This window comes from Mustelus asterias, chromosome 10, assembly GCF_964213995.1.
Source record: "Mustelus asterias chromosome 10, sMusAst1.hap1.1, whole genome shotgun sequence".
Lineage (NCBI taxonomy): Eukaryota > Metazoa > Chordata > Chondrichthyes > Carcharhiniformes > Triakidae > Mustelus > Mustelus asterias.
This window is the reverse complement of record NC_135810.1, coordinates 60,920,399-61,208,756: the sequence shown is the minus strand read 5'-3', so window position 1 is coordinate 61,208,756 and position 288,358 is coordinate 60,920,399. Positions and strand designations below refer to the sequence as shown.

Sequence of the window (288,358 nt, the reverse complement as noted above, 5' to 3'; positions counted from 1 at the left end):
CAATGAATGAATATGTGCTCACAGGACTTTAACAGTTGAGCACTTTACCAAATTTGCTCAATGAGTTTAAAAATTAATAAGTTGTTAGATCTGCAATGGTGGTAGTTTTCAAACATACAACATGGTAGGAAGGTGAAGTGATAATGAAGCCTGTAAAGTTTGCAAAGTAAAGGTATCAAACTCCATGTTCTAATATAGAATTGAATCCAGTTCCATACAAGCAACTGCAATATCTCTCTATAGATTTAGGTATTATTATAAAATACAAGATAAATGACCTTTGTCAGCAAGAAGAGCGCTGATGGAAATGTGCAAGTTTGCTACTGAACAAGATTTCCGACCAATTCTCTGCTTGGCAATCAGAAGCAATAAGGTGATTTCCTCTTCCTCGTGTATGCATTTTAAAAGAAAGTGTTTGAGATTTCATTGCGTAAAATATTTGGAGCTGCTTCAATGTGACTGGGTGCTCTCTGTTTAAGACATAAGTGTAATGTGTCAGAAACAACATGTGATGATCGTGAGGTTTTCTTCAAGTTGGTACAATGTAATTTCCATTTCTATTAGATAATATTTATTTTCAGAGAATTAATATCCAGTTTTAACTATCATGTGGGCAAGACAAAACAATGTAGCATTAGCAGACAAAGGATTATATTGTAATCCCCATCAATATTATGCAGACCTGGCTGTAGATGTGGTCAAGAAGTTTTGGCCACATCTACAGCCAGGAGTAAACATATTGGGGGTGATTCTCCCAAAGAAATTCTAAGTGTCGAATTCATGCGAAATCTGGAGTAAATCACATTGGTTTTTTCAGTGGGATTTTCAAAATGAATCTCCCACACTCTGTCACTGCAGAGGGCACTAACGTGAATCAAGCAAAAAATCCAGGGGCGAGGCCTATTCCCACTGAAGAGGCTGAAATCAGCGGGCCCTCCCATGCATGCGCACATCTCTGGCAGATCGCTAAACAAATCCTTCTAGCATAGACATTGCTGGCCTTATTAGTGGCTTCTCACCCCCTTCCCCCCACAAGAAAATCGCTGGTCTCCCCACCCCCCACCAATCTGGACATCGCTGGCCTCCACATCGCTCCTCCCTTCTTCACACACAGAGCGCTGTACTGCCGTACACACCCCCTGCCTGCGAGCTTTCCCCCTCGCTGAGCGACAGCCTTAGGCGTTGCACCTCCCCTCCCCACCAGACACAGTACCTTGTTGAGTTCACCCAATCAGCAGCTTTGGAGGTGGCACACCCTCCATTGCCTGTACATTATTCACCATGAAATATAACCAACAGGTCCATGACTGGCCCAAACTGGTTGCACCTGGACTCCTTTAACAAGCCAGAGCTGTATATAAGCTGCAATGATGGACGCACAGGCAGTCACACCAGGAACATGGCCCCGAAGAAAAGTGCTCCAAGATTTTCAGAGACTGAGCAGGCCCACTTGCTGCACACGGTGGAGGAGAGGCGACATCTGCTGTACCCCACTCAGGGCCGCCACTCAAGAAGTCGTGCAGGAAGCATCATATGGGAGACAGTGGCATCTGCAGTGAATGCACAGGGTCATACTGGACAGCAGTCCAGATGGCGGAATCACATCTTCAGCAGGCCTATGCAACACCCTACTATGGACCAGGTGGCAGTGTGGGCCTTAATGTAGCTGGCCTCTGCCTCGGTCTCGGGTCTCCGCATTGGCATCATCAGCCATGACCTCAGCAGGCAGCCCTTGTTCCCCATGAGCCATCCCGGCAGCCTGGGCTGGTCTTTAAAGAGCCCAGGGATGTCTGACCGCCTCAGCACAGAGCTGTCATGGACACGCCCCGGGTAGCATGCACAGACCTGCATGATGTTCATCCGATGGTCACATACGATTTGTACATTGAGGGAATGGAAGCCCTTTCTGTTAATAAGTGGTTGCCTCTCATCTCGCAGAGACCGCAGGGCGATGTGTATCCCATCCACTGCCCCCCGCACATGGGGCACCCCGGCAATGGCGGCAAAGCCTGCAGCCTGAGCCTCCTGCTGACCCAACTGCAACATCAAAATGGATGTTTTGGCCTGCCCGGGCGAACAAGGAATCTGTCACCTGGTGAACACATTTGTGGACTGAGGCCTGAGAGACTCCACAAATGTCCCCACTGGGTGTCTGAAACTACCCTGTTGCATAGAATTCTTTTTAAATTCATGGGGCACGGGTGTCGCTGGCTGGCCAGCATTTATTGCCCATCCCTTGTGGCCCTTGAGAAGGTGGTGGTGAGCCACCTTCTTAAATCGCTGCAGTCCATGTTCTGTGAGTTGACTCACAACGCTGTTAGAGAGGGAATTCCAGGATTTTGACCCAGCGACTTCGAAGGAACGGCGGCGTATTTCCAAGTCAGGATGGTGGGTTGCTTGGAGGAGAATTTGCAGGTGATGGTGTTCCCATGTATCTGTTGCCCTTGTCCTTCTAGATGGAAGTGGTCGTGGGTTTGGAAGGTGCTGTCTAAGAATCTTTCAATTGCCGTATTGCATTTTGTAGATAGTACACACTGCTGCTACTGAGTGTCAATGGTGGAGGGAGTGGATGTTTGTGGATATGGTGCCAATCAAGCAGGGTGCTTTGTCCTGGATGGTGTCAAGCTTCTTGAGTGTTGTTGGAGCTGCACCCATCCAGGACATTGGGGAGTATTCCATCACACTCCTTGTAGATATTGGATAAGCTTTGGAGAGTCAGGTGGTGAGTTACTCGTCGCAGTATTCCTAACCTCTGACCTGCTCTTAGACCATAAGACATAGGAGAGAATTAGGCCACTCGGCCCATTGAGTCTGCTCCGCCATTGAATCATGGCTGATATTTTTCTCATCCCCATTCCCTTGCCTTTTCCCCATAACCCCTGATCCCCTTATTAATCAAGAACATATCTATCCCTGTCTTAAAGACACTCAATGACCTGGCCTCCACAGCCTTCTGCGGCAAAGAGTTCCACAGATTCACCACTCTCTGGCTGAAGAAATTCCTTGTCATCTCTGTTTTAAAGGATCGTCCCTTCAGCCTTAGGTTGTGCCCTCTGGTTCTAGTTTTTCCTACTAGTGGAAACATCCTCTCCACGTCCACTCTATCCAGGCCTCGCAGTATTCTGTAAGTTTCAATAAGATCCCCCCTCATCCTTCTAAACTCCAACAAGTATAGACCCAGAGTCCTCAACCATTCCTCATACTACAAGCTTTTCATTCCAGGAATCATTCTTGTGAACCTCCTCTCGACCCTTTCCAAGGCCAGCACATCCTTCCTTAGATATGGGGCCCAAAATGGCTCACAATACTTCAAATGGGGTCTGACCAGAGCCTTATACAGCCTCAGAAGTACATCCCTGCTCTTGTATTCTAGCCCTCTTGACATGAATGCTAACATTGCATTTGCCTTCCTAACTGCCGACTGATCCTGCACGTTAACCTTAAGAGAATCTTGAACAATGACTCCCAAGTCCCTTTGTTTCTGATTTCCTAAGCATTTCCCCATTTAGAAAATAGTCTATGCCCCATTCCTTTCCAAAGTGCATAACCTCACACTTCTCTACATTGTATTCCATCTGTCACTTCTTTGCCCACCCTCCGAACCTGTCCAGTCCTTCTGCAGCCCCCCCTGCTTCCTCAATATTACCTGTCCCTCTTGTAGCCACTGTGTTCATGTGGTGAGTCCAGTTGAGTTTCTGGTCAATGGTAACCCCAAGGATGTTGACAGTGGGGGATTCAGTAATGGTAACACCATTGAATCTCAAGGGGCGGTGGTTAAAGTGTCTCTTATTGGTGATGGTCATTTACTGGCATTTGTGTGGCACAAATATTACTTGCCACTTGTGAGCCCAAGCCTGGATATTGTCCAGATGTTGTTGCATTTGAACATGGACTGCTTCAGTATCTGAGGAGTCACGAATGGTGCTGAACATTGTGCAATCATGGATGAACATCCCCACTTCTGACCTTATGATGGAGGGAAAGTCATTGATGAAACAACTGAAGATTGTTGGGCCTAGGACACTACCCTGAGGACACCCTCCTGCAGAGATGTCCTGGAGCTGAGATGACTGACCCTCCACAACCACAACCATCTTCCTATGTGCCAGGTATGACTCCAACCAGCAGAAAGTGTGGCCCCTGATACCTATTGATTCCAGTTTTGCTAGGGCTCCTTGATGCCACACTTGGTCGAATGTGGCCTTGATGTCAAGGGCTGTCACTCTCACCTCACCTCTGGCATTCAGCTCTTTTGTCCATGTTTGAACCAAGGCTGTAATGAGGTCAGGAGCTGAGTGACCCTGGCAGTACCTAAATTGGGTTTCATGAGCAGGTTATTGCTGAGCAGGTGCTGCTTGATAGCACTGTTGATGACCCCTTCCATCACTTTACTGATGATCGAGAGTAGACTGATTGGGCGGTAATTTGTCGGGTTGGATTTGCCCAGCTTTTTGTATTCAGGACATACCTGGGCAATTTTCCACATTGTTGAGTAGATGCCAGTGTTGTAACTGTACTGGAAGAGCTTGGCTAGGGGAGTGACAAATTCTGGAGCACAACTCTTCAGTAGTATTGCCAGAATGTTATCAGGGCCTATTGCCTTTGCAGTATGCAGTGCCTCCAAACACTCCACGTGATATCACGTGGAGTGAATTGAATTGGCTGGAAACTGGCATCTGAGATGCTGGGAACCACTGGAGGAAGCCGAAGTGGATCATCCAATTAAGTGCCTCCGTCATCCTAACTTTTACTGGCAGCCGGTGGCCGCCTCTGCCCTTGGGTACCAGGTGTGCGAGGATCTCACACAGGTGCCAGACCGTGTCCTTAGATAGGCAAAGCCGGTGACGGCACATGGCCTCCGATAAGCCTTCGAATAATGTTCTGGCCTGGTACTACCTTGGCCTCCGCATCCTCCTCCTCCTAGCCATCCTTTCGGGAGACTACTCTCCCACATCATGGCCAACAGCAGCAGCCCCCTGCCCTCCTCCTGAGGGCCTGCCACTGGCTGCTCTTGGAGTGGCCTCCCTACACCCTCCATCTCCTGAGCCACCTCCTCCTCCTCAGCACCACCATGATGGCCAGCTCTAGATCAATGAGGCTGAGATCCATTCTGCACAGTGGGGGTTAGAGAGAGATTGATAGCTACATGTCATTGCTTACAACTACCCCAGCACCCCCCCCCCCCCGCCCCCCTCCCCTCCCCTCCCTCACTGGGACCAGTACCCACACTTGTGGGTGCTGGCAACACAACACCATCTGTGGTGCCATTCTTCCCCTGATTAGGTTGCCTGTCATTGTCAACACAGCTGACAGGGAGAGTATGCAGGTTGGTGTGCGGGTGTGGCCATTGTGGTCCCTTGAGCCATTGTTGTGAGTGCTACTACAGCATTCCCTTCCAAGCATGTGTTTCAGGTCAGGAACATGAGGCAGGGACAGACTGCTAATTACCACAAGATGGGTTCCCATTCACTGCAGAGTACATGCAGTTTGAGTGTCTATGTTCACCAGAGCACCTCTGCTTGGAGCACCAGCTGCCTGATTGGTGAGCCCTCAAGCAGCACATGGTGCATTCCCCTCCCTCTCTAAAACCCCAGCACTCAGTCCAGTCCCTCACCACACCCCACAGCCAGAACAATGGAGCAGCCCAGTGGCTGCAGACAGCAGCCTGACCAGCACTCATAGGATCACTACAGTGCAGAAGGAGGCCATTTGGCCCATCAAGCCTGCACTGTCAACAGTCCCACCTAGGCCCTATCCCCATAACTACATATATTACTCTGCTAATCCCCCTGACACTGAGGGGCAATTTAGCATGGCCAATCCATATAACCTGCACATTTTTGGATAGTGGGAGGAAACCGGAGCATCCAGAGGAAACCCACGCAGACACGGGGAGAATGTGCAAACTCCACACAGACAGTGACCCGAGGCCGGAATTGAACCCGGGTCTCTGGCACTCTGAGGCAGCACTGATAACCATGTGCCATCGTGCCGCCCCAGTCAGTAAAGAACCTCACCCCAGTGGCTGCAGACAGCAGCCTGACCAGCACTCAGTAAAGGACTCCATCCACAGAGGCTACATGGAACATCCCTGGGCCTGCGGACAGCACTTCCAGCTCTCCAGGGACCTCCCCATAGCAAGCAGAAAATTTCCAGGCCCTGCCTCCAACTTCCCCTGCACTCTGGGGGTTGCAGCTCCATAAAACTTACCTCCTGATTTCTGTTCAATGCTGCGCCAGGTCCTGACTTTTATACAGCAGTTGTATTCACTGCCAGAGTGGGGGGAGAGGCTAGTAGGGGCGGAGATTCTAGTTGTGGACCCACTAATTAGATGTTAAGGTATGTTAACGGCATGCTAATGTCCATTACACTAATTTTCAGCGTGGAACCGTCAACGCCAAAAAACTTAGGCCCGGATGCCCAGCGCGAATCGGCCATCGCAGCGCTAAATATTCAGCGCAGTGGGATGGGGGGATTGCCCCCAGTCTCTTTAGCTTTCACTTACTTTACTTTCTACTCTCCTCAGACACAAGTATGAGAGAATCGATCCTCATTAACAGTGCATCAGTATCACATTGACCTGTGCATCATATATAATCCAACAAAGACTGAACTGTCCTCAACACAAGCAGCTCTCACATCTTCATGATTGGCTGCTCAATGGAGTTCCTGATAAAATTAGCCCTTTGAAAAAGAACTGCAATGAATATGAACAATAAGGACATAATTGCAGCAACAATTACTGCTTTTGAAAATTGCTCATTTCACTTGTATTGTGCTATTTGCAATGTTGGATAATTTGAGTATGAATTCTCAATCACACTGTGGAGAATGTAGTAGTTTGAAAGCTAGCGAGAAGTAAATTTCTTTTTTCAGTGAGGTAAAATATAAGGTAAAGGTAAAGTCGCCATAGTTCCGGATGATCATCGGCTACTCTCCCCTTGGAGGGGGAGTATGGATTGGTGGTGATTTAACCTGAGGACACCACCCCTTAGGCCAGGGGCAAGGTGGTGCCTTCCTGAATAATCTTGGCCAGTAGGGGAATTGAACCAACACCTTTGGCGTCACTCTGCATCACTAAGCAGCTGTGCAGCCAACTGAGCTAAACCAATCCTGAATATACCAGTCAAGGGTTTGCAGTTTGGCCATAATTGGTGTAAATTTTGTTAGTTTTGGTAAGTGCTTTCTTTCCTGCAAGTCTCTGTTCAAACTCACTTGTATATTGCCAACCTGACACATGCCATAAAAATTATCCTTGATATATTTAAAAGTGATAACCTGGTTCAGCTTCCTTAATACAGCAAAAGAGGCACTTGTCACAAGATAATTTTTAATCATTTGATTTTGATTTGATTTATTATTGTCACATGTATTAGTATACAGTGAAAAGTATTGTTTCTGGCCCACTATACAGACAAAGCATACCATTCAAAGAGAAGGAAACAAGAGAGTGCAGAATGAAGTGTTACAGTCATAGTTAGGGTGTAAACTTAATGCGGGATAGGTCCATTCAAAAGTCTGATGCTAGCAGGGAAGAAGCTGTTCTTGAGTCAGTTGGTACGTGACCTCAGACTTTTGTATCTTTTTCCTGATGGAAGAAGGTGGAACAGTATGTCTGGGGTGCATGGGATCCTTAATTATGTTGGCTGCTTTGCCGAGGCAGTGGGAAGTGTAGACAGAGTCAATGGATGGGAGGCTGGTTTGTATGATGGATTGGGCTACATTCATGATTTTTAGTAGTTTCTTGCGGTCTTGGGCAGAGCAGGAGCCATACCAAGTTGTGATCCAACCAGAAAGAATGCTTTCTATGGTGCATCTGTAAAAGTTGGTGAGAGTCAAAGCTGACATGCCAAATTTTCTTAGTCTCCTGAGAAAGTAGAGGCGTTGGTGGGCTTTCTTAACTATAGTGTCGGCATGGGGGGACCAGGACAAGTTGTTGGTGATCTGGACACCTAAAAACTTGAAGCTTTCGACCCTTTGATGTAGACAGGGGCATTTCTCCACTATGCTTCCTGAAGTCGATGACTATCTCCTTTGTTTTGTTGACATTGAGGGAGAGAATATTGTCATTGCACCAGTTCACTAGATTCCCTATCTCATTCCTGCACTCCGTCTCGTCATTGGCATTCTAACCCACTAAGGTGGTGGTATCAGCAAACTTGAAAATAGAGTTGGAGGGGAATTTGGCCACACATTCATAAGTGTATAAGGAGTAGAGTTAGGAGCTGAGGACACAGCCTTGTGGGGTACCAGCGTTGAGGATGATCGTGGAGGTGGTGCTGTTGCCTTTCCCTACTGATTGTGGTCTGTGAGTTAGGAAGTTCCCAGTAGAGTGTAGTCAAATGCCTGTCAGTAACATGACTATACATAATAAAAAATAACTTCAAAAAATCTATACAGAAATATGTACTAGATATATTTATGGTCAGTCCCTTAGTAAATTAAAGAAATATGTTTAAAAACTTTTAGAATGTGGCTCATTGGGTTCTTGTTCTTAAAGGGCTCCTCTAGACTCAAGAGGTGCAATTAACGAAAGCTCTCAGTGGGCATTCAACTTGTGGTGCGACTAGATTTTTGGGTAGGGCCAGTTTCTAGCATGTTTTTTAAAAGTAGCACATCAAATGACAAACTTCGTTTCGGCTAAAAGTAATTTATACTTGAAATTCCTTGATCTTTTGTACTGGGGTGGACAATTTTGAGTAAATTGAACTAATAAAACAGAATCAATTGAATGGAAATTCCCACCCATGTGTCATTGTAAGAGGGCTACTTTTGACTTTTTTTTTCAAAAATAAACAAAGGCTTTGCACCAACCAAAGCCATGATTGGCTATGACTCACACAAAAGGAGTTTCTAGCCTTCAGAAAACCAAAACAACCTCATTATCCCTAACAATGCGCTAATACCCCCAATGACTGCATAAATCAAATTCCAAGGAAACGCACAAAGGCCTCTTTACATATGTGGAAAAGCCCCAGCCAATGGAAATAATCATTCTGCGAAGACAAAAGACCATGAAACCCCTGGGAAAACTTGTTAATGGATGAAACATTCACCATCTCTTCTGTACCAGTGCCTGTTATAAAACTACTTCATCTCTACATGCTTCCCCCATCATGGAAGCCAGCATTGAAAAAAGTGAATTATCCCCACACTCAGACTGCTAACCTCTCAGGAAAGAAGACACCATTGGACTTTTGATTCTGGACTCCCATGAAACAATAATTCTTATTTTGTCTATGCCCTATATTATTTCATTCCCATATCCCACTTTTACAGTATGAATGCAAAAAAAAAGCTCGAGAACCCTCTTCCTGTATTTTGCATGCAAGATTCACTCACCTTCTGAATTTACCCTATCCTGGTTTTCTGTGGGGCTATTAACGGAAGTTTGGATCATTCTGAAACTGAAGGGCTGGAGAAATATGCCACCACTTATAATGGGGGAAATCAAAAAGATATGTTTATGGACAGGTGATGAGGGAAGCAATTGGGGTTGAGTTAAATTGAACCCCCTCCTATCTATGACACTAAAATATTCAGTAATATTTTGAGTAATTCCTTGGGGAACTAGAGGTAACCAAAAAACTGTAATACCCCTATATAAAAAGAGTGCCTTCGCTGATTTTTTTGCTGTACAAAATGCTAGTGAGGAGAATATGTTTCTCAACTTGTACCAGTGTCAAATCAGTTCGAGCAGGTCAGAGAAAATTACTTTGTGGACTTGCCAACAACATTTCTCTGGAAAAGGCAAATTAATCCACTGCACAATTTGGAGCTGACCTACATGGATTGGTCACTTTAAAAAGCACCACATAACCTTGTTCTTCAAAGGGAAAACATATGATGAGTGGGGGAAAGTAGTGGATGTGCTGTAGCTGGACTTTCAGAAGACTTTAGACAAAGTATCATATGGCAAATTAGTTGAAGGTGTTTGGAATTTGGGAAGGGAAATTTTTCAACATAATGGAAAGTGGGTAAGAGTGCCCTACAGGGCTCTCTTCCTGTTTGTTACGTACATCAATCATATAGAACATGAGGTAGTAGCATTCAAATTTTAAACAATATGGAAATAGGTGGCATAGTAACTAATTATGAGGACCAAAGAAAGCTGCAGAGGATATTGATCAGTAGTATGAATGGAAAGGTGCTAAGACTGGAAATGTCCAGACTGACTTCTGCCGGTCTACAGATACAGCCGGATCTACTAAATATTTCCTGCTATTTTGGTTTCATGAAGTGGTATTAAGCATGACTGTCATGCTGTAATGATAAATCTATAACAACCTTAATGCTACTACAGTTAGAGGGCTCCATGCAGTTTGTTGCCAAAGACGTCATCGCCTTTCCTTTCTAATCCCAAGATATTCAGGGAGTTTTGAGGAAAGCATGTTTGTTCCCTTCCCCTCTCACCCGAGTCTTACATTGTCACATGAAACTGGTATTTTACCCACAAAAATTGAAATTTCAGACGTAAAATAGCTCTGCAGCTGAACAGGATTTGGTGAATCCTGTTATCTTTGCAAATATATCAGCAGGACAACATAATTAACTACTTACTGAAGTTTCTAGCTATTTAGGTTAGGTTCAGAGGCAAGAAAAGGAATGAAGTGCTTTTTAGGCCAGTGTTTTTCAAACTTTTTTTTCCAGCGACCCACTTTTACCAAATTGCCACCCCTCGTGACCCATGTCATGTGGGATATGAAATGAAGCACAATCTTTCCACGTTGTACTAACATATACAATATATTAAACTTTGCGGCGGGGGGGGGGAGGTGGGGGATAGATCTTTCAGATCCATTTTCCAATATATTCAGGACATATTCCAGGACAAAGGAAATTGGTATTTTTGCAAACTCCTCAAAAACATATACATTCAAAATAAATGTTTGAAATCAAGCAACACACATTTACTGTGCATCAGCCATCGACAGAAAATTGACTGCTGTTTATTTGTGACAGATTTCTCACTAAAGCACCACCATTGGAATACAGAGCTCACCAGATCAACGTGCTGCTTTTAGGTGGAAACTTAATAGCAGTCGCTGATTCTCTCAGTTACCATCTGATCAATAAACGTCCCTGGTAGGTGGGATATTTCAAATCAATAATTACATTTCGCTGCACCCATTGGAGTTGTGTCGATTATCCTTTCTCACATATAACTGTAATTTTAAAAAATCTCAATGGTTTTCCCATTTTTCACGTCATCTCATTTTGAAATTGTTTTAACAGCAAAATATTTTTATGCACACAGGGGTAAAATTGAATTGGATTGTGAGATAATGACAATACTTGTCAAACTCTGAAGTTATAGCTGGCCTTCACAACAGGAAATTTGAGACTCAGGCAGAATCCACTGACCAGGCAAGCTGCAGTACTGCTGCTACAGGCACAATCTAAACGGGATTTACTGTACATTTACAAATACACCTCTCTCCTAATTCTTACCTTTTCCTTTCATAAAGTGCACGTAACTTGAATTGTATCAGGAAATACTAAGCTTTTCCATCAAAAGTCCTCATGCTGGGAATGTCATCATCTGGGAAGCTTTCATTGTCATAATGCCTTCCACAAAATATGCGCTATAAACTGAACATCCCATTTTTTTTGTAACAGGATCACAGAACACCCAGTGTGCGTTTAAACAGGATCACAGAACACCCTCTTTTTTATAAACAGGATCACAGAATTTCCCATGATTGTTTTAAATAGGATCTGTTTATAGGGCAGCATGAATTTACGCAGCGACCCATTTTTCAACATCCTATGACCCACCTGCAGGTTGTGACCTCCACTTTGAAAAAGCCTGCTTTAGGTGATTACCTCAAACACTTTCGGTAGCCAACAGCATCACCTGGCTGCCCACAACCTCCAAGGCTAAAACAGTTTGAGTAGACATAAATGGGTAATAGAGACTTTGTGAGGATGGTTTTTTGATACAGCAAAATGCATAGTGAAAAAATTATGAACATTTTGATTTTATTCTAAAAATAAACATTTACAATTTATATTCATTGCATTTTAAGTGATATGTTTCCAAAACATAAATGAATTATCCTTTGGCAAGAGTGGTGAGATTCATAGTAGAATTTTGTCTAAAACTCTACTATACAGACAATGCAACAAAATGGCCTCATTGACAATATTTTTGAATTACAGTGTTGGTTAGCTTACACTTAATTTCTTCTGCACAAGGTACAGGAAATGTTTACAAATCTTTGAGGGGCAAAAATGAACTGTCCCAGTGAATGTTTCAAAGGCACATACGAGAGAAATGAGTGTGTATAGACTGTACCACTGGGTAACAATACTCTCTTAAAAACACATCAAGACCAAAAAGCATGGAATTGAAATTGGACAGAAAGATGTTTTCACAATTGAGAGGCATTTAATCCTGGATGGTTTTACTCCATTTTAAATTCATTGTAGCCAAGATGAAACTTCTTCATAAAATACTTCGCAATTTCTCTCATGCAATTGTTGGTCGCGTGGCCACGTAAACAAACAAAACAATTAACAGGACAACCACAGCTAATGTGGGAAAGACTATGGTGGTAATCTGACTGCGGGCCTCTTGCATGGCTTGCCGCCGTTCCTTTTTGTCTTTTGAAGTCTCCTTTTTTGGTTTTCCTTTCAGCTGTCTCATTTTTATTGTTGCAAAGAAACCAAAAAAATTCCCAAAGTACTCTGCAAACGGTTCTTGGAAACTGGTTGGTTGTCTTCTTTTCTTGGTCTGTACAGGGCATCCAGTGTTAAATGCTCAATTTTGATATTTGGTCCTCTCGGTTCTGTAAAACAAACAATAGTACATTTTACAGAATTATCCGGCTAATTCACACACAGTGAATCTATTTAGTGCTCAAATTGAAATTTTCTGTAAAAAGGATGAAATAACCTATTTCTCATCAAGAAGTGAGATTGTAGCTATATTATTTTGATCTTGATCTATTTTGTTAATACATACAGAATGCTGGCAACATCAGTTATTCGTTTTCTGCATCAAGTTTCATGCTGACTGCAGGAGGCATGATAATGTGTAACATGGCATCTGATCTCAATATATTCTTCCAATGTTAATCATTTCCTGCAACTTCAGTTGAACCAAGTCACTTGTAAGTCATGTCATGAGTATTCAATAAATTGTTTAAAATCATGGCCTAGATTTCCTCCTCGGCAAAATCCCAAATCTAATAACAGCAGAGTAATTACTGGTGGATTTGTGGCCTGGCCCCATCATGGTATCTGTGGTCAAGCTAATTCAAGCCGCTGCCAGCTTGTCATTTGGGCTGTTGAAAGCTTACTTGCTGCTGCAAGATGTAAAAAGACCTGCCATAGTTTAAAGAGTCCTGCAGACCAGATTCAAAATGTTTGCATTCAAGAATATTAATGAGGTACACAGGACAACTGTAAAACCCCTTCACCAGTGACAGTATTTCTTTACAAAATTTGACAGAGAAAAGAAAGTCACTATTTTTTGAGACATATAGACCCCAAGTAGAACAGTGGCAGAAGTGACTATACAGGACAAATGACAATGGGCCAGAACCTGTGTGGAGTGACAATCACAGACAGATTGACACTCTGCTCTTTTTTGCTCACACTGCAATGCAGCTACACCTTCCTCACCCGCCTTCTGGCTCAGGCTGGGTAAGAAAAGTGCAGCACAATGGGTTCCCAAGGCCTTTAGTCTAGTGCAGCAGAGTTGGATGAAAGGAAGTCATGCCCCCTTTTTCATAGACCTAGCTGCCATAAAGCAGGTAAGTTTAAAAGTTCTAGCCACTTTGAGAAGCCAGGGAAAAGGTAGGTCATAGAATCCTTACTGTGCTTTGACCCATCAAGTCTGCACTGACTCTACAGAAGAACACCTTACCCAGCCAGACATGGGCAGAATATGCAAACTCCACACAGTCACCCAAGGCTGGAATCGAACTCTAGTCCCTGGTGCTGTGAGGCAGCAGAGCTAACCAGTGTGCCACGTCAGTAGGGTGGTTGGCAGAGGTGGTGGTGGGAGGAATGGTGGGTGGTGATCAAGGCGAGGTTAAATGAGGCGGTCTGTTGTGGGGGGGTGGATGAGTAATAAAGGGGTCAGGACCCTCATCTGGGGGGGGGGTTTGATGCGCAGGTAGTCAGGTGGGCATTCAGGTGGTCCGGGGTAGACTAGTCAGGATTCGGGGTGTGCTGCACAATAATTAATCAGGTGTTAGCTGTGGTTTAAATTCTTCCTATTTGTCCTGGGTAACTAATCTGCCCACTGGAGGTTTGAGCTTCCCAGGCAATTCCCGTGCAGTCCCCGTGTGGGGACTTCCAGGGGAGACAGCGCATCTTTTGGGGTAGATCAGAAGTTGTGGACTTGAGATTAACTATCTTACTGGGCCAGGCAAGGCAAGAGATTTCACAGAATCTCTACAGTGCAGAAGGCGGCCATTCGGTCCATCAAGCCTGCACTCCTGCACTGACAACAATCCCACCCAGGCCCTATCCCCATAACCCCACACATTTACCCTGCTAACGCCCCTGACACTGAGGGACAATTTAGCATGGCCAATCAACCTAATCTGCACATCCTCGAGTGTGGGAGGAAACCAGAGCACCTGGTGGAAACCCACACAGACACAATGTGCAAACTCCACACCGTGACCCAAGGCCAGAACTGAACCCAGGTTCCTGGCACTGAGAGGCAGCAGTGCGAACCACTGTGCCACCCAGCATAGTATTAGCACCAAGAACAGCATAGTATTACTCAAAAAGAATGACCTATAACCAATTTGGATGGATTGGATATGTAACCTCCAGTATCTTGTGTAAATCCATTATCTTGGGAATTTTACAAGCAAATGATAAACACTGAACACGAAACCAGTCAGCAACAATCAGCGAAATTTAGTTTTGAATGGTGGAAAATGCAAAAAACAAGTGATGTACAGAATGAGAATGCCTAATTCAGGGTCATGGTGGTTTAAGTCACGACTGATGATCGAAGAAACCACTGCCAATGAAAAAACAAAAGACAGGAAAAGGAGAGTTGGAGTGGAGTGTGCAAACTCAGGCAGAAATTGAAGGTAGGAAGAAAGGTTAGTTTTGGAAACAGAAAACTCAGTAGATCCGGCAGTGTGCGTGGAGAGAGAAACAGTTATCGTTTTGAGTCCATATGACTTCAGAACTAAAGAGGGGTAGAAATGTAATGAATTATTTAGTTTGAGGGGAGATAGTGAAGTAGAATACAAAGTCAGTGATAGGTGGAAGCTGAGAAGAGACTGACAAAGAGGTCATGGACAGAAGATAAGGAGAGAGTGCTGACTGTAGCTTTTAGGACTATAGGTGGTACCGAGTGTGGCATAGAGGTAAGACAGCAGAATGCATTAGGAGAACAAGAGTCAGTGTGAGATGAAAGCAAAATTAAAGAACAAGTGACAGATGGCCCTGTGGGGGGAGGGTGTGCGTGTTGGGACATATTGAAAAAACAAAAACATAAAATGGAGCAGTATCTTACAAGAATGTGTGGTTTAAATCACATTCAACAACTTAGTGACCATCTCTCCCCTCCACCCCTTCCTTCCCATCCTCTCTATGATTAACAGAACTTGTATTTCTATAAAGCCTCAGAAAAACCCAAAGCACCTTACAACAAGCCAATGAAAAACCTTTGAAATATGACCATTATTCTAATGTACAGGAAATATTCACATATCAACCCCATTTGGTAGTTGACAAAAGACTTAATATCAGAACCCCTGCCCTAGCTTTCAAACCCTAGTATCAAGGAATAGCCTAGTTGAATAAGATAAATTAATTTGAAGATAGCTTATTAGATTTAAAGGTGCTGTACAATGCCTTTTTCTGCTGCACATTTTGCAAGTTACTGTCCCAGCTTAACAATTAAAATACTACACAATCACAGAAAGGCACCGGAGAATATCGTTTGACCCACTGTGTCCTTGACAGTTCTCTGGCAAGAGTAACTTTGCTAACCCCACTTTCCCCCTGAACACCCCCTCAAACTTCCTTGTAACCCAGAAAATTCTTTCTTTAGGTGCTTCTCTAAATCTCTTTTGAAAGCTATGATTAAATTTGCTTCCATGACGGTCTCAATGGGAATAGTTTTTTGTCTCGAATTATCCATGTGACTGAAGTTCCTCATCCATTGAACCATCCATGTAGATCTTTTCTGCACCCTCTCTCCGCCTCTTACAAAAAGCCCATGATACCCCTCAACTTACTCCAGACTCCATGCTACTGATCTCCGAGTTCATCTGTGGACACACTCCACAAGTGATGTTCTGCTGGATGGAGGCTGTTGTTTTCTCCCTACTATCAGAACTTTTCTCTTAACTTTGAACTATATATCACACTTTAAACATGTCAGAAGCTTGAAAACAAAAGCAGGTTGGAGTAAAGACACAAACTAACTGTGCTTTGATAACCAAAATAGGTTTCTTGTATGCAGGCTAATTAAAAATCAGATCTAATAAAAAAACAATTTCAGTCATTACAGCACAGTGCGTCTTTGACACTATCAAGCAGGTAAACCCTGTAATAAACTGAGCTTAGAAACAGTGTTTAGACTCCTAGCACTAACATCGATCCTGTCAGAGTTGGGAGTCTTTTGGAACATTCTACACAGTAAATAATAGAGATTGCTCAGAATTGGAATAACTGCACTGAAGAAAATTACTGGTGGGTAACTGAGATTTGCTTTGAAGTTAACGCAAGGAAGCCTCCCTCACCCATTTCTGACTATCCATTTCCTTGTAATGCTCCGCTTTCCAGTTTGAATACTAAAAATCAATACTAATGTTCCAAACCACCCATGAACAACATCTAGGAAGAGCTGAAACAGAAGCAGAAAGCAATAGAAATACTCAGCAGATCTGGCAGCATCTGTGAAGAAACAGGTTCTTTAAAAAAGGGCAGCTTTTATTTTGTTTAATAGAAAAGCTCATAGCATCATTGGTTTGAAGAAGTCAGCAAGGAGTAAGGTTATTGTTCACTTTTAGAATTATCTGGATTTTAAAATTGGTTGAGGAGGGACAATGAAAAATGGGGAAGATAATTACAAAACAAAATCCAGGATTGCCTATCGATTAACTGTGTATGATAAATTCAATTCACTCCCAAAATCCAGCACCACATAGAAATCATAGAAACCCTACAGTGCAGAAGGAGGCCATTCGGCCCAACGAGTCTGCACCGACCACAATCCCACCCAGGCCCTATTCCCCACATATTTACCCGCTAATCCCTCTAACCTACGCATCCCAGGACTCTAAGGGGCAATTTTTAACCTGGCCAATCAACCTAACCCGCACATCTTTGGACTGTGGGAGGAAACCAGAGCACCCGGAGGAAACCCACGCAGACACGAGGAGAATGTGCAAACTCCACACAGACAGTGACCCGAGCCGGGAATCGAACCCGGGACCCTGGAGCTGTGAAGCAGCAGTGATAACCACTGTGCTACCGTACCGCCATGGATGAGGAACTTCAGTCACATGGATTAATTTATCGGGCCAAGTATACATTTTAATTTTCATCTTAAGATATAGATTTAACCCCACAATCATAGAATCAGACAGTGCAGAAGATGCCCTTTGGTCCATCGAGTCTACACCAACACGTACCTAATCCCATTTACCAGCACTTGGCCCATAGCCTTGAATGTTGTGACATGCCAAATGCTCATCCAGGTACTTTTTACTCCACCATCCTCCCAGGCAGCGTATTCCAGACTACCACCAACATCTGGGTAAAAATGTTTTGCCTCACATTCCACCTAAACGTCCTGCCCCTCAACTTGAACTTGTATCATCTCATGACTGACCCATCAACAAAGAGAAATAGCTGCTCCCTATCCAGGCCCCTCATAATCTTGTACATCTCAACCAGGTCGTCCCTCAGTCATCTCTGCTCCAATAAAAACAACCCAAGTCTATCCAACCTCACTTCATAACTTAAATATTCCACCCCAGACAACATCTTGGTGAATCTCATCTGCACCCGCTCCAGTGCAATCATATCCTTCCTATAATGTGGCGGCCAGAGCTACACACAGTACTCCAGCTGTGGCCTCACTAAAGTTCTATAACTCTGATATGACCTCCCACTTTTGTAATCTATACCTCGATTGATAAAGGCGTGTCCCATATGCCTTTTTCAGCACTCCACCAACATGTCCTTCTGCCTTCAGGAATCGATGGACAAACGCACCATGGTCCCTTTGCTCCTCAGAACTTCCTAGTGTCATGCTGTTCGTTCAATTCTTCCTCATCAAATTACACCTTCCAAAGTGTATAACCTCACTCTTCAGGTTTAAATTCCATCTGCCACTTATCCACCCATTTGACCATCCTGTCTACAGTGACAACTTATACATCTTTATTTTCTTTTAATTTTAGAATATAGGTTGCAGTAACATTGAAGAAACTGTTTATGATCCTGCCAAACATGCAGAGATACCTCCTTGTCTTCTCTCCCCTTCTCCTATGAAAACCAGCATGAACACCTGGGTATTCAGGTGAGCAGCACCACACGTTGGCAGTGGCTATATTTATTCTCATCAACCAGAGACAAAAAAAACTATATTACCATGCAAAAATGGTGGTAAAATAATTCAAAAAGGTCAGTGCCTGAAGGAATTATTTCAACTTTATTCAAAGTGAAGACTTCTTACTTTATCACCCAACTCTAGAGGAATTGTAATATTTAGTGAGAAAATTTCATTTGCTCCCAGATGGGTAATACAGAATTCTTCTGGCATTTGGCTGAATTTATGCAAGCACATACTGGAAAAATCAACGTCAATTTGGGACAAAAAAATCCATAATTTGGTCTTTACTGTATAAATAAGATTCCAAGAAACATCACTATCATAATTAAAGGAGTTGAAGGCAACAATATTTACACAACAGATCAAATTCTAACTTCTTTAACACTTCTCATTATTTGTGCAATGCTCTGTTAAATAGCTGCAAATGGACAATAATTCAATAAAAAGTTCAAGGCAAGTCAAGCATGTTCAGAAGCTTAGCATAGGACTATGAAATATCTTTTAATCTGCCCAGTTTGCTGGACCTGGTCTCCAGCGAAGCTTCTTGGTATCAAATCCTGCACAAAATTCAGATAATAGAGGACCTAAGTATGATGGAAACTAAATTAACACATTGAGGCAAAGCTGATTTTGAGGGGCTGAGGATAGAACTTAATTAAAATGGGCAGGCTGTGAGCTAAGAACGCCCTTTTAAATTTGGCCTGATTTACTTTTTGTTTATTAATTTGATTTGATTGGATTTATTGTCACATGTATTAACATAGTGAAAAGTATTGTTTCTTGCACGCTATACAAAGCATACTGTTCATAGAGAAGGAAACAAGAGAATGTAGGATGTAGTGTTACAGTCATAGCTAGGGTGTAGAGAAAGATCAACTTAATGCAAGGTAAGTCCATTCAAATATCTGACAGCAGCAGGGAAGAAGCTGATCTTGAGTCGGTTGGTGTGTGACCTCAGACTTTTGTATCTTTTCCCCAACAGAAGAAGGTGAAAGAGAGAATGTCCGGAGTGCGTGGGGTCCTTAATTATGCTGGCTGCTTTGCCGAGGCAGCGGGATGTGTAGACAGAGTCAATGGATGGGAGGCTGGTTTGCGTGATCACGACTTTTTGTAGTTCCTTGCGGCCTTATACTATATTATACACCTTTGAAATTTATAAAGGTGAAGCTTGTCGTTTCTGAGGGTACTTTCTAATTTGCATGTGAATTAACAAATTGATAGCTTGCCTAACAGACAAAATCCCATACCCAGCAGATTTTACAAGTGGGTTTTTACTTTTTCTGCTCATTAATAAAAAGGTTTACTTTCTTCCTTCTCTCACATTGTGCTGTTTCACCAAGACTGCAGTGCGTAAATGCTGTAAAAAATCCTATTCTTGTAGATCTGCATTCAATATTTATCGAACACAGATGCATGAAGGTTGGTTGCTTTTACACGCTCAAATAAGTTTAAGATTTGAGTAAAAATCGAATTGGCTAAGTGGCTTTTGTGAAATTCCTTATTCTGCTACTATACCTTGGTTTATTGAGGATGGAATATATTGACAAAGAACAATGTAAAACAACAATGGGAAACATTTAAAAGAGTGTTCAACTGAATGCAGGGAAAATATATTGCACTAAAAAGGGCAAAGTAAAGTGAGATCTCATGGATGAATCAAGGCACAAGGGAACAATTGAGGTTATGAAAGAGGCTTTTGTTAAGTGCACAGGTAAGAGAGAATACGAAGAGAATAGGAGAGAAGCAAAAAAAAAATTAGAAAGGCAAAGAGGACCTACAAAATTAAGTCAAGATAAAATCAAACAGCAAAATGTTTTACAAGCACAGTAATAAAAAATGGTTGTGCAAGGAATAGGACTATTAAGTAATAGATGGGGTAATACCACCGGTAAAAATCATGAGGTGACAGAAATATTAAATTATTTCTCTTCAGTACTTACAAGGATAAACAGGACAATGAATGATGAGATTAGCAGTGAGAAGAGCATGTTTCAAATAAAAAAGGGGAGATTCACTGAATAAACTAATCAAATATAAAGAGGATTAAAATTCTAGTCCAGATGGAATGTATGCAGTATTACAAAGCCTGGTCTTTACGAGATGGTTACAATACTTCTTTTAACTTAAGCTGCAAGAGAACATTCTGGCAAGTGGGATGGTAAAGTCATACTAAACACCTCTGTGTGGACACAGGCTCAAGGGATCTGGTTGCCATGGGTTGAAACTTGAACAGAAACCTATTGAAATATCAAGTTACAGTTTCCACAACGTTCCATAGTGACCTCCCACTTTGAAGGGGGGGGGGGGGGGGAAAGAGAGGGAGAGAGAGCGAGGGAAGAGACAGAGATACACAGATACACACAAACAAAGCAGATACAGAACCTTGATTGACCAACCTCATTGAATTTTTTGAGGTGAGAGAGAGGAGACAATGGTAATACAGTAGTTGCAATTTATCTGAATTTTCAAATGGTTTGATGCCCCATAAATAGGCCAATGATTAAGGTTGCAGAATATGGAGTCAGGGAAATGGACTGATAGCTGGCTTCTAGGCAGAATCTCACGATAACCTCACGATGCTCCACTTCTCCAGCTTCCACCCTAAACACGTTAAAGAAGCCATCCCCTACGGACAAGCCCTCCGTATACAGAGGATCTGCTCGGATGAGGAGAATCGCAACAGACACCTCCAGACACTGAAAGATGCCCTCATAAGAACAGGATATGGCGCTCGACTCATCGATTGACAGTTCCGACGCGCCACAGCAAAAAACCGCACCGGCCTCCTCAGAAGACAAACACGGGACACGGTGGACAGAGTACCCTTCGTCGTCCAGTACTTCCCCGGAGCGGAGAAGCTACGGCATCTCCTCCGGAGCCTTCAACATGTCATTGATGAAGACGAACATCTCGCCAAGGCCATCCCCACACCTCCACTTCTTGCCTTCAAACAACCGCTCAACCTCAAACAGACCATTGTTCGCAGCAAACTACCCAGCCTTCAGGAGAACAGTGACCACGACACCACACAACCTGCCACAGCAACCTCTGCAAGACGTGCCGGATCATCGACATGGATGCCATCATCTACCAGGTACACGGTACCTACTCTTGCAACTCGGCCAACGTTGTCTACCTGATACGCTGCAGGAAAGGACGTCCCAAGGCATGGTACATTGGGGAAACCATGCAGACGCTACGACAACCGATGAATGAACACCGCTCAACAATCACCAGGCAAGACTGTTCTCTTCCTGTGGGGGAGCACTTCAGCGGTCACGGGCATTCAACCTCCGATCTTCGGGTAAGCGTTCTCCAAGGCGGCCTTCACGACACACGACAGCGCAGAGTCGCTGAACAGAAACTGATAGCCAAGTTCCGCACATGAGGACAGCCTAAACCGGGATCTTGGGTTTACGTCACACTATCAGTAACCCCCACAGCTTGCCTCCTGGACTTGCAGAATCTCACTGGCTGTCCTGTCTGGAGACAATACACATTAGGTTGATTGGCCATGCTAAACAAATTGCCCTTAGTGTCCTGGGATGCGTAGGTTAGAGGGATTAGTGGGTAAATATGTAGGGATATGGGGGTAGGGCCTGGGTGGGATTGTGGTCAGTGCAGACTTGATGGGCCGAATGGCCTCTTTCTGTGCTGTAGGGTTTCTAAGATCTCTTTAACCTGTGCTTAATGCTCCCTCCACTCACATTGTCTGTATTCTTAAGACCTGGTTGGCTGCAGAGATTCGCATTCTAATCAGTATTCTGTAACTTGATTTTGTGTCTCTGTATGCCCTGTTTGAGAGCAGATATCCACTCCATCTGACGAAGGAGCAACGCTCCGAAAGCTAATGGCATTTGCTACCAAATAAACCTGTTGGACTTTAACCTGGTGTTGTTAAAATTCTTTCTAGGCAGAGAGCAGTAGTAAAAAAATGTTAGAGTGGCCAATGGTGGTAAGTGCTGTTCCACAAGGATCAGTGCTCGGATCACTGCTGTTCACAATTTATGTCAACAATTTAGATTTTGGAATCAAAAACATAATTTCTGGAAAATGCCAAACATTTTCTGTGGAGTGAATACAATGAGTCAATGGGAGGACTGCAACAAATTATAGGAGAACATTAATACACTTGCAGATTGGAAAATAATGGACAAATGAGGTTCATCACAGATAAATGTGAGATGGTACGTTTTAGTAGGAAGAATAAGGAGGTTACTTATTACATGGCGGGCACAAGTCTAGGGAAGATAGAGGAATACAGGTATACCTTGTAGTACTAAAAGTTGAACCACAGTTTAGTGAGACCATGATAAGCAAATCAAGCATTAGGCTTTATTTCTAGAGGGGATAGAATTGAAAAGTAGGGAGGTATTCTAAACCCAAATTGAACCTTAGAACACCCCGAGTCCTGCATGCAGTTCTGGTTACGTTATGCTATAAAAAGATATAGAGACACTGGGGAGGGTGCAGAGAAGGTTTACAAAGATGGTACCAGAAATGTGTAGGTATACATGTCATGAAAGGATTGACAAGCTCGATCTCTTTTCTCTTGAAAAGAGAGGCTGAGAGGAGACCTAATAGAGGTCTTCAAAATTATGAAAGGTGGATAAGGAGAGAATGTTTTCACTTGTGGGGGGAAAAAAAACATAACCAAAGGCCATCAATGGAAGATAGTCACCAAGAAATCTGATCAAAAATTCAGGAGAAACTTCTTTGCCCAAAGAGTGGTGAGAAAGTAGAACTCGCTACCAGAGGGATGGTTGAAGCAAATGGCATTTATGGAGAAAACTAGGCTATAATCTGAGGGAGAAGGGAGTTAATAGTTACATTGATGGAATTAAATAAGACAAGATGGGAGAAGATTCAAGTGAGAGCATAAATGCTGGCATTGACTGGACAGGCTGAATGGCCTGGTTCTGTGCCATATATACTATGTGATCCTATGTAAGCCTCTCCAAAACGTCTTACGAATTCTGGCTATTGGAGGAGGTATAGTAAATTGGACACAAGCAGAAAATCAAACAGCTCACACTCAAATATATAGGAATTAATTCATGGGAACAGATCAATTGCTGTAACCAGTCTAGATTGGCTTCCATCCTCCACATTATGTAGCCATCAAAAAAACATTGTAGCAATAGATTGAAAAGACTTTTCTTTTTATTCAAAATAGTTGTGTTTTTTCTCTTGTCCTTTAATAGTTAAAATGGCAAGAATATTAATCATAACGTCTTTTCTAACTAGACACACTGTTGCTCAGTCTTCCACTTCCCATTTCAAGAGATGGGAACTGTAGGCTGTTGTTAATTGCAATCAATTTTTGACCAAAATAAAATTAGAGGAATTTGAATTAAACAATGTTAACGTTCACCGAATGATTACAGAATACTAAAATTGCCATAACAAAAAAACTGCTTTAAATTCACTTGATCAAAACACGAACATTGAGTAAGTCAAACAATGTGATTTTCAATCATTTTGTAAAAGAATATATGTTGCTCCCTAAACAAGTTCCTATATTATAGTCGCTACGCTTCAAAAGGGCTTCATTGGCTGTTATGGATTTTGGATACCCTGAGATTGTGAAAGGTGCAATGTAAACGTAAACTATTTCATCCTTTTACAAAACTATCATTACTGTTTACAAGAGAGAAAAGTTCCATCAGGTTTATGATCAGTCACTTTGCTGACAAACACATCAAATTAGATTCTATGGTTGCATAAATTTAATATCCCTCCCCATCAACCTCTTCACTCAAAAGGATATAATCAGTGTCAACTCCTAATCTCAGTTCATTTCAAATTCTTTAAAACTTTTTTAAAAATCTAGGCTGCATTTGAACAAAGGAATGAAAAGTCAATGCTCTCATCTAATATTCTACCCAGTCCGTGCATCACTTTCATTTACCTTTCCATGTAAAGGAGAAGTTCTATTATAAGAATGTTGGTCTATGATCACAGCTGTACAAGTCAAAAAATGTTCTTTGATCGGCTGCTGAAAATTGTCAAAATTATAGTCCTGGAAGGGTTTACATTACTTTGCATTTGTGAATGAGAGCTTATAATTCAAACCTGACAGGTATTGAACAGGAAGAAAGAATGGATTAACTCCTAAATCAGATAGGCTTGGGGTTGCTTTCATTTTCTGTCTTGGACAATGACCATAACAAGCTGTTCGGTCCAAGTCAAACAGAAATTGACACGCTAATCAGCATGTCAATTTTAAAATTGGTGCCAACATCTAAACGTAGATGATAAGTTATCCAGATTAAGCAAGACTGAGGTGACATGTATAAAATAGAAGGCATTCTACATCAGTATAGGTTCAATATGGATCACCTATTACCATTCAGGGAGTTATTGTGATCGACAGATTCCATAATACACAAAATGAAAACTAATTTTAAAAATACCTTAAAAAATATTTAAGACCACTCTTCTTGAAGCCGAACAGGCATAAATATTTACAAATAAACCATCAGATTGGAGATCTCAGGTTTACAGTCTATATGGAGTTATCGGAATTCAGTCAGGTCAACAGCAGAGGTACTACATACAGTAGGCCTGCATAATCCTTGCTAAAGGAGGAAATATCATCCAGGGCATTCGTCATTGATTACTATTGTAGGAAGTGTGTGTGTGCACATTGACAATAGGAGAGTGTAGGACAGGTTGCAGTAACCTCCTAATTTGCTGACAATCACCATAAAGCTCATAGAAGCACTGCCTGGACAAAGTACACTGGGCCTAATGATACCTATAAACCAGGTAAGTGCTCTTGCAAGAACAAACACCTGCAAGGGAGCAGGGAAGAAATCTAGAAATGTCTCCTCAGCTCTTTAACAAGATTAAAAGTACTTTTATAAAAGGTTTATACATGAAGTAGAAATCAATTACAATTATCTTCACCACTCACCAACTTCTCTATGCTTTCATAAATCATAATTTGCGGTCCTCAAACCAGTCAACATTATAGTTTTTGCTGGGTTCATTCCTATTTCATTTTTTATTGATGTGGAAAATCAATCTGCAAGTCAAGGGCAATTTACAAGATTTAAAAGAAGTCCGAATGCACATCATTTGAACATCGATCTACGATAACTCATCATCTTCATTCATCCGCAAAATGATCAGGACTAAACAAGAAATGACTTTTATGTGGCAGGTTTTAATAAATTAGATGGGAACTTCATCTTTGGATTCTGATCCGAGGAGAAATCCAAAGCATGGGGATAAAATCATAACTTATGACCATGCAAGTTTTCTATCATTGCACACAGCCTTCTGGGGGTTATACAACATTCTGGTTAAGCAGCTGACGCACCCATGGAACTACCATCCCCCACGCCAAATAAACACAAGCTAAAATTGTGCATTACAGATTTGACAAATGAGAAGGGAATTTCCTATTCAAGGTTACATACATTTTTCCCTGTCAAGTGATATTAGTTTGGAGGTTGACTTGATCCTGCATTTGTGAGCTTATACTCCAATCCTGACAGGTGTTGCACAGAAGAAAATAGTTCTTGGACAATGACTATGACCAACTGCATGGCCCACTCCAATTAAATCACACAGAAATTGGACAAATTAAAATACTTACAGGCTATATGTTTACTGTTGAGCAAATTGTCACATATTCCTTGTTGCTGTCATACTTTTATTGCATTATTTTCAACAATGAGCACAGATAGTACTAAATGTAAAAATACACTTTTTTAAAAATTCATTGTGGGACACGGGCATCACTGGCTGGCCAGCATTTATTGCCCATCCCTAGTTGCCCTTGAGAAGGTGGTGGTGAGCTGCCTTCTTGAATCGCTGCAGTCCATGTTCTGTGGGTTGACCCACAATGTCGGGAGGGAATTCCAGGATTTTGACTCAACGACTGCGAAGGAACAGTGATATACTTCCAAGTCAGAATGGTGACTTGGAGGAGAACTTGCAGGTGCTGATGTTCCTATGTATCTGATGCTCTTGTCTTTCTAAATGGAAGAGGTCGTGGGTTTGGAAGGTGCTGTCTAAGGATCTTTGGTGAATTGCTGCAGTGCATCTTGTAGATAGTACACTCTGCTGCTACTGAGCGTCGGTGGTGGAGAGATTTGAATGTTTGTAGATGTGGTGTCAATCAAGAAGGCTGCTTTGTCCTGGATGGTGTCAAGCTTCTTGATTGTTATTAGAGCTGCACCCATCCAGACAAGTGGAGAGTATTCCATCACACTCCTGACTTGTGCCTTGTAGATGGTGAATAGGCTTTGGGGAGTCAGGTGGTGATTACTCGCCGCAGTATTCCTAGCCTCTGACCTGCGCTTGTACCCACTGTGTTTATGTGGTGAGTCCAGTTGAGTTTCTGGTCAATGGTAACCCCCAAGGATGTTGACAGTGGGGGATTCAGTGATGGATGGCACCACTGAATGTCATGGGGCGGTGGTTAGAGTGTCTTTTATTGATGATAGTCATTGCCTGGCATTTGCGTGGCGCACATGTTACCTGCCACTTGTCAGCCCAAGCCTGGATATTCTCCAGAACTTGTTGCATTTGAACATGGACTGCTTCAGTATCTGAGGAGTTGCGAATGGTGTTGAACATCCCCATTTCTGACCTTATGACGGAGGGAAGGTCATTGATGAAGCAGCTGAAGATTCTTGGGTCTAGGACACTAACCTCAGGGACACCTGCAGAGATGTCCTGGAGTTGGGATGACTGACCCTCCACAACCACAATCATTTTCCTATGTACCAGGTGTGACTCTAACCAGCGGAATGTTTGCTCCCTGATACCCATTGATTCCAGTTTGGCTAGGGCTCCTTGATGCCACACTCAGTCAAATGCGGCCTTAATGTCAAGGACTGTCACTCTGAACTCACTTTAACAAGTAGTTTTAAAAAAATACCTGGTGATATTTAAATAGAAAACACAGTATGGGTTTAATTTCTTAACCCAGATTATAAAACTGGGGTTAATGTTCAAATAAAACAAGACAATATAATTTTTGTTAATGGCTTTTAAAAAATGCCAAACGTAAACAGACCTGAAGTAAACTATTGTCAAAATCACAATTGCATGCTACAGATTGCCCAAAATCCGCAGCTCCAATAACAGTGAAACTGTTACTACTGTGTAAAACTGACAGCAACTTCTTCATCCATACACACACAACTGAATGCAGGAATCAGTGGTACTGTACTCCTCTACAAGGTATGCTGAGTCATTGCAGAAATAATCAACACAAAACCAGTGATTTGGCGAGAGCTGCAACTTTTACACCGTAATAAGTGAACATGTTTAGTCTTCTTCTGAAAATTCTGAAAAGTCATAACTCATGAACAACCCAGAAAAACTAATTTAAATGTGGGGGTGTCATTCCCGCACAACAACATTTAAAAGTGCACGTTTTATTTTAAGTTTGCATTTTTTCAGCTTACATGCCTGATTTGATTTATTGTAAGAAGTTTAACAACACCAGGTTAAAGTCCAACAGGTTTATTTGGTAGCAAAAGCCACACAAGCTTTCGGAGCTCCAAGCCCCTTCTTCAGGCGAGTGGGAATTCTGTTCACAAACAGAGCATATAAAGACACAAACTCAATTTACATGAATAATGGTTGGAATGCGAATACTTACAACTAATCAAGTCTTTAAGAAACAAAACAATGTGAGTGGAGAGAGCATCAAGACACATCTTTTTAGCCTGTCTTGATGCTCTCTCCACTCACATTGTTTTGTTTCTTAAAGACTTGATTAGTTGTAAGTATTCGCATTCCAACCATTATTCATGTAAATTGAGTTTGTGTCTTTATATGCTCTGTTTGTGAACAGAATTCCCACTCAACTGAAGGGGCTTGGAGCTCCGAAAGCTTGTGTGGCTTTTGCTACCAAATAAACCTGTTGGACTTTAACCTGGTGTTGTTAAACTTCTTACTGTGTTTACCCCAGTCCAACGCCGGCATCTCCACATCTTGATTTATTGTCACATATATTATACAGTGAAAAGTATTGTTTCTTGCACACTATACAGACCATATATAAAGGAAGGAGAGTGCAGAATGTAGTGTTAGTCATAACTAGGGTGTAGAGAAAGATCAACTTAATGCGAGGTAGGTCCATTCAAAAGTCTGATGGCAGCAGGGAAGAAGCTGTTTTTGAGTCGGTTGGTACATGATCTCAGACTTTTGTATCTTTTTCCTGACGGAAGGTGGAAGAGTGTACGCCTGGAGTGCGTGGGGTCCTTGATTATGCTGGCTGCTTTTCCAAGGCAGCGGAAGTGTAGACAGTGCCAATGGTTGGGAGACTGGTTTGAGTGAAGAACTGGGCTTCATTCACGACCCTTTGTAGTTTCTTGCGGTCTCAGACAGAGCAGGAGCCATACCAAGCTGGGATACAACAAGAATGCTTCTGTGGTGCATCTGCAGAAGTTGGTGAGAGTTGCAGCTGACATGCCAAATTTCCTTAGTCTCCAGAGAAAGCCTGTTCCGATCTTTATGCCACTTTCTGTACAATGAGTGAAAAGTGAATTGTAATCCATACTTTTTACTTTCTGGTTTGTTGCCTGTATGAATCCTTCAACCTGATTGGCTGATCAGTCTGCTTGATGACGTCACAGTTGCTGCACAAAACAGGTCCATAACAGAATGTGCCAGATTCAAAGTCACATGGGGTGGAGGAAATCCAAGTGATAGAGCCCTTCGGGGGCAGATTGTTTTGCTCAGCAAGAGCATCATCCCCCTTCATGACTCAGTGCAAAATCCAAAATATTACACCACTTGCAATATTATACGACTAAAGAAGGAAACAGGAAACAAATAGCACCTGGAGTAGCTGGCATTCTCCATACACATGCCACTCAGTCTCAATCCGACCTTCGTCTTTCACTTGTCTTCCATCTCCTGTCAGCCCATTCTCTTGGATCCTATATCGTCTGTAGCAGCTTTTTATCTCAATTTACACTATATGTGAACAACCCAACAAGGTAAATCAGAATCAGATACTATTCCTTATCACAAGAAATAAACTATTAAAAAGCGTTAAAATAGAATCTGACCTATTAAACAGCTGCACTGTAAAAGAGAATTTATAGCCTCGTTTTTCAAATCCACTGGCAATTCCTTTTCAGTTAAATATTTTCCTTTCCTATTTCACAAATTGCCTCCTCTTCCTTTATTCTTCATCTGAAGAAGTTGATTCCTTGCTGTGCACTTCAAGTACATCGGTATATCACCCATGTGTACTGTTCAAGCAATGAGTGTGGGGAGGATTTCCAAGCCTGCTTCTGTCCTTAGCTGGTGTCTACACAATCACATCTATTAGAAGTTGTTGTATGAAAATAAGGTTTACCCTTCCTAATACCTTTTCAGAGGGACTCCAGCATATTGATATACAATTTCAACTCTGCATTCTACTTTGTTTTTATTAATTGTTTATACTCACAAAAAAAGCTGTAAAATAGGAAATCTCCATTCATGTGCATCATGGTGAGTCAAAGGTTATGTTTCTTGCAAATGGCAGCTTGTGGAAAAAAGGTTGAAATGCATTTCCATAAACAGAATTTGGAAAGATGCAAGAACTCAGCAAACATTTCAGAAAAAGTTCTGTGATTAGTTTCTGGAAAATAGCGTCTTTTTTACCCACTACAGGTGCCAGAGTTACATTAATAAACCTGTGTGTCAAATCTGGGAGGACATCGCTACTTTTTTTAAAAATCGGTTTTAGTGTGGGTTTTTTCAACTGAAAAACATAAAACATAAGAAAAGTTTAATCTAATTTGCATCTTTACTTCCCCATAATCTTATTTGTGCAAGAGTACTTTATATTAGCAAGAGGTTCCATGTAGAATCATAGAAACCCTACAGTGCAGAAGGAGGCCATTCGGCCCATCGAGTCTGCACCAACCACAATCCCACCCAGGCCCTACCCCCACATATTTACCCGCTAATCTACGCATCTCAGGACTCTAAGGGGCAATTTTTAACCTGGCCAATCAACCTAACCCGCACATCTTTGGACTGTGGGAGGAAACCGGAGCACCCGGAGGAAACCCATGCAGACACGAGGAGAATGTGCAAACTCCACACAGACAGTGACCCGAGCCGGGAATCGAACACGGGACCCTGGAGCTGTGAAGCAGCAGTGCTAACCACTGTGCTACCGTGCCGCCCCAATCGCGTATTTAAATTACAAGTTATTCAAAGCTTCCCTCCAAATGTGAAGTAAAGTATTTCTAGAAGTTGCTGTTAATATGATCCCTACTAGGACAAAGGGACAAAGAACTTGGAATCAGGAATAAGCCATTTGGCCCTTCAGAGCTGGTCTGCTATTCAATAAGATCATCGCTTCTCGGCCTTTTGGCTAAGATCAAGTGTAGTATGAAGAGGATGCTGCACTTGGTTGAGGCCATTGGATTACATTTAAGCTTCATATTCATATGAAGCAATTTTTAAAAGCGGCATCTCAGCCTTTTGGCTAAGATGCAAATGAGATCCAGCCTTGGAGGAGGAACCCTGCCCCTCCTCCAATCAGCTGGGCTCATGTAGATCAGGCCCAAGACAGGTGTGAAGGCCCTGTCTTGTCAGCCTGGGTCGGAAATGTCTCAACTTGTTGAGACTCTGAATTGGACTTGATTTGATTGAATTGGAAAAGTATAAAAAAAAGATCATGACTGATCTGTGGTCTCAATCCACCTTTCTGTCTGCCCCCCAAAACTCCAGACTACTTTGTTTATCAGAAATCTATCCAACTCAGTCTTAAATGGCCCAGTCTTCACTGCTTTCTGGGGAAAAAAGAATTACACAGACGTTGTCTAAGAAAATTCCCTTCATCTCTGTTTTAAAAGGGAGACCTCTTATTCTTATACTGCTTCCCCTGGTTTTGGTCTCCCCTGCAAAAACCTTTCTTCAAAGCCTCTTCATCCCATGAATGAGTCATGAACCTTCTATGAACTGCTTCTAGTGCAATTATACCCTTTTTCAAATAAAGGGACCAAAACTATACACGGTACTCCAGATGTGGGCCAGAATTTTACTGGCCCGCCAGCCACGGGAATCGGAGCAGGTGAGGGGCGGAGCATGGGAAGGTCTGTTGATCTTGGGCGGAATTTTACGGTTTCGGGATAAGTGAGGCCGTAAAATCCTGCCCATGGTCTTACCAAATCACTGCACAACTGCAGTGAAACTTCTCTTCCATATATATTCCATTCCCTGTACAAAAAAAATATTCCATATGCCTTCCTGATCACTTGTTGCACCTGCACACTAACTTCTTGCATTTCATGTTCCAAAATGCCTCTGTACCACAGAGTTCTTTGATTTTTCACCATTTAAACAGTATATTGCTTTTCTATTATTCTTGCCAAAGTGGACAAGTTCACATTCACCAGTGCCCCACAAGGCTGTGTTCTCAGCCTCTTACTATACTCCTTTTACACCTATGGCCATGTGGCCAAATTCGCCTCCAACTCAATTTTCAAGTTTGCTGATAACCCCACCGTAGTGGGTCAGATTTCAAACAATGACAGGACGGAGTACAGGAAAGAGACACGAGAAGTCCTTGGCGGGTCCACTCAAGGAAAACCACAAGGCTTTTTACTCTTATGTGAGGAATAAAAGAATGACCAGGGTGAGGTTAGAGCCGGTCAAGGACAGTAGTGGGAACTTGTGTATGGAGTCAGTAGAGATAGGAGAGGAGAGGTGATGAATGAATACTTTTCTTCAGTGTTCACCAAGTAGAGGGGCCATGTTTTTGAGGAAGAGAAGGTGTTACAGGCTAATAGGCTGGAGGAAATAGATGTTCGGAGGGAGGATGTCCTGGCAGTTTTGAATAAACTGAAGGTCGATAAGTCCCCTGGGCCTGATGAAATATATCCTAGGATTCTTTGGGAGGCAAGGGATGAGATTGCAGAGCCTTTGGCTTTGATCTTTGGGTCCTCACTGTCCACGGGGATGGTGCCAGAGGACTGGAGAGTGGCGAATGTTGTTCCTCTGTTTAAGAAAGGGAAAGAAATGACCCTGGTAATTATAGACCGGTTAGTCTTACTTCGGTGGTTGGTAAATTGATGGAAAAGGCCCTTAGAGATGGGATTTACGACCATTTAGAAAGATGCGGATTAATCCGGGATAGTCAGCACGGATTCGTGAAGGGCAAGTCGTGCCTCACAAATTTGATAGAATTTTTTGAGGAGGTAACTAAGTGTGTTGATGAAGGTAGGGCAGTTGATGTCATATACATGGACTTTAGTAAGGCGTTTGATAAGGTCCCCCATGGTCGGCTTATGATGAAAGTGAGGAGGTGTGGGATAGAGGGAAAGTTGGCCGATTGGATAGGTAACTGGCTGTCTGATCGAAGACAGAGGGTGGTGATCGATGGAAAATTTTCGGATTGGAGGCAGGTTGCTAGCGGAGTGCTGCAGGGATCAGTGCTTGGTCCTTTGCTCTTTGTGATTTTTATTAATGACTTAGAGGAGGGGGCTGAAGGGTGGATCAGTAAATTTGCTGATGACACCAAGGTTGGTGGAGTAGTGGATGAGGTGGAGGGCTGTTGTAGACTGCAAAGAGACATAGATAGGATGCAAAGCTGGGCTGAAAAATGGCAAATGGAGTTTAACCCTGATAAATGTGAGGTGATTCATTTTGGTAGGACTAATTTAAATGTGGATTACAGGGTGAAAGGTAGGGTTCTGAAGACTGTGGAGGAACAGAGAGATCTTGGGGTCCATATCCACAGATCTCTAAAGGTTGCCACTCAAGTGGATAGAGCTGTGAAGAAGGCCTATAGTGTGTTAGCTTTTATTAACAGGGGGTTGGAGTTTAAGAGCCGTGGGGTTATGCTGCAACTGTACAGGACCTTGGTGAGACCACATTTGGAATATTGTGTGCAGTTCTGGTCACCTCACTATAAGAAGGATGTGGAAGCGCTGGAAAGAGTGCAGAGGAGATTTACCAGGATGCTGCCTGGTTTGAAGGGTAGGTCTTATGAGGAAAGGTTGAGGGAGCGAGGGCTGTTCTCTCTGGAGCGGAGGAGGCTGAGGGGAGACTTAATAGAGGTTTATAAAATGATGAAGGGGATAGATAGAGTGAACGTTCAAAGACTATTTCCTCGGGTGGATGGAGCTATTACAGGGGGGCATAACTATAGGGTTGGCGGTGGGAGATACAGGAAGGATATCAGAGGTAGGTTCTTTACGCAGAGAGTGGTTGGGGTGTGGAATGGACTGCCTGCAGTGATAGTGGAGTCAGACACTTTAGGAACATTTAAGCGGTTATTGGATAGGCACATGGAGCACACCAGGATGATAGGGAGTGGGATAGCTTGATCTTGGTTTCAGATAAAGCTCGGCACAACATCGTGGGCCGAAGGGCCTGTTCTGTGCTGTACTGTTCTATGTTCTAATCTGGTGAACTGGTGCCACGACAATAATCTCTCCCTCAATGTCAACAAAACGAAGAAGATTGTCATCGACTCCAGGAAGTTTAGTGGAGAACATGCCCCTGTCTACATGAACGGGGATGAAGTAGAAATGGTCGAGAGCTTCAGGTTTTTAGGTGTCCAGATCACCAACAACCTGTCCTGGTTCCCCCATGCCGACACTATAGTTAAGAAAGCCCACCAACAACTCTACTGTCTCAGAAGACTAAGGAAATTTGGCATATCAGCTACGACTCTCATCAACTTTTACAGATTCACCATAGAAAGCATTGTTTCTGGTTGTATCACAGCTTGGTATGGCTCCTGCTCTGCCCAAGACCGCAAGAAACTACAAAAGGGCGTGAATGCAGCTCAATCCATCACGCAAACCAGCCTCCCATCCATTGACTCTATCTACACTTCCCGCTGCCTTGGTAAAGCAGCCAGCATAATTAACAACCGAACACACCCCGAACATTCTCTCTTCCACCTTCTTCCATCAGGAAAAAGGTACAAAAGTCCGAGCTCACATACCAACCGACTCAAGAACAGCTTCTTCCCTGCTGCCATCAGACTTTTGAATGGTCCTACCTTGCATTAAGTTGATCTTTCTCTGCACCCTAGTTATGACTGTAACACTACATTCTGCACTCTCTCGTTTCCTTCTCTATGAATGCTATGCTTTGAATAGCACGCATGGAACAATACTTGTCACTGTATACTAATACATGTGACAATAATAAACCAAATCACATCCTTTATCCATGCTAATACATTACTCCATACATCAGGAAAGTATGAATAAAACGTAGCAGATATCACCATTTAGATGCATTAACTGTAAAAACCTACACCTCTACTTACTCATCTTCTTTCTAGGTTTCTTACAAGTTTACAGGTGTCAGCTAGCATATTATATAATGTTACTTTCTGAAGTTATCAGAAAAAGTTGCCAAGTTCACGGGTTGCTGTTTTTGGTGATTAAAAAAAAAATTGAATTCCTATAACTATGAGAACTTTCATTTATCTACTATCCTTCAGAATTTCTCAAAGCACTTTATTTCTACTGAAGTATCTGTGAAGTGGAGTTATGATTGTAACTTGAGAAACTACTTCAAGTGAAAGCTGTCTGAGGTTTGCTGTAAGTTGAAGAGGGCATGTGTCTGAGAAGTCTTGCTCTTTGTGGGTTAAAAACTAAAGTGCAATATGCTGAGTCTCCTGAACTCAAGAGCAATGATCCCCTTAGGCTTCTTTTGAACATTCTTCCTGACATTTCAGACACAACATGGCTCTTAACGTAACTGTAATTTTGCCTTTATCATCCTTCGCAACTTAAAGCACTAAATCTTCATAGTTCAAAAAATATTTGGACTAATTTCACTGGCTCCTTTAGTATCTAACAGCTGATTTTTGAAATTACTGATTAGTAGCCATTATTTCTCCTTGCTGCATGTTGATTTGTTTGTTCTGTATCTGTTGTAACTTACTGACATTTTGTTATTTCCAAATTTCAGCTGGTTAATTACAAGTGCGTAACTTGCAAACTTTTTGTTTATTCGTTCAGGGGATTTGGGCGTCACTGGCTAGGCCAGCATTTATTTCCCCATCCCTAATTGCCCTCGAGAAGATGGTAGTGAGCTGCCTTCCTGAACTACTTACGGTGCTGGTGGTGATAAACTGCCTCCCTGAACCACTGCAGTCCATTGGCGTAGGTACATTCACAGTGCTGCTAGAGAGAGAATACCAGGATTTTGACCCAGCAACTGTGAAGATATGGCAATATATTTCCAAGTCAAGAGGGTGAGTGGCTTGGGAGGGGAACTTCCATGTGTCTTCTCCCTTGTCCTTCTAGATGGTAGTCATGTTTGGAAGATGCTGCATAAAGAGCCTTGGTGAGTTCCTGCTGTGCATTTTGTAGATGCTACACATTGCCACTACTAAGCATCGGTGGTGGAGGGAATGAATGTTTCGGGGAAGAGTGCCAAACAAATGGGCTGCTTTGTCCTGGATGGTGTCAAGCTTCTTGAATGTTGTTAGAGCTGCATTCATCTAGGCAAGTGGAGAGTATTCCATTATACACCTGACTTCTGCCTTCTAAATTGAAAATAGGCTTTGGAGAGTCAGTGAGTGAGTTACTCACCGCAGTATTCCTAACTGCTGACATGCCCTTATAGCCACAGCATTTATATGGCTAGTCCATTTGAGTTGCTGGTAAATGGTAACCACCAGGATGCTGATAGCAGGGAAATTCAATGATGGTAATGCCACTGAACATCAGGGGGTGATGGTTAGCTTTTCTCTTGTTGGAGATGGTCATTGTCTGGCACAAATGTTACTTGCCATTTGTCAGCCCAAACCAGGATATTGACCAGGTAATGTTGCATTTTGACATGGAGTGCCTCAGTACCTGTGGAGTTGCAAATGGTGCTGAACTTTGTGCAGTCAACTGTGAACATCTTCTGACCTTATGACGGAAGGAAGGTCATTGATGAAGCAGCTGAATGTGGTTGGGCCTAGGACACTAACCTGAGGAACTCCTGCAGTGATGACCCGGAACTGAGATGACTGACTTCCAACAACCACATTTTCCCCGATTCCCATTGACTCCAGTTTGGCCAGGGTTCCTTGATGCCGCTCAGTAAATGTGGCCTTGATGTCAAGAGCAATCACTCTATTCTCTGGGATTCAGCTGCTTTGTCCATGTTTGAACCAAGGCTGTAATGAGGTTAGGAGCTGAGTGGCCCTGGTGGAACCCAAACTGAGTGTCAGTGAGTGGGTTATTGCTGACCAAGCGCTGCTTGATTGTCTATCGATGACTCCTTCCATCAGTTTATTTATTAGTGAGAGTAGACTGATGGGGCAGTGTTTGGCCAGGTTGGATTTGTCCTGCTTTTTGTGCACATGACATACCTGGACAATCTTGCACATTGCTGGTAGATTCCAGTGTTGTAGCTATACTGGAACAGCTTGGTTAGGGGTGCAACAAGTTCTACAACACAAAGTCTTCAGTACTATTGTCAGAATATTGTCTGTGCCCATAGCCTTTGCAGTATCCAGTGCCTTCAGCCTTTTCTTGATGTCACATGAAGTGAATTGAATTGGCTGAAGACATCTGTGATACTGGGACCTCCGGAGGAGGCAGAGATGGATCATCCACTTGGCACTTCTGGCTGAAAATTGTTGCAAATGCCTCAGCCTTATCTTTTGCATTGATGTGCTGGGCTCCCCTGTCAAGGATTGGGATATTTATGGAGCCTGCTCCTCCACTGAGTTGTTTAATTGTCCATCCTATTCACGACTGGATGTGGCAGGATTGAAGAGCTTAGATCTGTTCCATTGGTTATGTAAACACTTAGCTCTGTCTATCATTTGTTGCTTATGCTGTTTGGCACGCAAGCAGTCCTGTTTTGAAGCTTCACCAGATTGATATCTCATTTTTAGGTATGCCTGGTGTTACTCCTGGCATGCCCTCCTGCACTCTACCATTGAATTCTACCAATACTGTCACGGCCAGATGCATCTGAGGCAGGTAGGTTTGTGAGGATGAGGTCAAGTATATTTTTCCCTTACCACATGCTGCAGACCCAGTCTAGCAGATATATCTTTTAGGATACTACCAGCTTGGTCAGTAGTGGTGCTACCAAGCGAGTGAAGGACAATGAATTGCCCACCCAGAGTATATTCTCTGCCGTTGCCACCTTTGGCGCTTCCTTCAAGCGGTGATTCATCAGCTGAGGTGGGTCATGGTAATCAGCACGAGGTTTCCTTGTCTATGTTTGACCTGATGCCACGAGACCTCAAGGGGCCCAGAGTTGATGTTGAGGGTTCTCAGGGGAACTGCCTCCTGACTGTATACCACTGTGCCGCCACCTCTGCTGTCTGTCCTGCTGGTAGGAAAGGATGTACCCAGGAATGGTGGTGGTGCTATCTGGAACATTGTCTAAGGTCTGAGAGTATGACTACATCAGGCTGTTGCTTGACTAGTCTGTGAGGCAACTCTCCTAATTTTGGCACAAGCCCCCAGACATTAGAAAGGAGGACTTTGCAGGGTTGATAGGGCTGGGTTTGCCATTGTCATTTCTGGTGCCTAGGTGGTCCATCAAGTTTAAACTCCTTGAAACCTTTTAGCTGGTTGATACAACAGAGGTTGCTAGACCATTTCAAAGAACATTTAAGAGTCAACATTGCTATAGACCTGGAGTAACATGTGAGCCAGACCAGTCAAGGATGGCAGATTCCCTTCCCTAAAATACATTAGTGAACCAGATGGGTTTTTACAACAATCTACAATGGTCCTCATTAGACCTTTAATTCCAGATTTTTATTATTTAATTCAAATTCCACCACTTGCCTGGATCTCTAGATTATTAATCCAGCAACAATACCACTAAGTCAGAAGGGGGGGGAGGGGGCGGGGAAAGATTGTTATAAAACACAAATATGGCATGAAAATCTTTTACTAATTAATACAGAGAGAAAACTAATACATGGATTAAAATACATTTACTACACAAATAAGAGATCGAGACAACCAGATACAACATATTTTGTCCCTCAACTGGAAAGTAATTATATTACTAACGAGTAATTTGAGTATTATTTCTAATTATCATTAATACCATCAGCTTATATTGCAATGTGACTGATGCAGTTTCTGTAAAGGCTGTAATTTAATCTGAGTCCTGGAGTACATTCATGTTATTACTCACTCAACTATTCATAATTCTACAAGATTTATACTGCAGATGCTACGGGATACAGTTTCTTATAAAGTCTCTTATAAAGTATGAAAATTGAAATGAAATGCTGCCCACCCAGACTGAAAAAAACCCTTCTAATTAATGTTGGAATATACGCATTTAATAAAAACAGATCAGAACTGTCTCAACTCACCACTCGAGTCCACAGAATGGGAACATACGGAGCTGTACTTCCTTATGCATTCTGGCAGATCAACTTTCAGCAGCACTGAATTCAGAGAGCTAAAAACCACCTTACTAGATCACACTGAAAATAGCCTGAGCTGAGTCAACAACTACTATTTTAACCTTCTATGTTTGTCCTACTGTAAAACAATGGCAACACACAGTAACATGTACCTAGTGTAGGTCCCAGTAAAGCAGTGAAAGCTCCTACTGATGGAATGTACATTCAGATGATATAATAAAACATCCAAGATATGGAACATCACAACAAAAATTGTGTTTTCAAATGAAACAATGTCGGTTCACAAAAAATCTAGATAATTTAAATTAATTAAGTTTTGAAATATTAAAGATAAAACATCAGCTCTTTATGATAGCCTGGAAAGCTTTTAGCCAATTATTGGTAACCGTACAATATCAGGATTGAAACAGCATCATAAAAAAAGGTTTTTTTTTAATAACCTCATAAGCACACCTCCCGGGGGAATGACAATGCAGCAATGTCAGGCAAGTGATCAGTACAATCAACTCTCCCTCTCAACCAGATAGGATGGTGTCAACGCAAATAAGGGAGTTAAGGCATCTACCCATTGGAAAATAATCAACTGATTCTCTAGACTAAGTCAAGATTCAGTGGCCGTACAGTCTGAATGGGAATCCCTAATAACTCTGCTGAATTCATCGATTTGTTGTTTGGGGATTACAGGCTTCACATGCAGATTTTTGCAAGTTTATCATTTTTTTCTATTCAAAGAAAAGGTGCATAACGTGTCGAGGTAATGATGAGGTTTGAAAAATCACAGTCCGGGCTCATGGGTTAACAGGATTTCTGTGCCAATTTTCCATTTATGTCGAAAATTTTGTGCAAACCTGCAGGGAATCATCTTAGTCTAAGGCAGCTGCATTCCCTAGCTATATGCTTGTTGTTGGGTGGAAACTGAGACCTCAGTACTTTGCATAAACTGTAAAGCTGCATCAGAGAATTCCTGATTCCGTTAGCTGCAGCATGCTCGTCCTAAATTGATCCCCGCTCCTCAACACTTCCTGCAAGGAGAGTTGGCATTGCTGGCACTGACCCCGAGGATATTCCTGAAGCCTGCCTGTAGGTCCTGCATTCAGCTGGAAAGGCTGAGGCTGTGGATATGTGGCAGTGGCTGAGGAGGTTGCTGCCAGCTGACCCACTTACTCTTGGTTGGCGGAGAGTGCTGGTGCAAGACAAAGATTTGCTGGCACTTCATCTGGGTGTGAAGACGAGGCCCGTTGGGAGTGCGCTGTTTCTACCTATGCCATCTCCCATTTATATTCTTAATGCCATTGTCAACTTAAGATCCTAATGTAAATACTGATGAAGATCACCATTCAGCCCATCTTTATTTTTCTAACACAAGTAAAGTTCTTTCTATTGCAGCATATAACTGTTCTGCAGGAGCTGTACAAATGCTCAGAAATATCATGATGTTAGTTGCTGCTGTTGCATTAGAGGATGAATTAATTAAGGATTATACCTATCCCTAATAATCAATAAGGTTACTGAACCATCAAGATCAATGCTCAGGTTTATTGAGTATGTAAGTACTTGTAATAGCACTTAAACATTCACTTAAAAATATAATATAAGATAAAATCATACCGGCTGATGATGATTGGGGAATCAACGCGATACAGTTCTTTGCTGAGTATTCAGGTTGATTCAATTCGTTATAACTGATCTTGCATAATAGTACTGCATGACAATCAGCATGTCCCTACATTATATAATTTTATCAAAAAGTTAACTAATACTGTGAAACTAACAAGGTATCTGTACGTTTATCAACAGTTGTTACTAAGCTGATTTTCTCACAATTCCTTTTCCATTCAGTTAGATATCAATTTGCATTCTTATTTTGCTACCGTTGCATATTTTTGCATATAATTACTGTTTGACCACGTGAATCTATTAACCATAAGCTTGCCTTTGATTCAACATTCCTCAACACTAACCTGGACCTCTACCTAAATTTCAATTAATAAGATAATATTTTGCACGTCAGTAGTGCTAACATGCATGCTTGTAAACGTCCTCTGAGGTGACATAAACATACGAAACTGCTGCTTTTATAAGAATTAGTCTCACTTCAAAAGTTCTGTGGTTACCACCTTGAATTTCTTTGTAGCTGTGCAACTGTAGCATCGTTTAATTATTTTAAGACATTGCAAGTTAAAGTTATATTACCCTACTTAACAAAGATTAGAAGTTAACAAGACTGTGACACCAAAACACCACGTCAGAAGCAGGATTCTGATGAACACTAGTTGACCCTTTCCCTACATTTGCTTGGTAATACTGCACTTTAGGATGGATATGTGGGCATTAGACATTACAGAAATGATTCATGAGAATGGTTCCAGGGATGAGGAACTTCAATTATGTAGATGGATTGGAGAGGCTGGGACTGTTTTCCTTGGGGAATGTTAAGAGGGGATTTGGTGGAGGTATTCAAAATCATGAGGGGACTGGACAGTCTAGATAACAAGAAACTGTTCCCATTATTGGAAAGATCAAGAACCAGGGAACACAGATTTAAGGTAATTGGCAAATGATGACATGAGGGAAACTTTTTACACGAGATGTATAGGGTCTGGACTGCACTGCTTGTGAATATGGTGAAGGCAGATTCAATCATGGCTTTCAAAACGGAATTCAACCATGATCTGAAAAGAAAGATTTTCAAAGCTACAGGGAAAAGGCAAGGGAGTGTCACTATGAATTGATTTTACAGAAAGCCAGTGCAGGCATGACAGGCTGAATAGCCATCCCCTGTGCCATAACCATCCTATGACTTTTATAACACAAATAATACTATTGAGACATGATTATTCTAATCTCACACTAGGTTTAAGTTTGTGGGGGAAAAATACAGAAAATGCCGTCTTATATGAAAGACATAAGCAGATGGAATTTATTTTGCTTTTGTGACACTGATACTGGGGAGTTTTAGGTCACAATTCTCTGCATTTAATAATTTATATGAATCCTGGTTGCTTTGTATTTATGTTGTTTAGGTTGGTAAGCACTTGAATAACAGACATGATGGGTGGGATTCTCTCAAAAAAATTCAGCAGAGTTATTCAGGATTCCCATACGGATATCCAAAGTGCCACATCACTCACGACTGCACTTCAGTCAGGGTACTGAGCTACAGTGTATTAATTGTGTGATTGTAAAATACATTTGAAGAAAGCTGGAGGATTTTGTGCCTAAAAGTGTGATTATTTCAACTTCTGGGAACCATAAAACATAGCATGGTGGCAGCAGGTGGCTATGAGTAAATCCCAAACATTTTTAATGGATTTAATGCTGATTTACATTAAGAAAAATCAAGCCAAATTGATGCCAGAGAGAAAAAGAGTGAATTGTACGAAAACAAAATGCCCACTGCTGAAGCAATGCAGGCACATCTCCAGATCAAAATGAATTGGAAAGTTGATGCTGTGGCAGAGGTATCCAAGAAGTTTTTTTTAAAAAATGCAAATTGGCATTGCATGGTTTTTTTTAAAAAAGGGTGCTTGTGAAGAGGAAAGAGTCAGCTACCTCCTTTTGTGGGCATGAAAGGAAGGATCACATTTGTTTAATAGCTGGGAGCTGAATAAGGATGACATAAAAACCCAGACAAGATTTTTGAGAAGTTCAGCACACCTCTCCAGCCAAAGTCAAACCATCCGATCCACCAGTATGAATTTCAAAGCTGTAACCAGTTGAGCCTGTTGATAATGAAGCCAGCAAATGTAAATTCAAGCAAACAGATAAAAAGCTGGTGGATCACTTCATTCAGGGCTCTGCACACACTGATGTACAATAAGCTCAAATCAGGCAGGATTTAACCCTGGAACACCTAGATAACAAGGACACCTATGTCAGACTCCTATTTATTGACTACAGCTCAGCCTTCAACACTATTATTCCCACGAAACTCATCTCCAAACTCTGTGGCCTGGGCCTCGGCACTTCTCTCTGCGACTGGATCCTGAACTCCCTAACTTACAGACCACAATCAGTAAGGATAGGCAACAACGCCTCTTCCACAATCATCCTCAATACCAGTGCCCCACAAGGCTGTGTTCTCAGCCCCCTACTATACTCCTTATACACCTATGACTGTGTGGCCAAAATCCCCTCCAATTCGATTTTCAAGTTTACTGACGACACCACTGTAGTGGGTCGGATCTCAAACAATGACGAGACAGAGTACAGGAATGAGATAGAGAATCTGGTGAACTGGTGCGGCAACAATAATCTCTCCATCAAAGTCAATAAAACGAAGGAAATTGGCATCGACTTCAAGAAGCCTAAAGGAGAACATGCCCCTGTCTACTTCAACGGCGACGAAGTGGAAAGGGTCGAAAGCTAAGGAATATTCCCAGAAACCTACTGCACTCCAAGATGAAAAGTTAGGATGAGAGTATAAAGTCGCTGACCTGAAAAAGCTGATGGCTGAGCAGGATATAATGCAGCATGTTGAAAAGAGCATCTGGAAGAGAAACTGTATGCTGTACAGTTAACAGAGGAGGCATCCAAGAGGAAGGTCCTGAACTGCAAAACTTCAGTATCACGTTTCCCATAAGAACTTGAGAAATAAAAGAACGGCAGTCCAATTTCAGACAGCAAATTAGTAAGTGCAGACGTCGCTGAATACTATATCACAGTGGGGGAATGACTTACTGGAGACCGATAACAAACTGCGAGAAAAGCTCATGCTTTTAAAAGAGAAAATACAAAATGCACAAAGTCAAGCAGCACAGGAGGAAGCTGAAACACTGAGTGGAAGACAGAAGCATGGAGTGACTGGAAAAGAAACAGAATTGTAATGCAGAGCTTCAAGAGGAGAGGCACGACATTTTACGACCTCAGTGACTCCATGGATAATGATTTTTGAGAAAAGAAAATAATGTATAAAATACTCAAGGTGTTCAGCTTAATTGTAAAATTTGATTCTTCATTATTTTAAACATAATAAAAAGATGAAGAAAATGAGAAGTTATATTGATATATAGAGGCATTTTTTAAGAAAGAGGGATGTCATATCATTATATTATTCCAATATGATTTAGGAAGTATCCAGAGTGCCACATCACTCCCCAGTGCTCTGCAGCCAGCAACAATGTGTCATGATGCAATCTGTAAAATACATTCAAAGAAATCTCCATCATTTTGTGTCTTAACAACTTCTAGGAAACAGAAGACACAATAGCAGCTTACAATGTTTCAGCATTCACTTGAAGTGGAGCTTAAGATTCCACCCAGCTTCACACCAGAGGATACTTTCACTTGTCATAACTCATGTACACTGGATCTTAGTAAATTGAAACATAACAGTGTTACCAATTAAGAATTCAACTGTTAGATTTGTGTAAAGAAATTATAACGCTTTCACAAGCAGACAAACATTTCCTTTTAAAATCAACTGGATGCATAATACAAGCATTGAACAATTAGCACATACCTGCACAAGACTGCCTCAACTCACTCACCAATCATCCTTATCCTTCAATTCCCACACCCCTTGTATTCCAGCAACAATGCCCACTGTGCTGCTGCCACCTTCCACCCTACCGCCACCATTTCTCGCCTTTCCCCGTTCTCCTTGAGCATCTCCTGGTCACCCTTTCCTTCATTTCCCCTGCCCTTTACACCCATTATATCTCCCCCTCGTCAACTCCTCTCTCTACCCACTTCCCTACCATCCCCCGACCACTCTACCCCACCCTGACTCTCTCCCCCACTTCCACCATTGCCCCACTCCCACTCCTTCACACCACTCTCCCCAATCCCTCATTCCCCCGTCACCTCACCTCGCTTCCCCGCTCCCTCTTCATCCCTCCCTCCCCACTCCTGCTGACACACAATCCTCAGCACAGCCCCCTATTTCCTCTGCCACTACCCCATATTGCCCCTCTCCAGCCCATTCATTCCACTTCTCTCCACTTTCCCCCCTCCCCGCCTCCTCCACACACCCCCACCACCTACACCCTCTTTCTCCCCCCACCCTCTCACTCTTCTACCCCTCCATCCCCCTCGCTACCTCCATCCCTAGCCCCTCCTTCCTTCTCCTCCACTCCTTACCCCCTCCTTCCTCCCCCCTCCCCCCCTCTATCCCCCACCTACCTCCCCCACCCCCTACCCTCTCCCCCACCCCCCTCTCCTTCCCCCCTCCTCCTCCCTCTCCTCCTCTCCCATTCCCATCACACTGAACTCGAGTCCCGGTTTCTCTTAACTTTTCCCTCTCCTTCCCACTGAAAACTTACCGGCTGGGGATGGATCTCCTGGGAGTGACTTAGACTCCGCCGTCTTCAGCTCCTTTTCTCTCTCTCTCTCTCCACACAGGCTGAGCTCCGCTCGGCGGGTGCGGAAGGCGCCGCCACACCGCCTCCTCCTGCTGCCCAGCCCCGATCACCCTGAATACGTGGCAGCAGAATCAGTCCCAGCAACAGGAACCGGGGGAAAGCCGCTGCCCCCGCTGCTCATCCCCGGGAGCGCCCTCTGGCCGCCGGAGGAGCCGCTCAGCCGCAGTCATCAGGACAGACACACACACTGTCAGCAGCACAGGAACAGAGTTGATTGATTCGAATAATTATTGTCACATATATTGGGATACACTGAAAAGTCTTGTCTTTGCGAGCTACACAGACTGTCAGCAGCACAGAGGCAGACTGAGTGATTCACACACACACACTGTCAGCAACACAAATACAAGCTAAGTGATACATACACACACACAGCCAACAGCACAGGGACAAGCTGAGTATTTTACACACACTGGCACTAAGGCAGACACAGGTTGAATATTTCACACACGCACTGTCTGTAGGACAAGGGGGAGAGAAACAGGCTGAGTATTTCACACGCAGAGTCACGGGGAGGGGGGGAATGTTGGGAGGAATGTTGGGAGAAGAGGGACAAGCTGAGTAATTCGCATACACACACTGTCATCAGGATTTGAGCACAGTAAGAAGTCGCACAGCACCAGGTTAAAGTCCAACAGATTTATTTGGTAGCACGAGCTTTCAGAGAACTGCTCCAAAGTAGTGAGTCACCTTATGAAGGAACAGCGCTCCGAAAGCTCGTGCTACCAAATAAACCTGTTGAACTTTAACCTGGTGTTATCAGGCTTCTTACTGTGCCCACCCCAGTCCAACGCTAGCATCTCCACATCAAAATATAAGAGAGCAGTGCCGGATTTAGGCATAAGCTAAACAAGCTACAGCTTAGGGCCTCACAAAATTTCAGAAGGTTTACAATGAAGAGAACATTTAAGAGCGGATTGATGCGCGACAATCAAGCACGAGGTACAAGGCTTCAGCTATTGAAGGCTTTTATTAGCAAACAATGGAACTAACTAACACGAGTACACCAATTCAGACTGGAGGGGTCCCGCCTGAGCAGAGGGTCTTATACCTCTCCCCAGGAGGCGGGGCCCGACCGGGATGTGCCATAACAACATCTACCACAGGTAAACACCCTAACCCAACAACATTATAACAACCCCCACAGTGGCAACACCCTAACCCAACAGTAACATTGGAATAACCCCACAGTGGTAACCAACGATGGTTCACCACATTCACCCCTCCTTTAAAAACAAAGGCCGGCGGGGTGCGAAAACAGGTCACATATATACAAAATTCACAAGTCCAGACGGTCTGGAGGACCGCACCGTCGCTGTGATCTCCTCAACACCGGTTGCGACACCGGAGCAGGTGCTTGCGGTGGCGTTCTCTCCAAAACAGCATCCGGCTGTCCCCTCGAGGACTCCCGGGCCGGTTGACCCTGGTGAGGCGATGGTGCAGGGGATCCTGGAACCTTCTGTGGTGGCGCCGATCTCCGAGTCTCAGGCAAGCTGTACATGGGAGTATAACTGTTATGCACTGGTCCCGGTGCTGACCGCGCCACGTCTGGGGAAGAAAGAAGTGAAAGGGGGTTCGTGACGGGGGGTATAGGAGCGACAGGAGTTGCTACGTCCCCTGCGGGCGCCAGGTCTCGAATCGAGACTGTGTCCTCTCGCCCGTCAGGATATGCCACATAGGCATACTGAGGGTTGGCGTGGAGGAGTTGGACCGGTTCGACCAAGGGGTCGAACTTGCGGGCCCTCACATGTCGCCGCAGAAGGACGGGTCCTGGGTACGTCAACCAGGCTGGTAAGGAGATCCCCGAGGACGACTTCCGAGGGAATGAGAACATCCTCTCGTGGGGAGTAGCATTGGTTGCCGTACACAGGAGGGAGCGAATGGAATGAAGCGCATTTGGAAGGACCTCCTGCCAACAGGAGACTGGAAGGCCCCTGGATTTCAGCGCCAGTAGGACAGCCTTCCAGACTGTAGCATTCTCCCTCTCCACCTGTCCGTTACCCCTAGGGTTGTAGCTCGTGGTTCTACTAGAGGCAATCCCGTATGAGAGCAGGAATTGCCTCAAGTCGTTACTCATGAACGACGAGCCCCTGTCGCTATGTATGTAGCAGTGGTACCCGAACAGGGTAAAAAGATCACTGAATGCCTTAATCACTGTGGCAGTCGACGTGTCCGCACAGGGGACAACAAACGGGAACCGGGAGTATTCATCTATTATATTGAGAAAATAGACATTCCGGTCCATTGAGGGAAGGGGGCCCTTAAAATCCACACTCAGCCTCTCGAAGGGGCGAGTGGCCTTGACCAATTGTGCCCGGTCCGGTCGATAAAAGTGCGGTTTGCATTCCGCGCAAATCCGACAGCTTCTTGTTACTGACCTGACATCCTCCACCGAGTAGGGCAGGTTGCGGGCTTTTACGAAGTGGTAGAGTCGGGTGACTCCAGGATGGCACAGGTCATTGTGGAGGGCCTTCAAGCGGTCCTCCTGCATGATGGCGCATGTTCCGCGCGAGAGGGCATCCGAGGGCTCATTGAGCTTCCCTGGACGATACATAATATCGTAATTATAGGTGGAGAGCTCAATTCTCCACCGCAAGATCTTATCATTCTTGATCTTGCCCCTCTGCGTGTTACTGAACATAAACGCCACGGATCGTTGATCCGTGATCAGGGTGAACCGCTTCCCCGCCAGGTAATGGCGCCAGTGTCTGATGGCCTCCACAATGGCCTGAGCCTCCTTCTCCACCGCTGAGTGCCGAATTTCGGGACCTTGAAGGGTGCGGGAAAAAAACGCGACGGGCCTGCCTGCCTGGTTTAGTGTGGCGGCCAGGGCGAAATCCGATGCATCACTTTCCACCTGAAAAGGGATGGATTCATCCACCGCGTGCATCGTGGCTTTCGCAATGTCGCTTTTCAAAGCCTTGAAGGCCAATTGGGCCTCCGGCGTGAGTGGGAAGGTCGTGGACTTGATGAGCGGACGGGCTTTGTCCGCATAGTTGGGGACCCACTGCGCATAATACGAAAAGAAGCCGAGGCATCTCCTCAGTGCTTTTGTGCTAGCGGGCAAGGGAAGTTCAGTAAGGGGGCGCATACGATCTGGATCAGGGCCGATGACCCCGTTTTCCACCACGTATCCAAGGATAGCTAACCTGCGCGTACGGAATACGCACTTCTCCCTGTTATAGGTCAGATTCAGGCGAGATGCAGTGCGCAGAAAGTTTTGGAGATTCGTGTCATGGTCCTGCTGATCATGGCCGCAGATGGTGACGTTATCCAGGTACGGGAAGGTAGCCCGCAACCCGTTCTGGTCCACCATTCGGTCCATAGCACGCTGGAAGACCGAGACCCCATTGGTGACGCCAAATGGAACCCTAAGAAACTGATATAGACGACCATCCGCCTCAAAAGCCGTGTATTGTCGATCCTCTGGGCGGATGGGGAGTTGATGGTAGGCGGACTTAAGGTCTATGGTGGAGAACACCCGGTACTGCGCAATCTGATTGACCATATCAGATATGCGCGGGAGAGGATACGCATCCAGCTGCGTATAACGGTTAATGGTCTGACTGTAGTCGATGACCATCCGGGGTTTGTTCCCGCTCTTAACCACCACGACCTGCGCTCTCCACGGACTAGCACTTGGCTGTATGATCCCTTCTTTGAGGAGCCGCTGAACCTCAGATCTGACAATGAAACTTTTGGATCACCAAATAATGGCAACTACCTTGGCCTGTTAGAATTAGTTGCTAAGTTTGATCCATTTCTTTCCAACCACATAAAACAATATGGAAACAGAGGATCTAGGTCTCCTTCATATTTGTCTAAGACAATATGTGATGAACTTATTCAGCTTATGGACAATAGAGTAGGAGAATCAGTTTTGGATGATTTGAGAAAAGCAGGCTACTTCAGTTTGTCTGTGGACTCTACACCAGATCTTTCCCACGTGGAAAACTAAATGTTATAGTAAGATATGTATCACCTGATGATGGTTTACCTGTTGAACGCTTTCTAACTTTCCTAGAGTTGGAAAATCACAGTGGTGAAAGTATGGTGGATATGGCAGTGGACTATCTAAGTAAAGACTGCAAAGTTGATTTCAGTAAGTGCCGATGACAGTCATATGATAATGCAGCAAATATGGCTGGTAAATACAAAGGAATGCAGCAAAAAATTCTAGAGAAAAACAAATAATTCATGATTTTGCTTTTGAGAAATCAAGAAAGAAAATGTTTTAAGTTGTATCTGATATCAGTTTTCTGATTTTGCAAACGATTTCATTATTACTTATATTAATAAAAGTGATCCTGAATACTTATTTTGTCAGCATTTTGTATATATATTAATGTATTTTAAAATTATTTTTAAAATTACATTTAAGTATTGTTTCCAGGGTATACTATATTATAATCTATGAGAGAGATCAAGCCAGCCAAATGATAAATATGTAATCAGTAAATGCATTCATTTGAAAATAATTTGTATTTTTCACTTTAAATACCTTGCTATTAAATAATTAAAAGGCATAATTATGTTTTCAATTTTTTTGTGGCGACCCAAGGTCCTGTTTTGGTACGCACCTTTGTGAGACCTTTTGGTCTTTTTAACAAGGGGCCTCCAAGCTTTATATAGCTTCGGGCCTCACCAAGTCTAAATCTGGCACTGGGAGAGAGACAGGCTGATTATTCCACACGCACGCACATACACACACACAGTCACCAGGACAGGGAGAGAGGAATAGGCTGAGCATTTCACGCACACACTCTGTCACTTGGATAGGGACAGGTGGAGTATTTCACACACACACTGGCACTCAGCAGGGACAGGCAAAATATTTCACACACACACTCTGTCACCAGGACAGGGACAGGCTGAGTCTTTCACACATACACACTGTCACCAGAACATGGGGAGAGGAACAGGCAGAGTATTACACACACATACACAGTCACCAGGACATGGAGAGAGTGACAGGCTGAACATTTCACACACACACCAGGACATGGAGACAGTGACAGGTTGAACATTTCACAGTCACCAGGGCATGGACAGGCAGAGGATTCTACACACACACTGTTACCAGGGCATGGACAAGCAGAGGATTCTACACACACAGTGTCACCAGGGCATGGATAGGCTGAGTATTTCACGCCAGGACAGGTGGAGAATTTCACACACACACACACTGTTATCAGAAAAGGGGAGAGAATCAGGCTGAATATTTCACACACACATTGTCATCAAGGCAGGGACAGGCTAGGTATTTCACACAGACATTGTCACTGTCACCCGGTATGTTCACTGGACAAGGGCAGGTTGAACATTTCACACAGTCACTGTTACTTGTAGTGGAAGGATCTGGTATATTAAGGTTTAACCTGATACTCAGTACAGTATCACCCATCAGAATGTACCTGACCAAGGGCGTAGGACAATAGTTTAGAGCTAGGTAGCACCTTGTAAGGACATGCCATGGAGTGCTCTTCATATCAATACCCTCTTCTGTAAAAATGTACTTAGTTCAGTAATATTAATAAAAACTTCTTCAAAACTGCTTAACGGTGCCAAAGCAAAACGAACAATTGGTAGTGACAATCCAACAAAACATCACTCAGTACATACACAGGTCAGGGGCAGACTGAACATTTTACACAGACATAGGTAGGAGCAGCAGTAGACCATATGGCCCTTGAGCCATTTCTCTATTCAGTAAGATCATTACTGATCTTGGGCTTCAACTCCACTTTCCTACTTTCTATTCCCTGAGACACTAAAAATCTGTCTGTCCCAGCCTTAAATGTATTCAATGAGTCACTGTCACTCAGTCCACACTCAATGCAGGGACAGACTAAGCATTTCACACAGACATTGTCATTGTTGCCTAGTTGGCACACAGTCTAGGGACAGACTGAGAGTTTCCCACTGTAATGATTTGGAACCTGTTCCTGAGTTGTTGAAATTACCTGAACATAAATTGCAGGATTGTCAAAAACAGCTCATCATCTATGCAAAGAAAAATGCAGATGAATCAATAATCATGTGTGATCTCAAAAGGAGATTGAGGAGCAGAAGTATTTTACTCCTGCAGACGGAAGAAAAGGACAATGATGTGAAGTGAGACTGTTTGCTGAAACTGTACCAATATTTGCTATGAGCCGCTGGAATAATGAATCTACACAGCCTGCACAGGCATGGATACCCAGTGAAACAGTACTGTTCACAACTGGTGTTTGAGTAAATTACAATAGTTTTTGCAGCAGCATAACTGCCACAGTGATCTCTGGAACCATGGTTTCAATGGGTTCTGACACCAAGGAAGACAATCTGCTATGTGTCTTTGCAAAAGAGTGTGCAGAATGTGATGGTGAAGATCCAGAGCAAACAAAGGGGTTGGATTGCCTGACAGAGTAACTAAGACCAGTTAACAAGAAAGGGGACAGAGATAAAGTGATGTTTCTGGTTGGTCCTAACCGTACATATGTGAAGTTGAGAAAGTATGCAAAGGGCAGACTCTCTTTGACAAAGTCTATGAGTTCAAACTTCAGGAAAACAATTACTTTGTTCTGACATTTTGGGACTCTGAAAATCAAAAAAACGGGTTGGATTCAGCGAAGGACATTAAAAAGCAAATTTGAAGTGATTTGTGCCAGTTTGCAGCCAATGTAACGTTCTCCTGATCCTCCCTAGCTCTCTGAGGACAATACCGGAACTAATTTATAATCATAACAACAAAATTAAGCTTGGACTTGGAATCAAAGTAGGATTAAGGACTGAAGGAGGATTTTGAAAAGGAACGAGAAAGCAGCTGAACATTAGCATTGTGTCAAGGAAGAAGGAAGAGAGAACGTGATTGCCGATGCTTTATCACGACTTTGATGAAAGAAGAAGGAATGTTCAATGGTGGAAGAAAAGGACTGACATGGACTATACTATGTTGGCATGGTTAGATTTAATAAAATGTGTATATGTCTTGTAGAATACTAATAGTGTGAAACTAGAGGTTTTGGGAAATTAAGCCATCTTAGCATATTGATGGTTCAATTTTTATGGGGAAGGTGTGATGATACTGTGCCTTTAATAAATGTATTTTTGCCATGTTTCTTGTGAAGGAATTTTGTTTAGAAGTCAGTTCTATTTACCCAATGCCTCTTTGTCTATTGACATAGACATAGAATTCTACAGCGCAGAAGGAGGCCATTCAGCCCATCGAGTCTGCACCGACCACAATCCCCCCCAGGCCCCATCTCCATAACCCGAAGCATTTACCCTCGCTAGTCTTCCTGACACTAATGGGCAATTTAGCATGGCCAATGCACCTAACCCGCACATTTTTGGACTGTGGGTGGAAACCGAAGTACCTGGAGGAAACCCATGCAAACACGGGGAGAACGTACAAACTCCACACAGAGTGACCCAAGTCGGGAATCGAACCTGGGTCAGTGGCGCTGTGAGGCAGCAGTGCTAACCACTGTGCCATCGTGCCACCCATATATAACTGACAGCCCACATGCTGAGCATGGAGAAGCATAATTGATCTTAATTGTTGGAATGTTTGCTTTAATCTGGGCTAATGCAGTTTTGTTATTTCAGCGTTTTCCCCTGATTTAGGGTTTTCAGAGTAGGGTCTGATTAGGTTGCTTGACAGGAAAATCATGTGACTGGGCAGAGCTAGGCTTATAGAGAGAAACAAGCTGCCAGTTGCTTTTTGGAATCTTTTCAGTGCAGTAGCTCTGTCTCTCTATCTCTCTCTTTCTGGACCTGCCAGAAAACAGGTCTCTTTCTCTGAAGTTCTGCTGTTTGAAGATTGATCTCTCTCTGGAGGCTGCTGGCTGGGAGTCAGAAGACAGTTGTCTTTCTGTATCTCTGCCCAGAAATGTTAAAAAGCTGGAAGACTAGCACGCCATGTAAGCCTGTGTGTTTTTGCTAACTGATTATGAAGAGGGGTTTACTTCTGTGGGGATATTGCTTAAATTGGAACTATAGAGATAGCGAACAGTTAAAAATTATGCCTTGTCATGTTTAATTGGTAAAAGTTATGCTTTTTTGTTATATTTTAACTGTGTTGTTAAATAAAGTTTGTTTTAATAAAAGCTTCCTAGTAGGTCACTAGAATCACACTGTAGCAAAACACCTTATGCTCACACTAATGCCAAAATTAAAAAGAGTTGGGGTCTAGGCTAACTTCATAGTATATCTTGGAGTTTCTGAGCAGGTCCCTAACACAGACAGACATTGTCACTCTCACCCAGTGTAGGGACAGACTGAGCATTTCACACAGACATCACCACTGTCACCAGTCCACACACAATGCAGGGACAAACAGAGTTTCACACAAACACTGGGCGGGATTTTACGGTCTCACTTGTCCCAAAACCATAAAATCCCACCCGAGGTCAACGGACCTTTCCATGGTCTGCCTCTCGCCCAGTCCGATTCCCGTGGCAGGCAGGTCAGTAAAATTCCAGCCGTTGTCTCCGTCACACAGTCTGCACAATGGACATGGACAGACTGAGCATTTCACATAGATACTGTCGCTGTCATAGTCCACACACAGTGGACATGGATAGACTGAGAGTTTCACACAGACACAGCCACAGGAATCAGACATTAAGAATTTCAGGCACATTGATTTATTCACATGCAAACACAAGCACTAATATAGAGTGCAGAACCATCAAAGACTGCCATTTCAAGTGAAAATCAATCATTTTGGAAATCTAATGTATGTGGACATATCTCGCTGTGTAAAATTAAAGCACTTTGCATATTAAAATGTTTTTGCAACTGATGTTACTTTGCTGATCACAAATATCAATGCTAAAAAATTCTGACATTGACAGCACGTATACTGTGTGGCATCAGGAATATTAAATCTTTACCTGTATTTTTTCTTTAAGGGTGTTGATAGATCTATTTTATATCTTCAGCATGTTCTATCTTCATTTCAGATTGCTAGTAGTTGCCATTTATTTACATTATATAAAATTTGGAGCAGGAAATTTGGCCAGTGGTGGAGTCAGAGTGAGAGGTCAAAATTCTACCTAATGATGAGGACTGATTTTTTTTAAAATTCTTTCATGGGATGTGGGCAACATTTGCTGCCCCCCTAAATTACTTTTGAACTGAATGGCTTGCCACACCATTTCAGAACGCAGTTAAGATTCAACCTCATTTCTGTGGATTTGGAGTCACATGTAGGCCAATCCTGGTAAGGATGGCAGGGTTCCTTCCCTACAGGACATTAGTGAATCAGATGGGCTCAGTCTAAATGTGTTCAGTTGCAAAATTTTTCTTTTTGCGTTTAGGGAAGTTCTGAGCCAAAATCTTGTCCAGTTAAGTGAATAGAAGAGTGAGTGAGAGTGAGGAGGGTAAGATATGTATTTAAATCTTATATAAATATAACAAGAGTGCATTATGAATGGGCTTGGGCCTTTTTCCCTTTAAAGAATAGAGAAAGGATGACCTAATAGAGGTCTTTAAAATTATGAAGGGATTTGATAGATAGATGTATTTCCACATGGGGGGAGTTTAAGAATTACAAATGTCAGATAGTCACTAAAAAATCCAATAAGGAATTGTGGGCTGGAGGAAATTACTATTAATTATTAAGTGATTGTGACAGGGTATTAATAATTAGCTACAACTGAAATTTCTTCCAATAGTAATGTTCAAAAAGATATAGTTGCCTTCTGTGACATCATGCAAAGATACATATTTAGCTTTCACATATACATTGATGACCCCCAGCCCTATCTTATCACCATATCTCTCAGCTCCTCTATCATTGCTAAACAATTAGAAAATTTATCCAACATTCAGTGGCTCAATGGATAACACGTCTGGCTACGGATCAGAAGATGCCAGGTTCAATTCCTGGCCGGCATGATGTCAATTTGAAAAATAGTTCAGTGTTGGTTAAACAGAAACTTCTTCCAGTTAAATGTTGGAAAGACTGAATCCATTGTTTTCAGTCCCTATTCCAAACTCCATTCTTCAGCTACCACTTTCACTCTTGAAAACAATCTGAGATTAAAACAGACTGCTTGCAACCTTGGTATCATATTTGCCCAGAAGTGAGCTTCCAATCTCATATTCATGGTCATCACTATGGCTACAAATTTTCACCTCCATAACAACATCCAACTTCACCCCTGCCTCAGTTCACCTACTGCTGAAATCCTCATTCATGCCTTAGTTACCTCTAGACTTAACTATATCAGGGCACTTCTGGCTGGTTTCTCATTTTCTACCCTCAATAAACTTGGAGATCACCACAATTCTGTTGCCTGTATCTTAACTCACAACAGGTCTTACATAGAAACATCGAAGATAGGAGCAGCTGGAGGCCATTCGGCCCTTCGAGCCTGCTCGCCATTCACCACGATCATGGCTAATCGTCCAACTCAATAGTCTAACCCTGCTTTCTCCCCATAATCTTTGATCCCATTCACACCAAGTGCTATATCTAGCCGCCTCTTGAATACATTCAATACTTTGGCATCAACTACTTCCTGTGGTAATGAATTCCACAGGCTCACCACTCTTTGGGTGAAGAAATGTCTCCTTATCTCCATCATAAATGGTCTAGCCTGTATCCTCAGACTGTGACCCCTGGTTCTGGACACCCCCACCATCGGGAACATCCTTCCTGCATCTACTCTGTCTAGTCCTGTTAGCATTTTATAAGTCTCCATGAGATCCCCCTCATTCGTCTGAACTCCAGCGAAAACAATCCTAACCTAGTCATACATCAGTCTCGCCATCCCCAGAATCAGCTTGGTAATCCTTCACTGCACTCCCTCGAGAGCAAGAACATCCTGTCTCAGGAAAGGAGACCAAAACTGCACACAATATTCTAGGTGTGGCCTCACCAAGGCCTTGTATAATTGCAACAACACATCCTAGTTCCTGTACTCAAAATCTCTCACAATAAAGGCCAACATACCATTTGCCTTCATTACCGCCAGCTGCACCTGCATGCTTACCTTCAACGACTGGTGCACCCAGGTCCCGCAACACACTCCCCTCTCCCAATTTACAGCCATTCAGGTAGTAATCTGCCTTCTTGTTTTTGCTTCCAAAGTGAATAACCTCACATTTATCCAAATTATATAGCATCTGCCATTGATTTGCCCACTCACCCAACCTGTCCAGATCATGCTGAAGGATCTCTGCAGCCTCATCACAGTTCACCCTCCCACCCAACTTGGTATCATCTGCAGACTTTGAGATGTTACATCTTGTTCCCTCCTCCAAATCATTATTTTACACTGTGAATAGCTGGGGTCCCAGCATCGATCCCTGTGGCACCCCAGTAGTTACCACCTGCCAATTTGAAAAGGACCCATTAATTCCTACTCTTTGTTCCCTCTCCGCCAACCAGTTTTCTATCCATCTCAATACACTTCCCCCAATCCAATGCGCTTTAATCTTGCACGATAATCTCTTATGCAGGACTTTGTCAAACGCTTGTTCCCTTATCACCCCTGTGCACGCTAACCTTCATTGGCTCCCCCAATCCTGATTTTAAAATTGAACTTCTTGTTTTCAAATCCTTATATAGCATTGACCCTCCGCATCTCTGTAATCTCCTCCAGCTCCCCAACTCTTCAAGCTTCTGGTTTCTTCAGCAACCCATCGCTCTACCATTAGTGACTTGCCTAGGATCTAGGTTTTGGGAATATCCTCACTACATCTCTTTGCCTCACCATCTCGCTCTCCTTCTCTCAGACACAGTTTAAAACCTACCTCTTTGACTGAGCTTTTGGTCATTGACTTAATATCCCCTTATGTAATTTGGTGTCATGTTTTGTTTTAAAATGGTGCTGCAAAGCATCTTGAGATGTTTAATTATGTTAAAGGCAATATATAAATCTAAGTTGTTATGGCTGCTAAAACAATAACAATTTAATTTGTTAAGTTTCCAAGATGTTATTTGTAATAGTTATTTATTGTTTGTGCCCTTTTAAAAAGGGGCCACTTTTGTTAAATTATTTTGACTTGGGTTGATGAAACTGGGCCAATCAGAAGAGGAGAGAGCTATCAGATTCATTTGAATAATTTACCACATGGGTGATGGTAGTAAAGTGATTATGTGACTGGAATAGCAATCCAGAGCTCTGAACTAATAATCTAAATAGAATGTGAATTCAAATTACACTACAGCAGTTTGAAAATTTGAATTCACTTCTTAAAAACATTGAGTAATAAAGAGCTGGTATCAGGAAATGTAATCATGATTGTCACAAAAACCTAACTGGTTTACAAATGTTCTTGAGGGAAGGAAACATAACATTCTTACCTGATCTAGCTGGACTCCAATCACTACCCCAATATTATTGACTGATAATCACTCTCTAGCGTGCCTAACAAGTATCAAAATCTAGACAAAAGATCAATCATCAAAATAAATGGCCTTTTTGGTATGAATCAGGACACAACAATGGTGCACCCTGCACAGTCGACCCTGTAACATCCTAAGCATTAACACCAGGGAATTAAAACCAAAGTTGGAAGAGCTGCCACATAGAATATGATCAATAGCTTAATGCATTCATATTCATGGCATTAAGTGGCTGTTAAGTACAATCATAGAATTCTTTTTATGATTGTACTTAACAGCCAGCACCAGGAACCACCCGCAGGTATATTCTGTCCCATTGAGTGCTGGTGGCATAATGGAATACGGTTGGGGAAAAGTAACCTATTGAGTCTGGGCAGCATGAAGTTTCATGAATAGGCTTCATGGCAAATGAGTTCAAAGAGACTTCCTATTTGTTATTACCTACTAACACCTCTCAGCTGCTGAATGAATGCTCCTTCATGTTAAATGCCAACTTGAAGTAGCAATAGGGACAGCAAAGGCACACAGTGTATTCTGGGTGGGTAAATTCAATATCCATTACACAGAGTGGTTCAGTAGCACCATTACTGACAGAGTTGTCTGTGTCTTGAATATTGCTGCCAAACTTAGCTTGTGGCATATGTTGGGAAAAGCAACATAAGAATATCGCATATCCACATTGACTTCATCTACATCAATTAACTGTCATAGATGTGTATATATATGGCAGTACTGACCACCAATTAGAACAAGTTCTTCTTTCGCACTGGACACATTTCATTCTATCACAGTGCTAAGTAGGATATTCAGTACAGATGTAGCAACTCAAAACCAGGCATCCATGAGGGGCTGTGACCCATCAATTGCAGTAGAATTATATATTGCCACAATGTATAACATCATACAGTAAGTCCTTGTTTAATGTTGTAGTTGCATTTCTGAAAAGTGCAACTTCAAGCAAAACAACATTAAATAAACCAGATTTCCCATTACAAATAACGTAAAAACTACAGTTAGACTCTTCCCAGGAAAAAAATAAAACATTATACCTTTTATGGTGAAATGCTATAATTGCTAATACCTATGTTCATAAATGAAAGAACTTTGAAAATAAAATCAAGTTAAAACTATAGCATCTTTAAAAATAGCATCTGTGGAGAGAAGCAAAGTTAATGTTACAGGTCATTGACACTTCATCAGAACTTCTGATATTTGTTATACTCATGGAATCATACTTAACAGGCAATGTCCCAGACATCACCCTCATCATCCCCAAGTATTTCCTGTCTCATTGGCAGGATAGACCCAGCAAAGGTGACAGCACAGTGGTATTCAGTTGGGAGGTAATTGCCCTGGAAGTCAACATTGCCTCAGGAGCCCATGAAGTCAGGTCACACATGGGCAAGGAAAGCTCCTACTGATCACGTTGCGTCCCCCAGTCTCCATACACCCGCACTCATAGAAATCATAGAAACCCTACAGTACAGAAAGAGGCCATTCAGCCCATCGAGTCTGCACCGACCACAATCCCACCCAGGCCCTACCCCCATATCCCTTCATATTTTACCCGCTAATCCCTCTAATCTACGCATCCCAGGACACTAAGGGGCAATTTTAGCATGGCCAATCAACCTAACCCGCACATCTTTGGACTGTGGGAGGAAACCGGAGCACCCGGAGGAAACCCACGCAGACACGAGGAGAATGTGCAAACTCCACACAGACAGTGACCCAAGCCGGGAATTGAACCCAGGTCCCTGGAGCTGTGAAGCAGCAGTGCTAACCACTGTGCTACCGTGCTGCCCTCATCCCATCCTTCCCATCCCCACTCCAGCCTTCCAATGAAGCTACAGCACAGGAATACTTGTGTGGCAACAGAAACAAGTGACAGAGTTAAGTGATTCCACAACCAATGGATTAGATCTCAGCTCTGCAGTCATGCCACATTCAGTCGTGAATGGTGGTGGGCAATTAAACAACTCACTGGAGGAGGAGGTTCCACAAATATCCCCATCCTCAATGATGGAGGAGCCCATCACATCAGTGCAAAATACAAAACTGAAGCATTTGCAACAATCTTCAGCCGGAATTGCCGAGTGGATGATCCATCTCGGCCTCCTCTGGAGGTTTCCAGCATCATTGATGCTAGCCTTCAGCCAATTTGATTCACTCCATATGACGTCAAGAAAAGGCTGAAGGCACTGTATCCTGCAAAGGTTATGGGTCTTGCTAATATTCCAGCAATGGTGCTTAAGACATGTGGTCCAAAACATGACACGCCCCTAGCCAAACTGTTCTAGTACAGCTACACTGCTGACGTTTATCTGACAACGTGGAAAATTGCCCACGTATGTCCTGTGCAGAAGAAGTAAGACAAATCAACCTTGGTCGATTACCACCCCATTAGTCCACTCTCGATCATCAGTAAAGTGTTGGAAGGGGTCATCAACAGTGCTATGAAGCGACACTTACTCAGCAATAACCTACTCACTGATGCTCAATTTTGGTTCCGCCAGGATCACTCAGCTCCTAACCTCATTACAGCCTTGGTTCAAACCAGGACAAAAAAAGCAGAACTCTAGAGGTGAGGTGCGAGTGGCTGTCCTTGACAACAAGGCAGAATTTGACCGACTTTGGCATCATGAAGCCATAGCAAAACTGGAGTCAATGGGAATCAGGGGTAAAACCCTTCACTGGTGAGTCATATCTGTCACATAGGAAGATATTTGGGTGGCACAGTGGTTAGCATTACTGCCTCACAGAGTCAGGGACCTGGGTTCAATTCCAGCTTTGGTAATTGACTCTGTGGAGTCTGCACGTTCTCCCTGTGTCTGTGTGGGTTTCCTCCAGGTGCTCCAGTTTCCTCCCATAGTCCAAAAGATCTACTGGTTAGCTGCACTGGCCATGCTATAATTCTCCCTCAGTGTACCCGAACAGGCGCCGGAGTGTGGCGACTAGGAGATTTTCACAGTAACTTCATTGCAGTGTTAATATAAGCCTACTTGTGACACCAATGAATAAACTTTAAAAACTATTTGTGGATGTTGAAGGTCAATTCTTTCAGTTCCAGGACATCACTGCAGGAGTTTCTCAGGGTAGTGTCCTAGGCCCAACCATCTTCAGCTGCTTAATCAAAGACCTTAACATCATAAGATGAGAAGAGGGGGATGTTCATTGACAATTGCATAACGCTCAGTACCATTTGCAGCTCCTGAGGCACTGAGACAGTCCGTGTCCAAATGTATCAAGCCCTGGACAATATCCAGGCTTGGGTTGACAAGTGACAATTGTGCCATACAAGTGCCAGGCAATTACCATCTCCAACAAGGGAGAATTTAACCGTCACACCATACATGCAATGATATTACCATCACTGAATCCCCTACTATCAACATCCTGGGGTTATCATTGACCATATATGGAACTGGACTAGCCATATGAATCTGTAGCTACAAGGGTTACAATAAGTCACCTCCTGACTTCCCAAACCTATCCACTATCTAAAATGCACAAGTTAGGCGTGTGATGGAATGCTCGCCACATGGCTGGATGAATGCAGCCCGCTTGATCGGCACCCCATCAAAAAAGTGTACCATTTATAAGATGCCCTGCAGGGACTCACCAAGTTTCCTGAGACAGCACCTTTCAAACACACGAACACTATCATCTAGAAGCACAAGGATAGCAGACACATAGGAGAATCACGACCTGGTAGTTCCCCTCTGTTATAAAGTGTTATAGTAAGCATCTTCCTTTGAATGGATATACTGATGTCTTTAGTGGGTATGAGGATGTGCAAGTGACATCATTGGTAGTGAGGGTTTAGTCTTACCACAAGGGGCCTATGTGACCAGCTGCTTCCAGTTCTGAGTCCATGCTGTACTGTATTTCGATATTTTTATAAGTAAAGAAGATTGAATATCACAATGTGTTTGACTATTGTTATGGTTCCGGTTAGAAACTCCAAAGTACTTTATGGAGACCGCCCAAACCATAAGTTTTGCATCTTGAATTTGGCTAAGATGAGCATGGTATGGTTCACTTCAGGTATGATTCAACAACCCACTAGAGAGCTTTTATCAAACAAAGTTTATTTAAGAATATAGTTAACATGTATAGAAAGAAAATTAGCAATACCTTTTAACAATTACAAACAAAAAAATAGAAAGAAAACCACAATAATGTATTAACCCTTAATTGAATATTAACGCTGTTCCAACAAACCAAAACCTTTCATAGACAAAACCCGTTTCAAATTTCACTTGACTGAAATTGAGTCTTTTCAAAGCCTGCACTTTCCTTCCGGAAGGCAAAACGTTGTCTTGAGATAACCAGCAGAATTTCCAAATAGAACAGGGAGACAGAGACTTCAGCTTCTTTCTTGCTTGATGCCCCTGCTAAAACTAAAAACTAAAGTGCAGCCTCTGAACTCTCAAAACTGAAAACTTAAACTCACTGGGGAAAAAAACTGCCAAAAACACATGACCTTTTCTCCTAACAAGGCAGGATCATAAAACTAATCCCTGAGTAAACATAAACAATCCATTTAAGCAACTTAAGAAGCAATAAAAGGATAATTCCAGTCAAGTCGGCAATAATGACATCACTGAAGTTGTGAATTAAGAAACCACTTGATGCGCGATTAATTCACTCGGGAGGCTGGATCGTACCCGGGAAATAAAGGCTTTTATTAGCAACAAGAATAGAGCATACTGCTTAATAATACAATCCCAGACTAAAGGGTCACTAGGAAGTGCAGTGACCTTTATACTCCTATAGGAAGGCGGAGCCAACTGGAGTGTACCACAAAACAATACCTACAGGTGGAACACCCCAACCCTAACCCCAACAGTAACAAGAGTAACATATGTACAAGTACCCATAGTGATAACCATATATGGTTCAGTACCCATAGTGGTCACCATCTATGGTTCACCACACCACTGTAATTGTGACAGCTGCAGAAATCATGATTTAAAAAAAACATCTTTTAAAGGTACTACCTTTTAAAGGTACTACCATCGCACTACCATTGTGTGGTCAATTTACCACAACCTCCAATCCACATGTCGTCCTGACTTGGAAATATATTGCCGTTCTTTCACTGTTGCAAGATCAAACCCTGGAACTCCCTTTCTAACAGCACAGTGGCTGTATCTACACCACATGACTGCAGCAGTTCAAAAAAGCAACTCAATACCACATTCTCAAGGGAAATTAGGGGTGGGCAATAAATGCTGGACTAGACAGCGAAACTCACATCTCATGAATGAATAAATGAAAAATGACACATACTCTCTCTGCTTCATGATCTTTACTCTGTGATATATGATCTGAATTCTCTCTCTCTGTGGTATACGATCTGGATTGTGTGTGTGTGTGTGTGTGTGTATGTGTGTCTGTGTGTGTGTGTGCCTGCGGTAAAGTTTAAAGTAAATTTTATTAATGTCACAAGTAGGCTTACATTAACACTGCAGTGACATTTCTGTGAAAATCCCCTGGTCGCCACACTCCGGCGCCTGTTTAGGTACTGATCTGGATTCTCTCTCTCTGGAATATGATTTGGATTTTCTCTCTCTCTGTGGTATATGATCTGGATTCTCTCTCTCTCCCTTTGTGGTATATGATCTGGACACTGTTTTAGATGATTTGGACTTTTTCTCTGTCTGATATGATATGGGTTCTCTCTGTGGTATATATTTAGGATTCCATCTCTGTGGTATATGATCTAGATTCTCTCTCTGTGGTACATGATCTGAATTACCTCTCTCTGTTGTATATGATCTGCATTCTCTTTCTTTCTGTGGTATATGATCTGGATTCTCTCTCGTTGTGGTATATAATCTAGATTCTCTCGCTGTGGTATTATATCTGGATTCTCTCTATGGTTTTTGATCTGGATTCTCTATCTCGCGATGTATATGATTTGGATTCTTTCTCTCTGTATGGTATATGATCTGAATTCCCTCTGTGTGGTATATGATTTGGATTCTCACTGTGTGGTATTTGATCTGGATTCTCTCTCTGTGGTATATGATCTCGATTCTCTTTCCCACTCGTGGTATGTGATCCAAATTCTCTCTCTCTCTCTCTGTGCCATATAATCTGGATTCTCTTTCTCAGTATAATATATGATCTGGTTTTTCTCTCACTCTGTGGTCTATTGTCTGGATTCTCTCCCCATTCGGTATATATCCTGGATTCTCTCTCCCACTGTTGTCTATCATCTGGAATCTCTCTCTCTCTCTCTGTGGTATATGATTTTGACTCTCACTCTCTGTGGTATATGATCTGAATTCTCTCTCTGTGGTATATAATCTGGGTTTCCTCTCTGTGATATATTATCTAGATTATCTCTCTCTGGTATTATATCTGGATTCTCTCTATGGTTTATGATCTGGATTCTCTCTCTGATAAATTATCTGGAATTTTTCTCTGTGGCACATGATCAATATTTTCTCTCTGTGGTAAATGATTTTGATTCTCTCTCTGTGGTATATGGTCTAGATCCTCTCTCTCTCTCTGTTTGGTATATGATCTGATCCTCTCTCTCTGTAGTATATGAGCTGGATTATCTCTGTGGTATATGAGTTAGATTATTTCTCTATGTGTGGTATATAATATAATATAAACTAAAAATGAATTGTACATTATATAATCATGCTAAATGTGATATAAATGAACATAATCCAGAGATGAGGAACAAATCAAAAGCAAAAGATTAATAAGTTTCATTGGTGTTGTCAAGAAGACAAAGCTTGCACATATATGATCTGGATTCTCTGTGTGGTGTATGATCTGTATTCTCTTTTAGTGGTATATGTGAGAGAACTTCAGCAAGAGAACGTCATCTGCCTCGGTCGAACCGGTGCCTGAGGTCACCATCCCAGACGTCTGATAGGCTCTCTTGAAAATTAACCCAAGGAAATTGACTGACCTGGAATGAATACCTGGACGAGCACTGAGATCCTGCACAGACCAACTGCTGGGGGTATTTGCAGTCATTTATAACCTCTTCTTACTCCAATCTGAAGTTCCTACCTGCTTCAAGAAGACGGCCATCATCTCTGTGCCAAAGAAATGCCAGGCAGCCGCCTGGTGGCTCTGACATCCATCATTATGAAGTGTTTCAAAAGGTTAGTCACGGCACGCATCAATTCCTGTCTCCCAGATTGCCTAGATCCACTAGTTCGCCTATCTCCACAACAGGTCGGCACGGTAGCACAGTGGTTAGCACTGCTGCTTCACAGCTCCAGGGTCCCGGGTTCGATTCCCGGCTTGGGTCACTGTCTGTGTGGAGTTTGCACATTCTCCTTGTGTCTGCGTGGGTTTCCTCCGGGTGCTCCAGTTTCCTCCCACAGTCCAAAGATGTGCGGGTTAGGTTGATTGGCCAGGTTTTAAAAAAAAAGAAAATTGCCCTTTAGAGTCCTGGGATGCATAGGTTAGAGGGATTAGCGGGTAAAATATGTGGGGGTAGGGCCTGGGTGGGATTGTGGTCGGTGCAGACTCAATGGGCCGAATGGCCTCCTTCTGCACTGTAGGGTTTCTATGAATTCTATGAGGTCCACAGCAAACGCCATCTCCCTGGCCCTACATTCAACCCTGGAACACCTGGATTACAAGGACAAGTATGTTAGACTCCTAGTTGTTGACTACAGCTTAGCCTTCAACACCATTGTCCCAACAAAACCCATCTCCAAGCTCTGTGCCTAGGGTTTGGCTCCTCCCTCTGCGACTAGATCCTAGACTTCCTAACCCACAGACCGCAATCAGTAAGGATAGACAATGACACCTCCTCCATGATTATCCCCAACACTGGGGCCTCGCAAGGCTGTGTCCTCAGCCTCTTACTTTACTCCTTATACACTTATGACTGTGTGGCCAAATTCCGCTCCAACTCCATTTTCAAGTTTGTTGATAACACCACTGTAGTGGTAGGATCTCAAACAACGACGAGATGGAGTACAGGAAAGAGCTAGCGAATCTGGTGAAATGGTGCAACTACAATAGTCTCTCCCTCAATGTCAATAAAACAAGAGATAGTCATCAACTTCAGGAAGCGTAGTGAAGGACATGCCCCTGTCTACAATCAACGGTGATGAAGTGGAAACGATCCAGAGCTTCAGGTTTCTAGGTGTCCAGATCACCAGCAACCTGTCCTGGTCCCTCCACGCTGAAGCTATAGTTAAGAAAGTCCACCAATGCCTCTACTTTCTCAGGAGGCTAAGGAAATTGGGCATGTAGGCTATGTCCCTCACAAATTTCTACAGATGCAACATAGAAAGCATCCTTTCTGGATGTATCACAGCTTGGTATGGCTCCTGCTCTGACCGAGACCGCAAGAAAATACAAAAGGTTGTGAACATAACCCAGTCCATCATGTAAAACAGCCTCCCATCCATTGACTCCATCTATACTTCCTGCTGCCTTGGAAAAGCAGCCAGCATAAGCAAGGACTCCACGCATCCTGGGCATACTCTCTCCTACCTTCTTCCATCAGGAAAAAGATACAAAAGTCTGAGAACATGTACCAATCAAGTCAAGAACAGCTTCTTCCTTGCTGCCATCAGACTTTTGAATGGATCTACCATATATTAAGCTGATCTTTCTCTGCACCCTATGACAGTTTTCTGCATCCTCTCCTTCTCCCCATGTACTCTATGAACAGTATGTTTTGTCTATATAGCGCACAAGAAACAATACGTTTCACCATATCCCCAGTACATGTGACAATAATAAATCAAATATGATCTATATTCTCACTTTCTCTCTGTATGGTATATGATCTATATTCTCTCAGTGGTATATGGTCTATATTTTCTTTCTCTCAGTGATATATTCTCTGTATATAGTATATGATCTATATGTATGTGTGTGGTGTATGAGTTATATTCTCTGTATGTGGTATATGAGCTACATTCTCTGTGTGTGGTGTATGGGCTATTTTCTGCATGTGTGGTATATGAACCGTATTCTGTGTGTGTGTGGTATATATGAGCTACATTCTGTGTGTGTGGTGTATATGAGCTATATTCACTGTGTATGGTGTATAAGAGCTATATTCTGTGTGTGTGGTATATGAGCTATATTCTCTGTGCATGGTGTATAAGAGCTATATTCTCTGTGTGCGGTTATATGATCTATATTCTGTGTGCGTGTGTTGTATATGATCTATATTCTTTGTGTGTGTGGTATATGAGCCATATTCTGTATGTGGTATATGAGCTATATTCTCTGTGTGTGGTGTATATGAGTTATATTCTGTGTTTGTGGTGTATATGAGCTATATTCTCTCTGTGTGGTGTATATGAGCTATATTCTCTGTGTGTAGTGTATATGAGCTATATTCTCTCTGTGTGGTGTATATGAGCTATATTCTCTGTGTGTAGTGTATATGAGCTATATTCTTTGTGGGTCTGGTGTATATGAGTTATATTCTGTGCGTGTGGTGTATATGAGCTATATTCTCTTTGTGTGTTGTTTCTGAGCTATATTCTGTGTGTGTGGTACATATGAGCTATATTCTCTGTGTACGTGTGGTGTACATGAGCTGTGTGTATGTGTGGTGTACTTGAGGTCGATTCAGTCTGTTGCTCCGCTCGCGCCGACTTGGTGCATGTTGGCGCTCGGTTTGAATGGCGGAAGTGACGTCACGACGCGGAATTCCTGGTTGAATGTCGGCTTCTCGCTCTCAGCAACCGTTACCCGGAGCGCGAGCATAGACACCACACACACAGAGAATATAGCTCATATACACCACACACACAGAGAGAATATAGCTCATATACACCACACACACAGAGAATATAGCTCATATACACCACACACACAGAGAGAATATAGCTCATATACACCACACACACACACACACACAGAATGTAGCTCAGCACACAGACAGAGAGGGAGAGGGGATCCAGCTCCCATAGCACCGCTCAGCACACACACTGAATCCAGCTCCCATACCACCCAGAGACCAGATCCCGTAACCGGCACCAAGAGCGCAAGCGGCCTGCTCAGCACAGAGAGAGAGAGAGACAGAATCCGGATCATTAACCATACACAGAGAGCCGGCTCCACCTGCGGCCCGCTGAGCAGCAGGCTTCACCAGCCGTCGTCCTGCTCCTCTACTCGGGAAAGGCAAGCTCCTCGCAAACCGCTCGACTCATGTTGCTGTAGCACGAGTTTCAGGTGAAAGTTTTACATTGAGCTGTGTTGATGGCGTGTCTGTGATATTGTAAAATGTCCCCGATTCAGATGATCCTTTTGTAAACAGGGTTTCTATGGCCTGAAATTTACACCTACACAGCAGCTGGTTAACCCTGGAGTTGTGCTGCTTTTCGATTTGGTTTCAGTCCCGATATTATTTCTGAGATTTCCGAACAAATGCTTTAAGAGGTGGGAAAATTAGATTTTGAACTGGATTCAAATTGTTGCTTACCATATGAAAACTAAAAGCCACGGAATGAATTAGTTTGAAGACACCTCCACTAAATTTGATCCGAAGTGTCTAACTGGTCTTATTAGTTTGGTAAATTAGATCTGCGCACACAATTTCCCCCAATTTGTGCCCACGGTGGAGCAGCAGTTAGCACAGTTACACAGTGCCAGGGACCTGAATTTAATTCCGGCTTTGGGTGACTGGAATTTCCTCCAGGTGATCCGGTTTCCTTCCACAAAGATATACAGGTTAGATAGCGTGGCCATGCTAACTTGCCCTTTAGTGTCCATAGATCTGTAGGTTAGGGGGATTAGTGGGTAAATGTTTGGGGTTATGGGAAGAGTGTGGGGAGTGTCAGTGCGGACTCAATGGGTTGAATGGCCTCCTGCACAGTAGGGACTCTATGATTCAGTAGATTGGTCGCTTTTGTGTCATTGGAGAATGATTGAAGCACAGGAAAAGGCCTTTCGGCTCATTGTATTTGTGCAGCTCTTTGCAAGAACAAGTCAGCTCGTTCCACTCCTGTATTTTCTTCTTCATCCTACAAATCTTTCCTGTGCTTATCTCATTCCCTTTCGATAACCACTGCCACATTTTCAGGCAGTGCACTCTAGATCTGAACCCTTGTGTTTTTTTATTTGTTCAGGGGATCTGGGTGTACTTGGCTGGGGCAGCATTTATTACTCATCCCTAATTGCCTTGCCCTTAAACTGAATGGCTTGCTAGGCCATTTCAGAGGGCATTTAAGTGTCAACTACATTGCTTTGGGTCTGGAGTCACATGTAGGCCAGACCAGGTAACGATGTCCCTAAAGGACATTAATGACAATCGATTCATGGTCGTCATTGACTTTTAATTCCAGATTTTCATTGAATTCAAATTTCACCATCTGCCACGGTGGGATTTGAACCTGGGCCTAGAGCATTAGCCTGAGCCTCTGGATTATTAATCCAGTGACAATACCACCATGCCACCGCCTGAAAGAATCTCTGGTTATTTTGCCATTCATCTTAATTGGTGTTTTCTGGTTCTTGATCCTTCTGTTAATGGGAGCAGGTTCTCCTTATCTATTCCACCCAGATCACTCATGATTTTGAACACTTCTATCCAATCACATCTGAACTTTCTCTAAGAGAACAATCTCAGGTTTTCCAATCTGTCTGTGTACCTGAATTCTCTCATTCTTGAAACTATTCTTATAAAACTTTCCTGTACTCTATTCAGTACCTTCACATTTTTTTAGTGTAATGGCTAAAATTGAATACAGTACTCCAGTTGAGTAGAGCCAGTATTTTATAAAGATTCACCATGACCATGGGCTTTTGTATTCCATGCATCTGATTATAAAGCCCAAGAACCCTTGCGCCTGATTAACCACTTTCTCAACCTGCCATGCCACCTTAAATAATTTGTGCACATATACCCCTAGGTCCATCTGTTACTGCATCCTCTTTAGCATTGTACCCTTTAATTTATATTGCTTCCCCTTTCTATGGCACCGGAGCATGGTGATTTTGTGCAAGCTGTCCCCAGCATGCCCTCTAATTCTATTTTTTATTCTCGCTCTATGCTTTTAAAACTCTATTCTAACTCTTATAAACTCTCTAACAATGCTCTAATTCAATCTCTTACACCCGATCTATGATCCTACATTCTGCACCCTCTCCTTTCTTTCCCTATGACCAATATGCTTTGTGTAGCACGCAAGAAACAATACTTTTCACTGTATACTAATACATGTGACAATCAAATCAAAAAAAGTATCACTTCACATTTCTCAGAATAAACTTTTATCTGCCATGTGTCCACCCATTCCATCAGTCTTTCTGTCCTTGTGTCTATCACTATCTTCTTCACAGCTTACTATACTTCCACGTTTTGTTTCATATGCAGATTTTGAAATACCCATGTCTAGGTCATTAATACAGATCAAGAAAAATAGTGGTCCAAGTGATGAACCCCATTATATACTGTTCTCCAGTCTGAGCAACCAGTTGTTTGGCACTATTCTCTGTTTCCTTTCACTCAACCAACTTTGTATCCATGTTGCAGCTGACCCTATCAATCTGTGGCTTCATTCTATTAGCAAGTGTCTTGAATCTCAAACTTTGTCTTCTTTAAACAAAACATTGCTGGTCCCTAACAGGATCTTACCAAAGCCTTGGGGCTCTGGTAAAGAACTGTAATAGTACTAACTGTGTGTTAGCGGGGTTTGCGAAGTGACCAGGTATCGCCGAAACTTTAGACAATACAAGACTCACAAAGCCAGTGTCTCAGTTTAAAGACATAACTTTTATTTGACCAGCGAGTCACGGGGAGAGACTATCGCATAGTCCTAGGCCTCTCAAGATGAAGAGCGGCCTGTCCTCTGCAATAAACTCTGATGTACAATGGTACAATCAACCTTTTACAGAAGTTTTGTTGCCTGACTGTCCACTAAACTTAATAGATTCACTTTGGTTCTGACAGGACTAACCAGTTAAGGCAAAAGCAGAACTCTGGATAGTAAATCATAAATTAGATTTATTTTTAAAAGGAAAAATGTATGCATATCCACACTTTTTTACAACTTCAGTTGAGTGATCAGTCTAGGTAGAAGTGTAAATCAACTTAGATTTCTTGGCTTACAGTGAATTTCCTAAAATCCTGTCCCTGGAGGCACTCAGTACTTACGACTAGTCTGTCTGCTTCTCAACCTCAATTTTTAGCCCTTGAATTGCGCACATTGCCTCGCAGAGTAGGACAATGAGGCTGTTCATATTGTTTCCCTTAATTGACTTGTATAATTCCCATTCATTACCGTGCACCTGTTCCATATGGCCATGGACAAAATGGAGATTTGCATGCAGGTATATCTGGCTGTTCCCTTTTCCCACTGACAAAACTTACAACAGCAAATTAATGCCTTTAAACTTAAAGACAGTAATATATTCCCAGCCTTAATAACTATTTGATTAATTACCTATTCTTCAATCATGATATGGTACACTAATTCAATCATCTGGTTACTAATTATACAGTAATTCTTGTTCAGTATATGTGTGTATTTTTGCAGGTTGTATCCTTATACAGATTACCAAGTCTTTAATCCAGTGTAGGTGGAAAAAATCCTAATAGGTTAGGAAAGATTTTAAATCATTAGACGTTTTAAGATACTGACTGAGTTACCAGCATTAAGATAAATGTTTTTAAATCAGACCTATAAGCTAGCAAGGGAGCAGTCTGCATACATATGAAATGCAATGAGAAATTTAAACAAGTGATAATGATTTAAGACATATATGTTGATATTTTTGAATGTAATAAATTACTTTGTAAATGTGTTTTATAAAAATAATTGTTCACTTTGGCCAAAGGCAGATTGCTGTGAAAGCATGATGGTCGACGGCAAAGGGACAAAACCACATGAAACCTTGGAAAATGCACATTTTTATCTGTGGAACATTTAGGGCAACTTCACGAATAGGATTAATTCACTGTCCAGATAAGATGGATGCATGCCTGGACGCAGGATCATGTGTTAGCTTGACTTGGCAATGACCAGGGAATGTTAACTTTGAACTTAATGGCCAGGCATTAAGGGATACAAGATGTTGAGTTAGCCACAATGGGAGGATACATCTGGATTTTACAAACTAATGAAATACCATTATGCCAGAAGGTAAGATGCAATTGGCTGGAGTATATGATAGGTATTATTGTTGATTAATGTATATTGAAGGTGATTGATTCAAAGCTAATGAAAGGCAGATGTATCTGATAAGAGTATAATCGACCTTTCCTACCATTGTACATCAGAGTTTATTGGAGAGGACAGGCTGCTCTTCATCTTGAGAGGCCTAGGACTATGCGATAGTCTCTCCCTGTGACTCGCTGGTCAAATAAAAGTTATGTCTTTAAACTGAGACACTGGCTTTGTGAGTCTTGTATTGTCCAAAGTTTCAGCGATACCTGGTCACTTCGCAAACCCCGCTAACACACAGTTAGTACTATTACAGTTCTTTACCAGAGCCCCAAGGCTTTGGTAAGATCCTGTTAGGGACCAGTAATGTTTTGTTTAAAGAAGACAAAGTTTGAGATTCAAGACACGTGCTAATAGAATGAAGCCACAAGCTGTTGCTGGTTTTGAACAAACAAAAGTAAATTTTACTCTACAAGGTTAGAAAGATAAAACTATTTACAATATTTAACTTATACTCTAACATTCAGGGTAAATACGAGGTACGTGTGAATTAGCAAGCAAACTGTGGCTAGACACTACACAATAAATGGTCGATGCGACTAAAATGAGTCCACGGATTTCTCAACTCATGCAGGCATCAACCATTTTTACTGAAACTATCTCTTTGTCATTGATTCCAGTCTTTATTTTGAAGATCTCACCTTGGAATTCTCTCCACAAGTCACTCAAACTCGTATAGCATCAATGACAGTTCACCTCACAGGGTTTTAATCTCATAAGATTCAATCCCTTTGGGTCTACAGTATGCACCCAAGCACAATTTCAGCTCTTCAACCGTGCTGTGCAGAACATGACTGCTCCAAAGGGGTCACCAATCTTCGACTGCTTTCTTGAATCTTCAGGCTGCTCTTGAGCCCTCTTCAGTGTTCAAACTCAGGCAGCATCAACAATAGTCCGACCTTTGGTTGCCTTCTTCACTTAAAGTCTGATCCCGATGTTCCTTTTTCTTTTTGGAGCTTGTTTCTTTGCTTTGAATCTACTGCCCAGGCTTGCTTATAAATGAGCTTCACATTGCTGACATTTTGGAAGCTTTCAAGTCTGCATCTCTTGAACTTAAGGAAGTGTAAATGAGGGCTGTGCCAGGGAAATGGTCAGGTTGAAAGAGTGTAATGATTTTGTAAGAATTAAGATAACAAAAAAGTGAAATTGGGATGCACTCGAGCAAATCAGTAGCAGCAGAAATGTGATCAACAGTGGACCAAAGATAGGTAGTTAGGATTTAGAAATTGCAGTTGTAAATGAATTGGGGTTGTTTTTTTTTGCACAGGTGGGTATGTAAAGTGGTTATTTTTGAGTATGGAAAGGAGATATGAGGACAGAATGACACAAGGAAATGATCAGAGATGGCCTTAGCAATGATTTAACACTAGCAACACCACATGAGGTGACAAAATCAAGAGGGTAGCTGTGAATATGAGTTTGGGAGGTTACAGGGAGGAAGGATAGGTGAGCAATGAAACCCCGGGGGGGGGTGCATGATATGTTGGGATAGAGGTTAAAATCACAGGATGCAAAATCGTTTGTTACGGAGGCTGAGAGCAAAGCAGTGAGAAAATTTTCATCTTGGGAACATGGTATGGAAAAAGCTTGTCAGCCTGCAGGCCAGATATGGCCCATGAAGCCCCTCCACATAGCTCTTGAAGCCACTTGTTAAAAATGTTAAGTATGGTAGGTGGGGTGGAGGATTCAGCAAGGAGCTGCTCCTCCAATCTCCCGTTCCTCACCTGTGCTTGTGCTGATAGGGTTGCTGGTGGGTGGTGGCATAAGTATAGGGAGATATGCTGGGCCTAGGAAGAGGGGGGAGTGAGATGCTGTGGGGCGAGAGAGAGGGACACTCTGGGATGCGTTGTGGAGGTGGCTGTTGGGGAATTACGGAGCCCAGGGGTGGTAGAGGGTAGGTGCTTTGGGGATGGAGGAAGAGACTACGGGGTCCAGAGGGGTGAATGTGGGTGCGTGTCCGACTTGCACACACCACACACACACTGGGTGCATGCATGAGCATTCTGGGGCAGGGTGAGGACCGGATGCGCACACTCTGACCCCTCGCACTTTAATTAATTGTCTTGTGTAAGAAAAAAATAGACACGTGTCCCCCCACCCACCCAAGCAAAAAGATTGGACAAGCCTGGTGAATAATGATTTTGAATGAGAGCAGAGAGGGATGAAACAAGGTCAAATGCTCAAAGGAAGCAAAAGTGATGGTTTTGACGGGAAAGTGGTGGAAGATATAGGCAGGTAGGAAGGCTTCATTAAGGGGAAAGGTGTCAAAACTCCTTCTATCGAGGCCATGAAGTAAATATAATCATCCATATCAAGTTCATTGATGACAGGGCAGTGTTTACATGTGAAGGGACATTCTGGAGAGATGCGTAGAGAGTTGGTGAGAGCTAATCCCCTGGCAGAGTGCACAGGGCCAGCAGTGAGAGGGATGATTTGGTAAGGAAGGCGATTGGCAAGATTATCCACCTGTGGATGAATTGGGTGGAAAGGCTAACGAGCGTGGGATGGCTAATTGGGGATCCTGCTCATAATGAGCCAGTGCCGAGTGCCTTGATAAATCCTTAGAGGATGCTTAGTGAAGCGCAGAGTGAAGCTGTAGCCTTAGCTCTTACCTAAGAGGGAATCCAAAGGTGTGCAGGTTAGGTGGATTAGCCATGCTAACTTGCTCCTAAGTGTCCCAAGATGTGAGGGTTAGATGGATTAGCCATGGTAGATGTGTGGGGATGGGGCGGAAGAGCAGGCCAGAGTGAAATGTTCTGTCAGCGAGTCGGTGCAGGCTCGATGGGCCAAATGGCCTCTTCTGCACTGCAGGGATTCTATGGAAACCAGCCTGAGATGGCAACAAGAGAGCATGAAGGTTGAGGTAGGGAATTGGAAAGAGTATCTGGAAGTGGAGTAGTGAAAGGAGGTCTAATTATTTCTAAATTGTTTTTCTTACAGGCACAGAAAGGATGAAAAGGAAAGTGGTCAAGTTGAGTAGCCTTCGCCTGAGTCCAAATGAAGAAGCACTTTTGATAAAAGAAGAGCATGAGAGGAGGCGAAAGTTAAGAATAAAACAGGTATAGTGAGCAAGACACTTCTCAATTGTTAGAAGATATTCTTTTATTTTAATTCAAAGTACTATGAATGTATGGAATTTACAGTATGGCGTGTCAATCCAACAAAACAAAATCTATTATTAAGATGTATGACCATCACAAGATTATAGTAAATCACTGGAGAAATTTGCAAAGACTTCTTCAAAAGCACATCCCAAACCTCGAACCTCTACCACCTAGAAGGCAGTAGGCGCATGCCATGTTCCTATCAAGTTGTACGCCACCCTGATTTGGAAGTGGATTACTGTTCCTTCATTGTTGTTTGCGTCATAATCCCACAACTTGTCACAACACCATGTAACTGCAGTGGTTCAAGGAGGTGGCTGTACCCTACCTTGAGTAATTAGAAATGGTCAATAAGTCCTGGCATGGCCAGCAATACCTGCATTTTGTGAATGAATTTTAAAAAGTCTAGTTTTAGTTGATTCGAGTTATGTTACTTAATAATGGATACACGGCATACAATTATTGCAATATACTGTTCAAAGCTGATATGGCAAATTATGTTTTAACATCAACTTTTTTATCTTTATCAGACTTGGAATAATGTTTGCATTTTATCTGACTTTACTGGTGCTACTTTTTAATGTATATTTTAGGAGTCTTTTATAATTGACAGGCTTTTGTGGAAATTTGCAATGTAGCACACCTGGGCAGATACGTTTATAATGTATTTTAGGAATGTCCAAAACAGAAATGTTTTCTGTTATTTCTCCTTGATTTTTCTCCATATTTTTGATGAAATAAGAACAAACGCCCAGGTTTTTTTTAATTGGCAGTAATGATTGACTTTTATGCCCATATTCAAAATGTATGACTGGTTACAGTCCTACTCTTCGTTCACAATCTAATTTGACTTCTTATGCAAAATTGCTCCACATTAGGTTTGCGCCTGGTCATGACAGCATATGCAAAATTGATAATAGTAGAATTTGGGGTAAAAGCTTGCAACACTTCAGTTGTACTTCAAAAATAGTTAATCAGTTGTGACGAACTTCGGGAAATCCCCTAGAAATGAAAGGTGACGTGTAATTTTAAGGTAGTACTTTCCTCCCCATTGTATTAGAACCAGTGCATTAGAGCTTGAACAGACCTCAATAGAGCTGCTGAGTAGAACTCAGAAGTTCTCACTTAAACTTGTAACTAAATTCCTGAAAATCACGACTGTAAGTGAAACACCATTAAGTAAATCACATTTTTCTGTTAAAATAAACGTAAAAGCTGCAGTTCGGTTCTATAGGACCTTCCTCATCAGAGAAGAAAAGTTAAAACTTCATACCCTTTTAAGTTGAAATATTTTACATTGCTAAATAAGTATGCTAGTAAATCAAATAACTTTAAAAATAAACTAAAATACATATGGTAACTTTCTACTTGGTACCTTTCTCTTACTGCAGATCCTGTTCACCACACATCATGCTCTCTGACCTTCCTGGTCGCAGTATATCCTTCCTTTTGTTGACCTTCTGGTTTTGTGGTCTCTGTCATTCCTTGATTCACCGTCACGCTGATTCTCAGACTTAAGACCTCTCTAGCTCCCTAATTTGCACTCTCATTGCCTACCTTCCAGGCTCACGGCCCCCCTCCCCCTAACCCACCCTCTCACTAATCCTTTCTTTCACTGAACCTCCTGCTCCCTGACTCTTCTGCTTGCCTCTTCTCTCCTGAACTCTTATTGCAAAAGTAAGGGAGCTAATGGGGCTAAAGGCCGATAAATCACCTGGACCTGATGGATTGCGTCCCAGGATATTAAAGAAAGTAGCTACAGAGATGGTGGATGCAATTGTAGTAATCTTCCAAAAATCCTTAAATTTTGGAAAAGTCCCTGGAGGATTGGGAAGCTGCCAATATAACACCTTTATTCAAGAAGGAGGGAGACTAAAACATGTAATTATAAACCAGTTAGCTTAACTTCTGTTATTGGGGAAAATGTTAGAGTCTATTATAAAGGATGTAATAGAGTATTTAGAAATGCATAAAATGTAATCAGGCAGAGCCAGGAGGGCTTTAGGAAGGGGAAATCATGTCTGACAAATATATTAGAATTCTTTAAGGTAGTAATGAGCAGGATAGATAAAGGAGAACCAGTAGATGTAATATACTTACATATATTACCGAGAAGAGTTTGATTAGGTACTGCACAAAATGCTACTTAATAAGTTAAGATCCCATGGAGTTGGGGGTAGTACATTAGCATGGATAGATGATTGGCTAACTGGAATAAGAGGTGCATTTTCAGAGTGGCAACTGTAACTTGTGGAATGCCATAGTGATCCGTGCTGGGGCCACGATTATTTGCAACATCTATTAATGACTTGGACGAGGGACGTGAATGTACTATTGCCAAGTTTGCGGATGACACAAAATAGTAAGGCGAGTAGTGAGGATGACGCAGTCTACAGAGGGAGCTAGACACATTAGATGAATGGGCAAAAGCTTGGCAGATGGAATATAGTGGATGAAAATGTGAAGTTATGCACTTTGGTAGGAAGAATAACAGAGCTGAGTGGTATTTAAATAGAGAAAGAATGCAGAAAACTGCAGCACAGGAATTCGGGGGTTCTTGTGCATAAATGACAAAAAGCTAGCATGCAAGCTCAGCAAGTAATTGGGAAGGCAAATACAATGTTGGCCTAGGGAAGGATTGCTAAAATTATACATGGCACTTGTTATACCACACCCGGAATACTGTGATCATTTTTGGACCCCTTATCTAAGGAAAGATGTACTGGCATTAGAGCCAGTCCAGGGAACGTTCACTAGGTTAATCTGGGGTGTGGAGGAATTTACTTATGAGGAGTGGTTAAGTAGGTTGGGCCTCTACTCATTGAAGTTTAGAAGAATCAGAGGTCTTGAAGGTAGATGTGGGAGAGTCTAGGTCTCGAGGGTATAATCTCAGAATAAAATCTTGCCCATTTAAAACAAAGATTAGGGATTTCTTCTGAGGGTAGTGAATCTGTTGAATTCTTTACTGCAGGGAGCTGTGGAGGCTGGGTTAAGTATGTTTAAGGCTGAGATAGACAGATTTTTAAACAGTAAGGAAATTAAGGGTTGTGGGGAAAAGGCGGAAAGTGGAATGGAGGATTCTATCAGATCAGCCATGATCTCATTGAATGTCGTCGGAGCAAACTCGATGGGCCAAATGGCTTACTTCTGTTCCTACATCTAATGGTTTTGTGGAGGTTCAAGAGATGAGTGACGAGAGATAGGATGAGCAGCTTTACTTGCTGGTGGCAAGTGAGTTTGTGATCAGTTGCACCCCTTTTTGGTGAGAAAGCTCTCTTTCTGACCCACCTTTAAAGTCACTGGGACAGCCTCCCACATCCATAGCGTGGATAGCGTTGGAGTAAGTTGCTTTTAACCTGGCGGAGAGGAGTCATGTCCAGAACATGTTAATTCCATTGAGTAAATTGCCTCATCAGGATTTCTTACAGACAGAGCACTGAAATCCAGCATCCTCAGAAACAAGTTAGTGCCGGATTTCAGAACTTGGTTTCTCAGAAGAAAAATTAGAATCCCTTAATTTGGTGAATGGGGACATGATATAATCTCTCTCCTCTCTGGATCGGAGAGTGGAAACGCAGGAAAAAATGTTGAGGTATCCTACCTGTACCAGGGCATTTCTGAATCAAAAGCATAAAACTGATTGCAAACACATGTGAAAAGGCTCCTACAAGTCGAAGCTGCTGCTCCTGCCTCTTGCTGCTCATCTCCAGTGCTCACAGTGAGGGTTTAGGAGAGGGAAGCAGCAATAGGGTGAGTCAGGGAGTGGGTTAGGCTGAAAGTCCGGAGGATCAGCTGTTGGAGCGGGTCAAGGAGAGCCCACACTCAAATGCCACAATCAGGTCACAGTGTTATGTCAGACCGGCAGAAAACAATGTTGAAAGTCATCTAGTTATGCTAAACAAGAATACAGGCCCCTTTAACTGACAGTTCAAATGAAACAATGTTGGACAAGGTAACATTAAATGAGGACCTATTGTATATCACTGTTAACTTCCTGAAAATTAGAATAACATGAACTCTAGGCTGTAGATACTAAAAACTGCATTAAAATTATGCATAGTAGCCAAGGTTAAGATTTCTTTTAACTTTTTTGTTACGTTACAGGTTAGAGAACAGGAGCGTTCCATTGCTGTGCAGATCCGAGAGGAAGTGAAGTATCGCCGTAATCAACAACTTGAGCAATTGGCAGATGAGTTGAATGCTGAATGGCAGATGGCACAATTGGAGAAAGCAAAGAGTCTAGAAAAACTCTATCTCTGTAGCTTAAAGGAAGTGGGTCAGGGGCATAGACAAGCTAAAGAAAATGTGAGTAAATTATATCACTTTTCTATCATTTCACCTTAAAAGAAATGTGATGTAAGTGGTCTGAACACATTGGTCAGGTAGCACATTGAATTTTTCCACCTTCTGAATGACTGATGAGTGAATGTGTGTAGTCGAGTAAGTAATTTACTGCAATTCACAATGAATTGTTAAACTAGGTCACATTAATCCATATACAGCAGAGAATAAGGTTACAGGTTTTTGGTTCATAAAGAGCCTAGTTTGCTTATGGAAACCTAAGTCTATCTGTGAACATGTGAAATTTGGTGAAAATTGAGTGTGGGGGGATTGTTGTGGTTGATGTGGGCAGGGGGAGTAACTGGGACTTTAAAGTATTTATTCTAACTGCTTCAGTTTTACTATGCTAGTCATCATTTACTGATCCATATCTGGTCAGGTGATGAGCTCCCAGGATTTTGCCAACACTGCACTGTAATTTGTTACTTAAAATACACAAATACTATGAATTTCATATCATGCTTTGTTACTCCTGCATTGCTATTTGACAACAAGTTGCAAGTGTTTGTAATTTAATCTTCACCCAGCATTTCCATGTGTACGTTTTGTTCCAGGATCTAGTCCCTTTCCGAAACATATCTGAACCTGGTTGCTGGTCTGTGGCTCCAAGATGATTTTACCCTGTCCTAATCCCACCACAAATCTAATCTCTACCATTCCTACATATCTATTTCCATTTTTAGAAACATTATGGCTTCCACCTTGGATCTGAGATAGTTGCTTTTTTTCCCTAGTCTGTTGCGTCCTTTTTAGATCAATTTCTCAAGTCTCTTCTTGTTATTCAGAACGCAAGATCACAAGAAATAGAAGCAGGAGTGGGCCACTAGCCGCTTCAAGCCTGCCCTGACATTCAATAAGATCATGGCTGATCTATGCCGGCCTCGGCTCCTTTTCTGTGCCATTTCCCCATAGCCCTCTATTCCTTGATCTAATGAAATATTTATCCACCTCCACTTTAAATTCTAATTATCCAGCCTCCACAAACCTACTGGGCAGAGAATTCTAGAGATTCACCACCCTCTACGAGAAGAAATTTCTACGCACCTCAGTTTAAATGACTGGCCATTTATCTTGTAGCTATGTCCCTTTGTTTGTAACACTCCCACTAGCTGAAACATCTCATCTACTGTGTCAAGTCCCCTCAGGATCTTGTATATTTGAATAAGGTCATCCCTCACTCTGAACTCCAATAAATACAGACCCAGACTATTTAGTCTCCTTTGATAGAACAACACACTCACCTCCAGGAATCTCTGTTGGACTGCCTCCAAAGTTACTATATCCTTTTTAAGGTAAGGGGACTAAAACTGTATGCAGCATTCCAGATAAGGCCTCACCAACACCCTGTACAATTACAATAAAACCTCCCAATTTTTAAACTCCAACCCCTTTGCAGTAAAGACCAAAATGTCATTTGCCGCCTTAATTGTTGGACATGCTTGCTAGCTTTTTGTGATTCATGCACTGGGACACCTAGGTCTCTCTGTACTTCACTTACCTGCAGTCTCTCTTCTTTTAGATAATCTGCCTTTTGATTCCTCCTACCAAAGAGCATGAGCTCACGCTTTCCCACATTAAACTCTATTTACATTCAGTGATGATTTCTCCCCTCTTGGGTACTTTAACTTTTCCTTAAACAGTCACTACACTTTTTGCCACATGTACTGACTGCCCATTTATTGCATATTCATTAAATGTTATTTTTTAAAACTCTTTTTCTTATCCATGCTGCAACATTTGACAGTTTTCATTTTACAATTTCTAGCTAGCTGTCCTTCCTAAATGACTATTAATTTAATTCCATTTAGCATATTTAAGAGGCTGGCCCAGCTGTAAGGTTAGGTTGACTGGTCCAAAGGTATCTGTTTTATCACCCTGTCCTTTCTTGAACAGAAGTCACATTGGCAACCCTGTGTCTTTCAAAATTGTTAATTGAATGTTGTTCAAGCCTCTATAATTTTTTCTTTACCAGCCCTTAATTGTCATTCTAGAAAATGTAAGCCATCAGGGCCTGAAGCCATTTCTATGTGGAGTTTCACCAACTTCTTCACTGCTATTTTCATTTCTACAGTCAACCTATTGACCATCACTGCCTCCTTGTATTTTTCCCACTTCTTTGGTCTTTCTTGGCACAAGTTGATGCTCCTGTCATTGCTTGGCTCTCCATCAAAAGATTTGCTTTTTTAAAAATTTGCCTTTGCTCATTTTATATTTTATATGCCTATACATCCTTTACATTTTCTATGGCTTTTTTTCAGGTTTCTTGTGTGTCTAGTAGGATATCAATATTAATTTCTTACTCATTAAAAGTATTTGTGGCAAGCTGTCTAGTCTATATTTTAATCATCTTTTACTTTCCTGTTTTTATCCACTGTTATGACAGCTGGTTTCCTTTTTTAATCTATTAAATAAATCCCAGTTGCACCTATTTATTGTTAGTCCCATTCTTTTTCAGCTTTTTGTTAAATATTATTGTTATGATCACTGTTTTCTGGATGTTCTTCCAGTCTTAAAAATCAGGACTTTTTTCTTACCCATATAGTTTGGAAGGCAGACTTCAAAACATTTGAAGCATCTATGTACTTACCTCTTTATCAGTCTCCACTCCACTGTTCAGCGATTTATAATGAACTCTTGTATGACTCGTAAATTTTTTAAACACCCTTCCATATCACCCTTGCACTGCAGAGCAGTGCTAGAATTTTTGGTTAATGCTACAACCTCTTTTAGTCTCATACTTTGCCCCTCATGAATGTTTTCTAACCAGTAGTGTTTATATCCCAGTCACGCCTTAGCTTAAAACATGTTTTTATTTGAATTATTATATGATATCACTGCATGGTGATTTTTGCTTAGAGATCATCAATTTTCTTCAGAATACTTGGTGTAATTATCCATAATGCAACTGAAATCTGTCTGCAAATTGCTCATTTTTTTAAAACTGGAAAATCCCTGATCAATATTTTACTATCTGTTTTTCTTCTCTCTCTTATCTTATATTCTTGAACTGTACTGTGTCCTTGTTCTATATGTCATGTCTATTGATTTTAACCCCTATTCCATAGCAAGGATTGTTACCAGCATGCACATTGGCCGTAGTCTATTCTGACAAAGCCTCTTGTGCCCACACTGGCCTCAATATCTAAGAAATCTAAAACAGCTTCCAGTGTCATCTCTAGCCGTTTGTTAAACTTCTCCACAATCTTGCTATTTCTATATTGTTAAGTGTAGACATGACAGCATAGAATATACAGGACCAGCAATAGGTCACTTGGCCTAAAATGTTCATGGACCAACCCACACCCCATCAATATATCCTTCTGTTCCTTGAGCTCCCATGTTCATGCAGCTCCTCTTTAAATTGAACTATGTTAATCAATTCCTACTGGTTATGTTAGCAAGTTTCACATTCTAACAAGTAAGCAAAGAAGTTTCTCCTGAATTCCCTACTAGATGTATGGGTGTTTATCTATCGAATAATCACACAAAAGTTTGCCCTTCCTCACTAGTAAAAAAAAATCTCTACGCTTCCCTTTTCATAGTCCTAAATACGTCTATCCAATTACACCTCAGTCTTCTCTTTTAATAGAGAAAATAATTCTGCCCTGTGCTCAGTCTTCCTTATTTAATCCATCCCTTGCATCTAGAAACTTCCTTTATGGGTTTTCTCTTCTATTATATTGGTACCACATGTATTGTGATTCTGGTAGTTATTCCCAAACTTTTGCAACTGTCCCTTTAGATCCCTCATCTTTCCATTTGGGAGAATACACACAGTGGACACTCTGCTGCACCCGCAGATGTGCCTATCTATTCCACGGATTAGGGAATTTCTTATTACTTTACTACCTTGTTTAGAAACCCTACAGTGCAGAAGGAGGCCATTCGGCCCATCGAGTCTGCACCGACAATAATTCCACCCAGGCTCTATCCCCATAACCTGGTATATTTACCCTGCTAATCCCTCTAACCTACGCATCCTGGGACACTAGGGGGCAATTTAGCGTGGCCAATACACCTACCCACACATCTTTGGAGTGTGGGAAGAAACCGGAGCACCCGAAGGAAACCCACGCAGACACGGGAGAATGTGCAAACTCCACAGAGTCACCCAAGCCGGGAATCGAACCCAGGTCCCTGGAGCTGTGAGGCAGCAGTGCTACTCACTGTTCCACCGTCCCATATGCTGTGTGTCAATTCTTCCCACTCTCCATATAGCTATTTTCTCCCAAGGTATTTTTGATGATTACCATGTCTCCTTCTAACTAACCCACCCTGCCTGTGGGACTAAAAACCTCATATGCATTTATGCAACTTTTCAGCTTCTCCTAAGTGATCAAGAGTTGCTAGCGATACTTCTTTCATTGTGACTAAAAAATTAGATGGTTTGGAAGTATTTTTAAAAAATTATGTTGTCTGTATGCCAAGGATGAATTCTTGGACATGAAGACAAAAACTGGCTGTTTACTAAAAATAATAAATACAGAGCAAGATACCAACATTACAGAAAACACTTTGCTGCAAAATATATGCTTATTTCAGTTGGTTGAGGGCAACTTTCCAGCTTACTCTTCATCTCCCAAATTTATAAAGATTAAGTATAATTTCCTCCGTGATTTTCACTGAGTGTTATATTGGGTATCATTACTCTAACATGCCAAAGACTCAAAGGCTCTACAGTATGATTTCATGATGTGATATGCAGTAATTATCTACTTACCTTTATCTAAAAATGCAAATGTCTGCATCCATGAAAAGATGGAACTATCCACAACTATTTTGATGGTTTTGTTGACTCTCTGTAGACATTGCCAGTCAGCCACATTTCCAGGTTTTTTACTGCTAATTTTAACTACAAAATTAATAAAATATAAGCAATGCAAGTCTTTTTTATAAAAAGGATTTCTTTTTCTCAGTATCAATCAGTAGCATTGTCCTTTTGATCTTTGCACAATGATTACAGATTTTTCACTGTGTGTGCGCATGCACATATGTCTCTTGCTCACAGGAACCAGATCTGAAAGCTCAATTGCAACAGGTATCTATCAATAGAGAGAAAGCTGAGAAAAGGCACAGAGAAGCGCTCAAGGAGTTGAAGCATCAAAGAGATAAAGAACTCGAAGCCCAAAACAGGTTTCCAATTGTTCTTGTATTTATTTGATATGCATATTAAAACTCATCTTTTATTTATTAACATTTTCCTATAATCACTTCAATATTTTGTTTTTCTTCTCTAACATGTAACAAACGCATAAATATTTAATTAGTCACTTTCACCACTAATGACATGATGAGCCTCCAGACATTCTGGACGTTTGAGGATATGACTGATCTGTTTAGAAGATCACTATCCCAAAAAAATAGAAATGCCAATGTCTGCAGAGAGAGGATCATCATGTTGGTCTACAAAGGGCCGAGAGAGTTCAGTTGATACTTTGAGTACCCTTGAAGTTTCTCTTTTATTTACAATATGCAGGTACAGTGTCTCAAAACCAGCAACCCCAGAACCGAGTCCATGCCAGATGTCAGAACTTGCTGGTTTTTGGATTGGGTGGCTCAGGCTAGGTCCGGACGGACCAGGCTGAGGCTCACTTGGAATATTTGGTGCACGGAAAAACTCAGGCATGCAAAACCAATAACTAGTTAGCACACTGCCATGTCGGTGCAGCACCTCGTCCAACAGATAGTACTTTATTTTATTTGTCCAATAATAAAAATTCATGCATGGTAACATAAAGTATCCCGTTTTCAGATAACTGGTTTTCTGACATTGTATCCATAGTATATTTACATTTAAATGATAACAAAGTTGAAATTTGCTTTTCACTAATATGAAACTAAGTGTAAATAAGCACCAATAAGACTTGCCTGAATCGGGCCTATATCTAATTAAGTGCAATAAGTTTGACTACTGACTCCAAATAAAAATACAACAAAGTCCACATTTTGGTGTTGTTTGTTTCTATTTCTGATCTTCCCTACACATTGTTGAAGAAAAGCTCAAGGTCTTGTGATATGAATGCTTTGCATGAAACACTGATTTAATTGTGGCATAACATGTTAATGTGAATAAGACCCTGAGGAAGAATGGACAGATGTCAACTGTTTTTTTCCTAAGATTCCATTGTTCCATCCTTATCACAAAACTGCCAAGGCTAGCTACTTCAAGAAATAGGAATCTTGTGTCTTACGATTTAAGAAACAATTAAAGCATGCCATTAGCTAAATAGTACCGTGCTTCATCTAAACCTAAAATGCCCTGGGAATGAACAATTTTTAACCATTTCCATATTTCTAACAATAGTACAAATCTACAAGCTATCAGTAATTAAAAGAAACCAAAATCTTTAATCATATCATATCCAGGTGGAAGAAATCTTGTTTCATGAATCTGAAATCCTAATATTCTTTCATTGAAATAGCAAAGTAGGGTGGTATTGCTTCAGCAGAAATATCAGGAAGGAAAATATATATGGAGGAAATCAGAACAGAGATGTGCATTTGGAGAGTGATTGTATTGAATAGAAGTGAACACAGATTGATACCATGGGGAAATGAAGGAACAAATTGCTCTGACGCAAGTTGATGCTATGGGGGAAATTGCGTAAAATGTACTGAAATTTAGCAATCCATTTTACAAAAGACTAAACTAGAGATTCAAGAATATTCAGAATAATTTATTAAACTTGTGAATTTTAAACAGTGCATAGTATTTTAAGTAAGATTAAATGCCTTTCTGTGCAATATATTTTCCTTGGTCATTTCTGGTCATGTGCCACATATTAGTATACAAGTCTCTTGCATTGTGCATTAAACAAGTTGATAAAAAAATTTATTTCCCTCCAATTGATAAATTCCTGGCCTATATCTTGCTCATGCATACAGAAAAATGAGGCTTGATATCACCTAGGATCAAATTTGTGTCTTCTGCCCAATGTATAGCATGCTCCCCAGTGCTTTTGATGCACTTTGATATTTTGTGACATTACAGTTAGAAAAGAAAACAACAGTGTAGCATATGATGAAAAATAAATTTAGCAATCTATATTTAAAAATAAAATTAATTAAAATTGTGCTTTAACAACACATTTAAACTTTATAACAAATTATTTTGCCATCTTGAAATATTTTCAAAGGTGTCTTTTACTGGTGTTTGCATTTTTAAAGATTTAATGTTTTTCCACATCCTGCAGGTATATTAAAACTCGCAACAAAGCACTACTCATTGAGAAAAAGAGAGCTGTAAGGATTGCACAGCTTCCACCACCCCTACCAAACCCCCTTGCTGTATGTACTGTTACAGATTTCAATATCTAGTTCTTGTTTAGTTTAAATTTGCATTCCAATTTGATACTTCTCCCCCAGTCCCTTGCAATCTGAATTATGTGCATCCAATTATCAATCAAATGAATAAAATGTTGGTTTTCCTACTGCTGTGTTTTTACTCCCAAATTTTAGTCTGTTTGAGCTAAAACCTAAGACTAGTTGGTCTGAATTAGAGAATTTTCCTGGACTTGCTTGTCAAAACATTACTTGGAACCAAATGCAACTAATATTGTAAAAGTTAGAATAAATTTGCTCCACACTTTAGACATGAAGTTAATTTCAGTAATCTAATACTAGCTTTTTAAAAAATGAATGTAATTGCAATTACGTCTCATTGCTGTCTGGGAATAAATTTTATAACTTTAAATTGTAGGATCTTGAAGTTCGAAAATATCCAGCCATTAAGATGTGTGATGTTGACAATTTCTCTGTGACACATTACCACCTGCCTGAGCCTTATGTGGACAGAGAAGTTAACACAAAACAGGTACCTGAATGATTTGAATGTAATTAAGAGGTTTATTAATTATTACATAATTATTAATTGCACTGCAGATATAGCGCAGAAATTAACCACTCAGCTCGAGCAGTCTATGCTGATGTTTGTGTTCTCCTTGAGCATCCTCCCATTCTTCCTCATCATGACCTTGTATCTCTTTTCCTCTGTAATACTCATCTAGCCTCCCTTAAATGCATCTGAATTCCCTATTTAATTCTTTGGTAACTGACAATGACCTCTAATTTTGCTCTTCCTCACAAGTAAAGACATTCCTCCTGTCTATGCTGTCAAAACGTTTCATAATTTTAAAGATCTCTGTTAGGTCACCTTTTGAACCTTCTCTTTATAAGAGAAAAGAAACCTATCATGTTCATCCTTTCCTGATGGATATAACTTCATGTTCCTGGTATCATCCTTTAAATCTCTTACACCTTCTCCAATGTTTATAAAGTGTTGAGCAGAACTGTACATGGTATTCCAAAGATGTGCAGATTAGGTGGATTGGCCATGATAAATTGCCCCTTAGTGTCAGGGGGATTAACAGGGTAAATACATGGGGTTACGGGGATAGGGCCTGGGTGGGATTGTTGTCGGTGCAGGCTCAATGGGCCGAATGGTCTCCTTCTGCACTGTAGGGTTTCTATGATTTCTATGAATGGTCCAATTCTAAACAGTGTTTCTATGATTTCCAAGTGTGCTCTAAGCAAGGTTTGATATGTTTGGGGTAACTTATCTGCTTTTTTCTAAGGGGATAGAATTTGTGCTTTGTTTGCTTTTGTTATCAATTTCTTAGGCAGTACCTCGGGGTCAAGAATGACTTGCTTCAACACTATAAGTGTATTCTCGGGTGACTGAGGAGTCTGATAGGTTACCTAGAGTCTCTGTTAAAGGTGGGGCAGATGGTGGTTAGAGGAGCGGGTGGATGGGATGCCCGGGTTACGAAGTGCTCCTTTAACTGTCGACACTTGGCTTCAACTTGCTCTTGGCGATGAAACACAAGCTCCATCCTGTTGTTTTCCTCCACTTCATGCGGTTTTGGGCCAGGGATTTCTACCTGTTGGTGGGAATGTCATACTTTTTCAAGGAAGCTTTGAGGGTGCCTTTGAAACATTTCCTCTGTCCTCCTGGGGCTCGCTTATTGTGGCCTAATGATCTGTGCCACAACTTTAAAGTGATTTGTCTACTTGTACTTCTAGATTGTTTTGTTCCTCCACTCCATTTAGATTTGTATTTTTCAAGTAATATGTTACCTCTTATTTTTCTAACTAAAATGTCATATCTCATAGGTATTTCTCGAACTTCACTGCCAATCATGTACCCGTTATACAAGTTTATTAATTTCACCTGGTAACTTGTTGCCATTGTCAAATCACCCCTCACTCCCAATTTGGTGTAGCTGTAATTTGTATCCCTGACTCAAAATTGTGAACCACAATAGTCTTTGTGGTCTCTCCCTTGTGTAAGAACACTTCAACCATCTGCCATTCTGAATAGTTACCCTTTACCTCTTACTCTGCATTCAGTCTTGCAGTCTACTTGCCCCTTGACTCTGACCTTATTCATTAGTCTAAATCATTTTTGATGGTCCTTTGGAAATCTATATATATTACATCTACATTTTTCTTCTCTGCTCTCACCCCTTCAAAGATTTCAGTAATGTTAGTCAAGCAGATTTTCCCTTTTGAAATCAATGCCATCTTTTTAAAATAGTTTCTAGATGTTTTTCTATTTTCAGTTTCAGCTGAAACTCCAGTATTTTCTCACCATTGATGAAGCTTCCTGACACCTTCTTGTTCTCACTTCTTAAATATAGTTATCATGTTCCATAGCTTCCAGTTCTTTGACAATGTACATTTTTTAAATAAAATATTTAATGGGTGTAATAGAGACTCTTGTCTCTCGAGTTTCTTTTAACATGCATGGATACAATCCGTTTGGACCTTTCCTTTGAATTGATTAGTTTATTTCTCATTTTATTTAATACAGTTATATAATTTCTAATCTCATCAAATGATGTATATCTGGTTAATGTTGAAACAAAATGATTATTGAGTTTTTCTACCATTTTGCTATCTCTACCTGTGACTTTTTTCAATCCTGTTCATCCCTTAGTGGCTCTATTCTCATCTTTGCTTTTTTTATTATTTGTGCTTGTGAAATATTTTCTAATTTTTGTATTGGTTTATAATTTATTTTTTACAGTTCTGCTTTGCCTCCCTAATTGCTTATTGAATCACTTTCCTAATCTGTTTATATTCCCCCTTGTCAAAGAGGGCAGGGATGGTTACAAATGGTTGATGAATGTCATCTTGATGAAAGCAAATTTGCTGTTTGTGATGGCAAGCGTATTCTGCTTGCTAATCAAAATACGTAAAGAGGCTGACTTATAAATCAAGGCCAAGTACTTGTCTAGAACATGGATACCTAATAGTTTTGAGGATCCCTAGGCATACAGTTCCTAATATTAACTAACACTATCTATCTTGTATATGATACTGCCCTTCAGAACCACTAACAGTTAACCTGCTGTATGTATCCCTTTTCTCTTTACCAGGATCCAACTGGGGAGTTCTTTCCTTTACACTATTACATGGCACCAGTTCCAATTATGTTCCAACCAGTTCCACTTTAATAGTTGCATCCTTGAAGCCACATGGCATGGTTAGAAAACTGTTTGAAGATTCATTTGTTTGACAGTTGCCATCCATTCAGAAATCTCTTTGCAACTTTATCCAAACTTAGTGTTGGATTCTTTGCATCTCTAGCTTCCCCTTTCCCTTGAATAACTGATACTTAAACCAACCTGTCAGAAGCCCTGTTTGATGGTTCATTTTTCCTTGTTCTGGTAGGTTAAGGGTAAAAGGTTTAGATACTCATTTAGAATTTGTTAGTTCTGCATTCTCCTCTGCGTACCTACGCCATACAGCATTCCTGCGACCCCATTAATGTCTACACTATGATTAATACAATCATAACTAATGTTTTTCTTGCAACTATCAGAAATTGAACCCCAAGTGGTTTATTCCTGTTTGGCGCAAGAGTGGTAAGGGAATTGTGGCCAAACCATGACTTACAAGGGAAATTAGAGATAGTATCAGATTCAAGGAAGAAGCATACAAAAGGGCAAGAAAAAGCAATAGGCCTGAGGATTGGGAGCAGTTTAAAATTCAGCAAAGGAGGACCCCGATAAAGAAGGGAAAAATAAGAGTATGAGTAGGGGGAACGTAGAAACTTTTGTAGTCAGTTTTTATAGGTATGTAAAGAGAAGAAAATTGACAAAAATGAATGTAGGCCCCTTACAGTAAGAAAAGGGAGAATTCATAATAGGGAATAAAGAAATGGCCGAGTAATTAAATTCATACTTTGCTTCTGAAAGGGGATTTTCCAGGGGCTTCCCTCTGGTGCCATGTATTGAGCCGAACTCAGCTAATACAAAGACTCAAAGATTTGCGAAAGACAGTATGCAATTAAAGACGTTCTTTATTGACCAACATGCATTGGGAGAGAGACAGCCGGAGATTTCAACTTCTCTCTGACATTACAGTACGTGTGTAAAACAGATATACCTTTTCAAAGGTTCGTTTCTCCCGCCCAACCTGCCATCCAAACTGGATGATCCAATTACATTAATACACATTATTTACCTTGGCCAATAGCATTCTACCTTCCAGCAGAATTGAGAATTCACTGGTCAACCGGATCCGGATGGTCTTTCCCCCCATTGCCTACCAAAATTACCTACGCAAATCCGGTAGGTTCAAGGATCGCCCTCACTGCTTGCAATCCATGGGAAACTCCCCTTATCAGTAGAAGCTGAATACTTCTATTCACTGCAACTAGAAGCTAAATACCCCCATTCATTTTAAAACCTTGGTAGCTTGCAGCTACGTGGTCTCCTACTGATAATAGAGAATATATTCTATACCCTATTGTTTCCAAAGAATGTGGCCTGTCTAGTTCGGCTCCGTTTCCAATATGCTTTGGGGTAGGCTGCATCTTGGCCAAAGCTTGCAAGACATTTGAAAATACATTTTAGATCTAAATACTTATTCAACATTCTCTACCAATGATCATATATATTTCTATGCAGACAATACCATCGCATGATATATTTTAGGCACTTTGTGATTCCTTATGGTATAAATAAGGCACGCTGTGATCCCTATTCTAAACAAGTCTACTTTGTTTTAATAGTCTTCAAAATCCCAGGGGTTTCTGTACCCCATTTACAGTTTCAGTCTTCACAAAGGAAAACATGAATAATGTACCAGAAGTTCTGAGGGAAACCAGTTTTGGGGAAATTGATGGGATTGAAGGTGGATAAATCTCCAGGTCCTGATGATCTTCATCCCAGCGTACTTAAAGTTGAAGTTTATTTGTTAGTCACAAGTAGACTTACCACTGCAACGAAGAATGCAACGAACTGCAATGAAGTTACTGTGACAATCCCCTAGCCATCACGCTCCAGCGCCTGTTCAGGGAGAATTTAGCATGGCCAATGTACCTAACCAGCATGTCTTTTGGACTGTGGGAGGAAACCAGAGCACCCGGAGAAAACCCACGCAGACACGGGAACAACTTGCAAACTCCGCACATACAGTGATCCAAGTGGGAATCAAACCCGGATCCTTGGTGCTGTGAGGCAGCAGTAGTAGGAAGTAGCCCTGGAAATAGTAGATCCATTGGTGGTTATTTTCCAAAATTCTTTTGACTCTGGGATAGTCCCTACAGATTGGAGGGTAGCTAATGTAAGCCCGCTATTCAAAAAGGGAGGTAGAGAAAAAACTGGGACCTATAGACCAGTGAGCCTAACGTCGTTATTGGGAAAGTTGCTAGAGTCTGTTATCAAAGATTTCATAACTCAGCATTTCGAAGGCAGTGGCATAATCTGACAAAATCAACATGGATTTACAAAAGGGAAATCTTGCTTGAAGAATCTATTGGAATTCTTTGAAGATGTAACTAGTAGTGAGGAGAGACTAAGTCGGTTAGGATTATATTCACTGGAGTTTAGCAGAGTGAGAGGGGATCTCATAGAAACTTATAAAATTCTAACAGGCTTAGACAGGATATATGCAGAAAGAATGTTCTCAATGGTGGGGGAGTTTAGAACTAGGGGTCATGGTTTGAGGATAAGGGGTAAACCTTTTAGAACTGAGGTGAGGAGAAATTTCTTCACCCAGAGGGTGGTGAATGTGTGGAATTCATTACCACGGAAGTAGTTGAGGCCACAGTGTTGTCTGACTTCAAGAAGAAATTAGATGCAGCTCTTGGGGCTAAAGGGATATGGGGGGAAGGGAGGATCAGGATATTGAATTTGATGATCAAAATGAATGGTAGAGCAGGCTGGAAGGGCTAAATGGTCTACTTCTGCTTCTGGTTTCTATCACTATATGAGAATCTGTGGCCTGATGCTGATGTAGAAAAAAAAGTAAGTCCAAAGCTAGAAGTTTATCTTGATTTTCTTTAAAATCCATTCAATTTTGTGACATTGGTACATATTACAACTGAGGATTAGATTTTTGGGAAATGAAGTGAATTAACTTTTTAAAGTAGCTTTAGGTGGGAACACAGTAACTTGGTGGTACAAGATTTGAGTATTGCTTGAAAAAAAAGAGACATGTTGCCAAAGCTTTTCACCTTGTGCTCATAAGGGTGGTTGCAAGAATGCCAAATCTCAAAGAGCATATCAGTTTATGTTGCCTGAGAAGAGGATGCAGATTGGTTGGCAAGTGGATTTTGATTGGTGGAAGTCTTGATGTGCAGAATGGACCAGGGGATAGTTAACTGCCAAGCTTGTTTAAATTTAAATCAGGCAAATTGACTCTGATCAAGACATTGCCACGTCGAATAAGACAAGGAATGGCCAATCCCTACACTTCTGTTTAGTTGAATAACGACGCAATGCACTGACCTATTCTTTCTGTTTGTAAACGACAGAGCCTGTGTGTGCATGTACGTGTCTTCTAACAGGTTTAAGTAAGCTACACTGTGAGCTTGACTGATCTTAAATTGGTTGTTAATGTAATTCGTAGCTCAATTACAGTAACTAATCAGAACCCTCCTGGTTTCTCAATTTTTGGGACATCTGCCCAAGGGTCAAGTTCCATTTGTGCAGGACACCACAAAGGTTTAATAGAATAAAGTTAAATAGTAATTGGCCTTCAGAAACTTTTTTTGTTTTTAAAATGTATAAAAAATATAATGGTGACAGTGTTGCTTTTACCTACAAGTTTCAAAATATATTTGACAGTAAAAAGAAATGAACTTGGAAAATAATTATATTTTCTTTTGAACTTTCGGGTGATGCTTCTAAGTTACTGAGCCACCTATTTAATATAGAATGTACAATATTAACTACCAAACCTTTAAATAGATTAGGGGACATAATTTACCACTGGATATTCTAAAGTTTGATCTTTTTTAATTATCTTCAAAAAATTTCCTGTACACTGTTTGCCTTTTATCTATAAAAGCTATCCCTTTCAATAGGTTAGTGCTCTGCTGACTGCTGAAGAGGAAGCAAAGCATTTGGAAGAATTGCAGCAGGAAGCTGTGAGGGAGAGGCGGGAGCAGTTGGAGAAAGCTCGATTGCGAGGCAGCCATGCCCTCCAAATGGTTCATTTAATACAGGTACTAAAGGCAATACCCATAAACTGAACAAGTATTCAAAACGTGGATGACAAATGACAACGCAATATTAATTTAAACTTATTTACTATAATGATTTGGCACATTGGTTGTTTGTATATGTTGTGATTTTAATGGTTAAAACCTAGTTTATTATATTCCCATTTTTCTTATATTTGTAACTTTTCTTGGCCACATAAAACCAAAATTTGTGCTATACAGGTAAAGCGGTTTGTTGTAAGCCTACTAGGGTGGAATGCTAGATACTGATGTATATTGCAATCAAAGAAACTCCAGTTAAAGCACTGCTGTTAAGAGTAGAGCTTGAAGCAAGATACTAGTGCTCCTCAAGTTATTGTTGCTGTAATTCTTGCCACAGAGTAAAAGTGAAACACTTTTTAAAGTAATTTTTCACTTCTACCTCCAGGATAGAGAGAAACTGGTGAAGGAACTGGAACAAATGCAGCAAGCTGATCTGACACGTAGAAGGCAGGCTGTAGCTCAAATGCCACCCCAATTGTTTGAGCCACCATATAGACGTGTGGAAGTAAAAGAGGATCGGCAGAGAGAGATGGAATTTGCCTTTGAGGATATGTATGCTGGTGATAAAAGTAAGATCAAGAGTATATGCTTTTTGTTGGTTTGGGGGTTCTTCTAATGCTAAATGTTTTTCAGAAACTTAGGTTATTGGCATTTGAAAGTTACAGTGATGTCGTGAAATGTAGTTCTGGAAAAGCTGTTTACGTGCAAACATTTCAGTGCACCATAAATAGGGAAATAAAGTTCTCAAAATCTGAATAATAGAATTGAAAGCTACAAAGTTGGTAGTATAGCATGTTTGACAGCTATTAGCATTAGCCTTACAGATAAAGATCCTTCATTGAAAGGGGAGAGATAATAACACTCCATCAAGATGACGATTTAATACTGCAGAGTACTCTTCAGTTAGTTATTTTTAATTCACGCTGCAGTGGAGTTGAAGCCTTGCAATTTGAAAAATTTTGAGCCTGTATTAGCAGTAAAAGATTTGAATTAATTTGAAACATTTAATACTGAAATATCTGTACTTTAAAAAGATATTTCTCTGAAGTGGGCATCACTGGTAACCAATTCAAACTTGATAATTGAGCCTTATACTAGGATCACTGCAGAGGGCAGTTTAGAGTCAATTATTGACTAGATCAGGGAAGGAAAGCTTTCTCTTAAGTGAAAGACGATGCCAAGTTACTCTTTCATGGACTGATCAGTGACTCTTGCTGCTCTACCAAATTCGAACTGCTGGTTGGGTTCCATGGAAGAGTCATTGGATTTACTGTTAACCCTTCCCCAAACAAAAGATGTCTTTGAGTCCTAGTTTAATATGTACAGCTTCCTAATTCCATGCAATTAAGATCATCTTAAAATACTTGGACCTTTTACCAAAAATATTAGGCAAGCATGATTGCATAGCCCATTACCATTCCCAAGTCCACCAAAAACTGAAATTGCACCACTGGATTGGAAGATTAATATGTGTCTCTTTCTCTAGACATTCTTTTATGAAATTATTGCAACCTCCTGGAGAACATGACTGAAATATGTTCAAAACCGTCAGGCAAAGCTTTTTGTTGTGCCCCCACCCCCACCAATTTGCTTTGACGGAGAACTATGATCAGAATATCCATTACTTTGCTTGAGTTATTGAATACAGTGCAGTCTTGTAGAGATGATGTTTTACAAGTGCTCTGGTCAAAGATGATGGTATGAACTTTCTTTTAAAATTCTGATTACTGTGAACATGATTCTTAACAAATTAATCTTTTGTGCCATTTGTATTCAAGTGCATTGTCATTGACTTTTCTAAGATTTATGAATATAGGGAGCTATCTTTCAGTATTTACTTTGGAAGCTATTACTGCTTTTCAAAGTCATTTGTGGAACAGAGCTAAACATAACTACATAAACTGGGGGCATAATATTAAGTTCTGTCCAGTCACATGACAAGCAATGGATGAGAAATATTTTGAGATTTTAATTGTGTTACATATGTTTAAGGTTAGGGAGAAATGAATCATTTGTAGGTGAACTTACAAATTCATAAATCTTTTCTTGCTTAGGAAATTTTCATATAAGTGGGAACAATTTGCGATTTTGAATGAAATTGGATTGGCTCTTTAGGGAAGTAGACTTGCTGAACTATAGGGATAAATTGAGAGAATGGGATTGACTAGTGGTCTACAGGAATCTACAAAGACTTGATGGGCCAAATGGCGGCCTCCTGTGATTCTCTGGGCTGGTATCAGCCATAGAGGTGTAGTGGAAGACCTCCTTTGGAGGCCCCCACCCAGATGCATCAGAGGCAGCTCATCCTGGCTCTTGAATCCTACCCTGCTCCCCCACACCCACTCAATACTCCTTGCTCCCATGCCCCCTCCCCTGCCATGCTGTGACTCCAACCCTTGACTTGCATCAGTCTAGGTTCTTGCCATTGGTGACTGCTTGTAGTCCCATAGTTCCTCCTGCTGGTGCTATAACTGGAGATGTACAGCCTACAGCTCTAAGATAGAACTTGTTCCTAAGGAAGGGGTGGAAGTTTTGCCTTGAAATAACTAATGCTGCTGTACGCATTAACTTGTTGCAGGACAACCATTGGGATCATGCAAGGATTCTTCCACTTTTTTTAGCTAGTGGGTGGGGAGGTTAGAGGCAAAAGTGTCAAAATCCAGACATATGGCTCTGTGCCAGATAAAGGGTGACCGGGACTGGGAACTGAATATCCAGGGGTCTCAGACATTTAGGAAGGATAGACAGGTAGAAAAAGGAGATGGGGTAGCTCTGTTAATAAAGGATAATATCAGGACAGTAGTGAGAGACGACATAGGCTCTAAGGAGCAAAACGTGGAATCGTTGTGGGTGGAGATGAGGAATAGTAGGGGGAAAAAGACACTGGTAGACGCGGTCTATAGGCCCCCAAATAATAACTTGGAGGTGGGGAGGGCTATAAACAAGCAAATAATGCATGCGTGCAAAAATGGAACGGCAATAATCATGGGGGATTTTAACCTACATATTGATTGGTCGACTCAAATTGGACGCGGAGGGCTTGAGGAAGAGTTCTTAGAATGCTGTCGGGATAGTTTAATTGAACAGTATGTTACAGAACCTACGAGAGAGCGAGTTATCTTAGATCTGGTACTGTGTAATGAGACAGGTAGAATTAAGGATCTTCTTGTGAGGAATCCTCTTGGGTTGAGTGATCATAATATGGTTGAATTTCTGATACAGATGGAGGGTGAGAAAGTAGGGTCCCAAACCAGTGTCCTCTGCTTGAACAGAGGAGAGTACGATAGGATGAGGGCGGAATTGGCTAATGTAGACTGGGCGAGCAGACTGGTAGGTAGGACAGCTGAAGAACAGTGGAGGATTTTTAAGGAGATTTTTAAAAAGTACTCAGCAAAAATATATTCCGGAGATAAAGAAGGACTGTAAGAAAAGGGATAACCAGACGGGTTAACGAAGGAAATAAAGGAGAGTATTAAAATAAAAACAGATGCGTACAGAGTGGCCAAAAATAGTGGAGAATTAGTGGATTGGGAAAGCTTTAAAAAACAACAAAGAACAACTAAGAAAGCGATTAAGAAAGGAAAGATAGATTATGAAACTAAACTAGCTCAAAATATAAAAAATGATAGTAAAAGTTTTTACAAATATATAAAAAGGAATAGAGTGGCTAGAGTGAATGTTGGACCCTTGGAGGACGAGAGGGGGGATCTAATAGTGGAAAACGAGGAAATGGCTGAGACTTTAAATAAGTTCTTTGTGTCGGTCTTCACGGTGGAAGACACAAATAGTTTACTGAATATTAGAGATCGAGAGTTGGTGGGAGGTGAGGTCCTTAATACAATTACTGTTACTAAAGAGGTAGTGCTTGGGAGACTAATGGGACTGAAGGTAGACAGGTCCCTGGGCCCGGATGGAATGCATCCCAGGGTACTGAAAGAAACGGCTGAGGTAATAGCAGATGCGTTAGTAGTTATTTATCAAAATTCGCTGGATTCTGGGGTAGTGCCAGCTGATTGGAAAACAGCTACAAAAGGAAGTCGACAAAAGGCGGGTAACTACAGGCCGGTTAGCTTAACGTCCGTAGTTTGGAAGATGCTGGAGTCCATCATTAAAGAGGAAATAGCAGAGCACCTGGATAAGAATGGTTCGATCAAGCAGATGCAGCATGGATTCATGAAGGGAAAGTCGTGTTTGACGAATTTACTGGATTTTTATGAAGATGTGACTAGTGCGGTTGACAGAGGGGAACCGGTGGATGTGGTGTTTTTAGATTTCCAGAAGGCATTCGATAAGATGCCTCACAAAAGGTTGCTGCAGAAGATTGGGGTACATTGAGTTGGGGGTAAGGTGTTGGCGTGGATTAGGGATTGGCTATCTAACAGGAAGCAGAGAGTTGGAATAAATGGGTGCTTTTCTGGTTGGCAGTTGGTGACCAGTGGCGTGCCGCAGGGATCGGTGCTGGGGCCTCAACTGTTCACCATTTACATAGATGATCTGGAGGAGGGGACTGAGTGTCGGGTATCAAAGTTTGCTGATGACACGAAGATGAGTGGGAAAGCGAATTGCATGGAGGACACGGAAAGTCTGCAGAGAGATTTGGATAGGCTGAGCGAGTGGGCGAGGATCTGGCAGATGGAATATAATGTTGGCAAATGTGAGGTTATCCACTTTGGAAGAAATAATAGTAAATTGGAATATTATTTAAATAGAGAAAAATTACATCGTGCTACTGTGCAGAGGGACCTGGGGGTCCTTGTGCACGAATCGCAAAAACTCAGTCTGCAGGTGCAGCAGGTGATCAAGAAGGCGAATGGAATATTGGCCTTTATCGCGAGGGGGATAGAATATAAAAGCTGGGAGGTCTTGCTGCAACTGTACAAGGCACTGCTGAGGCCGCAACTGGAGTACTGTGTGCAGTTTTGGTCCCCTTATTTGCGAAAGGATATATTGACCTTGGAGGGAGTGCAGAGAAGGTTCACCAGGTTGATACCGGAGATGAGGGGTGTAGCTTATGAGGAGAGATTGAACAGATTGGGTCTGTACTTGTTGGAGTTTAGAAGGCTGAGGGGTGATCTTATAGAGACATATAAGATAATGAAGGGGCTGGATAGGGTTGAGGTAGAGAGATTCTTTCCACTTAGAAGGGAAACCAGAACTAGAGGGCACAGCCTCAAAATAAGTGGGGGCCGGTTCAGAACAGAGTTGAGGGGGAACTTCTTCTCTCAGAGGGTAGTGAATTTCTGGAATTCTCTGCCCGCTGAAGTGGTGGAGGCTATCTCGTTGAATATGTTTAAATCACGGGTAGATAGATTTCTGATCGATAAGGGAATTAGGGGATATGGGGAGCAGGCGGGTAAGTGGAACTGATTCGCTTCAGATCAGCCATGATCTTGATGAATGGCAGGGCAGGCTCGAGGGGCTAGATGGCCTACTCCTGCTCCTATTTCTTATGTTCTTAACATCCAGTGTTGTGTTGTTTCTCATCAAATTTTGCAAATGTTTTACTAATAACTGCATGTTTTTAGTTTTAAAGATCTTTCTATTTTAGTAGTTCAAGTACTTTCCTCCTTGTACAAGAGACAGTGGGTGGAATTTTACGACCTCGTTGTGCCCGTTTTGCGGCGGGAAAATGTTGTAAAATTGGGATGAAGCTGCTAGCGGGAATGCCGTCCATTTTCACGTCTCTCGCAATTTTACAAGACTTGGATTTCTGGCACAGTCAGCCTCTAACCGGAAATGGGCAACAGGCTGATTGATTTATTTAAATTTATTGAAATGCTATTTTGCATCTGCTTAGCGAACCCAGCGTTCAATTGTCTGGGCTAGCTTGTTTTCATGGCCTCGCCGTGAACGGGGAACAGTTGTGTTGGCCTCGTTGGTGGAACTGGAGTCCATTGAGAACCCTCCCACCCCCGGGGAGACCGCGTGCAAAGCGGAGTGCCCCTTAGGCACTGTCAGCCTGGCACCTGGGCAATGTCCATTGGGCACCTTGGCATCATCCACTGGGCAGTGCCGGGGCAGAGCCTGTGGGGGCAGTACCAGGGCAAGGCCAATGGAAGGTTGTGGCCTGTAGGGGCGGGGCCAATAGGGGCATGACAAATGGGAGGAGGGGGGCCCGCTGCCACTCTGCCTGCAATTGGTGGGGAAGGGAACGGGGCCACGCTCAGTCTGGACGGCAGGGGCTGCATCTTGGGCTGCGGGCCCCCGCGATTGCGCGGGGGGTGGTTGCTGGTTGAGACTGCCTGCAGTAGCAGGGGCCTGATAGCTCGCTCTCTATCTGTTGGACCCCTGCTACTGCTAATGTGCATGTGTAGCATCAGAGGTTTGCACATATGCAGTACCTCCCTCTACAGGCTGTCTGGTGAGTTAAGCCCTGCCCACTGCCTCTCTGGCTAGAAACTGACTAGCCCATCTTTTCAGAAACAAAGTGCATAAGATTGGGCGTGAAAACGCGCTCAAAAAACGGATCAGGAACTATCCCATTTTCAGACTAGCTGGACACTTAGCGGGCAATTTCACCATTGCGTTCCGCTCGTTTTCAGGTGCGATGCGGTGGTAATATGGGGGGGGGTGTGAAGCGATTGGCGCCCGTTTTCACGACCGGTGCTATTTTACGAGTGCTGGATTTCTGGCGCGGTCAGCCTTTTGCCGGAAGTGGGCGAGAGACAGGTTAATGCACTCAAATTTATTTAAATGCTGTTCAACATCTGCTTCGTGAGCCTAGTGCTCAATCGTTCAGGCTCGCTTTTATGACCTCGCCAGGGAAGGTTCTCATTGGCGAGGAATAGACATGCTCCCCATGAACAGATGGCAGTCGACTTGACCTTGCCGGTGGAACCGGAGGCCATTGAGGCCCCCCTGGGGAGGCCAAGGACAAGTGGGGTGTCCCTTGGGCAGTGCCAGTCTGGTACCTGGGCAATGCACACTAGGCAGTGCTGGGGGCAGGGCTAATGGGCGGAGGGGCCAGTGGGGGCTCGGCTAATGTGGGGTGGGTCTAATGGGGGAGGGAGCCCCCTGCCACTCTGCAGCAATCGGTGGGTGGAGGGAGGGAGAGGAGGCCCGCTGCATTCTGCAGCGATTGGTGGGAGGAGGGAGGAAGTCCGTGATTGGTCTCGGTGGTAGGGGCTGTATCTCAGCCCCCGTGATTGCAGGCGGGGAAGCTGCTTCAGGCTGCCTGCACTAGCAGGGGCCTGACACACACACACTTTTCTGTCAAACCCCTGCTACTGCTAATGCGCATGTGCAGCATCATAGGCCTACACATGCGCACTACCTCCCTCTGCAGGCTTTTGGGTGCGTTAAGCCCCACCCACAGGCTTCTGCAGCGAGCAACAGGCTCGTTCTGAATTTTGCAGGCAGAGTGCGTATGGTGGAGGGGCCTGAAATAGACAAAAAATGATAAAATTGCCCCCTTGGAATCAATCTCGTAAAATTTCGTCCATTATATCCAAGAATCTGAGCCTGGTATCCAACTGCAAGTGAAAGTGCCAGCATTTTTTTGTTGAGTTACTAATATTATTTGTAATCATTTTGTTGACTTTTTTTCCTCCCAGAGATCAGAGGTGACCTGATACTGCGACTTGAGCCTGAACCTTTACCAGCCCCATCTGTTGGGACACAAGATGAAGACTTAAACCTTTCTGTAGAGCCAGAGGGATTTCAAAAGGAGGAGCAACATGAAAAGGGTAATGAGGAAGAGCTGGCGAGACTGCGCTTGGATAAAACTGAAGGTAACAGAATCCATGAAAAAATAATATTTTCTGTATAATGTAGTACATTTGTGTCAGATGAACTAATAGATATTTTGTAATAAATCTAAATATATAAGTAACCCTAGACTAAAAAATGATGAAGCATGATGTGTGCCTGGACTGAAGAATGCGGGAATTTGTGAAGAATGAGACTGGAGCAAACGTGTATCTGCAGGCAGACATTTTTTTTTAAGGGCTGGGGATTTAAGTAACTTTACAGCTTGACAGTTTGGCAGACCCTATCCATCTTCATGAGAATTTACATCTACTCTAAAAGTTTGTGACTCCCATGCTGTTTGTTCGGGCGGCACGGTAGCACAGTGGTTAGCACTGCTGCTTCACAGCTCCAGGGTCCCAGGTTCGATTCCCGGCTCGGGTCACTGTCTGTGTGGAGTTTGCACATTCTCCTCGTGTCTGCGTGGGTTTCCTCCGGGTGCTCCGGTTTCCTCCCACAGTCCAAAGATGTGCGGGTTAGGTTGATTGGCCAGGTTAAAAATTGCCCCTGAGATGCGTAGGTTAGCGGGATTAGCGGGTAAATATGTTGGGGTAGGGCCTGGGTGGGATTGTGGTCGGTGCAGACTCGATGGGCCGAATGGCCTCCTTCTGCACTGTAGGGTTTCTATGATTTCTATGATTTGTTGAGTGAAAATGGGGCCTATTTGAACTCTGCACTGAATTCAAATGGCCCTGCTGAATTTGGGATTCCCTTGAGGTATGCCATGCCCCTTTTCTGCTACTGATGGAAATGGGATCTGTGGGATGGGGGCAGAACTTCTGAATCTGGTCCTGCCCACCATTATTAAAGGTCCATGGGGTTTCCCTGACTCCCTGAAAAGATAGTGCTGTAACAAAATTGAAACAATACTGTACCACTGAGGTCAATTCGTTCAGTGTCATATGATGTCCTGTATGTTTTGCCGCATCTATTAAGCAGTGGTTTAAAACTTTGTTTGGATTCATATTTGGACATTTTGGGCATGGTCTTGCATCATTCAAACTAAATCTCCGTTCACTGCAGCAGGATGGGAAAATCCCGCTGGCGTGAATAGTGGGAAAATTCCAGCCTTTGTGTTTCGTGATCCATTTGTATTTAACACAAGGTAGGATAACCTATCCTAAGCCATTTAGAAATTGTGTCCATTTTGATCCTTCCCTGGTTCCCATTTGGACCTTAACTTGGCTCTTCATTTGACTTACAAATTGAGCCTTGTAAGGGTAGAGTTTGCAATGTTTATTCTATTCCAGTGCAAGTATTTGAAATGGCGCCATCAACATACAACATTTTGACAATATTTTCCTATGGATTTTCTTCATTTTCCCAGTACTTCAATGATGTGTGGAATATATGGATGCAAGTCATTTTTATAAACTGGTGTTCATGGTGTAGAGATGTGCATATAAGGAATTTAAGCAGATTTAAGGATGACTTCTGAATTAAATATTACAAATTGGGTTCCAGAGGCAACTGAGTATATTCCTGGATGTGGGAGGGACCCTGTGATATGATGAGAAAGCAGATAAGAGTGAGTGTAATCTACCAAAAAGGGATGGGTTCATTGGGTCTGAAGAGATTTTTAAAACCCTCAGTACTACTGTTATTCTCCATGGTACTGAATATTGTGTAATACCACTAACGTACTAACTTGCATGATTCATATGTTTGCATTCATGTTTTTTCTGTAGATCATCAAATCTTTAGGATATTTTTGTTTAATTTTCAGTAAGGTAGATGAAACAATTATAGAATGGTATAAAGACACAACAAATTTTAATTGATTTTACCATTTTCTGCTATTGTGAAGTACCACGATTGGCATCCAGTCAAACCTCTGAAAGCCCATCTAAGGCAGCCTTGAAGAAACTGTTTACCAAGATAAGAATGCAAAGGGATCATTGTACTTCAAAACCTGAACCAAAGGGTGGAAGCCAAGGTATGACCATTGAGTCAGGTTCTATCATCAGTGAAGAAAGTGAGCAAAGAACTTTGACAAAATCCACAACCGACAACGATGTAAGCGAGGAGCATCTAGAAATTCAGTCTGTGCCAGTTCATGCCAATGAACGTAAGTCTTGAAATGAATGTTAAATTTTGGCTTCCTTTTGTAGACTGCGTTTTCATTCAAACTAATTTTAAAATGAAGAAGATTTATATTATTGCTTTTTCAGAAATCTTATTTTAGTATCACTTAGAAAATCTTAATGCAATCAGGCAGTCAACATGGTTTTTTTGAAAAGGAAATTATATTTGACTAATTTATTAGAATTCTTTGAGGAAGTAACAAGCATTGCGGATAAAGAGGAACCAATAGATTTGGTGTCCTTGGATTTTAAAAGGCATTTGATAAGGTGCCATTTCAAAATTTGCTGCACAAAATAAAAGCTCATGGTGTAGGGCATAAAATATTAGCATGGATAGCGGATTGGCTAGCTAATGGGAAGCAGAGATCAAGATAAATGATTTTATTTGGGTTGGCAAGCTGTAACTACAGGAGTCCCACAGAGATTAGTATTGGGGCCTCAACTGTTTATAATCTATTATCTATCAATGACTTGGATGAAGGGACCAAATGTATAGTGGCTAAAATTGCCGTTGACATGAAGATAGGTAGGAAAGTAAGTTGTCAAGAGTGTGTAGAGTCTATAGTGGGATTCAAGTAGGTTAATTTGGCACTGTGAGGTTACTGTGCTTTTCAAAGTTGTTTTTTTCTGAATCATGTTTTCTGCAGTTGTAAGCAGGCTTTTATGGTTTCAGTTGTCTTCTCATTTTGGCACCAGTTTGTCTGGAGGAGTCTTTTTTTGCTGCTTAAATGGGGCTGTGTATTTTTACTGGGATGTTTATGATTCTGCATTGTTAGGAGAAAAATTGGTTGCCAGGTCAGGTGACAGGAACTCTTTCATTTTCAGTTTGAGCTGCTATTTAGTTTGGTTTTAAAAGGGACATTAAACTGGAAAGAAGTGTCTCTTTCTCTCCCTGGTTGTTGGAAATTCTGCTGGTCACCTGAAAGCAAGGTCTTGCCTTTCTGAAGAGGTGAATCTGTTGTTGGTGGCTTCCCTAGAGGCCCTGGTGTTTTGGAAAGTTCTTCTGACTTCAAACTGTTCTAAGCCTATCCAGAGAACTGCAGATTTCCTCCAAAGGACTCAATTCCAGTATCACGTGAGCATTAGTCTATGCTGTATTAAACCTGTTTTGAAGGGTCTTGTTTATGGGATTGGCTTGATTGGGACAGCTCCTATATTCATTAAGGGGTTATACATTATCGTGGTTGTTTTGGTGGTGTTTGTAATTGATAGAAGTTCTTGCTAATATTCTTAAATAAACTTTGTTTGATAAAAGCTCCCTAGTGGGTCATTAGAATCATACCTGAAATGAAACCTATCATGCTTATCCTAGCCAAATTCAAGATGCAAAACTTATGATCCAGGCGGGCTCCATAAAACACTTTGTAATTTCTGACCTGAACCATAACAGCACATGAAGTATAATGTGGGAAAATATTAACTTGTCCACTTTGGTCTAAGAATAGAAGGGCAACCTACTGTTTAAATTGCAGAACCCAATGGTACATGAATCACAAACAGTTAGCATGCATGGACAGCAAGTGATTATGAAGGTAAATGGAAAGTTGGTGTTTATTGCAAGGGGAATGGAATATAAAAGAAGGGAAGTTTTACTACAACTGCATAGTGCTTTGGTGAGACCACATCTGGAGTACTGTGTACAGTTTTTGTTACTTTATTTGCAAAATGATATAATTGCATTGGAAAGAGTTCAAAGGTTCACTCAACTTATTCATTGGATGAGGGGCTTATCACGAAGAAAGGTTGAACCGACTGAGTCTATGCCCATTGAAGTTTGGAAAAATGAGAAGTGATCTTATTGAAACATAGGATCCTGAGTGGACTTGATAGGATGGATAGCTGGCAGATGTTTCCATTGCAGGAGAGATTAGAACCAGAGGATACAGTTTAAAAATAAGGGATCTCCCATTTGAGTTTTTTTCTTTGAGGTCCATTAGTCTGTGAAATTGTCTTCCCCAGAAAGCAGTGGAGGGAAGGTCTTTGAATATTTCAAGGCTGAAATTAGACTCTTGATTGATGGAGGATTTAAACATAGGGGCTAGACAGAAAAATAGGGTTGAAAGTAGAGACTGCAGTCAAATCAGCCACAATCTTACAAATATTTTAGATAGAGCAGGTGTGAAGGGCTGAATGGCCTAATCCTGCACATAACTTGTATGCATGTATCAAATGTTGGATAGAGTTTCAAACAAGCTCAATTTAATACATTGTGGATTTGATAGAAATTAATTACCTAATGCTATAATACATTTATATAATGCATGACACATTTATGAAGCATAATCCATGCTGTTGTACTTTTATAGAGCAAAAAGACGTTTCTGAAGTTGCAATAATGGCTGGAAGTACAACCTTATGTCATCCGAAGGAGCGAGCAAGTAGAATTAGATCTGAAGTAGACAGAAGGAAACAGGTAAGATTGTGGAAACTCAAAAGGAAAACAAATGGCCAAGTTTACAGACACATTTTGTACATTTTCTTGGTATAAGTTCTCCCACCCGCAAAGAAAGTTAATACTCTTGTCTGTTGCAAAGTGCAAGTTAGCACAGCAGCACTTGTGTCCAGTTTTTGATAAGTTAGAATGGTGAAAATTGGCATAATTTTGATATGAGAAGCGGCACTATTTTAGTTCCAAGTGCTTCAATATTCATTGCAGGGAAATTCTGAGTAGTTTCCAATTAAGCTCACTTTTTTCTTTCATGGGATATGGGAGTCACTGGCAAGGTCAGCATTTATTGCTCAGCCCTAAGTGCCCTTGAACTGATGGCAGTTAAGCGTCAATCACATTGCTGTAGACTAGGAGTCAAATATATGCCAGACTGAGTATGGATGGCAGATTTCCTTCATTGAAGAACATTAGTGAACTAAAAGGGTTTTTAACGACTGTCAATTATAGTTATCCTGGCCACTGCGATTGGGACTGGCTTTGAAATTCAATGAATTCAACCAGGAATATAAGTTCCATCGGCTGCTGTGCTGGAGTTTGAACCTATGTTCTCTGAGCATTAGCTTTGGCCTCTGTCCAGTGATATTACCACACCACCATCTTCCCCACCCCAAACCCCTTTTTTAAATTAATTAATGAATTGAATCACCTGGATGAGTGTTGGCATTTTACACATACAATCTTCTGAAAATTTGAAAAAAATTGCTTAAAGTAAATATTTTAGGGCTGGATTTCGCTCTGGATGGCTTTGCTACCCGAGAAGGACTTCTACCAGTCATTGTGCTTCCATCATCTACTTATCTTCCTGGTTCAAATCAACTGACTTTTTTAGCTTTGTACTTTTACCTTCAGACGTTCCTGTGGCTGTGCATAAGTGTACAGAATCCATTAAATGATTTTCTCTCCTTCACTGAGCTCTAATTTTATCCATTACATTCATGAAGTGCCCTAGTATCTGGAAATATTTTGACTATTATAAAAACTGTATTGTACACTAGAATAGTACCAGTGGGAACAGTTAGCTCAACTAAGAGATGTTTCCCTCTTGGCATTGACTTCATTCTTGAAATGAAAGCTCAATTTACATTTCAAGAAACTTCTGATAGTTCTTCACCAGTTCCTTCAAACTACCTTTGGTCATGTCTTCAGCTGCCTACATCCAGAGCTCTGGAATTCCCTTCATATCTGCCTATGTAGCTCCCATTTTTCCTTTTAATGTTGCTTTTTAATACACAGATGACCAAAAATTTGGTCAGCGATGTCCTAATATTTCAGCACCTGACTCACCATCACATTTATTTGCTAAACTTCCAATGAAGCACCTAGAGATCTTTTACTATAGTAAAGATGCTATATAACTGCAAATTATTGTTACATTTATTTTTGCATTCTACTTTGCTTATGTGGTAACACAGGGAACATGCCTTTTATGTAGCTTAGTGTAAGCCTAACATTGGAAGGGCCTTCATCCTCGATTTAACCCCATGGTCATCCAGGTTGTTCTCCTACACTATCTGAAGGAAACTGAAATAAAAATCCTGGAGTGCAAATATTCTAATTAAGAAGAAAAGTTTTTGGTGGGACATGAAATTGGAACTTGTGCTCATCGTGTGTAGTGAACAGTACATTTTTTCCAGGAATTGCATTGTCAACATCCAATATGTTACAGTATAATTAAGGTGCAATTAGGTTTTTCAATATGTCCAAACCTCAGAATTACAGAAAAGTGGTTGATTGAATCCCAGTTCTAACCTGCTTTCCAGTCCTACCTCACAGAATAGGTACGGAAAGAAAGGGATAAGAATTGAATTCCTCAATTAGAATTAAGTATCAATGTATCCTTGATCCATCACCAGCCTCCACTTTTGGTTTTTCATTAGTTGCATGAATTAGAACAACAAAAGCAGCAACAATTGACTTTGATCTGGCAATCTGAACAGCAGAAACATAACCTAGAAGAATACTTGCAGAAAGCTCAATTACAGCAACAACAAGCTGAAGAAACTCAAATACAAGCAAGACTGAGTGATTTTGAAAAGCAGTCACAGCAGGAGCATGGGCGGATAAAAGACAGTTTAGGACATCAGGCGGAAAGGGAAAATAATACAGTCAATGAACAAGGTACTTGGAGACCTCAAGCTGCACATATGGATATAGGACATCCAGGTGTGAATCCTGAGGTGAGTAAATTGGATTTCTGTCCCAGGCCTTAAATTGTGAATGTTGATGCAGATTTTTATATTGTCATAAATGTCTGCATTACATAAAGGATGAGGAGGGCAAATTACTTTTTAATACCATTTTATATGCATGTCATTGAAATACAAGTCACTAAAATGCAAGGGTGGCACAGTGGCACAAAGATTAGCACTGCTGCTACACAGTGCCAGGAGCCTGAGTTCGATTCTGACCTTGGGTGACTGTGTAGAGTATGCACGTTCTCCCCGTGTCTGTGTGTGTTTCCTCCAGGTGCTCTGGCTTCCTCCCACAGTCCAAAAATGTATTGGTTAGGTGGATTAGCCATGTTAAATTGCCCTTAGTGTCCAAAGATGTATAGGTTGGGTGGGTGGATTCGCCATGGTAAATGTGCAGGGATCCGGGGATAGAACATAGGGTGGGGGGGCTCTCATGGGACCTCACCTAGGTAACTCAGTCACCCCCACTGCTGAACCCCTTGTTTTGAAGCCCTCTCTCCTGGCCAGCTCCCACTAAGGAAGGGTGCTACCTCAGCTGCGATATGGACAGGAACCCAGGAAGGGGGACACTGCTTGCTCACCCGCCTTAAAAGCCCAATTGAAGCAAAGGGCGGCCTGAAATGAAGGGAAGGTAAGGCCTGTAAGTGACACCCCCTCTCCCCGATATGGCGATTCTGAGACCCCGATCCCCGAGTTGCACTCACCTGTGCCCTCCACATCCTCTCCACTTCAGGGCTTCATCGCACCACTGTCAATATTTTATTGTCAGTGTGGTAGGCCCACGCTGTGCAGGAAGCCCAACAATTTTAGTTGCAGGAATTGGTGTCAGTCCCACGGGTCTAAATGAGGTACCCTTCCGACTCCCAATGATTATCACCTCTCCCACCCCAGAGTCTCTCAAACACCCTTTACCAAGAACCCTGACTTACCTCGGCTCCTCAGTGTGGTGGGGCTGTCTGTCATCCCAGCAGTGGCTTGCGCTCCCACAATTCAGTGATCATCAACTCTTTAAGGCAAAACTTTGTGTTGATAGTAGTCCAATTGATATAGCTATTTGTGCTTAAGGGGAATATTTAAAAATTCAGCTTTATGCTACAGGCAGTCAGTGTGTCTGGAAGGAATGCAACTCAGATGCTGAGAGAGCAGGATAATTACTCATTTTAGCATTGCAGGTGGTTATGATAGAATCCCTACAGGGCAGAAGGAAGCAATTCGGCCCATCAAGTCTGCACCAACAACAATCCTATCCCCGTAACCCCACATACTTACCCTGGTAATCCTCATGACACTAAGGGGCAATTTATCATGGCCAATCAACCTAACCCACACATCTTTGACCTGTGGTAGAAAACCAGAGCGCCCAGAGGAAACCCACGCAGACACAGAGAGCACATACAAACTCCACACAGACAGTTACCTGAGGCCAGAATTGAACCTGGATCTGGCGCTCTGAGGTAGCAGTGTTAACCACTGTGCCACCATGCTGCCCTAATGTGTTAATTATGTTAAATAGAATTCATGGACTTTTGTTTACTTAAGTTCCCCTGGGATTTCTGCTTAGAGTGGTTGACAGGGTCATGTGATGATGTGATTTATGTGCAATCCTGAGTCTGTAGCAGAGAGAACAATCTTTTGCAAAAAGCAGTTTAGTTTGCAGCTGAAGCCTGGTTGAAGTTAGAAGGGTTTTGCAGGCTTCTGGAATTCTATCTCGTTCTGAAAACTTCAAGACTGTCTACACTCATTATAGCAAGTATATTTATGGTTGCCAACTGTATTTAAAGTGACATTTAAGACTGCAAGAAGATTGAAGCAATAAGTTAGAAATTAAAATTGTTACTCTTCATTTTTGAATATTGTCCAACTGTCAATAGTTAAGTTACTTTGCTTGTTAGTGTTATATTTAAACTGTTGACTTTTTAAACAAAAAATTCCTACTTTGTCTGTGGAATTATTCTTGGAAGGAAGTATCCTTTCCTCACATTTATGCCAAAATAGAGAAACTGCTGGGGTCTGTACTGGCTTCATAATATACCTTGGGGCTCTGATTCAGGATACTAACAACTTCCTCCAAAGAAAGGGGTAAAAGTTTCACCTCAGCATTAAATTGTTGTGGTTCAGCCATCTGGATCATAGGTGGGTTTCCCCTGCCACTGACGTTTTAGCCAGGGTGGCCCCATAAAATCTAGCCCTATGTTTCTTTGTGTTATGTCCAGTTACACTGTGGTTCTTGAAAGAAATAGATTGAATCTGATGCCCTACCAATTGGCGAATAAGTGGGTGGTGTAGCCCAGTGTTGACTGAAATGACTAATAGATTAAAATCTTATGCTTTGCGCTTTGAGGTAGTGGCAACTGGCAGTCATTACTTGGCTGTCTATTGGTAAAGGATGGTGAACAAATTGAGACACAGTTAGTATGTTTCTATGCTCAACAGATATAAAAGACTTTCCCACGTTCCAGAAATACACTTTGCCTTATGGACATCACTGTTCAATTGCATAAGTTTAACTGATAGCATTGGGCAGCTTTGTGCCATCCTTTGCTTCTTCATTCTCTTGAATAAATGCCATAGAGTATTAACAGCCTCAGTGCATTTGATGAACGACTGTCACTGCTGAAAGATTGCTGGTTCTAATAACATTTCAAGTTGATTACCAGAAGGTATAAATAGCTTTTGATCAGTTAATGCAATGCTCAAGGTTTCCATTGCAGTACTGCATAGAATTGATGTCCTAATCTGATCAGCATTCAGTAAAGCTCGTTTCTCATTCTGCTGACTTTTGGGCAAATAACTATAGTCTTATCTTTTATTAATATTTGCATTTATGTAATCTACTTCCCATGAAATGGCAATTTTTTTTGATGTGGAGATGCCAGCGTTGGACTGGGGTAAACACAGTAAGAAGTCTCACAACACCAGGTTAAAGTCCAACAGGTTTATTTGGTAGCAAAAGCCACCAGCTTTCGGAGCGCTGCCCCTTCGTCAGGTGAGTGGGAGTTCTATTCACAAACAGGACCATATAAAGACACAAACTCAATTTACAAAATAATGGTTGGAATGAGAGTCTTTACAGGTAATCAAGTCTTAAAGGTAGAGACAATGTGAGTGGAGAGAGCGTTAAGCACAGGTTAAAGAGATGTGTATTGTCGCCAGACAGGACAGTTAGTGAGATTTTGCAAGTCCAGACAAGTCGTGGGGGTTACAGATAGTGTGACATGAACCCAAGATCCCGGTTGAGGCCGTCCTCATGTGTGCGGAACTTGGCTATCGGTCCCTGCTCAGCAACTCTGCGTTGTTGTGTGTCGTGAAGGCCGCCCTTGGAGAATGCTTACCTGAAGATCAGAGGCCGAATGCCCGTGACTGCTGAAGTGTTCCCCAACAGGAAGAGAACAGTCTTGCCTGGTGATTGTCGAGCGGTGTTCATTCATCCGTGGTCGTAGCATCTGCATGGTCTCCCCAATGTACCATGCCTCGGGACATCCTTTCCTGCAGCGTATCAGGTAGACAACGTTGGCCGAGTTGCAAGAGTATGTACTGTGCACCTGGTGGATGGTGTTCCCACGTGACATGATGGCATCTGTGTCGATGATCCGGCACGTCTTGCAGAGGTTGCTGTGGCAGGGTTGTGTGGTGTCGTGGTCACAGTGACCACGACACCACACAACCCTGCCACAACAACCTCTGCAAGACGTGCCGGATCATCGACACGGATGCCATCATCTCACGTGAGAACACCATCTACCAGGTACACGGTACCTACTCTTGCAACTCGGCCAACGTTGTCTACCTGATACGCTGCAGGAAAGGATATCCTGAGGCATGGTACATTGGGGAGACCATGCAGATGCTACGACCACGGATGAATGAACACCGCTCGACAATCACCAGGCAAGACTGTTCTCTTCCTGTGGGGGAGCACTTCAGCGGTCACGGTCATTCGGCCTCTGACCTTCGGGTAAGCGTTCTCCAAGGGCGGCCTTCACGACACACAACAGCGCAGAGTCGCTGAGCAGAAACTGATAGCCAAGTTCCGCACACATGAGGACGGCCTCAACCGGGATCTTGGGTTCATGTCACAATATCTGTAACCCCCACGACTTGTCTGGACTTGCAAAATCTCACTAACTGTCCTGTCTGGCGACAATACACATCTCTTTAACCTGTGCTTAACGCTCTCTCCACTCACATTGTCTGTACCTTTCAGACTTGATTACCTGTAAAGACTCGCATTCCAATCATTATTTTGTAAATTGAGTTTGTGTCTTTATATGCCCTGACGAAGGGGCAGCACTCTGAAAGCTAGTGGATTTTGCTACCAAATAAACCTGTTGGACTTTAACCTGGTGTTGTGAGACTTCTTACTACAATTTTTTTGAGATGTGAATGTTATTCAATGTGACAATGTTTAATGAAGATAGAGCTTTTATAAGTTCCTTGATAATTATCAATGATGATATGCAAAAAAAACCTTTAACTGGGCCTGAAGCAGCATATTTTGGAAACGGAAAATTAACAAAGTTTTGTGAGTACAATCCACTTGTTAATAATGTCTGAAGATTTGAATATAACGTTTCTACCTAAGCCAATAGTTACTATACTTATTATAAAGCACTTTGTGCTCTGTAATAGCACACTGGGTATATTTAAACTTTTTACCAGATATCCGATGCATTTGTTTGTGCATTACAAAGCAGAAGAACTTGTTTCTTTTAACAGATCATTTGGTTTATTTTGTATTCTCCACAGTTTGAGCATTGCAAGCATCCTGTGTCAAATGAGTTGTTTTCTGCAGATGAACATATACATGAAATTCATCAGTATCAGCAGCATCTTGTTGAGCAAAACAGGCAAGAGTTGACTTGTTTATTTCTTGAGTTGTTGAAGCCCTTAGTTTCTCATTACTTTATGTGCAGCATGCATTTTTAGAACTTTGAAAAGTTGAATTTAAACTATATATTTTGATTCAATTGGAGATTGCATTTACTGATGAAATTATTTGACTCTGTTTTAATGCAAATGTCTACGGAACGTTTGCTATTGCAACAATCTATGCAATGCTGACTTGATGGGCTTATGTTTTGGGACAATGTGGTCATGGTACATGAAACTGCAACAACCCCATTCACACCAACTCTCAACATTATTGCAAGTGATGTAATTTCTCAGTAAAATTAAGTCAATGTCATGAGAGAGTTCTGAAATCTCAGAATTTTCACAGGCATTCCAAACTTAGAGTGATTTCTTGTAACAGTGCTTCTGCGCAACTTCCTAAACTTGAGGTGCAGCATCATTACAACAAGTAAGTTTATTGGCTCTTTGATCTATATTGATTTATGCTTGAAAAAAAATCATGATTTTTAAAGCAAATCTCTTTTCAAAAGAGATATTTGTATTTTGATATGAGACAGTAGGGTTGGCTAATCATTTTGGTTTGTTTAAAATAAGTACTCAGCCAGCTTTGAAGAAAGCAAACAAATACAAACAAAGAGCACAGGCTATTTTAGCCCCTTAAACCTGGTCTGCCACACGGAGCATGACTGATGTGTGACCTAACTTCATTTGTCTTTACACAATCTCACTACATTTGGTTAACAAAAACCCATTCACCTCAGGTTAACAGTTAACGATTGGACTGCATCAACTGCTATTTGTAGAAGAGTACTCTTCCACCACCCTTTGCATGTACAAGTCACAGAGTCTTTACAACACAGAAGCTAATCGACCCATTAAGGCCATGTTGGCCCTCTGTAGAGCAGTGCAATCAGTCCCAATCCTCTGCTCTACCCTTCAATGTGCCCATCCAATTTCCATTTGAAATCATTCATCATCTCTGCTTGCACTATTTTTGAAAAAAATGAGTTTCAAGTCAATACCATTCACTGCATAAAACACTTCTTCATACACCCCTGCATCTCTTACACAAACCTTAAATCTGTCTCCCCTAGTTCTTGCATAGCCAGCTAATGGAAACCGCTTTTCTTTGTCTACCTTATCTACACTTGTCATAATGTTGTATAACTCCTATCAAATCTCTGTTCAACATTCTTTGCTCCAAGAAGAACAGCTTCAACCTCTTCGACCAGTCTTGCAGCTAAAATCTCGCATCCCTAGAACCATTCTTGTTAGTCTTATCTACACCCTCTCAAGGATCCCTACATCCTTCCTGAAGTGTGATAGCCAGAACCAGATACGATCTTCTAGTTGTAGCTTAATCAGAACATGATAAAGGTTTAGCATAACAATTCCTGCTTCTGGACTGAAAACCTGTTTATGAAGCCCAGTATTTCAGATGTTTTGCTAACTGCTCTCAATATGTTCTGCCATATTCAAAGATGTTTTTCCTTTTGTCCCTGTGCACATTTTAGAACTCTGCCATTAAGTCTGCATTCCCTTTCTGTAATCTCTTTTGCTGATGTGCACACCTCACACTTCTCTGCATTAAATTCCATCTGCTGCTTGTCTGCCCGTTCTGTTAGACTATCTATGTTCTGTCATGATTGATATCATCCTTATTGTTTGCTATGCCGCCAACTTTGGAGTCATTGACAAATTTAGCAATTTTACGCTGCATTCCAATATCCAAGTTATTTGTAGAAATTTTAAATAGCTGATTCTAACACTGACCCTTGGAGAACATCATTGTCTCCCATCCCCCAGTCTGAAAAACAACCATTTACCATGGCTCGCTGTTTTCTGCTCTTGAGCCTATAAGCTGATACTGGCCCTCCTATTCTATCAGATTTTGTCAACCAGTCTTTAATGTAGCACTTTGTCAAATGCTTTCTTAAAATCTATATAGACAATATCCATTGCTTTCCCTTAATCAATTTTCTGTTACTTCCTCACAAAATTCAATTAGTTTAGTCAAGCACGGTGTGCCTTTGAAAAATTCATGCTGCCTCTCTTTAATTAACTGAAACCTCTCCAAGTGCCTGTTGATTCTTTTCCCCCGATCGTTGTTTCTAAAGCCTTATCCATCACTGATGTTAAACTGACCAGCCTGTAGTTATTTGAAGGGTCAGTCACGAGTGGACACAGGTTCAAAGTGAGGGGCTGGAGATTTACCAGGAATATGAGGGAAAGCTTTTTTTAGCCAGAGGGTGGTGACGGTCTGGAATGCACTTATAAATGTAAAAAGAGGACATAGCCTCCTTACACCTGACTGAACAGCGCTGCTAGGCCCAAGACCTCACCCGGCCTGAGTCGAAAGGTTGGATTAGATGGGATCAAAAGAAATTTGAGGTAACAAAAAGTAAGAGCAGAGCGATAGTCTGACTCTATCACTCCATGGAAGTTGAGGCTAATTTGTAGGATGGCATTGTAGGAATTCTTCTAGGTGGCCTGACTAATTTAAAGACTTTTTTCATTAATCTTTTCATTAAACATTTCCTTTCGCAAAGGCAAAAAAACTTTTATTCAATTCAAAAGTCTGATGGCAGAAGGGAAGATGCTGACCTCAGTTCTTGAGTCAGTTGGTACGTGACCTCAGACGTCTTTATCTTTGGGGTGGCACAGTGGTTAGCACTGCTGCCTCACAGCGCCAGGGTCTCAGGTTCAATTCTGTTTGGAGTTTGCACTTTCTCCCCGTGTCTTGCGTGGGTTTCGTCCGGGCACTCCGATTTCCTCCCACAGTCCAAAGATGTGCGGGTTAGGTTGATTGGCCATGCTAAATTGACCCTAGTGTCAGTGGTATTAGCAGGGTAAATGCGTGGGGTTACGGGGATAGGGCCTGGGTGGGATTGTGTTCGGTACAGACTCGATGGGTCGAATGGCCTCCTTCTGTACTGTATGATTCTAATTCGATGTAATTCTTCAATTAAACTAGTTTTTATAAAAACATTGAAATGTTAGAATCAAAAACATTACAAATTAAAAAATACAAACATACAGTAAGACAAGACAAATCTTTTTCGGCCGAAAGAGAGATCTCTGATTTCACCTGTACAGCAAATGAGCTATGAGGCATTCTCTAAAGATCTCCATTTCCATGCCAAAAAACAAAAGTTACACATTCTTGTTATCAAATAATATAGCCCAGCCCTTAATTAAAAGCAATTTCGTTCATTCACTGATCTGTCAATCTAACAATGACATGTCCTTCAATCAATTATAGTTTGACACCTTTAAATACAGATTTGTTATTTGCCTGTTCTCATTGACTGGATTTATGCCTCATTAAAGTTGACTCTTTGTTGCTATGTGGTGTGAGGCCTTATCTCTGTTGGTCCTTGCTTTTTCTCTTGTTCAAACCGGTTCTTCTTGTATCTGATTTCGACCCGCTGTCTGGCTTTCATCCCAGATTACAACACACTCTTGAAATTTTATGTTTCAATGTGCAGTTTCTCTAATCAAGAAGTCCATTGTTTTTATTAACCTTTTTTTAAACTATATTGCTAAATCTTTCATCTTAGTTCGAATTTATTTGCATGTAAGGCCTTGAATTAAATACATTCAACATTCTTTCACATTAAATGTAATAATTCCATTAATTTCATTTTAAACTTTTAAAACTATCTCTTTAAAACAACATGTTAAAATGTTAATGCCATTTGTTTACTTATTAAAAAAAACAGCTGTTCTATCTGATAAGTCAATTCCTATATCTAATTCCTAATCTACCTAGTCCTGTAAAATCCCATCTACAGATGGATATATTTGTGGTCAGTTCTTTTATCCAAGTCCCGTTTTTATGAAATTTTTGAATATGTGAGCACAGTTTTGCATATTTTAATGTTCATTAAAATATTTTTGCATTTTACTAACAGAAACATGATTAATTTTGAAAGTATTAGTGGAGTTGGATAAAGTCATAGAAAAGGGCAGAAATCAATTTTATGCAGAGGCATATGATATAAGAACAAAGAGGTTATGATAAATCAGTAAAAGGTAATAGTGATGTGTGCACTGGTAGAAACTACATTAAAGTCACAGGCCCAAATCTAACAATGTCCAGAGGAGCAAAATCTGGTTTTAGGTCTGTGTTGTGTACCAGGACCTTGTGGAAGTCTTGGAGAACACTTGTGCTGTAACTGCCCAGGAGGTTTCAGCATCTGATGAGCTGATTTGTGCTGTCCTGGACAAGCCACAAATGTCTCCAACTGAGAGCTTCAGGTCAGCAATTTGGGCCAAATATGGGGGACTTACCCTGATCCTTACAGTAGAAATATTGCACAATTTAATCTCTGGTGTAAATTGGGGATTAATGTAACTGAGCTGAGCACCACAACTGACCTCCAACCCAAACTTAACTACCTCTTCCCCTACCTCTGAGCCCACCTGACTACTTGCCCACCCACTTCTGGTCAGCTCCCATCATTGGTGCTGACCGAAGGATCTGGGCAACACATTTACCAGCACGATAGAAACTATAGTTATAAAGAGGAACATGAGGTATTCCCACTGATGTAGAGATAAATTAGAGGAGACCGACTAGGCTTTCCAAATTGGAAAGTGTTCTGATGTGATGTGTGTGGGAAAGCAGTGACAAGAGGCAGTTAACAATTGCAGTTTGTTACTTAGAGAGAGGGCTGCTTGGAAGAGATTTCCTTGGAGTTGAAGCTTGAAATCTTTACCCACACTGAGTAATTGAGGAAGAAGCAATTGCATCTGTTAAGGAAAGAGTAGATAAACATTCAAAGAAGAAAATGATGCAATGTATGTGAACAGAACAGAATAATTGGATTAGTTTTGAAGTGGTCCAGTGAAGAACCAGATGGATCAAATGTTTTTTGTGTGCTTAAACTTAGTTCTGTGATAAGTTTATAGATTCAAGGCCTACTTTGAATGGGTAATCATAGAGTCAAAGCTAAAGTATATAGTCCACACTTGGAGATGGGACAGCAGAGGATTGGGTAAAGGGAAAACAGAATACCATTTTTATAATATGGGATCTAATCCAAACAAATGGAGAAGAATTTGGAGTCAAGACCTCAGTGCTATTAGTCTCAATTTCTCTCTCAAGCTCTCACCCTCGCTCAAGCTAACTATTCAGTAAAATTTGCAATACGAGATCTTGCTTTGATGAATTAATTGTGTTTATTTTTAAATACATTAAATGTGGTAATGCATTTCATGTGGGTATTTCCTTTATTTTAGTTTGAGAATAGTAGATTTGCATATTTATTGTTGGCATTTATGACCTTTCTGCTATTGAAGAAAATTATTTATGGTTTATCCTTTTTTTAAACTGCATTTTATTTTAAGGTTGCATAAACAATCAGTGGAAGAAATCAGGAAGCAATTAGAGGAGTATCAGTTGAAAAAAAGATGGTCCTCTATTTCTACTATAACAAGGCACTTATCGGAGCAGCATTCAGTACCTCAGATAAGCCACCATGATAAATTTACTGGATCTGAACTCAAGATTAATACATCCATTAATAAGCCTGAACAGACTTTTGTCCCTTTTGCTCAACATCGTGATTTTGTGAATCAATCTAGAACTCTCGAGCAGAGGCGACCCATGGCAGCGCCATTTGCTTACTTGCCCCTATCAGAATTACCATACATGAACACTGGTCAATCACATGTCAGTCCAGGGATACAAGTTCCATTTCGCACCATTTACTTACCCAAGGATTCCGAAAGTGCCCCAATCTTTTTACCAAGGCATCAACTTTTAAAATATCAAACTGTGTTGGATTCAGCATTGCTCAAAACCACCCAGCAACATGCTGCCACTGATGAGAACACAATTACACAACAACAAATAACCAGACCCGATAATAGCTCAAGAGGTTCTAGAAGCCCTGAGGATCTTAAACAAAGACAGCTTGTTGTGTACAATGCAAGCAATAGTCAATATGATTCACCAAAATCCAGAAGACATGTCATGCCCTACAGTGTACTTGAAATGAATGGTCCAGAGACATCGGAACCTTGCATTAGGACTTCAGGTACAGTTGAGTCACAGCAAGGGCTGTCACAAGTAAGGTTAATGGAGATGTTGCGGAATCAATCAGTGACCCAAGAAGCGCAGCTGAGAACATCAGAAATTTCCGAGGGACCATTGAAACAGCCAATGTTTTCCACAACCTTGACAAAACATACAGAAACTTTGAGGGATCATGCTTCATCTGCAGGTATTCGGGTTCAACAAGAACATTTGAAAGAATTGCAACAACAGCTGCGTAGACAGAGAGAAGACCTTGTTGCCACACATAAGTTACAGGAGGAATCCATCCACAGGCAAAGCCATCTGAAGGAACTGATGCAACAACAGCATAATGCTCTAGAGAAGAAGAATATTGAAAATCAGGTAATGATACATATATCTAAGTAGTCTTATTTTTTGCATGCGTGGTAGCATAGAGTATAAAGTGGAAAAGGGTGACTTTAGTGTAAAAGTTTAATTTTATTATTGGAAGAGCCATGTGAACATGGACAGAAGAGCCGAATTCCTGTGATTCCTTTGTAAAATTGAAATCAAAGGGAATCGGGTATAACATTTTCCGCTGGCATTTTCTTACCTAGCACAGAGAAAATAGTTGGGTTTTGGAGGACAATCATCTCAGCCCCAGGACATTGCAGGAGTTCCTCAGGGCAGTATCCCAGGCCCAAACATCTTCAGCTGTTTCATCAATGGCCTTCACCCCAACATAACAGAAGTTTACTGGTGATTGCAGTGTTCAGTATCATTCACAACTCCACAGATACTGAGGCACTCTATGCCCTCATGCAACAATGCTTGGACAATATTCAGAATTGGCTGATAAATGGCAAGTAGCATCTGATCAACACGTGGCAACCAATGGCCATCTCCAAGAATAGAGTATTAAGCAGCCTCCCCATGACATTCTGTGCCATTACGATTGCTGAATTCCTGACCATCAACATCATGGGGGATGCTAGATCAGTCACTTTTTATTTCGAGATGTGGATGTTATTACTGCCTATTTCTTACTGTCCTAGAAAAGGTGTTGTGAATCACCTTCTTGAACCACTAGTCCATGTGCTGGCAGTGCTTCCATGTGCGACTAAGTAAAGTTCCAGGGCTTTGACCCAACACCTTTTACTTTTGATCCTTTACCTGGATCAAAGTACAAACCTTAGCTGCTTCTGGGTTGCATAGTGACTTCCAACCTTTCCATTATCTTTCCGGGCTGCAACCAATTTTGGACACTTCCCGTATTCCTTCCCATTGAAGCACCTGCATCAGCTCTTCCTCTGATGCTCTACTCTGAAATAGCTTCTGGACTTCACTCGTTACACCTATCTCTGAACTGTGATAACAGTTTGTTGATGCTCCATGCTGAATCCACCCTATCTACATAGAGTCATAGAGGTTTACAGCATGGAAACGGGCCCTTCAGCCCAACTTGTCCTTGCTGCCCTTTTTTTTAAAACCCTGAAGCTAGTCCCAATTGCCCGTATTAGGCCCATATCCCTCTATACCCATCTTACCCATGTAACTGTCTAAATGCTTTTTAAAAGACAAAATTGTACCCGCTTCTACTACTACCTGTGGCAGTTAGTTCCAGACACTCACCACCCTCTGTGTGAAAAAATTGCAAGACTCAAGCAAGACCGGAAATTCGCACCTGAGGTCAATGGACATTTGTGTCAGCATCTCGCCCACTCCGATTCTGCAGCGGATGAGGCGTGTGTACAGGAATTGAGGCAAAAAGGGCCACATTGAATGTGCTTGTTGGAGAAAGAAACAAATTTGAGGCAAAATTTGCAAAAAGCAAATGCCAAATAAATCAATCAATGTTATCCCACCACATGACTTTAACTCTTGACGACTTCCTATTGTCTCCTAAGTTTTTCCTATTTATAATTGTGTTTCTATACACTAATAACTGTTATATAACCAGGCTTGAGTTTTCTGTGTATCCACTTGCTTTCTTAACATTGGCTCCTGCTCTGAATCTGAGTCCATACTTTCTATTTATTTTATTCAGCCTCCAAGACCCATTTCTGTACTGCGATGACTAATTAAAATTTCTCTCTTGGGTACTCTCCCCTCCCAAATCCCTTTCTCAGCCCTTTAGTACATGTCAACATTCCAGCTCTGCTGTTATTGCAGCTGCTTCCCTCTTTAAGTCTACAGCTTCCCTTTGCCTCTCTTGAAGATCATCAGGGCACTTAGTGGCTCAGCATCAATGAGAATTTTTTCTCGTTATCTTCTCTGTCCAGACCACTCATGATTTTGAAAGCTTCTATCAAATCTCCTCTCAACCGCTGCTTCTTCAAGGAGAAAAGCCCCGGCTTTTCCAAACTATCTATGTAACTAAAGTTCTTCATCGCTGGAACAATTCTTGAGTCTTTTCTGCACCCTCCCTAATGCCTTCACATGCGTCCTGAAGTGTGGTGCCCAGAGTTGAGGCTGAACCAGTGTTTTAAACAAGTTTGTCAAACCTCCTTGCTTTCGTACTCTCTGCCTCTCTTTATGAAGCGCAGGATTCCAAATGTTTTACGAACTGCACTTTCTATGCCACCTTCAATGATTTATGCACATAATTCATTGTACTCGTGCTCCTACATCCACTTTTGAATTGTATCTTATCTTTTATACTGCCTTTCCTGGTTCCTCCTACCCGAATGAATCAGTTCTCTGCATTAAATTTCATCTGACACTTGTTGGCCCATTATGTAACTTGCCTATGTTCTTTTGAAGTTTTACACTATTCTCGTCACATAATTTCAAGGTTTTGTCATCTGCAGATTTTGAAATTGTGCCTTGTACACCAAAAAGTTTATCTTGTTAATATATATATCATAAAGAGCAGGGGTCCTAATATTGACCCTCATGGGGAGCCCCCTATAAACCTTCCTCCAGCCTGAAAAACAACATTTTGCCACTACTTTATTTCCTGTCGCCTTTATGATGCAATGATCACTGTTCCCTGACCAACATTGAATCGACTTAACTCACATCGTTCCCAAGAACCAGGTCCAACAATTGTTCCTCGCTTGGAATATAGAAATTTTTTCTGAATGCACCTTATACCATGTATATTTATATTTGCTGTCCTTGAAACTGTTACTCTTCTAGTCTATAAAAAGATAATTGAAGTCTTCCATTACAACTAACCTATAATTCTTCCATTTCTCTGTAATTTCCTTCCAAATTTCTTCAGCATTACCTGGTTTGACCCCTGCCTGAGTTCATCTTGCCTTTGTTATTTCTGGACTTCAATAATCGAAAGCACTCTGGCTGGTCCTCCCACATTTTATTCTGTAGACTTGGATAACATCATGTCCTTATCACATCAAGTTCAGTCCAGTCTTCACCCCTGTACCCGCTGACCTACTTTGGCTTCTAGTCTAGCGATGCTTCAGTTTTAAAATTCTTGTCCTTTTTTTTTTCAAATCTCTGTCCTCGTTTTTTCCTATTCAAATCTCCTCCAGCCCCATAAACCTTGATATTTGTTCTTATTTAATTCTGGTCTCATGAGCATTCCTGATTTAATTGTTTAATTGGTGGCTGTACTGAATTCCTAAGCTCTACATTTCTATCCCTAAATCTTTCAGCTTTTTACCTCTCTCCTCCTTTTGTATGCATGCCTTTTGACAAAATTTATTTTGTTATCTGATTTTGCCTTGTATGGCTCAGTCACAAAGTTTGCTTCATGATACTTCTGTGAAGTGCCTTAGGAAGTTTCACTCTGTTAAAGGTGCTGTATAAATACAAGTCGTTGCTTCGGTGAAGGAACAGTAATATACTTTCCTTCAGCTGCCCAAGACTTGGGGAGGAACTTGTAGATGTTGGGTTGACAATTTAAATACTTTAACGAAGCTGGCAGCCTCTGATAAATCTGCAAAGTTGGTTAAATAATGGCTGGCAGTGTTTCCCAGACTTTAGGCAGCTGAAGAGAAGGCGAGGTCAGCTTCTGGGTAGAAACTTAACAGTCTTTACAACACTATTAGTTGACCAAGAGGAACATCCCCTGTTTTGTTTCCACCTATCCCAGTAAAAGACTCCAGGGGTCGACGGTCAGCTCTACCTGTTACAGCAATCTATCTGGAGTTCTCCCTACAAAACTGGAAACCAGGCCTATCAATAAAATTCCATGTCTGGAAAGTGTCAAGTACAAACGATATGCTGTGGATTAAATGCCATTGCATTTGAAGAAATCCAGACCTCTGGGGTACCCAACTGAAATTCTGTCTCTATGCAACCACCCCAACCACAATGTTTATGCTGGAACCTAAAATTATAATCTTGAGCTTTGAATGCATATGCAGCTAGTCACAACCTATTGATCTGGAATGTTTTTCTACCAGGAGGTACTGGTGTTTGTATAAGTGTTAATTCTGCTGACAAAAAAAATACATTAAGATTGTAGAAATATTTTGGTAAAACACAAGTCTTAAATGTTATTCTAGCTTGAACACTTTCTGCTGCATGGAACAATCTGTGGAAGTGAAAATGTTGAGCAGCCTGATCCTCTATCATCTGTGCTGCATATCTCAGAGGATTTGAATACTGGATCAACTAAGGAGAATTTCCAGTTAGAAGATGGAGATCAGCTGAAAAATCTGGAGCCAGCAACTCAGATAAATGGGGCATTAAATCCTTCATGGTGCTATAATTCTAAATTGATTCACGCTGGTAATTTTAGCTATTAATCTTGATAATTTAATCTCATAGAACTTAATTGATTATTTTGTTTAAAAAAAGTGGAACAAATAAGTTTAGAGTAGTGCACCTCTGTGCAATTACTATGCAAACAACTCTAACTACTACCTCTTGAGCTTTTTTATAAAGGATCATTGTTTATAGTTGTTTAGCACTTAAACCAGCACACTGCTGCTGGAGTGGTTGAGTATAAAGATAAGTTGACAGATAGTGTTAACATCTTGTTTTGAATATGATGTAATATTAACCAGGAAGTACAGTACACAATGAAACATATACGAACGAAGTACTTACCTTTCACTAAAAACCAGTTTCTTGTCCACATAAACCATAACCGAGTGAATAGTGTGAATAAATCTAAAACTACCTTGGCACTGGTTTCAAGTAATAAGAATCTCTTTCAATCAGACATTTCTCTGCTTTAGACTTATGATTCAAACATTTGATATTGAACATGTAGCAATCTTCCATGCTGCGAGTATTTTCCTGACTCTGACATTGAAGACTGCCACATAAGTGAAATAATCTATTATTTCAGTGCTTGGTTTTATAATTGGTTTATATCGTTAACTTTTTGTCCACATGCCATCTTCTTGTGTCATTATTTTAAGTCACTTTTTATATGTCAACATTTTAAATTGAAACTGCCTATATTGATATATGTAACCAAATCTGTAAGTACAACAGCAAATCTCTACTTTGACAAATCACCAAAGTAATTCAAAAATTTGGAAAATATTTTGTTTTTTTTCTACTTTTAAAGGGAGTCATTCTTCAGAATCTCCAAATACTGAAGTTCTCACAAAAGAGGCTCAATATTACCCTTCTAAACCACCTGTAAGCAAGACAAGGTTGGGACTTTTTGGACTAATTGAACAGCATGAATTAAGTGCAATTCAGGAAGTGGAATCCCCCAAAAGCGACAGACTGTCTATGTTTGGTAACTATTTTTTCCTTTCGAGTCTCCCTGTCTCTCTAATGAAGCAAAAGTTTATTTCTAATTTTTTTTGAGCTACTTTTAGTCCCACTTCCCAATTCAAAAGCAATTCCTCCGCCAACAGGAATAGGCTGGAACATAACCTATAGTCAGGTCTCGGACTGTGCTACTAAGTATCATGGGATTGATTGCTCAGCAGTGTTCTGTTTTCTACCTCCCTCTTTACACATGAAGCATATATTTCATATTCTGCAAGAAATCTATCTAAAACAAATCTAACTAAAACTGCTGGTGGCAATTTTCAGCTGCAGGTCACCTGGGGCAGACAAGTCATTTTGGATGTCCAATGTCCAGTAATGAAGTTTTCACATTGACCATATGCTTACACAAAACAGATTGATGGCTAATTGCACGTGGCCAGTTGTAGGACCCTGATCCCAATAAATGAGTGGAGTATGCCCTGCTTTGCCCAGTTGCCTGCTAGCACACAGATCAGCTTTTGGCAGCATGATCAAATTATGCTGATGAAGCCCAAAATTGAAAATGGCTTGAGTCGGTACAGGCAGCATCTAGTGCAGCTGATCTTATTCTGTTTTGAATGCAAGTTGAGAAGTCCGTCTTGGATTTTTTGTTTTGAATTGTTACAAATTTACCAGCTCTATTTGTAGAAAAGCCAAAATCAGAAGCCACATTCATATACAACACAGCACGTGCAATTTTAGCAGATGTTGATCTGAAAACCGCTTAAAGGATCATGTTGTTTAACCGAAAACAGAAAATTTGAAATTATTGTAATGCAGGTTTTGTCACGAACATATGAAGTAATGGAAAACCAGTATTGTAGAAAACATTTGTAGTGGATATTTATTTTCACAAAACATTTGATACTAAAAAAATCTTAATTCCTACATAGGTGATATTGTTTGTGATTAGTGGGCAGTTAACTTGTAACCTTTAATTGGGGGAATCTGTTTTATGTCAGCTAACAGGAATACATTTTCTGATGACTGCTATTCGTCAGCCAGAGAGCTAATGTCAAGTAGGGTGGATTCATCCTGTTCTTCTGAAATAGACTTGTCCAGAATATCAACAAGCAGCAGCAATAGCCAGCAAAATTCTAGTGTTGCAAATAGCACTGCAGAATCCATTCAAACAGGCAGAATGACTTGGAGGGAAAAGCTGAAACTGGAGACTGGCAGTTTCCCAGGGCCAGGTAAATTTTTTTTAAATGTGCGTAAGAATATGCTAAATATTAACAGCTTGATGTGCTTTAGATTCCTTTTATAAATACCAAATAACTTGAACCATATCATTGTTAGATTGAGCATAATTTTGGGATTCTCATTTAAAAATGCAGCAAGTTATTTTAAAATGTTCCCAACAAACGTAATAGTTTAATCACTGGTGGTAATATTCTAGCATTTATTTTCTTTTTGCCTTTTCTGCCCACATTAACTACAAAGATGTTGGCCGGGACTCTCCTACTGCACTTCCAGGCAACAACAGCCTTTAGCGAGATCTGACGCCGGTTGCGAGACTCCCAGGTGCTTTTTATTAGCACAATCACCTCCTCGGCCCCCCCGCCCCTGCACTGGGATAGGTTCCCACCAGTGAGGTTTACAACTCCTCCTCACTAACGGGGAGCAGGCGTCCTCTCCCCAACAGTTGAGCCAGAGACCATTGAGGCACCCTCAGGAGTTTGTGGGCAAAGGGTGTGCCCTTGGACAGTGCCAGCCTGGAAAGGGGGTGGGACCATAAGGAGAGGGCCAGTTGAGGGGGGGGAAAGGACTCACTGTCACTCTGCGAGTGGGAGAGAGGTGGAGGGGGTGATCGGGCGTGGTCATCAGTGTGGGGCGGGGAGAGGGTCCAGTAGGCCAGCAATTGTTTTTTTTGGGGGGGGGGGGGGGGGTGATGACAGGTTGGGAAGGCCAGCAATTGGAGGTTTCGGGGTAGGCTGGCGATTTTGGGGGTGGGGGGATGCAGGCAGTGCGCATGTGCCAATCTCCGCACTGACAGATCGGCTGTCAGGTAAGATCACTGTTCAGGTAAGTATGTCGTTGGGCACTTAGTTTGGTTTTGGGAGAATGCCAGCCGTTTAGTTTAAAATATATTAATTTAGTGCCCATGTTACTGTAACTGCATGAGCTTTGCAACTGTATTCTGGAAAAAGAATAAGAACTGATTGTTTTGTAGAAGCCTTATATTCTGTAAATTCTGCCTTTATTATGTGAAATATATTCTCTAACCAAGCTATGTAATAATTTTCAAATAAACCATGTTCGTAGGTATGTCTACACACTCAAGAAACTATAAACTTTAAACACGTGTTATATTAAAACTGGCTATTAAAATAAGTAACAAAACAAGGGGCATACTGGACTGGAGAGTTGTGAAATTAATAACAGCGAGACAAAATTTTAGATTGAAAAGGAATTTCATTTGCAATAGAATAATAGGGACAAAACTTACTTTTAAAAATCTTGGATCTGAGGATGGGAAGAATGATATGAATAAGTTTGTAATACAGCAGATAAAATGTTACATAAATCTGTGGAAGTAATGAGTTCCAAGAATCATTGAATTATTTGTGCTATTTCTCTTCATTTACCTAAAATTCTCCATAGTTCCTTCAGCTCCAACTTCAAGATTACCACGATATTCTGCTGACGTTGGGCAAGGTGTGCTTGAGAACCCTGGCCCAACTACTTCAACATGTAGCACAACTAGCAAGGTGAGCAATAATTTTATTATGAACATCATTACTGTGGAGGATCAGTGTTTAGTTTGTTTACTTGCTGTATCATTCTTTCTAACTTGATGCCTATACCACCAAGTATGTGTTTTTGTTCACTTATGCATTTACTTATGAGTAAATTATTAAATAATTCATAGCATAAACCACAGCTTAGTGAATTATTAATCTGTACCACTTCCTAAAGTTGGTGACATTGGACATGTATTTTAAGTGCAATAATGAAGGATTTATTTTTCTTCCTTTTTGTATCTGACCAGTGTTATAGCTGACCCAGGGTGCCACTGAGTTTTGGGGGGGGAGGGGGAGGAGAGGAGTAGAAAAATGTTATATTGCCAAGTCATGATATCCAGGGAACTCTAAGCACAAAACTAGTCTTTTATAATATTTCTAAAACAAAAAGGTAAGATATCTCTCTTCATAACTTTGTTTTTACTGCATTTTGCTCTGAGTCTCTTCTGAGATCTACTGGTTTATTCAGTGGGTCAATGATGAAAAATAGCCAAATCTGATCATTATTTGAGCTAAATAACAAATGATTAGAGATCAGACCAGAGAAGCAGGTGTGCATGTGCGTGCGTGCGTGTGTGTAGCGCTTGCGTGCGTGTGTGTGTATGTATGTGTTGAATGCAGTTAATATATGCATGTGCAAACAAGTATTTCTTCTGAGATTGTAACTATATTTTGCACTGAGCAATGATGCAAATATATACTGATTTTAAAAAAATGTTCAGTGATGTTCATTACACTTGAACTGAGCTCAGTTTTGTGCGTGTGTGTGCGCGTGCGTGCGTGTGTGTGTGCATGCGTGGTGCCTTTGTGTATGTGTGCGTGTGTGATGCCTTTGTGTGTTGTGTGCGTATGTACTGAATGCAGTTAATATGTGCAAATAGGTCATTCTTCTGAGATTGTAATTTTTTGTACTGAGCAATGATGCAAATATATTTATACTGATTTTGAGTGTTTTCAGTGATGTTCGCTACACTTGAACTGAGCTCAGTTCCTCATTTACTTAGCATAACAGCATATCTCATTTCTGTAAAATTGTCTAAGGTGCCTGACTCATATTTAATGCTTTGGTATCTCATACAAACAATGGGTTAAAGGAATATGGGGAACAGGAAGGGAGGTGGATTTAAGACCAGGGAGAGATCAGCAATGATCTGATTGAATAGTCTACTTCTGCTCCTAATTCCTATGTTCCTATTTTAAGACATCAAATATTTCAAATCTATCCCTCCCATTTACACTGATTCAAAGCAATTCTGTCGTATTGCATTTTAATTTTTTTCAGTTTTTCAAATAGTGCTCTTTGGTGATTAAAGTATATGGATGAGCTTACTTCTAAATTTTTAGCTGCAGCTTCTGCAATATCAACCTATTGCTCACAAGTATGAAGAAAGGGGCTTAGAAGTCAGATTACATCATAATTTATAAATAAATGTACGCCGCTGCAAAATGATTTTATTTTTAAATTTGGTTACTGTATTCCTGGCTCAGCATTCAGTTCTTCCACATAATTATTTGGCATTGGAAGCAGCACTGTAAAGATGCTAAATTAAAGAATTTAAAGACAACTTCTTAAATGTGCAACATTAAGCTCAGTAACGAAGCACGCAGGCTTGCTGTCTACTGAATACATCAATTCAAAGTTAAATTTAAATGTTTCCAGTATCCCTAATCTAATCTTGGCTATTTAAAGGCCTTTGAGAATTTGTCCATGAAAATGGTTAAATATGAGTGACTTGCTGTCTGCAGTTTTAAGTGCATCCTAAAACATCTTGCAGTTTGACATTTGATATACTTGAATAGAGAAATTTCACTGATTTTTAAAAGATTTGAAAGATCCTAGTAGAGTACTTTCTGTTCACCGTTCTTTCTCTGTCTGGTGGGGTAAAAACTTAATATTTGATTAAAGGCGAGCTATATATTTGACAGCTGTCAAAATGTTTGCTCTCCTGTTCAATGCGAATAGTTTACTTGTCTTTTATGTCAACTTCTTTCCAAACATTAAGAAAATTTTATCATTCAAGTTGTTGTAATATTTCATTGAATCTTGCTGTTCTGGATCACTTTCCCTCCTTAGCTAAACTCTACTCTATGCTATGGGAAGAACCTATATCCATCCCAACGCACCTATTTGCTGTAGTTGAGGTTAAACTTTTAGCTGCAGCCTCTGCAATATAAGCCTATTGCTCTATGCTATGGAACGGGCCTGTATCCAAGAATCATCGAGCTCCAGTAAAAGAATCCACTGCCGTCCTATCTTCACAATAGGAAAGTTTCTATTTTCGCACCAGTCTAGGTTGCCACTAATTCAAATCTTATATCTGCTCCCATTGCTGTTCCAGGATACACAATAGTCATCTCTATATAATTGTTGAATGCCTGAAATATCTGACCTTCCTCAGGCTGTTTCAGCAATTATTCATGCAGGTGATGAGCATTTTGTTTTGCCTAAAACTTGTTGCTGAAGAGTATTTGGAACTAAGCTATTCTGAGCTATACAATAACTGCATGGAGGGATTTCCCCTTTTTAAATGTTCTGATTGTGCCTTAAATTCTGTTCTTAGATTTCACATTTTATATATAAAAAATTTATATGCTGTAGGTATTATTTCCTTACTCTTGGCCCAGTAATGCATTTGGATTTAATGCTCAAAAAACTCCTGAGGCAGATCAGGTATCTTCCACAACGCTGTCCACTGGGAGTTTGCCTTCAAGTGAACAACTAGATGTTGGTCCCATGAGTTCAGGTTTGTAATATTTATTTCTATTTATCTTATTGCCTGGTGACATTTCTGTGACTCACTATTGAATATCTTTCTATAATACAGGTACGTATGAATGCAAATTACTGTACAATTTTAAATGCATATTTAGTACTCTGCTGTATATAATCAAACTTCAATCTTCACACGACGAAGTGAAGATGCGAAGGCAGAATGAGTATTTTTGATAGCTGCCTTTGTTGCATGTGCAATTCTGGTGTTTTACTCTCATTGCAAGCGACAGCATAGGCAGCGGCCAGGAGTAAAACTCGCTGTGTTTAGACGTCATGGTTTTCAGCATGCTGTGTTTGTTTGGCTAAATTTAAGTACATTTTTAAAAATACCCCTTTGGTGTTTTATGGAAACAGTGGAGAACTTAAAAAGAGGAGAGTTCTCAATGTAATTGGAGTATTTAAGACCCAGATTCCTGTCCAGTGATTTAATTTGTACTGTATACTGGATATTGAGGGAGTATTCTGTGCATAGACTCTAGGTTGTTTGGAGCTGGAGTTGGTGTTTCAGTGACACCCTGTGACTGAGTAAAACACTCCTTTGTCACCAAAGGAAACTCCAACAGGTGTTGTAAACAAAGTCATACATTCCAGCTGGTGAAATGTAAGATCCCGGTATAAACTGGATGGGGTTTAGGAGCATGAGGATGGATAGCACGGGGTGGCACAGTGGTTAGCACTGCTGCCTCACACTGCCAGGGACCCAGCTACAATTCCTGTCTCAGGTCACTGTGTGGAGTTTGCACATTCTCCCCGTATCTGCATGGGTTTCCTCCGGGTGCTCCGGTTTCCTCCCACAGTTCAAAGATGTGCATGTTAGGTTGATTGGCCATGCTAAATTGACCCTAGTGTCAGGGGATTAGCAGGGTAAATATGTGGAGTTACGTGAAAGGGGCCTGGATGGGATTGTTGTCGGTGCAGACTTGATGGGCCGAATGGCCTCCTTCTGCACTGTAGGGATTCTATTCTATGATGAGGTGGATTATGGTTCAGAAACCAGGAAGTATGGATTTCTTTGACCATCATTAAATTTTAATTCCTGTTAGTGTGAAACTTATTTAAAATTTGGAAAGGGAAGTAATAAATTGGCCTTTTGATGTAATTATTTTAGGAATGTTAATCCATAAGAATGTAATTGCACGTGATTGTAACACTTCCATTGTTTCAGCTTCAACTGGAAGTGGTAAATAAATTCACATTTTATTTTGTAGATTTTTAGAATCATGTTCCAGAAGCAGCCCAGAAAAGAGATTGATCCCCCCTAGTGGCCAGAAAGCAGACCTGTGAACCCCTTTCTTTGAAACATTTATAGAAAGTAGAAGCTGGAGTAGGTCGTTCGGCCCTTCGAGCCGGTTCTGCCATTCATGTTGATCATCAAATTCAATTCCCTGATCCCGCCTCTTCTCCTCCCCCCCCCCCCCCCAACCTCATATCTAATTCCTCTTTGAAATTACACAATGATTGGCTTCAACTACTCTCTGTGGTAGTGAATTCCACACATTCACCACTGTCTCGGTGAAGAAATTTCTCCTCACCTCAGTCCTAAAAGGTTTACCCCTTATCCTAAAATTATGACCCCCTACCATCGGGAACATTCTGAATCTATCCTGTTTAATTCTGTTAGAATTTTAAATTTCAATGAGATCTCCTCTTGCTCTTCTAAATTCCAATGAATATAATCCTAACCCCTCCTCATATGACAGACCTGCTATCCCAACAATCAGCCTGGTAAACCTTTGCTGCACTCTCTCCATCGCAAGAACTTCCTTCCTCAGATAAGGGCACCAAAACTGCACACTATACTCCAGGAACTCTTTAGTATCCAACCTTGACCTGTAACCCCTGCTCCCAAATGCACTATTCTGTTCCCTCTAGCCATAGCGTTAATCTCTCTGCTGGGCTGCAGCCTAAACCAGCGTCTCATCGCCCAACCCACAGTCCAGACAGGAGGGGATGGGGTGTTTCCAGGCAAGTTGTGGAGGAGTTGGGTGGGTTTGTGTCCATGCAGGGGATCAAAACATCCGAAATTGAGGTCAGTTCTGAATCGCTGTTGCATGTCCTACCGGCCCAGCAAGGAGGAGTCTACAAGATTGATGCACGCACAGCAGATTTCTACACATACATGGACCTATGGCCATCTTGCTTTGACAAGAGATGGTGATTTTTAAAACCTCTTTTCATCTTCAGCTGTAGCTATTATAGTGCGGAGTGTTGTACAGTACAAATTCTGCAGTGATTATTGTGGTGTACTGACTCACTTTGCTTTATTTCCGACAGGTGATTATCCCTCTGCCATTCATGACGTTAGTAGTGGACAATTGACTGCTACATCATCTGTTATTACATCAAGTTCACTATCTTCATTTCTTGCAAGCCAGGATACAGTTGACATGAATCAGTGTTCTTCCAAGTTAGAGAAATGTCTTCCTACTGAAAGCAAAATTCAACAGATAATAGAGAAGTATACTAGAAATCTAAACCAGTTACTGGATTCAAGTGGAAGGTACCAAGGCAAGTCATTTTCATTTTCCTAAAACTGTCACGAAAAAAAAATGGGAATATAATTTTACCCAAAAGTTTACCCTAGAATCCCTACAATGCAGAAGGAGGCCATTCAATCCATCGATCTTGCACCGACAACAGTCCCACCCAGGCCCTGTCCCCGCGACCCCTGCTAATCCGCCTGACACAAAGGGGCAATTTAGCATGGCCAACCCACCTAACCCACACATCTTTGGACTGTGGGAGGAAATCAGAGCATCCGGATATGGATATATCCATATCTAACTGATTAAAATATCTGGGTTGGTGGTTGAACACCTGTACTTTTCAGCTACTTGGAAGATTATTCTAAATATTTTCACTCAGACCAAGTGTCATTTAATATTTTATACTCATTTAAATTCAAGGTTTGGGGTACTGCTCTATTTACCTGAGAATGTATATATATATATATATATATATATTTATATATTATATTATACATTTACCCAAATGTTCCACCTGGCTCATTTCCTTCATGTAAGCAAACAATTTTGTTGCTCTAGCTTGTGTTTTCTTTGATGCTTTTTGTGATGCGATGACCAGAAAAGAGCACTGTATTTCAAATGAGGTCTCACCAATGTATTGTTAAACCCAGGATAAACTGCAGAGATGTACTTTACAGTTCTAGATATATATCCCAGCATTTACTTTTATAATTGCTTTGGCATTGCCCAGATATAAAATTGATGAGTCTTCCATTGCTCTCAGATCCAATATATAATACTCTACATTTCTCAGTGGTACATTTGTCATTTTGATGCCCACTAAACACCTGTCTCAGTCATCATGCCATTTCCCTCTTGTACTTCCAGCAACATGCAAAGCAAAATATTATCAACATTGAGCAGATGAGTCTTAACAGCAGGTGGCATTCATTGGTCTATAATTTTTGGCTCATTATGCCTTTACCATAAGATGAGAATAAGTAAAGCAATGACTTCTACCGCAACATAGTGCAGAATGCAGTTCACTGTATTCCAAAATCAAGGTGTTTTCAATCAGAAAGGAAACATAAAAGTCTAAACCAGGAAAGACGTGCCATCCATTTGTTTGCTGCTTTCTTACCACCCACCTCCCGTCCCTGCCACCAAGAACGCCTAACCTGAAGGCCTTTTTATGGATTAATATTTTCTAAATAGTTTCTGACCATATGTGAATCTGCATTGTAAGCATCCCATGTTATTCCAACCCAGCTGTCATTTAATGTGTATGTACTTTAAGAAGGAGTTTTTCTCTCTCTCTCTCTCTCTCTCTCCATCCCCCCCCCCCCCCCCCCACTCTTTTTCACCCCAGTTTATGTATCATTGGATAAATTTACTGAGCCAACATGGGATCCTGATTTAATTTCTAGTGAATCTTTTCGCACTTGTGTTCACTTCTGTGATAGTTCATTTTTTTTCAGTACTGCACAAAATCATGCTGTTGTATTTTAGTTGTGCATATGAACATGTTAATTTTCCCTATTTCTTTCAGACTTTACAAATGGCCGTAACATTTCAGACCAAGAAGCCCCTAATTTCTATCTACAACTGCAGTCATCCCAACAGAATTCAGATACAGAATTCCAGCCTTTGGAATCGAGACCCAATTTCAGCCTTTCAAATTCTTCAGCATCTCCTACTTCTAGCAAGGTGCAATGGTTACATTTGATTCTAATTCTTAGTTTCTGATCTTAATATATGCAGATAGTATTTTGAAGTCAAACCAAATGCATGTTTGAAAATTGTAGATTATGTTAAAGCAAACTAATTGGATTCTAAAGATTTAATCTAATAGCAGCCTTAACTTCAAAGTTATGTGCAAAGAGATGTACATATCAGTTATCATTTTAAAAACTATCATTTTTAGTGTCGATAAGATACTGAATGCTAAACTATTTTTTAATAAATTCATCATGGTGAAATATCACTAACGTGTTCATGTGCCAGCAAGTCACTCTAGAAGTAGATAATGTAATCTGATTCTGTGTATTTTGACTTTTCTCCTTTGAATTAATGTCAGAAATGTGTTTTACGTAGTTTGGGGGCACAGAATGGTCAGATAAAGGAGACAGTGTTAAGAGCGCTAAGGGTGAAAGTTCTGTGCTGGAAGAGGGGAGTTTTAAACTTCCAATACTTGCAGTGAATATTTAACATTTTTGTCCACTGTTTAATGCAAGTTACTGTGTAGAAAAAAAATGAAAACTACAGCAAACCTAAAAGTTATTTCTAAATAATTTAGACCAATATATGATTATGTGTGGACTGCAGTGTGTGAGAAGTTTACTCTGGAAAATGTTGCTGTCCTCATCTGTAGTAAATGTCTCCACTTCACACCTTGGTGGGTCCAGACTCTGTTTGATGAATCAGTGCACCTTGAAATTATATAGGGGGCGCCAATCAGCGTGCTGCTTCAGCCTTCACTGTCCAATTCGGAATGGTGAATGGTAATGTGGTGGATACAATGTAGACTACTTCAAAGGGGCAAGCAGCATTAGAATGCTAAGAAAGTTAATCAGTTAATAAACCCAATGGAGGAACAATAATGATCTAAATCAACACAAAAATCTTTTAAAGTTGCATTAGAAAAAATAAGGTGACCAGAAGTACTGTGGGCTGCTTGAATGGTGATTTCACTGAAAATAAGGAAATGGCAGACATGCTGAATGAGGGAGAGATCAACCTGCTAAACAACATTCTATGGCAACTTTTATTGAATCAGGGATAGGATCTCAGCAAATAATGGCATTTAACTGCAACAAATCCTCAGGACCACACGGCTTCTATCTAGGGGTTTAAAAGGTGAGAACATTGCCGGCAACCTAAATATAATTTTCCAAAATTGTCTTGATTTAGGGACGATGCCTTTTGATTAGTAAATTACATATGTCATTCAGCTATTCAAAAGAATTGCCAATCAGCTATTCAAAAAGTTGAGAGAGGAAAATCAGAGAATTATAGACCAGTTAGTCCAGCGTCTGGTGTTATGATCGCCATAGAGATTGATGACTTCTAAATGGCTGACAGGATCCACAACATTTCGAGTTTAAAGACAAACTAAAGTAACATTGCCTAAATACTATTTCAGTTGGAAACATGTGCTCCAACCTGCAGAAAAGATTACTCATTTAACATTTCAAATAACCGCATATCTCCTTTTGCAGTTACACTTTACTCTGTTCCTTAAGTAGACACTGTATTATCAAAGTGTCCAAAGTGGTTCTTAACTCCTCCTTCCTTTTCCAGCCAGCTAACTTCTAATCCCCAAACTAACTTTCAAGATGTGTATTACCCTGGAGATCCCTGCCTCTAGTCAAAGCTAGGTGAATCTTCTAGCTTCATCTAAACCCTTGCAACCTTTATCCTTTCGAGCTTGAGCTTTCACCTGCATTTTGCGTAGTCAATAATAAAGACTTGCTACATTTATCTTTCTTCCAGCTCTGTCCCTCCCCGACTGTCTATGAAGTTGTAGTATTTAGGATCCTACACCGGTTTCCTATGGACTCTTCCCTTATCAAAGCCCAGCTCCATAGAAACATGAATCACAGGGGCCTTGTATGAGGTGCAAATGCTAATTGATTATCTTCTAGACATTTAAAACGTTTACAAAACCTGAGGGTCCTTACATCTCCCTGCGATTTGGAGACGAAGGCCTGAAGTTTTGCAATGAAGTAGAGAGTCTTAGACTTAGCCAGTGTGGTACCAGAGCCCTAATTCTGGATCGTATCTGGCTTTCTTGTATAGGTCAGGGTCGCCTCACTTGAATGCCTCAGACCTGGACTTCAGCAAGCAATGAATATCCCTGTTCATCCACGGGTTTTCGGTTGGGAAACATGCGGATTTGCTTCTTTAGCACAGTCTTCTACACACTTACTAATTAAATCAGTTACTGTAGTGGCATACTCATTCAGGCTAGAACAGTGATCGTCACATCTCTGGTTTAAGAATTGTTGTGGAAAAATACAAGGAACAACCCAAAGTACAAATACTTATGTGGCCTAATATCAGTGAGTCAAAATGAATCTGGCCTAGGTGGACTTCAATCAAAATTTAGAGGCAAAACTGAGATTCCTTGAAGGAAAAAGATGGTTTGGGTACAGACCATACACATTCCCATGAGAGAGAAAAAATGGTGTGCAAAGTTGGATGACTCAGGATATAAAGGTTAAAATGAGCTGGAAAAAGCAGGCTTTATGACAAATAAGGTTCACAATACAACAGAGAACCAAACTAAATATAGAAAATGCAGAGGTGATTGTTTAAAAAAAATGGTCAGAGGATCAAAGGATATGAGAATAGATTAACAGTATGCAAAAGGTATCCCAAAATATTTTATGAACGCATAATAAAAGGAAGGATGGGCTGATTCAAGACCAAAAAGGAGATATTCTTGTGGAGGCACAGGGCTGTCTGAGTTACTCATTGACCGCTTTGCTGCTGTCTTCATCAGAGACGTGGATGCTGCCAATCTATCTGTAAAGTAAGAGGCAGTAGCAATATTGGATATGACAACAATAGAGGAGACAGTTAAGGGGTTGGCGCTCCTCTACGTGTATATATGTCATTTCTACCCTTGATTACTCGGGGAAATTGGGGTGAAAATTGTGGTTGCAATCTTCCTCAGATATAGGATTGGTACCAGAGAACTGGAAGATTGCAAATTTTTATATTCATTCATGGGGTGCTGATTAGGCCAGCATTTATTGCCCATCCCGATTTGCCCTTGAAGGAACAGTTAAGAGTGAACCACTTTGCTGTGAATCTGAAATCGCATGTAGTTTAAACCAGGTGAGGATGACAGGTTTCCTTTCCAAAAGGACATTGGCTGATCAGATGAGTTTTTACAACAATTGACAATGGTTTTATGGTCATCATTAGGCTTTTTTTAAATTACAGATTTTTTTTATTGAATCCAAATTGCACCATCTGCTATGGTGGGATTTGAACCCAGGTCCCTGGAGCATTACCCATGGTCTCTCAATTACTAGTCCAGTGATAATACACTGCCTGCCCTTGCACCACCATTTAAAAAAGGGAGGGGGGGGGGGGGAAGCTGCAACTATAACCAGTCAGCTTAACATCAAATTGTGAGGAAATTTAGAGGTAATAATCTGTAATAAAATTCATTGGCATTTGGAAAAGTATGGGATGTTAAATGAAAATCAGCACAGATTTTTTGAAGACAATTGTGTTGGACTACCTTAGTCACAGGGAGGACAATGAGGGTCATGTGAGTGATATTGTATATCTGAGCGTTCAACGGGCAGAAAGGTCCCACGTATTCAACTTGTTAGCAAAATTGAACCCCCTGGGAAGCACGCACAGAAAACAGTTGTTTTTCAGACTGATGAAACGTATACAGTGGTGTTTCCCTGGTTCATTATTTTAACCACTGCTTTTCTTGATGTATAGAGTAATGCCTTGGACCAGGGTGTGTAGGGCATCATTTCAAAGCTTGCAGAATGACAAGAAACTCAAAAATGTAATAAACAGTGGGGAGGATGGAAAAAATCATCAGGAGGACAAAAATAATAAAATGGGAAGAAAAGGTGCACTTGAAATTTAACAAATCTGTAATGCATTTTGGTACCAAGACTAACGAGTCGCAATATGAACTAAATGGCATCGTTTTAAAGGCAGTAGAGCAACAGAAAAACCTGGTGGTGCAAGTACACAAATATTTGAAGATGGCAGGACAAGTTGAAAAGGCTATTTATTTTCCTTTTTTAAAAAAAGTATCGTAACCGCGGCTTTAATAATGGCAAAAGAAGAACAAGAAAGTTATGCCAAACCTTTCTATGGAAGAATGGTCAGGGTTTAGCTGGGGTATTATTTTTAGTTGTGGGCACCTCACAGAAGGAAGGTTATCAAGGCCTTGAGGATACAAAATAAATTTAGTAGAATGGTACTGGGGGCAGAGACTTTGGTTAAGTGGCAGGAGAAGGCAAGGTTGCTCTCCTCAGAGCAGCAAAAGATTAAGCGAGAATTTAATTAACATGTTCAAAATTATGAATGATTTTGATAAGAGTAAAGGAGAGAAGAGTCAGTAGTCATCGGGCCTACAAATGATTGGCAAAAGAACATGACACTTAAATATGTTTTTTGTATATGTTGTCATCTGCAATGCATTAACTGGAAAGAGAGCAGAAGTAGATTCAGTAATGTTCAAGGGGGAATTAGATAGATACTTGGAGAAAGAAATGATGAGCCTGTGGAGAAAGATAGTGGTACTAACTGGATAGCTCTACCGAAGAGTCAGCACAGGCACAATGGGACCAAATGGCTTCCACTGGTGTTGTATAATATCATGTCTTTGGACGCATGTCAGATTGATTTAATTAGTAGTTTTGATTTTGGTTCTGAAGACTGGGCTCAAACTCTTCACCAGAATTTTACTGGACAAACAAGACTGATATTCCAATGTTTTGGTTTGCTGCACTGTTAGTGATGCTCTCTTTTAGAGGAGACATTAAAGTGATATCCTGGCTACCTGTTCAGGTGAATATTGAACAGGAAACTGATGTCCTGATCAGCATTCCTCCTTCAACAAATACCACGTAAAACAAATAAAACGTGCCTCATTTCATTGCTGTCAATGAAATAGTTACTGGTGTAAAATGTTATGCAACTTTGCTTAGGAAAGGCACTGCATTCCATTCAGTGACTTGACAAGCGACTGTATCAATGCAAGTAATTTCCTTTCTGAATTCCTGTCAACCTTATTAAATAAATTACTGGCATTTGTAACATATTTTCTTTGTGACCATAAAAATCTTCAAAGAAATGACATTTTGAAAATAGCAGTTTTAAGATTTTTGATGTAATCTCAAAACATTGCAATGCTTCTGATATTTTCCAAAGTTACCTTAAAATTGCCTTGTTTTGGGGAAAAATGGGAAGAACTGCGATAACATTTCTTTCAAATTGTTACAGAATTCACATGGGCTTGATACTGATACCACTGCGGTGGATCAGCCTTCTAACCCAGCCACAAACTCAAAAATTGAGTCCTTCACTGTATCCACTCCTGACCATGGGAAAACAGCTTGTAATATAGATCAAAAGGAAGAATATATTCAGCAGGATTATGATGTTGGTAAGTGTCTGTCTGGTAGTAGGCAACAATTCTTTCCAGTGTAGTATTAATGTGAACATTGCTATACCAGAAAAATCTTACGTAAATGGTCCAGAAAATGTTTTGCAAAACATTTTCTGCTCTGCAAACCTATTCTATGTATATACATAATAGACAAATGACTTGATGCAGAACCACAGATTGCACCAAATTATGGAAATGTCTGCACTTCTCTATGTAGTGCAACCAGAATAGCTCATTATGTATACAAATCTGTGCTCATAAAAATTGGTTGTAGTCATACAATAATGAATCACATTCCATACCTAATTTCCCTATTCGGTAGTTACCACAGGTATCAACATTGAAGTTTGGCTGTGTATATTTTGATTTTTAAAATGTGGATCGATAGAATCCAGAATTGGGTATTCCTGCAGTGCATTTAGGCTGTGTCACTTCCAGCTTGGCAAATTATGATTCATGAGCTGTGCTCATACACATGGAGGCCTAGGATGCAATGGTGTTCACTGAAATATATTGTTAATGGCAAATATGCAGTTATCCTGCCATCATTATATTATGTGGCTCCCCTATAGTCTATTCCTGAGTCAAAAACAGAAAATGCCAGAAAAACTCAGCAGATCTGGCAGTATCTTTGGAGAGAAAAAATGTAGTTCACGTTTTGAGTCTGTATGATTTTCAGAGCTAAACAGGTATACAATGGATTATATACTGTATAAGAGTACAGCAGAAGGTCATTGTTTGGTGGGAGCTAGGCAAGATTACAACAAAGATGTGTAGGTCACAAGACAGATGGAGTGTTAATGGCAGGTGAAGGTGTTAGTAGCTGCAAAAAGATATCAGATTATGTTAATGGAAGAATAAAGGTCAGTGTCCTGAAAACAAAACAAGTGACAAATGGCTCAGTGAGGGAGGGAAGGACAAAAATGGTTTGGATATAAAAAAAGGGCCAAGATGGAGAAGAAAGGCCACAATCTAAAATTATTGAACTCAGTATTGAGTCCTGAAGACTGTAACATGCCTAATCAGAAAATTAAGTGCTGCTCCTCCAGTTTGCGTTGGGCTTCACCGGAACATTGCGGCAGGCCAAGGATGGACATTGTGGGCATGAGGACAAGATGCTCGGTTGAAATAAGAACATAAGAAATAGGAGCAGGAGTAGGCCATCTGGCCCTTCGAGCCTGCCCTGCCATTCAACAAGATCATGGCTGATCTGAAGCGAATCAGTTCCACTTACCCGCCTGCTCCCCATAACCCCTAATTCCCTTATCGATCAGAAAACTATCTACCCGTGATTTAAACATATTCGATTTAAACATATTCAACGAGGAAGCCTCCACCACTTCAATGGGCAGAGAATTCCAGAGATTCACTACCCTCTGAGAGAAGAAGTTCCCCCTCAACTCTGTTCTGAACCGGCCCCCACTTATTTTGAGGCTATGCGCTCTAGTTCTGGTTTCCCTTCTAAGTGGAAAGAATCTCTCCACCTCTACCCTATCCAGCCCCTTCATTATCTTATATGTCTCTATAAGATCACCCCTCATCCTTCTAAACTCCAACGAGTACAGACCCAATCTGTTTAATCTCTCCTCATAAGCTACACCCCTCATCTCCGGTATCAACCTGGTGAACCTTCTCTGCACTCCCTCCAAGGCCAATATATCCTTTCGCAAATAAGGGGACCAAAACTGCACACAGTACTCCAGTTGCGGCCTCACCAGTGCCTTGTACAGTTTCAGCAAGACCTCCCTGCTTTTATATTCTATCCCCCTCGCGATAAAGGCCAACATTCCATTCGCCTTCTTGATCACCTGCTGCACCTGCAGACTGAGCTTTTGCGATTCGTGCACAAGGACCCCCAGGTCCCTCTGCACAGTCGCACGATGTAATTTTTCTCCATTTAAATAATATTCCAATTTACTATTATTTCTTCCAAAGTGGATAACCTCACATTTGCTAACGTTATATTCCATCTGCCAGATCCTCGCCCACTCGCTCAGCCTATCCAAATCTCTCTGCAGACTTTCCGCGTCCTCCACGCAATTCGCTTTCCCACTCACCTTCGTGTCATCAGCAAACTTGAATACCCTACATTCAGTCCCCTCCTCCAGATCATCTATGTAAAATGGTAAACAATTGAGGCCCCAGCACCGATCCCTGCGGCACGCCACTGGTCACCAACTGCCAACCAGAGAAGCACCCATTTATTCCAACTCTCTGCTTCCTGTTAGATAGCCAATCCCCAATCCACGCCAACACCTTACCCCTAACTCCGTGTACCCCAATCTTCTGCAGCAACCTTTTGTGAGGCACCTTATCGAACGCCTTCTGGAAATCTAAAAACACCACATCCACCGGTTCCCCTCTGTCAACCGCACTAGTGACATCTTCATAAAAGTCCAGTAGATTCGTCAAACACGACTTTCCCTTCATGAATCCATGCTGCATCTGCTTGATCGAACCATTCTTATTCAGGTGCTCTGTTATTTCCTCTTTAATAATGGACTCTAGCATCTTCCCAACTACGGACGTTAAGCTAACCGGCCTGTAGTTACCCGCCTTTTGTCGACTTCCTTTTTTAAACAGCGGCGTAACAGTAGCTGTTTTCCAGTCAGCCGACACTACCCCAGAGTCCAGCGAATTTTAATAAATTACTACTAACGCATCTGCTATTACCTCAGCCATTTCTTTCAGTACCCTGGGATGCATTCCATCCGGGCCCAGGGACTTGTCTACCTTCAGTCCTATTAGTCTACCAAGCACCACCTCCTTAGTAACAGTAATTGTATTAAGGACCTCCCCTCCCACCAACTCTCGATCTCTAATATTCGGCAAACTATTTGTGTCTTCCACCATGAAGACCGACACAAAGAACTTATTTAAAGTTTCAGCCATTTCCTCGTTTTCCACTATTAAATCCCCCCTCTCATCTTCCAAGGGTCCAACATTCACTCTAGCCACTCTATTCCTTTTTATATACTTGTAAAAACTTTTACTATCATTTTTTATATTTTGAGCTAGTTTAGTTTCATAATCTATCTTTCCTTTCTTAATCGCTTTCTTAGTCGTTCTTTGTTTTTCTTTAAAGCTTTCCCAATCCACTAATTCTCCACTATTTTTGGCCACTCTGTACGCATCTGATTTTATTTTAATACTCTCCTTTATTTCCTTCGTTATCCACATCCGGTTATCCTTTTTCTTACAGTCCTTCTTTATCACCGGAATATATTTTTGCTGAGTACTTAAAAAAATCTCCTTAAAAATCCTCCACTGTTCCTCAGCTGTCCTACCTACCAGTCTGCTCGCCCAGTCTACATTAGCCAATTCCGCCCTCATCCTATCGTACTCCCCTCTGTTCAAGCAGAGGACACTGGTTTGGGACCCTACTTTCTCAGCCTCCATCTGTATCAGAAATTCAACCATATTATGATCACTCATCCCAAGAGGATCCTTCACGAGAAGATCCTTAATCCTACCTGTCTCATTGCACAGAACCAGATCCAAGATAGCTCGTTCTCTCGTAGGTTCTGTAATATACTGTTCAATGAAACAATCCCGACAGCATTCCAAGAACTCTTCCTCAAGCCCTCCACGTCCAATTTGAGTCGACCAATCAATATGTAGGTTAAAATCCCCCATTATTATTGCTGTTCCACTTTTGCACGCATCCATTATTTGCTTGTTTATAGCCCTCCCCACCTCTAAGTTATTATTTGGGGGCCTATAGACCACGCCTACCAGTGTCTTTCTCCCCCTACTATTCCTTATCTCCACCCACAACGATTCCACGTTTTGCTCCTTAGAGCCTATGTCGTCTCTCACTACCGTCCTGATATTATCCTTTATTAACAAAGCTACCCCACCTCCTTTTTCTACCTGTCTATCCTTCCTAAATGCCTGATAACCCTGTATATTTAGTTCCCAGTCCCGGTCACCCTGCAACCAGGTTTCTGTGATGGACACTAGATCATATTCATTTGTATGGATTTGTGCCATCAACTCATTTACTTTGTTTCGAATGCTTCGTGCATTCAGGCAAAGTGTCTTTATGCCAGCCTTTATCTGGACCCGGTTTGTTGAAGCGCTACTAACATCTCCCAAGCCCTCTCCTCCTTTAGCTAGTTGTTTGTTCACAATACTCCTGGCATTAGAGTAGACACATCTCAATCCTATGGTCTGACCTCTCCCCTTCTCTGTTCCCAGTCCACCTGCCCTCTTGCACTGCCTATAACCCTTCTCTGTTTGCGAGCTACCTTCCTCACTCTCAGTCACGTCACTTTGATCCCCTCCCCCCAACCTATCTAGTTTAAACTCTCCCCAGTAGCCTTAGCCAACCTTCCTGCCAGGATATTGGTCCCCCTGGGATTCAAGTGCCACCTGTTTTTAGTATACAGATCTCACCTGCCCCTAAAGAGTTCCCAATGGTCCAGGAACCTGAATCCCTGCCCCCTGCACCATTCCCTCAGCCACACATTCATCCTCCACCTCACTCCATTCCTTTCCTCACCTTCCCGTGGCACAGGCAGCAATCCCGAGATTACTACCTTTGCTTTCCTCCTTCTCAGCTGTCTCCCTAATTCCCTATACTCTTTTTTCATGTTCCCTTCCCCCTTACCCACATCAGCGGTACCAATATGTACCACTACCTCCGGCTCCTCTCCCTCCCACCTCAGGATTTCTGGGACTCGCCCAGCGACATCCTGGATCCCAGCCCCAGGGAGGCAGACCACCATGCGAGACTCCCGCCTGCCTCCGCAAAAATCGCCTGTCCGTCCCCCTGACTGTTGAGTCCCCGATTAATACCGCCTTCCTCCTCCTTTCCTTAGCCCTCTGAGTTACAGGGCCGGACTCCACCCCGGAGACACGGCCACTGCTGCTTCCCCCAGATGGGCTGTCCCCCCCAACAGTATTCAGACAGGAGTACTTGTTATGTAGCGGCACTTCCACCGGGGTGCTCTCAATCACCCGTGTTTTACCCTTCCTGGCTGTCACCCACTTGGCCTCCTCCCGTGGCCCTGGTGTGACCACCTGATGATAGCTCTTGTCTATCACCTCCTCATTCTCCCTCACCTGCCTAAGATCGTCAAGCTGCAGTTCCACCTCCCTAACACGGGCCCTCAGGAACACCCCTCACAGATGTGGATGTCCGGGAGGCCAGGTGCCTCCAGGACCTCCCACATACTGCACTGCGAGCAACACACTGGCTTAACACTCCTATTTCACCCTTTCTTCCAAGGTACACAGAGAAAAGTAAATTATAAATAAAAAATAAATAAGAAACTCACCCCTGCTCGCCCTTTCTGCCTAAGCCCGATGAGCCAGAGCCCCTCAGTTCTCACTCACTCCCTCTCACTCCGCTGCCATTTCAAGTGACAGGAAGGTTGGAGTCATGCTTGTGGGCTTAGCATGTCAAAAGATGTCACAATCCAAAGATGTGTGGGTTAGGTTGATTGGCCAAATTGACCCTAGTTTCAGGAGGATTAGCAGGGGTTATGTGGGGTTGTGGGATAGGGTGGGATTGTTGTTGGTACAGGCTCGATGGGCCAAATGGCCTCCTTCTGTACTGTAGGGATTCTATGAGGGTAGGTGCTCTGCAAAGCAATCACCTAGTCTGTGTTTAATCTCTCCAATGTAGAGGAAACCTCACTGGGAGCAGTGAATACAGTCGGCCAAATTGTAGGAGGTGCAAGTGAAATGTTGCTTCACCTGAAAGGAGTGTTTGAATGGTGCCAAATGAGGAGAAGGTGCAGTTAATTCACCACCTTGATTCCATAGGAAGGAGTTGAGGGGGTGATGAAGGAAAGGAACAGGGTGTTAGAGAGGGAGCAGTCACTGCGGAATGCTGATGGGTTGGGAGGAGTATGTGTTTTGAGGTGGCATCATGCTGGAGTTGGCTGAGGCTGGTGGGATGGAAAGTGAGGACAAGGGTGACACTATCATGGTTCTGGGAGGAAGGGGTGAGGGCAGAGGCGTGAGAAATGGGTTGAACCTGGTGGAGTGCCCCGTGTGAGGAGCTGTAGTTGAGGTAGTGGGAGTCGGTAGCCCTGTAAAGAATATAGGTGGTCATTCTATCACCAGAAATGGCAGACTGAGCTTTGCAGCCCCACAAGGCAATATTACTGGTCCCACCAGCTAGGGGATCATGCTATATTACTCCCATCTTCACTTTGTCTTTGACAAAGGATGTGTATCCCTATGTGAAGGTACAAGATTTTTTTATAATTAATTTATGGGATGTGGGTATTGCTGGCTACACCGGCATTTACTGCCCATCCCTAATTGTCCTTGAGAAGCTGATGATGATTAAGTAGGGAGTTCCAGGATTATGACCCAGTGACAGTGAAGGTATGATATATTTCCACAAGGTGCTGTGGGCCATCAGCAGTAGCAGAATTGTGTTCCACCATGAACTCTTAACCTTGTGACCTGACATATCCCTCACACTACCATTACCATAAATCCAGGGGATAAACCCAGGTTCAATGAGGAGAGTAGAAGAGCATGTCACGTCCATTACTGGGTACACCTAACCTAATGCCAACCTAATGAAAGTATAACACAGGATATTCACGTTTATTTCCTAAGTCCACAAAAGCATGGGAAATCCAATCTGACCAGTTATTACCTGACCAATCTGTTCTCAAAGATTGGAAAAATGATAATAAAAATGGAAAACCTCAGCAGGTCTGGCAGCATCTGTGGAGTGAGTAAGAGTTAACATTGAAGAACTGAAGAGAGGCAGAAATGTGTTGGGTTATATGCTGTCATAAAAGGAGAGTCATGTGGAGCAAAAAGGAAGTCAGGAGCAGGTTCAAGGGCAGAGGAGATTAAATTACAAAGATGTCCTGGAACAAAAGACAAAAAGTGGGATTGGTAACGGAACAAAGCATCATTCCAGAATAGGTGTAAATAGCAGAATAAAAGACAGCACTGTCCGAAAGCAAAATAGCAGAATGTGAATCACGTGTAAAACAGCTTCCTATCAATTGTGTTTAAGTTTTACAGCAGCCTGATAACTACACCTTTGTGTATTAAGTTTGTGAGGTGGCATGCCCATTGGAGTTAAGCTGTATAAAAGCACTGGAGGTCTTAAACTGTTACATCTCCTTTGTCTATAGACTAAATGCTGATGTATTCATTTAATTCACCTGACAATTTTTCTAAAACCTTTTTGTTCAAATCTAATGAATCTTCAGTTTTGGCACATTGAATAGCTTTCAGATAATAAATGGTATCAGATAATTGTCCCTGCCATTTAGCTACACTGCACCAATTCAATTTTATCCACACCTCCTATGCCATTCCCTCCCTATATTATTCCATCGTTCCCATGTTATCCCTATCATGCCATTTCCCTCCCTCGTGGTACCAATCTCTGCAGCAAGAGTATCTTTGTTGGGCTCTCCCTAACTACTGCTGTTTCTATGCTCCAACCACTGCAGTCCTAGATGTGCCCCTTAAACTGACTAATCAAAACAATCCAGACAGACAAAAATTGTTATTGTATATAGTGTTTTCCGTAAGTTTTTTTTTGCTGGCGAATATAACTGTCTTTGTTGCAAATATAAGTGTTTTGTTAAATTTCAGCAGTATTTAAGTGCCGTTTTTCTCATTTAATTTTGATTATTTTAAAACTAAGTGTGCCCCAAGTTATCTATATCCCATTCACCTCCCTGGAAGAAGTAAAATGTCTTAATATTTCACTTTTTTTATAAATGAAACCAGGCCATGCTTTATTGAATTATTTCATAAGTACCATGTATTGTTTCAGTAAATACAGTAAGCAAAACAAATGCTTTGGTGTACAATAAGCACAGGATATAATATAGACCACTTTGCTGAAAATGTGCTGTGAATTATGTGACTGAAGATGATTCTATTTTTTAGAAGATGGTGGATTGAAATCTTTTCAATGCCTTCAACTGGAAATTACTCCAAGTAAACACACTTGGGACATGGACCAGTCTGGTGGAAGTTTAAGATATGACAGAACTTCAGAACAAGGATTTAATAACGCAGCATCTTCAATAACCAGTGAATACCTTCCTCCACCTCTTCTTATAAGACAAGGAACTGTAGCTGCTGCTTCACGGATTCTGGAATCTGCAGACCAATCAGCTTGCTCTGACTTGGCAACTGAATATTTGCGAGGAGGTGACAGAGAAACCTCACTGGAGCATTTTGGTTCATTCACCCAGCTAAATGCAACATTGAGTTCAGCAAATGATGGCAACTATAACATTTCTGATCAAAATGGAAAACAGCTGGAAGATTGTGAGTGCATAACTCCACAGGTCATCACATTTACCAAGAGGTTAAACTCCAATGAGTCAAATGAAGTGGCTACTTTGAATGATCTACGTAGTGAACCCTTCAAGTTAATGTTACCAGAGGAACAGTATTGCACTGGCAGTGATGTGCAACATGTTTCAGTACAGACTCACATGATGCATTCTGAGCAATTACCTCATGCAAAAGAAGAAACTGCTGCTATACTGGAAAATGAACTTGAATTTAAGGTTGAACAGCCTTGGTCTTCAAAACTTGCATCAAAAGTTTACACGTCTCAAAGTACCATACCAGTGTGGGTATGTTTTTAACATATAAACTTCATTCAAAAATCAAGTGTTGTGCCTGTGAACAGAATGGATTGAGTGATTCTATTGTATTAACCATTTAGTTTGTTATTTACAGCAAGTTGGTGCAATTTTATTATGGCAAAATATTTATTCCTGTTGAAAGAATTGTCAGTTTTATAACCCTTTACATTTTTGTAGTTTAATTTTGAAATAGGCCAGTGTTAAATTGCAGCAAAGTAAAGCTCATCCCTTGTCTCAACAATGCATCTCCATTCCTATTGCACCAAGAGCCCGTTGTTGTTGTGCTCTGAATGAGATTGCCAGTTTGTGCCATATCCTGTGTTGTGGACTCATGGTCAATGAAAACTGGATCAGTACTGCCCAACTAATTCATTGTAAGAAGTCTCACAACACCAGGTTAAAGTCCAACAGGTTTATTTGGTAGCAAATACCATAAGCTTTCGGAGCAATGCTCCTTCGTCAGATGGAGTGGTCTCTGTTCTCAAACAGGGCACAGACACAGAAATCAAATTACAGAATACTGATTAGAATGCAAATCTCTACAGCCAGCCAGGTCTTAAATGTACAGACAATGTGGGTGGAGGGAGCATTCAACACAGGTTAAAGAGATGTGTATTGTCTCCAGACAGTACAGCTTGTGAAATTGTGCAAGTCCAGGAGGCAAGCTGTGGGGGTTACTGATAATGTGACATAAATCCAACATCCCGGTTTAGACCGTCCCCACACCCCCACTTCTTGCCTTCAAACAACCACGCAACCTCAAACAGACCATTGTCCGCAGCAAACTACCCAGCCTTCAGGAGAACAGTGACCACGACACCACACAACCCTGCCACAGCAACCTCTGCAAGACGTGCCGGATCATCAACACGGATGCCATCATCTCACGTGAGAACACCATCTACCAGGTACACGGTACCTACTCTTGCAACTCGGCCAACGTTGTCTACCTGATACGCTGCAAGAAAGGATGTCCCGAGGCATGGTACATTGGGGAAACCATGCAGACGCTACGACAACGGATGAATGAACACCGCTCGACAATCACCAGACAAGACTGTTCTCTTCCTGTGGGGGAGCACTTCAGCAGTCACGGGCATTCAGCCTTGGATCTTCAGGTAAGCGTTCTCCAAGGTGGCCTTCACGACACACGACAGCGCAGAGTCACTGAACAGAAACTGATAGCCAAGTTCCGCTCACATGAGGACGGTCTAAACCTGGATGTTGGATTTATGTCACATTATCAGTAACCCCCACAGCTTGCCTCCTGGACTTGCACAATTTCACAAGCTGTACTGTCTGGAGACAATACACATCTCTTTAACCTGTGTTGAATGCTCCCTCCACCCACATTGTCTGTACATTTAAGACCTGGCTGGCTGTAGAGATTTGCATTCTAATCAGTATTCTGTAATTTGATTTCTGTGTCTGTGCCCTGTTTGAGAACAGAGACCACTCCATCTGACGAAGGAGCATTGCTCCGAAAGCTTATGGTATTTGCTACCAAATAAACCTGTTGGACTTTAACCTGGTGTTGTGAGACTTCTTACTGTGCTTACCCCAGTCCAACGCCGGCATCTCCACATCACAACTAATTCATACCAGCAAAGAGGAGACTTTGACTTCATCGTCCTGAGTAGAGTATGAACCCAAATTACAAAATTCACTGATCATCCCCTCCATTTTAATACCACCCTACCCAATTTGAAGTTTAAATTATTTTTGCAATCGTTGAGATAAATATTTCAATTTTGATGTTAAGTTCAACTTTAATTGAAGCAATTGGATTTATAATTTTGCCTATATTATCAATGAAATTGTTACAGATATGACATTTTATAGTTTAACAAATTTGAGATGTTGAATATCATAGTTGTGATACAGTGGGCCATAACTTCCTGGCTCCCCATTGTCACATCTGGGAGGTAGCCCAAAGATGTGTCGGGGCATCCCTGTCAGAAGCTCCCAGCTAAGGGTTTACCCGGCAATTGTCCAAAAGGGCTAACTTCCCTGTTTCTCCAGACAATTGTGCTGGACTGGGAACCATCTGACAAAGTGATTTAAATTGCTAATTTCAGATGTCCTGCTAGTTTTATGCTCGTGGTCATTCTGAAGGAATTAGAAGGGGAAAACACATCTAACTTCAGAGTAATTATTTTAAACATCCAGGCCGACACCTGCACAGGACAGAGCCCCCCTTCCACACACCCCCACCCCCTCGAACCCCTGAAAATCAAATCAAAAAGTAGCCCTTGAGAAATTCTCAAAACGAGAATAAACAAAATAAATTTTACAAATTTTGAACCCTGCTGCTAATAACCCCAGCCAATGATTTTATTAGTACTGTACACTAATAATATTAAGATGCTAAGAGTATCCAAACAGCTAAGTAATCCCATGACTGACCAATACTAGCTTTACCTCTCCCATATTAACTTACCAACAGGACTCCTTGTTGGCCTCACTGCTCTCCAAAGGTTAGTTCTATCAGAAGTAGCTAAAAAGCTATCAGCACAAAACACACATCTGAAATGCGATGGATAATAACACACAAAATAAATATTATCTGATTTTAAAACTATTATTTTGAAATAAACAGTCCACAATTCATGACTGGCAAAATACAATGAATGTCAAACAGTCAGTCGTATGTACAAATTTGACAAAGCAGGACTTCTTTGGTAATGATTTTTAATTGAAGAATTGTTCATTGTAAAACTTAAGCATTCAAAAATTCCAATCTTTTGGGAGCACAGTTCAGCAGTGCTGTCAAGAAAATGTTTTACAATATTATTTTTATGTTGTAATACACAGTGTAAGGCATTGAATGTAGTTCATTTTTATGAGCCTTGTACTTGGGATTTTTCTTCATAATATATATGCGACTGATGTTGGGGAGTTATAATGATCCATTTTATAAATTTCATTTTAGGAGATTGAATCAGATATTGGGATCATGGAAGAACCTGAACTAACGCAGTTGACGTTGAATGATTCAACTTTAGTAGAAGATGAACTCGGACAGGAGTTTCCAATTGAAAATCTGACAACTAAAAATGAATTGAATGAATTCCAAGCATTTTCTCAGGTAAAATGTCAAACAAACATTATTCCTTTGGTGTCACATCTTTGATTTACAAATTATCTGGTATTCCTTACCCGTAAGCAAAATTCAGCTGCATGAGTCAACTTAAACTTAATAGATGTAAATAAATTTCAGGCTACAATTTGGCATACAACAGTGATAACTTGTTCATAACTTTTGCTATCAAACTCCTTGATGGATGTAACTCTCTAACACTATTGCTTAGCTGGCCAAGTAACTGACTAAAATTCAGTAAGGTCTGATACTATATGCAGTCTCTAAAATAAAATGCAGCTCTTGTATGAAAAGAGACAAACATAACGTAGCATCTAGTATTTGTATTATGCTTTTTAATGAGTGTCGAGAGCTTCTTGTACGTATTTGAGATGCACATTCTGTATTAAATATACCTTGCTAGTTGACAGTCATTGGACATTGATGTGTACTCTGTATTTATGATAATACTATCCTCAAGTGCACTACATAATAAGAACATAAGAACTAAGAGCAGGAGTGGGCCATCTGGCCCCTCGAGCCTGCTCCGCCATTCAATAAGATCATAGAACAGCACAGTACAGGCCCTTCGGCCCTCGATGTTGTGCTGAGCTTTGTCCGAAACCAAGATCAAGCTATCCCACTCCCTATCATTCTGGTGTGCTCCATGTGCCTATCCAACAACCGCTTGAAAGTTCCTAAAGTGTCCGACTCCACTATCACAGCAGGCAGTCCATTCCACATCCCAACCACTCTGAGCATAGAACCTACCTCGGACATCCCTCCTATATCTCCCACTATGAACCTTATAGTTATGCCCCCTAGTAACAGCTACATCCACCCGAGGAAATAGTCTCTGAACGTCCACTCTACCTATCCCCCTCATCATCTTATAAACCTCTATTAAGTCGCCTCTCATCCTCCTCCGCTCTAAAGAGAAAAGCCCTAGCTCCCTCAACCTTTCCTCATAAGACCTACCCTCCAAACCAGGCAGCATCTCCTTTGCACTCTTTCCAATGCTTCCACATCCTTCTTATAGTGAGGTGACCAGAACTACACACAATATTCCAAATGTGGTCACACCAAGGTCCTGTACAGTTGCAGCATAACCCCACAGCTCTTAAACTCAAACCACCTGTTAATAAACGCTAACACACTATAGGCCTTCTTCACGGCTCTATCCACTTGAGTGGCAACCTTCAGAGGTCTGTGGATATGAACCCCAAGATCTCTCTGTTCCTCCACATTCCTCAGAACCCTGCCGTTGACCCTGAAATCCGCATTCAAATTTGTCCTCCCAAAATGAATCACCCCGCCCTTATCAGGGTTAAACTCCATCTGCCATTTTTCGGCCCAGCTCTGCATCCTATCAATGTCTCTTTGCAGCCTACAACAGCCCTCCATCTCATCCACTACTCCACCAATTTTTGTGTCATCAGCAAATTTACTGACCCACCCTTCAGCCCCCTCCTCCAAGTCATTGATAAAAATCACAAATAGCAGAGGACCCAGCACTGATCCCTGTGGTACACCGCCGGCAACCGGTTTCCAGTCTGAAAATTTTCCATCCACCGCCACCCTCTGTCTTCTATGAGATAGTAAGAGGTTTAACAACACCAGGCCAAAGTCCAACAGGTTTCCTTGGCAGCAAAAGCCACACAAGCCCTCGGAGCCCATGATCATGGCTGATCTTTTTGTGGACTCAGCTCCACTTACCCGCCCGCTCACCATAACCCTTAATTCCTTTACTGTTCAAAACTTTATCTATCCTTGCCTTAAAAACATTCAATGAGGTAGCCTCAACTGCTTCACTGGGCAGGGAATTCCACAGATTCACAACCCTTTGTGTGAAGAAGTTCCCCCTCAACTCAGTCCTAAATCTGCTTCTCCTTATTTTGAGACTATGCCCCCTAGTTCTAGTTTCACCCGCCAGTGGAAACAACTTCCCTGCTTCTATCTTATCTATTCCCCTTATAATATATGTTTCTATAAGATCTCCCCTCATTCTTCTAAATTCCAATTAGTATAGCCCCAGTCTGCTCAGTCTCTCCTCATAAGCCCAACCCTCTCAACTCCAGAATCAACCTCGTGAATCTGCTCTACACCCCCTCCAGTGCCGGTGCTCTACCCCACATTCCTATTTGGAAGATTTGTTTTTGTGTTACTGCTAGAAAATCATTAAACTTGCAATACACAAGATTTAGAGTTGGTACAGTACACTGGAGTAGTACTTTATGTATCCCAAAATTATTCAGTGCAAGTTGTATTCTCAACCTTGATGGTCTACTTAAAAATATAGTTTAAAACAGTGCTTTTCAACAGTGTAGGAAATTTAGAAATGCAGCAAAATATTACAGTGTGAGCAGTAACTGTAATCTATGACTGTGGAACGATGACTCCTTTTGCTGGATCAAATATTCGCAATCAATGAAAAAAATTAATAAAAGGAGCATTGTGGGACAAAATAATTTTTAACCACTGTCTCCTAAACTATTGCAAAGTTGAAATTGAGAAAGGCATTTTGTTTGACTACAATGAAGTTTTTATAAAACATATAGCATACCAAAGTCAATCCCTTCAATGCTTAAAGATAATACAATTATCTATAATCTTAACTTCCATAAATATGCAAAACCATGGTATACAACTGTTACATTGCTCATTGTAATATTACTCTCTGCACATCTACATGGCCTTCATTTTTTTCATCAGATGCAAATATTTTAGACTATTTATTTAAAAACAAGAAAATGATCTAATGTTTGAATGGGATGTATTAGTCTTGGACGTTTTAAGAAAATTAATCTGATCATGCACCACAAAGCCACAAATGGTTTTATTATTTTCTTGAAAAATTAGATCTTGGGGAACCCAATAATGTTCTTTGAATAAATATTTCCATTCTTGTGAAATGGAGCAGTTATTTAGTTTAGCAACCTGAACATAAAACAAATTCGACAGATGAGTCATCAACTACCCTCTTAAGAAGCTTAGAAATTCACTTGGTCTTCTGACCCTTGAATACTTGGGTTCAAAATTGACTTTTAATTTAGCTGATTTGTATTACGGCTATTTGATTGTAATACTGACTTTAAATCCCCAAGCTAACCTTTTAAATAACTGGCCTTGTGGAATTTAGAAGCTTTTCTGATACCAGATTCAGCTTTGTGCAATGGTTTTGCCTCTGCTTTGGAGCATACAAGGCTGCATACAGTAAGAACATTTCCTTTGCTAGAATGAAGATAACCGAGTAATTTTTACATTGTTGGAAAATATCTTTTTGTAGGTATTTGAATTACAGCTATGAGCTGATCCAAGAAGTGTCACTGTTAGGGTATGAAAAAATCAAAGGTTAGAAGGAATATGTTGAGCAGTGTTGTATCATGTAACTTGAATTTAAGGTTATTGAGCTGCCAAGTAACTCTTGAATAATAAAAAGAATTGCATGGTGTGATCTTTGTTAGATTTCAGAAGTTTAATATCCATGATTAGAATAGTTAATGCATCAAGATTTTTAATAATTACATGACATCTAAGCAGAAGAAAGTTTATTTAAAAATGTAATTCACTTAACTACGCTCTTAAATGCTTAGCAGCATGTGAGACACCACATTCCTTTCATTGCTGTACATCAGTGGATAAGCTTCTGAGATATTTCCTTTACAAAACCATCTTATAAAGTTGCTGCATTATTAATTTGACCAGGACTGTAAATCATAGGCAAAAGAAATTAAAAATAACAGACACCATGTGGCTGTTCTTTATTATGTTACTTGCTAGTGAACATAAATATTCAGTCATGAATAACTTTGTTGTTGACACACTTTTGAACTAACATTCATTTATGCCGTAGTTACCTCCAAACTATTGAAACTCAGTTATTATGCAAGCCACGGTTCTGTAAAACATGTGGAGTACATATGTCCTATACTGCCATGAGACACATCTGCATATATCTTGCTGCCGCTCACACCAGTAGGATCTTGTGATCCTGCCAACGGGCCACCACCATTGCAGGTTTCCTGGCGGCGAGGGGTGTATTCAATGGGAAACTCTGTTGAGAATGGCAGGACCATAAGATCCTTCCGCTGTGATGAAGGAAAATCCTGCCCATAGACCCAGATAATAGTATTGGGATGGGGTGAAGTTGCAATTCTGCTATCTGGTTCTTCCGGTTAAATTTAATGGCAGTAGTCTGTTTCCTGATCATAGGTAGCCGCATTGAAAGGAGATGGGGAGAGATTGAGGGTTGGGGGTGACATCAGTGGGGTGGCTGGACTGATCATAGGTGAGAGGAGACATCAATGTTGGGTCTAAGATCTGGAGAGGTAACTTTGGATAGGAAGAAGGGCAATCTTGAAAGGCTCATGGAAAACATTTGTGATAGGTGAGTGGGAGATGACATGAAGTTGGTCTTGGTCTGATTGCTAGGGTGAGCCAGGGTAAACGCACCTATTCCTCGTGACTCACAAGCCGTTCTCGGAAAGCACTTGCCTATTCCATGGAGCAGTCCTCATCTTTAATCTGCTATGTTTCCCTTAGCCTAGGAAATTTGGCCAGTCAACATGAACACTAAGACAGTGGAAAAAAATTCTGAGGCTTGCAGCATTATTTGAATGTTTAAATGAGTAATAATATATTCTTTTGGAGTGGGTAGTTTGCTTGTACCCTGCCCATCGCTATTATGAAAGGAAGTGGGCAGATTGAGCTCTGGTTTCTATTGCCCATTTAATATCCTGTTTCTGATCCAACAATTCAGCAAACTCCCTCCTTAGCTTTCTAAAATTTACCCTTTCCCAATCTTGGTTTTTGTATCTTTTTCCTTTCTGTTTGGACTTGAGGTGCTAAAAGATAAGGGGACTTGTTTTTTTCTTTATTCTTTCATGGGATGTGGACATCGCTGGCAAAGCCAACATTTGTGGCCCATCCCTTATTGCCCTTGAGTTGAGTGGCTCACGGCCTTTTCAAAGGGCACTTATAAGTTAGCCACATTACTGGAGTCACGTATTATGGAGACTTGCTTTATATTCTAGCAGTTCAGTTTAATTCCATCAGCTGCCAAGGTGGGATTTGAACTTGTACCTTCCAACGATTAGCCTGGGCTCTGGATTACTCATCCAATGACATTCCCACTGCGCCACCATCTCCCCTTAAGTGTTAAGAGAATCCATTTCAACTGTGGTGTTCTAAGTGAGGTATTGAGAGTTATTATTTCTTTGTTCCCTAATATGTTTGGTCTTATAAGTCATGGAGAATAATAAATATTCTATCTTTTTATGTAGGCAAGTGGGTTGCAACCAAATATTAATACCTCAGATCACACAGTTTCTACCTTGCACACCTTAACAGTTGCAAATCGTAATCTAAATTATGAGGAATCTTCAAGTCAAAAATCTCCAACAGGTACAAAAAACAACTTCAGAATACTAATGTTGAAAACACTGATGCTTTAATATTTATTCATACATTGTGTTGTTCCTTCTACACACATTTTTGTGGTACATTTTTTTTCAACTGTCAGTAAATGATTTTAGAGAAATTGTTTGCTTTCTGCCTATTAGTGGTCATGGTAGTAATAGACTATTCAGTGGGATGACCAGCTATTGAAAATGACATCTTCTCTCTGTCCGAGGACTTCAGAGGGGTCAGCTCACGTGTGCGTGCGCGTCCATGATGCAGAATGGAGTGCTGCTGTGATTTAAACACCTGCCAGGTGACTGGGGGCATGGAGATTAAAGTCACCAAGTCACTTCAAAGTTCTCTCAGGAATGAAGATGTTGAGCAGAATGTTGCCCGAAATCACCATGCCAGGGATTAACTTCAGGTCTACCAAGACTAGAAGGGACAGCCTAGCCATGGGACCTCCATCCCAGGGGACAGTGCTGAAATCAACCTCTTGTCCCAATCCCACTCAAACCCCAGGACACTTGAAGAACCATTTCTCTGCAACCTGGCAGCGGCAGAGGGCACATGGCCATTGGACCTACTTCCTTGACATCACTCCGGATCCAACACTCCAGATCCACGCTGGTTATTACCAGTACCAAAGCCTGCCTGGTGCATTTCCCACTAGGGAAGCGGGTGCATGACGGGATACTGCTGAATGGACTATCCAGCCTGCTAATTGTATGGGCGAGAACCTGATTGGAGCGGGTGGAGTGAATCGCCATTGCCTTCACACCCGGTGGGAATCCCGATGTTTGGCTGACACCACATTCAGCAGGACATCAGGACTCCCATGGGCTGTTTGATGGGGCTGGAGACATTCCCTCTTCAAATGCTTAATTAGAAACATAGGAAGATTTATGACAAGGATGAGCCCACTCAGCCCATCATCTCTATGCTGCCAAGCTCTTGATCTATACCCTAGTAGATTGCAGAAAGCTCAAGTATTTATCTTAACTGTTTTAAATGCAGTGCGAGTTTCTGCCTCTACAACTCTTAATAACTCTGATAATTACTTTAAATCTATAAAAAAGTAAAAAAACATGGATGCTAGAAATCGGAAATAAAATAGAGTATGCTTTAAGTACTCGGGCAGCACCTGTGAAGAGAGAACACATTTCATATTTAGAGCTGAGGAGCAGGAGAGGAAAGTTCAAAAGAGCATTTGCTATTGTAGCATTCATGAAATACAGACAAGGCAAGGGAAGTTGAATGCTGGAAGAAGCAATGGTTAAACCGTGGAAATCACCTGTGCAATTGTAAAACATCCTTGAAGTTACAGTGCAAAATTAACTTGAAAATAAATTGTCTAAACGTCTCTTAAAATAGTGGACATTTTCACGAAAAATTCCCCAAATTGTCAACTATTTTAATTGGCATTGACTTTATTTTAAGTGGGTTGATCCCGCTGTTAAAATAGCTTACAACAACCTAGATCTTGTTTCAGGATAAAGTGATAATCATTTTTATTAAATACTTTAAGTAAAATGTTCTTCTGCTTTCCAGTTATGATATTTGAGTTTGAATCACCTAAGGTTTCAAATGAAGCAGTTCTAAAGAAAAAACATAAATTTCTTACAAACTCTGCAAAACGAGTGGAGAACATGAAAAGAAATGAACGAGCTGGAATAATGAAGTCTGTTGAACTACACAAGAAACCAATACCTTTAAAACAAGAACAGACTTTGTTTGGTAAGAATTGTTCTGTACATTTTTCAATATTTGCTCAAATTATTTGACACGTACCTAATCTCATTCATTTTCCTGTACTAATCAGCATCATCAGTAGCAGCCCAATTGAAGATGGTGGGGGAAGTGAAAGTCTCTACTCCCGAAGACAGACAGGTTATAGAAGTAGAGATGCGGCAAAGAACACTCCGGTATGGTAGAAATAGTTGTAGAATTCTGTTATAGGTATGATTTCTTTAAAAATAATAGCAAACTTAGTCACAGTTGGAGTTTTCTGTGCAACAGTTATTTTAACCATTTTAAATCCGATTACATATTGAAGTTTACCCATATACTGAATAACCAAAAACCAAAGGTGACTAGATGTGATTTCAAAAGGTAATTTATGTTCCATTGGTATATCAACAACACATTGCATTGCAATTGCATCTTTAATGTAGTAAAATTCCCCAAGGGACTTCTCAAGAATGTTACTGAGCAAAATTTGACACCAACCCAAATGAGACTTTATGGCAGATGACCAAAATATTGGTCAAAGAGGCAGGGTTTTAAGAAGCACTTTAAAGAAGAACAGTGGAGAGAAACTGAAGATTGAGGAATTCCACAGTTTTGAGCCAAGGCAGTGATTACCTCACTTCTCTTTTGAGATCCATATGGAAACTTTGTAATGAAAGCTTATTAATATATTTTTGTAATTTGTTGCAATCCTCTGTCATGTTGACTGTCCCTCCAACTTGGTGTCTGTCATCCGCAAGTTTAGAAATAATTGTTTTATTTCCAAGAACAAAATTGTTGTTTTTTTAAAAAGTCGATCCAGATGATCCTTGTAGACCCTGCTTCCCCATCATCTCCTACTCTGAATAGATACCCTTCACCTCTACTCTCTGCTTGCTGTCTTTCAGTCTGTTGTTGTCCTTTCTGCTGCTTGTTACCTGACTCTGTAACCTCTGACCTTATTCATTGGTCTATTTTGTACTACCTTATCAAAGGCCTTTTGGAATTGGGAGTTACTTTTTGAGGGATTTTCTCATGATTTGAGGTTGCTCTTCAGATTATCTCTGGGGCTACCTTTTTATTCTCACTATCTTCTTTGTTAGATGATGCTGTCACATAGTAACATTACCGTCTTTATTTGTGTTAACATGTTGGGTATTTGGACTTCCACAGAAGAAGAATTAGGAGAATTCACAAAATCCTCAATCATCACATTAAACAGAAAGCTACAACACAAAAGGAAAGCATTAATTTCCTGGACATGACAGTATTTAAGTTAGCAGAAGAATAAATTAGTAACAAAAGTTTTTTTTCCCCCAAGACTTAGATTTTCTGAAAGTCCCAAACTTAACTCCTTGGCGTTTTGTGCTTGAATTGAGGTGTAAATAAGAAATTCGTCCTTGACCTTTGTCGGATCCATTCATTCCTCAGAATAGACTAAGACAGCACTAGTACGTTGAATTTCTTTTATTGAGCAGAATTTAAAATTAACACATTATAGGGAGTGTAAAAACTGGGAGTGAGTGAGAGAGAGATACTAGCAAAAGCCAGTCCCGACAGACTTGACCCAAGCCTCACTGAACACAAATGGCTGTATACAGAATTATAACCTTTCCATTATCTGTTATGCAATTGCTTGGTACAGGCCATCTCTAACTTTCATAACCAATTTGGAGTTGTGGCCATGAAAGCTTTGTTTTCGCTCATGAAAAAAGCCTGTTTCTGCTTGCATTGTAATTTCAAATAATGCAGTCAATTTCTCAAGCTAATCCCAGCATGCTGCCAAGTTCAAAATGTGGCCAAGTTAACTTTAAAAGCTTAGCATTTAAATGTAATTTCATAGGCAGAATTATCTTAAAATAAAGTATTTGCATTAATGAAGCAAACCATACACAGGTTAAAAATGCCAATAACATTTCTGGTTTTGCTGCTCTTTATTACAAGTACAAAATATCTATTCATGCACCTTAGTAACTGTCATATGATTCCATGACATTGTTCACAAAAATGATCTCTGGTTGCTGAACTAATTTCATGAATTCAGTTTAAGTGTTTGGGAAACTAAGTCCTTGTCAGTCTCCTTATCAGAGAGTCAGAGTTGTCATAACAAGACCATTTGACCCATCAAGTCCATGCCAGCACGAGGGCAGTTCCATTCCCCTGCTTGTTCCTTGTATAAGTTTATTTCAACTCAAATGCCCATCCAATGTCCTTTTGAAACCATTCTTTGTTTCCACTTCCGCCACCCACATACGTGAATTACGTTCCAGGTTTTAAGCTCCTGCTGGTTAAGAAGTTCCTCCTCATTTAACCCCCTCTTCCGCATTTCTTGACCAAAACTTAGATTTGTGTCATTTAGTCTAGTACAATTAGCTAATGGGAACAGCTTTTCTTTGTCGACTTAAACCGGTCAATCTTGTCCAACTCTCTCAAATCTCCTCTGAATCATCTTTGCTTCAAAATGAGCTCAAACATTATCCTCATCAATACTTAGGTAATATAGTTCCCCATTATCACAGCCTATACTGTAGTTCTTACATATTTCTATTATTTCCCAGTAGATTTGCTCCTCTGCCTCTGACTATATGGAGGCCTATAGCATATTTCGGTCATGTGATCATCCCTTTTTAGCTTCTGAACTCTAACCAAATGAATTGTCTTAGCTCCCTCCAACACATCATCTTCTTGCAATATTACAATAGCTTCCCCAATCAGTACTGCTGCCCCACCTACTTTTCCCTAATCATTTCTGAACATTTTGTATCTTTGAATATTAAGCTTCCACTCATCATCTTTGAGCCACATTTCTGTGACTACCACTGTGTCATATTTGCACATGGCTAGTTATGCTTGTAACTCACCAGTCGTCGTCTTCACCCTTAGGTTTACAACTCAAATGCACTATGTTTGTATTCCTCCTTCTGCTCCTATCTAATATGACACTGGGTCCTGCTCTAGTACTATACAAAACTGTCACTTCTTTATGCACCTTTTTCCCTTCTCTACTTCTTTGTTGGTTCCCATTTCCCTGCCAAATTAGTTTAAACCCTTCCAAACAAAACTAGTAAACTTTGTCATGAACACATTGGACCCAATCTTGTTGAGGTTCAACCTGGCCCTTTTGAACAGGTGCATCCTTCCCCCCGAACCATTCTCCATGTCCTGTCCCACCTGCACCATACCTCAAGTCTAGCTTCCCATTTCTCCCCCTCTCTTCCTATTTCTACTTGCACAAGCGTGTGGCACTGGGAGTAATCTGGTGATTACTACCTTTGAGGTCCTACTATTTACCTTCTCCCAGCTGTTAAAAGCCTTGACCATCGGGTGTCAATACCTGCTCTCTGTACTGGCTCACACCTTTCCCTGCAGAATATTTTTCACCCTCTGTGTTGTTCTTTAATCCTGGCATCAGAGAGGCAGCATGATATTGGTTACAGAAGCACTAGTTTGTTCCCCTAACTATGGGATCTTCTATCAGGACTGCATTTCAGCTCTTTACTCTTCCTTCTTTTGCATTTCCTTGCCCATTGGTGCTATGGTCTGGGCTACACTCCTTCAAATGTTGTCATTTCCAGCAGTCTGCTTTGTTGAGTACAAGAATGGCACACATCCTGACGTTTCTTGCACTTTCAACCTCCACCTTTTTCTTCCAGGTGGCCACCCATCTGCTATCTTGAACTCTCACTGTCTCTGGGGTGACCACTTCCTGGAATGTACAATCCAGGAACACTTATCCTACCTTAAGCTCCACTGTGACACCAGCTTGGAAATCCTGAGCTCAAAGCTGGAGACACTTCCTGCACGCATAGTGACCCAAGGTACATGAAGTTCCCACATGGTGCAGGAATTGCAAGCAATTAGCTTCAGCTGCTCATCCACGAAGCATCTAATTTTTCTTCCCTTCTTAGGATCTAGTTAGTGTCTGTAGATCTGCTCTGTGCTAGTACTTATTAATGTCCTTATATTGGCATATTGTTCATGCAGTCTCTACAGCCAACTAGATGAGGTGAAAAGCAGGAAAAAGGAGGTGACCAGACAACTAGTGTGTGCCAGAAATCGCGAGAAAGCTAAAGAATTCCAAAAGGTAAATGTTCAGTCTGTACATCTTCGTATTTCTGAGGAATATAAAATAAATTTTAGAAGGATAATTCATCTGCCACTTCCTCACTTTCCAGGCCGCATATTTCTTAGTTGACGAGGTCTGTATACTTTGTTTTCAGTAATTGCTTATGCTAAGTAGACATTGCAATTGTTTCCCCCTCAATAACTGATTTCATGTTTTCTTCTGTATTATTGACAGACTGTTCTGGTTGTATATAGCTGAACAATGTCATTCCCTTGGACAACTATAGTACTTATTTGTGAGTGATAGAACTTTTAAAAATGGAAAACAACATGGAGTATTATCTTCAAGAATTAGAACACTGTTTGCATTTAGCCTGATATCCAGAAACAAAGCACACCAAGTTAGTAGCAGTAGCTCAATCTACACAAACATTTGTCCCATTGCTAAACTTAGGGGGAGTCCTTTCTTTTAGTATCCTATATAAGTCAGGGACTTGTATAGCAAGGACCCCTTGGAGCTATTAGTCGTGACTGAGTGGTGGTGGTTGATGAAAAATATATTTTTTATTTGAAGTTCTTGGGGAGTCAGGACGAACAATGGCTCTCGTTAACTTCGTGAGAGTTACAGTCACCCATCCATTCCAATTCAAACTTCACAGGATTTCCCAAGCCTGCTATGGAGAAATCAGTAGTTGATCTTCAGATGGAGGTGCAACCAATGCCACCAGTCATTGCTGAGAATATCCTTTGGTCTCCAAATCAGGCTCTAAACTAATTTCTGCCCAACTTGACCTTAATCTTCCCAGTGAGTTAGCTATCATTTGGAGAAACTCCAATTTAACTCAAAAATAATTATCTGGACTTTCACTTCATATTATCATACATTTGGTAATAGTACTTATCACAAATGGAGGCCTAGAAATAAAACACTCGTACTCCCTTTCTATCAACCAAGGATGGTGTCTGACTGAGAAAAATCCTCAAAAACAGTAGGTGAGAAAATGTTGTGACATTTTGGATGAAAAATTTGGATTTTTTTAAGCTCTCTCCAAATGAATGACAGCCCTTCAATATGGTACAGTGGTATTTTCTTAGCTTTACACAGAAGGGTCAACAGTAGCTTATAGCATATAATCAAAATGTTATACCTCTTTGGTTGACCAATCATCAGTTTGGGTTGGAGGGGAGGAGGAGACATACCTTGGTGGGGGTCTTCCGATTGGGAAAGTAGACCCATTAAACCCAAAGCCCAAGCAAGCTAATCTACAGGATTTTTCTATCCCCTCCCCCACTCCCTGGCCTTATAATTGCGATGTGGAGCTGCCGGCGTTGGACTGGGGTGAACACAGTAAGGAGTTTAACAACACCAGGTTAAAGTCCAACAGGTTTATTTGGTAGCAAATACCAGAAGCTTTCGGAGCACTGCTCCTTCGTCAGATGGAGTGGAAATGTGCTCTCAAACAGTGCACAGAGACAAAATCAACTTACAGAATATTCTCTGAATAACTCTAACTTGATTTTGTGCCTCTGTGCACTGTTTGAGAGCACATTTCCACTCCATCTGACGAAGGAGCAGCACTCCGAAAGCTTATGGTATTTGCTACCAAATAAACCTGTTGGACTTTAACCTGGTGTTGTTAAATTCCTTACTTATAATTGCGGTCAGGTGGGAAGCAGCTGTAAATGGCCACTTGAGATGGTGACATAGTTCCAAGTCAGGATGATCTGTCGCTTGGAGGGTAACATATAGGTGTGGTGTTGCCCTTTCTAGATGTTAAGCAGTAACGGGTTTCGAAGGAGGCTTAGTGAGTTACTGCAGTGCATCTTGAATACGGTACACATTGCTGCCATGGTGCACAAGCAGTGGAGGCAGTGAATGCTTAAGGCTGGGTGACGTGCCAATCAAGTGCACTGCTTTGTCCTGGATATTGTCAAGTTTCTTGCGTGTTGTTGGAGCTGCACTTGTCCAGGCAAACGGAGAGTATTCCATCACACTGCTAACATGTGCTTGTGGACAAACTTTGGGGATTCAGAAAGTGAGTTATTCCTTGCTTCTGACCTGATCTTGTAGCCACAGTATTTATATGGCTGATTGAATTTAGTTTCTGGTTAATAACTTCAGGATGGTTGATTGTGGGGGCACTCAGCGATGCTAGTGCTGTTGAATGACATGAGAAGATGGTTAGATTCTCTGTTGTTGGAGCTGGTCATTGCATGGCACTTGTGTGGCACAAATGTTACTTATCATTTCACCAAAGCCTGAATATTGTCCAGATACTGCTGCACATGGACACAAGTTGTGAATGTTATGGAGGTTGTGAATGATACTGTAGCAAACATCCCCACTTCTGACCTTCCAAATTGAGGTAATGTCATTATAGAAGCTGATTGTACCTAGGAAAATCTTGCACAGATACCCTGCCATGAGATGATAGATCTCGAACACCATAACTATCTTTCTTTGTGCCAGGTAAGATTCCAACCAGTGGAGAGTTTTCCCCCAATCCTATTGATTCCAATTTTGCTATGGTTCCTTGAGGGTCAGTCAAATTCTGCTTTGATCTCTCACCACAACTCACTTGTGGCTGTAGTTAAAGCAGTTAACACGTTGTGAAATTTCTAGCACAGCAGTAAGGGCAAAATGCTTCTTTCTTACATGGGTATATAATGAGTCTGTAAAACTTGACAGCAGTATCGAGATTATAGGACGCCAAAACAACTTCTCAGGTTACTTATTAAGTGTCCTAAATGAGTCAAGATACATATGAGGTTACATCAATGCCTTCCATTTTTTAAAATCAGATATATATTTTGGTCACACCAAATGAATACATAAAACATGTTCAGTACAGATTGAATATGTGACAGAGTAGTCTTTCATAGCATTTAGTGAGCATTCATTGTGATTACTAGAGACAATTTTTAAACTTGTGTTGAAACTATATGAAACTACTAAATGCTATTTTTCTGTTTTATCCTAGAAAACTTTGGAAAAACTAAGAGCTAAAAAAATTCATCAGTAATGTTGTATGATCTATGAATCAATCAAGAACAGCTTACACAACCGTATCCAAATAAATATGTATTAATGTATAAACTTCTGGTTTTAATGCAGTTTTATAAATACCTTATTTGTAGTTTTTAAGCTTCATTTACAGATATCTTCATACAATGGTGATGAGAATTTTAGATGGTTACTCAATTCTGTAAATCTTGTGTTCATGCTTATATATAAGATTTTATAAACTACATTTTATTTATCCATTTTATAGACTAATTAATACAATTTTGTATAAAAATACCTATCACTATATATATTTTGGAAAATTAGTTTCTTCAACTGAATCGGTCAATAAATATTATCTTTTGTACATCTGCAACATTGTTAGTTTTGTGCATGGAAGCTTTTCCAATGTGTCAACTATTGGTCAGCATTCCAATGTAATCATGCAAACAAGATCAATCATACCTAGTATTAAATACCACATTTTATGAATTTGTACATTGTGTCCAAATATACTATTTTTTAGATTAAGTACCACAAATAAAACTAACAATGTGTGTTGGACTGTCTGACTGCTTTAGATTAGTTTATAGCTTCAAAAAAAAAATCAAACTGGTGTTTTCTCATTTAAAAGCTTTTGGCTGTGCTTACAATTATTTCACAAATATTCTCAGCAGATAAGCCTTGTCTTGCAAGGTGCTTGTTTTGCTTTTCATGTATATAGTAATGTTAATTTGTAAAAGTGTAGAGACACAATTTTTAAAATATATTTTGGAAAAGACCAACCTCCCTGGTTGGAAACCTTAATTTCAAATGTGTATGCCTTCTAAAAATACACTTCTTCAGGAATCATACCTCAAGAGGGTGTTAACAATCATGGACTTCCATTGGATTGGTGATGCCAAAATACTGCAGTGGTTTAAAAGGCTTCTACAAAAATCTACTATCTTTTTAAAATTAAAAATAAACAGTACAGTATACCTACAAATGGCTGACTTCTGAATTGTTAAGTAATGATCACTAATCAAGGAGAGGCAGGTTAAGCAGCAGGTCAGGAACCCAACATGATCTTGTCGTTTCCAAATTCACTGCAGACGGGTTTGCAGATCAGTGGGAACCTCTGAAGCTGTCAAGTAAGCAATTAACTGAGAATTTAACCCTTTAAAATCCAGCGCATATATCTCGAGCTGTGTGGAACTGACCAGGGTACTGGAGGAAGAGCACAGCAGGGAATGCTTCAGTGAAATTCACAGGTCAGGAAATCTTTGAACAAAACTGAATAGTTGCAGCCGTGCCTAGGTAAGAGATTGGTGCTCTCATAACTTCTGAAAAAGTGTGCTCTTCCTGCTTAGCAGGTGTTTTTCAACTATTTGGAACTCCATTCCACCTGCTTTGGACTTTACTCACTTTGATCTACACTTTTCTGTTGTCAGCCATCAGCATGACATGGGAATAAGAGGAACAAAAGCACCAGGAGCAACACCAGCTGCCTTGTCAGCCACACATTGTTCCATAAGATAGAAGGATTGGGCCCAGAGATCAAACAAAAAACAAAGTTCCTAACATAGGGTTTTCAGTTAAAGATGAACATTCTAGATATGTGCTCAGTGTCTTGGGGTACTCAGACTTTGCAGAAAGTCATTGCTGACATCTGCGACTGTTTTATTTGTTCATGCAAATGAGTCATTGGCAAGGCTAGTTTTCACTGTCTATCACTAATTTCACTTGCGAAGGTGCCAGTGGACTACTGTGAAGCATTGTATACCATCTGGGGTAGTACATCCACAGTGCTGTTAGGGAGTTCCAGGATTTTGACCCAATAACAGTGAAGGAACAGTGATTATAGTTCCAAATGATGATGCTGTGTGGCTCGGAGGGGAACCGGAAGGTGGTGATGTTCTAATGTATTTGCTAGCAGTCTAGATGGTGGAGGTTGTGGAAGGTGCTATCTAAGACTTGGCAGATTTCTGTAATGCTCCTTGTAACTGGTACACCATAACCACTTTGCGATGGTGCAGTGAGTGGATGTTTAAGGTGGTGGATGGAGTAGGCTACTTTGTCCTGGGTGGTGTTGAAAGGAATGCTGTAGCTGCACTCATCCAGGCTAGTTAGAGATCTCCATCACCCTTCTTACTGGAGCTTTGTAGTTTGTGGATTGGCTTTGGGGAGGCAGGTGGTGAATTATTCACCACAGAATTTGCAACATCTGGCCCAATCTCAGTCACGGTATATGGCTAGTCCAGTTATATTTCTGATCAATGCCCAGTCACAGGATGTCAATGGTGGCAGATTCTGCAATGGTAATACCATTAATGGGAGATGGTTATATTCTCACTTGTTGGAAATGCCTGGCACTTGTGCAAATGTTACTTGCCACTTTTGTCCAAATCCTACTGCATATGAACACTGCTTCTATATTTGATCAGTTGTGGAAAGTACTGAACACTATAATCATCAGCAAACATCCCCACTTGTAAACTTATGTTGGAGGGAAGTTTAATGAAGCAGGTGAAGATGGTTGGGCCGAGAACACGGCCCTGGAACAAGACCTCCTCCTTGGTGAACCAGGTGGGCATACACTGACAGTGGCTGTCAAGGCACCCATCACTGGAGGCCACCCCACCACTCTACTGTCCCTGATACTCTAAGCTCACTTCTGCAAGGAAATAAAGCAGAGCTGTAAGTATGAGAAACTCCTTTGGGAGTTGTGAGGAGGATCAAAGAGGCTTCAAGGAGATTTAGACAAACTGGGCAATAACATGGTAGATGGAATATAATGTGGAAAAATGTGAACTTATCCAATTTGGTAGAAAAAACATTAACACAGTTGTTACCAATTTAAAACATGTATTATGACACAATTTCAACATCAACAGATTCCATTATTTTCCAAAAGAAAGTGCTTTTCCTTTTCAGAAAAGTAAAACCGAAGACAGAAAAATAAAACATTTTTTTTTAAAAAAGTCTCATGTACTCAGTCATCCTTCTAATACACCTAACAATTTTTCATCACAAGCATTCCTTTTGGTGAAGTAGTCTGATAACTGATGGTTTGTATTAACCTACTGGAACTTAGATTTCCTTTTTCGCCCCCATTTGTTTTAGACTTGCATTACCAATTCGTAATCTTATACACACACTGGAGTGTATCATCCCAAAGGGATCAATTATCAATATAACACTCTACTGGGACATTTTCTTCTTCATTTCCCCAATGTATTATTTCCCCTAAAGTTTTAGATAAAGGAATGCTATGTTAACTACTTCTACTTGTGCAAGAGTCTCTACAGGATGCTTTTTTTTAAAAAAACCATTCACCTTATTTTCTTGGCTTCTCAAGCCAAGGGATAAGAATTCCCATTTTCACCCATAATAAATATTTACTTGAAAACCCATCAAGGTTTGCGTGAGGCGTTACTAAACACAATCAGTATTCTTCGGTCACCCAAAGATGGAAATTTTGAGTGCATATTTCTGCTTTAACTTTTTTAATGTTTTGCTCACCCAAAAGATTTCCTGGACCTTGGGATTTTTTATTATAGTACTTAGTTAAAGAACATCAAACTTGCATCTGGCTTGTCTGTGTATCCAGCCGATTTAATTGCCAACCAGATTCCAAAGCTGCTCTTCTCATTCTTGGAAACATCAGCATCTTTTGCAAAGAGCTAACTTGACAGACTGCAATAGGGCCAATACTTTTGAAATACAATTGCTGATGCAAAGTAATTTCAGACCTAAACTGTTTTATTTCTATTCTAATATATCTGAAGGCCCCGAAAGCCTGACTCCCAACCTTAAAGTTCTTTACTAATCTTATCAATAACAGTTGTGAAATTCACTGGTGCCACAGGAGGTCAATGTGTACCAAGATGATATCTGCCAGTTTCCTATCATGGTACCAGTAAAACATGGCAGAATCTGCCTTCATTTGCAGACAATCCAACTTTAACAACACCAATCAAACAAAGTACCACATTATAGAAACTACCTGAGTTTTCCCTCTCTCCCTCAGGAGGTTTGAGAAACATTTCCCTCGAGTTGATCCCCCTACAGAAATGCAGATTGTATATCTATTGACTTACATTCTCACAAAAATGTCATGAAAGGGTCAAAAACCTTTCCTGCTGTGGATGAGACCACTGAATTTTTTTATCTGTTAAGCCAATCCACCCCACACACGAAGTGCAACCACTATCTAAAACTGTTTAATTGAATGAATTAGACATCAAAATACTCAATCGCTGGATGCAAACTCCAAGTGACCAACACAATTCCTTTGTGTAGACCCCCTCATCATTTTCAGCCTCAGAATCGGTTTCAGAGGGTGAGCGTGAGGAGCATGCAGAGATGCTTTAGTGTGATTTGGACAAGCTGAGTGAGTGAGCAAATACCTGACAGATGCAGTATAATGTGGACAAATGTGAGTTTATCCACTTTAGTAGCAAAGACAGATATAGATTAAGAGGGAAATGTGCAACTAGGCCTGCGTGTCCTCTCCACCAGTCACTGAAGGTAAGCATGCAGGTGCAGCAGGCAGTAAACAAAAGGCAAATAGTATGTTGGCCTTCATAGCAAGAGGATTAATGTACAGGAGAGGTATGTCTTGCTGCATTTATACAAAGCCTGGGTGAGGGCATATCTGGATATTGTGTGCAGTTCTGGTCCCCTTACCCGAGGGAGGATGTTCTTGCTATGGAGGGAGTGCAGACTGATTCCTGGGATGGCAGGACTGACAAATGAAGAAAGATTGTGTCAGGATTATATATTTACTGGAGTTTAGAAAAATGAGGGGGGGAAATCTCAACCTATAAAATTCTAATAGAACTAGACAAGGTCAATGCAAGGAGGATAGAACCATAGAAAACTACAGCACAAAACAGGCCCTTCGGCCCCACAAGTTGTGTCGAACATGTCCCTACCTTTTAGGCCTACCTATAACCCTCCATCCTATTAAGTCCCATGTACTCATCCAGGAGTCTCTTAAAAGACCCTATTGAGTTTGCCTCCACCACCACTGACGGCAGCCGATTCCAGTCGCCCACCACCCTCTGTGAAAAACCTCCCCCTAACATTTCCCCTGTACCTACCCCCCAGCACCTTAAACCCGTGTCGTCTCATAGCAGCCATTTCCACCCTGGGAAAAAGCCTCAGAGTCCACCCGATCTATGCCTCTCAACATCTTATATACCTCTATTAGGTCTCCTCTCATCCTACGTCTCTCCAAGGAGAAAAGACCGAGCTCCCTCAGCCGATCCTCATAAGGCATGCCACTCAATCCAGGCAACATCCTTGTAAATCTCCTCTGCACCCTTTCAATCGTTTCCACATCCTTCCTGTAATGAGGTGACCAGAACTGAGCACAGCACTCCAAGTGGGGTCTGACGAGGGTCTTATATAGCTGCATCATTATCCCCGGACTCCTAAACTCAATCCCTCGATTGATAAAGGCCAGCACACCATACGCCTTCTTAACCACCTCCTCCACCTGCGGGGCCGATTTTAGAGTCCTATGGACCCGGACCCCAAGGTCCTTCTGATCCTCTACCGTACTGAGAGTCTTTCCCTTTATATTGTACTCCTTCATCCCATTTGACCTGCCAAAATGGACCACTACGCATTTATCTGGGTTGAAGTCCATCTGCCACTTGTCCACCCAGTCTTGCATCCTATCTATGTCCCCCTGTAACTTCTGACATCCCTCCAGACTATCCACAACCCCACCAACCTTCGTGTCATCGGCAAACCTACTAACCCATCCCTCCACTTCCTCATCCAGGTCATTTATGAAAATGACAAACAGCAAGGGTCCCAGAACAGATCCCTGGGGCACACCACTGGTGACCGACCTCCAATTAGGAAAAAGACCCATCTATACACAATCTCGGCCTCCTTTGGGCAAGCCAGTTCTGGATCCACAGGGCAGCAGCCCCTTGGATCCCATACCCTCACTTTTTCTAGAAGCCTTGCATGGGGGACCTTATCGAACGCCTTGCTAAAATCCGTATAAACCACATCCACCGCTTTCCCTTCGTCAATGTGTTTAGTCACATTTTCGAAGAACTCCACCAGGCTCGTAAGGCACGATCTGCCTGTGACAAAGCTATGCTGAGTATTCTTGAACATACTAAACCTCTCTAAATGCACATAAATCTTGTCCCTCAGGATCTTCTCCATCAGTTTACCAACCACTGAGGTTAGACTCACCGGTCGGTAATTTCCTGGGCTATCCCTATTCCCCTTCTTGAAAATAGGAAGCACATCCGCAATCCTCCGGCACCTCTCCATCGACGACGCAAAGATCATCGCCAGAGGCTCTGCAATCTCTTCCCTTGCCTCCCACAGTAACCTGGGGATGTTTCCATTGGTCCAGAACCAGGGGTCACAGTCTAAGAAACCAAGGTGAATCTTTAGGACAGAGATGAGGAGAAATTTCTTCATCCAGAGAGTGCCAAGTCTGTGAATTCACTACCACAGAAAGCAATTGAAGTTAAAACATCATATGTTTTCAAGAAGGAGTTAGGTATAGCTCTTGGGGCAAAGTGGATCAAAAGATATTGGGAGGGATGGAAAGCAGGGTTGAGTTGGATGATCAGCTACGATAAGGAATGGTGGAGTAGATTAAAAGACTGAATGCCCTACTCCTGTGCCTATTTTCTATGTTTCTTTTGTGCGTTACTTCAAAAACAGGATTTTTTCACTCTATGCAATTCATTGTGCAATGATACTTTGCACCACACTATGGTAACAGTTTATTCTGTGTGCATTTCTCAGGTTCAAGTGTCTATGGTCACTGTCCCAGACTCACTTTTTGTCTAGACTCAAATTGGCTAAGTGTGACCACTTATCAGCAACCTATCCTTGTGATGGAACCCACATTTAATATTTTGTCAATCCTGATATTCAGCCAGTGAAATCCTTCATTTTATCGCAGAGTTACCTATATTTGATAGGAAAGTAGCTGGAAGTGACTGTTTAACCAAAACATGTTTTTACGGCAGTAGCCATTTGGTGTAGGAGAGAGTCTTTCCCATGGAATTGAACCCGTCAATAACAAAAGTCTAGAACAAGAAATACATGCACAATCGAGTAACTTAAATGCCAATACAGACTCTACATTTTAAAGGTTAAACTTTTTCAGTCACCAAAGTCCATAATATATATATTCCTCCACCGATAGGTCATCTGTGTTTTTAAAAAATATCGAAGGTTGACTATACTTCATACGCTTCCAACAAATCAATCTTTTTGTAAAATTCATCCAAAAACTGTCGAAGAATGGTCAATCCCTCCTCAAGTATCCAAGTCATCCACTGAATATACTTCATTCCTATTCTGACCTTTTGCTGGTAATGACATTGCCAAAACCATACCTTGCTTCTTTCAGGGTAACAAAGTGACCCTTGACCACATCTCAACTTTATTTTTCCATTGATGCGATTGCACCTCCTAAAACTTCAGTGGATAGTCAAAGCCTGAGATTTCACAATATTCTTCTCCCGTTCTGTAAGTGAGTTGTTAGTAACAATATATTTATTTACCTCTCAGACAATAAAGACAAAACTTCTTAATCAGCAACTAATCACCAAAGCTTAATGTTCATCTTCTGCTACTATGTTAAATTCACCAATTGTATGTTGAAGAAGAATGAGTCAGAAGCCGTCCTGTGCCTTAAAACAAGTTTATCTCCAAAGCAGCCAAGTAAAATCACAGAGTCTCCCAGTTCCTCTCAGATAGCCAGTCAATTGATTTATATATACTTGCAATGATTCCCTAATCCTGTCCCAATTTGGGACAACCATGCTTAATTGCCAATTTAAAACATGTATCCAATACAGCATTAACAAAACTATTGTACAAATTGGAGCAAATTTATATAGGAAATTTTAGCTGTTATGAAATGGGTTTTTGCAATAAGCATGATAGAAGCCTCGATGTATTTTCTCTCTCGTGCTTCTTCAGAACGCATTTGTGGCAGGCCAGTGGATTTCAGTGAATAATTTGTATGAACATCTCCTGGACTATGTACAGCCTGAGTTAGCAACCTGAGAGAGTGGCCATCACCAAGTGAGACCAATGTCCAGATACTGAGAGATCCATTTCTGACCATTCACACTGGAATAGGTGAAGTTGCTGGATGGATGGTGGACTTGAACATCCAGCAATAACTGCCTTCCCAGCCACATATATATAATGATCAATACTAAATAACACTAACCGCCCAGGTCTTTGAATGAACTTCACTACTCTAGTGACGTCACGGGAAGGCGGGGAGGATTGGTGCGCACGCGCAGTGCCGGGTCTCCGGCTGTGGCTCTGGATTGGAGTCTCGGTCTCCTGTCTCCGGGCTCAGCCCCAGATTCGGCCCCAGTCCCAGTGTCCGGGCTCCGGGCGGCCCCGCTCTCGCCATGGCGGCCGGCCCAGCTGTCACCATCAGTATCGAGGCGGCCTGTGAGAACCAGGTGCAGGAGGTGTCTCTGGACGGCACCGAGGCCTATGTGCAGCCGCTCTCCATGTCAGAGAACCTGGCCAAACTGGCGCAGAAAATCGACTTCAACCGCAGCGACTCGGAGGGAGAGGAGCCGGAGGCCGGGGAGGAGTGGGCGCAGCGGCAGCAGGACAGCGAGGACGAGGAGGGTGAGAGGCCCGGGCTCCCCGCCGGAAACCCCTCTCCCCGAGGCTCCCTCATCCTCTGCGCCCCCCCCCCCCCCCAATCAGGATCTGCCCCCCCCCCCCCCAATCAGGATCTGCCCCCCCCCCCCAATCAGGATCTCCCCCCCCCCCCCCATCAGGATCTCCCCCCCCCCCCCCATCAGGATCTCCCCCCCCCCCCCATCAGGATCTCCCCCCCCCCCCCATCAGGATCTCCCCCCCCCCCCCCCCCCATCAGGATCTCCCCCCCCCCCCCCCCCCATCAGGATCTCCCCCCCCCCCCCCATCAGGATCTCCTCCCCCCCCCCCCCATCAGGATCTCCCCCCCCCCCCCCCCAATCAGGATCTCCCCCCCCCCCCAATCAGGATCTCTCCCCCCCCCCCCCCAAATCAGGATCTCTCCCCCCCCCCCCCCAATCAGGATCTCTCCCCCCCCCCCAATCAGGATCTCTCCCCCCCCCCCCCCTCCATCAGGATCTCCTCCCCCCCCCCCCCCAATCAGGATCTCCCCCCCCCCCCAATCAGGATCTCCCCCCCCCCCCATCAGAATCTGCCCCCCCCCCCCATCAGGATCTGCCCCCCCCCATCAGGATCTGCCCCCCCCCATCAGGATCTGCCCCCCCCCAATCAGGATCTGCCCCCCCCCAATCAGGATCTGCCCCCCCCATCAGGATCTCCCCCCCCCCGCCCCCCAAAATCAGGGATCTGCCCCCCCCCCCAAAATCAGGGATCTGCCCCCCCCCAAATCAGGGATCTGCCTCCCCCCCAATCAGGATCTGCGCCCCCCCAATCAGGATCTGCCCCCCCCACCTCAGGATCTGCCCCCCCCCCCAAATCAGGATCTGCGCCCCCACCCCAAATCAGGATCTGCCCCTCCCCCCAAATCAGGATCTGCCCCCACCCCCCAAAACCAGGATCTCTTCCCCCCCCCCCCCAACAGGATCTTCCTCCCCCACCAAACCAGGATATCTCCCCCCTCCCAAAATTAGGATCTTTCTCCCCCCCCCCCCCCCCCCCCCTATCGGCCATCTCCCCCACCCCCCATCGGCCATCTCCCACCCCCCACCGGCATCTCCCCCCTCCCCTCCCCACCCCACCCCTTCCCAATCGGGGTCTGTTTTCCACCCCTCATCCCTCTCCCCATCCCAACCAGGATCTTCCTCTCCCCACCCCCCACGCCTACTTCCCAACCAGGAAGTCCCCCCAGCAGCAGCCCCCCCCACTCCTTCTTCCCAACCAGGGTCTTCCCCACCCCCCTCCCCTTCCCAACCAGATTTTTTCCGCCTCCCCCCCCCAAACAAACCAGGATTCCCCCCCCACCAAACTGGGACATTCCTCCCACCCCACAAACCGGGATCTTCCCCCCCCCCCCCGCTCCAACCACCAAACCAGGATCCCCCCACCCCCCCAAAACCAGGATCTTCCTCCCCCCCCCCCCCCCAAAACCAGGATCTTCCTCCGCCCAGAACCAGGATCTTCCTCCCCCCCCCTCCAAAACAAGGATCTCTTCCCCTCCCCCCCCCCCCAAAACCAGGATCTTCCTCCCTCCCCCACCCCCCCAAAACCAGGATCTTCCTCCCCCCCCCCCCCCAAAAACCAGGATCTTCCTTCCCCCCCCCCCCCCAAAAACCAGGATCTTCCTTCCCCCCCCCAAAAACCAGGATCTTCCTTCCCCCCCCCAAAACCAGGATCTTCCTTCCCCCCCCAAAACCAGGATCTTCCTTCCCCCCCCAAAACCAGGATCTTCCTTCCCCCCCCAAAACCAGGATCTTCCTTTCTACCCCCCCAAAAACAGGATCTTCCTCCCCCGCCCCCCCCCAAAACCAGGATCTTCCTCCCTCCCCCCCCACCCAAAAATCAGGATCTTCCTCCCTCCCCCCCCACCCAAAAATCAGGATCTTCCTCCCCTCCCCCCCCCCCCCCAAAACCAGGATCTTCCTCTCCTTCCCCCCCCCCCAAAAAACCAGGATCTTCCTCCCCTCCCCAAACCAGGATCTTCCCCTCTCTTCCCCCCCCCAAAACCACGATCTTCCTCCCCCCCCCCCAAAACCAGGATCTTCCTTTCTACCCCCCCCCCAAAAACAGGATCTTCCTCCCCCGCCCCCCCCCAAAACCAGGATCTTCCTCCCCCCCCCCCCCCCCCAAAACAGGATATCTCTTCCCCCCCCCCCAAAACCAGGATCTTCCTTCCCACCACCCCCAAAAAAACCAGGATCTTCTCCCCCCCCCCCCCCAAACCAGGATCTTCCACCCCCCCCCAAACCAGGATCTTCCACCCCCCCCCCCCAAACCAGGATCTTCCACCCCCCCCCCCCCCAAACCAGGATCTTCCACCCCACCCCCAAACCAGGATCTTACTCTTTCCCCCCCCAAAAACCAGAATCTTCCCCTGCATCCCCCCCAAAAAACCTGGATCCCTTCCCTCCCCCAAACCTGGGTCCCTCCTCCTACCTCCTGAAATCTGTGGTAATACTCGCGGTTCTGAGTCACAGGGCCATGGATTTGAGCCCCACTCTGAATATTTGAGCACATAATTTGGCAATTAGCTCCATTTGGTGCATTGGGAGTGCCATCCTGTTACAAGTAGCTTGTTTCAGTTGTGAATATTAAATCAAGATATAGCATGCACTGTTTGATCTCTCAGTCACATGTGAAGGATCTCCACACTATTTGAAGTGAGCAGAGGAATTCTCTGTTTCTTGGCCAGTGTTTATTCCTTGACCCAGTTGAAGACCCAAGAACAGTTGAAATGGTCTTTTATCATTTTTGCTTATTGTGGAACATTGTGTATGCCACAAATTGGATGCCGCATTTCCTACGTTACAATGTGTGTACATCAAAAGTACTTCACTGACTATAAAACATCCTGAGATAGTGAAAGGTGCTATAGAGTTGCAAGTTTTTTAAAATTATGCTTGTTTTCTTGTGACATTTAGCAATACTGAAGTTTCAACCCTCTTTGTGGCCTTGGGATGCCGTTAGGAATAACTTGAGAAGCACACTGACAGAGATGTGTGTGCTTTATGATGTACTTAATGTCCTGAAGGAGAAAAAGTATATGGCCTTGGACCCTGTCTCTCAGGAGCCTCCCCCTTCAAAACAGGTATTTACAACTTACAATGCAACAGAATTATATCAACTGCCTAAAGTTAAGATTTCAGTTGAGTGTAAATTAATATTAAGCCAAATAGTTTTGCAGTGAAGCAGCAATGTGCTTCGTTTACTGTGGAAAGGTGTAGCATATCAGATTTGTGATAGATGAAGCAAAAATCAAGAGACAGTGACAGTGTTTAGCGCTTTCACTAAGCATTTCCTTTTCTCTACATCTTTGTAAAACTTGTTCAATATTCATTGAACCAAATCATGGAATAGTTACAGCATGATAGAGGCCATCTGACCCTTCATTTCCATACTGGCCCTCTGCAAGAGTAAACTAGCTAGCCCTACCCCACCCCACCGAAAAGAAACGAAGGGCCTTTTCTCCATAGCCCTTCAATTGTTTTCAGATATTTATCCAATTTTCTTTTTAGCCACGTTTGAACCTGCCTCTTCCACACTTCCAGACAGCACATTTCTGATCCCAACCACACTCTAAATAAAAATAACTTCATGATGCTTTTCTTTCTTTTGCCACTCACCTTAAATAGTGTCCTTTGCCTCCTGACTCTTCTGTCAATGGCAAGTTTCTCTCTCCTCTGTCCCGGTTCCTCATGTAGTGGACAGGGCTGGGAATCCAAGTAGTCCCCAGACTCTTAAATCCTGGGAGTCTAGGATCAAGTAATCGTGGTGGTCTCAGGGTGGGGTGGAGAGTTGAGGCTCAGGGAGTGGACAGAGGGAGGTAGGAATGTTGGTGGCAAGGGGTAAAAGAGCACTTGGAATTTTGCAGGAGGTTTTGGAGTGAGAGGCAGGTGGCGGGGGAGGGCATGTTAAAAGGAGGCTGCTGATGGAGGTGCCTTTCTCCACTACCCCCTACCTTCCCCTGCCCGCAGCATGAACAGGGTTACTTTTCTGGCTTCCCCATTGCCCTTGAACTTCAGCCAGCCAGCCTGAAAATTGAGGCTGGGCGGGAAACAGACCTTAAAGTAGTCAACAATTGGCCATTTAAGAGCCTGAGTTGAGACAAGGGCGGAAATACTGGCCTGGACCTTGTTCATCCGCATTAGATAGCGGAGAGGTCGAGACAGACTAACACCTGGTGGGAAGACCATCCCAAAGAATTTTATGCCCCTCCACCACTACTACCCTGTTGCTTGGCCCCTTACTGAATGTCTTTTGAAAATCCAGTTGCATTACAACTACTAGTTTCCCTTTAGCAACTCTAGTTGCTTCCTCAAAAAACACTAATAAATTTGTCAAACACAATTTCTCTTTCATAAAATCATAATGACCTTGTCTGATCATATTGTGATTTTTCAAGTAGATTGTTAGCACTTAATAATTTTCAGCATTATCCTGATGTGTCAGGCTGTCTGGTCTATGGTTTTCTTTTCTATTCCCCCCCCCTCCACTTTTTTAAATAACAGAGTTAACTTCCAATGTATTAGGACTGTTCTAGAATATAGGGATTTTGGAAAATCATAACCAGTGCTTCCACTATCTCTGCAGACTCCTTTTTAGAACCTGGGGTGCAGGCCATCAGATCCTCGGTTTGATTTTAGTCCCTCAAGTTTCTCCAGTGCTTTTTCTCCGCTGTTATTCACTGTCTCCTCTTTACTATGACTTTGACAGCATCTTCTTCCTTGGTGAAGACAAATGCAAAGTACTGATTTAGTTTCTCAGGAATGCCGTATGTCTGCATGAGTAAATTCCTAGTTTGGCCCTTAATTGGCACAGTTTACTATCTTTCACTATTCATATGATAGTATGAGATGTTCAAATCCCTTTTATATTAGCTGCCAGTATCTTCTCGTATTCTCTCATTGCTTCCATTTTTCCACCCCACCCCGCCCCCCCGAATTTCTGTTTTGAGCCTGGTTCTAACTATCAACCTGACATCTGTCAGATGCACAATCTTATTCCCTCTCTCTCTTTTTGTCTAGGTCTCTTTGACCTTTTGGGGTCCCTTTCCCCCTTTTGGAAATGTACCTTGATTGTACCCCAATAAGGCAGTGCATTTGTCCCATTACAGTTTTGCCTGCCAGAATTTGATTTCAATATACCTAAACTGATCTGTTTTTACCTCATTGAAATTTCCCCTCTGCAAACTAATTATCTTTACTCTAGTTTGCTCCTTAACCTTTTTCACAGTGAAACTAAAGCTAATAATTTCATCATCACTGTGCTCTAATTGTTCTCCTATTGGCTTTTGATCTACTTGACTTGCCTCATTTTCCACGACCGGATCCAGCAATGTCTCTTTCCTTGTTGGACCAGAAACATATTTATCTCAAAAATTCTCCTGATCGTACTTAAGAAATGTTTCCCTCTCTCTACCATCGACAGTATTATTATCCCAGTCTATATTAGGATAACTAAAATCCTCCATTATCATTACTCTACAGTTTTTACATTTTTCTGTAATTTCTCTTCAGATTTGTCCCTCGATGTCTTTTCTACTAGTTCTTAGCAGAGAGAAAACATTCAGTGGTGCAATGGTACCTCTGTTTCTTAGCTGTAGTCAAATAGATTCTCTTCTTGACCACTCTGGGACATTCTCTCCAACACTGTATTTTCTCCTTGTGCAGAGTATTTCCTAAATAGTAAGAAAGTAATCTTGGCTATTTAAAGGCCTTTGGGAATTTGTCCATGAAAATGGTTAAATAAGCTGATGGAGAAGATCCTGAGGGACAAGATTTATGAGCATTTAGAGAGGTTTAGTATGCTCAAGAATACTCAGCATGGCTTTGTCAAAGGCAGATCGTGCCTTACGAGCCTGGTGGAGTTCTTCGAAAATGTGACTAAACACATTGACGAAGGGAAAGCAGTGGATGTAGTTTATATGGATTTTAGCAAGGCGTTCGATAAGGTCCCCCATGCAAGGCTTCTCGAAAAAGTGAGAGGGCATGGGATCCAAGGGGTTCCTGCCCTGTGGATCCAGAACTGGCTTGCCCAAAGGAGGCAGAGAGTGTGTACAGATGGGTCTTTTTCTAATTGGAGGTCGGTCACCAGTGGTGTGCCCCAGGGATCTGTTCTGGGACCCTTGCTGTTTGTCATTTTCATAAATGACCTGGATGAGGAAGTGGAGGGATGGGTTGGTAAGTTTGCTGACGACACGAAGGTTGGTGGGGTTGTGGATAGTCTGGAGGGATGTCAGAAGTTACAGAGGGACATAGATAGGATGCAAGACTGGGCGGAGAAGTGGCAGATGGACTTCAACCCAGATAAATGTGCAGTGGTCCATTTTGGCAGGTCAAATGGGATGAAGGAGTACAATATAAAGGGAAAGACTCTTAGTACTGTAGAGGATCAGAAGGACCTTGGGGTCCGGGTCCATAGGACTCTAAAATCGGCCCCGCAGGTGGAGGAGGTGGTTAAGAAGGCGTATGGTGTGCTGGCCTTTATCAATCGAGGGATTGAGTTTAGGAGTCCGGGGATAATGATGCAGCTATATAAGACCCTCGTCAGACCCCACTTGGAGTACTGTGCTCAGTTCTGGTCGCCTCATTACAGGAAGGATGTGGAAACGATTGAAAGGGTGCAGAGGAGATTTACAAGGATGTTGCCTGGATTGAGTGGCATGCCTTATGAGGATAGGCTGAGGGAGCTCGGTCTTTTCTCCTTGGAGAGACGTAGGATGAGAGGAGACCTAATAGAGGTATATAAGATGTTGAGAGTCATAGATCGGGTGGACTCTCAGAGGCTTTTTCCCAGGGTGGAAATGGCTGCTACGAGAGGACACAGGTTTAAGGTGCTGGGGAGTAGGTACAGGGGAAATGTTAGGGGGAAGTTTTTCACACAGGGTGGTGGGCGAGTGCAATCGGCTGCCGTCAGTGGTGGTGGAGGCAAACTCAATAGGGTCTTTTAAGAGACTCCTGGATGAGTACATGGGACTTAATAGGATGGAGGGTTATAGGTAGGCCTAAAAGGTAGGGACATGTTCGACACAACTTGTGGGGCCGAAGGGCCTGTTTTGTGCTGTAGTTTTCTATGTTTCTAAATTAAAAGATGTAGATGTATAAGGAGACCTGGATGTCTGGTCCATAAGTCACTGAAGGCCAAAATGCAGGTGCAGCAAGCTATTAGAAAGGTTAATGGAATATTAGCCTTTATCGCAAGAGGATTTGAGTACAGGAGTGGTGAGGTCTTGCTTCAATTGTGTAGAAGCTTGGTTAGACTGCACAGGAAGTACTGTGTGCAGTTTTGTTCCCCTTACCTCAGAAGGCTATGATTGTCGTAGAGGAAATGCAATGAAGGTTCACCAGACTTGTTCCGGGAAATGGCGAGATTGTCTTATGGAGAGATTGGGCCTGTATTCTCTCCTGTTTCAAAGAATAAGAGGTGATCTCATTGAAATCTACAAAATACTTAAAGGAATAGACAGGGTAGATACAGATAAGATGTTTCTCTTGGTTGGGGAGTCTGCAATCAGGAAGCACAATTTCAAAATACGGGAGATGCCACTTAGGAGCGAGATGAGGAGAAATTTCTTTTCACAGAGGGTTTGACTCTTTGGGATTCTCTACCCCAGAGGGCTGTGGAAGCTCAGTAATTGACTGTTTAAGGTAGAGATTAATAGATTTCTGGTTAACAATAACATAAAGGGTTATGGGGGTGATGTGTATAAAAGGCATTGAAGTGTCTGATCAGCCATGATCGTACTGAATGGTGGAGCAGCCTCAACTGACTTCTGTTCCTACGTTCTTAAAGTAGCACTGCGACTCTTTCTCCTTTCTTTTCTTCTGTATCTTTCTTGAGCATCTTGTATCCAAGAAAATTACCCTGTTGCCTTTTATGAGCCAGATCTTTGTTATTGCCATATGATATTCCCATGTGGCTATCTGCATCTGCATCTGACCAACCTTATTTATCACACTCTCTTCCTTTACAAACATGCACAGTAAACCTAATTTAGATGCAAGTACATTCCTGTTACTCTCACCCCTTTGAATATCTTATTATTTCTTACTCTGGTGCTGTTTCTCCTAATTTGTTTGCGCACCTTGTTTTCCCTCTTATCTCCTGTTTCCCACTGCTTTTACTTTCAATCAGTTATACATTTTAAATGTTTTGAAATGTCTGATTTTTGTCTGAAGTCTTTTAAGGGAAATTTTCTGCTTAATGCATATTGCCTTATCCTGTACTTTTGCATTGCCTTGTCACCATTTGCCCCGATTTGCTGTTTTCCTTCAGGGTTTGCAACTGTGTGGGAAAAAGAAATCCCTAGCAGGAGCTGCTCAGATTCTTTTGAAAGGAGCGGAAAGATTAAATAAATCTGTAGCTGAAAATCAGGAGCAAAAGCGCCAAAGAGACTTCAATTCAGAGCTGCTCAGACTACGGCAACACTGGAAACTAAGAAAAGTGGGTGACAAGATCCTTGGGGATTTAAGTTATAGAAGTGCAGGTATGTAGAATTTCAGTGCGTAAGTAATTCTTAGGTATGTTTTAAATTATTCTGCGCAGAAATTATTTGCCACAGATTCTTGGCTATGACATGTGCAATCATTCAAAGAACTAATACACCTAAAGGACCAAAATACCAGAAAACACATGTATGCATTTTCAAAGTCCTGTGGCAGGGTACCTCATGTTACAAGTGTATATCAGGAAGTGCAGGCTAATTGAATTCAATGGATAGCAAACTGCTGGCACAGGGTACATGATTTTACGATGTGCACTTGCATAACTTGCAGCGTGAGAATTCTGAAAATCTACGCGATAGACTATTATGGAGAGAGAGATATGATTGGAGTCTGTAAGGATATTTTCCAGTTAAATGATGAGTTTTTGTTATTTAATTTTATTTCTTATTCCAGTCTCCATTTTTTTAACTCTCCTGTTCATTATTTCTTGTTCTTTTGTTTATATGTACATATGCTGTGTGAGTATGTGTGCTTACAAACAAAAGCCACCCCATTTCCCCAGAATGTGAGAAACCTTACACCAGTGCTAATAAATGTTTTTTAAAATATTTTAATGATTCATGCCTCCATACTAACCAGCTGTTTTCCCAACCTTCCCAACTTTCCATTGTCACATATCCAACTCCCCACTTGTACTTCAGTCAGCAAGGAGAATGATACTTGCTCAAATATAAAATGTTTTGAAATATTTTAAGTCAACAAACAAAACATTCCAAATGAATTAAGCTTTGTATTTTGTAGATATGAAACTTGACATTGTTTGTATGCATGGATACATTTTAATATGCCTTTTAATTTCTTATTCCTGAACCTCTACATATGTACAGCAATCTTCGAGTATGCAGTAGTTTCAGTTCTTAATTACTTGAATTACATAATTTCACTATCCTTCATTCTTTTATATACAGTTTTTTTCTTTGAAAGTTTCCTTTATTACTAGCAATGTAAATATATCAATATAATAGGAGACTTATGTAATACTTTCCTTGCCCTTCAATGTATTTTTTAACTTCGCGTTATCTGGGATCCACTAGTATGCAAAAATCAAGATACACCTTCCCCTACCATCCAGCCATTATCTAGTATAAAATACTAAATGACCTAACTTTGCAAAATATATCCTGATTTGATTTATTACTTTTCACTGTATGCTAATACATGTGACAATATCGTTTCTTGCGCGCTATACAGACAAAGCATACCGTTCATAGAGAAGGAAAAGAGAGAGTGCAGAATGTAGTGTTACAGCCATAGCTTGGGTGTGGAGAAAGATCAACTTAATGCAGGTAGGTTCATTCAAAAATCTGATGGCAGCAGGGAAGAAGCTTCAAGATCAAATATTAGGAAAGTATTATTTTCTTGGAAACCACTTAAGTAATTTCTTAAATTGCAAACATATGTTGGATTAATAAACCTATGAATGATGGTTACATGCTCTTCATTAAACTTGAATCTTCTGTCCAAAGGATCACTCTTTCCTCATCATGGTACATTTGAAGTACTAAAGAATACTGATCTGGATCCAGATAAGAAAATTCCAGATGATTATTGCCCTCTTGACATAATGATTCCTAGCGATCTGGAGGGGTCAGCATATATTAAGGTAAACACAAACAATACTGCATCTAGTCCTGCTTGAACTGCAGTTTTCTCCAATTAAACATTAGGAAGACTGTAGCACCAACAGTGCTATGGAACCTTATTGCCATTTTCTGGGCCATGCTGCACTGTCAGTCACTTCCTGCATGGTTTACGTGATGCAGCCCCTTGAGAAGGGTGCCTGAGTGGGCATTCCCAGCTTGTGTTGGAAACCTGCAAAGGATCACATTCCTTGTGCCACACAGCCCAACTGGCTGGTGCAATGCCATTATACTTAAGTTGAACCATATGTGTTCAGACAACAAATTTGCCTGTCATTCTGCAACTACCAAACTTTCAGCTGGATGATGTGCCTTATCCTTACTGGGCCAGGCACTAAAATTGCAGATAACCTTTGATATTGCGAAATGTCTGAATGTACTTTGGATGTTCTTTGGTGAACGTGCCAGAGTGACTTGTTACATCCTCATAGTGGGGAGATGGTTGAGTGATTTGTCTACACACAGGCTGCAACTGGTATGGGGCAGAACTCTCCTCTGGGTCTGCCACACAAACAGATGGAACGGAATTTGTGCAGAGATATGCTGTGTGTCCTGTGCCAAGTCAGAGGCAGATAACTCATTTCTTGACAGTGACAGAAGGCTGTGTGCCAAACCAGTCGGTGCACCCATACTAAATTTGAATGTTGCCCACCTCCAATGGAACTGGAACTGGCAAGCCATGAATCGATTCCTGCACCCAAAAGGCAGGGCAGGCAAATTTTTCAGCTTCTATCACAAACCTTGTCACTGGTTCCGTCTCTCCCTGCTATCCGTCTGAGGCTGGATCAGATTGTTCATAATATTATTTGATGCTGAGCTGAGATTCTGGCACCTCTTTCCACCACAAAGACTTCCACCTCCCCAATATGCCTGTCTCAGCCCCTAGTTCAGTTAATTTCCTGTTGTAATGCTCATTCATGCTTCCGTGACCTCCAAACTGGACTATTCCCTTGCTCTCCTGTCCTGTCCCCCATCTTCCATCCTCCCTGAACTTGAGCTCATCCAAAGCCTTGCTGCCTGTAATCTAACCTGCAACCATCTTGATACCCCACATTGCTTCCTGTTCTACTAAAGCTCGATTTAAAATTCTCCAAGTTCAAATCCTTTCCCATCATGTCAAAATCCATGTTTTTCCTCTCCCCATCTCTAGCCTCCTCCACTCTATGACCCTCCAAGAATTCTACATTCCTCCAAGTCTAACCTCTTTTTGCATCACCCATTCTTTTTGCTGTATAATTGGTAGTTATGCCATCAATTATTTCCTTCTTGAGCCTCTCCACCTCTTTGTCCTTAAACATCTGACCAAACTTTGAGTCCTCTGTCCTTTTAACTCTTAGACTCAGTTTCAACTTATTATTGTTTGACATTGAACATAGAAACGAGGAGCAGGAGAAGGTCATTCACCCTAGCAGCCTGTTCCACCATTCAGTATGATCATGGCTGATCCTCTATCTCGATGCCATATTCCGGCTTTCTGCCCACACCCCTTGATGCCATTAAGATCCAAAAAAATTATCTCTCTCTTGAATACATTCAGTGACTTGGCCTCCCCAGCTTTCTGTGGTAGAGAATTCCACAAGTTCACAATCCTTTTGAGTGAAGAATTTTTCACTCATCTTGGTCCTAAATGGTCTCTTCCATATTGTGAGATTATGTCCCCTACTTGTAGATTCCCAATCAGGGAAAACATCCTCCCTGCATCTAGTCTGTCTCGCCCTGTTAGAATTTTATACGTTTCAATCAGATCTTCTCTCATCCTTCTCAGCTCCAGTGAATACAGGTCCAGTTGAACCAATATCTTCTCAGTAGACAGCCCTGCCAACCCTGTTGTCAACCTAGTGAACCTCTGCTACATTCCCTTTATGGCAAGTATATCCTTTGTTAGGTAGGGTAACCAAAACTGCACGCAATAATATACCCAGATCCCTTTGTACATCCACACTTCCCAATATATCACCATTTAAATTGTACTCTTTTTTTCACACCAAAGTATACAACTTCACATTTAGTAAAAGTAAAGTTTATTTATTAGTCACAAGTAGGCTTACATTAACACTGCAATGAAGTTACTGTGAAAATCCCCTAGTCGTCACTCTCTGGTGCCTGTTCGGGTACACTGAGGTAGAATTTTGGTCAACTCACCTAACCAGCATGTCTTTCGGACTGTGGGAGGAAACCAGAGCACTCGTAGGAAACCCACACAGACATGGAGAGAACATGACTCAAGCCAGGAATTGAACCCGGGTCCCTGGCGCTGTGAGGCAGCAGTGCAAACCACTGTGCTACCCTGCTATGTTATACTGCATCTGTCATGTGCTTGCCCACTCCCTCAACTCATCTAAATCACCTTGAAGTCTCCTTGCATCCTCCCTACAACTTACAATTCCGCCCAGTTATGTGTCATCAGCAAACTTGCAAATATTACATTTGGTTCCCTCATCTAGGTCATTTAACAGCTGGGGCCCAAGTACTGGTCCCTGTGGCACCCCACAATCACTATCTGCCACTTGGATAAAGACCTATCCTCCTGTGAAGTATCTTGGGATGTTTTTTTCTGTTAAAGGCAGAAGTGATTATTGTAAATGGAATCTCTGTTAAGTGACTTAATTTGTAACACTTGGCTAATTTGTTAAATTAATTCAATTCAACTAACAAGATTAAGTGGCACGATTCATTCAGTTAAGAACATCTTCAGGGCTGTATTTTCTTAAGTACTTACTGTAATCTACTTTTAATTTCACAAGTATGATTAATGTATTAACTGTTGCTGTTATGCTAATTTTTCTATGTCAGGTGTAAATTTTGATAACATATTTCATGTATAACACATTGTTATAATTTTTTTAAGGTTTCTATTCAGAAACAGGCTCATGACATTGGAGATCTTGGCACAGTCAACCTTTTTAGACGACCCACACAAAAACCTAATCCAGGTATGTAGGAGTTTGGAATCAAGAATTGGTTTATATTTAGGATTATTCCTTGCCTTTTGATGTGTGTTGTTCGTTGGATGATTACAATACCAGTTAAAAATTGTTAGCGGGGTTTGCAAGGTGGCTGGGTATCTCCGAAACTTCAGACAATATAAGACTCATGAAAGCCAGTGTCCCAGTTTAAAGACGTATCTTTTATTTGACCAGCAGCTGCAGGGAGTCACCAAAGAGCCCGAGGCTTCTCCAGACACAAAGCAGACTGACCTCTCCGATGAATTCTGACGTATACCATTTAGAATGGATCAATTATACATTTTTCTTATCAAATTCTCCCGCCTTTCATTAGCTTTGAATCAATCAACATCAATACATTTAAATCATTAATACATCTGTCACATACTATAGTCAATTGCATTTTACCTTCTGACACGATGGGATTTCGTTGGTCCGTAAAATCCGGATGCTTCCTCCTGCTATTGCTGACTCAACTTCTTCTATTGCTTAGCAACGTCAGAGGCTGAGGTCCAAGTTAATATTCCTACACCTTTTCCTCCACGTCACCGGCCACATCAGACTAATGTACATTCTCACATCTGAGAAGGCATTGTCCTATCTGGATAGTGAATAACTCTATGCATAAGCTGCCCTGAGAACCTTACTGCTAGCAATTCCTGTTGATAAGAACTGGCACATTCTGAGGTTTTAATTGTTTCCGAAGAATGTGGTTCTGTCTGAAAGTCCCCGTACCATCAGGCCTTGCGGCAACTTGCTCTTGGCTAAAATGTGCAGTCACTTTATAAAAATACAGTTAATATATTTAAAATATCAAAATATGCAAATAATATCATCACTTTAAATCTCTTACTGCATTCACGTGTGCAAACTATTCACTCACCTGATGAAGGAGCAGCGCTCCAAAAGCTGGTGCTTCCAAATAAACCTGTTGGACTTTAACCTGGTGTTGTGAGACTTCTCACTGTGCTCACCCCAGTCCAACACCAGAATCTCAATATCATAAACTATTCTCTTGTTGGCTCATAAGTCTAATTTAGAGGCATTTAACTCCATGCTGGTAGTTCTGCCAGTCTCTTAAATACCGAATGGTTTAAAATCTTCTCTAACCTGCTAGGATTTTTTTCCTTTCCCCAACACAATGGAAAGGAGAAAATCCTAGTTATGTGCTGCATTTATTGCGAGGTTCTGTAATTGGGAAGGCGCATGAATGGTTCCAGTAATTTTACTTGTTTGAGAAATAATTTGAAGTCTCGTTGAAGTGCCTGCTCAATAGTTAAAGCTGACTTCATATTCATTTTATTTAAGCATAAGTGAGATTTAATACACTCAGTATTTGAGTGTTGTGCACAGGTGAGAATAATATGACTCATAATCATTTGGTTGAAGATGTGACTCACTTCCCATTTCTCCTATTCATATACATGTCCAAACCAATCTGGTGATCCTCCTGATCGTTCTGCACTAAGAGTAATCCAAACCTTCTCAGATATGCTCCAAAAACTGAAATTACAAACAAACATCCAATTGTGTATCCTCCATACACTTCACCCTCCCAGCCTACCCAGTCAGGAGTCCAGCAAGGTCCAAGTCCAGCAAAGGCCTTTGGCTTCACATTTTCTTTTGACTTAGAACAAACTTTTTTTGTTTCCATGCTGTTTCCCCAAGGTAGTGTCCTCGGCCCAACCATCTTCAATTGCTTCATCAATGACCTTTCTATCATAAAGTCAAAAGTGGGGATGTTCGTTGATGATCGCACAATATTCAGCACCATTTGTGACTACTCCGATACTGAAATAGTCTATATCCAAATGCACCAAGACCTGGAAAATATCCAGGTTTGGGCTGACCAGTTGCAAGTAATATTCACACCACATAAGTGCCAATCAATGACCATCTCCAACAACAGAGAATCTAACCATCGTCCCTTGACATACAATGGCACTTCCATTGCTGAATCCCCCAATATCAACAATCTGGGTGTTAACATTGACAAAAAATTGAACTGGACTAGCCAAATAAATATTGTGGCTACAAGAGCAGGTCAGGGGTAGGAATCCTGTGGTGAGTATCTCGCCTCGTGACTCCCTAAGCATGTCCACAGCCTACAAGGCACAAGTCAGGAGTGTGATGGAATACTCTTCCCGTGCCTCGAAGGGTACAGATCCAACGACAGTCACGAAGCTCAACACCATCCAGGACAAAGCAGTCCACAAACATTCAGTCCCTCCACCACCAAGGCACAGTAGCAACAGTATGCACCATCTCCAAGATGCACTGCAGGAACTCACAAAGGCTTCTTTGTCATTAACTCCCAAATCCATGATCACTATCATCTAGAAGGACAAGGGCAGCAGGGTCAATATCCTGGAACTCCCTCCAGCCACCATTGTGGCTGAATCTGCACCACATGGACTGTAGTGTAAGAAGGCAGCTCAACACTTCAAGGTGGCACTATATGCTGGCCTAGCCAGCGAAGCCCACATCCTTGAATGAATAAAAATACTGCAGTTTAGCTCAGTTGGCTGGACTGCTGGTTTGTGATGCAGAGAGATGCCAACAGAGCAGATTCAATTCTGTACTGGTTGAGGTTATTCATGAAGACCCTGTCTTCTCAATCTTGCCCCTCACCTGAGCTGTGGTGATCCTCAGGTTAAATCAGCACCAGTCAGCCTATGGTCATCTGGGATTATGGCGACTTTACCTTTTATAATAGTTTGATACCATGATACTGTTATACCTGGTTTTGTGCATTATCAGTGAAAGTAGGACATACTACAGTCATTTCGAGGAACCATTCAACATTAGTCAGATTTTGACACATCTTCAGGATGCCATGAATGTTGTCGGAAGTGCCCTTCAAAATAGGAAGTGCTGCATGCAATAATTATCTGTTAATATACGGTAAGCAGTTGTGGACATGAAGGTGCCAGTAGGTGAGCACGGAACTTTATGCAAGCTGACATGATTCAACAAATGGTCCTCCTTTTCCAAACACCTCAGGTTGAGGGATTTTCACCAAGAATCCTATTGGAGCAAGTCATAATCCTAGAGGCAGAAAATATCCAAAAAAGTAAACAATTGATAGGGAGGCTCATGTGAACCCATGTTATTACGGAGAAAAAAAAAGTCAAAATGACTGAGTTTGTCTTTTTTAAAACTTTTATGCTTTAAATCATCACATTTGATTCCCTCATAATCCTGGAATCTGTGACATGTTAGCAGCTTTGAAAATAATATCTTGCACATTCCAATGTCGCATGTTGCAGGACTCTTCTATTCCCAAATGATGATTAAAGTGAAACTTTTTGTGCCTGTTTGAGATAGATTTTGCTGATACCCCTGGTTTATGAAAACTGTAACAAACATAGCCTATTTTCTGCTTTTGGCTGCCCAACTGGCAATATAGCAGGTATCTGGTGGTAGAAAATCCAGACCTGTACCCAAAATGGTGTACATCCACCTGTCTGAACTAATATCCCTTATGCTAAAATATGCTTCATTGTCTGAAAAGAAGTCAGCTTTTGGCAGGAAGATTAAATAACATTCATATTCAAAATTTGTTTTTTTACTTTCATTAGTTAAAGGTTCTGTTTGCAGGATTCTGTTTCCAAGCAGGGTAAATGCTAAATATGCAACCAGAAACAACATCAAAAAGAATTTCTGGCAGCACTAATTATCAATGTTTTTGAGTCTTTTGTATTAGGTTGGGAAGAAAAAATATTCTATGCTTCTATAATGAAGTGAAAGACCAAGCTGATTTCAAAATAATTGTCTTTAAGAGTGTATCTTGACAGTGATTAAATCTTGCAGTAATTCGTTTGAGAAGTTGTTGTTAAACTGTACATCATTTGCAGGTACAGCACACTGGCAGACCAAGCTAGAAGCAGCACAGAATGTTCTTTTGTGTAAAGAAATTTTTGCACAGCTATCTCGTGAAGCAGTGCAGATTAAATCACAGATACCTCACATTGTGGTGAAAAATCAGATCATATCTCAACCATTTCCGGGTAAGGAGTATAGATTTTTCTTGTGTTTTATTTTAGTCCCATGCGTTATGAATTATTCTAACGATTTTATATAGAGCATAAGACTTTGAGCCATTATCTGTTTGAAGTGTTTCATATTCTCTTCCTCATGCAACTTTTCCAAATGATTAACAAATAGTTGATTAATATGATCTTTTAATTTAATTTAGTCTTTCAGAACACCAGTAATATTCTACATTGTTACCTTGACTAGGCCAGCGTGTTGGATTTGCATATTTTATTTTTCATTCTCGGAGCTTTCTCATTTAGTTTTGCCATGTGACTGCACACAAGGCTTTAAATGAAAATAAACTAGGAATACAATCGTATGAACTGACAGCAAATGTTGAACAAAGAAAATAATCTTGTGTACAATATATAATGTACTAAGTATAGAGCATTGATTTTTTTAAAAAATCTTTCCTGTGAAATAAAAACTGTTTTTCCAGACATTGAAATGCTTGGTGGCACAGAAACCATGACGTGTCTATTTGAAGATTGTGACTGACCTAACTTTTTAAGAAATTATCCAGAATTCTCCCTGTATTGTCAATTGTTGTCTAATTGTCAAAACAAAATCTTGATTTGTTGAATCATCTTCAGATATCTGTTTTCCAATAGGAGTTAATCAGGATATTTTCAAAATGATCTGGATCTCAACAGTTCGTAGTGTACCATTGCTTTGATGGTTCTCTAAATTTGCCAGGCTTTGCTGCTTGAAATGAGAAAGTTGCTGCCTTTCCTGCAAAGATGTTTTGCAAATTACGGAGCCTGCAGTCTCTACATTTCTAAAATCTCTTTGGACTTGAAATGTTTTTCAGTTTTTAAAAAATTACTCAAAATTAGTTTGGTGTTAGATTTTTATGCAATGATAAAAACTTTCAGAGGTTGAAAGTGTGCTCAAAGTAGTGAGTCTTTCTGTGAACATTACTGTCTTTGAGGCCCTTTTTATTTACCTTATCAAGTTAATAAAACTGTAACTGAATTTTTATTTTAATGTACTTTAAAGCAGTGTAAAAGCTGTGTTTTCATATACTGTATAGATAATCATCAGTTCATGTAATGACATTTCAGGTTTGCAGTTATCCATTTCCTTGTGCCACTTTGTGAATGATAAAAAAGCCCAGAAAATATCTGTTGAGAAGCAACGACCTGATGACCATCTGTATGTGCTGGAGCATAATCTTCACCAGCTAATTAGAGAGGTATTGAAGGATTTCAAAAATCTTTTAAACTATTTATTTCAGAACATACCAATGAAATTAATAACAAGTTGATTTTAAAGTAAATAAGCACCCCACTGCTCTTCTGTATGGGAATCCATTTGAGCAGATTATGGGTTTTGTGACGAGTCTGAACACTAGAATCTTTGGAATCTGGTGGTTTTTATCTCAAAAGTCAAGAATCAAAACTATTGCAAAAGCAAAATAATGTTAATGCTTTAGATCGGAAATAGAGACTAAATACTGGAAATACTTAGCATGTCAGGCAGCATCTGTGGAGAGTGGAACAGAGTTAATGTTTTAGATTGGTGATAGCAAAATGCAGTACTGTAGATGAACCAACCAAATGGAAAAAGAATATTTTTGAAACTTAACTATATGCTTATGATGTCTGGCGGCACAGTGGCTAGCAATGTTTCCTCGGTGCCCGGGTTCAATTCCAGCCTCGGGTAACTGTGTGGAGTTTGCACATTCTCCCCGTATCTGCATGGGTTTCCTCTGGGTGTTTCGGTTTCCTCCCACGCTCCAAAAGATGTGCGGGTTAAGTTGATTGGCCCTTAGTGTCAGGGGATTAGCAGGATAAATACTTGGGGTTACGAGGATAGGGCCTGGGTGGGATTGTTGTCGTTGCAGGCTTGATGGGCTGAACAGCCTCCTTCTGTAGTTTAGGGATTCTATGATTCTATATTTACAAAACATACGGACATGTGGCTCTGATTTTGCCATCAGCAGTGAAGTGACAACGTTCGTCACTGACTTCAAAGAAAGATTCCCACAGAGATCCAGTGATCTGTGTGATGTGGTTCTCGCCTTTCCCGACAATTTGTATCTGGCATCAAGTCTGCAGGCATCCATCAACATTGATGTCATTAAGCAAAGAAAATAGCCAAACAATAAACAATTTTCAGTCGGCAAATCAGGAACTAAAATTCATTATCATTTACTTGTCAAAATAAATTTCAGAAAGAGCTAAATAGAGATTGGAATATACACATTAGAATAGGTTCGATTCCCGGCTTGGGTCACTGTTGTTAGAATGTAACCGGTGACAACTTTGTATTGGATGTAATGTGACCAATGGTAACAAGATGTAAGGGTCAGCTGATCCAGTAAACCATGGAACCAATTGCAGAATGATGTAATAGTCAGCTGACTCATCATAAAGAAGAACCTGTATAGAATCATGGGGAGCTTGAATTGGCCCAGGGTGATGCCCCAAGTTTGGAATAATGATGTTTCTTTAATAAACCCTTTCCTTGATTTATAAGTTGGACTAAGTTTTGTTCTATTTTTATTATCTGCATTTGAAGAGTTACTTCTGATGAAACAACTGTCTGTATGGAGTTTGCACGTTCCCCCCATGTCTGCGTGGGTTTCCTTCGGGTGCTCCGGTTTCCTCCCACAGTCTGAAAGACGTGCTGGTTAGGTGCATTGACCTGAACAGGCGCCTGAGTGTGGTGACAAGGGGAATTTCACAGTAACTTAATTGCAGTGTTAATGTAAGCCTTGTGACTAATAAATAAATTTTACTTTACTTTAGAAGCCAAAATATCAGAAACAGATAATACATTTTTTTTAAGGAATTGATCAAATGGAAAATTTTGACATTACACAAATTAAACATATGGGGTGGCCCATTTAAAACAGAGATGAGGTATAATTTTTTATACCTCATCGGGCGGCACGGTAGCACAGTGGTTAGCACTGCTGATTCACAGCTCCAGGGTCCCGGGTTCGATTCCCGGCTCAGGTCACTGTCTGTGTGGAGTTTGCACATTCTCCTCGTTTCTGCGTGGGTTTCCTCCGGGTGCTCCGGTTTCCTCCCACAGTCCAAAGATGTGCGGGTTAGGTTGATTGGCCAGGTTAAAAAAAAAATTGCCCCTTAGAGTCCTGGGATGCGTAGGTTAGAGGGATTAGCGGGTAAAATATGTGGGGGTAGGGCCTGGGTGGGATTGTGGTCGGTGCAGACTCGATGGGCTGAATGGCCTCCTTCTGCACTGTAGGGTTTCTATGATTTTTCACTGAGGATCATGGGTCTTTGGAACCCTGTTCCTGAAAAAGGATTTTTGAATAATTTTAAGGCAGAGGTGGATAAAGGGGTGGTAAGTGGGATGCAGATTTTAGGTTACGATCAGATCAGCCATGATCTTATTGAATGATGGCGTAGGTTCGAAGGACTGAATGGCCTACTTCTGCCCCTTGTTCATAGATGATTAGTTTTCTAGGGCCAGAGAGATTGTTCGGCATACTAATGACTTAGTATGACATTAACAACACAATTACATTTGAATAAAAGGCATAACTGGGTATTTTTAAATAGTATTGTTATAGCATAAGCAGGTTCTCATCAGTTTAGTGATAGCTAAAGTATGTGGGAACTTCAATAGTACACCCCGTGGAGGCAAAAAGAATTACTGACAGTATCTGGATTGCATTGCTAAAACAGACATTATCCCAACTACAGAACTGTACACAAAAATGTTGAATTAACATTAGTTGACTTACTGTGGATTTCAGCATAGTTTGCTTAAAACTTAATTGATTTAATTGATAATTACACAGAAGCAAGTTCAGTATCAAGGTTTTTGGAGAAATTAATTAGATTTCAATCCTGATTTAAAAACTTTACAAGGGTTGTTTCTACTGTGCTCAATGTGACTAAATGATGGCATCACATTTGACTCAGATCATAGATTCAGGTCCTTCCCCAGGACTTGGGCACATAATCTAACTGATGCTTCAATATCAAGGAATGCTGCAATATTAGAGGTGTTGTCCTTTAAGTGAAATGTTGAACCAGGACCCCGTCTCACACGTTCAGATGTTATATGATGACGAGTCCGGGAGTTCTAGAATCCTGGAAATCCTTTATCCTTCAACTAATGACACTTAGAACACCAGGTTAAAGTCCCAACAGATTTATTCCTTCAGAGGAGCAGCACTCTGAAAGCTCCTGATTCCAAATAAACCTGTTGGACTTTAACCTGGTGTTGTGAGATTTCTTACTGTGCCCACCCCAGTCCAACACCGGCATCTCCATATCATAACTACACTTAAAAACCAATCAACTAGCAATTTACCTTATTGCCATTTTGGTGAATTGTGTGCAAAATACCTCCTCCATTTGTCAACAGTCACATTAACTTTTCATCTGAGCTTTTCTTGTGATTTAATTTCAGAAACTGGAAGTGTCTGTATTATTCATTCACAGCTACTTTAGAAAAGTATTTTATGGTATAAGAAATTGAAGCCATGAAACAATCTGCTTGTTGCTTTGTATTTTAATTCACTGAATTGTTCAGAATGTCTCTAGGAATTTAGCAAAATAGAACAATTTGGCAGAAAAATTCAATTACAGTTCATTTTGGCCCTGATTGTTTCAGTTTGCATTTACGTAGACCTGTACAAGGAGATTGCTATGATCACCATGTAACTTGGAACTGGCAGTTGTAAATTTTGCAATTCTCTTGCAGCTCCAATTTAACAAGAAGCCTGAAATTTGGGAACAATTAAAAAATTGGCACATGATAGAATTTTGTGTTTGCTCCTTGTGAACAAGTAAAACAGCCTCTGGCGCTCACCATGTGGGGACCTAGCATTGATTTCACACATTGTACAAGGGGATCCAGGAACTACCAGCTACTATTTAGCAGAGTGCAATGCTGCTGTAATTTGTGTTTCGACATGTATATATTTCGAACATTTTTAATGTGCAGTTTACATATACTTTAATACAATAAAATATCTCAGGAAAGATATCAAACAAAAATTGACAGGATATTAGAGTAAATGAAAGATTGGTAAAAGAGGTTGATTTTAAGGAGCTTCTTTAAAGAAGGAAAGAGAGGAGAAATGGTAGAGAGGTTTAAAGAAGGGAGTTTCAGAGATTAAGGCCTTGGCAGCAGAAAACACAGTCACCAGCATGGAACAGTTACAATCAGGGATGCTCAAAAAGACCAGAATTGAAGAAGCAGGTAGCTAGGAGGGTCATCGCTGGTGGAGATTACAGAGGTAGGGAGGGATTTGAAAGAATGAGTTGTGCCTTAACCAAGAGCCAGTGTAGGTCAGCAAGCATAGTTGTGATGGGTAAATGGGATTTGATGTGAGTTAGGACATGAGGTAATGCAACATTTCACTACCCAAGTTTACAGAGGGTGGAACATGGCAGGCCGGCCAGGGGAACATAACAATGCAGTCTGGAGCTAACCGAGGCATGGATGAGGGATTCAGCAGTAATTGAAGGCAGGAACTGAGTCAAGCGGTATTACAGAAGTCGAAATAAGTTGGCTAAGCAACAGCTTGGATATTTGCTTGGAAAATCTTCTTTGGATCAAGTATGACATCAACGTTGCAATTGGTCTGCTTCAATCGGATAGTGGTGAGGGAGCAGAATGGAGTCTGGGTAGGGAGCAGAATGGAGTCTGGGTAGGGAGCAGAATGGAGTCTGGGTAGGGAACAGAATGGAGTCTGGGTAGGGAGCAGAATGGAGTCTGGGTAGGGAACAGAGTTTGTGGTGGGGACTGACGATGACGGCTTTGGTCTTTCCAATATTTAATTGGAGGAAGTTTCTCATCCAATACTGGACATTGGAAAAGCAGTCTAGCAATTTAGAGGTGGGGGGGGAATAAGGTGGAGTAGGGTGTTGTATATGTGTAAACTGATGCTGTGTTTTTAGATGATGTGATCAAGGGGAAGTATATAGATAAGAAATGGGAAGGGTTTAGGTACGGGGCTAGATCCTTGGGGATCACCAGAGTTAATGATGGGAGAAGTCAATTGTAGGTGAATCTCTGAGTATCATTGAAAGATAAAGATGGAGCCAGATGAATGCAATGCCACCCATCTTGACAACAGTAGAAAGGCTTTATAGGAGGATTGTGCAATCAGCCGCATCATAGGTTGCAGAGAATAAAAAAGGAGGGACTGGTTACTTTCGTCATTGTCATATCAGAATGAGAGTATGAGGGTTTTGGAGCAAGTGCCAAACATTAATAAAACTTAAATTACACTAATTTGGATTTACTTTACCAAGATTCTTTGTAGCAGCTGGCAGCACCTTTAAACAATCTTTCTGGTTCTATTTCATGGTGTTAAGGACTAGCATGGGGCAAGCTGTGGGAGAGCAGATTTTTCCAGTCGGACTGAACGTGGGCAGGCAAGGGAGGGAAACATGTCGATTACTGGTGGGCTAAAGATTGGGCGTTATTTGTTGTGAGTGGAACTTAGTGTCCCATTGTTTTAAAGCTTATTTATTATTGTGACAAGTAGGCTTACATTAACACTGCAATGAAGTTACTGTGAAAATCCCCATTGGCTATTTTAAACATTAAAATTATTCTATTTTTGAAGCAATTTTAAATCAGTTCATCATCCTGAAATATGACAGCAGACACCGTTGAGAAAAAGTCAAAAACAGATGCTGAGCAAAACTGGGTTTTCAGAAATCTACTCACCACACCTCCTAGTGGTGAGAGCCTATGATTGCGTTCTAATAGAGCAGAAGTGAATGGGAGTTACTGGAAGTTGCACAATGAAAAATATGTGAAGCGGAGTAAAGTTTACGTAAGATTTTTTAACATAGTGAAGGTCTCTTAGTATGGCTTGCAAAGCTAGTTAGGTGCATTATTAAAGAAACGGATTTTGATAGGGAAAAAAGGGATTCAAGGTGGATAAATAATATAAAATATTATAGAGAGGAGTGAAATAAATAATGGAGATGGCAGTGAATCTAAAAAATAATTGATGCAGAAAGAGGTGATGGAATCATTAATTGATGTAGCAAAGGGAAAATAAATTAATAGAGACGGAAAAGGCCATGAAATAATGGAGCTGGAAGAAGATTATGAATTTATTGCAGCTACATTTTGTTCATTGCCTTCCTGTATAGACCAATACAATTATTGGATTTGTTTGATTTCATTACATATAAAGACAATTGAGAAATTTTGAATGATGAAGAAGCTGTTGAATAAATTTGAGAGTGGCACCTTGAGGAGCAGGAGCTGAAGGCTGTGATTGCATGGAGGGCAGAACTGACAGGGAGGATCAGTGACCAAGAACAGGCTGCCAGGTGCCAGTTTACTATTGAGTAGAGATGGCACTGAGATATGAGAGCTGGAAAAGGGGGCACGCAAGCTGAAAATAAAGATGAGAGCCTAGGAACTACTGGGAAGGGAGAGAAAGTAATGGGCAAATTAAACTGTAAATTTTAAATGAATCAGTTGAGGAGAAAACCTAAGAAATTGGAGGAAAAGCAAGGTGAAGTCTGACTTAGCAGACAAAGCTGATAATTGCTGAATAACGTCTCCATGGTAACTGTGGAAATGACATTGGCATAGAAAATTTGAGCTGTGATTTGGAAATTTAGAGTAGAAAAAGTTGTTAGTTTTCATTATACTGTCGTGAAAAGGAAATGTATGCTGATTTGATTTATTATAGTCACATGTATTGGGATACAGTGAAAAGTATTGTTTCTCGCGCACTATACAGACAAAGCATACCATTCATAGAGAAGGAAATGAGAGAGTGCAGAATGTAGTATTACATTCATAGCTAGGGTGTAGAGAAAGATCAACTTCATACGAGGTAGATCCATTCAAAAGTCTGATAGCAGCAGGGAAGAAGCTGCTCTTGAGTCGATTGGTACCTGACCTCAGACTTTTGTATCTTTTTCCTGACGGGAGAAGGCGAAAGAGAAAATGTCCGGTGTGTGTGGGGTCCTTAATTATGCTGGCTGCTTTGCCGAGGCAGCGGGAAGTGTAGACAGAGTCAATGGATGGGAGGCTGGTTTGCGTGATGGATTGGGCTACATTCACAACCTTTTATAGTTCCTTGCGGTCTTGGGCAGGAGCAGTACCAAGCTGTGATACAACCAAAAAGAATGCTTTCTATGGTGCATCTGTAAAGTTGATGAGAGTCATAGCTGACATACCAAATTTCCTTAGTTTTCTGAGAAAGTAGAGGCGTTGGTGGGCTTTCTTAACTATAGTGTCGGTATGGGGGGACCAGGACAGGTTGTTGGTGATCTGGACACCTAAAAACTTGAAGCTCTCAACCCTTTCTACTTTGTCCCTGTTGATGCAGACAAGGGCATGTTCTCCACTACATTTCCTGAAGTCGATGACAATCTCCTTCATTTTGTTGATATTGAAGAAGAGATTATTGTCATCGCACCAGTTCACCAGATTCTCTACCTCATTTCTGTACTCTGTCTGAGATCCGACCAACTACAATGGTGTCGTCAGCAAACTTGAAAATCGAGTTGAGGGGAATTTGGCCGCACAGTCATAGGTGTATAAGAAGTACAGTAGGGGGCTGAGAACACAGCCTTGTGGGACACCGGTGTGGAGGAGGTGTTGTTGCCTATCCTTACTGATTGTGGTCTGTGGGTTAGGAAGCTCAGGATCCAGTCGCAGAGGGAAGAGCTGACGCCCAGACCACAGGGTTTGGAGATGAGTTTCGTAGGAACAATGGCATTGAAGGCTGAGCTGTAGTCAATAAATAGGAGTAAGACATGTTTTTGTTATCTAGGTGTTCCGGAATTGAGTGCAGGCCCAGGGAGATGGTGTCTGCTGTGGACCTTGAGCTTGATATATTTGGACAGATGTGTGCATCTCTTGATATTACAGTGGTTGTGCTATTGATTGCTGAAAAGCTTGGTTGATAATGTTTGAAGGCCAGGTGCCTGAAGGTTGTAATCCTGTTTTCCTATGACACATTGTTAACGTATTAGATTGAAATGGATCTGGACCAAACACGGTGTGATTTCAATCAAGTGACTGGGCAGATTACAATTGACAGTGTCTTTGTTATCGTATTCCAGCTCTTGACTGCCTTCCTCATCGAAGGCCTTTGCCATGCCCTTCTCTGGACCGCCCCCTTGACTCTTGTGCTGATAGGATTTTGACTCCCAACTCTTCCATCTTGTCTAATGAATGCACTTTATATTTTAACCCACAAATCGGCTGAATTGCCTCCCGCAGGTTACTAAAGATCACTGGTATTCATTCCTCTATTATAGTAATCCTCAAATGTGCTTCCCATCCAAAGCACCCATCAGTATTGAGTATTTCACCTCTCCATTGCCTCTGCCGCTATTGACCTGAATTCTCCCTGCCTGTTTTAGCTCCTGCCCACTTCTTTTACTGTGTCTCCCCACTCTCTTCCCTGCCTCTTCAAACCCTGAATGATATGAAAGATTCTAATTGGTCTGAACAATACATATACAATGTACGGGAGATTAACTAGTATTTGTTGAAAAAATATTTTCTGTACCGGGGAAAATTGTTATTCTTTATCTTTCAGTTTCATAAACAGACCTTGAGTTCTTCAGTGATGCCTCACCCAGCAACTGCACCTTTTGGACTGAAAAGAATGAGGTTAGCAGGACCTCAGGCTTATGATAAAGGAGAGATCAGTGGTTTACAGCAAAGTGAAGGGTTACTGGAGAAGATAATCAAACAGGCTAAACACATCTTTTTGAGACGTAGGTAAGTAATGCTGGAGTGAATTGTGTAAGTAGGAAAGTAACATATCTGTGTTATAAAGAGTTAACAGATAATGACATGGATAATGGTTATTCTAACTCCAGTGTTACACCCGAGGGAGGGAGAGGGGCTGGAATCAAGTCTAGGAGTTATGTACCCACTCTGTAACCTGTTTAGATGTAGTACTATTAAACAAGTGTTACGCAATACCAGAGTATGTCTACAGTCTGTCTAAGAACCAAGTACCATGAAGAACGTATCTCAACATCCTTGGAAAATGCCAGGAGCAGTAGATTTTGCTGTTACATATTTCAGTATAAATCACTTGAATATATTCTTCAGGTTAGTGATAGAAATAAGGTCAAACTTGACATTCTACTAGAGGTTATAGTTAGATCTTGAAAATATCTAAATAACTTTCCGGGTGTAGAAGAAATGGTAGCGGTACACTAGAGATCAACACTGCACAAGTATTTGTGCAGAATTATTTAATTTATTGTTCAGCAGTACAAAATTTTCATTTATACAGTACCTTTTTCAAAAACATCCCAAGCAAGTGCTTATTTTACCGTATTCTTTGGCTATAGGAGGCAATTTAAGAATCAATCAGAGATTCAATCAAATGTTTATGCTTTTAATTTCAGAACTGCCTGGACAATTGATAGCTTGGCCAGTCGTATTGAGGATCCACAGATACAAGCTCATTGGTCAAACATCAATGATGTGTACGAATCTAGTGTCAAAGTGTTAATAACCTCTCAAGGCTATGAGCAGATTTGCAAGTGAGTACTGATGGAGTGGGTGCAATGTTACAGTTACTCTATTTCTCAAGCCAGTGTTCCCTACATTTGTGTTTTTGTAACTTCTTATACTTTCTATAAGGGTCGATTATATGTGCAACTTCCAAGTATTTGATAAAAACCCTTGATCAGACTTTTGTCACCCTAAAATCCTAAATCCTTCTGATGACATTTTGATGGCAACCAGCGCATGAATCATCTCCTTTTAATTGTCCCATTGTGTGGTTTTAATATGTAACTTTTGGCAAGAAATATTTTACATACATGCATACGAATTAGGAGCAGGAATAGGCCTCTTGGCCTCAGGAGACTGCTCTGCTATTCAATAAGATCGTGGCTGATTTGATTATAACCTTAATCCTACATTCCTGCTTTCCCCAGATAACATTTCACCCCCTTGCTTATCAAGAATCTATCTCGCTCTGCCTTAAAAATATTCAAAGATCTGCTTTCACTGCCTTTTGAGGAAGGGAGTTCCAGAGACTCCTGACCATCTTGAGAGAAAAAAATTCTCTTCATCTGTCTTAAATGAGCAACCCCTTATTTTTAAACATCCGCCCTGTTGAGATTCCTTAGGACCTTAAAGATTTCAATTAGGTCGCCTCTTACTCTTGTAAACTCCAGTGGCGACAAGCCTAGCCTAACCAACCTTTCCTCTTAAAACAACCCACCCATTCCTAATATAAGTCGAGTAAACCTCCCCTGGACTGCTTTTAATGCATTATTCCTTAAATAAGGAGACTTACACAGTACTCCAGATGTCGTCTCAGCAATTATCTGTAAACTGAAGCATAACCTCACTACTTTTGGAATCAATTCCCCTCAGAATAAATGATAATATTCTACTAGCTTTCCTGATTACTTCCTGTACCTGCAAACTATCCTTTTGTGATTCAGGCACTAGGACACCTGGATTCCTCTGAATCTCGGAACTTTGCATCTCTCAAGTTTGTTTCTTATTTATCTGTTTATTTATTATTTTAGTTGGCATTAATGATCTGTTTTAAGATTTTCACCAATCTAACTACCTTGTTTTCCTCAATACCGTACAAATAAAATATTTGATTTAGTTTATTCCTTGCATTTTCAGCATTTGAAATTCATCAGAATTTTAACATTGTATACCTCAAAGGTACAGTTCTAAAAATAAATTGAACTTCTGTATTGATGTGACTTTTTTCACTCCCTCTGCTTAAGGTCAATTCAGCTACAGTTGAATATTGGTGTTGAACAGATTAAGGTGGTGCACAGAGATGGAAGAGTAATTACGCTGTCCCACCAGGAGCAGGAATTGCAGGACTTCCTTCTATCCCAGGTAACTCGATGAGGGAAACAACATAATCGGGGGCAGTTAGAAACTTCCAAATCCATGAATAAACAGGTCATGGTGAATGGAATAAAATAACTTATGGAAAGGCGTCTGTTCTGTAGGGAGCTGAGGGACCTTTTTAATGTGGAAATTGCAATGATACCAGTTTGCTTTCAATTCATCGTAGTAGTATCACACTTGCACATGGAAGGTGCATTCATAAAATGGCCAGACAGGCCTGTGAACCCATTCAATATTCCTGATGGCAGGCAGTACGAGAATTTCCTGGTCCACCATTCTGCAGAAGGCAATAGCAAACCACTGCAGTACTTTGCCAGTCCATGGTAATGCAGTCCATTACCATGGACCAATCCAGTAGTCACCAATGCCATCTTAGGGCATGGTACCTGGAGGAAGATGGGTATAGCATATTGTTTAGCTCTATTGGCTATTACTGTCTTAAACCAAAATCGTACATTGCATTTCTGATGCTGGCAGTATTAATTCTATGTTATATTGTAATAACGTGTAATTTTGTATATTTTCAAATATATAACCTCTAATGTGCATTACTATTTTTTATACTTGATTTTGCAGTCATGTTTTTGCATTTATGCATAAATTGCACTTTTGAGAATTTCCAGTAAATTAAAACTGCCTGTAGTATAGGAACATAGGAATTGTCAAATGCCTTCTGGAAGTGTAGATATACCACATCCATAGGCTCCCTACTAACCACCTTGCTGATTATGTCCTCAAATAACTCGAGCAACTTTGTCAAGCACGACTTTCCCTTCATAAAACCATGCCGACAATGATGGATTGAGCTTTGTCTTTCCAAATGCTCAGTCATCTCCTCGATATTTGATTCCAGCAATTTCCCATCACAGAGGTCAAGCTAACTGCCCTATAGTTTCCTACTTTCTACCTCTCTCCTATTTTGAATAGGGGGCATCACATTAGCGTGTTTCCAATCCACCGGGACCTTACTAGAATCCAAGGAATTTTGAATTATCACAACCAATGCATCCACTATTTCTGCTACCATCTCCTTTAATACCCTAAGATGCAGGCCATCAGGTCCCAGAAACTTATCTGCCTTTAATCCCATTAGTTTACTGAATACCTTCTCCCTGGTGATGGTTATTGCACCAAGTTGCTCTGCATTAACTACAGTTTTTGGAAAATCTTCATTATTTTCTATTGTGAAAACAGAGGCAAAATATTGTTTTAGTGCCTCCGCCATCTGTGTTCCCCATTAATACATCACCAGTATCGTCCTCCAAAGGACCAACATTTACTTTAGCTATACTCTTCCTCTTTATATACTTGTAGAAGCTTTTGGTATCTGTGTTTATGTTTTCTGCTAGTTTCCTTCCGTAGTTCACCTTGGCTCTTTTGATTCTATTTTTAAGGAGCTGTTTGCTGAATCTTTAAAGTTCTACCAATCCTCAGCTTGCCACTAGCTTTTGTAGTTTGGTATGCCCTAGGTTTTGCCTTTATGTTCTCTTTGACTTCCTTGACATGTTTTTATTCCTTGCATAATTCCTCTTCCTCTCAGGAATATATTTAGAGAGGTATTCAATATCTCCCTGAACATCCAACATTGTTCCTCAATTATTTGTGCCCAGTTTACTTGGGCCAACTCTTTCCTCAGGCCTCAGTTTCTTTGGCACTCGTTGTCAAAATGCAGGATATAGTTCTACATGCTTTTATTTTTGGAGCTTTCATAACACAGCTGTAGGCATGTAATTTTATTTAGTTATTTACAATTTCCCATTTTTTAAAAATCTGCTTGTTGGTCTCCTGATTAAATCTGTCATTCGAGTCCTGATTCCTTCCTTGTGTGGAGGCTTAAATGTGATGTCTGGACCTGAACACCCAGTCCTAATTTTCCTGCTTCTGTTTATAATCGATATCTTGTCTTTCAGCTGTTGAGGTGCTGCAGTTTTCATAGTCATAAATATCAGGTTGTGTTTGGAATTCCCAAAATATTGAATCTAACTGATAGTTCTATGCATTTTGAAAGATATTTAAAGCTAATTTGCTTAGTGGTGTGTTCTATGCTGATGAAAATACTGCCCGCAATTTTTTTTATTGAGGATAGAAATGTATTTTTCATGCTATGTAATAGATAGCTTATCCATATTGTCATAATTTCAGAACACTTGAAATACCGCACACAAAATGGACAGTTTATGCGACAAATCTTTTCTCCATAATTTTGAGGCATGGGGCTGAATGTATGAGGCACAGACAGTGTCAAGTTCTATCCAGACATTAGTGAAGCACCTGAGGCCTATGCTCTTATCTCAGTTTTGCTGTGGTTTTTGATTTTTAAAGATTGATTGCTGCCTTTTAGAACGGTTTAGAAGGTTTCATAGCGCACATACCTGTGGTATGTTTTGTTGCAGAGTGAATGTTACATTTGTATCTGCAAGTAGGATCTTTGGATAATCAACTTCCAAGAGACATGATCTTTTTATTTTGGTGTGTCTAATAGATGTCGCAGCATCAGGTCCATGCAGTTCAGCAGTTGGCCAAAGTAATGGGTTGGCATCTATTAAGCTTCAGCAACCATGTGGGCCTGGGTCCAGTGGAGAGTATTGGAAATGCTTCTGCAATAACTGTGGCTTCACCCAATGGCGAGTATTCAATTTCAGGTAAGTGTATCCTAAGAATAAAGTTCCTGCACAGTGAATGACAAATCAACTTGTTTAGAGGCAAGTATGGATCCTTCTTCAGCGTTAAGTGCATTTTGAATGAAACTTGATGAATTCTTGTCTTCATTTTGTTTTCACTTCCACAAAATGGCCAGAAGGAGAAGGTGAGCTTAGCCATGGCTGCAAGTCCAAAACTGGTAACTGGGAGTGGCTTCAGTCATAATAGATTAGATGCAAGAGCAATGGGCCGTCTGCTGCAATGATCCAAGCTCATGTTTCCTATTAAAACTATTATTCAAGTTAATACAAGTAACAAATTATTAATTGTGTTTCCACATTTCACTTGACCATGATAGCATACTAACTGATGATTAGTTCTCAGTGAGGAGGAAGAAAACTAAGCAATCTTTTCAAATGGTCCTAATTCTGTTCACTTCATTATATTCACAAATGAGGTGTAATTATTTGTAAAACTCCCTTTCTGATGGCATCCTTTTTGTTAACAGTACGGAATGGGCCTGAAAGTGGCTGTAAAGTGGTGGTGCAGTTTCCTAGAAGTCAATGCAAAGACCTTCCCAAGAGTGATGTGATGCAGGACAATAAATGGAATCACCTTCGAGGACCATACAAAGAAGTATTGTGGAATAAGATGGAAGGACGCAACTTTGTTTATAAAATGGAACTCTTAATGGCAGCTCTTGCTCCCTGCCCATAATTTAATGGCTTTTGTATACAGGTACCTCCAAGGCAGAAGTTTCTCCAGACTGTTCCGCTAAATTCTGAGCAATAGGATTTAAATTTAAAACCTCAGCAGAAAAATGTAGGTTTTGTGTTGCTGAGATTTCCAAAATATTGGCACATACTTAACAGTTTCCAAACGTTGTCCCCAGTTACTCATTTCCTAAGATAGATGTAATTTTGAATTTTTGTATAGAAGTTTTTATTGTCTGTAAATAAAATAAATTTGTATTTCAATTGCAGATTTTCACTTTAATGAAAGATCCTGAATCATACTGTCTGGAAACTGAAATGTTAATATCTTCTGATCACAGCAGTAGGAACACTATTCATGAAGGATAGTTGAATTAAACATTTGTTTACTTTTTTCCTTTAGAGCAGTTCCTCAAAATACAAGTTGTACTCAAGGAGGTTATGCTGACAATATAAATAGGTGCTACGCAAGAGCAATTGTCACCTCCTTGCCAGAAGGCAGGTTCTTGCTGACTATTCGCTAAAGCAGGGCAAAGTGATGTTTTGTTTAAAAGGAGGCAAGCCCTAAGTTATCCTCAGTTGGAAAGGGAATGAAACTCTGTGCTGTTAGCCTTAATCTGATCCACAAGAGCATCATCTACTGATAAAAGGGAACTCCCTCTTACTAAAATGTTACAATTGATTAAAAACCTTGAAGTTAAACGATCCTGGAACAACGGTGCTCTATTCCCTCTCCATTGATGCTGTCAGACCTGCTGAGTTTCTCCAGCATTTTCTGGTTTTGTTTCAGATTCTGGTATCCGCAGTATTTTGCCTTTGTCGCAATAGCTAATTGGAGCCGTGATCTTCATTGCAGACAATTGCATATAATTTTGTAAATGTTCAGAGTTGAAGCTGAGATGCAAAATATAGTTTAAAAATGCAAGCAGCATTTCCTCCATTACATGTAAAGAGTAATAAAAGACAGCAGGACTTCGTAAAGATAAAAATGAACTGCAAAGTATTGCTAGACGGCAATACATTCAAGAGTTGTGATGACGCTATAAACTTGAAACTTTTTTATGCATGATTTGGGACCCTCAAGATCAGGGCTTTGGATTGAAGGACAGTGAAGTCCTGCTATCTTAATTTGAAATGAGGAAGCATGTAGATTGAAGACAGATGTTGGGAAGAATTTTAACTGCCAAACATGGGTATGGGTACAAGGGTTAAAGTCCCAAAAAGTAGTGTTGGGTCAGGACCTCAACATGATCTTGCCCACTTCTGTGTTTAACCTGGGCTGGGATTTGCAAGTAGGTGGGGAACTGTCAGAAACCTCTCGGTATTCAGAGAAGCAATTACTTGGGAATTTAACCCAGCATTCTGGCCCTTGAACCTCTTGGGGCACTGTGCAGGTTCAAAGGATCAATACATCTGCTGCCCACTTATTTGACTACACCAATCCTTGGTTGGAGAGACTAGTCTCTTTATCCCGTTCTTGGTAAATAGCACCTCATGTTAGTCCCTTGCATCCTGCAGGAGAACTTCCAAATAAGAGTCTGAAACCCATAGGGCAGCCTTATCAGGTCATCTTTCCATTCTTGTGATGGTTGAAGCCTCAGGAATCATTGTCCATTTCTTCCATTCTGAACCCTGTCAGTGTTTCTTTAGCTACAAATCCTTCCTTTGACACATTCCGTGCAGTTCCCTGCCTGATTAGTTGGGACACCAAAAACAGAATACCAATACTATGACTAAGCTAAAGAGCCATGGCAAAGCCCACTGACAGCAAATGGGTTCCTGACCTCCCATTGATTTCCCCACTCTGGCTCTGCATAGCTAAAATATGGTCCACTGATTTCTCCACTTTTTGTCAACTGCATTTTCGTCAAACTAAATATTCCCTATCCCCTTAAATTGCTTCAATGCAGCATGAGTTCATATGCATATAAATTGCAGTGGCTGGAATGTAATTGAGCTGCCGCATTTAGAATAAAAGTACTGCAAGGAAGATTTGCCAGTGTTTCATATCTTAGCACTAGAAAATTAGTCCCAACAGGATACCTATTTCTAGTTACGAATTTAATTTATATTCACACATTTTCAGCATTTAGATAGACAAGCTTAAATAAATATTGAATTTGCTTTGTATGCGTGACATCTTCAAGTAATTTTCCCAAACTTCCAGTTTTCTGGGATATTACAACATGGGTACAGACAGTAAAAGCAAAGTAACTTCATGTTTTGCTGCAGCTGGTTGATTGTCAGTAAGCTGTTCATTTATGGTTAGTCAGCCAAACTTAGTCCTGTCATCACCTATTCACTAAACTCCAACTGATGGCAGTTGACATTAGAGAACTTTGCTGATTTTTCCCCCTCTTTTTCCAAGGGCAATGGTTAAAACATAAAGTTCATAAAGTTTATTTATTATTACAAGTAGGCTTGCATTAATTCTGCAATAAAGTTACTGTGAAAATCCCCTAATCGCTACACTCCCGTGCCTGTTCAGATACACTGAGGGAGAATTTAGCTTGGCCAATGCACTTTACCAGTACATCTTTCAGACAGTGAGAGGAAACCGGAGCACCCGGAGGAAACCCACGCAGACACTGGGAGAATGTGCAAACTCCACACAGACAGTGACCCAAGTTGGGAATTGTACCTGGGTCTCTGGTACTGTGAAGCAGCAGTATTAACTACTGTGCCCCCCTTCAAATAAAGCATCTATAGTATAATACTATACCATCTAATTTCAGAGTCCTGTGTGTTGAAGGAACTTTGCATTTGGGAAGCGGAGTACCTGAGAAGCAGATTGTAAATCAGTGGAGGTAGATGAAAAGTTGATTATGGGATTAAGGGTGGGCTGTCAGTGTACTTGTGAAGCAAGTCAGCATTGAATATCTTAAGGCAGATTAAAAATGGGCTGATATAGTATTCTATTCAAAAAGATGTGAGCTCTGCCTTCCAGTTAGAGATCTATCAACTAAATCGCAGTAATCAAAAATATAATGGAATAAATAATCAGAAGAAAATGGAAAATGCCATCAGGAAAATAACCTGTTAATCACAGCGACTGTGATTTCAAAATTAGTGGATATTGAAATTATGATCTGATTGGTACATGGCTAAAGGCGGCAGTTGTGGCCCATGGCAGTATTCATAGCTCTAAAGTTAAAGGTTTGTGGATCAGTCATACAATTCAGGCTGGTACCTCAGTGAAGTACTGAGGCAGTGTTGCTGTGACGCAGGTGTTATCTTTGGCCCTTTGTTCTTTTGAATTATCTGGTCATATATCATTGCTGTTTTTGCGATATTGCGGTGTGAAAATCGACTGCCATGTCTCCAACATTACAACAATGACTACACTTCAAGCAGTGAAGTGTTTGGAATGTCCTAAGGTTGTGAAAGAAACTTCAAATCTTATGAAGAAAACTCGAGCAGCTTTGTACTTGCATTATGGACAAATGCATGGTATAGCATATGGTGATTAAATTTAGCAGCCACCTCTACTCCATGGACTAGATAGAATTTGGCAAGAGGAAAGTGACACCGAGTGTTCGTTGATCTATCACTCCCTATATCTAGCTGCATGTCTAAGAGTAAGGCAGCAGTAAACAGCAAATTGGGTTACTCTTTGTATTTGTATTTTAAGGTTGTCCTACTATACATGCCACCTTGCCAGTGTTGTACACCACTTTATCCAATGCCATCTTTTTGGTTGCAAATTGAATTTCATGTATATATGTGTGCAAATCACTGGAATTTAAATTTCCAAAACCTGCTGAAGCTGTACAGGGCTCTGTTAGTCAACTCTTGAAATGCTGGGTACAGCTCCTACAGTATAAAGTGGGTTTAAAGGCAATGCAGGTAGAGTAATGAGGCTGATCCCAAAGTAAGAGAACTGGGGTCTGCAAAATGACTAGAGAAAAAGAGAATACTCCGAAGGAGATATATAAGATATTAAATACTACAGAGAAGGTAAACCCCTTAATACTTTCAGGTATATAAACAAGGGCAGCAGGATTCAGGATGATGAAGTTGAGTTTACAACAGGTGTCAAAAGCGTCCTTCTGCACAGAGGGTAATCATAAAAAAGTGTAGGGCGGGATTTTCCAGCCATGCTCGCCCCAGAACTGGAAATGGGATGGGAAAACTCTTCTCCACGCCCCCCCCCCACCCCCTCCCCCCAAGTAGTGTGGGAATGGTGCTCTGGAAGGATGGGAGCAAGAGCATTGCAGGGTCTTCATTTAAATCTTTCATGAAATTATAAAAATCAAGCGTAATTTACTGCTAAAGCATAATATGTGCCTAAAACAAATAAAAATTGTGAATACACTTTTAATTTTTTAGTCCTGCAACTAAATGAGTCAAAGCTGAATAAGCCAATTATAGCTTTCCGCTACTTTACATGAACAACAGATGTGTTAACATGGGAAAGCAGATAACTGTGGCCCATAATTCCAATCTAACGACAGAAAGCCATGGCTTGCTAAAAGGTTTTGCGCACTTACCTGCGTTCAAAAATCGTGGTCTAACTTCCAATTGAGCTGCAGCCTTTGGCTTTCAGCAGAACAATTCCCGCAGGCCCCAGCACGGTGCAAGAGAGGTCTAGCCAGATGATGGGGCCAGATTGTGAACACCCATTGAGGTCTATCTTTAAACAGCCGTTTTACAGTGAAAGCAGAGATCAAAAGGATTCCATGCTATTGTAAAGGTATGTTGATTTTTTTTGGATTTTTTATACTATTTCTTTTAAGCACTTAATTCAATTATTGACTCAGCATCCCTACAGTGCAGAAGGAGGCCATTCGGCCCATCTAATCTGCACCGACTCTCTGACAGAGTATCTTACCCAGGCCCTCACCCCTGCCTTATCCCCGTACCTCACACATTTACCATGGCTGATCCACCTAACCTGCACATCTTTGGACTGTGGGAGGAAACCGGAGCACCCGGAGGAAACCCATGCAGGCGCGGGGAGAATGTGCAAACTCCACATAGACAATCACCCAAGGCTGAAATTGAACCCGGGTCCCTGACGCGGTGGGGCAGCAGTGCTGACCACTCTACCACCATGCCGCTTATTTAAAGTGTATTTTTAAAATTTCATTTTAATGCTTGAAGATGAGGATTATTTAATATGTATAAATGAACATTGGTTTTGTTTTAATTTAGAATATGGAAATTGAAATTGTAATTGGGAAGGAGTGAGGTCAGAACTTCTCAGACCATGATTTAGAGACTTTATTGCATGAGGTTAAGCAAAGAAGAGTTTGTATTTTCGGCCGTGGAAAATCTAAACCACCAAGTGTTTATCATTAGTATTCTTCTGCCTTTTTTGACTTCAATTATGTTATTCATTTAGAATGATCTCCTGTTTAAATGTTATTTTGATGTTTCAATAAAACATTTGTAGAATTTTGTAAAGTTTAATGGAAAACATTTATGAGCAAAAATGATGTTATAAAACTTTGATACCATTTAACTAAACATTTAATCTTAGCAGCTGCACTATGACATTTTATTTAATTGCCTCATATTTTCAAATTTCTTGCAATAAAATACATTTTGTCTTTTTAACAATGATCAATACAATATTTTTTTACTTTAACACAATGGTTCTGTCGTCTCTGTAAACAAGGAGGTAAGGGAGGGAGGGATGTGAGGAAGGTGGAGGGATCGGAAATTCAGAAATGGAGGAGACTCCGTTCTTGACCTTGTCCAACAGGTATGAGGCACTTGCTCCCTATGTGGATGAGGAAAAGGACTGTAGGGAGGATGAGCTAACTGACCCCTGAACCATGGTACAGGAGGTCATTCAAGAAGGGGGAGCAAAAAGAAGAGTGGTAGTGGTCGGGGATTCGATAATTGGGGGGACAGATAGCATCCTTTAAAGCAAGATAAAGAGTCCCGCATGGTATGTTGCTTACCCAATGCCACGGTAAGGGACATCTCTAACCGGCTTGAAAGGATATTGGAGTGGGAGGAGGAGGATCCAGTTGTGGTCCACTTTGGGACAAACAACATAGGCAGGAATAGGCAGGAGGACCTGTTTGGGGAATATCAGGAATTAGGAACCAAATTGAAGGGTCTTCAAGGTTATAATCTCTGGGCTATTATCTGAACTACATGCAAATTGGCAAAGAGAGAAGATTAGGGAGGTAAATATGTGGCTAAAGGAGTAGTGTGGAAAAGGGGTATTCCATTTCGTGGGGCACTGGCATCAGTATTGGAACAGGAGAGAACTGTACCAATGGGACGGGCTCCACCTGAACTGATCTTGGACCAGAATCCTAGCGGAAAGGCTAAATAGGGAAGTCACCTTTTAAATTGAAAGTTAGATAACTTTCCAGAACTAGTCATAGAGTAAAGAGTATGGAATTGGCAGGAATAAAACTTCAGATACAGCAGATAAAGAGGCAAATATGGGAAGGGGAGCAGTCAACACAACACTGAGGGTGCTGTACCAGTATACGGAGCAAGGTAAATGAGCTGGAAGCACACATTGTAATTGGAGGGTACAATGTGGGCATCACAGAGACGTGGCTGCAAGGGGATCAGAGGTGGGATCTGAATATCCAAGGATATGTGTCCTATTGAAAGGACAGGCAGATGGGTAGAGAAGGTGGGGTTGCCTTGTTGGTAAGAAACAAAATTAAATCATTAGCAAGAAGCGATATAGGGTCAGACAGCTTAGAATCTGTGTGGATAGAGTTGAGGAATCACAAAGGGAAAAAGACACTGATTTTTTTTTGTTTCAAAAATATACTTTATTCACAAAAAAAAACTCTCCGATAAAACATTGCAAAATTACAGATCCAAAAGTCATAAACAGTGCAAAAAAGAATAATTTTTACAGTACAATACAGTACTTATTTACAAAACATTACATTTTGTTACATTTCATTTCTGAAAACTATATACATACGTCAGAGTTTACTGTGTGCTGTTATTTTTCAGGTTGGCACACAGTTACGCAGGCCGAGGGTATTCTGCAGTTACCCGGCCCTCGGTCTGCCTCGGTTGGAAGGCTTTACACGGTGGCCTTTCCCCATTGTGCCTTGGCGGCGGCTGCCCCAAGCTTGAGCGCGTCCCTGAGCACGTAGTCCTGGACCTTGGAATGTGCCAGTCTGCAACACTCGGTCGAGGATAATTCTTTCAGCTGGAAGATCAGCAAGTTTCGGGCGGACCAAAGCGCGTCCTTAACCGAGTTGATGACCCTCCAGCAGCAGTTGATATTTGTCTCAGTGTGCGTTCCTGGAAACAGCCCGTAGAGCACAGAGTCCTGCGTCACCGAGATGCTTGGGACGAACCGCGACAAATACCACTGCATCTCGTTCCAGACCTTCTTTGCAAAGGCACATTCCACAAGGAGGTGTGCGACCGTCCCATCAGCCCCGCAGCCGCTTCGAGGGCAGCGTGCGGTGAGGTTGAGACCTCGGGCGTGCATAAAGGATCTGACGGGGAGTGCCCTTCTCACCACCAGCCAAGCCAGGTCTTGGTGCTTGTTTGTGAGTTCTGGTGATGAGGCATTCTGCCAAATGACATTGACAGTCCGCTCAGGGAACCATCCGACAGGATCTGCCGTCTCCTTTTCTCTCAGGGCCTCGAGGACATTACGTGCTGACCACTGCTTGATAGCCATGTGGTCAAAGGTGTGTTTCCGGAAGAATTTCTCCACGAAGGACAGGTGCTGCGGTACGGTCCAACTACTTGGAGCGTTCCGCGGCAATGTGGCCAGACCCATCCTCCGCAACACTTGGGACAGGTAGAACCTCAAAAAATAGTGGCACTTGCTGTTACTGTACCGAGGATCTACACACAGCTTGATGCAGCCGCACACAAAGGTGGCCATCAGGATGAGGGCGGCGTTGGGAACGTTTTTCCCTCCGTTCTCTGGAGATTTGTGCATCGCCTCCCTGCGGACACGATCCATCTTTGATCTCCAGATGAACTTGAAGATGGCCCGGGTCACTGCTGCTGCGCAGGACTTGGGGAGAGGCCACACCTGCGCCACGTACAACAACACGGACAGAACCTCGCATTGGATCACAAGGTTCTTCCCAGTGATGGAGAGGGAGCGTTGCTCCCACAATCCCAATTTTTGTCTGGCTTTGGCGATGCGCTCCTCCCAGTTTTTGGCGCATCATATCCCCAGCACCTTGAGATAGTCTACCCTAATGGTGAAGGGGACAAAGGATGTGTCAGGCCAGTTCCCAAAGAACATGGCCTCACTCTTACCCTGGTTGACTTTGGCCCCCGAGGCCAGCTCGAACTGCTCACAGACTCGAAGAAGCCTGCGAACAGACGAGGGGTCCGAGCAGAAAACAGCCACGTCATCCATGTAGAGGGAGACTTTGACTTGCGTCCCTCCGCTGCCTGGGATTGTAACCCCTTTGATGCCTGGGTCGCTTCTGAGGACCTCGGCAAAGGGTTCAATGCAACACACAAAAAGGACGGAGGAGAGAGGGCAGCCCTGCCTGACTCCAGACCTGATCCGAAACCTATCGGATTCCCACCCATTGATTGAAACTGCGCTACTGATGTCTGTGTAGAGCAGTTGGATCCAATTGCAGATTCCCTCCCCAAACCCCATTTTGGAGAGCACATCCATCATGTAGCTGTGCGATATTCTGTCAAACGCCTTCTCCTGGTCTAGACTGATGAGGCAGGTGTCCACCTGCCTGTCCTGCACGTAGGCGATCGTATCCCTGAGTAGCGCGAGGCTATCAGAGATCTTCCTGCCTGGTACAGCACAGGTTTGATCAGGATGGATCACTGACCCCAGAGCAGACTTGACCCGGTTGGCGATGACCTTGGCCAGAATCTTGTAATCCACATTCAATAGTGAAATAGGTCTCTAATTTCTTCCCTTTCCGCCTTCTGCTTGTAGATGAGGGTAATGATGCCTTTCCTCATGGACTCTGACATGCTGCCTTCCAGAAGCATACTCTCGTATACTTCCAGGAGGTCCGGGCCCGTCAAGTCCCACAACGCCGAGTAAAACTCAGCCGGTAAGCCGTCGCTACCGGGAGTTTTACCCTTCTGAAGGGACTCGACGGCCTTTGTCAGCTCATCCAGAGCTACCGGTCTGTCCAGGCTCTCCCGCTCGCCGTCGTCCAAGACTTGCGTGATAGACGACAGGAAAGACTGGGAGGCCGTGCTGTCTGTTGGCTTCAGGTCATACAGTCCGGCATAGAAGGATTTGCAAATCCTCAGAATGTCAGACTGCGATGACCTTACAGAGCCATCTTCTTCCTTCAGGCTTGTGATCACAGAGGTTTCTCTGTGCACCTTCTGGAAGAAGAAGCGCGAGCACGTTTCGTCCTGCTCCACGGAGCGGACCCTGGACCGGAAGATAACCTTGGAGGCCTCCGAGGCAAAGAGCGAGGCTTGCTGGCTCTTCACCTCCCGGAGGTCCTCCTTGACATCAACCCCCATCGACTGCAGTTGGAGTAGCTCCTGCATGCTTTTCTGGAGTCGGGACATTTCCCCCCGTCTCTCCCTGGCCTTCTGAACCCCTTTTCGGATAAAGAACCTCTTGATGTTGCCCTTGATGGTTTCCCACCAGAGCGATGGAGACTCAAAGAAGGGTTTCACGGTTCTCCAACCGTGGTAAACCCTCTTGAGTTCCTCGAGGTTCTCGGGGAAAATTGGGCGGGGATCCTGGATTCAGGATTCAATCCTGGACCGGGGAGCGGCGCGGGCTTGGAGGGCCGAAGGGCCTGTTCCTGTGCTGTATTGTTCTTTGTTCTTTGTTCTCTGGGGTCAACAGTTCTACATTAAGCTTCCAGGACCCCCTGCCCACTTTCTGGTTTTCCTCCAGCTGACAGTCTGCCAGCAGGAGGCAGTGGTCAGAGAAGAACACCGGCTTGACGTCGGTGGACCTGACCGTGAGCGCGCGGGATGCAAACATGAAGTCGATCCTGGAGCGGACAGACCCGTCTGGCCGCGACCACGTGTATCTACGCTGCCCTCCATCTGCTTGGTCGCTGAAGACGTCGAGCAGCTTGGCATCTTTGACTGTTTCCAGCAGGGCTCTGGACGTAGCGTCCAGTTTACTTTCGGCCCTGTTGGATCGGCCGGCCTTGTCAATGATACAGTTAAAGTCCCCACCCAGTATGATTGGCCTGGAGGTGGTGAGTAGCAGTGACAGCTGTTCAAAAAGTGCCAGCCGCTCGGTCTTGACGGCAGGGGCATACACATTAATCAGCCTGAGAGGGCAGTTTTTGTACGTGACGTCTGCTACGAGGAGGCGTCCTCCCACCACCTCCTTTACTTCGGAGACGGTGAAGTCGCCCCCCCGCAGCAGAATGCCTAGGCCGGATGAACGGCAGTCGTTCCCACCTGACCAGATGGACGGTCCGTGGGACCACACACTCGACCAGCGCCTGTAGTTGCTGAGGTGTGGTATTCCACACTCCTGCAGGAACAGCAGGTCGGCCTTGACCTTGGCCAGGTAGGACAAGCTGGCTGCACATCTCAGGCTATCTTTTAACACTGCGAACATTTAAAGATGCAAACTTTAAAGACATTTTAATGTTTAAAAGGTTTGTCAGTTCTTACGTGTGCTTCAGTCAGCCTCCTCCAGGTGCTGCATTCCTGTGGCGCTGACGAAATTTTGCAGGGCTGCAGGGCTGAGGTTGCAGTCCGACCCTGCCTCAGGTCCCCGACCACGACTGGGTGACATGGTCGGTGTCGTGTAGCCCTCGGTTGGTGCTGGGCTTGCGGGCCGATCTCCGCCTTGGGCGTCGTCGGTGTCCTCGTTCCTGTTGTCTGGGGTTTGGGGGGCCTCGGCCGCACTGCTGTATCCGTCGGCTGGATGGTCCCCGGCTGCTTTGTGGTCGTTGGTCCGAGTCCGTTGTGGTTCCCGTGCTGCTTTTCTATTGAGCCGTTTGATGCTTCGTCGGCTGCCCGCTTTCTTTTCCTCGTCTGAGGAGACGTCGCCACTGGAGACTCTAGCTGCGCAGGATTTCCTTTTCTGGGTGCTTTTCTTTTTCTTTACCACCTGCCAGGGGCCCTCGGGATCTCCGTTCTCCTGCTCCATGTCCTCTGCACCCTCTGCTGGTGGTGGTGTGGATGTGTCATCATCCTGCTGCACTGGGGGGGCCACCTTTGCTTCAGAAGCTTTCTCCGTGCCAGCTTCTTTTGTGGTGGGCTTCTTGTTCCCTGAGGTGGCAGGAGCACTCGCCTTCCTCGCTCCGCCTCCGGTGATCTGGGCTTAAGTGACCTTCCACTTGGGGCAGACTCTGTAAACATGGCCAGTCTCCCCACACAGGTTGCAACATTTGCTGTCTTTGCACTCGTCGGTCGAGTGCCCCTCCTTCAGGCAGTTTCTGCATACGGTGACGCTGCAGCTTGCGGCAAAATGGCCGGTTTTGCCGCAGTTGCGGCACAGTTGTGGCTGGCCCGTGTAGTACAGGAAGCCTCGATTCCCTCCGATGGCAAAATTGGAGGGCGGGTGCAGAAGGCCTCCCTTGGGGTCAGTCTTCAGGGTGACTCTTACCTGCCTTTTACAGGTCCATATTCCGTACTGGTCCATGACGTCCACGCTCTCTCCCTTCACCTCCACGTACCTGGAGAGAAACGTCAGCACGTCAGCCGCAGGGACGTAGTGGTTATACATTTGGAATGTGATAACCCGGTTCCGCTGGGACGGCATGGTGAACAGGGCCTCCGCCGTCAGGATAGAGAGGGGCCCCTCTTTGCTTTTCTCCTTCACCGCTGTCAGGAGCTTGACGCATCCTGACAGGTTTCTGAAGCTGACATCCACGTGCGGCGGCTTGCTGTACTCAGCCACACCGTAGATGTCTGCTGCTTGGAATCCGCAGCACTCGAACAATACCTTCTTCACGAGGTAATCGCAGCCCACAGGCGAGCCTCCTCCCGAAGGCTTCACTCGGATGGTGTTGGGCTGCCTTTGGCCTGGAGCTTTCAGAGCAGCTGCAGCCATAGCTCGAAAAACTGAGTCTTACTGTATCGGCGTTAGGTCCAAGCCAGAGGCTTGAAACCAGCATAAAGATCCACCAGTAGCAGCAGAGCTCAAGTGTTGTAGACGGTCGTCTGCCGGTCGTCCGACGCCTGCTTCTTCAATCCACAATCCCCATCGAAACTCGATAGCTCCTTGCGAAATCCGAGCCCTTGGCTTTGATCATACACTTGATCTTAGCCAAAAGGCCGAGAAAAGACATTGATTTTTTAAAAATACTTTTCCAATTCAATCAAATCAAATCCAATTCAGAGTCTCAACAAGTTGAGACATTTCAGATCCAGGCTGACAAGACAGGGCGAGCGACCAAACCACCCTGTCCTGGGCCTGATCTACATGAGCCAAGCTGATTGGAGAAGGGGGAGGTTCCTCCTCCAAGACTTGAGCTCATTTGCATCTTAGCCAAAAGGCCGAGATGCCGCTTTTAAAAATTGCTTCATATGAAACATATGAAGCCTCAGCGTAACCTAATGACCTCAACCAAGTGCGGCCGACCATGGGCTGCCGACCATACTACACTTGATCTTAGCCAAAAGGCCGAGAAGCGATGGGAGTCTCCCAGCAGTAGTCAGGATGTCGGACAGAAAATAAATCAGGAGATAGAAAAGACATGTAAGAAGGGCAATATTACAGTGATCATGGGGGATTTCAATATGTAGGTGGATTGGGAAAATCAAGTTGGTAGCGGGCCCCAAGATAAAGAATTTGTAGAATGTCTACGGGATGGTTTTTTTGGAGCAGCTTGTGCTAGAGCCTCACTAGGGAACAGGCACTTCTGGATGTGGTGTGTGTAATGAGGCAGACTCAATCAGGGAACTTAAGGTAAAGGAACCCCTAGGGGGCAGTGACCACAATATAATAGAATTCACCCTGCAGTTTGGGAGGGAGACGTTGGAATCGGATATAACGGTGCTACAATTAAGTAAAGGAAACTACAAGGCTATGAGGAAGGAGCTGACCAGATTTGATTGGAAAGGGAGCCTAGCAGGGAAGATGGTGGAACAACAGTGGCAGGAGTTTGGGGAATAATTCAGAAGGTACAACATAAATTCATTCCAAGGAAGAGGAAGCATGTTAAGGGGAGGACGAGGCAAACATGGCTGACTGGGGAAGTCAGGGATACGTAAAAGCAAAGGAAAGAACATACCGTGAGGCGAGGAATAGTGGGAAGCCAGAGGATTGGGAAGCTTTTAAAAACAAGCAGAGGACAACTAAAAAAGCAATAAGGGTGGAGAAGATGAAATATGAGGGTAAGCTCGCTAGTAATATAAAAGAAGATTGCAAGAGTTTTTTTAGATATATAAAAGGTACGAGAGAGGCAAGAATGGACATTGGACCACTGGAAAATGAGGCTGAAGAAGTAGTAATGGGGGACAAAGAAATGGCAGAGGAACTGAATGCGTACTTTGTATCAGTCTTCACGGTGGCAGACACCAGTAACATGCCAGAGAGAGTCAGGGGGCAGAGAGAAATGTAGTGACCATCACTAAGGAAAAGGTGCTAGGGAAGCTGAAAGATCTGAAAGCGGATAAATCACCCGGACTGGATGGACTACACCCCAGGGTTCTGAAGGACATAGCTGAGGAGATTGTGGAGGCATTGGTGCTGATTTTTCAGGAATCACTGAAGTCAGGGATGGCAGAAGACTGGAAAAAGGCTAATGTCACACCTCTGTTTAGGAGGGGAGGGAGGCAGAAGATGGGAAATTATAGGCCAATTAGCCTGACCTCGGTCGTGGGTAAGATCTTGGAGTCCATTATTAACGATGAAATTGCGGAGTACTTGGAAATGCATGGCAAAATAAGGCTGAATCAGCACGGCTTCATCAAAGGGAGGTCGTGTCTGACAAATCTGTTAGAATTATTTGAGGAGGTTACAAAGAAGTTAGACAAAGGAGAGCCAGTGGATGTGATTTATTTGGATTTCCAAAAGCCTTTGACAAGGTTCCTTACAGGAGGCTGCTAAATAAGCTAAGAGCCAATGGTGTTACAGGCAAGGGATTGGCATTGATACAAGATTGGCTGACAGACAGAAGGCAAAGAGTGGGGATAAAGGGGTCCTTTTCAGGATGGCAACAGGTGACTAGTGGTGTTCCACAGGGGTCAGTGTTGGGATCACATTGTTTCACTCTATATATTAATGATCTGGAAGATGGAACAGAGGGCATGGTTGCTAAATTTGCGGATGATGCAAAGATATGTACAGGGACAGGTAGTGTTGGGGAAGTGGGGAGGCTGCAGAATAACTTGGACAGGCTCGGAGAGTGGGCAAAGAAGTGGCAGATGGAATACAATGCGGGTAAGTGTGAGGCTATGCACTTTGGTAAGAAGAATAGAGGTGCAGACTATTTTCTAAATGGGGAAAGGTTTCGGAAATCTGAAGCACAAAGGAACTAGGGAGTCCTGGTTCAGGACTCTGTTAGGTTCAACATGCAGGTTCAGTTGGCAGTTAGGAAGGCAAATTCAATGTTACCCTTCATTTCTAGAGGGCTAGAATACAAGAGCAGGGATGTACTGCTGAGGTTCTGGTCAGACCCCATTTGGAATATTGTGAGCAGTTTTGGGCCCCATGCCTAAGGAAGGATGTGCTGGCCTTAGAGGGTCCAGAGGTGGTTCACAAGAATAATCCCAGGAATTAAGGGTTTGTCATATGAGGAGCGGCTGAGGAGTCTGGGTCAAAACTCGATGGAGTTTAGAAGGGTGAGGGGGGGATCTAATTGAAACTTACAGAATACTGAAAGGCCTGGATAGAGTGGATGTGGAGAGTATGTTTCCACTAATGGGAGAGACTAGAACTCGAGGGCACAAACTCGGAGTGAAAGGGCGTTCCTTTAAAACTGAGATGAGGAGGAATTTCTTCAGCCAGAGGGTTGTGAATCTGTGGAACTCATTGCCACAGAGGGATATGAAGGCCAGGTCATTGGGAGTCTTTAAGACAGAGGTAGATAGGTTCTTGATCAATAAGGGAATCAAGGGTTATGGGGAGAAGGTAGGAGAATGAGATGAGAATCATATCAGCCATTATTGAATGGTGGTGCAGACCCAAGTGGCCTCATTCTGCTCCTATATCTTATGGTCTTATGGGTAATGAGGAGAGGCGAAGGGAGGGGGAGGGGAGGGGTTGGACATATTAATTGTACACTTTACATATAGCCAGACTCTTCTCATGATCTCTGCACCTATGTCAAAGCCTCAAGAGAACTTCAGTGATTTTAAGAAGCTAAGCTAAAAGTGTGATGTACCAGCAGTGGTGGAACATGGCTCCAGATTTTCAATCTGCACTGGATTCTACATAAGAACTAGGAGCAGGAATAGGCCATCTGGCCCCATAAGCTTGCTCTCCCATTCAATAAGATCATGGCTGATCTTTTTGTGGATTCAGCTCCACTTACCTGCCCGCTCACCATAACCCTTAATTCCTTTACTGTTCAAAAATTTATCTATCCTTGCCTTAAAAACATTCAGTGAGGTAACCTCAACTGCTTCACTGGGCTGGGAATTCCACAGATTCACAACCCTTTGGGTGAAGAAGTTCCTCTTCAACTCAGTCCTAAATCTGCTCCCCCTTATTTTGAGGCCATGCCCCCTAGTTCCAGTTTCACCTGCCACTGGAAACAACCTCCCCGCTTCTATTATATCTATTCCCTTCATAATCTTATATGTTTCTATAAGATCTCCCCTCATTCTTCTGAATTCCAATGAGTATAGTCCTAGTCTACTCAGTCTCTCCTCATAAGCCAATCCTCTCAAATCCAGAATCAACCTAGTGAATCTCCTCTGCACCCCCTCCAGTGCCAGTATATCCTTTCTCAAGTAAGGAGACCAAATCTGTACACAGTACGCCAGGTGTGGCCTCACCAGCACCTTATACAGCGGCAACATAACCTTGCTGTTTTTAAACTCCATCCCTCTAGCAATGAAGGACAAAATTCCATTTGTCTTCTTAATTACCTGCTGCACCTGCAAACCAACTTTTTCTGATTCATGCACAAGGACACCCAGGTCCCTCTGCAATTTTTCACCATTTAAATAATTGTCCATTTTGCTGTTATTCCTACCAAAATGGATGGCCTCACATTTACCAACATTGTACTCCATCTGCCAGACTCTTGCCCACTCACTTAAACTATCTATATCCCTTTACAGACTTTCAGCATCCTCTGCACACTTTGCTCTGCCACTCATCTTGGTGTCATCTGTGAATTTTGACACACTACACTTAGTCCCCAACTCCAAATCATCTATGTATATCGTAAACAATTGCGGTTCCAACACTGATCCCTGAGGCACACCAATAGTCACTGTTCGCCAACCAGAAAAACACCCATTTACCTCCACTCTTTGCTTTCTGTTTGGTAACCAATCCTCTATCCATGCTAATACATTATCTGTAACATCGTGCAAATTTATCTTATGCAGCAGCCTTTGGTGCGGCACCTTGTCAAATGCCTTCTGGAAATCCAGATACACCACATCTACAGGTTCCCCATTGTCCACTGCACATGTAATGTTCTCAAAGAATTCCACCAAATTAGTCAAACATGACCTTCCCTTCATGAACCCATGCTGCGTCTTACCAATGGGACAATTTATATCCAAATGTCTCACTATTTCTTCCTTGATGATAGATTCAAGCATTTTCCCTACTACAGAAGTTAAGCTAACCAGCCTATTGTTATCCGCCTTTTGTCTACCTCCTTTTTAAAATAGTGCTGTTTTCCAATCTGCGGGAACCACTCCAGAGTCCAGCAAATTTTGGTAAATTACCATTAGTGCATTTGCTATTTCCCCCACCATCTCTTTTAGTACCCTGGGATGCATTCCATCAGGGCCAGGAGACCTGTCTACCTTTAGCCCCATTAGCTTGCCCAACACTATTTCTTTAGTGATAATTATAGTTTCTAGTCCTCACCTGCCATAGCCTTCTTGTAATCAATTTTTGGCATGTTATTTGTGTCTTCCACTGTGAAGACCGATACAAAATACCTGTTCAATGCCTCAGCCATTTTCTCATTGCCAGTTATTACATCCCCCTTCTCATGCTCTAAAGGACCAATGTTTACTTTAGCCATTCTTTTTTGTTTTATATATTTGTAGAATCTTTTGCTATCTGTTTTCATATTCTGAGCTAGATTACTTTCATAATCCATCTTACTTTTCTTTATAGCTTTTTTCGTGGCTTTCTGTTGACCTTTAAAGATTTCCCAATCCTCTAGGTTCCCACTAATCTTTGCCACTTTGGTAAGATTCCACCCATCGATTACAATACTTAACAGCGAGATAGTTCTCATCAGCTTACATATGGTTTGCATATGTCATCTTACAGAATACACTTTCTAAAGCATTTGAAATAGCCAAGTTTTTCCCACCCATTTCACACCATATCTTAAGAGGCTTCATCACAGAGACTTAAAATTGGGATGATCAACCCTGCTTAAAATACATAGCAAAATCCAAATGGACTTTTGCTGAAACTTATTTGAGACACCTCAGATCCACTTTGTTATATATGAACGTACTTTTTACTGGAATTAACATTCGTCATGACAAAATTGTAAAAAATAAATCTTTCTTTCACTTCCTGTGCATATATATATTTTAAATGTCTTTTAAACACATTTATGAAAATATTAACCCATTTAAAGAATGCCAGCTGCCTCTACTCACTGCAGCTAGAGCAGAAAAAACGTGTGCAAATAAATTAGCCTAAATACTCACCTATCATCAAGGCAAGTAAGTGACGTTAGTGCTTTGAGGGACTTCAGCGCAGAGCTTCAATCCTCACAACCCTTCTGGAGGTTTGAACTTGGCACGGGTTCAGCACCATGTCCGTGTGTTGGGATTTCTGTACGGTTCTGACACACACTCTCCATAAGTCAGGATTTGGGTGAGAACGACGGGCCACTGTTTATTTTTATTTCCTCCTTGCCCCATAGGAGGAGTCACATTCCCTCATTTTACTGAAATCAACGGGTGGAATCTTACCAAAATTTGGCAAAGGGTTGGTTCCGGTGAGAAGACGGGTGTGAATCTTGTCGGCAGCGGGAATCTGACGGAATATTGAGCCTCTTAACAATTTGGCCCCCCATATTTGTGGTGGACTCTGGCTGATTAGTTTGTCCCAGAACAACTTAATCTCTGCAATCAGTGGAGAGCTCCCTATTAGCGCTTCCCCAGCATTCCCAGCACTTGTTCTAGATCCATTCTTGGAGATGGCTGTCAGGAAGCCAGAACCACAATTCTCAGAGGAAGCCCTGACCAAACTCTGGGATGGTGTGCAGCAGAGGCACACATCCAGCACTTCATCCCTGTGGAATGTGAAATTGGCAGAGCCATTTCTCTCCCACCTCCCACATTGATGACGCAGTAAAGATGTGCCGCTGCTGGCATGTCCTCCCCCCCCCCCCCCCCAACCCCATTCCCCCAACCTCCACATCCATGGAAGGTGAGCTGCCCCCTCCCACAACATCAGTGCCCAGGCCTCTCATGTCAGCCACTTTTCACCAGTGATGAGGAGGCCAAGGGTTAACAAAGTGCTGGGAGGCTGCCCACTTTGGGTATAAGATGGATGTGAACACCAGGAGCTCTGACCTTGGAGGGGGCCGTATTAGCTCAGGTAAATCATCCTACCTTTCTGAGCTACGTGATAAGCCCATTCGATGGCAGGACACGTTCAGCTCTCTGAGTAGCAGGAGTCAGACATATCGCTGAGGATGAGAGGAGCATCACTCTGTCCTCAATGAAAGTCATCATCATTCTCCCAGAGGGTCTGGCCAATGGCTTTAGACCCCTGCACATGAAGTTGGACACCATCTTGAGAACCCAACTCTGGCACCACGTCACTGATTAGATGTCACTCCCTCTGGTGGGGAGCTCTTCACTCCCTAGTCCTGGTCATCCCTGAACCAAGATGCAATGAGGGCATCCCTCGCTCTTTGACCCATGCGGGACCTGGCCATTGCCCAAGGTTCTTCCTCCTCCTCTGTGTGTTGACCTTTGCTGCCCCCGTCCCCCGACCTCCTCGTCATCCAAGGAGATGTGTCACTCCCCCATCTCCTCCTGTTCCACATGGTCTCCCGTCTGCAGCACCAACTTATGGAGAGCACGGCAGACCATAATGATACGAGACATCCTCTGAGGGCTGTATTGAAGGACACCCCCCCGACTGGTCCAGGCACCGGAACCACATCTACACAAACCTATTGCCAGCTCAACCAGCACACGTGTTGATGCATGAGCCTCAATGTAGCTAGTCTCCGCAGGTATCTGTGGCCTCCGCACTGGCGTCATCAGGTACCTCCTGAGTGGACGCACCCTGTCCCCGAGGAATCATCCCTCCAGTAGTCACTATCCTTCAAAAACGTCTGGGATTTGAGAGTTCCTCAAGATGTAACTGTCATGGACACCTCCCAGGAAATGGGCACACACCTGCATGAAGCGCATCATGTGGTCACAGACGAGTTGGACATTGAGGCAGTGGTATCCTTTGCAGTTCAGGAGTGGTGCCGCATGATGTCAAGGAGACCACACATCCTGCACTTGGGGCATGCCAGCTAAGCAGGCAAAAACCCATGGCCCTGGCATCCTGGCTCACCTGGTCCTGATTCAAGTTGATGTACTTGTGGGCACTTGCAAATAGAGCATCTGTTACCTCCATTATGCATTCGCATGTGGCCGACTGGGAGATGCCACACAGGTCACCGTGCTGCCCTGAAATGAGCCACTTGCAAAGAAGTTCAGAGTGGCGGTAACTCTAAGGGCCACAGGCAGTGGGTGTCCTCTCGGTCCATGTGGTGCAGGAGCTGGAGAGGCTGGTTCATCGTTTCCCCGGGACAGACGCAGTCTTCTCCAGCACTGCAACTCCAACATCTGCAGGTATGATGTCTGACCTTTGCCAGTAGTGTCTCCCATAAGGCTCTACTATTTCTGCTGCTTCTTCCAGAACAGTTATGGACCCAGCCTAACCCTCACCTGCAGAGCGCTGCTCCTGGCCACGTGCAGCAGCAATTTGGCTTCGCTCCTGCTGCTCGATTGCTATGAGTAGGAAAACCAACTCAACTCCATCTGGATGAAGCACGTGTACCAACACAAGTCTCAGTAATACCTAACCCGTGCCCCCCCCCGTTCTCCCCCCTCCCAGTCGCTCTCCCCCCTCCCCTCTGATCTACCCCCCCTCTCCGCCCTTCCCCACCCACTCTCCCCCTCCCCCACCACACTCCCCCTTCCCCCCACTGCTCTCTCCCCTTCCCCCCGCCCCCCCCTGCCCGCTCTCCCCTCTCCCCCCCACCCGATCTCCTCCCTCCCCCATGCCTCCAGCATTCGGTGGATGTATAGTTGAGTGGATGCATGGGACAAGTGTCTGCATTTCACGGGGGACCTCAAAGATAGCCCCTGCCCTGACCTTGAACAGGGTGTGACGATAGAAACCACCATCACACCTTGCAGAGGGGTTCACATCAGTGTTGTGTAAGGCTAATGCTTGTATGAGCATTGGAGTTCAGTGCTCCAATGTACACCTCCATACTTAAAGCTGCAAGGCCAATATGCAGAATGGGCGGGGGACAGGGGGCCGGGTGGGGGGGGCAGACCCGAATCCATCTCCTTGCTTGTTCCAAAAACAAACTCAAATGCAAATTGAATCCAATTCATGGCCCCCACAAGGTAGACAAACAAGATCCAAGCTGACAGGAAAAGGTATTAACCCCATGTTGGGCTTGACCTGATTGACATAAGCAAAAGGTCGAGAAGTGCACTCCAGTCAGGTAATTGTGGTTTCACCCTGCCAGGAAATTAGCCTGAAAACTCTCGCACTGCCCTAAAGGGTTAAAGGGTCAGTGGCACTCATCTACAGCTCTGCTGATTTAATTGGTACATTTGACCAGTCAGGGAAGGGAGGGTGAGAGAGTGGGCTGCCTCTTGTGGCAGACGAGGCACACCCAAATCGTACGAAGACTCGAGAACCCTGTCAAGCTCAGCCCTAGAGGGTACTCTCATTCTCCCAGCTCACAAGGGCTGCAGAGTTAAGCAACCTTCCATCAGCCACAGCCGTCCACCCTTACACTTATACCTGACACTAAACCTCCCTGGCAGGTGGATTTGAACTTCCAGTCAGCTTTTCCCCATTGCCCTCACACTGTTGCCTGGGTAAGGGGTTCTGATCACACTACAGTCAACCTCCCCCCAGTGAAAGGCTCTTCAGGGCTCATGACGCAGGGATGCACCCATTCCTGAGCCTTCAATTCTGCCCTTACAACCTGATCTCTAATGGGATCCCACCCAGGTACCTCCCAGTCACCCCCAGTGCCGACCCACTGTTTTCACCTCCTCCCACCCACTTCCCAGCTCCCACTATGGGAAAGTGCTCCCGATGCAGTGGTCTGGAGACATGCTCAGCAGGCAGTGTATGGGAGGCACTGCCCACATGCTAGCCATGATGTGGAGATGCCAGCGTTGGACTGGGGTGAACACAGTAAGAAGTTTAACAACACCAGGTTAAAGTCCAACAGGTTTATTTGGTAGCAAAAGCCACACAAGCTTTCGGAGCTCTAAGCCCCTTCTTCAGGTGAGTGGGAATTCTGTTCACAAACAGAGCTTATAAAGACACAGACTCAATTTACATGAATAATGGTTGGAATGCGAATACTTACAACTAATCAAGTCTTTAAGAAACCAAAACAATGTGAGTGGAGAGAGCATCAAGACAGGCTAAAAAGATGTGTATTGTCTCCAGACAAGACAGCCAGTGAAACTCTGCAGGTCCACGCAACTGTGGGAGTTACAAATAGTGTGACATGAACCCAATATCCCGGTTGAGGCCGTCCTCGTGTGTGCGGAACTTGGCTATCAGTTTCTGCTCAGCAACTCTGCGCTGTCGGGTGTCGCGAAGGCCGCCTTGGAGAACGCTTACCCGAATATCAGAGGCCGAATGCCCGTGACCGCTGAAGTGCTCCCCAACAGGAAGAGAACAGTCTTGCCTGGTGATTGTCGAGCGGTGTTCATTCATCCGTTGTCGCAGCATCTGCATAGTTTCCCCAATGTACCATGCCTCGGGACATCCTTTCTTGTCCCGAGGCATGGTACATTGGGGAAACTATGCAGACGCTGCGACAACGGATGAATGAACACCGCTCGACAATCACCAGGCAAGACTGTTCTCTTCCTGTTGGGGAGCACTTCAGCGGTCACGGGCATTCGGCCTCTGATATTCGGGTAAGCGTTCTCCAAGGCGGCCTTCGCGACACCCGACAGCGCAGAGTTGCTGAGCAGAAACTGATAGCCAAGTTCCGCACACACGAGGACGGCCTCAACCGGGATATTGGGTTCATGTCACACTATTTGTAACTCCCACAGTTGCGTGGACCTGCAGAGTTTCACTGGCTGTCTTGTCTGGAGACAATACACATCTTTTTAGCCTGTCTTGATGCTCTCTCCACTCACATTGTTTTGGTTTCTTAAAGACTTGATTAGTTGTAAGTATTCGCATTCCAACCATTATTCATGTAAATTGAGTCTGTGTCTTTATAAGCTCTGTTTGTGAACAGAATTCCCACTCACCTGAAGAAGGGGCTTAGAGCTCCGAAAGCTTGTGTGGCTTTTGCTACCAAATAAACCTGTTGGACTTTAACCTGGTGTTGTTAAACTTCTTACACATGCTAGCCACCAGACCTCCTTAAAGAAAGGTCCGCCCCACATGAAGGAAAGGTAAGGCCAGCAAGCAACCCCTCACCTGAGATTGCGAGACTGAATCTCACCCCTGGCTCCCAGTTGACCTTATCTGGGTCCCCCGTGTCCTCCCGGTGCCCTCTGAGCGTTTAACACCCAGGAGGGTGATGGCTGCCTGAGCGCTCACCTCGGACATTTCCCCTCAGAGGTGATTCCACCAGTTTCACATTTATATAAATCTGTCAAGCCGGCGACCAATGAATATTCATCGAGGGGGAAGTCCCAGAGTGTGTGCTCACTAATGACATGTTAATATTAAAAATGAGGTCCCGGGACTCCCGCAGTGTTTCTGAAATTATTCCACCAGCGAGTGGAGGTAGTTGAAAATCCGGAGTTGGGATTCCGCCTCCGAGTTTCACGTTTTCCGATATTCTCCGGATGTTGTTCCCACATCGTCGATCCCACGCATGCTGACACGGACTCAAAATCCCTCTCAACATTTTAAAGAATTTTACAATTTATGTTTAAGCAAACAGCTCAGGAGAGAATACATTCATTCGAATTTATTTAAACATATTGCTTTAATTTTCTAAATTGATCTTGCATATACTTTTGGTGTTGTCTAATCCACAATATAAAGTAAGCTCTGTATGTCTGAACTGCATTGTTCAGAATGCATTCAAAGTACACAGACATGAGATGAGTTGCAAGAATGAATATCTCAGGAAACTGCTGAGATCATTTAATTATTTTGCATACTGATTGTTTCCTCTTGTCATTTCAGCTGTAATGTTGCTTGAAGCAATACATATACTATATATAATATAGTAAATATGTTCCTTTCAACTGTTAAAGTCTCTTAATGTTAGATTTTCCTTCAAGTTCCTTCTATTTTCAGATTGTCCCAGAACCTTGTTCAAACAGACAAGCTGGAATGTATCATGCAACATTAAAGTGATGCTAGTTCCATATCTGTAGAAGCTTCATTATGAGAGAAAAACAGAACATATAAGAAAATCATATTCAATAAAGGTAAACTGTTAGCTTTGAATGTACATCTATATGACAAAGAAATAACTTTTTATGCTACAAGTGAGTATAAAGTTCATTTTATTAGTGTCACAAGTAGGCTTACATTAACACTGCAATGAAGTTATTGCAAAAATCCCCGAGGCGCCACATTCTGGCACCTGTTTGGGTACACAGAGGGAGAATTTAGCATGGCCAATGCACCTAACCAGCACATCTTTCGGACTGTGGGAGGAAACCGGAGCACTCACGCAGACACAGGGAGAACGTGCAGACTCCGCACAGACAGTGACCCAAGCCGAGAATCGAACCCGGGTCCCTGGCGCTGTGAGGCAGCAGTGTTAAACACCAATCTTAAAAGACATGTGTTTCTGAGTGTTTTTAAAAGTCAAGCAGCAATGCTGTCAGACGTGGTTTCTGTTCAAACCACAGTGCTAGTTTTCAGTGAGACATGAAAGACCCCATTGCTAGGCATCCCTCATTTGGTGATGCTGTACCTTTAACATCTTCCAATTAAAGAGACGGTGGGGTAGAAACTTTATCTCGGGCAGTACTACAAGACGGTCAGCCAATCATACCTGAAACATTATCATATCTTTAACTCTGTTTCTCGCTCCACAGATTGTCAATTCTGCTGAGCATTTCTAGCATTTTCTGTTTTTATTTCAGATTTAAGTTATTTTGCTTCTGAGTTTCTAACCTATGGAACTAAATTGGCACCTTATCTGATATATGATAATTCAGTATGCTTCACTAAGTTTCTTAGTCAGCATTTACTACCGTGCTTTGCACATGACTGTTCATACATATCAGTCTGACAACAACATTCAGTGTAAAACTTCCCCTGGTGACACAAATTGACCAACGAACCATATTTGTAATGCCACTGATCAAGACACAGTGGCCTGTTTGAACAGACTGTTCTTTATCAGCTACTGCTTTCAAAGAACCATTTCAAGCAGTTTTAGGAGATACAAGAAAATTACAGTAACTAAAGTTTTTGGGAAGTGTACAAATTTCTCAGATTTAGAATTATGGAACATTTTGGTTAGATTCTGCTTTTAAGCATAGAATTGGTTTGAAAACAAATGATACTAATGGAGGTGTATTTTGGTCCTTGGTAACATGCTTTGATGATGAATACTGTTTTAGAGCTACGGAATGCCAATATAATACCAGGAACAGCAGCTGATGATGTTGTCTTGTCAAGGTGTATACCTATAGTTCCTATTGTTGACTGAATTTGGGGCAGCACAGTGGCACAATGGTTAGCACTAGTGCGTCACGGCACCAGGGACCTGGTTTCAATTCCAGCCTTGGGTGACTGTCTGTGTGGAGTTTGAACATTCTCCGCGTGTCTGCGTGGGTTTCCTCCGGGTGCTCCGGTTGCCTCCCATAGTCCAAAGATTTGCAGGTTAGGTTGATTGGCCATGCTAAATTTCCCTTAATGTCAGGGGGACTAGCAGGGTAAATACGTGGGGTTATGGAGATAGTGCCTGGGTGGGGATGTTGTCAGTGCAGGCTCGATGGGCCAAATGGCCCCTTTCTGCACTATAGGGATTCTATGATTCTATGACTTAACTTGGGAAAAACTGCAAAGGATAAATAAAAATTCTAAAAGCTGGGATAACACCTTGCATTAAAAAAATATTATTTTTGTGACTGAGAGAAAGAAAGAAATGGGGACAATGGGGGTCACATACACAATCGCTGATACTCATCAATTATGCATCTCGACCAATGTTGCAGCTTCACCATGTGGGCTAAGACTATCACAACAACTTGCATTTTTATCCCATCTTAAATGTTCAAATACACTTTGCAGGAGGGTTTTAAACAAACTTTGACATTGAGCCCCATAAGATATGTTTGGTCAAGGAAGTAGGTTTTAAAAGAGAATAAAGAGATAGAGAGGCAGAGAAGTTTAGGAAGAGAATTCAGAGTTTTGGATGACTAAACAATAGCAAAATTATGAAGTGATTAAAACTGGGCATGCAGAAGATGTTAAAATTGGAGACATGCAGAAATCATGCAGACTTGTAGAGCCGGCAGAAGTTACAGGAAATAAACAGTGAAGAAGCCACGGAGGTATTTGAAAACTATGATGAGAATTTTAAAGTTGAAACATTGCTGGACCGGAATTCAACGTAGGTCTGGGAGCCCCACAGGGTAATGGGTGATGTACAAATTGAAGGAGAAAAATATTATTTTGTTCACATAATTATAATTATGTACTGTGTCTCAGCAGACTATTGGCCTACTAAAACATACCTAATTGTGTGTATAGACTTATCACGTGGTCTTTTTTGTTCTGGGTTTGTAGTCAGCTTGATCATTAGTCAAGGATGCATCAGCCAAGAGATTCATACTCTGGAGGGTTTTAGTCATTTGGTTGTGAACCAGTAGCAACTGAAGAGGGGCTAACTGCTACTGGAGGCCTAACACCCTGCTGAATCAGGAGGATGAACAGATGTATCAAATGTCTCCCTGCAATGCAAACAATTGGTAAACTGTTGGGTAGGGTAGTGTAACAAGAATTCAATACCCTGAACTGATTTTGAGCAGGAAAGACAACAGAGATAAAGGCAGAAAGTTTTGTCAGAGCATCCAACGATGATGGCGGCACGGTGGCACAGTGGTTAGCACTGCTGCCTCTCAGGAATCTGCGTTCAATTCCGGTCTTGGGTCACTGTCTGTGTGGAGTTTGCACATTCTCCCTGTGTCTACAGGGTTTCCTCTGGGTGCTCCAGTTCCCTCCCACAGTCCAAAGATGTGTAGGCTATGTGGATTGGCTATGTTAAATTGCTCCTGGGTCTCTCAAGATGTGTAGGTTAGGGGGAATTGAGGGGTAAATATATGGGGTTACGGGAAAAGGGCCTGGGTGGGATGCTCTGTTGGAAAATCGGTACAGATCTGATAGGCCAAACAGACTCCTTCTGCACTCTAGGGATTTTATGATGCTCACAATTGTTAGACAATTCAAAAAAATCTGTCTGCTTCTTCTGATGCTCCATGCTGGCGTTAACTTCAATATATTCACCTGCATGACTAAACAGGGCATCTGTGAATGCAATGATGAAAAACAGACTGACAAGTTTCCAGCATTGCCTGCAAGGAGGCTAGAGGTTTGACACTACTGACAGTGCAGTGCAAATGCTGCTCCATTTTGGACAAAGCAACACAGTTTATCCATGACTTCCTTGGTGAGAAATAACCTTTCTACGCATTAATTGTTAGCATGGTTGAGATGGACACTCTGCCTCATGGTCCTGCCCCTATGTCTTAACTGTTCATAACTCTCCTCTGCTGTTCCTTCAGCATATTCAGTAAGAGTCAATGACACCATCTGTGTTTTGCTCTAAGCTGAGTGACATTTTACAATAGCTCTCGCTCTGTCCAAAATTCAACCAACCTGTGAGCTATTTTAGTGTCATCTCTATAACCAGTATCATGAACGTTAGCTGGGCTGAAAGGCAAGCATGAACAACTCTTTCCTTTTGCTGTTAATTAGCTCTCAATAAGTGATTTTAAAAACCATTAACTCCTGGTTCATTCCCAGGAAGAATTTTAGGAAAATGGACAGAAAGTACACCAGACTCATTACAAATTAATGCACATTTAGCAGATATGGTATTTAAAACCCCTGGATTATTATTATTCTGTGCAGTAATTATGCAGTGCACAAAATAATAATTTCCACGTTAAGTTCTATCAAATCATATTTACCACGATGAGATTACCATTTACACTTTGTGCTTTCCTCTTCATTTTGCACAGTTCCACACTGCGATTGCAGATCCATAGGAAGAACATTAGGATAATAGATATCGTGAGAAGAACTGTAGCAGCAACAACTACAAAATTCAAGTCCTTATCAACCGGTTCTGTAGAAATACAATTATTAAAATAAATGAAAACTCAGCCAGGACAAATCTTTAAACCAGAATTGTGTGCGCTATATTTTTATAATTAGATTTTTGATTTTAATTTTTTTAAATAAGAAAATGCAATACAACATTCATGTATTCAATCTCTTGCAACATCCAGGAAGCTTTGAACTTTGATTGTCCTCCCTTTCCCCCTTGTGGGAATGTATCTTGACTGTACTCAAACCATCTCTTCTTTAAAGGCAGCCTATTGTTCAAGTACAGTTTTGCCTGCCAATTTTTGATTCCAATTTACTCGAGACAGATTTGCTTTCAATCCACTGAAATCAGACCATCTCTAATTAAGTATTTTTATTCTAGATTGCTTCCTGGCTCTTTACGTGGTTAACTTAAACCGTACATTTTTATGATCACTGTTGCCTAAATGTTCCCCTACTGACACTTGATCCACTTGACCCCCTCTCATTTATCAGAACCATATTTAGCAGATATCATCCTTCTTCGTTCAACCGGAAAAGTACAGATCAAGAAAATCCCCTGAGAACATTGCAGAAACTCTTCCCCTTCTATGTCTTTTATGACTTGTGGCTGGCTGATCGCTCCCTTGTGAATCCTAGAAGAGCTGCTTCTGGTCCAGGGAACTTGAGAATAAAATTTAATTCTTTATTTTGGATTCTCTTGTGGCCAGGATTGGGTTTCCAGCAGGTTTTGCATGATGGGTAAAGCTGTTACTGTCCCCATTCACTACTCAGTCCTGAGCTAGAGAAAGCAGACCAGGTCCTGGTGATATCACTGGGACTGATGTGCATATTGAAGACAGGACACCTCTTCCTTCCTGCAGACTCCTGCTCACCATTTCAATGAGCAGGTCAATATGGCTCGTGTGGAGGAATCAAGCTGGATCGGTTTAGATAAGTCACTACCATTGCTTATTTGGCCTTCTGCCTGGTTTCTGCCCATGGTTGGGGAGTGGGCAGTTAAAATCGTAGCTAATGCTTCTGTTTCAGGCGAGAAAAAAAAATCATAAAATGTAACCAGATTAGACAGAAGGAAAAGAAGCAGAGGTGAATTGTGAATTGTAATTTACCATTTATATTCAGTACTATAACACCATCCTTGCTGCTTCCTACTTTATCTGTCACTGTAACTACATAGAAACCGGCATCGTATAGCTGAACATTTGAAAGCTGAATGGACCCATTTCGGAATTCCTGAATCCGGTTTTCATAGCTCTCCGAAATGTTTTGATAATTGTCTGGTTCCCAGGTAATAATGTCCTTCATTCCCCATGCTGACAGCTGTTTCCATCCAATAGTCGGCACTCCATTGCATCTGTATTCCATTGATAGAATAGCATTTTCATCCACTGTGGCACTGACAACATGATGAGGTATTAGTACCATAATTCCATTAGCTGCAGAACGACAGAATCGATATGTTTGTTACATTTATAAATATACCTTCTACTCGTGTGCCTTTCAAAAATACTTGAGCACCTTAGTTATATAATGAGACAGGAAATGTACGAGCAATTGTCAAAATGCTTTTCTTATGGGTCGTAGGTGGCACTAGCAGGGCTGGCATTTGTTGTTCCACCCTAATTGCCCTTTAATTGAGTGGCTTGCTAGGTCAATTCAGAGGTAGAGTCAATCACATTGCTATAGGTCTAGGGTCATACATGGGTCAGACAAGGTAAGGACAGTAGATTCCCTTCCCTAAAGGATATTAGTGAACCAGATGAGCTTTTGTGACAATTGATAGTTTTGTGGTCACCATTACTGAGACTAGCTTTCAATTTGAACTCTTGTCCTGAGGACATTAGCCTGTGCCTAGCCTGGCCTTTAGGTGACGAGTGCAGTGACAGCGCCACAATGCCATCATCTCCTCCTACTTATTTTTTTGAAGATACAAACATTGAAATTTATTATGAAGTTAATCATATCTCACTTGCTGTTGAAATCATGTCAACACGACTGGAGTGCCATGTTAATTCTGTCATCCCCATCTCCGACAGTAAGGGATATCAAAATGTTATTGATCTCAAGCAGAATCTTCCATTCTTAACCTGCGAGTCAAAAGACTTGTGGAATCCCAGCACTGGATCTCTCCCTCATGACTGTCCTTCCTTTTTCTGAGCTGGTTAGGACAATACAGTGCTTCCTGCACTGAATCAAGTATGCTGCTGAACTCATGGGCCACCTCCAGCCATGGCCTTTATGGTGTTAGCAACAAGTTTCTTCCCCACATTGTTGGGATGGCATCTCTCTGACTCCTGCCAGACCCCAGCAGGATGCTAGTACAATCAGAGCTAAGGGGACATCTTGGGTCCCCATTCTAAGTCACACTGGTGGGCAGGTGCCGAGTACAGGCTGTGACATTTCTCTGCAACAGGAGAGGGAGTTGTCATTCCTAGTAAGTACCTTGATTAAAACCACTTCTGAGTTAAAAATACAGTTGTAGTTTCAGACCTGTAACATCTCATTTGGCACAACCTGGAGCTTAGAGCTAAAATTGTACCCAATGCCTTTCTTGCCAATATCAATTTACACTTAAGCTGACCGGATTAGAAAACACCTGAGCATAAAATGCAGGTAAATCTGTGTATTTGTAAAATGAGGCTGGAAGATAATTGGAACAGAACCAATGGGGCCTCAATATCCTAGGGCAGTGGTTGTCAACCTGTGGTCCGTGTATTGCAGGTGGTTCGTGGGGGAAAATATACAATTAAGTGAACCTTGTATAGATGAACATTTTTTTGAAGATGTAAAGTTATATGAAAGTGAGGTGAAAAAAAGTTGCAAAAGTATTCGGCATACTTGGTGCTGTATGACAAGGAGGGAGTCTCACAGATCAGTCACTGAAGTTAAGCAGGGCAGATAGAAAGGTTTTCACCTGCAGACATGAGAAACACGATAAATATTACAAAAGATACCAGAATGAGCTCGACTTTGACAAGTGCTGCAGTAGCCATCGTGCCCAGATCTCAGGACGTTGCTTATCCATACACCTCATCTGATTCTGCAAGAGAAGCCACACAGCCCTGCTCCTGTGTTCTCACACATGGAGGTGGTTGCTCTGCTGCAGCACTGAGCCGGCCTTTAGTGCCACTGTTAGCTGTCTCTTGGAGTCTAAGGTACACGAGCAAACCGAAACCACACTATCTGATTCAAAAGGGATGAATGATAAATGGATGGAGGGTATGCAGAACTTCACAGCAGTGTCAGACAACCAGTGCTCTGACAAAGGGTCATCCAGACTCGAAACATTGGCTCTATATTCTCTCCACAGATGCTGTCAGACCTGCTGAGATTTTTCAGCATTTTCTGTTTATGTTTCAGATTCCAGTATTCGCAGTAATTTGCCTTTGACCAGTTTTGTGATTTGAGTTGTGCTGCCGGTGGGATCTTACACAGCACTGAGGATGTAACAACAAAGGGATTTGACCTGACCAAAGAAATTGTTCCTGAAATTGACAATACGATTGAAGAATAGAAGAGCTGCAAAGCTCTCTTAATAATAAAGAAACAAACATAGTTGAAGATGCATCAGTGGCCACCAAATCCCAGAAGGCAGATAGACCTCCATCTGTTACCTCCAATGAGCACAAACAGGTAAGCGTCGAGTCAACACAGGTCAACTTTATCAGCACTGCTGATCACTGTTCTGATCAAATGTGAAGATTGTATATGGGCATGAGGTGCTGACAGTAATGGAGATTACCGAGAGGACAGAAATGTTGGATTAAATGACAGATTGTTTTCCAACTTTCATCTGGAGGAAGTCACCTCAAATAAATACACAGATGAAGCTCATGACGAACCACCCAGCGTAGACCCTTTGCTCGATTCCTTAGCGGCGTGGATTGAATGGGAAAATCAGGTTGAAAGGTCAAAAGTGAATGAGCTGAAAGCAGGTCCAGAACTGGCCACAGCAGCCACAATTCCCAAGAGCCTTAATCACCAAATTCCACCTCCCAACAGAAACTAAATCCGGTCAACTAACTCGTCATTGTTCAGAGTTTGCAGATAGTGACGAGAGGACCCAACAGAGTTCAGCATCAATCTGTGCACAATTATCAACCCCGGGCAGTCAAACAGCAATTCCCAATCTGCAGGTAAGCTTAAGCAATGATTTCATTGCAAAATCAGTGATAGTTTTTCATGGACAGGACAAAATAGAAACAATGATTAAGAAAATAGAGACTTGGGCCAGATGACTTGATAAGCCAAATTATGACCAGTTTGCGAATCTGTCAGATTGTTTTGGCCACAGCAGAAATCCAGCTTCCAAACAGTTTGAAACACAATATCAAAGAGCCCCTGCAAAGTTTGTGAACACAGTTACGCGAGAACTTCCCTGTTCCCGACACCCAGTTCAACTGGATACAAAATTCCTTTGCGAGCCTCGATGATGACATCCTCACAAGCCTGACCTCAAGACAGCAATGATGTGGAGCCTCAACCGGGATATTGGGTTCATGGCACACTATTTGTAACCCCCACAGAGTTTCACTGGCTGTCTTGTCTGGAGACAATACACATCTTTTTAGCCTGTCTTGATGCTCTCTCCACTCACATTGTTTTGTTTCTTAAAGACTTAATTAGTTGTAAGTATTCGCATTCCAACCATTATTCATGTAAATTAAGTCTGTGTCTTTATATGCTCTGTTTGTGAACAGAATTCCCACTCACCTGAAGAAGGGGCTTGCAGCTCCGAAAGCTTGTGTGGCTTTTGCTACCAAATAAACCTGTTGGACTTTAACCTGGTGTTGTTAAACTTCTTACTGTCAAGACAGCAAGGCAGCCTTGTGGAACTGTCCTGTGACAGTGCTTTAAAGCTGGATTTTTCTCACAACTACCTGACTGACATTGGACTTAAAGTTGCTTCAGAATACCCAGAACTGTCCCACAAGGCAGCAAAGTTTCCGATTCCTTTTCCTACAATCTACCTTTTGTGAAACTGGATTTTGAAGGCTTGTTGCATTGAAGACCAAATATCGGAATAAACTTACCTCCACTTCCAGTCCCAAAGGCAGCTCCACCAGAGCACCCATGAATGCGATGAAATGATTTATAAGGCAGTCAAAAACAATGCAGCATTGGCAAAATCTACTTTTCAGCAATCAGAGTTCAGTTTCTAGTGGTAAAAGGCCAACAAACACCTAACTGACAAGTAGCCTAAAATGACAAATTAACATGTAGGTACTCAGTATTGCCTTTAACTGGTGCAATTAAAGGCTCCTTGCCGGCCGTTAGGGTAATGAATTTTTGAGAACTTTATCATGGATGAATCAGCTTTGGGGTACAACAATATCTGAATTTGCTCCTCCAACATTCACAGAACTCAAACTTGAATATATTTTCAAGTATGTTTCATAGTTCTGCAGTGCACATTGGGCACCCTTACAGAGCAGTTTGATTAAATATACCAGATAAGACATTTCCAGCTCATAAAAAGGTCATGTTTGTTTGTTGCCTTATTGCACGCTTATGCGTATATTGAGGGCCCAAAAGAATGGGTGTGCACAGTCAGATTTCTGGGCCAAGGCCATTCATTGGGTGGGGTTTTCCGCATTTGCCCCAAAACCGGAAAACCCACCCGAGTTCAATGGATCTTTGTATGGTCCACCCCCTGCCGCTACGATTCCCGCGGCAGGCGGGACGGGAAAAGTCCCCCCATTGTCCCGGTTTAGGACAGAGTTGAGGAGGAACTTCTTCTCTCAGAGGGTGATGAATCTCTGGAATTCTCTGCCCACTGAAGTGGTGGAGGCTACCTCGTTGAATATGTTTAAATCACGGATAGATGGATTCCTGATCGGTAAGGGAATTAGGGGTTATAGGGATCAGGCGGGTAAGTAGAACTGATCCACTTCAGATCAGCCATGATCTTATTGAATGGCGGGGCAGGCTCGAGGGGCTAGATGGCCTACTCCTGCTCCTATTTCTTATGTTCTTATGTTCTTATGTCTCAAGATGTGAAATGAACTTTATTTACAGTGTCCATGTTTGTCCAATATAGTCGTATTTGCTAAGTAAATTTGCATGATATGAATGCAATGATTTATTCTTTATTCTAGATAGGCTATTTAAATAGATCCTGAAATTAACAGGGAATGACAATGTAAATAAAAGGTAAAATTCTAAAATATTTGCCTAAGGTCTTGTGTTCAATATTGGACAAGTATGGAGAGATTGTTACTGTACAATGCTATGTAATGTTTGGATTGAGTCAGCAGGATAAGTTAGATTTTTGAAGTAGTGATCAGATTAACATTTTTCACCACAGCATTTACATAAAGGGTTGGACAGCAACAATATTGCCATGGATGAATATAAAATGTTTGTATTACCTTCTGCTGAGCAACTTTCAGAACATATTAAACAATAATATAATTTCTCCATGTTCTTTACACAGTGTTAACTTTGGGAGTAAGTTATGCTTAAAGTGGATGATGTTTCTTTTTATATTGCTTTACTGGGGAGGCAGTGGCCTAGTGGTATTAGTGCTAGACAATTAATCCAGAAACTCAGCTAATGTTCTGAGGACCCAGGTTCAAATCCCACCACGACAGACGGTGGAATTTGAATTCAATAAAAAAAATATGGAATTAAGAATCTATTGATGACCATGAAACCATTGTCGACTGTCGAAAAAACCCATCTGGTTCACTAGTGTCCTTTGGGGAAGAAAAACTGCCGTCTTTCCCTGGTCTGGCCTACGTGTGACTCCAGAGCCACAGCAATGTGGTTGACTCTCAGCTGCCCTCTGGACAAGGGCAACTAGGGATGGGTAATAAATGCTATCCAGCCAGCGACACTCATGTCCCACGAATGAATTAATTTGTCTTAGAGTAGTTGTGGTATTTGACCAACAATCTAGAGCTCTATGGAATCCACTATCTCAGACGAGACTCATTACTTTAAAAAAAGAAATCCGGAATCCCAGTTATTTATTGAAATAACGAAGCCAGAGGATTTCACAGTTAAAAACAAAATATTTTTTACAACACAAAGCAACTAAATACTGTCTTAGGTACATGTAGGTTTTCTAATATTCTAACATGTATTATTTTCTAATATCCAGAATCAATGCAAGTTAAATGAACTAACAGAGAAATTGTGGTTGATCATAAACTATTATTAAAGGGCAGAATCAAACTAAAACTATTATTAAAGGGCAGATACAACTAAGATAGATATTAGGAATTGGCTCAGCAATCCAATCAGCTTACATGTCATCAATCTCAGTCACAAAATGCTTCAAAATACTGCTTTCCTCATGAAAAATTTCAGCTCCTTCTCCTAGGACTTTAGCCTGATCCCCAGTTGACTGTTATGCATAAGCTACCTGAGTTCCATAGGCATAGTCTTCACCACAAATGGAACATGTCTGTAGAACATCCTCAACTTTGCTTACGATGGTCTGGTGTAGATCCTCCAATGTCATCTTAAGTAACGGAAACAGCTGCAGTTACTGTGTATTTACCTATTCTCAGCTTCCACATCTGGCCTCTGTCTCCTTTAGCCTATCCTGTACTGCACGGGATCATCATCTATTGAAGATCTAATGGTGCTGTGCCTTTAATATGCTTTCCACCAGTTCCAGACTCCCCAGAAGCTTTTGGTTTTCCTTTTCAGTTTCTCTTTTAAATTAATCTGTCTCAAAAAACTACATGCTTTGAAATCACGGATTCCACCATGCCACTCTGTTGGCACTGATTGACTGCTGAGTCTGGGTGAAATTGAATAGTTATGGGTCGGGCAGTGGAATGAACAGCTCTGCTGCTCAATTTTAAGGCTTGACAAAAGATCTGTAGCAACAACAACTAAAGCATTCAAACTTAAATAACTAAGGTTATTTATTTATCTTTGACTGTTCTACTCTCACTGGGACATGCATCCACATGTTATTTTGGAGTGCATTGGCAGACAATTTATTTTTGTTTATATTTTCACTGGTCTCATACTTGGCTGTTGCTGTTTTCATATTTCTATGTTTCTGATCAGTATTGACAGATTGCCACTGAATAAATTCAATATTCTGTTGTGTCAACAGTCAGGACTAAGCACTGCTCTAAAAGTGTGGATATCCTGCCAATAATACTGGGCACGATCAACTCGCCATTTGAGCAGCGTGGCAAGCCGGGAAGATAGTGGGCGAGGCTAAAAATCCAATTCACACCCGGGAGGGGTATCCCGGTTCACTGGCAGATCGGGGTGCCCTGAGCAATGGCACACACACTGGAGCACACACACACACAGAAACGCACACACACTGACACGCACACACTGACACACACACACAGAAACGCACATACTGACACGCACACACTGACACACACACACACACACAGAAACACACACACGCTGACACGCACACACTGACACACACAGAAACGCACACACACACACGGAAAGCACACACACTGACGCACACACTGACACACACACACACAGAAATGCACACACACACACACACACACACAAAGCTCCCAACTGTCAGAAAAACTGACGAGGGTGCCGGAAGATTGCAGTGCTAAACCTGCCCAAAAGAGCGGCATGGAGGACTCCAGTTTCACGCTGTTATAACACCTAGAAACTTCTACAGAAAATTCCACCCATTATCTTTGGAGAAAGGCCAACCCAGAGCGAATTCTTTGCAGATACACTATTTTCCAAATAAATTATTATTTTCTAAGTGCTAAGAGGATGAAACAGTTTACATTGCAAGTAATCTCCCTGCAGTTGCCTCCCCATTTAAGAGGATTTCTAGTGCAATGCTCACTGGCATATTCCAAGCCTCTGTTCACCTCATTACAAAATTACTGAGGCGACTTAATGGATACTTTACAACTTTAAGAAGGGAGATTAGCAAGTGTTTTCAGGAAGATTGTAGATTAATTAGACGTTACTATATCTTGATAAGAAATACAGCAGCACTACATGGGTTTACAAGAAATGATTTTCAATCATTGAAAGCTAATGGAATACATGTCATTCTCAAGCTGCAGCATGTCCTACAAAACAATATATTAATTAGAATTAATTAAGATTTGCTGATGTATTTCTTTACAATAATCTCTGTTGAAAATTTCCTCTTCCTGTGGAGGATGGAGCAGTGTTGCTACTTGAGTTATTAAGCCCACACAGTGATTCGGATCTAAGTGAGCTGTGTCTCCTGTTACACAATCTGTATGTCTGATTGACTTTCTTGCTGAGTCAGGGTGAAAATGTCAGAAAACAGACACTGGTTATTCAGTGCTGCCAGTTTGGGATGTTTGCCTCCTGCAAATAGATCGTGAAATTTACAAAATGTACCAAGAAATCAGAACGTTTAGAAATTCATCATTATATAATAGTTACTGAAGTAAGGAGCTTTGACAAAGTATCATCTGGACTCGAAACGTCAGCTCTTTTCTCTTCTTACAGATGCTGCCAGACCTGCTGAGATTTTCCAGCATTTTCTCTTTTGGTTTCGGATTCCAGCATCCGCAGTAATTTGCTTTTATTTAAGAAATTCTGATATAGCTACATAGGGATGCAGATATAAGCTGTGAATTTTAGCTTTTTAGTGCCTGGCTTTTCAACGCTACAGATGGTATTTTGCCTCCTCATCTGAGCCCTTTATAGCAGAACTCACATGCAACCTCTCCCTCCTGTGAGCTGGCACCTAGCCTTAGCCCCCACACTGACTGCAACAAATTTGTATCTAATGTCTCCGTGCATGCAGACCCTGTCTTTGAGCTACTCTGTGTGCAGTAACAGTATCTGAGCTGGTGGCTATGAGAGTGTTTCTTCTTCCTGCTTTTCCACCAATACCTGGCCAAGTTGCAGCCCTTGGACATCTGAAAGGAGAAACGGCCATGATTGTGGTGAGGGGAGAGGTTAATTGCAAGACTTGTGTCCTTACGCCATCTGCAGCTTGTCAACCAGAAGAGATTGTGGAGTGTTGAGGAAGTTTGATTTGAGAAGGATTACAAAGGAATGCATCGTCGGTTTTGATGGTTTCATCCCCATTGCTGGTCACAGTGTCAGCCAGGGCGGCTCCAATGATGGTGACCGTCAGGGTGAGGACATGCAGCCACTTCGCTCCTGTTACCCCAAAAGGGAGGGAAGTGAATATGGTGTGATATGTTTTTGCAACGTGACTGCCATGATTGAAAAGCTGGGCAGTGTGTGTGTAAGCTGGGAGACATTGGTTTGAGGCTTCTGCCAAGGCTGTGTGTGAATCTAGCAGTTCTGACTGATAGAAACTGTCAGTAGCTAAGTGATGGGGATACATGGAGCAGAATGTGAGGTCAGTGGTGCGGTTGATGGGATACGGCATTTGAAAATCTATTCACTGGGCACTTGTAGAAGGTGATTGAATATCTTGCAGCATCGCCCCCAGGTCCTTGGGCCTAGACTCCTGGCATTGACCACCACCGCTATCGGGTCAAATTGCCTTCACAAAGTTTTTCTGGAGGACCTCCTGGCTACCTATGATTACATCTGTCCTCCTCTGCATCTTCTGCATTGAAGCTGCAGTGCAGCATTGGAAATCATTGATGATGTTGGAGTATCCTCCATTCTCAGTGTCTGCCCCCCACCTCCTGCCATGCAGGCACAACCTCTTCCCCCCTTCACCATCACGCCCCCCCACTTCATAACTGAAACCACCCCAAATGAGGTAAGCTAGAATCCCCGCCCTTGGCCCTGGCCCTGGCAGTGTCAACCTGATAGTGTCTTGGCAAGCCAAGGGCCAGTACACAAAGAGCACAAAGAAAATTACAGCACAGGAACAGGCCCTTCGGCCCTCCAAGCCTGCACCGACCATGCTGCCCGTCTGACCTAAAACCCCCTACTCTTCTGGGGACCATATCCCTCTATTCCCATCCTATTCCTGTATTTGTCAAGACGCCCCTTAAAAGTCACTATCATATCTGCTTCCACTACCTCCCCCGGCAGCAAGTTCCAGGCACCCACCACCCTCTGTGTAAAAATCTTGCCTCGTACATGGCACTGTCCTGCCATGTCCCTCAGCACTCAGGAGCTAGATTTACCTCTGTGACCCCAGTATGATCATCCCAACTGGTTTTCATTTTTGAGAAGAAGTAGTGATTCTTGCTGGTGTGAAGTGGCACCGGTGGAGCAGAGCATTTAATGCTCCCGGAATTGGCTTTAAGGCGTTTAGTAATATTAAATGTATTTAAATTTGTGGTAATCAGGTTCACATCCTCGCTGGGCCTGAACCCGATTACATCACCATTGGGGTGGTGGGGGTCTGAAGAAGTTCTCAAACTAAGATCTCACCGTCTCAAATCCAGTATTGGCCCTCTCGTGAAAATATCCGGCCATAACGGGATTTACCCTTGCGATGAACGGCCGTTTAGAATTGTGGCCAATGTCTTTGGATAGATTCATGCTGACATGAAGATAATGGCTGAGATTTTTCTCTGCTGCTCATTTGCACGGATTTGGCAATAGGAGTGGAAAGTATCTTGACAATTCCGAAGTTTCGTTTTACCTTGGTGTGAAAACTGACTTGCAGTCGTCCCCTCCCAGTGGCGGGCTGCATTTCCCACTGTTCAAAGTCGGGAACTTCATTATTATAACATTTGCATCTCATTATCGGGCCCGTATGCCAGAATTATACCAGCATCGTTCCCCCCCACCCACCCACCCACCCACCCACCCACCCACCCACATGGCGATGAGCGCAGCATTCACGGAGCATCTCCACGGAATCATGGGTCTGAGTCGGGGTACCAAGGTCTGACTTGGAGGGATGATGGGGCCTGATTCGGGGGAAAACAAGGTAGCATTGGAGGAAAGCTGGGGTTATGCTCTAGATAGACCAGGATAACCCTGCAGGATACCGGGGGGAAGACTTAAGGGTATTAGTTGGGGGATACCAGGTGGGGAAGACTGTGTGAAAAGTATCATTCCTGAGGATACCTTTTGTTAATGCGTCATGAATGTCTTGGAAGAGCTGCACAGAGGGAAGGGAAACCTGGGATCATAGCTTGGGTGGGGGGGACGGAATGGATGGGGGAGGGTAGAGGGTCTCTTGGACTGATGATTCTGCTCAACTCTGGGGTATGGGAGGCTTCTGGAAGTGGGATGTTGACAAGGGCAAGGTGAATGGAAAGACATATCAGTGATCAGTACCCAGTTGCAGCTGAACTCAATTGTGTCAAACTAGTAACACAATTATGCCCACTCAAGCACCACTTATGTGTGTGAATGCCACTGATTGCTGCTCACCATTTAACCTTTGGTGCGCTGACTTCCAAACTCACTGACTGCCGTGGTGTGTCTGTACTATTGGCTGACAGACAAGCAATTATATCCCCTTAGAGAGTTGGCAATGGCACACTGCCTGAAGCAAGCACTCCTGATCATTGGGAGTGTACTGAGGTGCGTATTGTTAAGTGGCCCCCATAGACCAAGTTGAATGCAAGTAAAGCTTAGGACAATGTCTGCACCTGAGATGAAAGCTCAGGATGCAGCACAGTGGCCAAAGCTGTGGCCACTCGGTCATATGGTGCGGAGCAAGGGTGGTGTGGGGTGATGCCAAAGCAAAATGCAAGGTGAAGGACTGGGTGTCAATGTAATGGCCAGGACATGAGTCGGCGGACTTTGAGAGAAGGCTTCAGAAGGTGAATGGACAAAATGTGGTCCCTAGGAGACAGAACTGACAGTCAAGTCTCTCTCTTTGATACTGCAGTGAAGAGAACATGGATAAAAGCAAGTTATTGCTGATGCTGGAATCAGAAACAAAAACAGAAACTGCTGGAAATTCTCAGCAGGTCTGACAGCATCTGTGGAGAGAGAATAGAACCAACATTTCAAGTCTGAATGACCCTTCGACAGAGCTGAAGACAAAGAAAATAGGATGAGATTTAGACGCAGATCTCGTCCTCTGTTCAGGAACAGCGCCGAGTACGCCCTGATAGGGCAGGCAGCTGAGAGAGGAGGGCAACCATTCTCAATTAGACAGAGGTCCTGGCAGCAGCCTCTTAATGGGTCACTGCAGGTAAAATCTCCTCCGCAGTCGTCCCGTCCACACCTGTGGGCTTGGGACCTGCATTTGGTCCCAGTAGTGGGCCCATGGCTGTCACAGTCAGATTCTGCCATCAACTCTGTTTCTTTCTCTACAGATTTCAGCTAATCTGCTGAGGATTCCCAGCATTTTCAGTTGTTATTTCAGAATTTCAGCATTTGCAATATTTTGCTTTTTTTTTTAGCCAATCATCATTTAATCTCAACATTAAACTCAAGCCAGCCTTGTTCTCTTCTGTCAAGAATGTCCGCTAAACTGGGATAATCTTGGATGGCAAAGATAACTCCTGACCCGCCACTTCCTTAAACTCTTCCTGCCTGTCCTTTCCACCCTCACTTCTAACACATTTGTGACACTCACAGGTTTCTTTATCCCCAACAGTTTCTGTTCAGATCCCTCCTGATTCTCCTTGTTTTCTTTGCTTATCAAAACAAAGTTTCCCTACTTCTCTCCTCCCTTTCACCCTATCCATTCCCACCTCCCCTTCCTGTCCCCCGTGCTGCCTGATACATTCCTCAGGCTCTGCCTCTCCTGCTTCAGTTAGGGATTAACCGTCTTTATTCACAGTCGGAAGCATAAATTAAATTTATTACTTACTTTGTAAATGCAATCCTGTTAAACACAAGATTAAAAGAAGACTGTTGTCATTCCAGCTTCTCATCCGCATCAGAAATGTTCGACCATTCTTTAGGAGATGGATTATGAAAGCACGTGTGTTCTTCCAGTCTCAGCCTCTCCGAAGCTTCTTTTAATGGACTTTGTTCTATAGACGTACTGGACAAACTGGTTTGCTTTTCATTTGCATATGAGTTGGCACCTGGTTTAATACAAAAAATCTGTTAAGATTATCCAGGGGGCGTTTGTGGATCCTTCTCCCAGTGTGTACATATTGAGAAATGTAATGTTTATTATTCAGTAGAGACTCCAATATATTTGTATGACTCTGCAGTTTCTAATTGAGATCATTTCTATTCAGTTGTAGTATGTTGCAATTGTGTTTCATTCTTCATTATTTCTTAAACTTTATGGCCCCTGTTATTCCACAGCGTTGTGCCTATTAAAGCTCCAGATCCCAAGGAGAACCCAATGCTAAATTCTCTCTTCCGCCTTCTTTCATCAGGAAAAAGATACAAAAGTCTGAGGTCATGTACCAATCAACTCAAGAACAGTTTCTTCCCTGCTGCCATCAGACTTTTGAATGGACCTATCTCGCATTAAGTTGCTCTTTCTCTACACCCTAGCTATGACTGTAACATTACATTCTGCCCTCTCTTGTTTCCTTCTCTATGAATGGTATGCTTTGTCTGTATAGCGCGCAAGAAACAATACTTTTCACTGTATGCTAATACATGTGACAATAATACATCAAATCAAATTTAAAAAGGACAGTAAACACTGGCTTAGTTAGAATAAGCAGCACAACGTATAATACATGGGAGGTGCAGGTAAATATATCTATTTTAATTGGAGCTTTAATTACTAAAGAGTTATTGTCTTCACAAAGAAAACTTTGCTAAAACATTTGTTTTTAATTTGGAAAAGGAGAAAAACTGCAGACTGCCACTTTGTCACTTTTGAGAATGGCAATAACCATCGGATTGCTGCTCCCAAGCCTTTCCTCACCTTCGTCTTTCTCCACGTTTCTTGCTGGGTCTTCCAAACTCAGTTCACCAGGAACGGGGGGACCTCCATCAGATTGTGGTAGATTTGGGTAAAGACAGGATATGCTCCCTTTTATGACTCTAGTTCCCTTATGGTAAGATTAAATGCCCAGCCTGAATGTTAGTGAACGGCTGAATGAGTGAGTGGATGAGTGAACGAGTATGGTGGCATGGCGGATACAGTTTTAAGGTTTAAAAATTGGCGTCATAAATAGGATTACCGGAGCAGCCAGTGGAAACGCAGACATGGGGAGAACGTACAAACTCCGCACAGTGACCCAAGCCTGGAATTGAACCTGGGTCCCTGGTGCTTTGAGGCAGCAGTGCTAACCACTGTGCCTGTGGCTGGGTGGGGTAAATGGGTAGGTGCAAATGGGTAGGTGCGTAAAGTGGGCGAGGTGGTAGGTGGTGGAGTGGTAGGTGGTGGGATGGCAGGTGGATTGGAGGGGATGCTTGGGTGAGGGGCTAGTCAGGGTAGCTGGGAAGTGGGGTAGTCAGGTTGAGTCAGGGGGATTAGACTTGATTTTAATCTATTCAACATTTCCTGGGTAGCTACCCAGATAAGTCCCATGGAAATGTTCAAAGTATCCAACTTTAAGAACTGGAGACATTCACAGAGGGTCCCCAGGAAGCAGGAAAATTGCCCATCAGAAGGTACCAAGGTACCATCTTGGGTCTCAATGTTATGGAGAATGGAAAATCTGGGCTACTATAACATCACACTCAGCTGATACCTTTTCACAATCACATTCACAGAATGCCAAATTAATTTTCCTATTAAGGCATTGCTCCTTTAAAAAAAATCCAGTATTGCAACATATTCCGATAATAACAAACTATAATTCCGGTTATGTATTCTTGTCAAAGCAGTACGTTTAGATGATTTATATTTTTATATTCCTTGACTCGCGCTCTAACATCAAAATGTGTTATGTCTAAATATTTTCCTCAAGGGACTCTAAACTCTCGTAATTCCTATTTTCCTTTTGTTCATTGAAAGCTGTGTTAACCCCTTAATAATAGATAATCTGTACAAAGTAGTAGTTGCACTTTCCATCACCCTAAGTCATTAATGGTTACCCTAAGGGTGTGCGTATGTCAGTGTGTGTGTGTGTATTTACTGAATTTATCTTATTTTGACCTGTATTCAGGTTCTCTACATTCAAAAACTGGTTTTATTATCAGTCACAACACATTGTGATTTTTCTCTTGTTCCAACCCCGTTTGAGCTCAGAAACGATTAGTAATGGATGGAAAATAAATGGACTCTTTGTCCCATCCACTTACTATTGTTTTTCCAGGCAGCCCCAGTTCTGCTGGACATCATTCCTGGTGGCCTCTGGTCTACAATTAGTGGGAAGCTCATTAAATCTTGTAAAGATGATTCAATTACACTCCAGTGTAATTTTCTGTTCTCACTATCTCTATTAGTTCGTGCATGATATAAGATGAGATACAGTCATTCTAAGCTGCTCTCGGACATGACTGGGTTTTTATTGCCTCGCTCGAGTGAGACCGGAATTTCCCGCCCGAGGTCAACAGAGATTTCTGTTGTCGGACCCTCGCCCGCTCCAATTCCATGGCGGGTGAGGTGGTAGAGTTCCAGCGTCTGAATGTTTAGAGATACTTTTTTTGCAGTGTAGCTTGTAGGTTTTTTTAACTTTAAAGGATTTGAAAATGCTTGTAATTTCTGTGCACTAATGGACCTATGTTTCCTGCAGCTCCCCATTGTTGCTATTCTGCCTCGCACAAGGAAATGCAGCTCCCCTTAAGAAGTGGCTGCAATTTCCTGTCACCAATGGGGAGCAGGTCTTGCAATGTTAATTCACCTCAGCACAATATCATTTCCATTTTTTTTATACTTTTCCAATTCAATCAAATCAAATCCAATTCAGAGTCTCAACAAGTTGAGACATTTCAGATCCAGGCTGACAAGACAGGGCGAGCGACCAAACCACCCTGTCCTGGGCCTGATCTACATGAGCCAAGCTGATTGGAGAAGGGGGAGGTTCCTCCTCCAAGACTTGAGCTCATTTGCATCTTAGCCAAAAGGCCGAGATGCCGCTTTTAAAAATTGCTTCATATGAAACATATGAAGCCTCAGTGTAACCTAATGACCTCAACCAAGTGCGGCCGACCATGGGCTGCTGACCATACTACACTTGATCTTAGCCAAAAGGAATATCATTTCCATTACTTGAATCAAGCATTACTGCAGACATGTGCACTGTTGAATGTGTCAGTGAGTCTCAGAGTGAAATATTGGCGAATTACTACTTGTTTTAGAAAAGGCTGAGCTGGTAGCGTGAAGATATGCGGGATCCTCCCAGGCTAAGATATAGCATGGCAGTTATATATTGTAAACCAATGCATTGTGGTGACGTCTTCAGAGACATTCGTAGGTTTTTCCCTGTCTCCCATCCTGCACTGTAGCAGGCAACCACTCATCTAATAAAGCTTAACTAACTGGTTGGGTAACCCACCGCGCAGCAACCTTTTCATCCTTTTAACTTAGCAAGGGAGCTGACCAAATTAACATATAACCTTACTCATAAGTTTTTTTTCACTTCCCCTCTGAACTTTCTATATTCAGTCAGATTTTCACTAGAATTATCAAACCTGACATCTGTATTCACAATCTTTTCCTGCTTCCCCTTACCCTCCATTATTTTAGCTGGTGGATTGTTTGTCCTTCCTTTTGTCCTTGTGGGAATGTACCTCCACTACACCTGAACAGTGAAAATCAGACTGAATATAGAAAGTTCAGAGGGGAAATGAAACAAAAAGAAATCTATCAGAAAAACCATTAGGAATGGACTTTGAAGTCTCCACCCAGAGTACGGCCCTTGCGGCCCTCAGTGCTTCCTCCAAGATGTATTGACTCATCAGCTAAGGGAGCTGATAGGTGGCAATCAGTATTGAACAGATGAAAATAGAGCAGGAGAATCCTGTAAAAGTCTAGCTTTAATACCCAGAGTGTGCAGAGCCAGCGGACTTAGCAGGAGTGAGCTAAAAATTAAAAATTCCATGAAGAAAAGTTAAATACTTCAGTGGTCAGAAATTGACTTTTAAATCACCGTCCACATTCTCAAGTTAGTCCTTGAACACATGGCAGCTGAGCTCGCTCAGAAAAGACATAAGGAGGCTTTAAAAGAAACAGAACGAGTGAAGCAGAATTAACAAAGAAAACTGATTAGCTTCTTGAACTTCAATCCTGTCAGGTCTGCACACAGGGTGAGATGCACAGCACAGAAGGGCAATTCCAGATTTTAAAAGCAGATAAGAAAAATTCTAAGGAACAGTATGAGGATGTAATAAATTAATTGAAAGTATTTAAGGAGCAGACAGTGACCACGGAAGAAAGAATTTGAAAGGAACGGAATGCCCAGGCGAAGTTGTTAAACTTTTATTAAAAATCCGCAGGTAACACCGAAACAAAAGACCACAGAACTCACCAGGTTAGTTGTGGAACTGAATGAAATACTCCTAAGCTGGAAAACAACTGGAAAATAAAATCATAATCAAACATTTGGTGCAAGCATGAAAGAAGTGGAAATGAAAATTCCATTTTTGAAAGGTCAATCTCAACGTGCAGCACACCGGGCCTCACGTCGGGAGAAAAAGATAACACGTTGTGTAGATGAGCTGAAAGTTTGTTCTCCCCGTAAAGAATTGGATAAACCAAAGACCATTCATAACAAAAAATAGGGAATCAACAAAGAGCAATTCAATGAACAGAAACAGATGAACACATCCAGATACTAGAACAACCTCCAATGTAACAGAGGTTACATGCAGCAACAGAGCCAACCGTTCCTCCGACAGGAGTGAGAACAAGATATAGAAGCGTTAGAATGTCTCCAGACACCTGAACCTATGAACTCAGTGACTTGGGGAAGGGAGATGTGATAGTGGTAATGGTGTAAATACATGCGGTAAACTGGGATAACTTGCAAATATATTGGATAAAGATTTGAGTGGAGGAGGGGGGGGGGCGGTGGCTGCTTTATAAGGATCGGAAACATAAAGGATTAATGTCAGACTGAGTACAGAACAGGCAACACACTGATGTAAGAGAACACATGACCCTCACCTAGGGGGCAACAAAGAACAAAGAACAATACAGCACAGGAACAGGCCCTTCGGCCCTCCAAGCCCGCGCCGCTCCCCGGTCCAGGATTGAATCCTGAATCCAGGATCCCCGCCCAATTTTCCAGCCTATCTACATACCAATATCCTATCCACCGAGCTGTCCCTCACAGCTACGATGCTTTGTTCATCACAACCTATTAACTCACCCCCACCCCCCCATTCCAGACCATGTGATCTCCAGGGAGAGGCGAAAACCCAGAGTGAAAAACCCCAGGGCCAATATGGGGGAAAAAAAAAATCTGGGAAATTCCTCTCCGACCCCCTGAGGCAATCGAAACGAGTCCAGGAGATCACAATGGCCCTGATCGGAAAATGCTTCCCAACCCTAGTCATTTCCACTTCCACGAACACCATATGAATTCCCTGCCCCCGAGACAGGTTCCCAACTATCCGCAGTCTCGCTCTGTACTGGCACCAGCAAGATGATCATAGAATGAAGCCTTGAAACGAGAAACAAGGAACAATTAGCCCGCGCCGCTCCCTGGTCCAAACTAGACCACTCTTTTGTATCCCTCCATTCCCACTCCGTTCATATAGCTGTCTAGATAAGTCTTAAACGTTCCCAGTGTGTCCGCCTCCACCACCTTGCCCGGCAACACATTACAGGCCCCCACGACCCTCTGTGTGAAATATGTCCTTCTGATATCTGTGTTAAACCTCCCCCCCTTCACCTTGAACCTATGACCCCTCGTGAACGTCACCACCGACCCGGGGAAAAGCTTCCCACCGTTCACCCTATCCATGCCTTTCATAATTTTATACACCTCTATTAAGTCTCCCCTCATCCTCCGTCTTTCCAAGGAGAACAACCCCAGTTTCCCCAATCTCTCCTCATAACCAAGCCCCTCCATACCAGGCAACATCCTGGTAAACCTCCTCTGTACTCTCTCCAAAGCCTCCACGTCCTTCTGGCAGTGTGGCGACCAGAACTGGACGCAGTATTCCAAATGCGGCCGAACCAACGTTCTATACATCTGCAACATCAGACCCCAACTTTTATACTCTATGCCCCGTCCTATAAAGGCAAGCATGCCATATGCCTTCTTCACCACCTTCTCCACCTGTGACGTCACCTTCAAAGATCTGTGGACTTGCACACCCAGGTCCCTCTGCGTCTCTACACCCTTTATGGTTCTTCCATTTATCGTGTAGCTCCTCCCTACATTATTCCCACCAAAATGCATCATTTCGCATTTATCAGGATTGAACTCCATCTGCCATTTCCTTGCCCAAATTTCCAGCCTATCTATATCCTTCTGTAGCCTCTGACTATGTTCCTCACTGTCTGCAAGCCCTGCCAGGTTTGTGTCGTCTGCAAACTTACTGATCACCCCAGTTACTCTTTCTTCCAGATCATTTATATAAATCACAAACAGCAGAGGTCCCAATACAGAGCCCTGCGGTACACCACTAGTCACCGGCCTCCAGCTGGAAAAAGACCCTTCCACTACCACCCTCTGTCTTCTATGACCAAGCCAGTTCTCCACCCATCTAGCCACCTCCCCCTTTATCCCATGGGATCCAACCTTTTTCACTAGCCTACCATGAGGGACTTTGTCAAACGCTTTACTAAAGTCCATATAGACAACATCCACGGCCCTTCCTTCGTCAACCATTTTGGTCACTTCTTCAAAAAACACCACCAGATTAGTGAGGCATGACCTCCCTCTCACAAAACCATGCTGACTATCGTTAATGAGTTTATTCCTTTCTAAATGCGCATACATCCTATCTTTAAGAATCTTCTCCAACAACTTCCCCACCACGGACGTCAAGCTCACCGGCCTATAATTACCCGGGTTATCCTTCCTACCCTTCTTAAATAACGGGACCACATTGGCTATCCTCCAATCCTCTGGGACCTCACCTGTGTCCAGTGACGAGACAAAGATTTGCGTCAGAGGCCCAACGATTTCACCTCTCGTCTCCCTGAGCAGCCTTGGATAGATTCCATCAGGCCCTGGGGATTTGTCAGTCTTTATATTCTCTAACAAACCTAACACTTCCTCCTTTGTAATGGAGATTTTCTCCAACGGTTCAACACTCCCCTCCGAGACACTCCCAGTCAACACATCCCTCTCCTTAGTGAATACCGACGCAAAGTATTCATTTAGGATCTCCCCTACCTCTTTGGGCTCCAAGCATAAGTCCCCACTTTTGTCCCTGAGAGGTCCGATTTTTTCCCTAACAACCCTTTTGTTCCTAACGTATGAATAAAATGCCTTGGGATTCTCCTTAATCCTGTCTGCCAAGAACATTTCGTGACCCCTTTTTGCTCTTCTAATTCCCCGTTTGAGTATTTTCCTACTTTCATTGTACTCCTCCAGAGCTCCCTCCGTTTTTAGCTGCTTGGACCTAACATACGCCTCTCTTTTCCTTTTGACCAGTCCCTCAATTTCCCTGGTTATCCACGGTTCTCTAATCCTACCCTTCCTATCCTTCTTTGTTACAGGCACATGCTTGTCCTGTAGCCCTAACAACCGTTCCTTAAAAGACTGCCACATACCAGATGTGGATTTACCCTCAAACAGCCTCTCCCAATCAAGAGCTGCCAATTTCTGCCTGATCCCAATAAAGTTAGCCTTCCCCCAATCCAACACCTTACCCTTGGGACACCACTCATCCTTTTCCATCACTATCCTAAAGCTAACAGAATTGTGGTCACTATTTGCCACATGTTCCCCAACCAAAACTTTGAAGACCTGACCGGGCTCATTCCCCAGTACCAGGTCCAGTATAGCCCCCTCTCTAGTCGGGCTGTCCACATATTGTTCCAACGAACCCTCCTGTACACATTTTACAAATTCCTCCCCATCCAGAGTCCCTGCCCTCAGCGATTTCCAGTCTATACCAGGGAAATTGAAGTCTCCCACTACAACAACCCTATATTTCCTGCACCTATCCAGTATCTCCTGACATATCCATTCTTCCACTTCCCTTGGGCTGTTGGGGGGCCTGTAGTACACCCCCAACATGGTGACTGCGCCTTTCCTGTTTCTAAGCTCCACCCAGTGTAATGTTGGGCACAGTCATGTGTAGAAGCAAGCATGGAGACAGTTCCTAGCCTGGACATTTACTGTACCCATGTATATAATTTCTGTAGTTAATAACAACTTCGTGTCGAACTACCTAAGGCTATGAATAACATAGTAAGGAACTACCGAATTCTGCTCAACACCTCACAATGGGAACATGAACCTGCAGCTTCTGGCCCAGAGGTAGGGACACTACCACTGTGCCTGAAGACTTCCAATTCCTTGCCAATGTTTGACATGAGACCCCAGAGGGTCTGGAGTCAATGAGGACTCTCAGGGTCACTCACACCTATGTACTACTGTGCCTCCATCTCTGCCGAATCTGCCCTGCCAGTGGGACAGTTCATACCCAAGGATGGTGATGATGATGTCTGGGACATTGGCTGCAGGGTATGATTCAGTCCATATGCCTATACCAGGCTATTGCTTGATTAGTCTATGGAAAAACACTCCCAGTTTTGGTACAAATCCCCAAAAGATTGAGGAGGACTTTGCAGTATTTACTGGGCAGGATGTACCTTTGTCATTGCAAGTGATACACCCGCTTTTATTGTTATTCAGTCTTTTGGTAGCATTTGAGGAGAAATTTATTCTTTCAAAGGGTCATGAGTCTCTGGAACTCTCTCAAAAATCAACGGAAGCAGAGTCTTTGAATATTTTTAAGGCAGACGTAGATAGATTCTTGAAGTACAAGGGGATGAAATGTTATCAAGGGTAGGCAATAATGTAGGGTTGACATTACAATCAGATCTGCCATAATCTTATACAATGGAGGAGCAGGCTCGAAGGGCCGAGGGGCATATTCCTGCTTCTAATTCATATGTGCGTCCATTCATTTGAGTGCTTGCTAAGCAGAGGGGAGCTAAGTCATGTTGCTTTCAGTCTGGGGTATCATGTCAGCCAGACCAGGGAAACTCCAGATTTTCTCTCTTCAAAGGCACCAGTGAGCCAAATGGGTTTTTACAGCAATCCCCAAGTTTTCTGATAAGTATTCATTTTATTCAATGTTTGTTAATGAATTGCAACTAAATTCCTAGCTGCTGTGATGGGATTTACATTGTGTATTTGGAGGATTAGACGAGGCTTTTGGATACAAATCCAGTAACATTCCCACTGTACTACCATCCCAGATAGATAGGAAGAAAATGTTCCCAACCGGTGGAAGAATTGAGATTTAGGAAACACTGATTTTAGACGAATGGCAAAAGAACCAAAAAATGCAACATGAGGAAAACGTTTTTATGTAGTGGGTGGTTAGGGTCTGGAATGCACTGCCTGAGAGGGTGGCGGAGGTAGATTCAATCATGGCTTTCAAAAGGGAATTGGATCATTATCTGAAGAGAAAAACAGATTTCAGGGGTTAGGGGGAAGTGAGTGGGAGTGGGGGTGGGGGTGGGGCTAGCTGAGTTGTTCTTGCTGAGGGTGTACATGGATACGATGAGCTGAACAGCCTCCTTCCGTACAGAATTTAATAAAGGCAATGAGGGTCTTGCCTGCCAGTTACAGGAAGACCCGCTGCATTAAGTTGCAATCAGGCACTTAACTGGGCAGTGATAGACCTTCCCCGGGACCAAGCTCCCTGGGGACGGAGATTCCATCCTCTGAGCACTGTCAGCAAATCAGAGGCAGGTTGCTTTTCACTGGGAGGTGTGGTTGCTGTTGGTACGACACACACTTAGGCCCTAGAATTGCTGTTGGACACAGGCACAGGTGAGTAATGGTGGGCAGAAGGGCTGAGTGGTCACGGGGTGGGATCAGAGGGAAGAGGATGGGAGACGTGTATCAACAGAGAAGGTACTGAGGTACTAGATGGGGAACAATCCCCCACCTCCCGCAAGGCCATAAGCAACTCCGACAGGGTTTACTTTTGGGCTTCCTGCATGAAGAGTCCCAGCAGCAATAGGATGGAGTCATTAAGTGACCACCAATTGCCCACTAAAGGGCCTCAATTGGTGGTGGAATGGAAAGGATATCCATGCGCCTTCTCACCATGGACTTAATAGGACAAAGGCAGGAAGGCAGTGGGGTCCCCACCTACTACACCCCTGTCTAATTAAATGCCCTCACCACCAAACCTGGGTGAGGGCATTAAAATCAACCTATGGTTCTACATTAGACTCTGATCAAAACTTTATTTATTCAAGTGCTATGAACTATGAAATGATTCATATCAATCTCATTTCACCAAGTATTTGCTTGGCCCACCTTCAGAGAGATTAAAGTACACCTGGAATAAACTCAAATATCCTGACTGTATCACAAGGGGGAGCTATTGTTACGTCCCTGGGTTACACTATTTTGCTAATTGATATAATGTAATATGAGCAACTCTCAAAAAGGTAACTTGTTCACATCGCTTACAGCAATGTCCACTGTTGTTGAATCTGAGAAGATACTGATCTTTTAACATCACCTTTTTCTTCTGACTTCTTGCTCAAACAGAAGTGGACTCCTTTCAAGATATGCTTATCTCTTGCCTAGTTTACCCTGGTAGTCACATTGTTTTCTGTTCTTGAAAGGAAGGGCATTACAAATTGATGCATTGATAACACCAGTGGGGAAGTATACTGGGCTGCCTATTGTCCATTATGATACAATAATCACTGTTTCCTAAATGTTGCCCCACCAAATACTTAATCTACTTGGCCTACCTCATTTCCAAAAATCAGCTCCAGAAGTGCATCCTTTCTTGCTGGACTGGACACATACTGCTGTAGAAAATTCTCCTGAAGACAATCTAGGAACTTTAGCCACTCTCTGCCCTTTACTCTACCACTGTCCCAGTCTACATTTGGATAATTTATGTTCCCCATTATAATTACTCTATAATGTTTGCATCTCTCTGCATATTTGTTCTTCCACATCCTTCCCACTAGTTGGCGGTCTATATTCTCTAATGAGCAATGTTATCACTCCCTTTTTGTTCCTTAGCTCTAACCAAATTGATTCTGTCTTTGAACCCTCTGAGCATCCTCCTTCTCCACCACTGCAATGCTCTCCATAAATAGCACCAACCCTCCTCCTCTCCTATCTTTTCTGAAAACCTTGTACCCAGGAATATTTAACACCCAGTCCTATCCTTCCTTGAACCTGGTCTCTGTTTTCACCACAACATCATATTTCCACATTGCAATCCGTGCCTGTAATTCTTATTTACTACACTTGCTGCATTCACAGGTGTGCACAGTAATCCTGATTTAAATGACATTACTTTCTCTCTTACTCCGACTTCACCTATTAACTTACTATTCTCTATCCTAGTGCTACCTGTCCCTCTCAGTATTTTGTGCACCCTGGTATTCCTCTCTAATATTTCCTCTTGACTGCCACACCACTGCCAAGTTAGTTTAAACACTCACCTGATGAAGGAGCAACACTCCGAAAGCTCGTGCTACCAAATAAACCTGTTCGAATTTAACCTGTGAGACTACTTACTGAAGTTAGTTTAAAGGCCACCCAACAGCATGAGGAAGGAGCTCAGTCCCAGCTCTGTTCAAGTGCAACCCGTCAGGCTTGTACAGGTGCCATCTTCCCCAGAGCCAGTTCTAGTGTCCCAGGAATCTAAAGCCCTCCATCCTGCACCATCTTCCCAGCCATCTGCCTTATCCTCCTATTTCACCTCCATGTGGCACTGCCAGTAATCATGTTCCTTTGAGGTTTGGCTTTCTAATTTTCTACCTAGCTCCCTAAATTCTGATTGGAGGACCACATCTTCCCCCCCTTCCTACCGAAATCATTGATGCCAATGTACACCAGAACCTCTGGCTGTTCACCCTTCCCTGGAAGAATGCCATGCAGTTGCTCTGTGACACCCTTGACCCTGGCTTCAGGGAGACTGTATACTACCCTGGAGCACTTTTATGTCTACAAAAAAACTCTGTCTGTTCTCCTAACTAATGAATCCATTATCACTATTGCTTTTTCTTCCTTATTGTTGATTTTTTTAGTTCTTCTCACACTGTGTAGAAGTTAATGCCCTCCTCCTTGGTGAGTTTGGTGGTGAGAGGCCTTTAATTAGGTGGGAGAGTCGTGGATAGGGACCCCGTTGCCCTCCTGGCTTTGCCCTGATTAAGTCCATGGTGGGAAGACTTGTTAGTGGCTTCCCACCCCTCCAGAAATTGAGGCCCTCAAGTGGACAATTAATACTCACGTAAGGGCTTCATCCCACTGCCACTGGCATTCACCCAACAGTGCCACGCGGGAAGCCTAAAAAGGATTGTTTGAGGGCTTCTCGATGGGTGGGCTGGCAGGTGTGGGGCCAGGTGGAGGGAGTAGTGGGGGTGGGGTAGTAGCCATAAAGTTAAAAAAAGGGGTTGATCAATTCTGGAGAAAAGAACTTCTAAAGAATTGTTAGAAAAATGAAGCTTAAGATCAAAGGGAAAATTCGATTTAAGAAAACATTGAAGACTCTGTTGGAGTGGTGGCTTTGAAATCTCAAAGACAGTGTGCATGTTGAAGCCAGAGCTGTGAACACTACTTTGCTGCCATCCTCAGAGAGCATCCGAAGGGAAGGAGGGCACTATGTGGTAATGTTACTGGAACTTGCCATACAGTCAAAAATGAGCCTTGTTGTCATCAAAAGGGACTTTAGCTCTGAGTTTATTTAAGCCAATATCTTTTAGGAAATGATTGAAAAGTATTTAAAGTTTAAAGTTTATTTATTAGTGTCACAAGTAGGCTTACATTAACACTGCAATGAAGTTACTGTGAAAATCCCCCAGTCGCTATACTCTGGTGCCTGTTCGGGTACACTGAGGGAGAATTTAGCATGGCCAATGCACCAAACAGTACGTCTTTCAGACTGTGGGAGGAAATCGGAGCATCCGGAGGAAACCCACACAGACACGGGGAGAACATGCAGACTCCGCACAGACAATGACCGAAGCAAACTTGGGTCCCTGGCACCGTGAGGCAGCAGTGTTAACCACTGTGCCACCATGCCACCCCCTGTGTTAACTGTGTGAAGGTGTTCTTGTGTTTTTAGTGTCATTTATATTTTTTAAAAGTTTAACTTTAGTACGTACAATCATTATAATTTAGCTGAGAATTACTCACCTTGACTTCAGATTTCTCCTCATAATACACAAACTTCAAAATCCCTTTGGGGTTTGGGCAGCCTGGCACTTACCATCTGATGTACCTTAACAACATTGACAATGAAACAAACTTTTAAACACCCAAATGATTTCTCTCATGAAACTACAAATTCTTTCTTGTCCTTATTAGTTTTTCATGGTGTGATCCCTGTGGCTTCAACAGAGCTAAGGGAAGGCTGTTCATTCCCCTGCTCTGGCTGTGCATGCCCATAACCAACATTCTCTGGATTTTGAAGACCGTGTAGTAGTGCTTTGAGCAGAATCCCCATTGAACAAAGAACAAAGAATACAGCACAGGACCAGGCCCTTTGGCCCTCCAAACCTGCGCCGCTCATGTGCCCACTAGACCATTCTTTTGTATCCCTCTATTCCCAGTTTGTTCCTGTGGTTATCTAGATAAGTCTTAAACGATCCCAGCGTATCCACCTCAATCGCCTTGCTTGGCAGTGCATTCCAGGCCCCCACCACCCTCTGTGTAAAATACGTCTCCCTGACATTTGTGTTGAACTTTGCTCCCCTCAACTTGAACCCGTGACCCCTTGTGTTCGTCACCTCCGACCTGGGAAAAAGCTATGTGTCCTTTCTATATCTACCCTCTCATGGCCCAGCCCCAGGTCCCTGCTAGCCAGATGCTGCACTTCAGGGAGCAGCTTTCTTCCATCTTATTTAAACTGGCAGATTGTGTGTGTCTGCCAAGGCCAGGCTGCATTCAGTATCCTGTCAAGTCTGTTGTTCCATGTAGGTGACCACTCTTTCCATGGAGGTGGACATTAGCACAAAGGCTTGAGACATCATGGCACACGTACTGGAGATGGGTTCCTCCATTCTCTCTCTGAGGATGTGCAGCACGTCTGAAAGTGTGAACAGAATCTCACACGTTTTCTGCTACTGCTGCAGAATAGCCCTTTTCACTGATGATGAAGTGTCTGTGTCTACAAGAGCTTGGAGGGGATCCAACTTTTTCCTTCCATCCCCGGGAATGATATTTCTCTGTGGACTTTTATAACCCACAACACGATCTCCAGGGATGCCTCAGAGAACTAGAAGAAGGTATTTCCTCATTGACACTCCGTCTCATTTGAATGGCCAGGATTCTCCCAAAATAATTCTAAGTGCCGAATTTGTGTGAAAACTGGAGTAACTCCCACCAACTTTTTCAGTGGGATTTTTAAAATGAATCTCCCACACCCTGAGCACTGCAGAGTGCCCTAGTGTGAATCATTCTGAAATGTGATGGCGGGGCCTATTCCCGCTGAAGAGGCTGGGCTGGAATCAGCGCATTGAGCGGGTCTCCGCATATGCGCCGATCTCTGGAAGATCGCTACACACATCCTGCCAGCATTGAAATCGCTGGCATCTCACTCCCCTGCAAGGACATTGCTGGCCTCACACACCACCCCCCCGCCCACCCCCGCCCCACCCCACCCCACACACAGACATCGCTGGCCCCTCACCCCTCTATGCCATCGCTGGACTGCCCATCCCCCCACTTCCCAAACCCCACTCCCCACCCTGGTCACCCACAGAGCACTGGCCTCACTGCTGCATGTCCCGCAGAGAGCGCTGGGCAGCCATGCATACGCCCTGCCTGTGAGCTTTCCCCCTTGTTGAGTGAGCATTGCACCTCCCCCGCTCCCTGACACAGTACCTTGTTGAGTTCACCCAATCAGCACTTTTGGAGAAAGCTCACCCTCTATTGAAACCAGATTGCCTGTACATTATTCACCATGAAATTTAACTATTTGGGCCCATGAGTGGCCCAAACTGACTGCTCCTTGACTCCCTTAACAATGGACACACAGGCAGTCATGCCAGGAAGATGGCACAGAGGAGAAATGCCCTCAGATTTTCAGAGGTTGAGCAGGCCCGGCTGCTGGATGCAGTGGAGGAGAGGTGTGAGTTGCTCTACGCCACTGAAGGGCATCGCATAAGGGGTTGCACAGCCAATGCCATCTAGGAGGCTGTGGCTGCAGCTGTAAGTGCCCATGCACTGGCATGTTGTCCTGGAGACCAGTGCCACAAAATGGTGAACAGCCTTCTTCGGGCAGCAAGGGTGAATGTGCATCCCATTCTGAAACCAGTACATGTACTGTGCTTACAATGTGAACCCATCCCCAGACACCCCAAGGGCAGCCACTAACCATGCCTCCTGCAGCACTGCCTCCAACCCCTGTGCCACCCCACTAATCAGCACCCCACAATGGGGAGGCATTGCCCCAAAACGGCCCATCTGAGTGCCCCCACCCCCGACACACATTGCACCACATGCCCTCCCATACATCATGCTTTCAATCCCTCTTATGTCCCCACAGGAGAAAACCTCACATAACCGCACAGAGAGAGAGAGAGAGAGCAAAGACTGGTGATGGTGTACCTACACAGCTCACGGGGTTCGAGCAGCGTGTCCGAGAGCTGACAGGAGAAGTGAAGCAGAGAATAGTCACTGACACCCAGGTCAGCGTCAGGCATGCAAATGAGCATCGACTGAACCCTATTCCTAAGGTCTTCTTTGATGTAAGTGCCATGCTGCGCGGGCTGGTTTCTCTCCCCTCCACTAATGTGTCCTTTCTTACAGGGGATGATCCTGATGTTCCAGGCCCTTCTGGTGTCCCCCCCCCCCCCTCCGCTGTTGCTGCTGAGACTCCCAAGACACCTGAGACACCTCGGAGGGAGGGTCTGAGGAATCCTCTGAGGTCAGCACCTGTGAATCAGCACAGGAATCAACAACACAACCTACCAACACAGAGGCTATATGGACAGTGGGTAATGTTAGTGGTGAGGCTACTGGGCCACTTACTGGTGAGCACTTCACAGCTGCTGATGCCCATCGGGTGGAGGTGGGAACATCCGAGGGCTCAGGTGTGCAGAAGTCTGCCGGACGCGAGGATTCGGCTGGCCCCAAGCCAGGTGCCAGGTCTCAGGGATCGGTCATCCCGAAGCTGGTGGAGATGCATCAGCAAACCCGGGTAGTTGTGGATGGGCTGTCAGCAACCATGCTGTGACTGCAAGGCTGTTTTGAGGAGTCAAACAGAATGTTGTTGCAGAAGGTGGTGCCAGCACAGTGTGGTAACCAGGTCAACACTGCAAAGGTGGTGTCCACAGTGGAAAGTCTGGGTCAGGGATTTGGCCTCATGGGTGACAGAGTGCAGGCCATCCAGCGGGCCATGGCAGAGACACAGTGGGCCATAGCCGAGGGTGTCACAGGCATTCTGTAGACACATCGGGCCATGGCCATGGGTGTCGGGGGCATGTTGGTCATGGCTGGGACTCTCACAGGGATTCTGGAGACACAGCAGGCCCTGACTGTGGGCCTCAACAACTTAGCTCAGTCTCAGAGGGCTAATGCTGAGGGGCTCCAGAGCTTGGCTCGCTCATAGAATGCTGCAGTGGATGGGCTCAGAGCTTGGCCCAGTCTTAGAGGGCCAGGGCTGAGGGATCACAGACCATGGGGAAGACGTATCTGGGCCTCCAGGACTGGCAGAGCCAGGTGACGCCGAGACTTGTGGAGCTCAGTCTAGCAGCCCTGGCATTCCATGGAGTGTCCTCAAGGCCTATGGGCACCCCAAGGGAGGAGCAAGGACTGGAGCCCATGCCGGCACCTTCCACCCAGGAGACCTCGGACGTCCCTAGACCATCCGAATCCCCCCTTCCTCACGCCGGAACATCTCAGGGCCAGCTGAATGAACAGGATGGCACAGAAATATCAGTGTCATCCGCAAATCGGCCGGGGCTCCCCACATCCTGAACCCCCAAGGGACGCCTGCCAAGGGTATCACAGGCAACGGGTGCGGATCACAGCTGGACGCCTCCAGCTCTGATATGCATTCTGGAAGAGCACCAGGCGAAGCTGTAGGCCACGTAAGATTAGAAAGTTGTAGGGTCACTAAGAGGGCACGGGTAAAGGTTTTTGTCAATGTTAAGGTCACAATTAAATGTTTTTTGTACCCCATAGTGTGACTAATCTTTCTGATTCTCCCCCCATGGGGCTGGTGCACCCCAATCGCACGCATCGAAGCGCAGACTGCTGCGCTGCGTGATACCAGCCCCTCGATCAAAAGTTACAGACTGCCTGCCCTGCTTTCCCCAGCATCCACCGGACCCTGTCATTTGCAACCCCATCCCCAATCCCCAGCCCGAACTCCCTGGCCCATTGGCCTACACGCTTGTGGTCAAAACCCTTACTCCGACGTGGGCCCAGGTGCCAGTGTGCAGTCGGAGAACAGGTAGGAGTCAGAGTTGTGTGGCAGCGGGGCAGGATCCCAGTGTGCCTTACAGTGAGTTGTCATCACTGTCCAGCCTTGACCAAAGACTCGCTAACACAGCCAGCCCAGGCCCATTACCCTGTTGTGATGTGACTTGGTACTGGGGGTGGGATGGGTGAAAGAGGGTGGGGGAAGGGAAGGATGGGGAGGAGGGGTGAAAGAGGGTGGGGAAGGGTCAGGGGGTTGAAGGGGCAGCTGGGGTTGGGGGGAGAGGACAGCTGCAGCATGTCCTGAGGGTGGTGGTAGCAGCTGCCACACTGCCCGGCAGCAACTAGATGAATTTTGCTGCAATTAAAGCATCCCTTGTTGCTCTACCCTGCCAGACCCTCGCCATCACCGCCTGTCCTCCATCCTCCGGCAGCTCCTCCACATCCTGCAGTTGGCGATCCTCCTCCTCGTCCAGGTGGTCTCCCCGCTGCTGTGCAATGTTGTGTAGCATGCAGCACACCATGATGATGAGGGAGGCCCGCACAAGGCCGTATTGGACGGCACCCCCAGAGCGGTCCAGGCTCCGGAACCGCATTTTAAGCAGGCCTATGCACCGCTCAACAACAGACCAGGTGGCAGTGTGGGCCTCATTATAATGGGTCTCTGCCTCGGTCTCGGGCCTCCGCACTGGCGTCATCAGCCATAACTTCAGCGGGTAGCCCTTGTCCCCCACGAGTCATCCCGGCAACCTGGGCTAGTCTTCAAATAGCCCAGGGATGTCCAAACTCCACAGGACATAGCTGTCATGGACATTCCCTGGGTGCCGTGCACACACCAGCATAATGATCAGTCTGTGGTCACAGATGATCTGCATGTTTTGCGAGTGGAAGCCCTTCCTGTTGATAAATGGTTGCTCCTCACCTCGCAGGGATGTGTGTCCCATCCACAGCCCCCTGCACATGGGGCATTCCAGCTATGGCAGCGAAGCCTGCAGCCCGGGCCTCCTGCTGTGCCTGGCCAACATCAAAGTTGATGTACTAACTTGCCCAAGTGTACAAGGTATCCGTGATCTGGCACACACACCCATGCACAAAGGCCTGTGATATGCCACTGAGTGCCTGGAATGATCCAGTGGCTTAGAAGTTCAGTGCCGCTGTCACCTTGACATCCACTGGGAGCGGGTGTCCTCCCCTCCCCTGAGGTGCCAGGTCTGTCAGCACCTGACACAGGTGCCGCACCTTCTCCTTACGCAGGCAGAGCCACGCTGGACACGGCCTCAGATAGGCTCTCAAAGGATCTCCTTGTCCTGTATAATCTCTGTTTCCGCATCCTCCTTCTCCTGGCATCCCAACCGCCCCCGCTCCACCGTGGGAGACTGCGCTGCCACTTCCTGGGCCTCACCAGCAGCCCCCTGCCCTCCTTCTGCAGGTTCTGCCACTGGCTGGTCTTGCAGTGGCTGTGTGACTCCCTCCACCTCCTGAGCTGCCTCCTCCTCCTCCTCCTCAGCAGCTGCCACCATGATGGCCAGCTCCAGACCTATTAGTCCAAAATCCATCTGCACGACAGGGGTTACAGAGACAGAGAGAGAGATAGATATATGTTTTTGCTTTTTACTATCCCAGCAACACCCCCATCCCTCATTGGGATCAGTGTTCCCACTTGTGGATGCTGGCAACACAACACAATCTGGGATGCCCATTGTGGTTGCAGAGCGGTTTTACTGGTGCTGGCCAATTAAAAGCCCACCACTGGGACTGTCATCCAGTTAAGGGTGGTGGCTTGCCACTCAGAGCTGTTGGCCGAAGTAGAGGCCCATCAGTTGGCAGCCTCAGCTGTAAGACAGACAGAGATGGCCACTGCTGAGGCTGCAGAGAGGAAAAGGCACCTCCATGTGAAAGCTCCCTCGAAGGGCAGGTAAGCAAGTTTTTTTTTAATATGGCAGGGCCAGGCAGGCCTCAGCAACTCGGGGAGTGAACTGTCCAGTGGTGGCATTGCAGCTGCTAAGGTTCCTTCCATGGGACTTGGGGCCTCAGGCAAAGAAGGGCCTCGTACCATTGGAAACATCTGGGTATCTGTCTCAATTTGTTTGGTGGTCTCCCCACAGAGCAGGTGGGGGATGTTTTGATGCTGGTAAAATGCTGGTGATTTGTAAATTGGCTGTTAATAGGCCAGTTAATTCGATTAATTTTCCTCTGCTCTTCCAGTTTTTGGGAATATTTTGTGGTGATGGGGAAGATATCAGGCTTCTCTCCTATTTTATGAGCCCTCCACTCTCCCAGCTCATTCCTGAATGCTGGAAAAATTCCTTCTCAGGATTTAGTTTTCTGCTGCTCCATCTGTATGGTGCCCACGCCATCTGTTGGCCAATCCATGTGAAGAACAGTTTCCAAAATTAGCTCTAAATTTATATTTTAGAAAGAATGCTGCAAAGACTTCAGATAATGCCTTTCACAATTGCAGAACACCCAGCCAAATCCTTTGATGTAATGGGAGTGATATGAGATATATGGCTGGCATAAGGTCTCAAATCCCAAAAAGGTAAATGACATGATAACTTGCTTTTGGTTCAGGGATAAATATTGGCCAGGACATCATGAAAACTCTGACACCCCTCTTCAAAATGTGCCATGGAACCTTCCCTGCCGACCCAGGCAGAACCTTGTCACCTCTGAAAGTTAGGAAAAATAACAAAATACTCCCTCATTACCACATTGCAGCACCAGCCTAGGCAATGTTGCTTTGGATCTATACTTGATTGACCTGGTCTTTCTGTGCAAATATGTACAAATAATGTGCAGCAGTTGCATATTATTTGTACATATTTGCAGAAACAATCCACGCTGGTGTTTGTGCTCCACACACAATCATAGAAACACAGAAAATAGCAGCAGGAATAGACATTTGAGACAGCTCTGCCATTAATTATGATCATGGCTGATCATCCAACTCCTAACCTGATCCTGCCTTCCCCCCCCATATCCTTTGATCCCTTTAGTCCTAAGGGCAATATCTAACTCCTTCTTGAAAACAATCTGTTTTGGCCTCAGCTGCTTTCTGTGATTGCATGGAGCCAACAGGCTCATCACTCTGGGTGAAGAAATTGCTGCTGACTGCAGGACACACTTCCCCAACACTTCCCTGAGGGGCACAGTGGTTAGCACTGCTGCCTCACAGCAGCAGAGACTCGGGTTCGATTCCTGGCTTGGGTCACTGTCTGTGTGGAGTCTGCATGTTCTCCCCGTGTTTTCATAAGTTTCCTCCAGGTGCTCCGGTTTCCTCCCTCAGTCTGAAAGATGTGCTGGTTAGGTACATTGGCCATGCTAAATTCTCCCTCAGTGTACCCGAACAGGTGCTGGATTTTGACGACTAGGGGATTTTCACAGTAACTTCATTGTGGTGTTAATGTAAGCCTGCCTGTGACGCTAATAAATACATTTTTTTAAAACTTTAAACTTCACCATGATGCTGACTGCAGGACACACTTCCCCTATTTTTCTTCCTGATGTGTTTATCTTCCTTTTAAATGCATCAATGCTATTTACTTCAAATATTCCTTCTTGTAGTGAGTTCTATATTCTAGCTATTTTCTGGCTAAAATACCCTGAATTCCCTTTTGGATTTATTAATGACCATCTTACTTTTATGAGTCTTAGGTTCAGACTCCCTCACAAGTGGAAACATTTTCCCAAAATCCACCCTATCAAAGCCTTGCAGAATTTTAAAGCAGGTCACCCTCCAGCCTTCTCTTCTCTGTCCTGTTTAATCTTACTAGCACTGGATTCACATGCACCCGACCAGGTCATGCCCACTGACCTCAGCTACCACCTCTGCCCAGGCCTTCCTGATGAGGTGGGGTGATCTCCTCCTTCCATCCCTCAGCACGAGGACGTCCCTCATAGCTGTCACCATCTCCACAGAGGCTGACACTCATCCAAACATTGAGGGCTTGCTATCCACCTGACATTCCTCCTGGCTGCAATGTCTTCCTGTTGCTGAAGGCACCGCAATGCGGATCTCCCTCTGCCCTCTCCATTGCGTTCAGTGGCCTCTGGCAGCTGTCTTCGCACTGGGCTGCCATCGGATCAAGTGTCTGTCCCACACCCACCTCTGCCAGCCCTGCTGACCGATCTGGACACGTTTCATATTAACTGCCACTTAGGTGGCCAGCTAGCATAATATTGCGTTTATTAACTGATCTTGGGTGGGACCGGGAACACGGCTGCTTCCCCTCCCACCTTCCGTGTGCACACATTCTCGGAAAATTCAGGCCCGAGGAATGAACAGCAATGCTTTGATTGTCTTTGTGAGTAAAAGACATTTTAACCTGTGTCACTAATATTGTGATGTATGCATTTTTACCCGAGATCCCCTTTTCCCTCTGCCCCATTGTTATTTTTGAAAGAGATTACGGACCCACTATTCATCCTACGCAAAACGTACCAGCTCATATTGAGCCATGCTGAAATTTATTTGCTCGTGACATGCCCATTCTGTATGTTTATTAGTGTCTTGTATGTTTGTTGTAATCTTACTCACTATATTAACTATGCCCCTCAATTATGTGTGTCCCGTAAAATTTGGAATTATACTTTTGATTCCTGAGTCCAAATCATTTTGGTAAAGGGTGGTTCCAATACTGATCCCTGTGGGATACCACTTCCCATCTTTTGCCAGCTTGAATAACTACGCTTAATTCCTAGTCTCTGTTCACTGTTTTGTAGCCAGCTTGTTCTTTGCTACATGTCCTTTAACAGCTCAGGCTTTTAGTTCAGCCATGAGACCACTAGGATGGTTGTTTGAAATGTAACATATCTACAACATTACTCTGGTCTACTCTCTCTGTTACTCAAATCTGTGATAACTACTGTGTAAAATAAGTTTGAACAATCAAATTCCTGGTGGCCACTCGTCAAACTGGCAAAACAGACAAATTCAGCACAAGTTTACAGTCTCATTCAGAGCAATCACATTGAGAGCTGGTGCGGCGATTAAAAAAAAACATATCTGACTTATTGCAACAGTATGACCTCACATCGGCTTTAATGTGAGACAATGGCCGGAATTTTACCGGCACGCCCGCTCCGATTCCGTTGGCCGCGGCCGGGATCGTATGAACCTCAGGCGACTACCTTGATGGTGAGAAAAATAACAGTAAAAATCTAGTTCTGTTTTGTTAACTAAACAGCTGCCATGCACACATGGCTGACCCGTCTGTGATCACACATTCATGAGATGGCCAATTTGATAGATTTGAATAGCGTTTTACTGTATTGGAGTCATGTTGCTCATTTGATCCTATTTAGTTTTTGACAAGAAAGATTGGGAGGATCAAAGAGATTGTGTATTCTCCAAATAAAATCTGACAAGGCTACCAGAAATCAGACCAGAAGATCAAAGTATGATGGAATTCTCCACTGCAGTTGCACAATTTCCCTGCTATATCTGGCATGAAGCTGTTTTATGGCAACACTCGGTGACAAATGTTGGAAGTATTCCACCCTCGTCTTTAGCATCATCACCTGAATAAAATCAAGAATTCTGAACAAAAAGATAAATTGGGTGCAATACATTTCTGATCTCAACAAAATTGAATGAAGTGGTTCTTTCTGGTTATTGTTTGCAGGTTGCCACCCATACATTGCCCTAGAATTTGAACATGCTCTTTTATAACACTATTCCCCGTTAGCGTAAATAATTATTTTACTCTTATCTAATGTCATGGTGGCAGAATGCCCACCTTGCATGGTGTTAGATTCTTTGTCACAGGCACTGATAAAAGTTGACCATATTATTAACTTTATGTAAAATTTAGCAATGATTTTTGACATCTGTGCACTGATGAAGCTCTGGTTATCTGATAGCGCTTCTAGGGCCATGATTTAAAAACCAAATCGCTCAACCATACAAATGTTTATTCAGAGTTCCAGTAAACAAATGAGTTGTAGTTCTGGTTTCAGTGATTCTAGAGCTAATTGTTTTACTTTAATTATTTTAATTGATAAAAGAAGGTTGTGCAGAAGAATTAAAATGTAGCAAATAGGTAGAATTGATTGAAAGTCTGAGGGAATCAAATATATATTGTGTTTTTGTGACTTACAAGTTTATTACGCCTGAAAATATTCCAACAGGACTTGCATGTTTTATTTAAATACCACAAGTACTTCAGAAATATCTTTCTCTTTACTTTGGACTGGGTATTTTCACAGCAGAATCTTGTTCAAAGACACATTCTTACAGAACGGAAATGTGAGGATGAAAACACACTAATTAATTGGTCCATAACCAAATCAAATCATATAGCTCAAGATTTCACTTGTCTCTCTCCCATTTTATTTCCAGCTTTCTCAATCTTCTCTCTTGAAGATGTTGATTCCCTCATGCTGGCATGGTGTTTGGGCTGATTTTCCTTTGGTGTTGTGTTCATCTGGCTGTGATTTAAGTGCAAATCTTCCTAAAGGGGACATCACAGCTAAACCCAATTTGTCCTTACCCATTGTTCACTCCATTATAGTTCCAGTAGAAACCTAATATAGTGATCAACAGCAGGAATTAATGCAGCATTTCATTCCTTTATTTATCGGTGCTTCAACCGATTTTCTTCGTTCATTAGCAGCTGTGCCTTTAAATGTCTGTGTCCAATGATCTGGAATTCCCACCATGAAACACTCTCCTTTAAGATGCTCTTTACCTTGTTGACCAAGCTTTTAAAATAAAGGAGTTTACAAGGGTATGAAGACAGGGTTGGCCCAAGTGGAAGAGAGAGAGGCAGTGCCAGACATTTAGAAGGTTAGCAACCAGTAACTAGTGGGATGCCACAGCTATTTAAAATCTATTTGGATGAAGGCCAAATTTGATGATGATACAATGAGTGGGAGAGTGAGGTGTGAGGAGGTTACAAAGGCTGAGATTCTCCCAAAAAAATTCTAAGTTCCAAACATGCAGGAAAATGGGAGTAAAGCTCACTGGTTTTTTTAGCATGATCTTCCGAATGAATCTCCAACACTCTGTGCATTACAGAATGCCACAGCGTGATTCACTCTGGAAATCAGCGATTGCCCCCGAATAGGCCCTCCCAGTAGCCCCCATCCCGTCTGGTCCCACCCCCTTGGCATTGCCTGATGCCCATTGAGTAGTGCCAAAGTGCCCATTGGACATGGCCAGGCCATGCTGCAGCTGGGAGCAGTTAATTTGGCAGAGATGAATGATTGCGCCAGGGATTTTGCAGGTCTGAAGGGATAATGTACCTCTGAGCCATCAGGACACTAATGATTCCACGTTTCTGATCAGCCCAAAGTTCATGTTTCATTCAACTCATACACGATTAATGAACTTTGACATGCAATGAAATTGAAAGGATGATACGTAGCTGAGAGTGTTACCAGCATGCACAGATGAACATTGACCTTTAGGTTGCATCACACTTAATTGGAGAGAGAGATTTTATTTAACCAGGAGCTCAATCAGGTCTCTAGCAACAGAAAGCAATACAATGGGTGGGATTTTCTGGTTGGGTTGCCCCAAAACTGGAAAATCCCACCCGAGGTCAATGGGCCATTGCATGGTCCATGCCTCATCCGCTATGATTCCCATGGTGGGCGGGATGGGAAAATTGCCCCAATGTCTTTATGCTCTAAGTGCATGAGCTTGCTTAAAGTGGGTATAAAATGCTTGCTCATTCTTCAGATTTGCAAGGGCTTGTGTTCCAGAATTCAAGAGCAAGAAGGGCATATATCTGATCTATAGAAGAATTATATCTTAAATAGCTCATCATTCATTCTGGAAACAGTTTAACAAATATTTTCAGGAATCTGTGCTTCTATTGAATGATCCAAATTTCTCTGCCACACATTTTCCTCTATTAACTTCTTTATGACTCAATTCTTTCCATTTGTGCTATATATGGTGGGGTAGCCCAATGGTCAGTGCTCTCATTCTTTTCCTCACTGCTAATCAGTTATTACTAAAATTAGGATGCCCAAAGCAGTTAGGACATATCAAGAACACAGATCTAGTTGGTATGATCCAGAGGGGATCTCATAGAAACTTATAAAATTCTAACAGGGTTAGACAGGGTAGATTCAGAAAGAATGTTCCCAATGATGGTGGACTCCAGAACTAGGAGTCATAGTTTGAGGATAAGAGGTAAACCTTTTAGAACTGAGGTGAGGAGAAATTTCTTCACTCAGAGGGTGGTGAATGTGTGGAATCCACTACCACAGAAAATAGTTGAGGCCAAAATGTTGTCTGATTTCAAGAAGAAATTAGATATAGCTCTAAGGGCTAAAGGGATATGGGGGGAAGGGAGGATCAGGATATTGAATTTAATGATCAGCCATGGTCAAAATGAATGGTGGAGCAGGCTCGAAGAGCCAAATGGCCTACTGCTTCTAGTTTCTATGTTTCGATGTCTGCTTCTCAGTTTACTCACAGTCACACCATGAGCCATATCAATACTCAAATACTGTTGGCATGTGCTAAGGTTAACCACTATCAATCATCAACAGGAATAATCAATTAGTTTATAGAAAATAAAGAAATTGCATTTCTATAGCATCTTGCATGACCTTGGGATATCCCCAAGCACTTTATAGCCAATTACGTAGCTTTGAGCTATGCCAACATAGCAAGCATGGCATCCAATATGTAGATAACAAACTGTGGTGAACCATCGTTGGTTACCACTGTGGGGTTATTCCAATGTTGCTGTTGGGTTAGGGTGTTGACACTATGGGGTTGTTTTAATGTTGTTGTTGGGCGAGGGTGTTTGCACTGTGGGATTAATATACCTGTGGTGGATGCTGTTATGGCACATCCCGGTCGGGCCCCGCCTCCTGGGAGAGGTATAAGACCCTCTGCTCAGGCGGGACCCCTCCAGTCTGGAATGGTGTACTCGTGTTTAGATAGTTCCATTGTTTGTCAATAAAAGCCTTCAATCGCTGAAGCCTTGTACCTCGTGCTTGATTGTCGCGCATCAATTTTATTGACAAACACGAAACTCTCGACAGTAAAGAGAGTATGGAGCAAATGCTGAAACCAGAGCGTCTGACGCTGGACCCACGTGCGGTCGGCGCCTCTAACACCTTCGACCACTGGTTGAAGTGTTTCGAGGACTACCTGGCAGCCTCTGCAGCAGTTACTACGGACAACGACAGACTCCAGGTCCTCCATGCGAGGGTAAGCGACACGGTCTACCTCGCGATTCGTGCGGCCACCACTTACCCGAGGGCCATCGAGCTCTTGAAAAAGCGATACACGAGACTACCCAACGAGATTCACGCTCGTTACCTCCTCGCTACACGACGTCGGCAGTCGGGCGAAACATGGAGGACTACGCCAATGAGCTCTTGCAGCTTGCCAGGGGCTGCGACTGCAAAGCTGTGTCGGCTGAGCAGTACATGTACGACCTCGCCCGAGATACGTTTGTGGCAGGGGTAGGGTCTTCATACATCCGGCTCAAGCTGTTGGAGAAAGGGAATCTCAACCTGACCCAAGCGATGGAGATGGCTGAGATGCTGGAGGCTGCGTCGAAAAGCTTGGCTCAGTACCCAGAAGACCACGTGGAGACAACGTGGCAGGAGCAGGCACAAATCCCTCCTCGCCCCACGGGCTCGCGCTCCCATATCGACCCGACGACGGCGGCAGCTCCAGGCGGCCCGCGGTGCTATTTTTGCGGAGGAGCCAAGCATCCACGGCAACAGTGTCCAGCTAAAACGGTGATCTGCAGTCAGTGCGGCAAAAAGGGGCACTACGCGAAAGTCTGCAGATCGAAGCCCAAGAACGGCAGTGCAGCCTGTGACCCTCCAGAACGGAGACAATCTCCATCGGCGTCGCAGTACCCACGAGGTCCGACCACGTGCGAACCCAGGACGACGCCATTGTGGCTGGCGGAGGAGGAGGATGACCACCAGGAGTCGCTACGCTTGGCGCCCTCACCCACGTGCGATTCATGGGGGCGGCCATCTTGGTCAACGACGACCAGGAGCGACCAGCAGGGGTCCTCAGTATCAACCTCGGCTGCCTGCAGTGACGTCCAAGGGCCAACGGTGGCGTCGATCACTCTGGACCAGGCTAAGCATCACAGGCTTGACTGTTCAATGATGAACATCAAGGTAAATGGTCGTACTGTGTATTGTCTGTTTGACAGTGGGAGCACCGAGAGTTTTATTCACCCTGACACTGCAAAGAGGTGTGGACTCCGGGTTCTACCTGCCAAACAGACAATTTCTATGGCATCACGGTCCCGGTCTGTACCGATCCAAGGACGTTGTGTGGTAACTCTGGAGGTGCAGGGCACAATTTACGAGCGATACAGGCTCCTTGTGTTGCCACATCTTTGCGCGCCAATTCTCCTCGGACTAAACTTTATGGTCCACATGAAGAGTGTGATCCTACAGTACGGTGGGCCACTCCCTTCGCTGGCAGTAGGGAATCAGCCGCAGCCTCCAAATCGTCCAAAGCGCCCCGCATGCAATCTTTCCACACTAAAGATCACCACACCCTCTTTATTTAAGAATCTGGTACCAGGCTGCAAGCCCATCGCTACTAAAAGTAGGCGTTACAGCGCTGAAGACCGGATCTTCATCAGATCTGAGGTTCAGCGGCTCCTCAAAGAAGGGATCATACAGCCCAGTGCTAGTCCGTGGAGAGCACAGGTCGTGGTGGTTAAAAGCGGGAACAAACCCCGGATGGTCATCGACTACAGTCAGACCATTAATCGTTATACGCAGCTGGATGCGTATCCTCTCCCGCGCATATCTGATATGGTCAATCAGATTGCGCAGTACCGGGTGTTCTCCACCATAGACCTTAAGTCCGCCTACCGCCAACTCCCCATCCGCCCAGAGGACCGACAATACACGGCTTTTGAGGTGGATGGTCGTCTGTATCAGTTTCTTAGGGTTCCATTTGGTGTCACCAATGGGGTCTCGGTCTTCCAGCGTGCTATGGACCGAATGGTGGACCAGAACGGGTTGCGGGCTACCTTCCCGTACCTGGATAATGTCACCATCTGCGGCCATGACCAGCAGGACCATGACACAAACCTCCAGAACTTTTTGCGCACTGCGTCTCGCCTGAATCTGACCTATAACAGGGAGAAGTGTGTATTCCGTACGCGCAGGTTAGCTATCCTGGGATACGTGGTGGAAAACGGGGTCATCGGCCCTGATCCAGACCGTATGCGCCCCCTTACTGAACTTCCCTTGCCCGCTAGCGCAAAAGCACTGAGGAGATGCCTCGGCTTCTTCTCTTATTATGCGCAGTGGGTCCCCAACTACGCGGACAAAGCCCGTCCGCTCATCAAGTCCACGACTTTCCCACTCACGCCGGAGGCCCAATTGGCCTTCAAGGCTTTGAAAAGCGACATTGCGAAAGCCACGATGCACGCGGTGGATGAATCCATCCCTTTTCAGGTGGAAAGTGATGCATCGGATTTCACCCTAGCCGCCACACTGAACCAGGCAGGCAGGCCCGTCTCGTTTTTTTCCCGCACCCTTCAAGGTCCCGAAATTCGGCATTCAGCGGTGGAGAAGGAGGCCCAGGCTATTGTGGAGGCCATCAGACACTGGCGCCATTACCTGGCGGGGAAGCGGTTCACCCTGATCACGGATCAGCGATCCGTGGCGTTTATGTTCAGTAATACGCAGAGGGGCAAGATCAAGAATGACAAGATCTTGCAGTGGAGAATTGAGCTCTCCACCTATAATTACGATATTATGTATCGTCCAGGGAAACTCAATGAGCCCTCGGATGCCCTCTCGCGCGGAACATGCGCTACCATGCAAGAGGACCGCTTGAACGCCCTCCATAATGACCTGTGCCATCCTGGGGTCACTCGGCTCTACTACTTCATAAAAGCCCGCAACCTGCCCTACTCGGTGGAGGATGTCAGGTCAGTAACGAGAAGCTGTCGGATTTGCGCAGAATGCAAACCGCACTTTTATCGACCTGACCGGGCACAATTGGTCAAGGCCACTCGCCCCTTCGAGAGGCTGAGTGTGGATTTTAAGGGCCCCCTTCCCTCAACGGACCGGAATGTGTACTTTCTCAATATCATAGATGAATACTCCCGGTTCCCGTTTGTTGTCCCCTGTGCGGACATGTCGACTGCCACGGTGATCAAGGCATTCCTTGATCTTTTTACCCTGTTCGGGTACCCCTGCTACATACATAGCGACAGGGGCTCGTCGTTCATGAGTAACGACTTGAGGCAATTCCTGCTCTCATACGGGATTGCCTCGAGTAGAACCACGAGTTACAACCCTAGGGGCAACGGACAGGTGGAGAGGGAGAATGCTACAGTCTGGAAGGCTGTCCTAATGGCACTGAAGTCCAGGGGCCTTCCAGTCTCCCGTTGGCAGGAGGTCCTTCCAAATGCGCTTCATTCCATTCGCTCCCTCCTGTGTACGGCAACCAATGCTACTCCCCACGAGAGGATGTTCTCATTCCCTCGGAAGTCGTCCTCGGGGATATCTTTACCAGCCTGGTTGACGTACCCAGGACCCGTCCTTCTGCGGCGACATGTAAGGGCCCGCAAGTCCGACCCCTTGGTCGAACCGGTCCAACTCCTCCACGCCAACCCTCAGTATGCCTATGTGGCATATCCTGACGGGCGAGAGGACACAGTCTCGATTCGAGACCTGGCGCCCGCAGGGGACGTAGCAACTCCTGTCGCTCCCATACCCCCTGTCACGAATCCCCTATCACTTATTTCTTCCCCGGACGTGGCGCGGTCAGCACCGGGACCAGTGCATAACAGTTATACTCCCATGTACAGCTTGCCTGAGACTCGGAGATCGGCGCCACCACAGAAGGTACCGGGATCCCCTGCACCACCGCTTCACCAGAGTCAACCGGCCCGTGAGTCCTCGAGGGGACGCTGTTTTGGAGAGAACGCCACCACAAGCACCTGCTCCGGTGTCACAACCGGTGTTGAGGAGATCACAGCGACGGTGCGGTCCTCCAGACTGTCTGGACTTGTAGATTTTTTTGTATATATGTAATCTGTTTTCGCACCCCGCCGGCCTTTGTTTTCAAAGGAGGGGTGAATGTGGTGAACCATCGTTGGTTACCACTGTGGGGTTATTCCAATGTTGCTGTTGGGTTAGGGTGTTGACACTGTGGGGTTGTTATAATGTTGTTGTTGGGCTAGGGTGTTTACACTGTGGGATTAATATGCCTGTGGTGGATGCTGTTATGGCACATCCCGGTCGGGCCCCGCCTCCTGGGAGAGGTATAAGACCCTCTGCTCAGGCGGGACCCCTCCAGTCTGGAATGGTGTACTCGTGTTTAGATAGTTCCATTGTTTGTCAATAAAAGCCTTCAATCGCTGAAGCCTTGTACCTCGTGCTTGATTGTCGCGCATCACAAACTTCCATAAACAGCAAAGTAATAATGCCCAGATACCACCATCTGTTAGTTGAGGGATGAATGTTTATCAGGACATCCTCTTCTCTGAATAGTGTCATAGGATCTTTTGTGTCCTAAGAGTTTGGAATAGCACATGGTTGGATGTTTTACCTCTAAGGTGGCATATTGAACAGTGTCGCATGCCCTCGGTATGTACTGAAATGGAGTGCAGTGTAGATTTAAACGTATTTTAGCTTGGTTTAAATTTTGACCTATTTCCATGTACCTCATTTCAAAAAACTGAACACACTGATATTCAAATGAGTTTGTAATCTATTTTCTTCCTGCTGCTGATGGATATCACTCCTGATACTATCACAATGTTCACTGCCTCAGGTAAGACCTCACTCTTTACCACTAAACAAACAAAACCAATGGCAGCATTTAAAACTGCCTCGGTTTGCAAAGTGCCCCAAGTCACGAAAGATATTTGGGCCATCAGTACACCAAAAATGCATTCAGCATTTCCTCTCCAGGCACAGTGCACTGAGGATTTTGCTAAGGAGGCTGAAATTTCAGTTCAGTTGTTAGATTTACTGTCTTTTGGACAAAGCCCCATCTGCCTGTCCAGGTTGTTGTAAAAGATCAAGTGACATTATCCAAAGGAGAGCACTGGAACTTTCCTGATGTCCTGGCTCAGAATTATTTCTCATTCAACATGAGCAAAACAGATTACCCGGTTATCATCTCGTTTTGTTAGTGGAATCTTGCTGTGTGCAAATTGACTCCTCTGCTCAACAACAGAGAAAGCCTTTCAAAACATTCATTGGCTGTGAATCATTTTGGGACATTGAGGAAATGGAAAGCATTTTATAATTCAAAGTCTTTTTTAACATGAATGACACAATGTTTTATTCCTTGGCAGGAGCACAGCAAAGCCAGATATGTGCTAGTTTTAGAATGGCAGTAAGGTGGCTCAGTTTATTTTAATCTGCTGCTTTCTGACCAAAAGGACTGGGAAGTCAGTGGGCTTCAGCTCCATAAGAGAGATCTTCAGCACAAAGTAAATGATGTGGAAAGTTCCTGGAGGGAGACAGGTAAACCAAGGCAGAGGAGACCCCAAGTTTCTCTGTGGGGCCCAATGGCCCACTCCTGCTCTACTGACCTGTAAAAAAACCCTGTAAAAATAAAAATTAAAAACTCATTTTACTGGGCTTTCTCTGGTACTGACACTGATGCTGACATCTCTTTGTACAGGAAAGCTGCTCAGACCTTAAGATAAAATAAGGGAGTGGGCCAAATCTGCACATTAAGGAAGATCCCATCAGCCTGGGGCAGGTGTCTTTGCTACCTACAATTTAAAACTGCAGTCAGCCAGACTGGGAATAATTTAAGTCCCCTACTCGAATCTTACTGGACTCCTGCCAGCAGTGGGCTTAGAATTGTCTGTATATATTAACGGTCCAGAACACACTGTCAATGTCCATGACTCTTTGCAATCACTTTGGATCAATGAATCCATTTCAGTTCTCTGTTAGTAGTGACATTTTACTAATAGATTCAAAGCTAGTTTGAATCTGTAGTTTTTTTTGTTATTATTTCATGGAGTGTGGGCGTCACTGGCATGGCAGGCATTTGTTCGCCATCCCTAATTGCCCTGGAACTGAGAGGTTTGCTAGGCCATTGCGGAAAGCTATTAAGAGTCAACCACATTGCTGTGGGTCAGAGTCACATGTCAGCCAGACCAGGTAAGGATTCCTTCCCTAAAGGACACGAATGAAGCAGATGGGTTTTACAACAATTGATGATAGGTGATATGAGTCACCATTACACAGATCAGTGTTTTCCAATGGCGGATGCGTTCACCATTGACCACCATTGGGATCTTCCAGTCCTGCTGATGTTTGCGTGACTCACCCTTCCCACCACCGGGGAACCTGCCACAGGGGAGTCACCTTCAGCAGGACTGGAAGATCATGCCAGCAGGAAGGGCTGGAAAATCCAGCTCAATGTTTTGAACTTTGCGGGCACAGGCTTGTTGGGTACAGTTTGTGCTTTGCCTGTTGTGAATAGCCGAAGGATGGCACTGTTTGATATGATCCATCAGTCATTGGGACGTACATTTCTGGCATCACACCGGCACTGAAATTGATATACCATATTACTCATTTGTGTGATAGGCAGAATATCTTTTTAGCTAGACTGCAGCATCTGTGAGTGCAGAATGCCACTCGTGTTGCTACTGCAGAATAGTAGTGTGAAACGGCTAGCTTACGCATTTAGAAACTACATATATTCAAATACAATGCCCTGTCCTTTGTGGACAGAAGAAGCATGTCCATGCATTGAGCCTTTTTCAACTAAACAGGAGTGTGGGAGCACAGCCATTTCCTGGTTCATTCCCTAGAGCAATGCCTGGACCAATCTGAGTTAACTTGCCTGGTTTGAATTTAAACAAAAACTTGGCGATGCAAGCTTTTGGTGCATTTTCCATGGCAGGTAAACTTACCATAGTCCCAGATGATCATAGGCTGCTCTCCTCTTTAAGGGGGAGAACTGACTGGTGGCAATTTAACCTGAGAATCGCCACACCTCAGGCAAGGGGCAAGTTTGAGAAGGTTGGGGTCTTCGTGAATAGCCTCAGTCAGAACAGGGATTGAACCTACACTATTAGCATTGCTCCACATCACAATCCAGCCATCCAGCCAACTGAGCTAATCGACACCACTTTCAATTAGAGTTCACTTGCCAGTCAGCACTGTCTTCTCATGCACTATAAATTGTTGTTCCTTTTACAATTGGTATTCTTGTGAATCTGTCCTGATGAGTGCAAGATAAAAAAACTTTGACAACATATCTCCTTTCTCAGCAATACTTCTGTACTACCAAATTACTATTTCAAAAATGATCACCAAAATCTTGCTACCTTTCATGGTCCACCGACAGCACACCCCACCACAGGTTTCCCAGCAGCGAGTGGTATATTTAATGGGAAATCCCATTGACAATGATAGGACCATAAGGTCCTGCTGCCAGTGTGCACTGCGGTGAAACATGCTGCGGGGTGGGAGAAAAGTCCCACCCTCTATCTGTGTCCTTACAACCATCTTATTACATTATGGTCTGATTACATTGTGTTGTTAACAGACTTGTACATAATGTGCTCCACTTGCATAAAAGGTACATTATGTAACAAGGCTATAAATATTGCCTCAGAACTTTATCTAGGTTTACAACCATTACAGAAGACGATTCATATAATTGAAGTTATCCATTGTTAGTGAACACATCACAGTAATAAATGAGATTTGATTTGATTTATTATTGTCACATGTATTAGTACATAGTGAAAAGTATTGTTTCTTGCGCACTATACAGACAAAGCATACCGTTCATAGAGAAGGAAAGGAGAGATTGCAGAATGTAGTGTTACAGTCACAGCTAGGGTGTAGGGAAAGATCAACTTAATGCAAGGTAAGTCCATTCAAAAATCTGATGGCAGCAGGAAAGAAGATGTTCTTGAGTCGATTGGTACGTGTCCTCAGACTTTTGTGTCTTTTTCCCAACAGAAGGTGGAAGAGAATATGTCCGGGGTGCGTGGGGTCCTTAATTATGCTGGCTGCTAAGAGGTTCCCGACAACTGGAACAATCTGCAGACTGGGGTAATTGCAGAGGAAGATAAGCTTCAATCATTTCTTTCAATTCCAAATCCCCATTTGTAAGAAAATAAGTTGGCTTCAGTTTTGTAAAAGACACTATTCATATTGGATTATTCAAACACAACTGCTGAGGGACATTGACAGCAACAAGTTTGTTCCACTTTGCGTCGTGAAATGTAGCAAAAGTTGTTTCAAGAAAAGTTTGAGTGAGACAAGAAAGTAAAGATACCTTTGTAATTCCTGCAATTATTCAAAATGCCCTTGGGTGGTATTGCTGGCAAAGTAATAAAGCAGTTGAATCAATCGCAATCACTTTACTGTTGGTAAACTTATCTATTCAAGTCAGTGAAGTTAACAGGATTTATTTTCATGGTCAGATTTTTATAAAGTTAATCATTTGTTATGCATAGATTCTTATTTTATATCATTCCTTGGTTAGCTTTTGTTAATGCTTCTTCTTGTAGAACAATAAAAGTCACAATTGCAATTGAACTGTTGTGTTTATTGCTGTTTCCAATCCATTTCCAATCTGTCCCAGACTTCTATTTACTAATGCAGCTCTTACGCAGATATATGTTCTGTGTCAGGGCAAAGTCTTGACTATTGACTTGTATGGTTTGTATCTTGAAGAAGCAGTTTAGAAATTACAGAGTAAATTGGACAATATAGATAAGTGGACAGATCACTGATGCTGGGGTTTAATGTGGGCAAGTGGGCATTACACATAGGAAGAAACATAGGTGACGTGTAATAATTGCAAGGATTGGTGACCACCAGTAAATCAAACAAACTAAAATGGTTTATTTACAAGCAGATAAATAAACAGAGTACTTTCACAATCTTAACACTTCCAGCTTTAGGATCTACTCTGGCTTCAAAAACTTGCATTCTGCAGGGAGATCCCCTCACTCATTCCTCATTGGGTGGAGGGTCATATGACCCTTCTGATGTATGCCCCTTAAAGGGGCCAGCTATTACAACATATATACTGTGACAAGAGTGTGCCTTTAAGAAATGTATTTGGGTCAGGTTTCTTGTGCAGGATCTGTTTAGTAATTTCTTTTATTATTGTTACTGTTTTGTCTACATCCAACAGCCCTGTTGTTACTGCGGTGGCATGATTGATCTTAATTGCTAAAATGTTTGTTTTAATCTGGGCTATTGCTGTTCTGTTATTTTAGTGTTTTCTCCTGGGTTTTTTCAGAGTAGGGCTTGATTAGGTTGATTGACAAGGAAGGTCATGTGACTGGGCAGGGTGAGGCTCACAGAGAGAAACCCAGTTCAGTTGTTTATTGGGAATGGTAGAAAGAAAAATATAGCTGAGTCTCTGAGGCCTGGAAACTGGAATTTTCCAGAGACTAGGCTTGTTTCTCTGAAGTTCTGCTGTTTGAGGAAATATCCTTCTCTGGAATACAGATAAAGTGACCTTTCTGATGGCCTTGACTACACAGATGTGAGGTTGAGACAGTGCACAAAGGTTCTCTTTATCAAAATCTGTGAGCAGGTCAATCTTCTAGAAGAAGATTATTTTGTTTTGACATTTCAAGACTCTGAAGATCAAAATAACGGGTTGGACTCAGTGAAGGACATTAAAATGCAAATCTGAAGTGGGAGAATTCCCAGACCTGATCTAATTAAGTTAGAATTAGAATACACAATCATGCTTGAATAACTAGCCAGTTGGAGGGGATGACAAGCCAAGCCTTTGTATATTTTAAGCACATTTTATCCAACATAAACCAAACATCTTCTCTTGACATTCAATGGCATCACTAAATCCCCCAATATCAACCAGCCTCCTGGGGGTTACAATTGGCCATAAACTGAACTCAATCAGCCATATAAATTCTGTGGCTACAAGGGTAGGTCAGAGGCTGGGAAACCTGTGGAGTGTAACTCATCTCCCAGCTCTCCAAAACCTGTCCACAATCTACAAAGCACAAGTCAGGAGTATAATGGAATACTCTCCACTTGGCTGGATGAGTGCAGCGCTGACATAGCTCAAAAAGCTTTACACGTCCAAGAAGAAGCAGTCCGTTTGAGTGACACCCCATACAACACCTTCTCCCGCCACCACCCTGGCAGCAGAATGTACCATCTACAAAATGTGTTGCAGCACTCACTTAAAGTAAAGCTTATTTATTAGTCACAAGTAAGGCTTACATTAACACTGCAATGAAGTTACTGTGAAATTCTCCCAGTTGCCACAATCCAGCACCTGTTCAGATCAATGCACCTAACCAGCACGTCTTTCAGACTGTGGGTGGAAACCAGAGCACCCAGAGGAAACCCACACGGACACAGGGAGAATGTGCAGACTCCGCACAGACAGTGACCCAAGTCGGGAATCGAACGCAGGTCCCTGGCACTGTGAAGCAGCAGGGCTAACCACTATGCCACCGTGCCGCCCCTTCAACAGCATCTTTCAAACCCACAATCTCTACCACCTAGAAGGACAAGGGCAGCAGATAAATGGGAAAACCACCATGGTTCCCCTCCAAGCACACACCATCCTGACTTGGAAATATGCCGCCGTTCCTTCACTGTTGCTGGATCAAAATGCTGAAACTCCCTCCCTAACAGCACTGTGAGTGAACCTACACCACATGGGCTGCAATGTTTCAAAAAGGAGGCTCGCCATCAGCTCCCTGAGGGCAATTAGGGGTGGGCAAGTAAATGCTTGCCTCAACAGCAATGCCAACATCCCATGAAATTATTTTTTTAAATGTTTTCTCCACAGGGCTGAGGACAAGCAGCTGAGAAGCTGAAAGAAATCCTCCACCTCTTTCTTGCTCTCTCTCTCTCTTTCCACCCAACTTACAAGTATTTGGGCCCTGTCTGCTATTGTTTGCCTTCCTCTCCATGTGCAATAGGCAAAAAGGCAAAGATATTAAAAAAAGAGATCAACTGCACAGCTGTGTCTCCAGGGGAACTGATAGATCATTTATCTGGATTTTTAAACTACCTCAGTGCTTAATGCAGAAGAGTCAGGAATGAAAGCAGCAAGGCAATTGGAATCAGTGTGAAGCCAGCTGAGTCACCAAACACAGACTGTAAATTTCATTTTAACCTTTATAGCTCCCCCCCTAACCCCCAAATTTCCCTCTCCTCCATTGATGACAGCAGGTTTTTTTGTTCAGAAGGAATATACTTGTTAATTCAAGGAGTACTTAACTGTTAACAATCATAAAAGGAGAGCAGCCCGGTGGCACAGTGGTTAGCACTGCTGCCTCACAGCGCCAGGGACCCAGGTTCAATTCCAGTCTTGGGTCACTGTCTGTGTGGAGTTTGCACTTTCTCCTTGTATCTGCATGGGTTTCCTCCGGGTGCTCCAGTTTCCTCCCACAGTCCAAAGATGTGCGGGTTAGGTTGATTGGCCATGGTAAATTGCCCCTTAGTGTCAGGGGGACTAGCTAGGGTAAATGTGTGGTGTTATGGGGATAGGGCCTGGGTGAGATTGTGGTCGGTACAGGCGCGTTGGGCTGAATGGCCTCCTTCTGTACTGTAAGGATTCTATGATTCTATGACTCCAGTTTGACCGACAGTTCATTCCCTGCTCCATCATCTGTAATTGTGTGCGTGAACTTTGAGTGTGTGTGTATTTTATTATTCTACTTATTGGTTTCAGTATAATAAAGCTCACCTCTTCCTTTGCTAAACTCAGGAAAGCCTGTCAGATTGGTTCTTTATTTGATCACACTGCATAAGCAGTTAATTACTCCCTGAATCAACAAATATATTCCTTCTGAACAAAAAATACTGTGTCGTCAAAGGAGGAGAGGGAAACTGGGGATTGCGGGGGGGGGGGGGGGGGGGGGGGGGGGGACATTCAACTCCTTCTCATTGGACATAAAATGCATGAGAATTCAATATTGGTTAACAGTCAATGATACAATTTAAAAACCATCCAGTACAAGGAACACCATTCTCTGGATCAGAGTGGACAGGCATTGTACCTGGAGCAGATTCTGAGCCCAATATTCATGTCCATATCTTCTCAGAGCTGTGGTTCAGGTAACATGTTCAAGAAGCACTGGCTGAGTTTCTATTTCTGGATTGAGAGGGCAACTATTGATAAACAGCCCCAGAAATTCCACTTTTCATTCCGGATGATGGGGAGTGCATTTGGACTTGCATCTACTATCCCCAGAAGCAGTTTGGAGGCAGTACAGGGGCTGCCAGATGTGGAGATGGCTGTGTGAAAGGCTGGCCTCAGTGCTCCAGCATTTTGTCTAAGCTGCAAAAAAGGCTCCAGCATTTTGTCTAAGCTGCAAAAAACCCCCAATAAAACAAAAAAACAAGGCTCTAGCCCTTATCCCTTCACACCCCCACACCCCTACATGCTCCCTGTGCTTCATTCTTCCAACTTATCCACTTTATGCCCCCCATCCATTCCCATGGACCCTCAAACCTATGCTTGCCCTGCTCTGCATGGCTCCTCAGACCCCCCCTGACAATCTATGCCCCTCTATGCAACTCATGCCCCCAGCCACCACCCTTTACCCTTACATACTCCTTGGCAACTCATCCAGCATCCACCACGGGCAGAACTCAGGACCCATGCTGAGATAAAATAAAATAAAATTCTAAGTGTTTATTGATGAATTTTAAAAAACAACTCATTGATTTAAAAAGTCACTACATTTAAAATCATTCAAATACTTTAATCATTTATAACAACAAGCATTTGTAATCACAGCCCCATATCAAAGACTTTATAAGCACTTGGAGCTGTCAATCTGTGAGCTGACAGGTAGACCACCTCCCCCCCCCCCCCCGCCGCCCCCCCACCACCCCACACAATGATAGAGATAGGTTCTGAAGCGAGCATTAATCCCATAATGATAACACTCAGTTTTATATCAACAGCAGAGTGAAATTGCAAATAGTTTTTTTAGGCTGCAGTTTGCTTATATTTTATATTTAAAGGACAGGAGGTTTAAATGTGTCGGCAGCTCTATAGTTCCAATGAGATTTGATAGTTTCCCTGAGAGTTTTGACTGTTTCCTTGACAGCTTGACAGTTTCAATGAGCTTTGACATTTCCAATGAGTTTATGCACAGTCATGTTTACTTTTCACTTTCCCAAAGGGCATCTAACCTCTCCAAAAGGGCATCTCACCTCATCCAAAGGTGTCATTGGATCGATCCAAAAATATATTCTACCTCTCTAAAAGGATATCCCATCTCTCCAAAGAATGCCAGACCTTCTCCTGATTGGTCTAAAGTGGACAAATCATGTTTTGAACATTTTGCTGATCAAAATTGGATTTGATGAAGGCAACTGTACTTTAACACGTGCAGCTGCCTCTGTGAATCACAGATACACAACCCAGCCCCATTTCTCCTGAAGAAAATGGCAGGGGTTGGATTCAGGGTGGGAATTCTGATTTTGGGCCTGGCATCTTTTTGGAAAAGCCAGGACCCTCTGTGTCCCCCTGAAAATTCAGACCACTATTTGAAATTTAAATCTTCCCATGAGCTACATAGAAGGCATCTGATTTTAGGATGGTGCTAATTCCTACACAGATTTTGCCTTGTGTCTGCCACCTTATCTTTTATGATGTGGAGATGCCGGCGTTGGACTGGGGTAAACACAGTAAGAAGTCTCACAACACCAGGTTAAAGTCCAACAGGTTTATTTGGTAGCAAAAGCCACTAACTTTCGGAGCACTGCCCCTTCATCGGGTGAGTGGGAGTTCTATTCAAGTTCTGCACACATGAGGACGGCCTCAACCGGGATCTTGGGTTCATGTCACACTATCTGTAACCCCCACGACTTGCCTGGGCTTGCAAAATCTCACTAACTGTCCTGAACAAAGAACAAAGAAGAACAAAGAACAGTACAGCACAGGAAACAGGCCCTTCGGCCCTCCAAGCCTGTGCCGCTCCTTGGTCCAACTAGACCAATCGTTTGTAT

At 42.7% G+C, this 288,358-nt stretch overlaps 3 protein-coding genes, 1 non-coding gene and 1 pseudogene across 4 annotated transcripts; 3 read left to right on the top strand and 2 right to left on the bottom strand.

Annotated features, from left to right (window-relative positions):
- The first annotated feature begins 30,873 nt into the window (after positions 1–30,873).
- On the top strand, positions 30,874–31,073 carry LOC144500173 (U2 spliceosomal RNA). The gene has a single exon (XR_013498950.1). It is a non-coding gene; the product is annotated as a U2 spliceosomal RNA (small nuclear RNA).
- A 36,247-nt stretch (positions 31,074–67,320) lies between these two features.
- cep295 (centrosomal protein 295) lies at positions 67,321–166,720 on the top strand. The gene is made up of 29 exons (XM_078221801.1): positions 67,321–67,784; positions 74,717–74,835; positions 78,985–79,185; positions 84,230–84,354; positions 86,415–86,508; positions 86,921–87,034; positions 93,539–93,679; positions 94,104–94,287; positions 101,272–101,448; positions 103,272–103,532; positions 105,855–105,961; positions 107,875–108,174; positions 112,936–113,036; positions 118,393–119,446; positions 123,520–123,745; positions 124,536–124,712; positions 125,692–125,922; positions 127,334–127,440; positions 130,073–130,217; positions 132,521–132,754; positions 134,261–134,418; positions 139,699–139,861; positions 147,749–148,449; positions 151,394–151,549; positions 156,823–156,943; positions 158,492–158,677; positions 158,763–158,865; positions 162,653–162,752; positions 165,715–166,720. Exons 2-29 carry the CDS (start codon positions 74,728–74,730, stop codon positions 165,754–165,756), a joined length of 5,817 nt encoding a protein of 1,938 aa, XP_078077927.1. The 5' UTR covers positions 67,321–67,784; positions 74,717–74,727; the 3' UTR covers positions 165,757–166,720.
- Positions 166,721–174,012: 7,292 nt separating this feature from the next.
- On the top strand, positions 174,013–206,974 carry med17 (mediator complex subunit 17). Its single transcript, XM_078221800.1, has 12 exons — positions 174,013–174,371; positions 177,323–177,489; positions 182,676–182,886; positions 184,372–184,508; positions 187,394–187,478; positions 191,348–191,500; positions 192,593–192,723; positions 201,046–201,230; positions 201,872–202,009; positions 203,225–203,342; positions 205,840–205,999; positions 206,506–206,974. The coding sequence occupies exons 1-12, from the start codon at positions 174,143–174,145 to the stop codon at positions 206,712–206,714; spliced, it is 1,923 nt and encodes a 640-aa protein (XP_078077926.1). The 5' UTR covers positions 174,013–174,142; the 3' UTR covers positions 206,715–206,974.
- A 12,079-nt stretch (positions 206,975–219,053) lies between these two features.
- Positions 219,054–219,227, bottom strand: LOC144500140 (U2 spliceosomal RNA; annotated as a pseudogene).
- An 11,061-nt stretch (positions 219,228–230,288) lies between these two features.
- On the bottom strand, positions 230,289–248,098 carry vstm5 (V-set and transmembrane domain containing 5). The gene is made up of 5 exons (XM_078221434.1): positions 248,075–248,098; positions 247,897–247,984; positions 235,343–235,669; positions 234,109–234,252; positions 230,289–230,320 (listed from the first exon to the last, which is right to left on the bottom strand). The coding sequence occupies exons 1-5, from the start codon at positions 248,096–248,098 to the stop codon at positions 230,289–230,291; spliced, it is 615 nt and encodes a 204-aa protein (XP_078077560.1).
- Positions 248,099–288,358: the final 40,260 nt, after the last annotated feature.

What these genes read in the sequence shown, in the direction of transcription:
- cep295 (XM_078221801.1), top strand. Translation starts at nt 74,728, where the DNA reads ATGAAAAGGAAAGTGGTCAAGTTGAGTAGCCTTCGCCTGAGTCCAAAT. An exon ending in GAGAAGTTAACACAAAACAG is followed by an intron (nt 87,035 to 93,538) that starts GTACCTGAATGA and finishes CCCTTTCAATAG; the next exon opens with GTTAGTGCTCTGCTGACTGC. An exon ending in TTCTAAATTGATTCACGCTG is followed by an intron (nt 123,746 to 124,535) that starts GTAATTTTAGCT and finishes CTACTTTTAAAG; the next exon opens with GGAGTCATTCTTCAGAATCT.
- med17 (XM_078221800.1), top strand. Translation starts at nt 174,143, where the DNA reads ATGGCGGCCGGCCCAGCTGTCACCATCAGTATCGAGGCGGCCTGTGAG. An exon ending in AGCCTCCCCCTTCAAAACAG is followed by an intron (nt 177,490 to 182,675) that starts GTATTTACAACT and finishes GTTTTCCTTCAG; the next exon opens with GGTTTGCAACTGTGTGGGAA. An exon ending in GGCTATGAGCAGATTTGCAA is followed by an intron (nt 202,010 to 203,224) that starts GTGAGTACTGAT and finishes CCTCTGCTTAAG; the next exon opens with GTCAATTCAGCTACAGTTGA.
- vstm5 (XM_078221434.1), bottom strand. Translation starts at nt 248,098, where the DNA reads ATGAAAAGCAAACCAGTTTGTCCA. An exon ending in AAAGCAAACCAGTTTGTCCA is followed by an intron (nt 247,985 to 248,074) that starts GTACGTCTATAG and finishes CATCTCCTAAAG; the next exon opens with AATGGTCGAACATTTCTGAT. An exon ending in TATAGTACTGAATATAAATG is followed by an intron (nt 234,253 to 235,342) that starts GTAAATTACAAT and finishes GTATTTCTACAG; the next exon opens with AACCGGTTGATAAGGACTTG.